At 39.2% G+C, this 288,358-nt stretch overlaps 1 protein-coding gene, 1 long non-coding RNA gene, 1 other non-coding gene and 2 pseudogenes across 3 annotated transcripts; 3 read left to right on the top strand and 2 right to left on the bottom strand.

The window, feature by feature from the left end:
• Positions 1-60,177: 60,177 nt before the first annotated feature.
• Positions 60,178-147,199, bottom strand: LOC119540773. Its single transcript, XR_005218105.1, has 3 exons — positions 147,147-147,199; positions 127,344-127,495; positions 60,178-60,267 (listed from the first exon to the last, which is right to left on the bottom strand). It is a non-coding gene; the product is annotated as an uncharacterized LOC119540773 (long non-coding RNA).
• Positions 63,089-187,259, top strand: TPRG1 (tumor protein p63 regulated 1). Its single transcript, XM_037844653.1, has 5 exons — positions 63,089-63,310; positions 74,922-75,013; positions 114,653-114,829; positions 174,102-174,255; positions 187,065-187,259. The coding sequence occupies exons 1-5, from the start codon at positions 63,089-63,091 to the stop codon at positions 187,257-187,259; spliced, it is 840 nt and encodes a 279-aa protein (XP_037700581.1).
• Positions 108,619-109,934, top strand: LOC119540671 (annotated as a pseudogene).
• Positions 127,336-127,496, top strand: LOC119510386. Its single transcript, XR_005211911.1, has one exon. It is a non-coding gene; the product is annotated as a U1 spliceosomal RNA (small nuclear RNA).
• Positions 187,260-286,761: 99,502 nt separating the features above from the next.
• On the bottom strand, positions 286,762-288,084 carry LOC119540465 (annotated as a pseudogene).
• Between the last annotated feature and the right edge of the window lie 274 nt (positions 288,085-288,358).

The following is a 288,358-nucleotide window of genomic DNA, read 5'->3' as shown; positions in this document are numbered from 1 at the left end:
TGGGTTCTATGTCTTAGAGGTATAATATTCTCACTGCCATTTTCTCTACGTTCTCTACAACAAGGAAGTCTTGAGCACTTCCTCTGCTCCTGGCACTGGGAATACAGTAATGAACAATCAGACATGGCCCATGTCCTCCTGGATTTAACAGGCTTGTGGCAAGAAAAGCTCTGTTTCCTGCAAGTGAACTTTGGGGATCACATGCCGTATAGGCAACCATCTGTCCCATTCGTGAGAAAGAATAAACTTGGATTAAGGCAAGAAACAATCTCAAGATCCTATGATTTGAACCAGTTTTTGACTTCTAATTTTGGGGTTAGGAGTATTTAGCCAAATACTCTGCCAGAGGACATTTAAGCAATGAAGAGGAAAAGGTACATGAGATACTGATGTGACATTACATTTCAGAACAAAGAGGCTCAGGCTTCTATTGTCAAACTGAACATTAAAATATGTTTGGGGGTGGTGGTGTCTCTCAATAGCCCCGGAAACAGGCAGTATTTTGGCAGGTTCACATGGGTATACGATTTTAACAAAGGAGTTTCCTTTGCATCTTATCAGAGGACTAAACACTGAAGCCAGTAAACAGCATGAATTTTATGGTGGTTCCTGCCAAAATTTTGGGACAGGTCATTACAAAATTTGTTTGTGGAAATTTTGAAGACAAAGCACTTATCACTAGAAGTCAGTGTGCATTTACCATGAACAAGTCATGCTGGACATATCACATTTCCTTTTCTGATCATGCCACTAGGGTGGTAAATCAGCAGTCTGTGGAACTATTAGCAAAGGGCTTAACAAAGCCTCCTGTGATGTGATTGTAGATAAGATGGTCAAATATGAGCAGGATCATTTCATATTCACTGGTTTCCCAAAGATTAAGGGTGCTAACAGTTCTACAAAAGCTAGAAAGAGTCTCTGTTGAGGACCACAAGCCTTTTTTTCTGTTCAATATTTTTCATTAGTGACTTGAATGGATATCTGGAAGAAGGAAGGCTCAAATTTGCAGATGACACCAAACTAAAATGAAAAGCAAATACCACAGTCAAGAGGATGAAGAGATGACATGGTATAATGGAAAGTGCACAGCTTGGAAGACCAGGCTGAGCTTGTCTTGTCTTGGACACTTAGCAGCAGGGTAACACGGAAGAGGGGTGTGCCAGTGGTATATATTATGTCCCTCAGAAAAAGCCATATTCTTTAATGCAATATTGTGGGGGCAGATAGATTAATCTTTTGATTAGGGTGTGACCACTTGATTGAATGTTTCCATGGAGATGTGACAATCAACTGTGGGTAAGACCTTTGATTTAATTGTCTCTATGGAGAGATAGACCCGGCCCATTCAATGGGGGCCTTAATTAAATCACTGGAGTCCTATAAGAGCCCACAGACAGAAGGAGCTGGGAGCAGCTGAGAAATACTTCTGGAAAGGCACTTGCTGACACTTTGAGTTGCTAGCCCAGAGTTTTGTCCGGAGAAGCTAAGAGATTACAAAAAACACCCCAAGAACAGCTGAGAGGCATTTTGGAGATGGTCATTGAAAGCAGACTTTAGCTAGCCCAGAGTTTGTCTGGGAGAAACTAAGAGAACACCCCTAGATGCTCAGAGAGAAACGTTTTGGGAGAAAGCCATTTTGAAACCAGAACCCCTGAGCAGATGCCAGCTATGTGCCTTCCCAGCTGACAGAGATTTTCTGGACCCACTGGCCATTCTTCAGTGAAGGTACCCTATTGCTGTTGCCTTAGTTTGGACCCTTTTATGGCCTTAGAACTGTAAATTTGTAGCTTAATAAATGCCCTTTATAAAAGCCAATCCATTTCTGGTATTTTGCATAACAGCAGCATTAGCAAACCAGAGCAAGGAGCTTAATCTCTCTGAGAGTACAGTTCCATCAGTGTAAAGTAGCAAGATTATTGTCTTTTTAGATCAATGTGAGGATTTAAAAAGTGTGTCAAAGCCTAGTATCATACTTGGCACGTGAAACATATTCAATAAATTGAACAGTCAAAGCAATGATAATAAGGAAGAAATAATATCTATAATGATCTAGTGCAGATAGTACACAGGGTTAAAATAATATGAAACAAATCAGAACTTAAGATACATGTATGGGGTTAAAGGTGGGAGTATCAAGACTAAATTTATGACACTAAAAGCTTCAAAGAAATTCTTGGCACACATTAGGCACTTAATGTCTCCTAATGATGGCTGGATTAGCTGTGTGTGTTTAAAAAGAAAAAAATACAAAGGGAAACCTTATACTGATATTGTATCTGTCTGATGTCTTCAAATATTTGAAGGACTGCCATATTGAAGAGAATATGGACATATTTATTCTATATTGTTCTAAAGAGCAAAGCTAGGCTGAAATTTGATGGGAGTTCAAAGGAAAGAAAATTTGGATGACATTAGAAAACTTTCTGTAGTTGTCAGAACTTTCCTGTAATGGATCTGAGTGGCTTGGGGGCCTGGAGACTCTATTAGATCAGCTGGCTTTCCCTGTACTGACTGAAACCCTGGCAGCGCTGGTTGCATGAGGGGTGCCTCGAGCTAAGCTTCACGTGTTTGTACAGGAGCATTCCTGAAGTTTAGTTTTGTGCTGGGCATTGTGTCAGGTTCTGTGGGAAAGTGCAAGTATGAGATCCCCACCTTCAAGGAAATCGCAGCCCCTAAGTCTCCTTGCAGGAACTGAGGAAGACTTCTCAGAGGAGGCCTCCTTCAAGCCAAGACTTGGAGGATTAGTAGGAGTTTTCCAGGCAGAAGGGGATTCCATTCAGACAGAATAGCTGGTGCTAGGGTGAGAGTATGAGATGTCATGATATATTCTCAGAAAGACAAGTATTTCTGGGACTAAATGTTGCCAGGAATCTAGGTCATAGAGGACCTGCGATGCCTTGTAAGAAGTGTTGGCGGCTCAGCCTCTGTCCCTCTGAATCCTTTGTATCTTGACATGTCAGAGCATTGATATCAATGTATCGTAATTGCTTACGTCTGTGTTTCCTCATTAGACTGTGGACCAGGACCACATATGATGTATCTTTTCATCTTTGTGGACTAACCCTAATATTGCCACAGCTTATATGCTCAATAAATCCTACTAATGAAAGAATAAATAAATGAAAGCAATACAGATCTCATTTAAAGGAAGAGCCCATGATTTGTGAAGAGGCTTTGGGTTCTCAGAAGATTCTCAAGCTGTGTGTGTACACATCAAGAATTATTTCTACTCAGCTGTGCATTCTACGAGGTACCTCTGCTAATGCTAATAATAATTGCTAATATTTGTTTAGTAAACTCTGTACCAGGCACTATGCTAAGCACTTTCCATACCCTATCATTTAATCTGCACAATATCCCTCAGAATCTATGTACATATTTTCCCCATTTTATGGATAAGGAAGCTGAGATTAAGAGAAGTTGAGTAATTCATCCAAGTTCACACAGCCAGGATGCAACAGAGCCCAAATTTGAACCCAGGTCTGCTTGACTCCAGAGACTGTGATTTAACCACTATACTATCCATTGAATGAGGCATTTTATCCAGGAGAGGGCAGAGTTATCAAATAAGTCCATCTCCAGTGTAGATAGCCTTAGAATGAAAGAAAAGCCTTATCTATTTAAGAGAAGTTCAGCTCTCCAGGATCCTCTGGCCTCATATTCCAGTATAACTCCTGTTCTAGCAGTGGAAGAAGGAAGAGTCCATAGGAATAGGGAATGTTTGGAGGACTTGGAGCATCATGGGTGTGGGAGGTGGGTAGCAACAACTTCTCCCCCATCTCCACTCACACTATATCAGCAGTTGCAACTCCTGGTTAAAGAACAGATATTACAAAATAGAAGAGTAGCAATAGGGGGAGGCAGAAGAGAAACGGAAATAGGAGGCCCCTTCTGCCTTTGGGCTTTTCAAGTCTGGGAGTTCATTTGGTGGGGGGTGGGGCGTGGGGGTGGTATTTCCCTTTGTTTTCCATTCGGACTGCGGGTATGTCTTCTACCTGGGAGCCATTTACTTCTGAGGAGCTCCAGAGACCAACACAGAGAGAGGCAAGGGACTCTACATTGAGGTCTCCCATTGGGTTCTCACGTGGAAAAGAAGGAAAGAGGACCTGGATGTAGGTCTCCTGACATATCCAACCCAGTGCTCTCAAGTGGGGAAGGAGGCAAAAACCCAGGAAAGATGCTGTCTTCAAAGCAAACCCAGTTTGTGTGTGGATGACTTTTGCTTGCTATTGGGTCTGGCAGACGGGGGTGGGCAGGAGGTTAAGGAACCTCAACAGATGCCGGCAATCAGTAGGTGTCAGTTGCTATTCTCCCTGAACACTGAAAATATGGTCATCTCATGCCTGTGAAGATTAAACTCAGACCCAAGTTCCTCTCTTCTGGAATGCAGAACAGCGTGGTCTTCTCAGTGGAAGGGGAAATGCTTTCAGAAAGCCACGTACCTAGGGAATACTGTGGTTGTCTGAGGTTCTGATTTAGGAGTGTGAATCCTACTATTTTGTCAAAAGTCCTGGTGTCTGCAGCTATCCGTTTGACTCTGCAAGGACAGAGATGATAGGAAACTTGCTATGAACCCCTTTTTCCAGCCCTCTGCTTTGGTAAAGGAAAAATGTCCACACACTGCCATCTGGTGGGTACTATTAGTCATTGTGGCTTTAATTAGAAAGTTCACTTAAACACTCAGAAGGGACTCTGCGAGCCTATAGCAAAGCAGTAATGAACAAAACATGGTTCCAGCCCTTGAGGGACTCACGGTCTAATGGAAGAAGCTAACATGTCAACAAATAATTATAACTCGATAAGCATTGTTTTAAGATACAGGTGCCAAGTGTTACCAAACAGGACGTCTCTTTGGAGGCCTAAAGATGACCTTGATCTAGGTCTTGAAGCATGCTTTGTAGTTAACTCTGTGGACAGGAGAAAGAAGATCATTCTAAACACAAGGGAACAGTAGGAGCAAGTACATGGTGTCTAAGTTGTTAGTTCAGCTTGGCTGGCCTGTGGGAACATGGGGAGACACTATAGGCAAAGCATGGAAGGAAGCTAAAGCCAGATAATTAGATGATTTAGCAGTGAAATGATGGGATCAGATTTTGGTGGTAAGGTAATATGGACAAAAAGCGTCTGTGTACATGCTTTTCAAACAGTCTGAACCCTTTCATCTATTGAATCTCCTATGGAAACCCATTATGTGAAATAGGCAAAACCGTAGCTACTCTGGTTGAAGCAGAAGTGGGGATCCAGAGCCTGATCAGTTGTCCCCATCCTTGGTACATGTGGCTGCCTTTGGCAATATTTAAGGTTCATCAGAACCTGGTTTGAAATCTAATGCTGGAGGGGATTCCTTACTTAATAGCAGTGACCATCTTTTTCTCTGGTTTTCACAGACAACTACATCCTATCCTTCCTAGACATGGGGTATACATGAATTAGGTTCCAGATCTTTTCCTATCACTTTTACTAGGCTTTCTTACAGTCCTGGGGACCTCCAATTTATTGTAATCCCAACTTATGGATAAATTAACTTTTCCAGTCACACAAACTGCATCACCTGATCCTTGGCCTCCAGTTTTATATTCCTAGAGGACATATGCATGGAGATAGAGACCAGTCATCTCTGCAGTGTCTAGTAACCATTGCTTGTCCATCACTCAATATATCAGTTCACATTCAGTATCTATAGGGTACGTGCTGTCCTCAATACACAGATCATCCACAATGGAGTTCTGAGAAGGAACACTTTGACTCTTACTAAGCACATGCAAACTGTTGCATATATTCCAAGGGTTACATACTCTGGTAATGTATTGAGGAGTCTTTTAATGAATGACTGAATTGTCAAGATCTGAAGGACTTCCTACTCTCTAAAAGAGGTGTCACCTCCGGATTGCACGTGTCAAAAAAAAGAAGATTTCAGTCCAAGAATTGATCAAGACTGATTGTTCCTGGCTCCCTGATGCCCAAAATTCTGTTTTGTACCAGCCAACATTATCTTACTTTCTTCCCATCCATTCTTTTAGATGCAAAACACAAGTTCCACCCCACCCAACAGCATTTCCTCTTGTTCAATTCTCATGCTCCTTGTCCTTTACTCACACGTTGCCCACTCTCTCTGCATGACGGAAGTCAATTTGCTCTTACTTTCCCACACTGACTTCTCTGTTTGCAGCCTGGTACTGTCCCTTGTGTCCAGAACTGCCTCCTTCTTGCCGTCTGGCAGCTGACATCTGCCGCCTTTTTCCAACCTGGGCCCCCAAGTTTTCTTGAAGGCCTTCAAAAAAGTTGTTAATGTTCACTCAATGACTTTTTCCAGTACATGATTTTGTACACAGTGTTTTCCACATGGTTTAGTAATGACTCTTGCCTGCATTACTTAGGTTAATTGTTATTTTCCTGAAGGCACACTGACCAGTGTTCTTTCATGTACCTAGTGCCAAGTTCAATAAACATTACCAGAGTGACTATCACATTTTAGAACTAATGGGTCAGTCCTATTCTGTGTTTTATAGGAGAAAATGGAAATGTGACTTAGCTTACTGCCTTTGACAAGAGCTACTAGGCAGGAGGGTCTTTGTACATTTTGCAGACTTAATATAGATAGCTACTGTTCACTGACCCTGTTCAGTTGTGACTACTGGTTTCCATGCGTGTCTTCCTTTATTACACTCTGATCTCCTGGATGGAAGGAACCTACAGTGCTTGATTTGGGGCCTAGCCCACAGTACATGATCATTAATTACTTTTTCAACTTCAGTAAAGTTTCTCCAAGACCAGATGGTCACATTTTTCTAGAATCATTAGGAATGAAAGTCAGCTACGTGGTGAACAATGAAGTGTTATTCATGTACTGTCTGGTTCAACTGGCACTGCTCAACTAGCACCAAAGCTCTCTGAGGGCAGGGATGAGGGATGGTAAAGGGGAGAGGCTGTGTTGGTTGTTATGACATCTGTACTACAGCGTTGACTCCCCAGTTCCTGCTCATTGAGTGGGTAAGTCACTCATTGCAGACCTCAGTTTTCCCATCGGTGAAATGAGGGGATTCGCTCCCAAAGACCTTCCATTTCTGACAATGCTTTGGATTTCTCTGGTTTCAGCCTCAGGTACTAATGAAGCCCCAATCTTTGAATGACTGATTGAAACTAGTGAGTAATTTTCAATCAATAGACTTCAACACTAGATCCATTCCCTTTTAAAGATGTCTGTGCAAAGACCTGTGCCAATAATTCAGATGGCAAGCACACTTACAAAATGATTCCCTGGACCCTACTTGTACTTGGAACTTCAATAAGCTCAGGCATCCAGAAAGAGCAAGTGGGTTATGCAGACACAGGACACTATTATTAGGAGTTTGCCAATATAGAGAAAGCTAATTTGAGTTTGGAGATAGAGCTCATATCCCAGCAACAAGCTCTGACTTCATAATCTAAGATTATATGCTAAGTACATTGGAGACATATCTTGGAAATACCTGTTTGACCCGAAATATAGCAAAAACCCTAGTACTGCAAAGGATTTTAGCATAGGGTACTACTTTGTACTTAGTTATTGTGTGCATTAAATGCCTTTGATTGTGAGAAAAAGAAACACATTCAAGTTAAATCAGGTAAGTGGGGGATTTATTTTAAGGATACATACACATGGAATACTTCTCAGACTTTAAAGGAGGCCAGGCAAATCTTAACAATCAGGTCTCACAGTGCCTAGGTGGAAATGTATCTGGCTCCAACAGATCTGCTTGGGTTTGCTCCAGGGATTGGGGAAGCCAGAGCTCTGGGGCTAGTTTTTGTGTTCCACCTTCAATGTGACTCACCTACCCTTTCCATTTCTGTGTCTCTTCAAATATATCTTTTTCCTGCCACTAAGCTGCATGATTTGCTCCATATTTTAAAATCTGGAGAGACATAATCTCATTGCTATGGTTAATTCCATAGCCCATGGTTGGGTAGATTTTTTCTTTAAGTCATCCCTTTGTTTGCTGATTAATCTATATTTTGGCCATCCTTGGGTCATGTGAACTTCCTGGTTCAGTTTTGACCGGAGGCAGGATCTAGGATATAAACATGGCTAGTCCTGAACTGACTAAGTACTGAGAGATCCCCTATTCCAGTGCAGACTAGGGGTAGGCAGTTTCCTTCAAAACGGGGTATATGATGGACACATCTGCTCCATTGGAAATGTTTAGTTTGATGAAGAAAAGACCAAAGAACGAGTAGAATCATTACTTCCAATATTTAAAAACTATCTTATGAAAGCAGAATTTGGTGTGTCTCAGGTCACTCTAGATACTAGGAATAGGAACATGAAATATAGGTAAAAATTTTGACTTGAAGAAATTTTTCTTACAGGTCGCAATATAGATGGGGTGGGAGGTTATGTCAGATGGGGAGGTTGCCATTGACAAGCCTTTACAAATATCTTCATTACTATTTATTGAGTATTTATGTGCCAGGCAATGGCTAGTATTTTAAATAAGTATTTTACTTTTAATTATCTGGTTATCAGTCACGATCTGTCTTCTTTCAGTTTTGCTAGAAGTAGAACTTGAGAAGGGATTCAGATGCCCATGGTTTATTGAGGGCACATGCTTCAGGAAAAATCTGCAAGAGAATAAGGAAAGCCAGGTAGGAAGGGAAGAACTGAGCAACAATGGGGCCTCAGGCAAAATCTAGCATTATTCTAATCCGGGGGAGTTCTGGAGTGTAATTCACACTGGAGGATTATTCCACCTCGGCTTTTGGAACCCTCTGTCAGTCAGTGATTGGCTGTATGGGGTGAAGGGTTTTAACCTCCCAATTCTCTCAGACCCACTTTAGACATCAGACCTCCAGAACTATAAGATAATAATTCTGTGTTTTTATAACCACTAAGTTTTTAGTAACTTGTTACGGCAGCAATAGAAAACTAATTCAGGCTATTTTTATGGAGGCAGGGCCAACAGGGTTGAATGCATAGTGTGAGAGAAAGAGTTAGTGAAGGAGCAGTTGTAAGAATCGGAAGACTTGCTTTGGATGACATTGGATCCAGATTCATTTGACCACACTGAGCCAGGTCAACTTTCAGGAGCGATGCACCCCACTTGACTGATCAGATGGGTTTCTCTGCTGCCATCGCCCTTCCCCTAAATTCCCAGCAGAGTTTCACACCCTCTCTGCAGACTGTCTCCATCAGCACTTCCTCACTGTTCTCTGAGGGCAGCAGGCAGCACAGAGCTGGAGGAGATTAGACACATATATTTTATTTTAAGGCACAGCTGAGAAAACATTCAGAAAATAGAAGGTTATTTTGATGTAAACTGTATTATCTGGAGGCCTGTTGATGGTCTGTCGATGGGCTTCTGAGGCTGTGGGATAGATTCCTTATACCAATAGTCACTGAGACAGATACTTACAACCACTCGCATAGCCTTCAGCTAGCCTCAGCTAGAATGAGAGGCTTATGTGTGTAGTGACAGGAGTTAAGCCAGGGAGATGGGACAGCCAATTCTGACCCTGGTTCTTTTACTCACTTGTTGTCACTCTCTCTTTTTGAATCTCAGCATTCCCATATGTAAAATGAGGTGCTGGAACCAATGTTTTCCAAGTACGCTTAGTCCTGGTTCTCTTGTTCTTGCTGACGTCAGTGCCATGTCTTAGACAGAAGCTTGAAAGAATGTCCAGCCATCCAGTGTCTCAGCACTGTTCTGCCATGGGTCCTGAGGAGCAGGCACTGACCTACTTCCCTTCCCTTCCTTCCCATCCTTAGGGGTCTTTATTATGATCCTAGGTCTGTCACTATTCGTGCTGCAGTTAGAGACCTTGTTTCTATTCCAAGTGGTCAGTGACTCACTTGTCCGTGGCACTAAGCAGGGAGGACAGACTCCATTAGGTAGAGTCCACGGCAGATGGCCATGCTTCCTTTCCAGACTGAACATCAAATGCCAGGAACTCGGTAAGGGGCACCCTCCTTCAGACTTTGAGCTCTGTGAGGCGGAGAAGCAGGCCAGGTTCCGGCCACCTTCTGTTCTGGTTTGCCTAATGACGCTTTTGGCGAAAGACAAGGAAGAATAGAAAAAGCAAAGAAGGAAGTGATTAATCTGTTAAGGGAGTGTGGTAGGCATCTTTTGCCCTTAGGGAGGAAGTATCCATGAAAATAAAACAAAACACAAAGCACAGTGCTGTTGCATCCCAGGAGGATGAGCAAACTTTTGCGAACCTGTTCTCCATCTTCCTCTCTAGGCCGCATTGATGAATCGGAAAATGTTGTATGACAGGATTTCTCAGAAATATGCCATTTTCTCTCCTTTCCGACTGTGGGGAACCTGACCTGTCTAACAGCACCAAAGACTGAATTATTCGTGTTGTGTATTGTGCAATGCATGTTAGAGAGACTAATAAAAACTTGAATAAGAAGCAAATGGATTAAAAAGATAGTATCTATTTACTGTGACACTTTATACATGTTACATAATTCTTTTGGATTTAGAGGCCATATTTATAAAATGTAGATTCTGATCAAATCTTTTACAATGGAAAAGATGTTGACCATCAACATCACAGTCATTTGTCATCACCATTGGTGGGTCCTTTGAAACATCACAGAAAATAAAGACTATCATTATTTCTTGACTTTCAAACTGTTCCTTTACCCACTTCTCTCACTTAGTCCCCAGATTAGTGAACTAGGGCTCTAGGTGGAGGAAGTGAGGCTCAGAGAGGGTGAATGGTGCTAATGCCATTTAATAATTTCAGATGGGTAGAACAGGTATCACAGTTCATAAAAGGTCCTTCAATGTTCCCGCCACCTTGGAGCTGCACTGGCATCAGCCCATCTAGCTTAGTTCGTCTCCATCTTGTTGTGTTCTGTCTCTTTCCCTTCTCTTCACAGCTCTGTAGCCTTCTTTCCACACACTCTTTTCTTAGGAATAAAACCAAAGTATTCTCATTTTCACTGCAAATGTTTTGCTCCCTTCTCTGAAGTGCACTTTCCATCCCAAGAGCTTATCAAGGTAATTTTGTTCCTTTTGCCGCAGACAGAGGCAATTTTCTTCTTAAAAAGAATTATTGTGAAAGTTGTTAAGATAATAAAGGTTACTGTCTCCAGGATTTTCTTCCAAGTAGCTGGCAGTTATTCCTACAACAATAAAAATGTGCTGTACTCATACCACATTTATACTTTGCTGCCCTATGCCATTCTGTACTCACAACTTTTGCTTCAATGCTAAATCACAGTGTACACTTTTAAAAAATGTTTGCAAAGGCAATTAATCTGAGCAAAACATGTAATATAAAATCAAAGTTCCTCTCCAGCTTTTAAAGAAAAAGATATGCAAGCAGAAAGGGCAGATTCAACTCTGGGGAAAATTAGAAAAGGTTTCACAAGGAAGAGTTCTCAGGAGGATGGCATATTTCAATGGGTGAAGGAAGAGATGGAGGTAGCATTTCAGGTAGAGGAAATAAGATGGAGAGAAGCAGAGGAGAACAAATGAGCATGGTGTATCAAGGTAATGGAGAGAGGTAAATGCAGGAAAGTGAGAGATGGTGCTGGAGGAGTATGTTGGGAATAGGGAAGGGCAAAGTCAGAAGCCCTGGAGATCTCATGGAACCATGTGAGGCCAAGTAGTGGTCAGAGATGGGAAAGCTTTCACAAACTATAGAGTACTGCACTCAGGTAATACAGCAGGGTTTTTATTGTGCTGATGTTATTTTTTTTTGTTCTTGTTATTGCCAACAACCTAATGTCAGCCATACATCCCAAACAGAAACCAAACCATCTGATTAATTATCTTGTACGTCGTTCTTGGTATTAGGAGTGCTGTGTGGGGTGGGAAATGAGAAACAGGACGTCTGTCTTACTCAAGTACTGCAGATTCATACTGACAGCCCCAGGAGAATGTCTTCTGCAGTAGGTGTGGATTTGATGGGGATTCATGAAGGGCAAAGAGCCACTGTCATCAGTCTTGGTGAGCATTGTGAAGAGGTGGAGGGAGATGGCCTTCTCAGAGATTGCCATGCTATGTTTAACATCATAATAAGTTCTAAAATTCAAATTTCAAAGGAACATTTCTATGGTGGGTGGGTGGGTGGATGGTTGGAGGGGTCAAGTGAATGCTGAGGAGGAAATGGGCGGAACTGTTAGGCTAAACTGAGATGGGATGCAGACCTCATTGGGGCTTGAGGATGTCAGTTCTAGGTCAGGCAAGTGACCTAGAAGCTGGATCTTCAGAAAGAGAAAAGTGGAACTGAGTGGAAGGAACCTAGACAATGTGTGGGCTGACTCTAGGGATTTGATTGGATTTGATTTCTTCTTCAAGGTGAGAAGACAATCCTGCATGGGAGGAAACCCATGAAAGTTCCTTGTAAATTATTGAAGATGATCTTTGGCTGGGGGAAATATGATAGAATTTGGTGCCCAGTGAAACTCTTCTCTATTTTAATTATAAATCTTGGGATCGGTCATCTATTTTGTGCTGTTGCTATTTTTAAGTTTCCATTTGGATTTTACTCAGTGTTTGGTAAATTTCATTTTGAATGTACCAGCCTGTCTCAGTTGCAATGAAAACAAAGAGAAGGAATTAGTTTACCTTGAGCTGAGAAGGAGAGAAGAAAAGTATTTCTTTTCCGTCTTCCCTAGGTGGTGGCAACAGGGAACAAAACAGAAGCCCTCCAGGGAGAGGCAAAAGCGCAGAGGGAAGTGTTGGATGCTGGTGTCCACCCATCCCCCTCCCTCGCCAGACCTGTTTCCATGCACGTTCTCTGGGGGATGAGAATTCAGACCACAAAAGGAAAATTATATTGTGTTTTTTGTATTCAAGGTAGTAATTCCTCCTGGAGTGGCATTTTTTTTTTTTTTTTTTTGAGAATTCTTTTAATATACCACTTATGGCTAGAATCTGTGGAAAGGAGGCATTGAGGCATACATGAAAGGGTGCGTCATAGGGGTCCAGGTTCAATTCCTGGCTCTCCACTATGGTGCAGCCTTGAACACATCACTAAACTTCATTGTCCTCACCTGTAATGAGACTGATAATACCCACTTTATGGGGTAGTCAGAAGAATTTGGGATATTGTGTGTAAAGTACTTACAATTGGCTGGTTCATGCTAGGTATTTAGGAGGTATTAGCTCTTATTGTTATTTTTCCTTTTACATGTAACTGCTGAGGTAATCTAGTGTAAAATCATCAGGGGAAAGGGTATGTCTAACAGGAACAGGCATTTTTTTTTTTTTTTTCTTTTTTTATGGGGCACAGTATGCCATAAGGAAACAGAATAGGCTCTAGAGTCAGATTCTTTGTGAAACTTTGGGTAAAATATTCACTCTTGCTTTTTAGGTTCTTCATCCACCCAATGGAGGGATAGCTTGAGAATCATATGATACAAATGTATTAACTGCCTATCAGAATGCTTCATCCCTAGCTCAATAAATAGTAGGTGCTTCCTTTTTTTTTTCTCATCCATATTTCTCTGTCTCCCCTCTCCAACATTTTTTTTTCCTGGTGTTGCAACTGTACAACACATTTCACATTGGAATTCAGAAGAGGTGGCGTTTACGTCTGGCTTAGCAACAGTCAGATGATGGCATTTATCTGGGTCTTTGCTGATTAATAAAGGGAGAGAGAGGAAGAAAGCATCTCAAATCAAGAGGGCAGCAAGGATAAGGACACAGAAGTGGGAAAGTCTAAGGAATAGCTTGAGAACAGATGATTCCAGGCTGCTATGAACATAAGATACAAATAAGGTACTTGAGGGAAATGACTCTAAAATAAACACCATGATAGGATCATGAAGGTTGATGTCACTGACATGTGACTTCTATTTTAGAGGAGTTCAGAGTACATTTAAGGCTATCAAAGAACCTGAAGGAGTTGACCTTGATTACTGTTTCTTTTAAGTTGGATTTCTTTTGGTACCTAGTGTACTATGTCAGGTTATAATTTTCTGTTTTTATTGCAATGTTAATAAAACCTAATCAGTTCTAATCTCAAATTATATCCTATGTAGTGATAATTTTCAGTTGAAAATATTTCCATAGATCACAGCAATTGTATTTTAATTCAGTGTTTCTTAAATAGTGGTTTGCAAACTCTTGGGGGTGGGGGTTGATGTATTTCAGAGGTCCATGACACTCCTTTTTTTTTCTTATGATAGTAGCTCATACATATCTCAAGTCTGAGGAGCACTGAGGTGACCAAAGATTATGTGTGGCAAGGGGCCTCAGGGAGTATCTTACCCAAATGCTTCAAGGAGCTGGGCTAGTAACATAAAGGCATGGAACCAGCTGGGTGAGAGAGATGTGGAGAGGTGGGAACTGTAGCATGCTAGAAAGTGAAAGCTACTACTAATTCCCATATTTTTAATGGAAATATCTCAATTCTTAAATTTTGGCACCTAGTTTAAAATAGTTGTTGAAGCACTGTGGGTAAAATAAAACATATCTGTATGCAGGCAGTTAAAGACCTCTGATGGAACATATGTAAAATAGTCACATAAAGTTGATTTTGGATTCCAACTCCACCCCTTTAGATTCTCATAATTTGGAGTCTCTCTGGAATTTCTTATCTCATCTGAAAAATAGGTTTAATGACAATCTCTCCCTAATAGAATTGCCATGAAGCTAAGTCATTAACACAGTGGTATCAGAGTACAAGCCAGTATTAGATTATATTATTAGCTGATTGTTAAAAGTGAAATTAATGGCACAGATTATAACTGAGGTCTTGGAGTAACTTCAGGGCAGGTTGGTGAAATAATCTTGATGATGATGTAGTACCCATTATGTTGAATGTGATCCAGCAGAGAGTGTCTTGGAAAATTGTCCCATTGAATAGCTATGTGATGGTGGTAAAGCTATTTTGCTTTTTTGTGCCCAGTTTTCTCATCTGTAAAATAGAAATAATAAATAGTATCTTCCCACTAGAGTTGTTGTGGGGATCAGATGAGTTAATATTTGTAAAGTGCTTAGAATGGTTTCTGGCACATAGTAAGCACTACATAGGTATTTGTTAAATAATTAGAAATAAACACAGGACACTAGAAGTTTCAACATGGTGTTCTCATTAATGAATTTTAATTTGGTGTGATTACATTGATTTATCTTGATGACATCTTGCTTTAGTTGGTATTTGAAATAAAATTTTGGTGTGTGCTAGCCAAGTTATCTCTGTTAGGATCCAAGTTGGAGCTGTGATAAGCACTAAAATTATTCCACTCTTCTGGAGGTCTTTGATAATGTCAAACCTGTTCAAGGAAGGACAAAGTTTTGCACCTCACCTTTAGTTTATGATTATTTCATAGTCATTTGTTCTGGTTATTATAATGATTTACAGGTATTAGACTTGCACCATTACATTTCTAGGGGATAAACAAGCTTCATTAATAAAATTATAAGAGCTCCATGGGAAAGGCAAGAAGGTGCAGTGAAAAAGGAAACTGAAGTTAAAACTCAGTGTATGACTTTGGAGCAATCACTTTTATCTGCATCTTAGTTTTCAATATTTAACATTAAGGAATCATGCTTCTTTTTGTACTAGTGGAGCCTTCCCAACCCTTTAAAAATTAAACATTGTGGGGACCCCTAGCATATTCTCAGGTGGCAGTGGAGTTGCTCTGGTTCAGTTGGGTTGGGGACTGTAGCTTTATGTTCTTGGCCTCATCTTGCCTCTCGTGGCAGCCCCCAGTGCATTCTGGTGGAAGCCCCAGGGCTACCTGGACTCATGCTGAAAGACGATACTTTTAGCTTATATTCAGTGATTCTGAAAAATAGGCATTAAAAAAAAAATAAGGTGAATCACTTTTTGTTAAATAAATAAATAAATAAATACACAAAGAAATAAATAAGGTTGCTTATTTTTTACTTGGAGTTGGGGACTTTGCTATTTAAAAAGCCTCTGGTAAAATGAAAGATTCTTTTGTAACATGAACAACTGCTCTTGGATGTCTCTGTCTTCTAAATCCAGTGCTTTACTTTTTTCCTTAAAGTGGGACACTTTGGGCTCAAACACAATTGTGAAAACTTAGATAGGATGCGACCTTTTTTGTTTGGTTTCTACATTTTGAGTCCCTGGCATTTGTCAACTGAGATATTCTTTTTACCTTTCTTCAAAATTGAGATAAACTGAGAGGAAAAAAAAAAAAAAAAACTTCCGTTTTATAAAAAGGTATCTGAAATTTCACAAAGTATGTTGGCATCACAGCATTCCATGAATATTTAATCATCTTCATCAAGACAGGAGGTAGAAGAAAAAAATCAGGTTGTGATATTTGGGAACAGCAGGTGTGGGAAGGAGGGTGTTGACACCCTCTGAAAATGGATATGGCATGTTGTGTGGCAGGCTCCCTCTGCAGCTCCCCACATCACCTGGGGTCCCAAAAGTGTTTTAAGAAAACTCCAGGGAGCTGAAGCTTATCTGCACTGGTCCTATACCCTTTGCAATGCAGAGACTCTTCCAGAAGTGGAGATGGACTCTCCATACCCCTTCCCTTCACAAAGACCTTCAGCTTTTAGGGGCATTTGCACAATGCAGGCAGCTCTGGCCCCTGAAACTGTGATTTTTTTTTCCTGCTATTGCTATTAAACAAGCACCTTTTCTTATGTTATAATAACTCAGTGAGAGTACAGGTAGGGAGCTCTCAGAATTCAGGTTGGAGACTGTTGAAACTTATAGTTCACCGAGAACTATTATATCCTAACATGAGAAGCAATGCAAAAATAAAAGGGTTGTGGGTCACCCATGTACAGATTGGCTTGCCTTCTAACTTTATAACATGCTCAGCATTCCAGCCATGTAGGTTTCCCAACTGCCTTTTTGCAATGGAGACTGATTCACCATACAAGCTCCTGCCCCTGGGTTTCTCTACAACCTGTTCTGCACTGGAGTTTTCTGAGTGACTATCACAGCAGATTGAGAAAGTATAATACTAGGGTTCTGAACTTTCTATTCATAACATGCATCTGGCAGAACTTGTTAACATGTAGATTCCTGGCCCCCACCCCCAAAGAGTCTCATCTAGTAAATCAAAGAATGAGGCCTGGGATTATGCATCTTCACCAACAGATTCTGAGACAGGTGGTCCAGGGACACTTTACACATTAAATGCCTTCAAGGTTAGAGTCTGTCTCTCCTGGTCCTTGCACTAAAGGATGCCCTGGCATAAAGGTCTGGACTGAGACAGGAGTCATAAAGCCTAAACTACAGGACTGGCTTTGCTTCAGATGGTCACAGAACAAAATTCCTTATGTTGGAAGAGCAGAAGGATGTGGCTGGGTCATGGACTAACCTCTCTCCCATCCCAGTGTGATTTGGGCAACTATCTGAAGCTGTTTGCAAACCTGCTCACACTTTACAGGGACTCAAACAATGTCAAGAAAGAAGCACTGAGCACAGTCTCTAATATATAATAGAGAATAACATTAAGTATGAACTTGACCTAGTACTCAAGACCTTCAGTAATATGGCCTTGACTTTAGAGTCTACCATTCCCCTCCATTCTTCAGATGTCTCAGCAGAACAGAATATTCAGTGTCTTCAAATGTGAATTAAAGTCACTGTGCTTGTGGGTGGGGTTCAGTCTAGATTGAGTTACAAGGAGTAGGGGCATCACTGCCACAGGGCCCCTCCTAAGGGGCCTGGGAGCAACCTACCCTGCTACGGTTCTGTCATCTCAAAATTGCAGGCCTCTTTAATTGGCATCAGAAGAATTATATAGCAGCTTCATCTCTGGGTCACCTCCTATGGTCAGAATTCAACTTTTTGGATTGAATCATTTTTGTTGCTTTCATTATTTTGCCATGCCAACTTATATTCTAGAATGTAATCTTACCCTGAAAATCAGTCATTAAGTCAGGACACAGATATGAAGGTGCTAACAGTTTGGTCCTTAGAAACACAGAATTCCAGCCCTAGAAGGGACCTCACTTTGAGCAGATCCAACCTTTTTCATTTTGTTGATGAAGAAGCCAAAGGCCAGAGGGGAAAAGTAGCTTGTTCAAGTACACACAAAGAATTAGTGAACCAGGACTCATAAAGTAACTCTCCATGTCTACATACAGATGTGTTACTACCTTTCATTGTAAGTTGTATCCCTCATAGTTTCCTTGGAATCTCAGTGTTTCAAAGACTTGCCTCATTTGAATTGTGATTCATCACAGGCTCTTTATTTACATGTTTACATTCTGTCAAGTTTCTACTCCCGCCTTTGATTTCTTCCCTGCTGAAAGAAGTGCAATGACTCAGGCAGGCTGTTAGGAGAAGAACTTTGGGTAGGAGTAAAGAGCCAATGGTAATAAATTCATCTGTGATTTTAGACTATCAGGGCCTTCATCAATTAAATTCAAGCAATATGTACTGAGGACCAGTATCTCATGGCATTGGGTGTGACCATGTTATCTGCATGACAAAGGAGTAGGTTCTTTCCCTGGGGATCCCAGAGATTCGAAAAAGGAGACTAATCCAAAGAGGATAAATGCCAAGAAGAGTATGGGAGACTGGTTCACTGTGAATTTGGCCCAGTCTTTTCTAGAGTTGTTTATGTCACTGATGAAGGCAGGTGGGCTGTGGCTGTTGTCTGACATTTGTTCTTGGATCCCGTCTCAGTTTGTCATGCTGGGTGGTGACTGGCTGGTTTGGTTCCACGTCTACTTCAGGGCAACCCACATTTCCTCCTGTGCTCTTTGAGCAGGGAGGAGCCCAGTGTGCTTAGCAGGAAGGGTGAGCTGCCCTGGGGATGAGTCAGGCTCCCAGCCACCCAAGATGGGGACGATTGATAGGGATGAGGCCTGTGGCAAGTTTCATGTTCTTCCATTGCGTCCTTTCTTTGGCTTTATATTTGTAAAGGAGGGAGTCCATGGCAAGGCTCTGCTGTGGGTGAGCCTTTCTCTCTGTCATTACTGAATGGCAATGCTGAACCATTGTGCTTCTCTTCCTAGTGCTTCTATTTTATATTGCTTTGGGGGGATGTACAGGGGTTTACAGGATTGGTTATATAATTTGTTGGGCTCAGTGCAAAATGAAATGCAGGACTCCTTGTTCAAAAATTATTGAGGATTTAGAGATGGTGACAGCAGGACAAAACCAAACATGGGGCTTTTCTGCCCTTCCTGTGATCTGCCAAAGGTCACACAGCCTGCTGGTAGCAGAATGGGGACTAAATCGTAGGCCTCCTAACTTCCATGCCAGTGTCCTTTCTAGCTCTCAGTGGTGCTGAGTCACAAAGAAATTGTTTTCTTTCACTGTGGGTTAAATTAGTCCTTGGGAATAGAGTGAGCTGTAGGAAGGGAAACGAGATAAATGATAATCGACTGGAGAAAACAGAACAGTTTAGAAAGTCAAAGCAGTTTGTCTGAGTCCTATCTGATTCACAAAATACGGCAAAACACACAAATTTCTGTGCAGAAAAACAAAACAAGAAGAAGATATTTTCAAGTAAAATACACATATTTCCAGCCAGTCTTGAGCTCATCTGATACGGGGCAGATTGTCCAGAGTAAATAGAGAGAGGAAAAAATAATCTCTGAACTGAATTTAGTCCCATGTCTAAGGCATCAGGGGGCTTATTTTTTCTCCCAAGGGAAACGGGTTTCATTCATTCCTTCAATCATCCATCCGTCAAATGTCCATTGAGCACTTATTGTTGTCATTGCACTGTGCTAGGATCCTGAAATGAATGTTTAAGACATAGTCCCTACCCTTAAAGTGGGTGGACAGATATGTATCAGGGGAGAAAACTAACCATAATAGAGTACAGTGCTAGTGATGTGTCCTGTGTACTGTTGGAACTCAAGAGAAAGAGAAATTCACACATTTAAATTTTTCAGTTGATAATCTGCCTGGTGTTCCTGTTTGCTTCCAGAGCTGCTGCCACTATCCATCCATCATCACTGAGCTCCTCTTTTCCAAAAGACTCTTGGGGGAAGGGGGTGGTTGTAGGGGAGCCTAGGAGTGGGATTCTTGTAGACAGTACTTACTTATGCTCAGTGATGCAAGTCTATGTACCAGCCATTTCCTGTATGATCCTCTGTGGGTAGGACATGGAGTGAAGTGGCTCTGGTGCAGACCTGGGCTGGATCCCTGCCACACATGTGCTTTCTCCTGCTTATCTGCTGTGCTAGGGTCCTATGTCTGAGGAAACCCTGTGGAGGGCTGGCTCTGAGATCCTGGAGACATCACTGTGTCCACATCTGAAAAACAGCAGGAGGAAAGGGGTATAATAAAACAGTATTACCTAACCCAAATAGAAAACAACCTACATTCTCTTGCAGAAACACTAGGATAGAAAGAGTTGGAAGAAGTGCAAATTGTAATAGAATAGAATAGAGGGAGGAGAAGATGCCAGAAGAGATGATCTCTAAGCACCTATCTAGCAAAATTACTTTGTGATTCAGCATGCGCTGGGAGAAGCATTCAGTAGCCACCAGAAACTTAAAGTCAATTAGATACGGCCACATGAACATGTGATGCCTTTTCACAGCGTCCCTTGCCCTTTTAAAATAATATACTTCACACAGAGATTCATTGGTTGGTCCCAATGATAAAACAGACAAGCCTGGGATCCAGACAACTCTCCATTCCCACTCCTTTTTGTGCTCCACCCTGAGCCATCAGAAAGACACTTGGAGCTGAGTGGGAACCATATTGGTCTCACAATTACTTCTAATTGCCCTGTAGTTTTCCGGTGTCTGAAAGGTGTAACCTAGATACCAGTTCTGTGAAACTTTCTTTTCATCCTGGTGTCTGTCTTAGGGAGAGCATAAATCAGTTTGATCAGGCAACAGTGGCTTAGGGCATCTCGTGATTAACATTTATATCTAACTCTACGGTCTGGACATGTCAAAATCCAACTCTCATTTGCAGCTCGGATCCAATGCTGTCTCTTCCCCTCTGAAGGCTCCCAGGAATTGCTTCCTTTTCTGGGTGCCCACAGTGCTTGTTCTAAGCTTATCTATGGTGGCCATCATTTTCTACATGGCATAATGTTAATTTGCTTACATATTTCATCTTATGCCAGAGACTGCATCTAATTCATTTTTCTATCCTTGTCTATTCTGAGAATTGAGAATAGCAAAGGTAGTTGCTCAGTTAACTATTTGTTGAATGAAAAGATAAATTGATTGTGTTTGCAGTGTGTGACATTGTGGAGGCCTGTAGAAAGTCTGTTCAATTACATTTTTAGCAACATTGGTGTGTCAAGTGTTACCTTAGGTTCATTGTCTTTTGCTTCCTCATTCAATTGTATCCACATCTCTGAAGGAGGAATTAATACCCTCAATTCACAAAGGACCCCAAGAAACCATTAGCTCAGGGAGGTAAAGATATGACTTGTCATAGATTACAAAGCCAGTAAATGGCAGATCAGGATCCATTAAACAAATATTAATTGATCGCCATTCATTCAGTATGTATTTATTATTTGCTACATGCTTGGCATTGTGGGGAATAAATGGGAGACTAAGACAAGGCCATCACCCTCAAGGGGCCCACGGTCTGGTGAGAGTGTCACACACTAAAATAGAAAACAATGTAATGTGGCAAATACTCTAATAGGATCCCAACCAGAAGAAATTCTGTGTGTGCCTGTGTTTGTGTGTCTGTGTTTTTTTAATAGAGCTATTCTACTCTACATGTTCTCTGCCCTTCTGATACAAAAGTGGTGATGCTTAAAATCTCATATTCCTAATAAACTGAGTCAGCATAAACAAATATTAATAGGAGTGTAGTCTTCAGGTTTAAACTTTCTTATAGCTAATTGGGAGTATGCAGATGCCATGGAGGAATGGACAATAGGCTGCTCCAGCTCACCCCGGTCAGCAGATTGCAGTGAAAGAGGAAGTTGGCAGATAAATCCAGGATTTCTTGAAGAAGACTGGAGAGAGAGGTGTGCCATTGCAGAACAAGAAAGGCCACACCCACAAACCCAATTCCCTGCCTCTTACAGATTGAGTTCCACCCTGTAAACATCGTCTGTCCTCTCATTTGACCTTTTGTCTAAGAGTAAGCAAGTAACTCTCAGCCCATCAGTGAGTTGAGATTTGGACCAAGTAGGGTGACAGCACAAGGAAAACCTCCTGTTGGGTGTCACTGGAGCTAACTATACTTCCTTTTGACACCTGCCCTGTCTGTGGCCGGGTCCCTTTACCAGGAGGAGAAAGAAGAGCCTTGAGGACCAGACAAAGCCTAGTCAGGTAAGGCCAGGTGTCTCATCACTGGTTCTGTGAAGAAATGGGGCATCTTTCTATGAGCTAATTGGTCCTGATCCCTAGTCTGGGTCTCTGGCACCTCCACCACTGACCTGTAGTTTGACGCTAAGCTCGTAGTTTTGCATGACTATGTGAAATTTATCAATTTTCCTTGCTGCCTAGGGATGAGGATGTGTGCAAACCAGCATTTTTCAGCCTATAATATCATTTGACATACTTATGTATATATTGATTTTGCTCTTAGCCCTATGAGAGAGATAAGATAGATCTAAATTTACTCATTTGCTGCATTGGTGAATTGAAGTGATTTGTTCAAGTTTCATCAGCAGGCTAAGTTCAAGATTATAGGCAGGTGTTTAGATTCCTTTCTTTCTTCTACAACTCCCAGCAGGTCATATCTTATCTCAAAAAGTCAAGAGAAGTGAAAGGGCTTCCTCAGTTGTCAAATAGAAAATAAAAGGTCATTATCTCTTCACTGGCAGGTTGGGAGGAGTATTTTTTAATTCCTCTGCGAGAGATTTTATAATGATATGTAGGCTCCATTAGACAGGACTGTTATAGGGAACAAATGAAAGTGTAGGTAAAAAGGCCTTGAAAAGTGGTATCCAAATGTGAGAGAGATGATTACATGGAGACTGAAACATGATCTGGCTGTCTGTATAAGAAAGCTTTAATTTGGGACTGTAACGACAGTCTTCTAATGGTAACAGTGTTATTACGAAGCACAGGTCACAAAAGCCTTGGGGAAATACTTTAGCCTTCAGTTTTACTGTGGTACGTGGACTAGCAAATCTCAATAGGAATAAACACACACACATACACACACATCCTTTCAAATTGGCTCCTGCAATTTCCTCTCCTGTGACAGCTATCATTATATCTCATTGTTCCACAGTTTTAAGAAAATCTCGTCTTCAGCAATTATGTAGTTTATTTTTTAAGATGCTAATTTTAGCTGTCATTTTCCCCTTCTTGCTCAAAAGGTTTGGACCATTTTAGTTGTGGAAGGAAATGTTTCCTCTGTGGGGGTTTGTGTGTGTGTGAGTGTTTGAATTTGTTATGACAGCGCTAATAGTCATCCCCGTGGGCTCACCACAAGGCAGTGGGTTGCAATGCTATGTCATCTTTGGCAGACTTCTGTATGTTTTTAGTGTGTGTTTCTTGCTGTAAGGATCCTGAAGAAATCAATAGTCTCCCTCAAAATAAGGAAACTGAGGCCCAGAAAGAGAGACATACACAAAGTTGCACAGTTAGTAATCGTTGGAGCTGTAACTCAAGCGCAGGTTTCTTATCTTTTCACAGCTAGGAAGTGTAGTGAACGGTGCTGGGAATCCCAGAGCCAAGGCCTTAGTTGTGTCACTTTGGGGACTGTACACAGATATGCTATTAGATTCCTTCCAATTAAAAAGTTTAGGGCACTTTCATCTTTGCTTAGGATCCAGTGGAAAATCATCACAACTTTTGATGTATGGGAATTTCCCAGAGAAGCCTCCTTCCTTTTTGAATTAGTTCTTGTGGAATATTTGTTTCAGCCAATTTTTTGAACTGCTCCTAAGGTGTAGGGTGGGGAGACAGGCAAGAAATAGTGGTGTCCTCATTTTATTCAACCAATCTTTGTATCTTCTAGGATCCTTCTAAATAGGTGTCACTTAATTAATTGTCTAATAACTTGTAATGCTAGTTGATATTTTATTCAGAATTGTAAAATCTAATGGCAAGGAGGAGTCTGAGAGATCATTTAACCCAGAATTTGCAGGCCAGCAACCACAGGCTGACTCTACCAAGCAGATGTGCTTTGTTTATGTTGCAGTGTTAAAAAAAATTGAACTGGTTGCAAATATTTGAAATCAGATTTCTTATAAATATCCACATACCTAATTTTCATGAAGTGCAGATCTGATACTATTGGATTCATGACCACATGGAAAGAACTTCAGCTGGGTCTGGGCTGCATCTGCTCCCTGTAGACAGAACACATATTCTCCAATTCTCTGCAGCCCCCATTGTACCTTGTCTAGGCCACCAGCTATTTAAATTTGTCACTAATGATCTGTTCCAACCTCTCATGTGTTGGGGTTTCCTCAGATCGTTCTCTTTCAAGGGAAAACTAGATACACATAATGATAGGCCAGGCCACAGATCAGTGTCACCAAGGAGGAGGTGATTTTAATTCTGTGTCTCTAACCTCTCACTAGGTAAGAGGTAAGAGGAGAGATGATGACTTCAGCAGATCATGTCATTGGCCCTGACAACTATCCAGAATTCTTTCTTAAGCCAGATATTGAGGCTCAGTGGCTTGAAAGTTCCAAGTATTAAACAAACTGACACAGCATCAGCATAATCTCCAGGTGCTTAGAAGAGAGTAGGAAGAAAAGTTGACATTGGCAGGGTGATGTCCTTTACTCAATTGATCAATAACACAAAAATAAAAAAAGAATTATGATGAATGACAGCACATGGATAGCAATGCTCTGCATGCCCAAAGAATACAGAACAAGTTGCTTAAATCCTAGAATGTAGCCAGCTGGCATGATATGTAATGACCACCTCTTGATTAATTATGGTGTACACAACCCTAAGCTTGGGGATTTAGGGATGAAGAACAGTGACCTTTTCCATAAGGGGCCTACCATCTAGTATCCAGAATTGGTAAACAAAAACCCTAGCACAATGCAAAATATAATAAATCCTGCAAGAAGTTAAAAGCAAATGCTATAGTTTCACCAGTAAGGAGAGATTTATGGCAACTATATTGTAAGAAGGGATGGCATTTGACCTAGATTTGGACAGATAGACGAGATGAGAAGAATTTTCAGCCAAAGAGACAAGTTTAAGCGAACTCTTAAGTCAGTACTGTCTGAAGTGCACTTGAGGGATGGAGAATATTTGCTGTGGCTGGATATAGGGGTAGTGGAGCTGCAGTGGGAATGAAGCTGGAAATTTGGGCCTGTACCATATCCTAGGTGCTGAGCAGGCTAAGGGTTTCAAATACAGCATGGCAGATTTGAGGAATGTTATTGATCAGACATTTAGTCCAAACTCAAGGCTATCCACGCCTATAATTTGGCAGTCACAGAACATCTGTGTAGGTGCCACAGAGTTCCATTTTAAGTTTTGAGAATTAACAGGGAAACTCAGCTACTAGGGGGAGTTAACAGTGATTGAGCACTTTTAAATACAGTGGACAGCATTAGCTGCTAAGTGAGGGAGGCAAGGTACTAATATACTGCAGAATTAGAACGATGGGTAAAAATACCACTAAAATATATTGAGCAATTGGAAAGGAATCGTTTTCAAGAAAATACGGTAAATATTTCTTTTTTTAAGAACATATATTCCTATGAAATATCTGAAAGTTAGAAAAGTGATGTTGCATAAGTACTTAATTTATGGATGTAGAGTAGTTATTTTTAGTCGATAAGTTTTGCTCTTTAGTCTGAGAAGCAGTTACTCTCCAAAGGACAGTTATAGAAGTCCCTTTGATGACTCTTAAAATTAGGAAAGATGCTCTTTTGTGTTGGGCCTGGACTTTCCCATAATAAACACTTCTGGAAATTCCCATAAATATGTGAATGCTCCACTGTGGCTCAAAGCATTCCTGTGGGTTGGAGGAAAGGCTCAGTACTGTGAAGGGCTCCATAGCAATGGTTACACAACTCGCAAACCCAAGATATTTGGATAATTAACCAAACTTTTCTGGTTTTCATGTTCATGGTTTTAAGTGAGATTGGCTCAGAATTTTACCTCTATCTCAAAAGCCTGTCCTTTAAGGGGGGTGGCTAGGCGATGTGGCATAGAGTAAAATACAGTATTTGAGTAAGAGTCATTCACTCAAAACTACTTACTATACATCCAGTCTAGATTTTGGGAAAACAGCCATGTTAACAAAAAGAAAAAAATCTCTGCCTTCAAGTAACTTACATTTCTAGTGAGACAGACATATAATAAACAAAATCAATCAGTAAAATACATAATATATGAGATATGGAGACAGAGAGAGATAAGGAGGATAGAAAGTTTTAGGGACTTGAGATTTTGGATAGGGTGATTACGAAGAATAAGGTATTATTTGACCTTAAGGACATGGGGGAGTGAGCCATGGAAATAATTGGGAAAACAGCATTCTAGGAAGATGGAATAGCAATTGCAAAGGCTCTGAGGCAGGAGCATGCCTGCCTGGCATCTTTGAAGAACAACAAGATATGGAGTGAACCAAGGGTAAATGTCTTTAGAGATGAAGTTAGAAAGATGGGGATTGGAGGGTGGCAATACTGCAGGGCCCTGTAGGACAGAGTAAGGGCATTAGCTTTCATGCTGAGTGAAATGGGAGTCATTTATGGGGTTTGGGCAGAGTAATGATGTGGTCTTACTTATGTATCAAAAGGATCCTTCTGTCTGCTCTCTTTCAAATAGATGGGGGGTGGGATAGGAGAGGGCAATCAGAAGCAGTGAGATTCATTAGGAAGTTATTTCTAAAATCCAGATATGTGCTGGGGAAGCTTGGCCAAGCGGGTAGTGGTAGAACTGATAAGTGCTTGATTCTGGTTGTTGATTGATTGAATGGGGTGTTACGAGCCAGGAAGGGGTCAAGGATGACTCTAGGGTTTTGGCCTAAGCAACGTGTAGGAAGGAGTGGCAATTAATTACAATGGAGAAGACTGTGAGAGGAACAGGTATTTAAAGGAATATTAGGAGCTTAGTTTTGGCCAGGCTAAGTTTGAGATGTCAAGTAGTGAGTTAATATATGAATCTGGCATTCAGTGAAGAAATCTGAGCTGAGGATAAAAAAAAAATAGGAGTCATCAATATATAGATGATATTTACAGCAATGAAATTAAATGAGATCATCAAAGGAGTTAGTATAGACAAAAAAAAGAAGAGATTTAAGGACTGATTCCTGGGATGTTGTAATCTTTTGGGAATATGACAAGAAACCAGTTGATGAATGGGGGCAGTGGCAGCAGTATTTTATCACTGAAATTGTTCAGAAATCCCAGCACATGGTAAAAATGAAAAGCAGAGCATCTTTTAGCCAGATTTATTATTGTTTTACATTTTCTATGGACAGTGCACCACTTCATTGCCTGAACCCTGGGGCAGACCACTCCCACCATTCTCACTGCCCTCTACCTGTCCCTGGGTTCAACGGACCCAAAATAGGAGATGGAGGAGGGGCAGCGGTGGGAGAAAACTGGGTGAGTGCCATGGTCCTGGGAGCAAGGTGAGAAAGAGAAGAGCCGGGTGGACAGATGCTGCTAATAAGTGGAGTTAGATGATGTCTAAGAACTGAACATGTAGCGATGCTGCTGGAGAGGGTTCAAGAAAGAATGAGAGAGGAGGAATTGGAGATGTGTATATAGACATTCCTTTCAAGGAGTTGTTTTGTGAGGGAACCAAATAAAATGGGCAATAACTGGCAGGAAAAGAAGGATCAAGGGAGACTTTTGGTTTTTGTTTCTTTTTTTAAGGGGAGAAAGAGAAGAGAAATTTACTTTTTGTACAGTGTGAAACTTGCTGATACATTTAGAGTATTTTATTTTAAGTTTTCTACAAACATTTGAAGGAATCCTGGCCAGAATTATTAGTATATTTCCAGGTAAGGAAAATAAGGTTCAGGTGGTTGAAGTCATTTGCCCAAATCACACAGCCAATTAATAGTAGGTGGGACTCTAACCTGGAATTCTAAAAGCTGAGTTATGTGTTCTCTCATTGTCTTGTACTATCCAGATAATTATGGAGACCACTTATACCTTTTAAAAAATCTCTGTAATATTCCGTATCTTTTTCTTTGTCATTTTTAAGTGTTTTTTATGTCTCAGGAAGCTCATACTTTCCAGCAGTATCTCCTGAACTGAAGGTGATTTTACTCCAGATCCAGGATATTTGGGAGCCCTGGGAGGGAACTAGAACTCAGTGCCTGCATCAATGAAAGCTTGCAGTATATGTAAAGATTCTTCCAAGTAGGGTCAACACACAGCTTCAGACTGAACATCTGAACTCTGGAGGATGGAATCACAGTTTCTCATGACTATAATCTTTTTATTTTTCTTCTGTTTTTCACTGCACAGGTTGAACATCCATGTTGCTGGCCCTGTGTAACTTTAATCAATTCCACAAAAATACAGCCAAATGCAGTTTTGCTCATTTGGGCTTCCATTGGTTCCAATTTCAGTGTACAAGTATTTTGTATCTCTGGTTAGATTTATCCCTAGGTATTTTATCCTTGTAAATGCTGTTGTAAATGGAATCATTTTCTTATTTTCTTCTTCTGATTGTTCATTGCTAGTGTGTGGAGACACAACTGATTTTATTTGCTTTATTTTTATTTTTAATGAAATTTTATTGAGATATATTCACATACCAGATAATCATCCAAAGTATTCAATTAATGGTTCATGATGCCATCATATAGTTGTGTATTCATTTCCACACTCACTTTTTGAACATTTTCATTACTCTAAAAAAACATTAAGAATAAAAATAAAAATAAAAAAGAACACCCAAAAACATCCCATAGCCCTTATCCCCCCCATTGTTTATTTTTTTTCTTTATTTTCTTACTCATCTGTCCATACACTGGATAAAGGGAGTGTCAGTCACAAGGTTTTCACAATCACATGGTCACACCATAAAAGGTATGTAGTTATACAATCATCTTCAAGAATCAAGGCTACTGTATACAGTTCAACAGTTTCAGGTATTTTCTTCTAGCTATTCTAACACACTAAAAACAAAAGAAGGATAGTTTATAGTGTGTTAGTTTTTAGTGTATTAATGCATAAGGCTAACCCTCAGAATGACCTCTTGACTCTATCTGAAATCTCTCAGTAACTGAAACTTTATTTTGTTTCATTTCTCTTCCCCCTTTTGGTCCAAGAAGTCTTTCTCAATTCCGTGATGCCAGAGCCAGGCACATCCCCAGGAGATCATGCCTATAATCTTGTAGTGATTCTCACATCAGTCTCTTCCTCTAGCAGTGAATTTGTGTCTACCTGTCAACATCATTGACAATCCTTTACTGTCTGCTGCTTTCTGTTCACTTTAGGGTCATACAGTGTTCAAGTTCTTTCTGTTTACATGGAGCTCCCACCATACATTTCTAGATCTCCAATCCTACCTGATTCTTAATAGGGGCATTGCTATTCTTCATAGGGTGAGATACATTGAAACACATACTGACCCAGCCCTGCTTGTCCAGTATAAAAAAGCTTGGCACAGCATTTGTCACCCCCTAAGGATGGTATCAGATTGGTAGATATCAGGACAGCTCAGTGTGACTCTCTGAAGTGCCTCTAGAATGCTCCTATTGCACTTCGTACAGATTACTGTATAATACCTTATCCTACTATTTGTAGATCTGATTCTCACATATGCAATATATTCATCAAGGGCAGGAATTGTATATGCTGCTTTTACTTTATTCTCCAATGCTCTCCTTTCCTTAGCACAATGCTTGGCACAGAGGAGGTTCCCCTCAAATGTGTTTTGATATAATGAATGAAATGAAGCATTCTTTTATGCCTTTTAGAGTTGCACTAGGAAGGTCAATCTATGTCACACAGGAAAAGAGTGCAGTACCCCAGTTGGAGACATTATTATATGCAAAATTAATTAAGCAAATAAAATCTACAACTTTGGAAGCCAACTGGTGTGGTAAGTTTTGCTCTATGGTCAGGAATACACAAACCTGCATAATTTTTGTGACCATTTGAAGATTTCACATCATCATCATCACACATTCCTCTACCTCTCAATAGTATATGTATAATTATTAGTATTTGTTTGCATCATCAACATTTGTTTGTTAATGTATGTAATAAATGAAGAAATCTTGCTCGTAAGACAAAAGACAAAACTGATAAAAATGTTGAAATGCATATATGCATGCACACATATACACATTCCAACCCCTCAAACCCACAATTAATAAAAGTAATGCAAATTAAAGCAAATATTGAACACATTTTTTTAACCATTAACTAAAAAATATTAAAAAAAAATCATAGAACCCTCTGCTTGCTTGCAGAAAATGGCCTCTTCATGTACTGAAACTTAGATAGGTGTGTGATGGTTATGTTCATGTCAATTTGGCTAGGTTATGGTGTCCATATGTTTGGTCAAGCAAGCACTGGCCTGACTGTTACTGTGGGGATACTTCATGGATTTTAATCATCAGTAAGTTGATCCCATCTATGTCTGATTATATCTATTAGCAAATAAGGAGACTGCCTTCCACAATGAGAGAAGTATCATCCAATCAGTTGAAGGCTTTAAAAGGAGAACTGATGATTTGAGCAGTCAGAAGGAAGAATTTTTATCTCTACTTCAGCCAGCCATCTTCCCTGGGAAATTCGTCGAAAACCTTCATCAGAGTTCACAGCTTGTGGCCTCCCCTACAGAATTCAGACTTGCCCATTTCCACAGTCGTATTATACATATATATATTCTGGAGAACTGTGACTAATACAGACTTGGTACCAAAAGTGGGGTGGTTATTGGGTATCAGAATCTTAAAGATGGCATTTCTTAGTTGGTTCTGGGGTTTTGGGAGTTTGTTCTGTAGTCTGATTAGATTAAAAGGCACTAATACTCTCTTTCCAATGATCAAGATGGCACTGATAATCAATGGCATGAATTGGCAATAGAGATGTGCTATATTTCACCTTTGGATACTGTTGTTCAAATGAATATAAGAAGCAAGGTGAGAATATATTTGACACCTTAACAGAGTTTTCTGGAGTTAAAAAGTACAATTATGTTGGTTGTTCCTGAATACACTGGATACAGTTGTTAAAGACAGGGATGAGCTAGAGGCTTCAAATTCCCGGCTTAAGTGCCATATGCAGGACTTGGAAATTTCCATGTGTGCCCTGAAAAAAACTCGTATTTTGTGTAGCCACACACTTGAGTTTTTTGAGAACCATACCCAGAGTCTCACTGTGAAAGTGGATTAATTACAGTGCAAATTGAATTCCCAACATTTCAGGGCATCTGCTGTTAAAGCGAGGGGATTCATTGGAAAGGAGCAGGATCCTGAAAATTGAAATGGGGACTTACGGGTTGATAATGATGACAGTGAGGATATAGAAACTCCTGCTTCTGTTGAGCCTTCTTTGCCAGATAAAGCTGTGTTTGTCTGATCTGAGGAGTCAGCCACCAAATCTTCTACCTTAACCTGAAGAGATTAAGCCTGCTGTGCCTGATAAACCTGTTACCATCTCCCCTGAGGAGGCAACCCTCATACCTCTGTCTGAAGAGATTAATCCTGTTTGAGCAGATGAAACTGTGATGGAACATCCTGAGGTAGTTGGCTTGCAGGACAGTGATAATTCCTCTTATGACCCATCTCTACTACATCTCTTTTATTCCAGACTTATAACTCGAGTGAAGTCCCAACAGGCCCCCAAATATGAGGTACATAGTGTGAACTGTGAGGAGGTGTGCTATCCTCCAAAAGAATTGCATGATTTTTCCAATTTATATAGACAGAAATCAGGAGAATATGGGTAGGAATGGATATTAAAGGTGTGGGATAATGGTGGAAGGAACATAAAATTGCATCAGCCTGAATTTATTGATATGGATCCTGTGGTATTTTGAAGCTGTCAGGTACCCCAGAAAAGGCCATGTTATTTTAATCAATTCCTGTGGTACAGACCTATTGTAGGTCTTTTGGTGAGGTTATTTCAATTGAAATATGACACACTCCTTTGAAGATGGGTCTTAATCCTTTTACTGGAGCCCTTTATGAAAGGATAAAAGTCAGGAAAGGCACAGAGAGCCAGAGAAGCTGAGAGATAAGGACACACCCACAGAAACTGAGGGAGGAAGCCACTGAAGCCAGAAGCTGAAAGCAATAAAACCTGGGAGAGAAAGACCAGCAGATGCCTTCTCATGTGACAGAGATGTCCCAGATGCTGGCAGCCCTTCTTCAGAGAAGGTTTCCTCCTGTTGAGGCCTTATCATGACTTGGACATTTTCATGGCCTTTGAACTGTAATTTGTAAGCTAATAAATCCCCATTGTAAAGGCTAGCCCATTTTTGGTATATTGCATTCCAAAAGCTTTAGCAAACTGAAACAGGCCCACTAAGCAGGGATTCTGGATTAAATGCTGTAGCTTGAGGGGTTAGAAAGGGCTCTAACAGTTTGTTTGGGTGGTTGGCTGAAGCATGGACCACAAGGTGGCCCACATTAAATGAAGTAGAAATACCAGAACCACCCTTGTATAAGGTAGGTGTGGAGATTTAAAGGCTTAGAGAGACTGGAATGTTAGCATGGATTATTATGTAAGACCTGCTCACCCACCTCAGGAATCTCCAGAGGACACACCTTTCATGAGAACTGTGAGGACTAAATTTGTGAAATGAGCTCCATCTTCCCTGAAGAGCTCTGTGTTTGCACTTCTCTGTGAGTCAGATATTAATGTGGGAACTGTGGCTACTGAATTTGAGTTCTTTAACATAATGAAGATGATCAGATCCTCAGAAGCTAAGTGGTAGCACTTAATCTCTAAGACAAGATGGTTATGGCTACCATAATGGGCAGCAGAGTCAAAGAAGTAATCAGACTAGTCTGACTTACAGAGACCTATGGTGTTCTCCAGTAGATCATGGAGTACCTAGAAGTAAAATACATTGGCAGTCTACTGAATTCTTACTTGATCTATACAATTAGAAGGATTCTAGGCTAAGTGAACAAATGTCTAACTTAAATAAAATAAACAGAGTCACAGCCCCTCAATCAATTTCCAGATAAAACAGTTTACAGACCCAGAGTCTCTTGAATGAAAGGAAAGCCAGAGCTTGAGGCAGAACTGTGCTACACTGCCAAAAATATATTGTTAATCTTCCTCCCTGCCTTCCCCAAAGAGACCTATATCCTTTTACCAGGGTGACTGCTTTAAGGAAAAGAAAATGATCAGACCTTTCAGGAATTATTAGACCTGACTCAGAAATGACATTAATTCTAGAAGACCCTAAGTGTAACTCTGATCCATCAGTCAGAGTGGGAGCTTATGGAGATCAGGTGATCAATGGAGTTTTAACTCTGGTCCATCTCACAGTGGGTCCTATGAGTACCTGAACTCATTCTGTGGTTGTTTCCCCAGTTCCAGAATGCCCCATCCACCATCATGGTATTCCACACAGCATTAATTCTGATCAAGGAACCTACTTTGGCAAATGAAGTGCAGGAATTGGGCACATATTCAAGGAATCCATGGGTCTTTGCATGTTCCTCATCATCCTGGTGGAATGGACTTTAGAAGACTCAATTATGACACCAGTTGGGTGGCAATTTTTTTCTTCCTGTCTCCATGACATTAAGCTCTGGTGGTCTATAGATATTAATTGTAAAATAAGGAGTGCCCACAAAAAGAGACACAGTAATGATTCCTTAGAACTGGAAGTTAATACTGCAACACATCCTCTTTGAGCTCCTCATGCCTCTATATCAACAGGCAAAGAAGGGAATTACTGTCTTGGCAGGTGGCTGATCCTACTTATCAAGTAGAAATATGACTGCTGCTACACAAAGGAGGTAAAGAAGAATTTTCTTGGAATACAGGAGGACCCTTAGTGCATCTCACAGTACTATAATGCCCTGTAACTAAAGCCAACAGGAAACTGCAACAACCAAATCCAGGCATGACTACTAACAGCCCAGAAACTTCAGGACTGATGGTTTGTGTCCCCCACCAGACAAAGGAGCATGGCCAACTGAGATGAAAGGGAAAATGGAATGGGTAGTGGAAGCAACTATTTATAAATATGAGTTATGACCATGTGATCAGTTACAGAAACAAGGATTGTAATGGCTATGAATATTTCTCCCTTGTTTTGTTTGAATATGCTTGTATGTATACATAAAGCAAATATTTTTTCTTCCCTATCTTATTCCTTTATCATATAACATAAATTGGATTAACTTTATGCCATAGTATTTAAGTTATAAGATACCAAGTTCAGTTAAGAATATTATCCAATATGCATCTCTGCTGGGTAAAGAGTTAGTACATTTCCAGTTTTACCCAGGACAGGTGAGTTTTTTAGGTAAAAATATGCCTGCTATTATTTTTATTTAGATGTTAGGTATGGTTTAAGGGGATTTGTGTGGATGCCAAGTTGACAAGGGGAGGACTGTGATGGTTAAGTTCATCTGTCAACTTGGCTAGGTTATGGTGTCCAGTTAGTTTGGTCAAGCAAGCACTGGCCTGATTGTTACTGTGAGGATAGTTCATGGATTTAAATAATCTACCATCAGCTAAGGATATTGTCTTTAACAATGAGGGAAGTCTCATCCAATCAGTTGAAGGCTTTATAAAGAGAACTGATGAATTCAGCAGTCAGAAGGAAGAATTTCCATTTCTACTTTAGCCAGCCAGCTTCTTCTGAGGTATTCACTAAAAACTTTCATAAGAGTTTCCAGCTTGTGGCCTGCCCTACAGAATTTGGACTTGCCCATCCCTACAGTTGCATGAAATGACTGCTATAATAAATTTCCTGTTGGTTCTGTTTCCCTGGAGAACCCTGACAAATGCAAGGTACAACATTTTTAGGGAGCAATTAGCTATGTATATCATGAACTTTAAATCTCTCTATATTTTATTGACACAATATTTTTACTTCTAGGGCTTTTTACTGAGAAAAAAGTTAAGAAATATGAAAAGCTTCACCTTCAGTGCATAGTAAAAAAGAAAGTCAACACAAAATGAAAAGGAAGCAACATAAATAACTAACAATAGGGATAAGTTAAACAAATATGTGTAGTTGTATAATGGATCCATGATGTTGTAGGATATTATTAACTAGGTAGAGAAGCACAGTGGTGGAGAGCAGGGGATTGGGCCAGAGAGATCTTTGATCAACTTAGAGTGAACCCCTTACAAATGATGTGATCTCAGACAAGTTCCTTAACCTTCCTGAGCTTTTGTTTCTTAATCTGTAAAACGAAAATAATGGTAGTACCTCAGCCACAAGGCTATGGTGAATTTAAAATGAGTGTCACAGGGTAAGCACTTAATAAACATCGCCAACATTACCATTATCAGCATCATCATCAACAAGTGAAACAGTATTTACAGCATAGCTCCATTTTGGAAGTAGAATAAATGTTCTGTACATATAAATATCAAAAAAGTCTGAACGGTCATAATCAAATATTTACTTTGGTTGTCTCTGCATGGTGGGTTTAAGGGAAGATTTCATTTACTTCTTTTGCTTTTATGTATTGTCTACAATGAAATATGAAAAATTAAATGGGTCCAAAGAACCACTAACATCAATCCCTATAAGTGAAAAAATATCAATTCAATTATTCTTAGTCCATATTATCCCTATGCCATCCTCATTGTCAAATAATCAAAATCTCTCAGTACCATTGTCATCAAGGTCATATGTCAAGTGGTTGGTTCAGCCAGGCTTTTATACCATAATATTCCTATCACCCTGTACCCTTCTCTTTTTTATATTACCAACTCCCCCCCCCCCATATACACACACATATGATTGAAATTATAAATATTTATTAAGCATCTATTTTAGCTAAAACACTCAGGGTTGCAGTGGGGGTGGGATACAAAGCATCACTGAGGATGGCTTCTGACCTAAAGGAGATTATAGGTCCCCTGGAGAGAAAAGGCAATTATCTTCATGATCCATGTTTTGCTTCATCATATTAAGGAGGTCCATCTCAATGGGTTTTTGGTGGTGATAGAAAGCTTACTTAAGAAGTCTTTTAAAATCCATGTCCTCCTGAGCTTTTGGTATCATCATTATCTTTGATGGTATTTCTTATATGGTTGCCTCTTTACCCACCACCTTCAAGGGGCTCAGCTTTTTATTTCCATATTTCAATTCTTTTTGTACTTATACCCTACAACTCTGGCTTATACTCATCTGGTTCACTCTCATGAAACATTATGTTTTTAACATTTTCCCCCCTCAGTCATAATGTATGCTCAATGAGAAAACTTGGAAAATTTAGAGAAGTGGAAAAAAAGTAAAAATCATCCTTAAGCCAGTCAAGGAGAGATAATCATGCATAACCTTTCAGTGTATGTGCTTCTGATGCACGTTGGGGTGATTTTTTAATATGATAGTTTATGAGATGCAGTTTTTACTTCACAATAATACAAATTTTCATGTCAGTATTTATCTACAGGATTATTCTACAATATCTATTATAACCTTCCCTTCCTAGAAGTAAACCCTTTTCAATATTTCAATATGTTAAATTCTAGTGTTTTTCTTTGCCTGTGTATATATACTTTAGGTTTTGAAAATAAGACCATAGAGTATGTGCAGCTTTGGATCCTACTTTTTCACTTAGCATTATTCTGTGAGTTATTATCTGTAACTTAATTGTCTTAACAATTTGCTATGTATTGCATTATATTCCACTACGGATGTGCATACATAGCAGGATGCAAGGAGCAGCTTTAATTTTAAATCTTTCCAATTTAGGATGGATATTTAAATCATTATCCCCTCACTAGTGTCTAATTTCTATGCAAGAAGATATGGTTTTGATTCATTTTTGAATTATAACTGTGGAGTCAATGGGCAAAAGCCCCTTGTTCTAGGTGAGATTAACTCTGAAGATAAATGGAAGCGCTCACTTATGTAAAGGCAGCCAGGAAGCTATGGCTGGTCACTTCAGAGACTGGAAGAAGAGGCTGCCACCCAGAATGTTGTGCTTGAGAGAAAATCTCGTTGTAAACTGACCAGGTCTAGATGGACAAAACCCCAGGCTGGGAAGGTTGGCCCTCTGAAAAGTGCTGCTATCTCTGGTTGAAGAGACTAACTAACGAAACCAGACAGGAAGTTCCTACCATCAGATCTCTCTTGCTTGTTAAATAAATGAACAAAAATAAAAACAAGCAAACAAAAAAAACTAGTCACTGTTTCTATCCATGTCCACTTAAAGATGAATTTTCTGTAAACTTACAAACAGAAAACTAGAACATTTTGGTCTATAGTGGGATAGAGGTGGTGAAAATAAATATATCCCTGCTCTTTTTACTTTGTTTTATTTTTGGTATTTGACTTGCTTGATAAATATTACCTGTTATTTCTCCATCATGATTCCAAATGGAGACTGTATTCTAGGCCCATATGGAATCCTAGATGAGTACAGCTGGAAGGAAACTTAAGGCCAAGTAGTTCAGTACTCTCCCAAACATGAAAAAACTGATGCCCAGAGAGAAGAATTGTCTTATGTCTGAACTCAGATTTCCTGACTCCCCCCTAGTTTGGGGTTTTCCTACCATCAATAGATTTCATATACTCTACTCTCAAGTTCAGCTAACAGATTCAGTTGATTATTACACTCTTCCTAGCCTTCTGCTTTCCCCAAACCTTTAAACCTACTTGTCTTAGTTTGCCTGATCTGCTCTCACAGATACCATATGTTCTGGTTTGCTAATGCTGCCATTATGCACAATACCAGAAATGGATTGGCTTTTATAAAGGGGGTTTATTTGGTTACAAAGTCACAGTCCTAAGGCCATAGAAGAGTCCAAACAAAGGCATCAACAACAGTCTGCCTTCACTGAAGAATGGCCCATAGCATCTGGAAAACTTCTGTCAGTTGGGAAAGCACATGGCTGGCATTTGCTCCAGGGTTCTGGTTTCAAAATGGCTTTCTCCCAGGACGTTTCTTTCTAAGCATCTGGGGTGTTCTTTTAGTTTCTCCCAGACAAATTCTGGGTTAGCAAAAGTCTGCTTTCAATGGCTGTCTCCAAAATGTCTCTCTCAGCTGCAGCAGTCTGGGCCTGTGATGGCTCTTTTTAAAGGACTCCAGTAAACTAATTGAGACTGATGCTGAATGATTGGGGCCACACCTCCACGGAAATAATCTAATCAAAATATCACCTACAGTTGGGTGAGTCACATCTTCATGGAAACAACCTAATCCAAATATCCCACAAGATTGGATTAAAAGATCATGGCTTTGTGGGGGACATAATATATCCAAACTGGCACACCATACAATGGGTTGACTTAAACAACAAGCCTTTTTTTTTTGTTTGGATTCAGATGCCATAAGTCCAATATCAAGATATCAGCAAGGCTTGCTTTCTCCCTGAAGACTGTAGCGTAGTGTTCTGGTGCTGGCTGCAGACAATTTTTAGCGTTCCTTGGCTTTCCTGTCACATTGCAATGTCCTCTCTTTTCTTTTTTCTGGGTTCCCATTGACTTCCCAACTTCTCCCTGTGGCCGTCTCCTTATAAGGCTGTCAGTAACCTGGATTAAGACCCATCCTCGTTCAGTTTGCTACTCTTTAACTAAAAATAACATCTTCAAAGGATCTTATTTACAATGGGTTCATGCCCACAGGGATGTGGACTAAGTTTAAGAAAATGTCTAAATTGCAGTACATAATTCAACCTAATACTGTATTTTGAAACCCTACTATACATGTCCTAGGCACTTTGCTAGGCCTTTAGATATGTTTGGTCATTTTATTTTTACAGTGACTTGCAAGGCAAACATTGGATTCCCTTCACATCTGATAAAACTTGAGGTTAGTGGTTTAAATAGCATCCTGACCTCAGGCAGCTGGTAAATTTTGGAGACTGGATTCAAGCCTGGGTCTGTGTGACCCCCAAACTCTCTCCATTATACCAGCCTTCGCCTAATAAATGATTATGTGGAATGAATTGATTCATGTCTTCACTACTTCTTGTCCATTATAATGCAGAAAAGTTGGCTTAATTAATTCTCCAAACATGTCTGTCTTTGAGTTGTGGATGAGTGATCTTAATGCATCACCTACCAATTTGTGTTTAAAGTAAAAGTAAAGACATCTTTCAGGCTCCAATGGAGGAGACAAAATTTTCTGGCTTATCCACTCCTAATGTACTGACTGGCTGAGCTCCCAAGCAGGATTGAAGTTTAATAACATCAAACAGACAAGGATTGATGTTTTGCAAAAGTCAAAGGAAAAAAGCAAAAAAAGACTTGTTCTATACCATGGAAGTAATGTCATCTCTACTAAGAGAGGATGCATTTTAGTGACAAGCATTGGTGTCAGAAGATTTGTTAAAGAGGTTACAGGCATAAAGGAAATTCAGTGACATATGGCTATAGATTCTATTAGCCAGATATTTTCTCTTGACCCTTTTCAAAGAAAGGTGGGCTCTGCTGTGACTTTTAACCCTTTTGGCATAATGCAGGAGAAAAGGAGGAAAATATTTCACCCTAGGTTGCTTCCCACTGGGGTTTTGAACCTTCCCTCTGTATATACCCACATTCTAGGTGAGGTCTGTGTGGAAGTGCTCCTCTCTACAGTCTCCCTTCAACATCCCTTCCCAGGCATCCATTAAAATAGGGTCACTGTCGTCTCTTTCATCTCCTTCATGCCACTTGCAACAACATTTTCCTGTGAAGACTTGTACGTCTGCCAAATCTCTGTCCAGTTCATCTGCAGCTAAGGACTTCGGTCTCAGATGATCTGTTTATTGGAAATGCATTGGGCTTTTCTAAGACAAGCATCTTCGCCATCCTTTTCTCTTGTATAATTTACGTAACAGGTTTTTAAATTCTTGGCCTACATAGTCGTTTCATAACTTCTTGAGAGATAAGCCTTGCCCAAGGCATGCTGTCTTTCTTGTCTCAAAGCTTCTCTTGATTTTATTTCCTGAATGCAGCCTTTGCATTTCATTGGGCAAATAAAAGTTGTTGCCCAATAACTCAATTATTCATGCATAGGAAACAGTCTTTATTTGGGCATTAATTTTACTCTTCTTTTTACTTTAGTTTTGGAAGAACTTCTGAAGGCCAAACCTTAGTACATTTTCTGTGTAGAGCAGAATTTCCCCACCCTTGCTGATGGGTGCTGGAGAATGGGAAATCTCTGAAGAAATGTGGAGAATGGGAAATCTTTGAGAAAATCTTTGAGATTTGTCTTTAAAAAAAAAAACACCTTTCAAAATGTCAAATGTTTTGATTTGATTCTTTTTAATATTACATGATAATATTTTCATTGTAGAAAACTAGAAAATACAATTAAGAAAAAAAAAATCTATCATCCCACAACCCAGAGAAAGCCAATGTTAATATTTTGGTGGATATCTTTGTAATCTGTATTTTATATCTATCTATAATTTACTTTACAAAAACTAAAATAATGCTGTGAACTATTTAATAGCTTGCTTTTTTTTTTAAGCAATATATCATGGTTGTCTTTCTATTGTGTTTGTACAAAGTTATTTTTCATGGCTACATAATATTCTATCTAAAAGATATACTATAATTTACTTAAACACCACCCTGTTGTACATTTAGGTAGTTGCAAATTTTCTGCTGTTTTTTGTAAATTATAAATAAAATGTTATTGCTATTTTTAGAAAAGGCACTGGCATAATGGATTTAGCTGGATTTACCATTGAAAGATAATGAGTTAAAAATATAGTTAGAGGCATCATATATTTTGAAATAATCCCTCTCTCTTTCACATGTTCAAATAAACCAAGCCACCCTCAGATGATATACTGGTTTACCCTACTTCTTTTATCATGGGACCTAAATCTACAGATAAGTACCATTATTAATAAATCAAGGTAACAATATTAGTGATTCCTGTACTGGATGGAATGTTGAACTGGAATATGTTAAATCTTTCCTGAATTAAAGATTCTATATTTTAAAATAGTTCAGTCACTCCCAACAAGAGAATTGATTTCAGGTAGTCTCTGTAGAGTTTTCTAATACATTTAACCCCTTATGAGGCTTTGGTGGGAGAATTATAGAGATTCACTGGCAGTTATGTCATTTGTAGCCTGACAATGCCTCATTTTAGGTAGGATGCAAGAGAAGGAGCAATAAGTAATATTAACTAAAAATAGTGCTGAGTATTATAGACTATGACCCCAGCTCATAGTTAACTGGGAATTTATTTTGGAGGCATGTCAAACATTTTGGTGATCTCTTTAAGACACCATGAAATGTCGTGGTTGAACTTCTTAGATGCAGAGATACTGCAAAACAATGATCCTGTGGACCAACCCACTTTTGGTGACAACTATACCAAAAAAGAAACCAATTTACCCATTCATTTAATTTTCTTTATTCACAAATAGGGTATCTTATGTTGGCCACAGACATTCATTCACTGTCATTATGTCCTGAAAGGATGCCCCAGTAGCAGGAACCGACACAGTAAGCATGTGTACAGGTGACAGGTAAATTCTGGCCTTTGTGAGCTTCAATGTCTATCTGGTCCCCTAGCCCAGACAGGACAATTGCCTTTTGGGAAGTTTTGGCACATCCCTGGTCTAAACACGTTGCGTCTCCTCTCCATCACCCCCCACCCCCACCCCCCATTGCTTGCCAACAGCTTTGACTTTGTCAAGGTAAGTATCAGCTTTCCCTAGGAGCATCAGGCAGCCTCATTTCTGTCATCCCTCGGGGACTGCCAACAGCCTCTGCTCAGATATTATTTCTTCAATAACAATAATGCTCCTTCTTCAATGATAACAATGCTAATAGCTCTTCAAAAAAGATGCAAGATCAAGGCATTTATTGTTTACAAAGTGCTTTCACAACTTGTTTCATTCAGTCTCCACAAAAATCATGTAGTATAACCAGAGCAGACTTGATATCCACATTTTTACAGAAAAATAAATTGAGAGGTTTTATTACAACGTACATGTACACTTAGTATATAAAGATGGCATTACTGATCATTCAATAATAAATGTTTTGGTTGATTTTTCTCTGCTCCATACTCCTACTCTCCTTCTGGCACTTTGTGATCCAAGTCATACATTTGCTGGAAGGCTGATCAAAACCAAACACCATCCCTCTCCAATAGGCCAACCATGAAGCATACATTCACAGAAACAAGGAAATACGACTATCACAGGTAGGCATTTAAATTTTCTCAGTACATTTACCATCACTCTGGCTATAGCTGCTCATTGCTTTAACAGTAATTGTAGCAGGTCACATATACATATATATATATTTACTTTTCAATATTCTGGCTATATTTCTGCACATATACACATATTTTCTTATACACACATTTTTAATTGTTTTGCTTTTTTATTGAAATTTAGAAAAGGAAAGGCTATTCATGACAGATGTTATTGTTTCTCATCTGTTTCTCTTATCTAACTACCTTCAGCAAACTGTGAGGTTTTTTTTTTTTTTTTTTTTTTTATAGTTTTCATTCTTTTATATCCTGAACTGTCAACTTTTCTTAAAGCATCTTAGAATGAACCTGAATGTCATCCTTGAAACAGAGCTACTTTCCTATCTCCATTCTTGTGTTCTGGCCTATATTATTATTATTTTTTTAAATTCAGTTTTATTGAGATATATTCACACACCATACAATCATCCACAATCATTTACAGTACCATCATATAGTTGTGCATTCATCACAATTAATTTCTAAACATTTTCATTGTTCCTAGAAAAAGATAAAAGTAAGAATAAAAATAAAAGTGTAAAAGAACAACCCAAACATTCCATCCCTCTATCACACCCTATTTTTCATTTAAGTTTTGTCCCCATTTTTCTACTCATCTGTCCATACATTGGATAAAGGGACTATGAGCCACAGGTTTAAGTCACACCGTGTAAGCTACATATTTCTACAATCCTCTTCAAGAATCAAGGTTACTGGGTTGCAGTTTGATGGTTTCAGGTATTCCAATACACTAAAGACTAAAAAGGGATATCTTTATAGTGCATAAGAATACCCTCCAAAGTGACCTCTCAACTCCATTTGAAGTCCCTCAGCCACTGAAACCTTATTTTGTTTCATTTTGCTTCCCCCTTTTGATTGAGAAGATTTTCTCAATCCAATGATGCTGAGTCCAGGCTCATCCGCAGGAATCAGGTCCCACATTGCCAGGGAGATTTACATCCCTGGGAGTCATGTCCCATGTAGCAGGGAGGGCAGTGGGTTTACCCGCCAAGTAGGCTCAGAGAGAGCCAGGAGGCCCGTATTATTTTAATGAGAACTCTTCTTACTGCTCTAACTCTCAACTTTTTTTTCTCTCTCTCTGGGTGGAGTTCTCTGGACACACTTAGATATTCCTGGCATCTTGTAGAACGGTCTGGAATCCAGGCACCAACATCTTCACCAAGGTGGAGTGAAAATGGGTCAAAATTGCTCATTACTATCCTAATGCTTTCCTGCATCTAATCTGATGTCTTATTCAGCATTAGGAGTATAATATGTACTCCATTGTTAGAACACAGATTGCTCTTTAGATATGGTGATAGACAAGATGAGACGTTAGTAGTGTCTTTTAGACCCTAGACTCCCCTTTCTGGACTTGTTCCACCCTTGTTGAGTTCCTGCTCTTGAATATTGCCCAGTGGTTTCAGGACAAACCTCTGTCTCTAGACATGCTTTCAGTTATGGCTGTGATTTTCATCACTTATGCCTCAGGATGGTTTCAGGCAGAAGTCAGGCTTTTATTGTTCTGTCTATCTCTAGGGGTGCAGATATCCTCTGTGACTGATCTCACTGTGCTGCACAATCTATTCATGGAGAACAAACACAGGCAATGACAAAGAAAGTGGCTTGCAGTAGATCTTCGTGCATGGAAAGTGTAGGATAAATTTCATTTCTAAATTGCTGTTTATATTTAACTTCCTGGAACTGGTGTGTTGTGAGCCTGGTTTAGAAGAAAGATTTCAAATCTTCTCTAGTCAGGCAGTGGTTCCATCAGATCTGAGGAGAGACAATCTCCAAGATGAATCTCTTTTGCATTATCTGTCATGCGTGCTCCATGTAGTGAAGATGTTCTTGCTGTTCCATTTGTTCAAATAATACAAAATGAGTGCTTTCTATGTACTCTACTAGGGACAAACCCTGTCCCATCATCAAGAATCATATGTAACTAGTGGGGAGGACAGGAAGTTAAGGTGAGTTAACAGGCCTTATAGCACGGTAAGTATGGTCATAGTGATAAACATAGTCCGTAAGGAGAGGCAGTAGAAGGGCACCTGACTCATGAGATGAGATTGGTCAGAGAAGCCTTCTAGATGCTATCTAAAGTGGGAGTTATCAAGATAGGAAATGAAAAGGAGCTTGGCGAATTTGTGGGACTGAAGGAAGAGCAGTGTGGATGAAGGATAGTATATGAGTCCTGTGGTGGGGTGGGGAAGATGGGAGAAGAAAAGAGAAGGAAGAGATTTGGTGAGACATGAGACTCTGTAGGTAAGCAGGGATTCAGATCATGAAGGGGCTTGCTGACCATGCCCCTGATTTGAATAAAATCTCAAATTAGATTTTATTCAAGAGCAATAGGGATCAGTGAAGGGTCAAGTATATGGCGACTTAATCCGATTTGTATTTCAGGAAGGTTAGTCTTCCTACTGTGTGTTGCATAAATTTGAGAGAGTAAAAGTGGAGGAAGGGAAAACAGAAGGCCTTTCTAGAGATCCTCAAGAGAGCAACTAAGAGCTTTATGACTTTCTGGTTTCTTATTTGTAAAATGAGGGTGTTGAGTTAGATGACATCTAAAATGTCTGGTAGCACTTACTGATTCTATCATATGAAACCAACTAAACATTTACTTTGAGAAAAATAACTTTGTCATGGTGCTGGCAATATGGTATTAGTTGAACTGTGTTACAGTTACATGATATGTTTGTTTTGTAATGATTCATCAATCTGTACATTTATGATTTTTGAATGCATGTCATTCTTTAATAAAATATTTATTACTAAAAATTTCCTTAGAAATAATAAAGACTATGGTTTTTATTTCAGGGTTAAAAAATACAGTTGTCAGCTTTAATACCTTGCCATGAATTTCATGAAATCCATACATGAGAAGCCACAATTGGTCTAGCAGGAAACCAGGCTCTGGGGCAACTTCCTTATCCAAAGCTCCCAGCCAGGAACATCTGTTTATGGAATATGTATTATAGCTCCTTCCTGGCCCTGGGATTAATGCTGGGTGGGTAGTAATCCCTGACAGCACTAATCCTTACACTCCCCAGGGATGTCCCATTAACTGGGAAAGAACTCATTCTAATTTCAAGGGGCTGCTGCAGATCTGAATTGTTGGTCTTGGTTGATTCTTCTGATCTCTCTTCTTTCTTTTTTGCCTGTATGTAGAGAAAATATTTGTGTACTTATAGGCCCCCTGAAGTTCAAAAGCAGGACCAACATCTTTATTCTGTTCTGTTCCTTGTGTGTCATTTTTTTTTTTTCCCCCTTTTGAAGGCCCCAGTGTTAATTATTCTCCTCCCTAGAATGCCACTGCTCCTCTTTCCCCACCACACACCAACTCTTCAGGGTCAGGCCAGTTGCAAAAAAGGACACTTCTGCTACTGCCCCAGACAAGTCACCGAACTTGATACCTGACTTATAAGGGGATTTGCAGGTTGACCTCATTCTACTTTTTCAGACACATCTCTAGCCAACTCTCCCCTGCCTTGCAAATCCTTGTACAGGTTTATGTTAATAGCTACCTCTAGAAATTTATCTTTGTGGGATATAATCTCCATTCACTTGGCAGGTTGAAGGGGAGAATCTGAGGTACCAGGCTTTATGGGTGAAACAGAAACTTATTCCAAAAAACAAACAGAAAACCACAGGCAAGGACGAATTTGATTGTTACTTAGGAAAAAAGAGAGAATTAGATGGAGAGTGTAATGTTGGACTATACACAATGTAACTCACTTCTTTATGACTTCTCTAAAGCTTTAATGGTTATTAATCTCATGAAATTCTTGAGTAAAATGTATTCCTTACAGAGCAGAGTGCAAATTTACCTTTGGACTGACTGTGTTGGAACTATTACTGCAAGTATAGAGGTCTGATGAAAAAGAGAAGGGTGAGGAAAACAAACCTGGAAATGCAGAGTGTGTGAGGATTTCAGATTTTCATCCTGTCATAGAAAGGTAGTTCTAACCAAGTGTAATTTGTATTTAGCTCTTCAAAGGGTAGGGGCTCAAGTTGGGCAGGTTACATCGTAGCTACACACGCTACATCACCTGCCAAACTTCGTACACATCTTCCTCTTTCACACCTCACACCTTGGCCTTAAATGTCCTCCTCCCATCCTTCACTATGCAGTCGGTTCTCCACCCCTCTAACTTTCCATGGACTTGAGCCCCCTCTCTCTACCCACAACTTTTACTCCCATCATCTTCTGTTTCCACCATGTTTTATATACACACTCCTATTTAGGCTCTGTCACATAAGATTGCAGCTATCCACTTATGTTTCTGTCACCTGCACCAGACCATGAGCTTCTATAGACGAAAGACTGTAGTATGTGTATCTGTGTGTGTCTTTTCGGGTATAAGTGTGTGGGGGCAGGAGATGTTTCCATTCATGCCTTCAATATTTAGGTCACAATCATTTACCAAGCACTCACTATGTATGAGATAATGTGCAAACAAAGTAGAATCAGACATAAGCCTTGCCTTTCAGATTTCAGACACTACAGGGAAACCAGTAGGGTATCCATTCATCCATTTAAGAAACTTGTACTTAGTGCCTACTCTGTACCAAGCTTATACTAAGTGCTATGTGTGCTGGACTGTAAAGTTCAGTGCAGTGCAGTTCCTGCTCTGGAATTGCTCACAGACCAGGAGTGATATAAGGAAAGTAAATGATGATTACCGAACAGTGTGATACATGCTAAAGGAGTCAGTAACTCAGGTGCTTTCATAACCCAGTCTGGGTGAGAGGTGGCAGTGTTCATGGAAATGTGTGAGAAAATGAACCTCAAGGAGTGACAAGGGATCTGCAATCTCACAAAGTTCCTCTTGGTGTAATACCCTTTTCTTTAACTATCAATTTCCTTAGGTGTTTTCAGGAAACCTCTTTAAAAATTAATGTCTTGTCTGAGGAGTTCTGGAAATCTCTAAATTTTTCCCTTATTAAATTCAGGAATAGTTACTGAGGTTCTGAAGTGTCCTTGGCTCTAGACATGGGTGAAGCACCCCAACTCTCCACTGTCGATGCCTCTGGTAGTTCTGGTCTCAGTGGGTTGCCTTATGCCAAACTCCCAAGAATCTCTACAATAGGGACTCAAATTTGCAACTGTCATCGCAACCCTCTTCCTTGGATCCCACAGCCGTTGAGTTGCAAGGAGACTAATTGCCTGGTGGGAAACATACAATGAAGATGAGGTAGGGGGAACCGTATATGAGCAACCTCTGAAGCCTTAGATCTACAACACTCTGGAGAAAATTAACCAAATCTTGTGGAGTCAATGAGCTGGAAGGAATCTTAGGGATAATATAGTTCAATATCTTCCAAACTTTTTTTTTTGTCCCCAAGAAGAAGTCTAGTAATAGATACATAGATCTGCTGTGGGTTTAAGGACTGGAAAGCCCACACACTTACCCCTCAGGTGGCCTCAGGAGTGGCTTCTTGTCCCTGCCCGCGGGACATTCAATGGAGGCTCCGAGTCCTGTGAGGGAGAAATGGTATGGGACAAGAGACACGAGGAATGACAGCAAGACAGGTTTCTGATCAAGCTGCAAAATTTTATTGAAGAGGCAGGGTATATGTACTCTAAGGGTGGAGGGAGTGGCTAGTAAGGACGGGTGGCGATCTAGGATTGGCTGCTGCTGTTGCTAGGGTGGAAGGCAAACGTAGGGGGATTGGCGGTTGCTGTTGCTGGGGGTCTGGGATTGGTGGTAGCTGTTGCTGGGGTGGATGGCCAATGGGCGGCTACTGTTTAGGCGCGAACTAGCTACTGCTTGGGCGGGAACTACTGTTTCTTCCTAGAAGAAGGCTAATTATAGCTTAGGCTGTTCTTGCATCAGCCCTGGCGGCCATGTTGCATGTTACCGGTATCGCTGAAGGTGAATATTATATATGCTACCTTAATTGTCCCCAACAGCTTCTGGAAGCACAATTTGAAAACCAGAAAGTCCAGGCCTCTCATTTTTTATAGCTGAGGAAACTGAGGAGCTAGAGGGGAAGTGATTTGCTCAGGGTCATGCAGTAAGTGAGAGAAAGAATGAGAACTGACCTTTCTTTATCTTAGCCCCGTATCCACAGCCCTCTAGGATCTGCCTACCAGGGGAGGAGTATGAGTAGAGGGGGAGACCCTCCATCAACCCAACTGTCCCCAAGGACACTGAGCAGCCCCACTGGCATGAAATCATTAATGCACAAAATGTAAAATTGTGAAGAACTGTTTGCCAAATTCCTTATCTCAACTGGCACAGAAGCAGCCTCCTTGGAGAGCTGTGCACTGTTAGTGTATTGTTGTTCACCCATTGTATATTCCTCGGCTGTTCTCACGGAGATTCAGAAAGGCTACACACATAAATTCACATAAATTACCTTCACAAAATGTCAAAATTAAAAGCAGATTTTTATTCTGGGGATGTGCCTCGAGAATGTTAACACCTTCATGTAGGTAGAGATGTCCCCATCAGAAAATACTGCTGGCATCCTTGAAACTAACTAACTCCCATGCTTGCTCCCTGCCCATCCCACCTCACCTACAGCCAGGTAGCAGGTCTTGCTGACAAATCATATTGACTCTTCTAAGCTTCTAGTCCATCCAGGAATAGTCCTCTGGATACAGTGTTTTTAACTCTGTGGTGACCATAACTTGATTATCTATTGTCTTTATTTAACTTACTTTTTTTTTTTTTTTGGCTGTGATTTTATGCTATTCTTACCAGCAAGTAGGTTTTTTTTTTTTTTTATTAAATTCAGTTTTATTGAAATACATTCACACACCGTACAATCATCCATGGTATGCAATCCACTGTCCACAGTATGATAACATAGTTATGCGTTCATCACCACAATCTATCTCTGAACATTTTCCTCACATCAGAAAGAACCAGAACAAGAATAAAAGATAAAAGTGAAAAAAGAACACCCAAATCATCCCCCCATCCCACCCGATTTGTCCTTTAGTTTTTATCCCCATTTTTCTACTCATCCATACACTAGATAAAGGGGGTGTGATCCACAAGGTCTTCACAATCACACTGTCACCCCTTGTGATCTACATTATTATATAATTGTCTTCAGGAGTCCAGACTGCTGGGTCGGAGTTTGGTAGTTTCAGGTATTTACTTCTAGCTATTCCAATACATTAAAACCTAAGAGGTGTTACTTATATGGTGCATAAGAATGTCCACCAGAGTGACCTCTCGACTCCATTTGAAACCTCTCAGCCACTGAAACTATTTTGTCTCATTTTGCATCCCCCTTTTGTTAAGAAGATACTCTCAGTCCCACGATGCCAGGTCCACATTCATCCCTGGGAGTCAGGTCCCACGTAGGGGGGAGGGCAGCGAGTTCACCTGTCGAGATGGCTCAGTTAGAGAGAGAGAGGGCCACATCTGAGCAACAAAGAGGTACTCAGGGGGAGACTCTTAGGCACCATTACATGCAAGTTTAGACTCTCCTTTGTGGTAATGAGCTTCATAAGGGCAAGTCCCATGCTTGAGGGCTCAGCACATCAAACCGCCAGTCCCAATGTTTGTGACAACATCAACACCAGTCCAGGTGAGGATGTCCAACACATCCGCACCTTCCCCCAGATCCTCGGGGCTGGGGAGGGGGAGGCTGTAAACATATTTTTTATTTTCTGCCCAAATTACTCTGGGATGTGTCACTATTTCACTCCAGCCTATACTAACCTACCGTATCTCACTTCCTATTCAAAGTTCTATGCAATTGTGGTGTTTGAACAAATCGACTGCAGAGTTGTACCATTTAGAATATTTAGCTCCTGTACCAAATAGATATCTATTCCCTTGGTCTCATATGGAATTTGAAGTTTTAAAACACAATCAGTTTCAACCTTTACCCTTTGGCCTGGCTTGCCCTGGTCTTAACCAGACCTGCTTCATTCATATCACTAATTGAAGTCTGGGCTCTTTTTCAGCACTTTTTTTTTTTTTTTTTTGACAGTGGCTGTATGCACTTATACTGACATTCATATCTGCCGAGCTCTAGCTCTGAGTTTCAGGTGTCTCAGAGATACGCATTGCTCCAGAGACCAATCAGGTTATATGCTAGGGGATCAGCATCTCAAAGTTTAGAGATAAGCATTACAATTCAGGGGTAGAGTTAACTGTGGTAAGAGCTTACAATCTAGGGACTATTACAATTATTATGTCCACATTAGGCTATGTTCTAAGATTCAATTCTGAGTTTACACATTGTAGTTAGTCCATATTGGTGAGGCATCATCCCTCTCACCATATTTTCTCCAACACTTTTACTCCTATATATATTTTTTCCTACAATTTTATAGAGTTATATTCACATACCATACATTTATCCACAATGTACAATCAGTTGTTCATGGTATCATCATAAAGTTGTACATTTATCACCACAATCAGCACTTGAACATACTGATTACTACAAGAAAAATTTTTTTTTTTTAGCAATAAGAAAAAAATGATAAAAAGAAAATAACATGTCATACAATACAATGTACTACTAAGGACAGCAAATAACACCACTAGCAAGAATCCCATATTCCTCCCCTATATCCCCCTCTCATATACATTTAGCATTGGCATATTGCCTTTGTTACATTTAATGGAGGTATATTACAATGTTACTGTTGACCATAGACTCCAGTTTGCTTTGATTATTTTTTTTCCTGAATACCATCCCCTTTTCAAATTTCTACATGGTTGACATTCATTTGCTTTCCCACATGCAAAAACATTTTTATATTCGTATATTTAGTAACAGTCATTGGCCACTCCAGTTTTTGCCACATTATACAGTCCCAGTCTTTATCACCTATCTTTACCTCTGGTGTCATACATTCTCCTATCCCACCTCTTTCAGCTTTACTCACAGACATCTTTGTTCAGTGTACTTACAATACCGTGCTACCATCACACAGTATTATGCTATCTATTTCTGGATCTATGCAATCAATCCTAAACATTCTGTAGTCCTTCAGCATCAAATGCATGGTCTCTGCTCTCTTTCTATCTCCTGGTCGCCTGTGTTGTCAGCTTTTAACTCCCAAATTTTGTTCATTAATGTCTGTTCATATTAGTGAGACCATACAGAATCTGTCCTTTTGTTTCTGGCTAACTTCACTCAACATAATGTCCTCAAGGTTAATCCACATTATTACATGATCCATGTCTTTGTTCTGTCTTACAGCTGCATAATATTCCATCATGTGTGTATACCACAGTTTGTTTATCCACTCATCCTTTGATGGACCTTTGGACTGTTTCCATCTCTTGGCAATTGTGAATACTGCTGCAATAAACATTGGTTTACAAATGTCTGTTTGTGTCTTAAGTTTCAGTTCCTCTGAGTATATACCCAGCAATGGAATAGCTGGGTCATATGGCAAATCTATATTTAGCTTCCTGAGGAACCTCCATACTGCCTTCCAGAGTGGTTGCACCATTCTACATTCCCACCAACAATGAATAAGTGTGCTTCTTTCTCCACATCCTCTCCAGCACTTGTCATTTTCTGTTTTTCGGATAATGGCCATTCTGGTAGGTGTGAGATGATATCTCATTGTGGTTTTGATTTGCGTTTCCTTAATAGCCAGTGAAGTTGAGCATTTTTTCATATGCTTTTGAGCCATTTGTATTTCCTCTTCAGAAAAATGTCTGTTCATGTCTTTTGCCCATTTTTTAATTGGATTGCTTGGCTTTCTGTTATTGAGATGCAGGATTCCTTTATATATTCAGGATATTAAACCCTTATCTGATATGTGGTTTCCAAATATCATCTCCCATTGTGTAGGTTGCCTTTTTACTTTTCTGACAAAGTCCTTTGATGTACAAAAGTGTTTGATTTTGAGAAGATCCCATTTGTCTGTTTGTTCTTTGGTTGCTCGTGCCTTGGGTGTGAGGTCTAAGAAACCACCTCCTATCCCAAGATCTTTAAGATATTGCCCTACATTTTCTTCTAAGAGTTTTATGGTCTTGGTGCTAATGTTTAGGTCTTTGATCCACTTTGAGTTAATTTTGGTATAAGGTGTGAGATGGGCATCCTCTTTCATTCTTTTGGAAATGGATATCCAGTTCTCCAAACACCATTTGTTGAACAGGCTGCTCTTTCCCAGTTGCTTCGGCTTCACTGCCTTATCAAAGATCAGTTGTCCGTAGATGCGAGGGTCTACTTCTGAACACTCAATTCAATTCCATTGATCAGTATATCTGTCCTTATGCCAGTACCATGCTGTTTTGAGCACTGTAGCTTTGTAATATGCTTCAAAGTCAGGTAGTGTGAGACCTCCCACTTCATTCCTCTTTCTTAAGATATTTTTGGCTATTCGGGGCACCTTACCCTTCCAAATAAATTTAGTTATTGGTTTTTCTATTTCTGTAAAGTAAGTTTTTGGGATTTGAATTGGTATTGCATTGAATCTGTAAATCAGTTCAGGTAAAATTGCCATGTTAACTATATTTGGTCTTCCAATCCATGAACATGGTATGTTCTTCCATTTTTTCAGGTCTTGTTCAATTTCTTTTAGCAGTTTCTTATAGTTTTCTATGTAAAGGTCTTTTGTGTCCTTGGTTAAGTTTATTCCTAAATACTGGATTCTTTTGGTTGCTATTGTGAATGGGAGTTTTTTCTTGATTTCCTCCTCTTGTTGCACATTACTTGTGTATAGGAACACTACAGATTTTTGCACGTTGATCTTGTAGCCTGCTACTTTGCTGTATTCATTGACTGGTTCTAGTAGCCTTGCTATAGATTTTTCTGGATTTTCTACATATAGAATCATGTCATCTGCAAATAGTGAAAGTTTTACTTCTTCCTCTCCAATTTGGATGCCTTTTATTTCTTTTTCTTGCCTAATTGCTCTAGCTAGAACTTCCAGCACAGTGTTGAATAACAATGGTGATAGTGGGCATCCCTGTCTTGTTCCTGATCTTAGAGGAAAAGCTTTCAGTCTCTCCCCATTGAGTGTGATGTTAGCTGTGGGTTTTTCATATATTGCCTTTATCATATTGAAAAAGTTCCCTTCTATTCCTATCCTTTGAAGTGTTTTCATCAGGAAAGGATGTTGAATTTTGTCAAATGCCTTTTCTGCATCAATCAAGATGATCATGTGGTTCTTCTGCTTTGATTTATTGATGTGGTGTATTACATTAATTGATTTTCTTGTGTTGAACCAGCCTTGCATACCTGGAATAAATCCCACCTGGTCGTGGTGTATAATTCTTTTAATGTGCTGCTGGATTCGATTTGTGAGTATTTTGTTGAGGATTTTTGCATCTATATTCATTAAAGAAATTGGTCTATAATTTTCTTTTTTTGTAGTATCTTTGTCTGGTTTTGGTATTAGGGTGATGTTGGCTTCATAGAAAGAGTTACGTAGCTTTCCCTCTTCTTCAATTTTTTTGAAGAGTTTGAGCAGGATTGGCACTAATTCGTTCTTGAGTGCTTGGTAGAATTCACATGTGAAACCATCTGGTCCTGGGCTTTTCCTTTTTGGGAGCTTTTTGATGACTGACTCAATCTCTTTACTTGTGATTGGTTTGTTGAGGTCATCTATTTCTTCTTGAGTTAATGTTGGTTGTTTATGCTTTTCTAAGAAGTTGTCCATTTCATCTAAGTTGTCTAGTTTATTAGCATATAGTTGCTCATAGTATCTTCTCATTATCTCCTTAATTTCTGCAGGGTTGGTAGTTATATTTCCTTTCCCATTTCTGATTGCATTTATTTGCATCTGCTCTCTCTTTTTTTTGTTAGCCTAGCCAGTGGTCCATCGATTTTATTGATTTTCTCAAAGAACCAACTTCTGGTTTTGTTGATTCTCTCTATTGTTTTCCTGTTCTCAATTGCATTTATTTCTGTTCTAATCTTTGTTATTTCTTCCCTTCTGCTTGCTTTGGGGTTAGTTTGCTGTTCTTTCTCTATTTCCTCCAGGTGAGCAATTAACTCTTCAATTTTTGCTCTCTCTTCTCTTTTAATATAGGCATTTAGGGCAATAAATTTCCCTCTCAGCACTGCCTTTGCTGCATCCCATAAGTTTTGATAAGTTGTGTTTTCATTGTCATTTGCCTCAAGGTATTTACTAATTTCTCTTGTAATTTCTTCCTTTACCCACTGGTTTTCTAAGAGGGTGTTGTTTAGCCTCCATATGTTTGAGAATTTTATGACCTTCTGCCTTTTATTTATTTCCAACTTCATTCCATTGTGGTCTGAGAAAGTGTTTTGTATAATATCAATATTTTTAAATTTGTTGAGACTTGCTTTGTGACCCAACATGTGGTCTATCTTAGAGAATGTTACATGAGCACTTGAGAAAAAAGTGTATCCTGCTGTTGTTGGATGCAGTGTTCTATAAATGTCTGTCAAGTCTAGTTCATCTATCATACAATTCAACATCTCTGTTTCTTTAGTGATCCTCTGTCTAGATGTTCTATCCATTGATGAGAGTGGTGTACTGAAGTCTCCAACTATTATTGTAGATGTATCTATTTCTCCCTTCAGTGATGGCAGTGTTTGCCTCATGAATTTTGGAGCATTCTGGCTTGGTGCATAAATATTTATGATTGTTATGTTTTCTTGATGAATTGACCCTTTTATTAATATATAGTGTCCTTCTTTGTCTCTTTTAATTGTTTCGCTTTTGAAGTCTAACTTGTCTGATATTAATATAGCTACTCCCACTTTTTTCTGGTTGTTGTTTGCATGAAATATCTTTTTCCAACCTTTCACTTTCAGTCTATGTTTGTCCTTATGTCTAAAGTGAGTTTCTTGTAGATAGCATATAGATGGGTCCTGTTTTTTAATCTATTCTGCCAGTCTGTGTCTTTTTATTGGGGAGTTTAATCCATTTACATTTAGTGTTATTACTGTAAGGGCAGTACTTTCCACTACCATTTTATTTTTTGGAATTTACATGTCATATCTTATTTTTTCCTCTCCTTTTACCTTTCCTGATAATCTTCATTTCTGCACTCTTCTCCAACTCTCTCTCTCCTGTCTTTTCCTATCAGCCTGTAGCACTCCCTTTAGTATTTCTTGTAGTGCTGGTCTCTTATTCACTAACTCTCTCAGTGTCTGTTTGCCTGAAAATGTTTTAATCTCTCCCTCATTTTTGAAGGAAAGTTTTGCTGGATATAGAATTCTTGGTTGGCAGTTTTTCTCTTTCAGTATCTTAAATATATCATGCCACTGTCTTTTTGCCTCCATGGTTTCTGCAGAGAAATCTGTACATAGTCTTATCGACTTTCCCTTGTATGTGATGGATCGCTTTTCTCTTGCTGCTTTCAGAATCCTCTCTTCGTCTTTGACATTGGACAATCTGACCAGCAAGTGTCTTGGAGTAGGTCTATTGGGATCTATTCTATTTGGGGTACGTTGTACTTCTTGAATCTCTAATTTTCTGTCTTTTATAAGAGTTGGGAAATTTTCAGTGAATATGCCTTCTATTACTCTTTCTGCCCCTTTTTCCCTCTCTTCTCCTTCTGGGATACCCATAACACGTATATTTGTGTGTTTCATGTTGTCACTCAGCTCCCTAAGACCCTGCTCATGTTTTTCCATTTTTTTCACCATCTGTTCTTTTGTGTGTATGAATTTGAATGACCTGTCTTCCAGTTCACTGATCCTTTCTTCTGCCTGTTCAAATCTACTGTTGTGTCCCTCCATTGTGTTTTTCATCTCCTCCATTGTAGCCTTCATTCCCCTGAGTTCCGCCATTTGTTTTTTTAAGTTTATGAATTCTTCTTTATGGTCAGCCAGTGTCTTCTTTATATCCTTCAGCTCTTTTGCTATATCTTCCTTCATTTCATCGAATTTATTTAGCATTAGTTGCCTCCACTCCTGTGTCTCAGCTGAGCTATTAGTTTGTTCCTTTGGCTGGTCCATGTTTTCGTGTTTCCTGGTATGGCTTGTTATCTTAAATTGTCTAGGCATCTGATTTTCTTGATTAGTTTATTTTGGAGCTTGTTTTCTATCTTTTACCTAGTGGTTTTCTTGTTGGTTGGCTTTGTTCTCTGGCCTCTGTTATTCAGTTCAACTTATTCTAGACCTCTAACTTAGGTTCTATTTATTTGATCAGAATTTTTCCCCTCTTGTTTTTTCTGTTTCTTGCTCTGCCTCTATGTAACCTTTTTGTGAGTGGGTCTCCTCAGATATGGTCAACCCTAGTCAGATTTTCCCAGTCTAGTGAGGCCCAGGTCTTATTGGGAGGGTATGGAGTTTTCCTGAGAATGAGACCCTCCTATGAGGCCTTCAGAATTGGTGCTTTTCCTCTCCTGTCCAGCAGGTGGTGCTTGCCAGCCCGCAGCTTCCCCACCAGTGTAAGGAGGTATGTAGACTTCAGTTGTCCTGGTGACTCTGATCCTGTCAGGGGCATGGCTGACTGAAGCCGGAATCTGAATTCCAGCCCCTGGGGTCTGAGTTCCCAGAAGGAGGACTGCCAGTTGATCTGGAACTCCCTCCACTCTCTCAATCCTCAGAACTCCAGTTGTCTCTCAGGGGCACTATTCCCTTCTCCCCTCTCCTCTTTGGGGCCTCTCCAGGTAGATTCCTTGGTCAGCCTGAGTTGCCAATTAAAGAAGGGGGTGGAGACCTTCAGTAGTGAATACGGAACTCAAAGACACTGTGGGTACTCTGTCTCCCCCCCAACCCAGCCTAGTCCCTCAACCTGGGGTTTCCGATAGAAAATAACCACATATATTACTTTTAAATTTAAAAAAAAAAAAAAAAAAATAGAAAAGAAAAACAAGAAAAAGAAAAAAGAAAAAAAAAAGAGTCTCTTTTAAAAGTCTTTCCCCAGCCTGGAAGTTTTGTTAGTGTCATAATAGAGCATTTAAAGATATGCTTTGGGCTATTGTCTGATAATTGCTCTCCAACAGCTTCAGTTCCACCCCTGCCAGGGGCTATTGAAATGCAAAAAGATAAGGGATCAGTGAGAAGCCAGAAGGGACAAAATGTAGGGGAAAAAAAAAATGGCTTTTTTGGAGTCTGGGAATGGGTGCCCGCTTTTACATGCCCCCACTTCTCGGAGCCCAGCACTTCTTTAGCACCCAAGCTCCCAAAATTAGTTAATTAATTTGTTAATTAATTTTGCAGTTGAGGCTGGGTTGAGCCTCCCTTCTTGCCCTCAGCAGATTGCTGTTTTTTGTTTTTTTCTCCCCCCTTTCAGGGAGCCGGCAGAAAGACAGTCTGTGAGGTCTGGGTGGGGAGGGGCGCCAGACCCCTGGTCTGGGGAACTTACAATGTTCGCTGTGATCTCAGCTTTTCCTTGAATTCCAAACTTGCATCCAATGTGTGACTGGTTACTGGAGACCCCGAAAACACTGTTTCATATAGTTCTTGGGTAATTGCCAGCTGCTCTAGGGGAGAGACGAAATTCTGCTCCTCACCACTCTGCCATCTTGCCCCGCCCTCCTATTTAACTTACTTTTAATTTACTAACTCTGAGAGTCCATGGAAGACACACAGCCTTTCTGGGCCTAGTTCTTTATTTGCAAAATGTGGAGATTATAATAATGAATGTTTCCTAACCAGGCAGCCTAGTTTCCCAAGGGTCCAGAAGGGTAGTGATGGAGATTCTCAAGTAGCTTCTTTTATTTCATACAGCTTTGTGGAAATCACAGATACTTTCAGTAGGGTTGCACAGGGTTAAACACACACACACACACACACACACACACACACACGTACACACAGCCCCAACTCTCCCTTTCTCTATGTCCTCCTGGAGCCAAGGCCATTTCTTTCAAGCTGATAAGAATTTCTTATTCATCTACTTTCCTGTAAAACAAATATTTAATGAGGGCATACTGTGTGCAAAACACTGTGATAAGATCTGTCTTTGATTTTTAAAAGTAAAAAGAATTATCAATTAGAATATGCAAATTCATAGACTGAAAAATGAGAATATAGGTGACCAGGGGCGGTGGTGGGGGTGGGGAATGGGGAATTAATGCTTACTTGGTGGGTGATGGAAAAGTTTTGGTGATGGATAGTGATGATGGTAGCACAATATTGTAAATGTAGCTAACACCACTGAATTCTTTACTTGAAAGTGGTTACAATGGGAAACTTTCGGTTATACGTATATTACTAGAATAAAAACTTTTTTAAAAAAACCACAAACATAGAAGTGTACAACACAAATATAAATTGTGGACTATAGCTAATGCAAAATGTTAGTATTAGGGAAAAGTCTGTGTGTAGGGAGTATATGGGAACACTGTATTTTCTACAACTGCTCTAATAAAAAAATATTATCTTAAGATGATGCAATTTGTCTATAGAAGAGAAATTTTTCAATATGGAGTAGAAAAGTATCCTCAGGGACAGAGATTAGAAACCCTTGTACTAGGGCCATATTTCTAGCTCTCACATTCTAGGCTGGATCTCCAGAATGGAATGTGAAGCCTGAAATTTGAGTAGCAGAGATGTAGATTCCAGGCAGGGCTGCATTATGACTTTCCTGGGTCCTAAACCCTTTTGCCTTCCAGAGTACTTCCTACCATAATGATATTAATATTGAAAAATGTGCTTATATAGTTTTAAATAGTCCAATATTTTATGTATGTTTTAGGCAAAGTGTAATAGAGTTTTGCAGACCCTAAAAATTTTACTTTTCTCTGATGCGAGAAAAAATTAAAACATTTTCTTGGAACCTAAAACTTTATTTTTCTTCTGATTTTAGAATAAATTAAAGCATTTTTATGGGCCCCTAAGTTTTTGTGGATCCCAGGCACTGTGGACCCCATGCCTTACTGGATAAGCCTTGCAGCCTGCTGCACTGGTTGGTGAGCTGATGATGCATGAGAAGCTCTGGCTGAGCATAGCTTCATCTGGGCTGTGTGGCTGGTTCCAGAGCAACAGTGACTGCCCTCGGGCATACAGCAAAGTGCCTCCTATTTGCCAATGTATAGGTTTGATGACTGCTTCTCTGCTTTCATTCTAAATACTGCAACTTGAAACACAGGAAAGAACAGTGAACTAGATTCTGGGAGACAAAGGCTCTGGTTTCATGTTTTGTCTCTGTTTAACTGTGTGACTTTGGGAAAGTCCTTTCCCTCAAGGGTCTGTTTCACTAGCTGAAAAAGGAAAGGTTGGACTGGATGATGTTTTTTCTAACAACAATGTACACCTTATGTTAAAAGAAAAACTTTCATGCAATTTAGGATCTCATAGCTTTATTGAATGATTCACCAATGGGGCAGCATCCCATTCAGAAAGTAGAAGAGAGCTCCACCGTGAATACTTTCCCCTCCATTGAGGGGTTAGGAAGGAGAAGCTCATTTAAGGCAAAGGTGGAGGCAAGTGAGAAAACGTTCTGATTGGCTGATATTAAGTTTCCATTTTAGTTAGGGGGTGGTTTTCTTACAAAGTGGCAGCAGGTGGTTGCTTAGGAACAAGGGAGTTAGCTGGCAATAATAATTGATAAAGATCAAGATTTTGGGTGAGTGAGGCATTTACAGGAAATAGAAACTTGCTGTAGGGCTTAGCACAGGCACCTTCATGTTGAGCCTACTAGATTTTATTTATCATTTATGTATTTCTGAAATATCATTTGAAAAAGTCAAAAATAGAAGGATTCATATATAGAAGAAGGGAGGTAGGTATACTTCTACCAGTATCTATAGTTAAGTTATTTACTATAATAATATATTAAATTTATTTCTGAATTTTCTAGCAGCTGAGAATTATAGAATTCTTATTGTCTGACCAAAAGAAGGGCAGCTAAAACAAATTATTTTATAAGTTGTTTAATAAATATTTTTTAATAAATCTATTTATTTAATTATAATTTTTATATTAATTATATATTTAGTATTTAATAAATACATTTTTATTAAAAAAGCAACACTAATGCAATCTAAATTTTAAAAAAATCACTCACCACTTTACAACATCAATGAATCAAAATATTTCCTTTCCAGTTTTTGCCAATGTAAAAATTGCATTCAAATGGCTATTACCAGAGAAAAACAATTTGTTTTCTGCTTTTTTTTTTTCTTAAGAAGAGAAACCCTTTACTCTCATGCTGCTACAGTGTTTGTGGATATATTGTAAATGTCTGCACACAGTTAGTACATACTTAGCCATTCCTTGACCATTGGGTGTTTAGTTTATTTCCAGTTTTGCAGAAGAAGCAATTAATATGGCAGTCTTTTCCTTCTTTAGGATAGTTTTCATTACATGAATTCCCTGGAGTAAGAAGATTAGGCCAAAAAGCATGGATATAATTAGTTTATTCTAAGCCTTGATCCTTTGCTTCTCTTAGAAATTGTGCTGTTTTACTTTCTTGAGTATTAAATGCTAAGATAAATTTACTGAAAGAATCTTAGGGCAACAATGATCCTTTTCATTTCCAGATGGCTCTGGATGGGTATGTTGTGAAGGCATATTTTTGTAAAAGCAATGGAAACATTTTATTTTGGCTGGATTTGTTACCAGTATTAATATGCTTTTCAGTATTTCAATGTATATAGAGTCTATTCCATGATAGAACAGTTTTATTGACTTGGGAAAAAAAAATTGACGGGGGCAACGAGGAATGGAGTGAGATGTTTAGGTGCATGGCACTCTTCTTACACTGGAGAGGTAGTCAAAGAAGTTATAGTTATTGTCTTTGCAAAGATGTCCCAGTGACTGGAAGAGAGCTGGGATTGCCCTGGATCGGGCTTGCTGTGCTCAGCTCTCTCTATTCACGGGTATAAGAATTTGAATTGAGCGGAGACGTTCCCTGTTTCCTGGATCTCAAATAGCTAGGTTTCAGAGCTCTCTGGTTCCCCATGTGTTTCCAGAGAAGACAGCCTGCGGGAGAGGAAGCAGTGCTAATTAAATCCTCCCTCTGTTTTCCAGGCACAGGAGCCTTTCGCAGATGTTTGTTGTTAAGCGTGTGTTCACAGGGTGCCAGAGTGCGGCAAATACAGAAGCAGGCTTTCCTTCCCCATCGGCACAAACCTTCCTTCACAGGTTACAGGGAACTCTAGAAAGGCATTTCGCTCCAACACCCACTGTAAAAGAAGTGGCAGACCTTCATAAATAGGGGCCGTAGCTGCCAGGGGGGCTAGAGTGCCTTGCCAATCACACGCACACCCCTCTGTGCACATAGGCACACACATTTTCTCCTGCTTCTCTGTGCTCTGTATTCTCACAGACCAAACTCCACCCTTTGTAGATCGAACTTTAACAAACTATCTGAAAACTCAGCAGAGCCCCTTTTGTTGTAAGACAGCTTGGCATCTTGGTGGGCTTGCTAGTGGTGACGCATGGCAGAGACCATGTTGGGAATCCATGGTGGGGGTCCAGGTGTGCCCATGGGCGGACCCCTCCACCCTGTGAGCCTCAGGAAGATGGGGATTAAGCCAAGAACAGCCTTCCTCCCAGAACTGCTGGGAGGATCAGGTGAGATAAAAATGTGTGCTAACTGCAGAGGGCTGTTCACTTGTGAATTGCTATTATAACCAACTGTGTTTTCTACATTTCAACCCCTCAGGGAAATAAAATATACTCAGGTTTGCCTGAGACAGTCCCAGTTCATTCCTTTTATCCTGGCATCATGGTTAATAGTACCCTTTACCTGCTCAGAAGCATGCAGTTTTAGGCAATCAATTGCATGGCCATCCTATAACCATTCTTGGGTATTCTCTCTCATTAATCCCATCTTCAAGAGGGAAAGCTTGCTGGGGCAGGGGCTCTGTCTCACTTTCCTTTGTTTTATAAGGACCAAGGAAATTGAATTGAGTTAAAACTACCTTTGTCTGATTAAGAGCATGGAGGCAGCCCTGAGAATAAGATGGCGTTCCCAGTTACACAGTGAAGCTGGGCGCGAAACTTCCTTCCCTGAAGTACTGGCAATGTGCCTGCTCTAATCTTGGAAATTACCACCTGACTTAGATGTACGTTTCACTAGGCTAGTTGTGGCTTCTATTTTATTTTGTTTTGTTTGATATTTTAAAAATGACATCAATTTTTTTTTTTTTAATTGCAACTCCTAGAGGACCATTGCAAGCATCGAGAAACTTATGAAAACAGAAAATTAAAATCTCCTGTAACCATATCATCCAGAGAGAACCATTGCTAATATTTTAGTTTACTTCTTTTCGGAATTATGTATATTCTTTTCCTTCCTGCCCACCTTCCTGCCTTACTTCTCCCTTTCTTTCTGATTTATTTTAACAAAACTGTGTCACATTATTCATAGTACTTTGTAGCTTTCTTTTTTTCCATAAAAATATATTTTGGACAACTTTCCATAACAAAAATATATATTCACATTTTTAATGGCTACATTATTTTTCACTCTACAGTGTATCATATTTTATTTAGCCAATTCCCTACTGCTGGATACTTTGATTAGAATTTCTTGCTCTTAGACACAATGTGTATTTTTCTGCCATTAGGCACAGAGCTATGAGGCACAACCTTCTGTATACCTTTGAGCATTTATCTAAATTACTTCCTAAGGATTAACTTTTAGAATTGGATTTTTTTTTTCAGTTTAATGATATGCTAAGTTTTAAGTGCCCTACTGCCACTCAAGAAGCTTGGGAGGAGGTGCATTAACCTTCTTTTAACTCTTAAATATGCTTGCAGGCTGATGGGTTTTCAAGCAAAAAATGCTATGAAATTTTTGGAGAGAAATTGGTTGGTAAATACTTCATATTCATATTCCCTTGTTGAGCTTCTGTCCCCTGGGACTAAAGATGAAGAAATGGAACTACTTGCAGGCTCCTTTTCTCTGTGTAGAGGGTCTCTGCTTCTCTCCCCTGTTAAAGGGCCCTGCAGAATCATGGGTGACATTTAGGAGCCTATATTAGGGAGCTGCATCTACCTGTTGAGCTAATCTATTTGTTTTCTATCTGTTGAGCTAATCTGCTGTCTGTTGAGTTAACGTGTGGAGTGTTTGTCATTTTCAGGAACCTCATTTACTCATCATAGTCTCTTTCTCTATAGCCAGGATATCTCAGACATCTTTTTTACTAATGGAAAATTGCTTCTTCCCTTGCTTTAGGTAGAAGAAATGTCAATGATTAGGAATTTCGAAGGATTCCAGCCTGTGTCTCTGAAGCAAGAGGGAGATGTCCAACTCTCTGAGACTGATCGCCTGTCCATAGAGGAGGGAGACCCAGGCAAGGACTCAGCACCAAGGCAGATTTCCAGGCAGCCAAGTGTGACTGAATCAATACTCTACCCCAATCCTTATCACAAGCCTTACGTTTCCCGCAAGTACTTCGTTACACGGGTAAAATAATCTTTGATTTTCTATTTTACAGTGTGTGTGTGTGTGTTTATGGATGTATCTGTCTTTCAGTGGGGATGGTTTAGATAAACCAGTCATAATGATAGCTAGCGTTTATCAATAAGTATCAAGCACTGTATCCAGCTCTTTACATGAATTAATTCATCCAATCTTCCCAGTTCCCACAAGAAGTAGAAATCATTCTTATTTTTATTTTCTAGAAGGACTAAAACTTCAGAAGCCTATTTACCTTCCCAAGGTCACACAATTACTGGCAGAGCCAGAATTCATTGCCAGACCTGTGTTACTCCAAAGTTTGTGCTCTTAAATACTATACAAAACCTTTTCCTTTAAAAGCATGATGATATCCTTCTATATACTAGGTGTTCCACCAAGGGTTTTCATATTTGTTACCTCAAATAATCATAATAATCAAAGAAAGTATCCTTGTCCTGGTTTTACAGATGAAGGATCTGATTTTCAGAGGAGTTAAAGGGTCTATTTCTGATCACAAAGATAGTAGCAAGGCAAAGTAGGTCTTTCAACTGCCATAGATCTTTGACTTCTCTGCCTTATGTTCATGCCCAGCCTGCCCTCAAATAGCTAACGCTCTATGGAGAGAGAAACAGAGCAGCTAAAATGTAAAGCTGTGAACCTAGTGTGGGGTTTTTGTTGTATGTATAGAAAATACCTGGGGTGATGGAGTAGAAAGGGTTGCTGAGAATGGGATGAACCTAAAAAATTTATACTGGGATGCTAACAATACAGTGTTGGAATAGGGACTTTTGAATCCCATCCCTGCAGTAGCAGCCTGATGCTGAGTCGGGAAGTCAATGGATAGCTGGTGTCTTAGTTTTCTAGGGCTGTTGTAACTAAGTACCACAAACTGAATGGCTTAAAACAACAGGGATTTATTGTCTCACAGTTCTGGAGGCTTGAAATCCAAAATCAAGGTGTCAGTAGGGCCATACTCTCCAATTTGTAAAGTTCTGATGGTGGTTTGCTGGCAATCCATGGTGTGACTCAATCTCTGCCCCCATCACTTGGCCATCTCCTCTCCATCTATGTCCGATCGACACTGGTCAGATTGGATTAGGGCTTTCCTGTATCCAGTTTTGCCTCATCTTAACTAATAACATCTTCAAAGATCCTATTTCCAAATAGGATCACATTCAAGGCAACTGGGGTTAAGACTTGGATATTTCTTTTTAGGGGACACAATTTAATCCACAGTAGGTGGATAATGAGATTGGGGTTTATATACATAGATTTAAAATGGATTTTTTAGATTTCCAGCATTTGGACCAAGTGGAGAGTGTTTTGTATGTTTCTAGTACATTTCTTGAGTTCTTGTTCCTGTCTACAATCTTTCCCAATCTTTCAACAGTATGGTTAACCCATTAATTGTCAGTTCATAGGCTACAATCAATTAGGGCAGAATCACAGAGTGTGCCCTAGTGCAACAGAGGCCACCTCATTTTCAAGTGTACAGGGACACCTCTGAAGAAACTTCTTTTAAAATTCCATCTCATAAATAAATTGTGGCTTTGTGACTATATACAGGCCTTAACTAATCCTGATTTAGTAGCTTTAAAAAATATTCCCTTGATTAATATAAAGTTTTAATTAAAGTGATTCATTGTGTGTGTGTATGTGTTTGAAGGTTACATATACCAGATCACCTACATTCAGTGTCTCTTATGAGCAAGATGCTTTGCTAGGTGCCAAACTATGTGTGTATTTTTGTGAGTGTTTTTGTCTATGTAGAGCATATGGTTCATTTTCCAAAGTATGTGAACTTTACTGAATATGCAAAGCAAAGTTGTGAGATATAGCTGCAAAGGAAATCAAATCATCCCCTAGATTTTTTTTTTAATCTTTGATATTGATGATGTTGTCAGTCAGTGTTCTAGTTTGCTAATGCTGCCAGAATGCAAAACACCAGAGATGGATTGGCTTTTTTAAAAGGGGTTTATTTGGTTACACAGTTACAGTCTCAAGGCCATAAAATGTCCAAGGTAACACATCAGAAATTGGGTATCTTCACTGGAGGATGGCCAGTGGTGTCCGGAAAACCTCTGTTAGCTGGGAAGGCACGTGGCTGGTGTCTGCTCCAAAGTTCTGGTTTCAAAATGGCTTTCTCCCAGGACGTTCCTCTCTAGGCTGCAGTTCCTCAAAAATGTCACTCTTAGTTGCACTTGAGGTATTTGTCCTCTCTTAGCTTCTCCGGAGCAAGAGTCTGCTTTCAACAGCCTAGTCTTCAAACTCTCTCTCATCTGCAGCTCCTGTGCTTTCTTTGAAGTGTCCCTCCTGGCTGTAGCTCCTCTCCAAAACATCACTCACAGCTGCCCTGCATTCCTTCTGTTATGTCAGCTTATTTATGTGGTTCCGCTGATCAACTTAGACCCACCCCGAATGGGCGGAGTAACACCTTCATGGAAATTATCCAATCAGAGTCATCACCCACAGCTGGGTGGGGCACATTCCAAAGAAACACTCAAAGAATTACAATCTAATCAACACTGATAACGTCTGCCCACACAAGATTACATCAAAGATAATGGCGTTTGGTGGACACAATATATTCAAACTGGCACAGTCAGGGTTTGATGAAAGAACATCATGAGTCATATAGAATAAGGGATTTATCATTGGGAATTAGTACAATTGTGAGTGCTGATGGAGAAGTCCATGCAAAGCTGTTGTCTTTGCATCGGGTGATTGGCTTGGAGTTGCTATAGGGTTACCCATTGACAGTTGTGAAGTAAAGAAGAGTGAGGAAAATCTGGAACCTGCAAGGATAAGCTGGGACTCCTAATGACAAAGTTTCCCATAAGGAAAATCTGGAATCTTTGTCTGTCTCCCACCAACTCCAACCTTGATGATCCTAGTGATCTGCAGGAGAAGCTGGTATCCTTTACTGCTGAGGTGCAGATTTACCCAGTGCAGGGTTGGGAAGATCTGAAGGACATCTGGCTTTTACAAAAGGAATCCCAGGCCTGGGTACTGCCTCATGCCATCAAATGAACCAGATCATCAACCACAAACATGAGCTGACAGTGCCTGGTGGCCTGCATTGATCTTAAGCATGTAAAATGGCTGTTGTTTCACTTCTGCTTTTCAGTATTACACAAATGTCTCTATTGGTCAAACCTAACTCGGAAACATACAGGGGAGGGAGTTCTATGAAATATATTTGCAGTTTGGCTAAATTGACACATCCCAAAGCCGTCACACCTGATTTTTAAAAAATAATATGGCACCTCTATTTCTGTGGCTTTATGCATCTTATAAAACAAATTTTCAATCTTTATTTTTTTTGATCCCCAAGAGCAATGCTATGAGGTAGAGAAGGGGGAGGACTTATCACACTAGCTTTAAGGGTAACCATATTGAAGTTTCAGAGGAGTGACCAATACAAGTCACAGACTACTGATGGGAGAGCTGTAATCAGAATCTGGGTCTTCTGACTGTAAGTGCAGTGCTCTTCCTACCACACACAATTGAATTTATGGCTCCTTCGATGTGTTTTCAATGGCTGACTCCAATTGATGTGAAGGACATCTTCTCCATCAGTTTTATAGAAAACAAACCCTAAGTTCTCAAGAGCTTGAAAGGGAAAACCTTTTTCTAATTATACTAAGGAGTCTAAAGTAGACCTGAGGACTCTTTAGGAGCTGTGAGGGCTAAATTGCCAAGGTACCAAGCTCCTCCAGACCAAGAGCCACAATGACGTGACGGGACGAGTTCTAACTATGATGCAGTGGGTAAAGATGGACTTACTGGCACATGAACATAGTGAAAACATAATTGATGGCTCAACTGAAAATTAAATGACAAATAATTTTGGAATGAATGAGCCAGTTTTACTAGCTTGTAATTCATAAGTCTGCAAATGTGGTGAATGTGGTCTTAGTGGGGACAAAGGATGGGGGGAAGGGGGAGGAGAGAGAGAGAGGGAGAGGGAGAGAGAGGAGTCATACATGCACTCTTGGAAGATGGGCCAATGGTTAAATCATAACTCTACCACCTACAGTGAGTATAGCCTTAAGCATATCTTAAACTCTAACCCTAAATTTCCTCATCTGTAAAGTGGGGATAAAGTACCAGTTTCATATGCCGTTTTAAATCAGCTAACATTGTAGAAGTGCTTAGTATAGTGCATGATATGACATCTATAAATATTCCATAAATGGCATCTCATTCTCATTGCAATTATAAATGCTTTTCTCTTTTTTTTCTTGATTTGACATTTGCATTTCTGTAGCTTGTCATAGGGAATGACATTAAGATGCCCATGCCCTCACCCTGATCTCCAGATGAGTTATAAATATAGAGGTGTAGGGTATGTAACAGTAAAGGATAGAAGTGAAAGAAGCTAATTTCATTTTTCTCAAGGCCATTAATAAAGCAAAGCTCTTAAAGATTTAGATGTCTAACAGACTCATCACAAAGCATCACCCCTGTTTTTAGAGCTGAAATGACATTTACGGATGACTGCATCCAGTGCTTCTCAATCCTTAATGTGCATACAAATCACCTGGGAATCTTGTTAAAAAGCATAATCTGATCCAGTAGATCTGGGATTCTGCATTTCAATAAGTTCTCTGGCAATATTGATCATGGGTACTCAACAGACCTCATGTTGAGTACCCATGATCCAATCAGCGCTCTTGTTTTCAGAGGCCCAGAGAGGAATAGTTACTTGCCGGGTAACTGTTTATGAATGTTACTTGCCTAACCAAATCGCAACCATTTATGAATGTTGACTTGCCTAAGCAGCGAGTAAGTGGCAAAGCTATGGCTGGAGCCAACATTTTCCAGTTCTTAATTCATAGTGTTGCAATACTATGCAGCAACTTAAAAAAAAATACAAGTCAATTTATTCCAGTTTTCTAATGCTGCTGAATGCAAAATACCAGAAATGGATTGGCTTTTATAAAGGGGATTCATTAAGTTACAAGTTTACAGTTCTACAGACATAAAAATGTCCAAACCAAGGCATAAACATGAGTATACCTTCACTGGAGAAAGGCCATTGGTGCCTGGAAAACCTCTGTTAGCTGGGAAGACATGTGGCTGGCATCTGCTTGCTCCTAGGTTGCATTTCAAAATGGCATTCTCCAAAATGTCCCTTTAAGCTGCAGCTGCTGTGGGGTCCTTCTGTTGGTGAGCTTTTATAGGGCTCCAGTAAACTAATCAAGACCCATGCTGAATGAAGGAGGCCACACCTCCATGGAAATAATCTAATCAAAGGTATTACCCACAGCTGGGTGGGTCACATCTCCATGAAAACAGCCTATTCCAAAGATTCCAACCTAATCAACACTAACACATTGGCTCACACAAAATTGCATAAAGAACATGGCATTTTGGGGGATATAAAACATCCAAACCAGCACATGGGGGACCGCATATGAAATCCATTGCTCTCTAGGTAATTGATTTCAACCTTAGCTGCACATCTGATTCACCTGGGGAGCTTTCAACTCTCCCATCCCAATGCCCAGGCTGCAGACCAGACAAATTGTATCAAACACTCAGTTGATGGAACCTATGCGTCAGTGCATCTGTACTTTTTAAGGCATTCCAGATAACTCTGATGTGCAACCACGGTTGAGATATGTAGCACAGGTTTATCTAATCTAAATCATTCCATTTTATAGATGAGGAAATTTTGGCCAGTGTGGGGAAGTAACTTTTCCAAATTAACTCAATTAAGAAGTGTCAGAGATGAGACAAGACACCCAGACCCTTAATTTCTGGCCCTCAGTGCAATGTTGCCTCACTCATAACCCTGGTTTACAGTAATGACAAATATACTGCAAATATGCATATATTCTCTGTATAATAGGGCTTTAATGCCAAATACTGATCCCTCTCTAAAGACTATCATTTCTAATCCTCCCAGCCTGAGATGTTTCTCTCAGAAAAGAATACAGAGACATTAGTCTTGGTAAGACCCATTCAAATGCCTCTTTCTCCCAGATATGTGGCATTTATACAATTTTTGTTTGTTCGCTCAACCTATGACAACAGGCAGTTGGCTCTGAAGTCATGGAGTGCTTTTGTCAAGAAAAATCTTGTATTGGAATCAACACATGAAAAACAGGAAAAGAGGAGCAATTTCAGATGAAGTGGGGTAAGGGGCATAGTGCCTCAGCTGCTTAGCTTACTCCCGCCAACCCCTCATTCATTCCACCCAGTCAAGGACATGGACAGAATTGTGAACATGGAATTGAGTGACCTGGGTTCAGTTCCACTTCTGTCATGAATTAATTATGTGGCTTATAGCCAATTATTTGACTTTTCTGGGCCTCTGTTTCTTTATCTATTGGATAATAGACTCAACCAAAGTTTTCTGGGCCAAGTCGATGATCAAAACCTGGAAATCCTAAGGAAATATGATGACAGTCCTTACACGGAGAGATTCTAATTCTATCAATTTAACACGTTTCCACCACTGAGTTGGACATTCAGCCAGTGGATTGAATGATCTCTGGTTCTCTGTCCTCCTCTACTGCTGGTTAAAGAATTGTCTGAAAGCTGACCTAGCACCTCATGCTTGCTGAAACCTGAGTTGTGTGAAAGCAGTAGGCTTTGGGACATTAATGCAAAAACACCTTAAGCTCCTGCTGACAGAGGAGGTTCCACGCCAACATCACTGTTTTACAACGACCCTGTTGGCAGGGCTGGACTATCCTGGTGGGAAATGTCCTATGATTCCTTGACAATTTCTCCTCCAAGTAACCTCGGCCCCCATGACTGAAGCTTGGCTCTACCAGGCCCATTGGTCAAAGACGTCTTTTAAAAAATGCTCTTGCTGATGACTCAACATGCATGTTTTTCCTCTCCTTCCTGTATTTACATCATTTCTGCCTCAGCTAATATAACTCAGTAATGAGACTAATACTTTTTGGAAGAAAAAATTGTAAAGGGAGATGGAGAATAATGAAATAATCCTAAAATAAGCATTTATTGAATAATTTTTATGCCAGGCTCTTTGCCAAAAAAAAATGTAAAGATGAATATAATAATGGAAAAAATTCCAAAACCTTACTTGTCTTCCCTATGGAAAACAATTGGCAAAATCCATCAAAATGAGAAGTGATACATCCTTTGATCCAGATATTCCACCCCTGGGAAGTTATACTACTTATACTTGCATATGTGCAAAGTGACATATGTATAAAGTGTTTTCTGCAGACTTGTTTGTGGATAGCAAACATTTGGAAACAATTAAAATGTCTATCAATAAGGGGATAGTTAGATATATCATGGAGTACATCTATACAATGGAATATGATGACTTGTGTTGACATGGAAAACTTTCAAAATACATTACCAAGTGAAAGAAAAAAGGTTCAAAATAGAGGGTAAAATATGCTAACTTTTGTACAAAAAGGAGGAGAGGGGAATAAAATATATATTCATGTTTGATTTTTATATGCTTAAGAAAACTCTATAGGAATCATAAGGAACTATTGACAGCAGTTACCTAGGGCTGGGGAAGGAACTTGATGGATGAGTTTAGAGGATGGAGGTGATGTTTTACTGTATACCTTTTCAAAAGTGAAACGTTTAGTGTTCTGTCAATGTCCTCACTGTCTGTGATGTTCTCACTCTCAGTAAAGAAATGCTGGCCAAGCCCTTATAGAATAGTTATGTATTATACCCCAATAAAGAATTTTATTCTCCTTCATTTGTTATTATTGTAATAAATCAACTTCACCATTTAGTCTCAAAAATAAAATAAAGCACGTGAACACTTTTTCATGAACTTAGGACATCAATGTTTAAATCTCAGCCTTTCTGTTTGCTTTGAGACCCATGGTAAGTTATCTAGTCATTCTATACATCAGTTTACTTATTTGGTAAATACATAAGATAATATTAACTATGACAGCTATTGGAAGATGCCCAGGAAAGAGTGTATATAATATATTAGGTAAACACTGAATAATAAAAGGTTTTATTATCTTTATGATTATTGTTATTAATATTAAGTAAAGGAAAATAGTCATACCAGGATTAAGAGACCAAATGTTTACTGCAATTCAACAATTAGCTGTGAGAGTTCTAGCAACCTAAGACAAATGGGAAATATGATGGAAAAGAAAGCCTAAAAGGTAGCACATGTATGTTCCTCATTCTAAATTTTAAGGGAAATATATTAAGCAGGATCCTTATTTATGAGTCATTACATAGTATAACAGGCAATATTCTTTCTAACAGTTTAGCACTGAATAACTTCAGTCAAAGCAAACCTATTAAGAGCATTTCAAAGACACGTGTGTTCATTCCCTTACATTTTCTTTTGAGCTAGAATAGCCGTAGACTAGTCACACAAACAATATCCATGTCAATCGATAATTTTTACCATGCACTGGATTCTTTAGATAGACAGTGAGAGGAGGGGATAGTATAGAAAGAAGTGCCCCTAAAGACTCAGAGACAATAAGATCTATCTTATGGGTTTCATCATGGCCGGTGAATACATAAGGTAAAAAACCCAGCTCTAAATTAGATGTGATTTGTTAAGTCCGAGTAAACTTTTCTTGCCCTGGGAAAGAACGAAATTCATCTTATCTCGTTATTGCTTAAGTATCTGCTCCCAGAAAGAAAATTCATCTTTATTACTATTTTCAAGGGATTTCAGTGGAAGATGTAGAGTAGAAAAACTTTGCTCAGTGAGATATCTAATTTCTAGACCAGAAAGAAGCTCACACAGGCAATAACAATTCAACTAATATATTTAGTTGTACCCAGTGCAAGAGCAAGACACAGGGAACCCTACAGCAAGAGAAGAGGGAATGGGAGAGAGTATGAAAGCCAAATTAGTGTCATGGAAGCAATGACATCTTGCTACACAATGGGAAGTCCTGAACCTGCTTATTAAAGTCTTGTTGCTCACAATAGAACACAGGCTATAAAAAGGCCATGGGGAACCATTAATTAAATATTAAAAGATCAAATAGTTTTAGTCCCATTAGTTTGTATGTAATTTACATTCTTAAGTATAAATTTAGAGATAATTCCCCATCCCTAATCGCTTTCAACTTTCTGATAAGGTATCTGCAAATATAGAGTCCTACAGGGAGTTTAAAAATATCTCTCCCCATGAGGATTAACTACTGCTCCTTTCATAAGAAGTTGCTTTTGAATATCAGTCTCCACAACTAAAGTGATTATCATAATATACCTCAAGTTATTAGCCTTGAGGGGAACTTTTGTTCACAGAAGGCACTAGGCCTTTTTTAGATATGTCTAAGCAATAACAGAAGATGAACTAAGGCAGAAAGAAAAGTTTATCTAAACAGATCATTGGCAAATGGTTTAAACCTTCATTAGCATGACCTTTCAATCATTTTTCAAGGTCATAAATCAGGAATCCTGGATTACAGAACCAGCTTTGGTCTCAGCATGGCCCCTACATTGCTGTCTGACCTTGGACAGGTCACTTCTCCTTTATGGACTTCAGGGTTTGCATTACGTATTCTCTAAGGCCCTTCTGGCTCTGAGCAGAAAGCTGCTGCTGAATGATGGAAGTTTGAGAGGAGGGAGCAACATCCCACACTGACTCATAAAAGAACTAAAAAGGCTTTAGGGGCCAGAATGAATTCTTCAATGACCTGCTATCAAAAGATGTGATCTAATGTATGATGTTGTCATGTTAAAAATGTCTCTTGTTTTCCCTGCATGAATTTAGATTTCCATATTAGTCAATCTTGTGCAAATCCAGCCTGAAGCCTATCACCAATAATGCTCCATATTATAGCTTCGTGTGTCTAATCCTGGCCATCTTGCCACAGTAAGCCAAGGAATAACTTCCCTTTCCAGTTTAAAACAGGAAACTACCTAAACACCCAACAAAAGTTAAATAAATTGTAGTACATCACCATTGTGGAATATTATGGAGCCTCTAAAAATGATGCTAGAGAAGTATATTTATTGATTTAAGAATGTATTGGATTATAATCAGATTTTTGTATAATAATTTGCACATGTAAAAAAAAAGGATAGAGAAGGTTTTGCTCCAAAATGTGCACATTCAATAATAAGTTTGGTTAATTTTGAGCAGTAAAATTATGGTTACTTTTTTGTTTATTTATTTACATTTTTTACTTTTTCTTCAATAGACTACCTTCTGTGCTAAATTCTAAGATTTATAAATAAGATAAAATGTTTGACCAAGGAATTACTCTATTCAATTAATTCCTACTCTCCTGAGTTTGCAACGTATCTGTTTAAATTCTTACTTTTTGCTGGTTTGGGGCTGTTATGGACCCCAGAAGCCATGTTCTTTCAATCCAATCTTGTGGGGGTAGGACCTTTTGATTAGATTGTTTCCATGGAGATGTGACCCACCCAATTTCAGGTAGGGCTAATCCTTTCCTGGAGTCTTTTAAAGAGAGCTCACACAGAGAGCAGAGAGATGAAACGCCCTGGGATATGCTAAGCCAGGAAATACAGAACTGAAAGAGCTGACATAGACAGAGAGATGCTTGGAGATGCAGACAGAAAGACATTTGGAGATGCTAAGTTAAGAGATGAAGCTCAAAGTTTGCCCCAGAGAAGTTAAGAGAGGACTCCCAGATGCTTAGAGAGAAATGCCCCAGGAGAACCAAGCAGAGAGCTGAGAGAAGCTAACAGAGATAGAAGCCCAGAGACCTTTTGGGGAAAGCCATTTTGAAATGCAATCTGGGAGCAAAGGACCAGCAGATGTCAGCTACGTGACTTCCCAGCTGACAGAAGTGTTCCGGACACCATTGGCCTTTCTTCAGTGAAGGTATCTTCTTGTTCATGCCTTGGTTTGGACACTTTTATGGCCTTAGAACCATAAATTTGCAACCTAATAAACCCTATTTACAAAAGCCGGAACACCCCACCACCAACATCACTTGGGGATTTTGTTAAAAATGCAAATTCTCAGGCTCTACCCTAAACCTACTGAATCAGAAAGTCTGGGGATGGAGCACAAAATCTGTATTTTAACACACACTCTAGGTGATTCTATGTGCACTGAAGTTTAAGAATCATTGAGGTAGAGAGTCTGAGATTCTTATTAGGAGAGGAGTTCATCAATCTTTAAACTAGAGCTAGACCCATAAATAGGAACATCTGCTTAGAGAAGTCTGAAGAAAGAGAAATGAAGAGACAGAAAGAGTTCATCTCCCACAGTCAGTTAAAATTTGTGGTCAGAGTGTTGGAAGAAGGTTGCTTATTTGTGTTTATTGCCATGTGCTTTCTGAAGAGAGGAAAGGTTTGATTTAAAAACATATAGATTGCTAAATGCTTTGAATTTTCTAAGTATATCTGCTCAGAAAAACTTGTCCTCTGAAAATGGCTGTCTTCATTTCTATGAAGAAAGTCTGGGTAAGATTATGGAGATAGGCCTTGGATCACTTTCATCCTACCTAAAGAAATTGATTTAATTAATACTAGAGTTCAAGACTAAGCTCCCTGTGGGAAGTACCTAGAAAAATAGGCAACTAAAAGAACAATTTCTTTCCTGGTTAGCTTTCTGTAGCTGCTGCTGGGATATACTAACTAATCATAAGCATAAAGAGGGCTCAGTTTCTCTAAACAAGGTTGTTTTCTTCTTCCTACTCAGCCTGGGGCCATTGAGACTGCCATAGAAGACCTGAAAGGCCACATTGCAGAGACTTCTGGAGAAACCGTTCAAGGCTTCTGGCTCTTGACTGAGTGAGTAGTTATGGCCAAGTGAAGGGCAGTGGAATTACAGCATTTTCCTTGAGTAACACTATAAGAGAATAGTGGACTAGTGGAGGAATTTCTTGTTTTCTATGTAAAATAATTGATTGACTTATCCAGTTAGGGAGAATAGTTTCCTGGTGCCCCATAGTTGATGATATGACCAGATTTGACCCCTATTTTTTTTCAGGCGGGTCCATCAGTGTGATACCTGAGGTCAGGCCATCAGCATTTCTGTCGAAGACGATTGTGTTAGCCTCCTAACTGATCTCTCTGGTTCTCATCTCTCTCCCTTATGGGTACTCTCCCTCTAACCACTTTAGGCCACCAACCATCCCACTCTGAGTACAAAATAAAGGAGGACTAGATAGGAGAATGAGGTCAATACATAGAATTTGAATTTTATTTTTCATACAATCATATGAGCAGAAAACCAGAGAAACAATTCAGTATAAAGATGGCAAGCCATTTATCCAGTTAGAATAAAAACCAAATCTAGTGCTTAAGTCCTTGTTGCTTCCAATATAAAATGACTATCTTCATTCTCATGGAAGTATTATCATAGCTATAAGTACTTTTATTAGTTTTGCTACAGTGAGGATGTATGCTGTTCCAGTTTGCTAAAGCTGCCAGAATGCAACAACACCAGAAATGGGTTGGCTTTTTTCAATGGGGATTTATTAGGCTACAAATTTACAGTACTAAGGCCATGGAATTGTCCAAGTTAAGGCATCAAGACACAGATACCTTCTGTGAGGAGATGCTGCTGGCATCCAGGGTTCCTCTGTCCCATACTGTATTAGTCAGTGTTCCATGGGGAAAAGGAACCAACAGGAGATATGTGTAAATATGAGATTTTATAAAAGTGTCTCATGCACCCATGGGGATGCACAAGTTCAAATTCCGTAGCATAGGCTGTGAGCTGGCAACTCTGATAAAGGTCTTCAATGAACTCCCCAGGGGATTCTGGCTGGCCGAAGAAAAAATGAAAGCTCTCTCTTCTCCCTTAAAAGCCTTCAACTGATTGGATTAAATCCAACTGATTGGATTCTTTCATTGTGGAAGACATTCCCTTAGTTGATCATCGATGTAATCAGCCACAGATGCAACCAATTGACTAATGATTTAATAAACCAGCCTTCTGGTTTATTAACCAGCCATGAAATGCCCTTGCAGTAATGGTTAGGCAAGTGCTTGCTTGACCAAACAACTGGGCACCATCACCTGGTCAAGTTGACACATGAACCTAACCATCACACATGGGATGGCACATGATTTCTGCTGGTCCTTCTCTCTTGGGCCATGGTTTCCAAATGGCTATCTCCAAATATCCGTGGGTGTTTCTCTCTCAGCTTCTCTGAGCTCTCTGATTTTCATCTGTCTCTTATCCTCTCATAGAGGATTCCAGCAAGGGGATTAAGACCCACCTTAATGGGCTGGGTTACATCTCCATGGAAAAAACCTTATCAAAAGGTACCACCCACAATAGGTCTGCCCTCAAAAGAATGGATTAAAATAACATAGCTTTTCTGGTATACATAATGGCTCCAAACCAGCACAGATTACACAGCACAGTTACCTTTCTTTACTGCTCAGAGAGCCTAGTGTCTGTGTGGCCCTTTCTTCACCACCAGAACATTAATAATACCATGGACTTTATGATGGTAAGTGAAATATTTATATAATCAGGGAAGGGGACAACTATTTTCTACTATAAAGTTCAGTAACATTAAATGGATAATACTATTAGAACTGCAGATACTTAAAGAGCTCAGTAAGTTCTATTTCCAGGTTTGGTAACCTGATCACCAAATATTCCAAAAGTGAAGCTCAGCAACTCCTACACCTTGAGAGAAGAGTCATTTACTCTTTAAGAACAACTTTTTTGAATAATTTACAGGAGGGTAACATTTGCATGTTGAACCATCCAGACTAACAGAACAATTCCCTCAATCAATGGGAAGTAGAACTAGATCAGCCATGAGTCCTGCTGACCACCATGTATACTATTATTTCAACTTGATTCCAAGAATTGAATGGGAATTAACTTTTACAACCAACTTGTCTGTCAGTTACTGGACTGTTATTTCCTCATCTATAAAATGGAGATGATGATAGTATCTGAAGAGTTCTTGTTCTTTTGAGGATGAGACCAGATGACATGGGTAAAATTCCTAGCAAAGTGTCTAGCACATAGTGGATTTTCAATAGAAATTAGTGTCCTCCTTTGTTCACAAGTACTAACTACTGGTAAAAGGCCAGTCTGCAGTAGCCTCTGCCTTTATTTTGATTCTCTCAATCTCCATTTATCTCTGATTTGCCTCTAATACAAAGGAAAGTATATAATTTAGACTTTTCATTAACTCACTTTTACCAACCCATACTTCATTTCCTTCTCTTACTCAAGCCCCCATCCACAGAGTAAAATTTGAATTGTGCAAATGAAAAGTCTGCCTTGATTAGTACAGATGTTTACATAGATTCTGAAGGTCAAATCAGAAGGTCAAATGCTTACCTACTTTGTTTCTGTATTGCATCTCACTCATAAGGAAGAATGCATGTGTGGTTGTTTTTGACTTCTCAAATAACAGAATCAAAAATTTCTTTAAGAGTGCATATTTTAATTGGTTTTATTGGTGTAGAAGTTTGCCTTGTTTTTGTTTGATTGTTTTTGTTCAGTTATTATAAAAGCCTATAGATATGAATTGTCCAGAGATAAGTTAGATTGTATTATCTGCATTGACATTTATTGTGTACTTGAATTCACATCAACTGGAATGACTGGTGTGACAGTTAGGTTCATGTGTCAACTTTGCCAGGTGATGGTGTTCAGTTGTTTGGTTACCCAAGCACTAGCCTGACTGTTTCTGTGAGGACATTTTGTGGACTTAAATCATCAGTTGAGTGTGTCTATAGCTGATTACATCTACAATCAACTGAGGAGACTGTCTTCAACAAAGAGAGATGTCTCATCCAATCAGTTGAAGACTTTAAAAGAAGTGATGATTTAAGCAGTCAGAAGAGAGAATTTCTGTCTCTACTTCAGTCAGCCAGCTTCTCCTGGGGAATTCATTGAAACTTTCCTTAGAGTTCCCAGTTTGCATCCTGCCCTACGGAATTTAGACTTGTGCACTCCGACAGTTGCATGAGACAATTTTTATTAAATCTCATAATATTTACAGAAATCACCTGTCGGTTCTCTTTCCCTAGTGAATCCTGCCTAATTCAATTGTTAAAATCAATGGTTTTTGGACAAGTATGAACAGCTGTACCCCAAAGACCCAAAATGAGAATCCAACTCCAAACCTAGTAGGAAGTTGGAAGAGTAGGAAAGGTCTACCTGCAACTAGTTTCCTATTTCTCTTTATTTCATGTTTATCTACTTAAATGAAAGACAATAGGAGAAGATGCATACTTTGCACCTCATTTCTCTTCTGTAAGTACTAGGTCTTTGGTGTTTTTTTTTTTTTTCTTTTTTGTTCTTCCTCTCTGCCAAAATACTCTAGTCCCTGCTCCCCATTAACAGCTAGTGTCAAGAAAAGATCTGACTTCAGTCTTTCCTACCTTAGTAAGAATTTTCCAGTTTCTTTTCTTTGTCTGTTAAGCCTTAATAGCTGGGTCAGAACTCCTTGTTGCAATGGAAAAATCAACCAGTCATGAACAAGACAGTTCAGGCATCTGAACTAAGTGAATGAGTCTCCTAGTCATCATGACTTGGCAACAGATAAGAGGCCCTTTGTCAGAAGGAGCGTGCATGAAGGCTCTGAATGAATTTTCACTTTTGCCTTTTTTGTTTGTTTGACTGGAGATTGTAGTGCATCAGCATAGAGAAAGACAAGAACAAACAAAACAAACAAGAACAAAAACAAAAAAACAAAACCCCAAAACAATAACAGCAAAATAAAACAAAACAAAAACCTAAATTTAATAAATAAATGCATAGGCTCAGAAAAAAATAAGGCCCTGTTACTACTCCTGTCCCACTTCCCCCTTTTCTTTAAAAAAATAGAAAAATTCCCATCCATTCAGTCTTCATGGATTACAGAGCCTGCAATGTAGACTGACTCCCCCCCCACACCACCAACCACTCAGTGTTGTATCTTCAAGCCTAACACTTTTTGTGTGTGTGTGTGACAGAAGTAATAAGGCTTTATGCACATTAATAGCACATTGCAAAGTATTTTCATGTCTGTGAACTTGCTTTATCTTCACTACAACCTTGCTGGCTTCATGATTCCTTTTTAATTATAAGAAACAGAGTCTGGGGTAAAAGAAGTGGCCAGTTGAAGATCGTATAATTGAGAGAGCAAGAAAGCACCTTCTGCATTAGTCTTGAGGCTGAATGGGTTATGAATTTTTTCCAAAGAGCAGTAGAATGCAGAGGGGAGGAAATTGATAAGCCTAGTTCAATCTTTGGTCAAGGTTGGTTAGACTCCTAGAGGCTGATTTTTTAGTACTCTTGTACTATAATTGATTGTCTTTTACTTATTCTTAAGGAGTTCCTTAATCTGTGCTAGTGTCCTAAGTGGGGCCAGGACTACCAGAAGGTAGCTTCCACTGTGGTAAGATTCTAGAGTTTTGGAGGAGTTCTCTCTTTTCTCAGATATGACCACATCTCTTCCTTTTCATTCCCCAAAACACCCATGCTCCACCAAGACCAGTTTCTTTGGTCTTTAAGACTTTTCAGTTCTTAAAAGATCCAGGTTAAAATACAAATGCATCTTATTCAAATCATGCCATGAGTTTCTATTTATCTCAAGTTAAAAAAAGAATAGTTTATTTGCCATAAATTTGTCTGTTTTCTATAAAATGATTAGAGGTGGCTTATTTATAAAGTACAAACCTCACATGAAATTGGACAATGAAAAATAAAGATAGTTATTAGGAATTGCACAGAAGAAGGGAAAAGGAGTTTGCACAATATTTGCCATTTTCATACTGGCTTGTGAGAGGCAATTGGTAAACTTCCAGGAATTTTGAGGGCCAGTTGTTAATTTTTAAAGTTAAATTATATAAAATTACCATTAAATAAATTAAATTGAAAACAAAGGTAACAAATTTCAAAACACATCACTTCCTGATTATACTACTGCATTTTTACTGTTATGTAAGCTCTTGGGTTATATATACCTGTTCTATTTGTATGGTAGAAACACTATATAATGGTGTGCTACTGCCTATCTCTTCCCACCTCTGCATTCACTGATGTCATGTTGGTAGTTTGAAATTGACTATGAGGGCAGTGTTTATGGGAATTAGCAAATGCCACAAATCAGAGTTTGATTATTGTTATGTTGATTGTATAATCTTAAGAAATCAGTGGAGACTATGTAATAATGCAGATTAAACTTAAAAGTGTTTCTATGTCTGTAGCATTGTAATAGCACAAAAACATTGAGAATATATTCTTCCAGCGTTTGAAAACTATTTTCCAATTCAGGAAAAGATCACTCTTTTCATTGATGAACAGAGGCAGGCAGCTGCAGAAAGATTATTGCCAGGCAGAAGCTGCAAGGCTGCAGAGGGATTGCGTTCTGAGTCCACGCCGGGGCAGCCTGCACTAGCTCTTCTCACATCCACACTGCTGACCCCCAGTCTTGGCTGGAAGTTTTAAGCCTTTTCCTCCTGCAATATCCCTCTAGCGCCCTCTACTGTGAAAGTGTAAGCCACTTGCTTTAAAGGAGAAATGCTTAAAGTAATTCATTGTGTTTCCTAGAGCAGATATCGAAAGGTGCTTTCTGAGCCGATGCAATAAATTGTTAACTGTCAGAACTGGGATTTGTGTTTTGATTGTCTGTGAGGAAGGAGTCTGGGGGAACTCTTGGGTTTTGGCCTGGGAAACTGGTGTACTGATTTGCCACCATTAGAGGTATAGGAGGAAACAATGGCCCTTTATTGAAAAACCGTTGTATGACAAATTTGGTAGAAAGAACTTTGTGCACCCAATCTCAGTTTTATCAACAATCTTGTCATCCACCTATTACAGATCTTATTGAGTTCATATTTGGAAAAAAATGTGTGTGACGTATCCATAGATCGTCCATATGATTCTGGCTAGTTTGACATATGGGTCCAGATACTATCTGCAAAAATAGTTTTTCAAAAGGAGCAGTAATCCTGACATGCTATTTTCTTAGAAAATTACCTTCTAAAAAAGCTAAGGGCATATGAATATTTTAAATCAATAAAGGCATTTTCCAAGGGATGTTGCCTAAAGCGATTCAGGTGAGCAGTTTCATGACATTCTTAACTGATACAGATATTTCATTCAATGAAATTAGAAAATTAGTTTTAAGGCCCTTGGGAAGAGCATACAAAGAAGATGGAAAGAGAGGCCCAGAAGAGGATTGGAGAGGCATGGCCATTAACCCCAGCTAGATCCCAAATTAGCTGAAACCATAAATACCCTAAGAAGTCTCACGCTAGGACCAGGCTGCCAGCCCAGCCCATCGAGGAGCTTAATCTGCCTCTTCAGCTAGTAAGATAGGGGTTTTCCCCAACTTTATCTCCTCATCTCACACTCCTTCTTGGCCCTTCTGGGAAAGTAGTTTTAAAATAAATCATGTGTACCCTTTTATAAGTGATCTATTAAGTCAGTGCCCAGCAGAACATTTTGACACTCTACAGAGTCTACAGAAACGTAAGATGATGACAGTGAAGTAGTTCTTCAGCAGAATGTACTCAAGATGCCTTTATCAATGATGGTTAAGAAGGCACATTAGTGGTAAGTGGTAGGAGATTGTTCTTGTTCCTCTTAGAAGACCTGCCTGTGGTAGCTGGGATCAAGTAATTCTTGCTCTTCATCTTTGTGAAAATGCTTATGAGATGTTTCATTGCACACTTTACCCCCACCCCACCTGGTTTCTATCCCAGGTTCTATACCAGGACTTTGGTATGGTAATTAAGTGAAATCTAATTAACTATTCCAGTCAAACATACAGACAGTAGGATAAAAGTAGAGTCAAAGAGGCAGCCTGGTGTTATAGAAAGAGCCCTGAATTTGGAATCAGAAGACCTGGGTTTGAATTCTGGATCTACTGCTTACTGTCTGTGTAGCTCTGTCTACTCAGGTAGGTTTTGCCTTTTTTTTAAATTAGTGAATTGGTTTTAATATGTTCTTTGGTCCATTAGAATATCATTGTTCTTGACAGATGTACAACCACTGTTAATTTGTGGTATATATCATTACAGATTTTCTTCAAGCATTTTTGTTAAAGGTTGTTATAATATTAATATTAATACTAACATTTATTAAGCACTTAAGATGTATCCAGCATTGTGATGAGTGCTTTCCATGCATTTGTCATTATATTGGTATAATTTTGATGATCTTCTCTAAACTTGATCTTAGCTAAAAGGCTAAGAGGAGATTAATGATCTTCTCTAAATGGCACTTCTCTCATTTTTTTTCCTTCTTTATTTTTAAGACCTAAGCATTTTTTTCCTGGTTGTCATGTAGTTTTTTTAAGATTACTCATTTACCTACTATTGGACAATTACTTTCCAACTCCAGTAAAAGGCTACACCAACTTAAGGTTTTATTATCATTCTTTTGCAACGGAAGCACAGAATAAAGCATATTTACTAGTAGGGCAGAGGAAGAGTTCATGTTTGGAAAGAGAAATGAAAATATATAAAGCATTCCACATATAGTATTTGATAACAATAAAAGTAATATTTCTATAGCATGTCATAGTTTAAAAAATGCTCTTCTTCATTTGAATTAATCTTCATAGCAATTGCCTGAGGTAGGAAAAGTTATCTCCATTTTACAGATGAGGAGATCAAGGCTCAGGAGGGTAACATAGCTCTAAAGAGCAGAGCAAGGGCGCCAACACATTATGCTGCCTGACTCTTGCTAAAATAGTCCTTTTACTATTATGCAAAGATTCCATATGTGCCTCACTATTAGATTGTAGCCTCCTGGCACAAAAGAGCTGTCTCTGCATACTTGGCATCTCCCCACAGGTCCCACTGTGCATCCTCTGGTAGAAACGTGTTGGATAAATTTTGAATTCTGTTTTTTGGACTATGTGGGGTAAGTGGAAGTATGCAGATCATCTCTGCTTAATTTAGAAAGATTTCTCAAAAGAAAGTGCCATTTCAGATGTTTAAATAAAAAGAGAAGCTTCTTTGGAGACAAGGGAGAGATGAGGACCAGGGCTCCAGGGATCCTTTTCCAGGTGGAGGGTGCCTTTTTGCAGGACACAGGTCCCCTAATCAATCCTGCATGTGTTCGTGTTTACACGCACTATCTCATTTGATACTCAGGCAGACCCTTGACAGAAGGCAGGGAGTAATTATTGGCTTTATTTTATGGGTGAAGAAACCCAGAGATTAAATGACCTGGCCAAGGGCAATCACTGCTAAGGGTTACTGAGTGCACTTGACTTCCTGAGACCTCTCTCCCAGCCTGGCTGTCTTCTCATGACACTGCTCTTGCTGCCTTTTGTGATTTTTCATCTCTGGACACAGCAATTGCTGCAGTGTAAATTGGTTAAATGATCTTTGCACCTGTGTCTGGTTTCTCTGTTGATTGTCCTTTTGTTGCAGGGAGGAAGGTCAGAGACTCATTGGACAGGTTCAGAGAACTTTACCTCTTTTCCTCTCCAGATCTGTCTCTGGATTGTACAGTTCATTTGACTGTATTTAGTCTTTGCCCAGAATTGACTAAAAAGTCATGTACATGTAGGGAATGGTGGGCACTGCTGATGGGCTATGCGCTGAATTACTTCTGAATGAAAAACACTACGAATAATTTAAAAATACAAAGATGAAAAACTTCAAAATCAGTGATTTCTAATCATGTTTAGTCACAAGGAACTGAATGATAAAAGTACATGCAACTTAAGGTAACTCTCTGAAATAAGTCTCCTATCCAAACCTATTCATTTTTTCATGCTTCCATCTGTTCTAGACTTTTGCTACTCAAAGTGTGGTCCTGGGATCAGCAGTACAGGCATCAACTGGGAGCTTGTTAATTATACCCAATCTCTGGCCCCACTCCAGCCCTACAGAAACTGTACTTGCATTTTCACAAGATCCCCAGGTGATTCTGATGCATGTTAAAGTTTGAGAAGCACAGATCCAGATGACTCTCATGTTCATGGCTCCAGGCCTTTAGTGGGTACCCTCTACTTCTATCCTTGTCTGGCATTTCCTCAAGGTCCTTCATGCCTTGAACTGAGTTTCCCACTCCAGCCTTTTTTTTTTTTTTTTAAACCATTCCTCCCCTTAACAAATTGTATCAGTCACTTTGAACATCCTGCTGTTCCCTGCAAATTCCTGACACAATGCGTGGAATCATGATAGTACTCAACTAGTTTCCTCTGTCTTGTCTGCCTTCCCACCTCCTGCTGGACCAAATCTTTCCTGTCAGTCAGAGACACTGTGTCCAATAAAGCCTTTCCATATTAATTCAACAAGAATAATCTGCTTTCCCTTCTTTGTGCTCACATTATCCTGCATTGTGGTTCATTGAGTGTATTATGAATAAAGCATTTCTTCAGATAAGGCCTACTTTTGATTCACCTCTGCCCAACTCATCTCTGCTTAGCACAGTATCTGGTCTGGCATGTGGGAGGAGCTCAGCACCTATCATGGTCTTGGCTCAGATTTAATTCTGATGGATTCATCCACTGGTTGAGGTCCTTCTCCAGTACTAGCAGGGTCTGTCTGGTGAGTGCTACCTCTGTGGCCTTCAGACAGCTCAAAGCTCAGCGAGACTTGCCTTTGTCTGTGGGTGACAGCACTTGGGCTGAAAACTGCATCAAATCTATCAAGATGTTAATGACCTGTGGCAGGATTCTGGCAGCAGCAGAGAGAGGTGCTCTCTGTTGCCAGCATCCATTTATGGTGGGTGGGTGTGTTAGACAACAATTTAATTAAACACATTGCTTTTATCTGTAAATTCCCCATGGTAGCAGCCTCATCCAGAGAGCTAATGGTCCCTGAGCAACCTGCATAATAGGACAGTGAGGGCAAATAGCTCCTGCATCACAAATGTACTTGGAAGTGTTTGTTTTCCCATGATTGCTACCAATTTGGGGGGAGTCAGAAAGCCAAGAGATGAAAAAAAGTCTGATGCAGCTAAATCCCAGCTCTATCGCTTACTAGCTATGTGACATTGTTATGCAAATCTCTTAAATCCTCTCTGCCATTAGTTAATATATGTAAAGTGATTAAAACAGTTTTTGTCACATGGTATGGGACATATAAGAGTAGGCTATTATTATTATTATTTATTCATAAACATTCATTTATGTATTTACTGAGCTCCTGCTGTAAGCCTGGCTCTGCTCAAAATAAATGAAAATACAGAGGTGATAAGACAAAATTTCCATCTTCAAGGACCTTTCAGTCTTGTGGGAAAGAACAACAGACAAATGAAGTTACAATAGAGCATAAAAAAATGCTGATATACAATCCTGCAAATTATTCCATGGGAGCACAGAGACCATTGTGGATTGCTGGGGCAGAGCAAGGGGATATCTGGGATTAAAGAAGGAAGAGAAAATTTCTAGAAAGATGATAGGAAAGAGCATTCCAGGAGGTGGGAATAATATGTGCAGAATAAAAGAAACACGCTCAGGGAATCACAAACAATTCAGTGTGATTGGGTTATACAGAGCAACCGCTAGAAAACAAGAAACAAACTAGGAAGATAGGAAGGGACCAAAGAGTAAAGAATTTTGAATGCCAAGCTAAAGAATTTGGATCATATCTTCTTCTGGAGTAAAAAAATGGAAACCCACCTCCATCTTTCTCAGTGTTTTCATTTTGTTTTGTTTTGTTTTTAATTTGAATTGAGATTTTTTAAGATAGAGTATGTGCTGCCAGTTTGCCACTGCTTTGTCACTCCCGATTGCCTTATACTGGCCTCTTTCCATTCCCTTGATGCAGTGGTATGTAGGTGCTTGCTTTTACTTGCTTGAGAGACCCAACTGTGTGCATCTCTTCAATCTCCATGTTCAGTGACCTCATCTTGGTGTCTTGAAATCAATCATGGTAGGGAAATTTATACCAAGGAAATCAAATCAGGACTTTATTTATTATTATTATTTTTTTTTGAGAGCTTGTTTGCCATTTAAAGTACACTACTGCCTTTATGCTTTCTTCATGATCTGTGTGGGCATTTTTGTCTTAAGTTACTGATGGATATCAAACAGGAGGCTGACATTATTAGAAATGCAATAGCCTCTTGATATAATTGCCCAATAATTTAAACTTACTCTCAATTATGTAAGAACCTACCAATGTGTGTTTTACTGAAGAATAAAATATGACTTCAACCTTAATATTGAGGCTATAAACACTTTTAGGCCTCTATGGCAGTTATGCAAACAGCTATCACTATGTCTATGAGTAAACATGTTGCCTGATTCACAAACAGTGAATCATTGTCTCTCCCTTATGGGGCTCCTAGGTTGTCCCAAAATGCCCTGTTATGGGGAAGGTAGTATGGACTTAGGATGAGTATGCAATGTGAAATAGGGAGGGTTGGTACTCTGCTACCACAGGTCTGTTCAGTAGATAGAACTACATAGTCCAAGAGTCACTGTGGTTTCAGACTTCTGAGCAAATTACCAGGGATAGGGATAGAAAGGGACCTTGTATAATGCTAAAAGAGTCAATCGACCAAGAATATATAGCAATCCTATATGTCTGTGCACCAAACAACAGAGCTGCAAAACTCATGAAGCAAAAACTAACAGAACTGACAGGAGAAGTAGAAAAATACACAAATATAGTTGGATACTTCAACACTATTCTCTTAATGATTTATAAAACAACTAGGCAGAAAATCAGCAAGGATATAGAAGAGCTCAATGACACCTTCAACCAACAGAATGTAATTGATATTAATAGAACACCCCACCCAACAACAGCAGAATTCACATTCTTTTCAAGTGCCCATGGACCATATACAAAAATAGAACATATCCTGGGCCACAAAACAAATCTCAACAAATATAAAAGAAATGTAATCAAATAGGCTATGTTTTTTGACTACAATGGAATCAAAATAGAAATCAATAGCAGAAAGATAGGAAAAATCTCCAAACACTTTGATACTAAACAGCACATTTCTAAGTAATCCATTGGTCAAAGAGATGGTATCAAAGGAAATAGAAAAGCAAATGAAAAGATGCTCAATGTCATTAGCCATTATGGAAATTAAATCAAAACTGCAATGAGGTACCATTTCATACCCAGAAGAATGACTATAGTGGAAAATACTAAGGAAAATAATAAGTGTTGGATAGGATGTGGAGATAGGAATACTCATTCATTGTTGATCAGAATGTAAATTAGTACAGCCATTGTAGAAAACAGTGTGGCAGTTCTTCAAAAAGCTAATAAGAGAATTACCATATAACCTGGCAATCCTGTTTGCAGGCATATATCCCAAAGAATTGAAAGCAGGGACTCAAACAGATATTGCACATGGATGTGGATGTTCATGGCACATTATTCACAATTGCCAAAAGATGGGAGCAACTGTGTCCATTAACACACAAAATGTGGTGTAAATATACAAAGAATGTTTTTCAGCCATAAAAAGGAAAGAAGTTCTGATACATGAGACAAATGGATGAATCTTGAAGACATCATAAACCAGGCACAAAAGGACAGATATTTTTTGATCTCACTGAAATGAAATAATTAGAATAAGCAAATTCATAGAGTCAGAAACTAGAATACATATTACCACGGTCCAGGGTGGGGGTTGGGAATGGAGATTTAATGCTTAATTAGTACAGAATTTCTGTTCGGAATGGTGCAAGAATTTTGATAATGGATGATGGTGATAGTAACACAACATTGTGAGGGTAATTAGCAGCAATAAATTATACATTTAAATGATATTAAGAGGGAAAATTGTAGTTTGTATATATGTTACTAGAATTAAAAACAACAACATAGGCTTGCACAACATAAACTGTGAACTCTAATGTAAACTATGGACTACAGTTAATAGTAAAATTATAGTAATATTGTTTCACGAATTGTAACAAGGTGTCACACTAATGCAAAATGTTAATAATAGGGAAAACTGTGTTCTGTGTGTAAGCAAGGGGGTGGGGGTGGTGTGTGGGAACTCTATTTTCTGCATGATTTGTCTGTAAACCTAAAACTTCTCTAATAAGAAAAACTATTTTAAAAAGTACATTTAACCAAATAAAAATTAAAATACAGCATATCCAAATTTGTGGTACACAGCTAAAGCAGTGCTGAGAGGGAAATTCATAGCATTAAATGCTTACTTTGGAAAAGAGGAAAAGTCTCAAATTAATGACCTGAGCTCTTGCCTCAAGAATCTAGAAAATAGAAAACAAACAAACCCAAACCAAGCAGTAGGAAGGGAATAATAAAATTAAGAGCAGAAATTAATGAAACAGAAAAAACAATAGAGAAAAATCAATGAAAACTACGGTTGGTTCCATGAAAAGATCAATAAAGTTGACAAAACTCTAGCAAGTTAACAAAGAATGAAAGAGAGAAGACACATATTACCAACATCAGGAATGAAACAGGGGATATCGCTTTAGACCCTGAAGTTCTCAAAGGAATAATAAAGGATTATGATGAATAATCCTAAATTGCCTAACTTGACAACTTAGATGAACTGCACCAAGTCCTCAAAACACACAAACTTCCACATTTGACCCTACATGAACTAGATAGTTTAAATTATAACAAATTTGAATTTATAATTAAAAATCTTCCAAAAAATTAATCTCTAGGTCCTGACGATTTCACTGGATACTTCTACTAAATGTTTAAAGGAAATTAACAATCTCTTACAGAAAATGGAAAAGGAAAGAACACTTCCCAACTCATTCTATTACCCTGATGCCAAAATCAAGACACACAGTACAAAAAAGAAAACTACAGATAAATATCCCTCATGAATATATACACAAAAATATTAACAAAATATTAGCAGATAGAATTCAGGAATATATAAAAAGGAATATACATCATGACCAAGTGAGGTATATTCCAAGGATGCAGGCTGGTTCTATATTGGAAAATCAATCAGTGCAATCCACCATATTAATAGGTGAAAGAAGAAAATCATTTGATCATATCCATTAATGCAGAATGTGGTGGTTTGGAGTTGTATGTACCCCAGAAAAACATGTTCTTAAATCTAATCCATTCTTGTGGCTGTGAACCCACATAAGTTAGACCTTTTGATGAGGTTACTTCAGTTAAGATATGGCACAATTAATCAGGATGGGTCTTAATCCTATTACTGGAGTCCTTTATAAGGAGAGTGAAATTCAGACAGACAGAGAAAGACACAGAAGGAGCAGCCAGAAGCTGAACATCAATAGAATCTGGAAAAGAAGGGAGAGGCCAGGAGAGGCCAGGAGATGCTGCCGTGTGCCTTGCCATAGGGTCCAAGGATTGCCAGCAGCCAGCCCCAGAACACCAGTCTTTGGGGAGAAAGCATTTCCTTGAGGATGCTTTGATTTGGACCTTTCTTTAGCCTCAGAACTGTGAGCCATTAAATTCCCATTGATTAAACTGTCTCTTTGCATGATATTTCCTTGAGCAGCCTAGGAAACTGAAACACAGAGGAAACAATTTGACAAAATGGTCCATCCTACTGCTTGTTGGGTGGGCCTTGTACCCCATCATTCAGGGAGAGTGCCACCACTCCAATTTTTGGAAATGGTGGAGCCTCAGGCCAGGCATTCACAGAGAACCTAGCCTCCATTCCAATGCTTGGAGAGGGCCCAACCACAGTGGATCTACAACACAGTGTTCAGGGGAGAGTTTGGCCACCATGCAAGTACTTGGAAGGGGTGGGGTTGCTGCTCCATCAGATCCAGAGGACAAAACATCAATCCATAAATGGCTCTCAGACATTGGGTTCTAGTGGAGTTTGCCCTGCTAGGTTTCAGTCTTGTCTGGGACCTATGATAAATGTTTTCCTTCCAATTTCTTTCTTCTGGAATGGGAATATTTATCCCATTCCTGTCCCACCATTGTATATTTGATGCAGATCACTTGTTTTCCAGGTTTCATAGGTCCATCAGACAGAGGAATTTAGCCCCAGGAGGGACACCACCCATAACTGATTTTGATGAGAATTTATACTTTTGTTCTAAAATGGCCTAAGACTTTTGGGACATCATGATAGATTGGCTGTGTTTTGCATATGGGAAGAATATGTCTTTTGGGGGTCTAGAGAGCAGACTCTTGGGGATTGAATCATGTCCGCCACAAAAGGCATGTTCAGATCCCAACCCCTGATCCTGTGGATATGAACCCATTTGTAAATACGACCTTTGGAGATGTTACTAGTTTAAAGTGTGCCCAAACTGAATGAAGGTGGGCCTTATTCCAATATGACTGAAATCCTAATAAGCAAAAGAAATTGGATGAAAAAGAGAAGCCATGGAAGAAGCAAAGTCAGGAGAAAATGCCACTTTAGGCATTGCCATGTGCATTGCCATGTGAAGGAAAAGTCAAGTAACCCCCAAATTGCCAGCCAGCCAGAAGATACTGACCCCAGGAAGAAGAAGCCTTCTTGCTTCTGAAATTGTGAGCCAATAAATTCCTGCTGTTAAGACAACCCATTGTATGGTATTTGTTTAATTTTTTATTTTATTTTATTATTTTTTTAATAATTCAATTTTATTGAGATATATTCACATACCATGCACTCATACCAAGCACACCAAGCGTACAATCAGTTTTTCACAGTACCACCATATAGCTGTGCGTCCATCACCAAAATTAATTTTTGAACATTTTCATTACCACACACACAAAAGTAATAAGAATAAAAATTAAAGTGAAAAAGAACAATTAAAGTAAAAGTTAAAACGAACACTGGGTGCTCTTTTTTTTCTTTTTTTTGCCTCCGTTTTTTTTTTTTTTTTTTTTTTTTTTTTTTTTTTTTTATCATCATTTTATTGAGATATATTCACATACCACGCAGTCATACAAAACAAATTGTACTTTCGATTGTTTACAGTACCATTACATAGTTGTACATTCATCACCTAAATCAATCCCTGACACCTTCATTAGCACACACACAAAAATAACAAGAATAATAATTAGAGTGAAAAAGAGCAATTGAAGTAAAAAAGAACACTGGGTACCTTTGTCTGTTTGTTTCCTTCCCCTACTTTTCTACACATCCATCCATAAACTAGACAAAGTGGTGTTTGGTCCTTATGGCTTTCCCAATCCCATTGTCACCCCTCATAAGCTACATTTTTATACAACTGTCTTCGAGATTCATGGGTTCTGGGTTGTAGTTTGATAGTTTCAGGTATCCACCACCAGCTACCCCAATTCTTTAGAACCTAAAAAGGGTTGTCTAAAGTGTGCATAAGAGTGCCCACCAGAGTGACCTCTCGGCTCCTTTTGGAATCTCTCTGCCACTGAAGCTTATTTCATTTCCTTTCACATCCCCCCTTTGGCCAAGAAGACGCTCTCCGTCCCACGGTGCCAGGTCTACATTCCTCCCTGGGAGTCATATTCCACGTTGCCAGGGAGATTCACCTCCCCGGGCGTCCGATCCCACGTAGGGGGGAGGGCAGTGATCCCACCTTTCAAGTTGGCTTAGCCAGAGAGAGAGGGCCACATCTGAGCAACAAAGAGGCATTCAGGAGGAGACTCTTAGGCACAAATACAGGGAGGCCTAGCCTCTCCTTTGCAGCAACCGTCTTCCCAAGGGTAAAACTTATGGTAGAGGGCTCAACCCATCAAACCACCAGTCCCCTATGTCTGTGGTCATGTTAGCAACCATGGAGGTGGGGTAGGCGAATACCCCTGCATTCTCCACAGGCTCCTCAAGGGGGCACTACATCTTTTTTTTTTTTTTTTTTTTTTCCCTTGTTTGTCTTTTTACTTTTATTTTTTTTTTTTTTTTTTTTTTAACTTTCCCTTCTTTTTTCAAATCACCTGTATAAAAAAAAAAGTTAAAAAGAAAACAAACATACAATAAAAGAGCATTTCAAAGAGACCATAGCAAGGGAGTAAGAAAAAGACAACTAACCTAAGATAACTGCTTAACTTCCAACATGTTCCTACTTTACCCCAAGAAAGTTACATAATATAGCAACATTTCAGTGAACTTGTTCCTACTACAACCATCAGAAATTAACAGACCATAGTCATTTCTGGGCATCCCCAGAACGTTAAATAGCTTATCTGTTCTTCCTGGATTATTGTTCCCCCTTCCTTAATTGCTCTCTACTGCTAGTTCCCCTACATTCTACATTATAAACCATTTGTTTTACATTTTTCAAAGTTCACATTAGTGGTAGCATATAATATTTCTCTTTTTGTGCCTGGCTTATTTCGCTCAGCATTATGTCCTCAAGGTTCATCCATGTTGTCATATGTTTCACCAGATCGTTCCTTCTTACTGCCGCGTAGTATTCCATCGTGTGTATATACCACATTTTATTTATCCACTCATCTGTTGAAGGACATTTGGGTTGTTTCCATCTCTTGGCAATTGTGAATAATGCTGCTATGAACATTGGCGTGCAGATATCTGTTCGTGTCACTGCTTTCCGATCTTCCGGGTATATACCGAGGAGTGCAATCGCTGGATCGAATGGTAGCTCTATATCTAGTTTTCTAAGGAACTGCCAGACTGACTTCCAGAGTGGCTGAACCATTATACAGTCCCACCAACAATGAATAAGAGTTCCAGTTTCTCCACATCCCCTCCAGCATTTGTAGTTTCCTGTTTGTTTAATGGCAGCCATTCTAACCGGTGTTAGATGGTATCTCATTGTGGTCTTAATTTGCATCTCTCTAATAGCTAGTGAAGCTGAACATTTTTTCATGTGTTTCTTGGCCATTTGTACTTCCTCTTCAGAGAACTGTCTTTTCATATCTTTTGCCCATTTTATAATTGGGCTGTCTGTACTATTGTCATTGAGTTGTAGGATTTCTTTGTATATGCAAGATATCAGTCTTTTGTCAGATACATGGTTTCCAAAAATTTTTTCCCATTGAGTTGGCTGCCTCTTTACCTTTTTGAGAAATTCCTTTGAGGTGCAGAAACTTCTAAGCTTGAGGAGTTCCCATTTATCTATTTTCTCTTTTGTTGCTTGTGCTTTGGGTGTAAAGTCTAGGAAGTGGCCTCCTAATACAAGGTCTTGAAGATGTTTTCCTACATTATCTTCTAGGAGTTTTATGGTACTTTCTTTTATATTGAGATCTTTGGTCCATTTTGAGTTAATTTTTGTGTAGGGGGTGAGGTAGGGGTCCTCTTTCATTCTTTTGGATATGGATATCCAACTCTCCCAGCCCCATTTGTTGAAAAGACCATTATGGCTCAGTTCGGTGACTTTGGGGGCCTTATCAAAGATCAGTCGGCCATAGATCTGAGGGTCTATCTCTGAATTCTCAATTCGATTCCATTGATCTATATGTCTATCTTTGTGCCAGTACCATGCTGTCTTGGCAACTGTGGCTTTATAATAAGCTTCAAAGTCAGGGAGTGTAAGTCCTCCCACTTCGTTTTTCTTTTTTAGAGTGTCTTTAGCAATTCGAGGCATCTTCCCTTTCCAAATAAATTTGATAACTAGCTTTTCCAAGTCTGCAAAGTAGGTTGTTGGAATTTTGATTGGGATTGCATTGAATCTGTAGATGAGTTTGGGTAGAATTGACATCTTAATGACATTTAGCCTTCCTATCCATGAACATGGAATATTTTTCCATCTTTTAAGGTCCCCTTCTATTTCTTTTAGTAGAGTTATGTAGTTTTCTTTGTATAGGTCTTTTACATCTTTGGTTAAGTTGATTCCTAGGTACTTGATTTTTTTAGTTGCTATTGAAAATGGTATCTTTTTCTTGAGTGTCTCTTCAGTTTGTTCATTTCTAGCATATAGAAACATTACTGACTTATGTGCATTAATCTTGTATCCCGCTACTTTGCTAAATTTGTTTATTAGCTCTAGTAGGTGTATCGTTGATTTCTCAGGGTTTTCTAGATATAAGATCATATCATCTGCAAACAATGACAGTTTTACTTCTTCTTTTCCAATTTGGATGCCTTTTATTTCTTTGTCTTGCCGGATTGCCCTGGCTAGCACTTCCAGCACAATGTTGAATAACAGTGGTGACAGCGGGCATCCTTGTCTTGTTCCTGATCTTAGAGGGAAGGCTTTCAGTCTCTCACCATTGAGTACTATGCTGGCTGTGGGTTTTTCATATATGCTCTTTATCATGTTGAGGAAGTTTCCTTCAATTCCTACCTTTTGAAGTGTTTTTATCAAAAAGGGATGTTGGATTTTGTCAAATGCTTTTTCAGCATCTATTGAGATGATCAATTGATTTTTCCCTTTCGAGTTTTTAATGTGTTGTAATACATTGATTGTTTTTCTGATGTTGAACCATCCTTGCATGCCTGGAATGAACCCCACTTGGTCATGGTGTATGATTTTTTTAATGTGTCTTTGGATTCGATTTGCAAGTATTTTGTTGAGGATTTTTGCATCTATATTCATTAGGGAGATTGGCCGGTAGTTTTCCTTTTTTGTAGCATCTTTGCCTGGTTTTGGTATTAGATTGATGTTAGCTTCATAAAATGAGTTAGGTAGTGTTCCATTTTTTTCAATGTTTTGAAAGAGTTTGAGTAAGATTGGTGTCAGTTCTTTCTGGAAAGTTTGGTAGAATTCCCCTGTGAAGCCATCTGGCCCTGGGCATTTATTTGTGGGAAGATTTTTGATGACTGATTGGATCTCTTTGCTTGTGATGGGTTGGTTGAGGTCTTCTATTTCTTCTCTGGTCAGTCTAGGTTGTTCATATGTTTCCAGGAAATTGTCCATTTCTTCTACATTATCCAGTTTGTTGCCATACAGTTGTTCATAATATCCTCTTATAATTTTTTTAATTTCTTCAGGATCTGCGGTTATGTCACCTTTTTCATTCATTATTTTGTTTATATGGGTCTTCTCTCTTTTTGATTTTGTCAGTCTAGCTAGGGGCTTGTCAATCTTGTTGATCTTCTCAAAGAACCAACTTTTGGTGATATTTATCCTTTCTATTGTTTTTTTGTTCTCTATGTCATTTATTTCTGCTTTAATCCTTGTTATTTCTTTTCTTCTACTTGGTTTAGGATTGGTTTGCTGTTCATTTTCTAGCTTCTTCAGTTGATCCATTAGTTCTTTGATTTTGGCTCTTTCTTCCTTTTTAATATATGCGTTTAGTGCTATAAATTTCCCCCTTAGCACTGCTTTTGCTGCATCCCATAGGTTTTGGTATGTTGTGTTCTCATTTTCATTCGTCTCTATATATTTAGCAATTTCTCTTGCTATTTCTTCTTTAACCCACTGATTGTTTAGGAGTGTGTTGTTTAACCTCCAGGTATTTGTGAATTTTCTAAGTCTCTGATGGTTATTGACTTCTAATTGTATTCCATTGTGGTCAGAGAATGTGCTTTGAATAATTTCAATCTTTTTAAATTTATTGAGGCTTGTTTTATGTCCCAGCATATGATCTATTCTGGAGAAAGTTCCGTGAGCACTAGAAAAGTATGTGTATCCTGGTGATTTGGGATGTAATGTCCTGTAGATGTCTGTTAAATCTAATTCATTTATCAGATTGTTTAGGTTTTCAATTTCCTTATTGGTCTTCTGTCTGGTTGATCTATCTATAGGAGAGAGTGATGTGTTGAAGTCTCCCACAATTATTGTGGAAACATCAATTGCTTCCTTTAGTTTTGCCAATGTTTCTCTCATGTATTTTGTGGCACCTTGATTGGGTGCATAGACATTTACGATTGTTATTTCTTCTTGCTGAATTGCCCCTTTTATTAGTATGTAGTGGCCTTCTTTGTCTCTCAAAACATCCCTGCATTTGAAGTCTATTTTATCTGAGATTAATATTGCTACACCTGCTTTCTTTTGGCTGTAGCTTGCATGAAATATTTTTTTCCATCCTTTCACTTTCAATTTCTTTGTGTCCCTGTGTCTAAGATGAGTCTCTTGTATGCAACATATTGATGGTTCATTTTTTTTGATCCATTCTGCGAATCTATATCTTTTAATTGGGGAGTTTAATCCATTTACATTCAACGTTAAAACCGTGAAGGCATTTCTTGAATCGGCCATCTTATCCTTTGGATTATGTTTGCCATATTTTTCCCTCTCTCTATTAATATCCTTTATTGTACCCATACCGAATCTCTTTAGTACTGAACCTTTCTCCAAGTCTCTCTGTCCTGTCTTTGTTTCTCTGTCTGTAGGGCTCCCTTTAGTATCTCCAGTAGGGCAGGTCTCTTGTTAGCAAATTCTCTCAGCATTTCTTTGTCTGTGAAAAATTTAAGCTCTCCCTCAAATTTGAAGGAGAGCTTTGCTGGATAAAGTATTCTTGGCTGGAAATTCCTCTCTCTCAGAATTTTAAATATATCGTGCCATTGCCTTCTCGCCTCCATGGTGGCTGCTGAGTAGTCACTACTTAGTCTTATGCTGTTTCCTTTGTATGTGGTGAATTGCTTTTCTCTTGCTGCTTTCAGAACTTGCTCCTTCTCTTCTATGTTTGACAGTGTGATCAGTATATGTCTCGGAGTGGGTTTTTTTGGATTTATTCTATTTGGAGTTCGCTGAGCATTTATGATTTGTGTATTTATGTTGTTTAGAAGATTTGGGAAGTTTTCCCCAACAATTTCTTTGAATACTCTTCCTAGACCTTTACCCTTTTCTTCCCCTTCTGGGACACCAATGAGTCTTATATTCGGACGTTTCATATTATCTATCATATCCCTGAGGTCCATTTCGAGTTTTTCAATTTTTTTCCCCATTCTTTCTTTTATGCTTTCATTTTCCATTCTGTCATCTTCCAGGTCACTGATTCGTTGTTCAACTTCCTCTAGTCTTGTACTATGAGTGTCCAGAATCTTTTTAATTTGGTCAACAGTTTCTTTAATTTCCATAAGATCATCCATTTTTTTATTTAGTCTTGCAATGTCTTCTTTATGCTCTTCTAGGGTCTTCTTGATTTCCTTCATATCCCGTACTAGGGTCTCATTGTTCATCTTTAGATCTCTGAGTAGCTGCTCTAGGTGTGTCTCTTCTGGTCTTTTGATTTGGGTGCTTGGGCTTGGGTTATCCATATCGTCTGGTTTTTTCATATGCTTTATAATTTTCTGTTGTTTTTGGCCTCGTGGCATTTGCTGTCCTTGATAGGGTTCTTTTAGGGTTTGTAGACCAGTTGAAGTCCTTATCTCTAATTTATCAGATCTACAGCTTCGTGGAGTACACTTTCTCTAACTAACCAGCAGGTGGCATCCACGAGCCACCTGTTCTCCACAAGCCAGATCTCCCCTGCTTAGCCTTTTTGGTGAGTGGGGGAGTGAGTCTTGTGGGGCCCAATTGGTGTCCCAAGCTTGCGTGTGTAGTTGGTGTTGCCTGCCCTGTATGTGGGGCGTGTTTCTGGGCAGTCGGGGAGGGGGGGTGGCCCTAACAATCAAATCTCCCTGATGATCCTAGAGTTTTAAAGCTACTGCAATAGTCTAATCCTTCAGTTCAGTCCTGCCACAGTTTGTCTCTGCCACTGACCCACAAGTCTTTGGTATTGGCGTATGGCTCCTGAGACTTGCAAGTGGGCCCCTCTTCCAGGCTGTGCACCCCGGGTCCTCTGTTGAGGGATGACTGTGCTATGTCACAGGTGAGTGCCGTCCCCCCAGGGCAGTTCTGGGCTGCTGGGCTGTGTTGGGAGGCTCCCAGTCTGCTCAAATGATGGCTGAATGGGGCTCTGTTAATTCACACTGCTCCCCCTTCCCAGCTCTGGGACATTCAGCTGAGGTTGCAGGGAAGGCTAATGTCCACGCCCAGTTTTGTGGTGTGTGCCTGTTATTTGAAGCACTTCCGTCACACTGGGTTGTCTGGGGCAGCTCTGGGCTATGGGGCTGGCGATGGGCAGGAGTGTTTCCTGTCCACCAGGATGGTGGCTGTGAGCGGACACCCCCCTTTTCTTGGGAAGTTGTGTTGTTTAGTGAATTTTCTCAGCCACTGGATTATTGCCTTTTGTCTCAGAGCTCTCTTAGTTCTGCTCTTGACTTGACGTGCCCAAATTTCAATTCTTTGAAGCTTTCTGTATTGAGCTTCTTAGAGTAATTGTTTTAGAAAAAGCAAAAAGGATTTAAAAAAAAAAAAAAAAAAAAAAAAAAAAAAAAAAAAAAAGGCCCACCACAGAGATCTAATGGGTTATTGAAATGCTAATAGACAAAGCAACCAGGGCCATTAAGGAAAGGTGCCCTGGGCAGAGAGATCAGCCTTGCTTCGGGATTTGCATATGCGCCTCAAGGCCTGATCTCCGCCCTTCCCCTTTCTGTGTTCACCAGAACTCCAAAAATCCTCTGCTTTTACTTTGGAGCTTCTCGTGTTGTTTTCCTTCTATGCCCGTCTCCTCTCTGCTGGGCTGGCTGCTCTCAGAGTCTCTGGTGTCTGGCCTCAGTCTATCTATGGTTGGAGTTTGAATCAGTAGAATGAGTTTCCGATGAGAGCAGCCACTGCAATTCTCCCTTCTCCTTCCTGGAGCTGACAGCCCCTCCTCCCCCGGGACTGAGCCTGGCAGGGAGGGGCGCGGGTCCCCTGGCCGCAAAAACTTACAGATTTCGCTGATCTCAGCAGTTCCACGTTTTCATGAGTGTTGTATGAAGTATGCCCAAAGACAGATTGCTCTGTGGTGTCCAGTCCACGCAGTTCCTGGCTTTTTACCTACTTTCCTGGAGGAGTAACTAAAACATACAGCTCACCAGTCTGCCATCTTGCCCCGCCTCTCTTGCCTCCGTTTTTCTACTCATCCATCCATACACTGGACAAAGGGGAGTGTGATCCACATGGCTTTCCCAATCACATTGTCCCCCCACATAAGCTACATTTTTATACAATCATTTTCAAGACTCAAGGGTTCTGGATTGTAGTTTGATAGTTTCAAGTATTTACTGCTAGCTATTCCAAGTCATTAGAACCTAAAAAGTGTTATCTATATTGTGTGTAAGAGTGCCCACCAGAGTAACCTCTTAGCTCCTTTTGGAATCTCTCAGTCAATGAAACTTATTTCATTTCATTTCACATCCCCCTTTTGGTCAAGAAGATGTTCTCCACCCCATGATGCCGGGTCCAGATTCCTCCCCGGGAGTCAAATTCCACATTGCCAGGGGTATTTACACTCCTGGGTGACAGATCCCTCGTAGGGGGGAGAGCAGTGATTTCATCTGCCAAATTGGCTTAGCTAGAGAGAGAGGGCCACATCTGAGCAACAAAGAGGCATTCAGGAGGAGACACTTAGGCACAGTTATAAGCAGGCCTAGCCTTTCCTTTGCAGTAACAGTCTTCCCAAGGGCAAGTCCAATGATTGAGGGCTCAGCCCATCAACCCACCAGTTCCCAATGTCTGTGAACACATCAGCAACCATCGAGGTGGGGAAGCCCAGTATCCTTGCATTCTCCCCAGCAATGTTCACATTAATGGTAGCATATAATATTTCTCTTTTTGTGCCTGGCTTATTTCGCTCAACATTATGTCTTCAACTTTCATCCATGTTGTCATATGTTTCACAACATCCTTCCTTCTTACTGGTGCATAGCATTCCATTGTGTGTATATACCACATTTTGTTTATCCACTCATCTGTGGAAGGACATTTGGGTTGTTTCCACCTCTTGGCAATTGTGAATAATGCTGCTATGAACATTGGCATGCAGACATCTGTTCCCATCACTGCTTTCAGATCTTCTGGGTATATACCGAGAAGTGCAGTTGCTGGATTGAAGGGTAACTCTATATCTAGTTTTCTAAGGAACTGCCAGACTGTCTTCCAGAGTTGCTGAACCATTATACAGTCTCACCAACAATGAAAAAGAGTTCCAATTTCTCCACATCCCCTCCAGCATTTGTAGTTTCCTGTTTGTTTAATGGCAGCCATTCTAATTGGTGTGAGATGGTACCTCATTGTAGTCTTAATTTCTCTCTATCATTTTTTTGTTCTCTATGTCATTTATTTCTGCTTTAATCCTTGTTATTTCTTTTCTTCTACTTGGTTTAGGATTAGTTTGCTGTTCATTTTCTAGCTTCTTCAGTAGCTCCATTAGTTCTGTGATTTTAGCTCTCTCTTCCTTTTTGATGTATGTGTTTAGTGCTGTAAACTTCCCCTTCAGTACCGCTTTTGCTGATCCCATAGATTTTGATACGTTGGTTCTCGTTTTCATTCGTCTCTATATATTTAGCAATTTCTTTTGATATTTCTTCTTTAAACCACTGATTGTTTAGGAGTGTGCTGTTTAACCTCAAGGTATTTGTGAATTTTCTAAGTCTCTGATGGTTATTGACTTCTAACTGTATTCCATTGTGGTAAGAGAATGTGCTTTGAATAATTTCAATTTTTTTAAAATTTATTAAGGCTTGTTTTCTGTCCCAGCATATGGTCTATTCTGGAGAAAATTCCATGAGCACCAGAGAAGAATGTGTATCCTGGTGATTTGGAATGTAACGTTCTATATATGTCTGTTAAATACAATTCATTTATCAGATTGTTTAAGTTTTCAGTTTCCTTATTGGTCTTCTGTCTGGTTGATATATCTATAGGAGAGAGTGATGTGTTGAAGTCTCCCACAATTATTGTGGAAACATCAATTGCTTCCTTTAGTTTTGTAAGTGTTTGTCTCATGTATTTTGTGGCACCTTGATTGGGTGCATAAACATTTATGATTGTTATTTCTTCTCATTGAATTGCCCCTTTTATTAGTATGTAGTGGCCTTCTTTGTCTCTCATAATGTTCTTGCATTTAAAGTCTATTTTATCTGAGCTTAATATTGCTACTCCTGTTTTCTTTTGGCTGTAGCTTGCATGAAATATTTTTTTCCATCCTTTCACTTTCAAAGACTTTGTGTCCCTGTGTCTAAGATGAGTATCTTGTATGCAACATATTGACAGTTCATTTTTTTTTTGATCCATTTTGCCAATCTATATCTTTTAATTGGGGAGTTTAATCCATTTACATTCAATGTTATTACTGTGAAGGCATTTCTTGAATGAGCCATCCTATCCTTTGGTTTATGTTTGTCAGATATATTTTTTCCCTCTCTCTTTTATTGTCCTTTAATGAACCAATATTGAGTCTTTTCAGTATGGAACCTTTCTCCATATCTCTCTCTCCTTTCTTTGTTTCTCTGTTGGTAGGGCTCCCTTTAGTATCTGAAGTAGGGCGGGTCTTTTGTTAGCAAAATCTCTCAGCATTTGTCTTTCTGTGAAAAATTTAAGCTCTCCCTCAAATTTGACAGAGAGCTTTGCTAGATGAAGAACTCTCGGTTCGCAATTGTTCTCTCTTAGAATTTTAAATATGTCATGCCACTGCCTTCTCACCTCCATGGTGGCTGCTGCATAGTCACTACTCAGTCTTATGTTGTTTCCTTTGCATGTGGTGAATTGCTTTTCACTTGCTGCTTTCAGAACTTGCTCCTTCTCTTCAGTATTTGACAGTCTGATCAGAACATGTCTCAGAGTGGGTTTATTTGGATTTATTCTATTTGGAGTTCATTGGGCATCTATGCTTTGTCTATTTATGTTGTGTAGAAGGTTTGGGAAGTTTTCCCCAACAATTTCTTTGAATACTCTTTCTAGACCTTTCCCCTTCTCTTCCCCTTCTGGGACACCAATGAGTCTTATATTTGGATGTTTTATTTTATCTGTCATACCCCTGAGGTCCATTTCAATTTTTTCAATTTTTTTCTCCATTTTTTCTTTTGTTCTTTCATTTTCCTTTTTGTCATCCTCCAGGTCACTGATTCATTCTTCAGCTTCCTCTATTCTTGTACTATGAGTATCCAAAATCTTTTTAATTTGGTAAACAGTTTCTTTTATTTCCATAAGATCATCTATTTTTTAATATACTCTTGCAATTTCTTCTTTATGCTCTTCTAGGGTCTTCTTCATGTCCTTTATATTGTGTGCCATGCTCTCATTGTTTGTCTTTAGTTCTTTGATTAATTGCTCCAAACTACTGCATCTCCTCTGATCTTTTGATTTGGGTGTTTGGGTTTGGGCTATCCATATAGTCTGTTTTTTTCATATGCCTTAAAATTTTCTTTTGTTTTTGGCCTCTTGGCATTTGCTTAACTTGATAGTGTTCCTTTAGGATATGTAGACTAATTCAAAGACTAATATCTAATTTGTCAGATCTACAGCTTGGTGGTGTACACTTTCTCTAACTAACCAGCAGATGGCATCTGCGAGCCACCGATTCCCTTCAAGCCAGTTCTTCTCAACTTTGTGGTGTGTGGGGGTCTGATTCTTGTGGGGGTCCAATTGGTGCACCAAGTTTGGGTGTGTTGGTGCTGTCCACCCTGAATGTGAGGGTGTGTGTCTGAGCGATTAGGGAGGAGGGCAGCTTTAATAATCAAACCTCCCAGGTGTTCCTGGAGATTTAAGGCTGTTGCAAGAGTCTAAACCTTCAGTTCAATCTCGCCACAGATTGTCTCTGCCGCTGACCCACAAATCCTTGGTATTGGCATATGGCCCTTGGGATTTCCAAGTCAGTCCTGCTTCCAAGCTGTGGCCTCTGCTGAGGGAAGGCTGTGCTAAGTCACAAGTGCATGCCATCCCTCAAGGGAAGTACTGGGCCACCGGGCCATGTAGGGGCATTCCCAGCCTGCTGAAAGGATGGCTGTATGGGGCATGTTAATTTCCCCCTTTTCGCAGAGCTCCACCTTCCCAGCTCTGGGACAATTAGCTGTGGGTGCGCAAGAGGCTGTAGTTCATACCCAATATTGTGGTGTGTGTGCATGTTGCTGGAAACACTTCCTGTCACACTGGGTTTTTTGGCGCAGCTCTGGGCTGTGGTGCCAGCACCAGGCAGGAGTGTTCCCAGCCTGCTGGGAAGATGGCTGTAAGGGGCGTGGTTACTTCCCCCTTTAGGCTCACCCCTGCCTTCCTCTCTCTGAGACAATTAGCAGTGGGTACACGAAAGGCTATTGTTCACACCAGATATTGAGGTGTACCCACAGCCCATTCCTGCTGCGCTTCACTGTGCGGTTCTCGCTGCCATATCCACAGCTGCTTTTGGGTTTTTTAAAAAAGAACTAGTCTGACTCCAAACGTCAACCCATGGTTTCCCCACACTGTAGTGTGGATGCCAGATATTCAGCAGGCTTACTCACTCACTTCAGAATGCAGACGTCAGGTTTCACCAAGTGCACGGTCCCTGTGGATTTAGCAGACCTTTTCCAGCTAGTGCATTGCTGGAATTGGTGTTCTGGGTCACTTTCTGGCTTTTTTTTTCAGTATTTGTTTTAGTAGCTAGGAAACTAAAACAATTTTCCCCTAAAATTGGGAACAAAGAAAGAGTGTCTACTTTCACCATTGCTAATCAACATAGTACTGGGACTTCTAGCCAGCATAGTAAGGCAAGAAAAATAAATAAAAGTTGTATAGATCAGAAAGGATGGAATGATAGTCTTTAGAATATCCCAGGGAATCTACAAAAACTCTAAGAACTATGTACATTCAGGAAGGTTTCCAGGTCCAAGAAATATTTGAAAATCAATTGTATTTATGCAAATAGCAATTAATGAATGGAAACCAAAATTAAAAATACAATACTGTCTTAGTTTGCCAGGGCTGTTAATACCACACACTGGTTGGCTTACAAAAGGAATTTACTGTCTCATGGTTTTGGAGGCTAGAAGTACAACATCAAGGTAGCCTGGGCTGGGGTCAAAAGAGCTGGATTCTGGTCTTGGTTCTGGCATTTTGTATGAGATGCATGTCACTTTATTGAGGCTTGGATTCTTAAACTGTAAAGTCGCAGATAATAACAATTTAAAGTGAAAAATTCGATATATTGCAAAGAAATTGTTTGTTCCTACATGTGATCGGGCTTCTGCCTAAATCTCCTTCCACTCTCTCCCTTGCTCCCTTGGCTTCTGCCATCTTGGCTTCCTTGCTGGTTCATGAACCTTGCTGGGTCTCACCTCAGGGCCTTTGCACCAGCTCTTCACATTACCTAGAATACTATACCTATAGATATTCCAATTCTATGATTTTTGCTTATGTATTATTCAAGCACTTATATTTCATCTAAGTCATTCAGCTCATATTTTCATGTTCTTACATTTGCACATTTTGTTTCCTCTTTTTAGAATTAATTTCTTTGCTTTCTGCACCAAGCTATCTCTTGCTTATCCTTCAAAACCCTCTTCAAGCATTCCTCTGCACAGAGACTTGCCTGACCTCCTAGGTGACTTTAAATGCCCTGAAGTTCAGCAAAGTTGTTAAATAAGAGTATAGATTGTGGAGGGAAATTCCCTCAGTTCGAATTCCAGTTCCATAACTTCTTACTGGGTGACTTTGGGAAAGTTACTTAACCTCTACATGCTTTAGCTCCTCCTTTGTAAAATGGGGATAATGACACTACCTTCTTTGCAGGGTTGCTATGGCTTAAAAAAAGTAATTCATATGATGCACTCAGCATTGGAATTCATAAAAAGTAAGCACTAAGTGAAAGTTAACCATTAACCTGGCTTTCCATAGAACCGTGCACACATTTGCATCTTATGACTCTATGCTTGATTTATTTATCTTTCCACCTCATTATATTATCTGCTCCTTAAAACAGCGACCATTATAGAGGACTTTATAGTCCCAGCATCTATAGAATGTCTAGAACATAGTATAGGCCCTCAGCAATTTTAATTGATTAAATTGAGAAATTTTATTATCTTCCTAATGGATGGTGATTTGGTAAAGTGGAAAGCTCAAAGGCTTAAAGTCAAACATATTTGGATAAATCCCAGCTATGTTACTTAGAAGAAATTAACTTCTCTGAGTTTCAGTTTCCTCATCTGTATTTATCTCAAAATCGTTTGATGAGGATCAAAAGAGGTAATATGTATATATAGCATCTGCCATACTACCTGATCCAGAGAAAACCTACAATAAATGGAGGATTCTGTTATTCTCTAAGAAAAATACACAGAAAAATCATTCATATTTGTAAATGGATCTCAGAAGCTTCAGACCTGGCATATTCCAGAGGAAGCTGGGTTCTGACCCCCATTGGAAATAAATTTAGCCTTTCCATATATATATATATATTTATATTTATATTTATATTTATATTTATATTTATATTTATATTTATATTTATATATACATACAAATACCTATGCATAAATATAAATAATATTCAGATATGATGTATTTATTCTCCATATATATATTTTCCCCATATATATTTCTCATATATATTACTCCACTAATACTGATTTTTTATAGTTTTTATTATATTTTTAGAACTCACACACACCTTTGTTTTCTGAGAGAAAAAGTGATCAATATTTTTTCAGCATCAAACTGGAACAGTAACAAACCTAGGGTAGGACTTGCCTCACTCAGGAGAAAGGTGATCTTCGGAAGATACATGAATGGATATTTCCAGGACTTTCTCTTCTATATTTGTGGGGACACTCTATCTGCCCTACAGTGTGTGCACATTAAGGAAGTATTAAAGAAATGAATGAATACTCCTGACTGACTTCGTTTATATTTTGAAGAAAGGTCTGTACTTTGCAACTTGTTCCAACCCTGAGCTCTTCACCAAACAGCAGAAAATGAAGTGCTGATAAGAACCTTTCTCAAGGATTCCTTTTCCACTTGCTTGTGCACAAGACTGGGAATGGGGAGACCTGCCACTGTGAGCTTGGGTTACCATTCTCAAGCCTCATTCACTTTTGGGTGCCATGTTAACTCTTGCTACATGACTTCACCTTATGTCCTGGAGAACTGTGTATTTCTTAAGGGCAGTATTATTTTCTCAGTATTCCCAGTAACTAATAAAATGTTTGGCATATAACTGGCTGTACCAGGTAGTGGGAGGAAAAAAATGAATTGCAGAGAGTCAATTCAGGAGACCTGGGAATAACGAAGGCTTGTGGACACTGGGTTTTTATGAGAATTCTGTGTTTGCCTTGAGGATCCCCAATTTTAAATACATTGGAGAGGGCCAGGGAAAGAGTAACCAAATGATTAATAGAATTGCTTGTGGGTTATTTAGCTAAAGACTCCACTTAACTCAGGGGGAGGGAAATTGCTTTGCTTCAACGCCATGCATTTTTCATCTGTTTGTGTTTGAAGAGCAAACCCAAATTGGATTCTCTTCAGGGCCTGGAACCCAGTGGGTGCTCAGTGAATGCATGTAGTATGAGTGATTCAGTGTTTTTCTCCTGAGCTGCAGATTCCTGACTCGTCAAGATCCTGTCTTCTACTTTAAGGGGCAGGGCTAGGCAATGCTAGTTAAGAAATTTGAGGGGCACAGGAAGATCAATTTTAAATGAAGTATAGTTACTCTATTCAATATCAGGAAACATGCCAGTGGTATATTTGTGTGTGTTTGTGTAATATTAGTAATGTTAGAAGAAGCTCATTATATGAGGGAAATAATTTCCAAACTATGAATTGGTTTCACCTCAAAGTGGTGTTGGGTGTGGGGCTGGGGCTGCTGGGAAGGCATCTGGGATGACTTGAGTAACTGACTGGGGATCCTGGAAACTCACATGCACCCCTCTTGCCTGCCATTGCTGGTTTGCTGTTGCCCTCTGCTGGTGAAATTTTTATCATCCCAGGAAACTGCAGATCTCATCTCAGCCCAGGTTTCTTGTTTCCTTAGGGGGCATGGGGGTAGGGTGGGTGTGTGGGGGTGGGTGGGGGTGTCTAGACTCCCCTCCCCCCTTATTCCAGAATCGGATGCTGGTGCTGAGGAACAGCAGCAAGAGGGGAGATGGGGTGAATTCACTGCCAGGGAGACTGGCTCTCAAACTGAGGGGATGAATCTTGGGGTTCCATTTTTCCATTCCATGCTTATTTGCTGACACCCTGCTCTTTCCTCAGAAAAGCACAGGGTGAAGGACCCAGGTATGACCAAGGCAGTATTCCACTCTAGAGGGGCTCCCATTTAATGTGGGGAATAGGTAGGACAAGTAGAGAAATCACTGTAATATAAAGATTATGATGAAGACTACAACTGAGCCATGAAGATTTGTGGGTATATAAAGGAAAGAGAGATGACATCCAATTGGGTACAAGGGCAGTGATGGTGTGGCTCCATGAAATAGATAGCAGTTAAGCTGGGAATCTGAAGGATGGCTGTGGTGGTTTGGACCAATGTACTCCAGAAAAAATATGTTCTTGAACTCAATCCATTCCTGTGGGTGTGGGTCCATGGTAAATAAGATCTCTTCCAGATGTTACTTCAGTTAAGGTGTGACCCAATTGCATCTGGTTGGGCTTTAATCTAGATTACTGGAGTTCTTTATAAGCAGACTGGATGTCAGATGCAAAAGCCAGAGGGAGCAGCCAGAACCTGAAAGTCAACAGAACCTGGGAGAGAAGGGAGAGGCCAGGAGAGGCCGCCATGTGCATTGCTGTATGACAGAGGAGCCAAGGACCAAGGATCACCAGCAGTCAGCTCCAGAACATGAGTCTTCAGGAAGAAAGCATCATCTTGATGATGCCTTGATTTGGACTTCTCCTGGCCTCAAAACCATGAATCAATAAATTCCCATTGTTTAAGCCAACCCATTGCATGGTATTTGCTTTATCAAGGAAGAAATTAAAACAATGGGTGAGAATTATTTACCTTTAAACACATCTCTTTTATCATAAAAGTAGAACATGTTCATTGTAAAAATAAGTAAGAACTCTGGCAAGTAAAAGCATGAAAAGAAATGAAAGTCACTTGAAATCCTACCAGTCAAAAATAATCAGTTAACAGTTTGATCTGAGTGTGTGTGTGTGTGTGTTTTTTTGTTGTTGTTACAAATTTGGAAGTAAACTGAGGGTAGCCTTTTTTATCCTCTTTTTTCTCACTTACTGTTATGACTTGAGCATTTCCCCAATGTTTCTGTTTAACTTTATTTAAATGTGCTATTTGTTGGGGGTGGGTGGGTGTATTTAAATGTGTAAACCTGAGGACAGGATTTCCCAGGCCATATGAGCCAAGGCATATAGGTAGAAAGCACAAGGATTGTTCATTCTTAACTAATTCATCCCAGAAATGATTTTTTTTTTTTTTTTTTTTTTGGACATCTGCAACCTTAGGGCACAGTGCCAAGTAAGAGCTGACTCTATCTTCATGGAGCATACAGTAGCGAAAAGGAGACAGACATTAATTAGGCAATCATACAAATTACTATAAAACTGCATTTGTGATTAGATCCATGAAGGAGAAATGCTTGGTTCTATAAAGATGTTTGTTAGAAAGAAGAGAAGGAGTTGCGGAGGTCTGGGAAGGCTTCCTGGAGTAAGGGGTGATTGATCTCAGCTCTGTAGGAGTTAACCAGGTGAAGATCAGGAAGAATGTTGCCAGTAGAGGAAATAGCATGTGCAAGACCCTGAAATAGGAGGGGCATGGTGAATACAAGAAACTGAAAGATCAGGGAGAATGAGTGGAGAGACTTGGCCTGAGATGAGACTGAAGTAGCAGAAGCCTCTTAGACCAGATGAAGAATCTTTGTTATTTCTCATAAGATCCGTTGGGCGGAGCCCTGAGGGGCTGGGACTCCTTGTGGTGCTGGATCCTGACTGCGGCCTTCCTGGGCTCCGTCTGCCAAAATGTCCGAAAGATCAGGTCTCCTTCACTTCAAGTTTGAAAATTATGGAAATTCGATGCTACAAAAAATGAACAAATTAAGAGAAGAGAATAAATTTTGTAGTGTTAACAGTTCTTATAGATGATACTGAGGTACAGGGCCAAAAAATTGTATTTGTTTCAGGTTCTCCTTTCTTAAGGGACCAGTTTTTACTGAATGATTCCAGGAGGTGAAAGTGTCCATATTACAGAGTTCCAAAGTGGGGAGACAATTGCTCTTATCCTGTTGTGGTGGCATGCTGGAATTCCTTGAGATGAAACTGGTAAATTACTTGCCTGCTGCAAGTACTCTTCAAATGAGCCACATTGTAGAGAATTATTTACGCCCTGTGGAAGTTTATAAAGCCAAAAGAGCCAATGGATAGTAAAGAGGATTATGAACAGCAAAGTGCCTCCTCCCAGTCAGAAGAATGCCAGAGGCTCCCCAAAGCAGGACTCACCTTGTACTCCTCCATCTGAAGACAGTATAGAGATGGAAGGCAGTGGTATTCAGATTGTTAAGGTAGAACCTATTGGGGATGTCTCAGAGATTAGAAGTAAAAAAGATCAGAACGAGTTTATTTCTTCTGAACCCACTGCTTTACATTCACCAGAGCTCCAGTACTCCCTGATAAATTCAACTGTGGAAAACAGAGTAAGTGAAATAGAACAAAATCATCTCCTCAATTGAGCCCTTTCTTACTCAGGCAGTGATAACATCATCATGGCCTCAAAAGATGTGTTGGGCCTAATATCTGAGGTGAAAACAAAGGTCTACAGTGGCATCACCAGTGCCCAAAATTTGCCCAGGTGTTTTGTCACTGGGAGAGCCACACCAACCATTTAAAAATGCACAAACTCTTTATGTGTTTACTCTGCGGCAAGGCTTTTACTCAAAAAAAGCCAGCTTCATTGACACGTGTGTGTGCGTGCTGGCATTAAACCTTTCTGGTGTAAGGTCTATGGGAAAAAGTTTTCTCAGAAGTGTTTCTTACAGGATCATCTTATCCTTCGCAGTGGAGATAAGCCCCATGGGTTTAACTCCTGTGACATGGTCTTTGCACATAAGCCAGTTTTGAGGAAACACCTTAAACAGCTGCATGGTAAAGACAGCTTTGATAATGCCAATGAAAGAAATGTGCAAGATCTCAAAATGGATTTTGATTCTTTTGCATGTGCAACAGTCACAGACTCTAAAGGTTGTCAGCCACAGTCTGATGCAACACAGGTCCCGGATGCAGGTAAACTAGCCCAAGCTGTTCTGAACTTAAGGAATGATAGTACTCGTGTGAACTGAACAGGGGCTTCATGCTCACAATTAGAACTGACTGGGAATGGGGCAATAGCCTTGAGTCTTTGTAGGAGTGATTCTGCTAGTTTGATTTCTCCAAAGCCTCCGTGCATGTTGCAGGGGCTGAATAAAAGCACTAATAGATCAGGCAATTTACCACTTGGAGTGATCGTGTCTTCCCTTTTCCCTTCCCCATTTTCTGTTTTGAATTGTTTATGCTGTTGTGTCTGTTTTCATTTTACAAGGAAGTATGCCATTTTTTTACCTAACATCAACTTGTGCCTCATACTAACACTATTCTAAGCTTTTCACCAGGCACCTTCTGAAGGTACCAACAAGATAATAGCACCATCTACTCTCAACTAAAAGATGCTATGCTAAGTGTATGATATGTTTCTTTGGCAGAAAGTAGACTGAGATGTAAAGTGATATTGCTGTTGACCTGAATTTGTGATAGAACATCTGGTTGCCTATTGATAATTCATCTATGTCTGATAAATGAATCTGCTTCCTACCAAAACAAACAAACAAAAAGATCCATTGGGAACAGTTGACATGTTTTAAGCCAGGGGAAGGAGATAAAAGTCAGATTTGCTTTTGTAAAAGACCCCCTCACTTGAGTACAGTGAAGAGGTTGGAAGGGAGCATGAGTTGATGTAGGTAAGCCAGGTCAAGGTAGCCCTTAGTGGTCCTGTGAGAGGGTGACTGCAATAGTCCAGGCAGGAAAAGATGGAAGACTGGATTAGGATGGTGAAAGTTGAGAGGAAAAGGAATGTTTGCCTTTTTTTTAGGGATATTTTTGGAGTAAAATATTTAGGACCCAGGTTTATTAAGTGAGACATGGGGATGAGTTTATGTTGACTCCTAAGTCTCAAGCTTGTATAGCTTGATGGGGGATGGGTTCCTCTACAAATAGGTCATGAGAGTTGTTTTGGGGAAGAGGTTTGTTACAGAGGACAATTTCAGGAATGGTATGCATCATCATCATACCATCTCCTTCCTGAAGTGAATTTTACCACATTTGCATACCACACTTAAGGCTCTCTAAATGCAGGTGGATAGTATGGGGGAGAAAGCAAGCACTGTACTTGGATTTGGTATTTCAGTATCTGCTTCGAGTCCCTGCATTACTTCTTATTAGGTATAAAACATTGGGCAAGTCATTTAAAAGGTGTCTGGACCTTAGTCTCCTTGTTTTTAAAATGAGGGTAGTAACATCTTGTCCAAAGGGTTATTGTGAGGATTAAATAAGAGCATTGATGTTCAAAGGCTTTGTAAACCTTCAAAAACTATACAGTCACAAAGTATTAGCTATTCCTACTTCTATATTTGTTGTCATTATCTCCACCCAAACTTCAATGGTATTAATATCAGGATTTTGCAATTCAATGTCTTTTTCATGAGCTCTGTTCCAGTTTGGGAAAGCTGCCATTATGCAAAATACCAGAAATGGATTGGCTTTTATAAAGGGGATTTATTAGGCTACAAATTTACAGTTCTAAGGTCATAAAAGTATCCAAACTAAAGCATCAACAAGAGGATACCTTCACTGAAGAAAGGCCAATGGCATCCAGAACACTGCTCTCAGCTGCGCACATACATGGCTGGCATCTGCTGGTCCTTTGCTCCTGGGTTCTGGTTTCAAAATGGCTTTTTTCAAAATGTCTCTGGGCTTCTGTCTCTCTTAGCTTCTATCTCTCAGCCTCTGTGCACCCTTGCTTGTTCTCCCAGGGTGTTTCTCTCTAAGTGTCTGGGGATCCTCTCTTAGCTTCTCTGAGGCTAACTCTGGGCTGTATCTCTTAGTTTAGCATCTCCAAATGTCTTTCTGTCTGTGTCTCCATGCGTCTGGGTCTGTGTCAGCCCCTGTGTTCTTTTAAGGACTCCAGTAAACTAATCAAGACCCACCTTGAATGGGCAGGGTCATACATCCATCCATGGGAATTATCTCATCAAAAAGTCTCACCCACAGGTGGGTGGGTCACATATGCATGGAAAAAGCCTAATCAAAAGATCCCACCCATAATAAGTCTGCCTCACAAGGCTGGATTAAAAGAACATGACTTTTGTGGGGGATATAATAGATTCAAACCAGCACAAGCTCTTTGGGAAAAAAAGGTGTGATTGAATTTTAAATAAATAAATATACCACCCAGGAGCTAGAGATGGTGGCGCCATCTCTATTTATAATTCTGTGTGTTTACTTGAATTCAGACATTCCCAACATGTAAATTAGGCAGAGTCTTGTGTCATAGCAGAGCACTCTGTGTTCCTAAAAAGAATTCACTTCTTCCCCGAATCCTTTACCTTTTAAAATAAATCTCATTATGGAGTGCTGAAATTTTCAGTAAAAACATTCAACCCAAAGCTGTGGTTCTTTTAGACTAAAAAACAAGTCTGGTTTATTAGGCAGCAGCTTCTAACTTGCTGCTAAGTAGATGCAGTCTATTTAGAGATCTTCATGTAGATAACTGATACATTTCAGAGTCCCAGTCTCTTTCTAATTAAGACTGAGAGTGTTAAATAGACTATCAAGAATTTTATTTCTCTCAGCATCATAGGGGTTTAGTATAGCAGTGCGTTGGAGTGGACAGAAACCATGGAACCAAGGTTTAAGCCAGATCTCTCAGACTCCATTCTGTTCCCTTCCACTCTACCACTAATTACAGTTATATTATAGCTGAGCAATTTTGGATGTAACTCTCTTTACAGGGTTGTGGTGAGGTTTAGAGATGATACTTATGAATACATAATGACTGGCATATGACAGGGCCTCAGTCAATGATCTCATTCTTTTGTTCCTCCTTCTGCTTCTCCTTTCTTTCTCCTTCATCTTTTCTCCTTCACGTCTCCTCCTCTTTCTTCTTCCATTAATTCAACTCCTAATTTCATCTTGCCTGTCTGTCCTCAGACTATCCTGAAGAGTGGCATGTATTTGAATTAACCAAAGTCACTTAGTGACTTAGGTCCCTACCAGTAATAAATCAGCTGATGTGTAGAGCACTGACTATGGATCATTTCCCTTAATCCTCTCCTCAAACTTGTGAGGTGAGTACTAGTATTGTCTCCATTTCACACATAAGGAACCAGAGCCATAGATGGGTTCAAGGACTAGTCCAATGCTACCGAGTTAGTAAGTGACAGAGCTGGAAGTCTCTACCCATGCCCTCACCTCAAAGCCCTCCAAAATAATTCTGATTGGCAACAAATATTTTTTGGTGCAAGCTATTTGCCAGAAACTGGTGGATAGAGTTACTAGCCCAATGGACACGGTTTCTCCCCTCATGGAATACACATATGCATACACACACTTACACAGAGAGATGATATTCAGCCCATACTCACTGGAAATGCCCTACTCATTGTGTGGGTTTTCATTCTGCACTGCTGTGTACATTCTTGTTAGTTGGTGCCTGTGCATAACCTATTACTAAACATTTTCAGTATCATTCCTTTTTACAAATTTTGCTTAGTGACACAAAGGAGAAGAGATCAGGATGCTTTGAGAGAACATAAAAGGGGTCCAAGTTTCTATAGGGAGTTAAGAATTCCTCTTTGAATGAGAGACACTTAAATTGTGACTTGAACAATGAGTGTTCTAGGCCAACTATAAGATGAGCCTGGGAAGGTAGGCAGAGGCCAGACTATACAGGACCCTGTAGTCCATTTCAGGAACTTTGGATTTCATCCCAAGATCAGCAGGATGCTATTTAATAAAATGAACAGGACAGTGATATGATTCAGTTTCTATTTCAAGAATAGCACTGTGGTTATGATGTAGTAAATGGATGGGAGCAGAGTGCCCATAAGGTCTATACAGTAGATGACCTTTTGGGTACTGAAGATTCAGATATAAATCAACCATAAATCATCCTTTTCAGTTTCTTTAGGGAAGACAAAACACATGCTGAAGCAATTCTGTATAAGTTGGGAAGTGCTATATCCTCCAGGCTATAGTAGACAGATGGCAAAAATGCTATGGGTGAGAGAATTACAAACCATTCTCACTTCCTTTTAGCCAGAGCCATTGTTTTAATTCCTACTTGTTCTCACTATTGGAGACATTCTTAATTGTCAGTCAGAATTTTCCACATATGCCCTGAAAGTTTCTCAAGTCTGAAGCACCTCAGTTCAGTAAACATTTTGTCTTCTTTGTACTTGGCTCACAGGAACCCCACTTCACTTGTTCCATTATATTTCTTCCACAGGGATATGGTTGGATGAGTTCAAAAGAGTGACAGCTTAGGAGTCCATTGTTGAGGTCCCTGTTTTATCTCCAGGCAGCAGTGTGGCTACTACTAGTAGGTAGTGGATAAAGTTTGTGCTACAGACTGACTACCAAGAGACAAGGACAAATCTGATGCCCTTGGAGGAAGACAGGATCCATACATGTCTTCTGGAGAAGGGGAAAGTGTGGAGGAGCATGAAACAGTTGACTGCCAACATGATAAAAACTTGATATACCCTAATAGATTCCAGGTCATGGGTGATCACCAATGAGCTCTGTGTCCATAAAGCCTTTTCCCGTGATCTTCTGCCTTCCCTCCTCCTTTGGTCATGGGGTCTGACTGAAAAAGTGGCAGTAGGTATTCCTCAGCCCCTCCTTCTGAGGTGATCAAACTTCACCCTCTACTGTGTAGGAGAGAGGCTTCAGTGAATGCTATTATCTGTAACTTGGGAAGGCTATACAAACCATCAACTTTTCTTCTTTGTGATTATTCCCACAGGATAGATCACTGGAACAATGAGAAGGAGAGGCTTGTGCTGGTCACAGACAAGACTCTCTTGATTTGTAAATATGACTTTATCATGCTCAGCTGTGTGCAGCTGCAGAAGATCCCCCTGAGCACTGTCTGTCGCATCTGCCTGGGCAAGTTTGCCTTCCCTGGGATGTCACTGGACAAGTGAGTGTGAAGTCTTATACTTGGGGAAGGGATGTTGTGGGGGCAGGGCATACAGGCATGATAGCCACAAGCCCAGTTCAGTACTGTAAGCTGGGGGAAGCCAGGGGAGAAGAACGAAGTTCCACATTTGAATTCATCAAACAATCATTGAGTTCCTACTTTATTGCAGGCACCAGGGATACAGCAGTAAGTAAATTTGTACCTGATCTTGACAAATAAATTGTTATTTGCAAGGTGGGAAGAACTATGGGAACATGGAGGAAGGCTGTCAACCTAATTGATGTGGTAAATAATCAGAGAAGACTTCCTGGAGGAGATGTACCTGAGCACTATTTGAGGTTGGGTAGGACTTAGCCAGACAAAGAAGGAGACCAGAGTTGAAAAACAGTTCAGGCAGAAGGAATAGCATGAACAAAGGAGTGGGCATGGGAAAAAGTGCAATGCGTTAAGAAATTGAAATTATTCTTTGACGGCAGTGGAGAGATCTTGAGATGGTGAATTAGCACTTGTTAAAAGAAGTCTCTTTGGGATCTCCCCTGGAAGCTCAATAGGGGGACATCAACTCTCAGACCTACATGTAAGACCTACCTGTGCTGTCTGTAGGGGAGTGTTGCTGAATTGAGTAAAGTTCTTGCTATTGTTTTGGGAGAGTCTGACTGTTGCCAATGTTTTAGACCTCATCCAGGGCTTTAGTTTTCCTCTGAGCTTGAAGGTATTGGCTCTTCCCAATGAACTGTGAAATCCTTGAACATAGGTACCATTTCTGTTGTCCTTTAAGTGTCTGGCATTGTGCCTGGCACATAGTAAGATCTGAGAAACCTTTCTAAAATATAGAGAAAAAAAAAAAGCATAGCTTGTTCAAGGGATTGGTTTTCCTTACAGAAAGCATACTATATCAAAGAACTATTTTTAATGTACTCTTTTTATGAATGCAAGACATGATTAATTGCTTTAGTTCATTAACTTTTTGAACTGGTATATTTTTAAATAATATATGCATATTATAAAATACATTTGGGCAACACAAAGTAATTTTTACTTTCAGGAAATATTTCTCCCACCCCAGACCCTCAGTTTCCCAGCATTCTTTACAAAGATGATAGTCATCAGATTTTTTTCAAATACTATCTATAAATATACAGGAGTAAAAATAGCTTTGTGCATGTATGTATGTATATATATATTCATATATAAATGTATATATACACACATATTTATCACATATTATTTTACCCAATGGGGGAACATGTCATATCTGTCCTACCTCATGCTATTTTACCCAAATGATACGTCATGGACACTTTCTCATATCAGCATAAGAAAGTCAATTTGAGTCTTTTTAATAGTGCAGAATATTCCGTTTAATCCATAATCTATTTACTCAGTCCTTCATAGATGAACAGTTATTTCTACCCAGTGCATGGCTACTACAAACAATGCTGCTGAAATATCCTTGCCCATAGGACTTTTTAAAAATGTGCAAATGTATCTGTAATGTAAATTTCTGGAAGTAGAATTATTGGGTCAAAAGTCATATGAATTTTATATTGACAAATATTGCCAAATTGCCTTCTAAACAAGTGATATCAATTTATGTTCCCACCCAATATGAGAATATTCTTTCCCACACTCTATCACCAACATTGTGCATTATGAAACATAGTTACTTTGCCAGTGAGATAGGTTAAGGACAAATATTGTATCTTTGTTTTAATTTGCATTATTATAATTTGAAGGAAGTTTAGTAAGTTTTTATGTTAGAAAACCATTTTATTTATTTTTTGTGAAATACTTCTTACAACCATAGTCTTTTTCTTATGTATTGGGATATTGAAATTTTCTTATTGATTTGCAAGAGCTCTTTTTATAGCAAGAAACTGCCATATATGTTGCAAATATTTTCCCCAATTTTTCATATCTCTTTTAATTTTATATTGCTATTTTCTACTGCATTTAATCTTTTAAATTAATAGACTTTATTTTTAGAGCAGTTTTAAGTTACAGAAAATGGAGCCGTATGCCATTTCTTTCCTGTGTATACAATATACTATGTTATTAATATCTTGCATTAGTGTAGTAATGTTTGTTATAACTGATGAACCACTGTTGATACGTATTATTAACTAATGTCCATAGTTTACATTAGTGTTCATTCTTTGTGTTGTACAGTTCTATGGATTTTGACAAATGCATAATGTCATGTATTCACCATTACATTGTTATGTAGAATAGTTTCACTGAACTACAAATCTCCTTTGCTCCACTATTCATATCTTCCCTACTCCCCCCAAATAACTGGCAGCCACTTATCTCTATAGCTTTGTTTCTTTCCAAAATGTATAGTTGGCTTTTTTCACTAAGTATTGTGCATTTAAGATTCCTCTATGTCTTTTCATGGCTTGATAGCTCATGTTTTTCAATTGCGGAAGTGTTCCCTGCACCTGTGAGTGATGTTAGCTGTCCTTTGAATGTTTGATAGAAATTACAAGGAAAGTCATCCAGGCTTGGAGTTTTCTAGGAGGAAAAGTTTTTGATAATAAAATTTATTTGTTTTAGAAATATTAGGCTATTCACATTTTCTCTTCTATTTTGTATTAATTTTGTTAAACAATATTTTTAAGGAGTTTGTTAATTTCATTTAAGTTGTCATATTTGTGGGCATAAAATTGATAATATTTCTTTACTATCCTTTTAATGTCTATGGGATTTTTAGTGATATCTGCTTTCTTCCCTAATATTGGTGATTTGTGTTTTTATTGTTGATGAGCCTAGCTAAGAATTTCTAAATTTTGGTGGTTATTACCAAGGACCTGCTTTCTGCTTTGCTAATTTTCACTATCAGTTGTCTGATTTCTATTTAGTTGATTTTTCTTCTTTTCTTTATAATTTCCTTCCTTCTACTTTGGGTTGGTTTACTTTGCCTTAAACAAACAAAAAACAAAACAAAACAAAAAACAAACAAACCAAAAAACCAACTTCTTCATGTGGAATCCAAGGTCCTTAATCATACTTTTTTATTATTTTGTAATATGAACATTTAGAGCTATAAATTTACTAAGCACTTTGTTTTTTGCATCCTACAGATTTTGGTATGTTGTATTCTTGTGATCATTCTGCTATAAATATTACCTAATTCTCTTATGATTTCATGTTTGACCTTGGATATACTAGAAGTTGTACTGGGTAGCTTCTAAATATTTTGGGTTTTCCTAGGTATCTTAATATTAATTATTTCTAATTTAGTGAACATAACTCTCTTTGATTTCAGTCCTTTTAAATTCAGGACTTATTTAAGAGATCTGCACTTTTATGCTATGAATCCCGATTGGAACTAAAATAGGCTGTTGAATATAATTGCAAACACTGATAGGGTTGTGTAGTAATATTCATAGTTTGATACATAGTATTCTTCTGTTGGGCTATTTTTATAGGTTTTGGAATCAATGTTATCTAGTTTTCTTTAAAAATATAGTTTTCTTTTTCTCTTCATTGGCTTTATCAGATTAAGTATGCACTTTATCTATGCCTTAGAAGGTTGATAGAATTCACTTATGAAAATGCCTGGATTTGGTGCTTTCAAAGGAGGGATAGCATTGCCACTTTCTCAATCTGCTCTCTGGTTATTGGCATGTTTAGATTTTCTCTTTTATAGTTAGTTTCTGTAATTTATATTTTCCCAGAAAATTTCTCAGTTCCATTCAGGTTTGAAAATTTTCATAGAACTGAGCAAAGTAAGAAAAGAAGTGATTAAAAGAATGATAATTATTTTGTATAAAATACCTTTCTTCCTGTGTAGAGATTAGTTAGCTTATGTTTAGTTGGTTGACAGATTGATTTTAAAGTACCACCTGTTGGGTTTACTCATTTGTAATAGAAGAATTATTCTGCTTTCTCATCCATTACTTTCTACTTTTATCTGTATTATTTCTCACTGCTCTATTTACATATATTTTGCTGTGATTTTTGTAACTTCACTAGAAAGTTTAATTCATTTATGGTTATTTTTTGTTAGTTATGGTAGTAAATTTTCATTAATGCTGTTTTTGTAGTGTCCTACTGATATATAAAAGTGTTTTTTTTATTCTATTTCATGTACCCACTATTTTTGTTTACTTGTTTGTTTGCTCTTTAACCCAAGAACTGATTGAGGTACTTTTTTTTTTTTTTTTCATTGGAAGAATTAACCACTATTTTTGGTGGTTTTTCCTCCATTTTATTTTTTTTTACTCTTTGGCTTTGTGTATGTTGATATTACCTTGTTTGATGTAGAAACATTAAGAGCTGATAAGTCTTTATTTTGGATTGTAGTTATTTTTCACTATGAAGTGCCCCTTTTTAATAGCCTTTAGTGCCTTGCCTGCTTTGCAGTCTTGTATGCTGAATATTACCCACATTCTATTTGAATTTTCCTGGTATGTCTTTTCCTTTATTTAAAAAAAAATTTTTTTAAACGTTTGGAGTCTCTTCTTTGTTTTGAGGTATTCTTGCATAAGTATATAATTGAATTTTACCATGGGAACTACCTTGGGTGTCTTTTACTTTTAAAAGGTAAGATTAACCTATTTGCATATATTGATATGACAGTTATGGTCTCAATTCTTGATTTTTGCATTATTATTTTTAATATGATATTTTCTGAATTTCTATTGCTTTCTTTTGTGTGCATCTTTCTTCTAATAATGTGGAAGATTTATAGTCTATTTTCCTTTCTACTGGTGATTAATTTTATATGGGTAAAACACATTATTTTTAATACTATCTTTTCTGAATATTATCTATTGACTCCTTAATGTGAATCCATAGATATTAACGATCCATTTTCTTCATCTTCATTTCCTACTTCTCCACCATTCATTTTTTTTTAGAAAGTTGCTTATATTATCATTATTAGTTACTCTGATGGTTATTCATTTGAATTATATGCTTCCACTTGATCCATCTTAGCCTATATTACACTTAATGTGCCATGTCAGCTTATATAAACCTCTACTCAGAGAAATGCAAAATCTGCATAGTTATACTGTTCCCACATTACCTCATCCGTCCTCCCTTCTTTCATTAGTTATAGAAGATTTTTACTTACCAGACAAATTTCATTTTTTACAGAATACTTTATTTCTCATGAGGCATTCAATTATTATGACAGGGAGTTGATGCTATTCCAGCCCTCCTAATTAACCTGTACAACTTTATCCAGATTTGCGTCCTCAAGTTAGAAGGAGAAAGCCTCTGGCAGCAGCCGATTAACTGATAAATTTTAAAGGCTTCCTCTAGGTACCCGAATATGGGAACATATTGTGATGAAGAGGTGATTTTAAAGTCCTGTTCAAGGGTTTTTATCAAACCTCGATAGGGGAACACTGGAGTACTTCCTGGGTTCCAGTCCCAATTTTACAACATCTAACTTTGCTTCCTCATCTATTAAAAGGTGACATTAATTGTTATTCTGCTTCATTAACAGGCTTATTATAAGGCGCTAATGTGATAACTTGAAAGCACTTTGTAAAGTGTCTCATAGCTATCAGGTGTTATTAACAAGTTCTGATTTTCCCCCAGATTAAAGCTTTTGTTAATAGGAACTAAATAGATTAATTTGATTATCTTTATTTCCCATTCATTCAGCCTTTCTTGATCAGGCATTAAGCCATCATTATAAGGTCAGATGTTAAGCAGCAGCAGGCCCTGAAATGAGGAAGAGGCAAGAGAAAATCAGCCAATAAATCTCGCAAGCTGATTCCAAAGGAAGGCCCGGCAGGGTCTGAGCAAATTCCCTTGTTATAAGAAAGCAATGAGTTAACATTAGTACCCATCGGCAGTAGGTGGTGTTGCTGACACTGTTTACAAAGTGCTTTTACCTCCCCTGCACCACTGGGCCTTCAATGCTCAAAAATAATCAGACTGATGGATTCTACTCTAGGATGAGGAAAATGAGATTAAAAGGGGTGCAGGGATTCAAGCATTTAGTATTGGTATTAGCATTGTCTCAAAGTCAATTCTTTTAACTCTTTGTAGAGTACTTTTTCCTTTGGATAAATTATATTTATTGCTCCTTTTCTCTTTCTCTCGCTTGTTCTTCCTTTCCCTCCTCTTCTCTCTCCTCCCTTCCACTAGCTTCCCCACCTCTTACCTTTCCCCTTCTCTTTTCCCTTTCTTCTTTCTGTTTTTTGCTTCTTTTTGTCCTCTCTTTTATCCTTTTCTTTTCTCTGACTCTCTGGGTGAGGAAAACCTCTCCTGCTAATGTAACTTCTGTAACCATGTAACCGGGAAGAGGACTACCAGAACGTAGCAGAACATGTGCCAACATATCCCACCTACTAGTGCTTACAAAACAGAGTTGTTTTGTTTTAACCACAATTTGCCTTTGGCTTAAATGTGAATGGAGAGTGCAAGGGCAAGAGACAACTAAAAGCTATGGTTCATTTATTTGTGAGATGAAGGCAGATTCTCTTTAGATCAGAGGATTCTCCAGAGAGGGAAACAGGAAATGGTAAAAGGCCTAGTTTATCCTCTAGGGTAACTAGTTGCTAGTACATATATTTTGTACTGTTCCTTATCTGAGCAGGAACCCTAAATCTTATTTCTCTCATAATTGGATTCATTCCCAGATTTTAATTAAAAACTAATTTTCATAATCCTATTGTGTATGTAATCTCTGGGAAAGGTGGAGGAGGTAAGGGGGGAGGACTAGGGTTCTGTCAGAATTAACCATAAGGCTCAAGCTGTGACTAATTTTTACACCATTTTCTTGCCATTTGAATTTACACAATTAACTTTAATTATTGGGGTCTCAATTTCCATCTACAAAGCATCAATAAATAATATAAACACTTGTCATGCCTAAATCATAAGGTCATTGTAGACCTAAGTGATCAGTGTGGAAGTGCTTTGCATATTGTAAAATATTAAAATAAAGTAAGTTGCCATTTAAAGAGTTCAAAAAATCATTTTATGAAAGTACTTGTCAACTCTTCCAGTTTTTTTTTTTTGTATGCTCACAAGTGATAATGATGAGGAAACTGAGTCTCTGATGGCTAAGTGACTTGTATGTAAATCATGTAAATAGATGGTGGTAGGATCTGAAAAATGAGATCCTCTGATTTTAGACACCCTTAGCGTATGCCTAATTCCTAGTTGTCCTCAAATGTATTGTAATCTTTGAGAGTGAAAGTGCTCTATGTCTTTACCTCTCCTCTGTTCCCATCTGAACTCTGTAACCTGGGGGTGGAGTGCAGATAGCAGATAGTTCAGGGCTTAGAGAGCAGGCTCTGAAGTCAGGCTGCCTGGGAGCCAATCCCAGACGGGCTGCTAGGTGACCTTGAGCAAGTTATTTAATCCGGGCCTCCATCTCCTCATTTGTAAACTGGAGATGATAATAGTCTCTCTCTTTTTGGTCTGAATTGGGGATTAAAAGAAATAATATATGTAAAATGAGTAGAAGAAATGTGGTTTGTAGCAAGCCCATGAGGGATGCACGTTGCTACAATAGGTTTGGTAGAAGGAGACTGGTATAGGATTCAGGGTTCTTGCTAGATCTGTTTCCTCATTTATAAAATCCCTAAGACTTTTTTTTTGTCTTGAAATCCTTTACTCAGCAATTGTAGCGATTTTCCCCAAATCATTCATCTTGGAGGGTTAAATGATTTTACCTAATCAATTCCTCCTGTGAAAAATGTTTTCAAGGAGAATTTCTCCTGGAAAATATTGTTGCTATCACATTGGTATGCCAACAACAGTGGAGTGAGAAGGTCAAGCCAAGAGATGTCTTCCTACAAGAGGAGGCCTCATATGTTTATCTGCCCATGTTGCTTACATTTGCATTCTACCAGGGATGGGTAGAACTGCAGAAGGAAGACCCGAGAAACTGCTTGCCATGGCCCCAGCCATCTGTTTGTGGAGCTGCTGGTGAAAGCAGCAGCTATCAGCTCACCTCCTGTTGACTTAGTGTCAGCATAGGAGGGCTGGAGGAAGGCATCCAGACATTACTCCATCACCCCAGCTTTGCTCCCTTGGAACCAAAGGCCAAAGAACTACTCCATGCCCTCAGAGCTCTAATTTAGCATTTCTTCTTCAGATGAGAGCTGCTCTGGGTGAAACCGGCTCATGGCCCAGGCCCACTTTGCTGGCTTCATATCTCTCAGTTTGTTCTAATCACTATTCTAAGTGTGGTTCTGTGGAACACCTTGTAAAATATTTTCTTATTGCTCCAGCATTATCTCCTGTCTAGACAATGTAATTATGCGAATGCAGAGCAAACAGCTGAAGTGTATGTAACCCACTCTCAAGGGTTGCATAACTCCATGAGTGGAGGTGGGGACACAAGGCAGAGGCTTGTGAGTAGTATTGGTTACTTTTTGTTGACCTGACCAGAAAATTGAGCACTCCCAAAGAATCTGGCTAACTTTTAATTAAGAAGAATTTATCTGGTGGAAGTTGGCATTTTGTTATTTTTTTAAACTTGGTGGAGGATTAAAGGTAACGATTTAATTCATTCCCATCACATCTTTTTCTTGGCTTCAAAGGTGGTTTGTGGTCTTTGCTTAAAAAAAACAAAGAAAGCCAATGATTTAATAATCTGCCCTCCAAGCAGCATTTGAAAAAAAACCCACACACAAAAACAAACAAAACAGCCTCCTAAATTTATGTGCTTTCCAAATAGTAATTACCTTCAGTGAGTCTTTCCTGAGCCCCAACTGTGTACCATTCATTGTGTATGGCAAAGTGATTAGACATGACTCTGCCACCAAGATGTTTACAGTCTCAAGGGGAAAACAGATGCATACACACACACATGGTTTAACCCAGGCTATGGGGATGCTCCAGCAGAAAAGCCAGCAGTGTTGTGGAGCACAGGAGAGGGAAAGAGGATTTCTACTGGGAGATCAGGAAAGGTCTTATGGAGGAGGTAGAATCTGAGCAGGTCTTTATAGGATGAACAAAACTTGAACAGAGAGAGAGGGTAGAGCAAGGTGTTCAGGCCAAAGCAGACAAATGCCCAACTGTTGGGATCATGACAAGTCCCCCGTGTAGCTGGGCCCCTTCTGTTTAGAGATGTACAATGGAAGTTTCCAAATGTTTTTAAATTATAGTATGAAGAGTTTGGATTTTAATTATCATAGGTGGGAGACATTGAGGTTTTTTGTGGAGGAGCTTGATAAGATTGTCATTTTACTTCAGGAGCACATGGGTGGCAACAATAGAAGAGATGGTTTGGAGAAAGTAGAAACTGGGGACTGGGGACTGCTAGAGGAGAAATTCCCTGATATTAGAGCTGAAAACTTACACAGACCTGAACTGGGCCGGAGGGTGAGAAAAAGAGGGACAGGTGTGGGAAGACTTGGTTGAAGCCAGAATCTCTGGGATGTGATGACTGATTATATTTACTTCATGGGCAGGGAAGGGTGGAGTGAGGACTCTGAGCCTACAAGTGGAATATACACTTCAGGTTTACTATTTGGGGGCCTGAGAGCTAAGGAAGTAGATGTGTGGGATAAACTATTCACTCAACTGACATTTATCGAGCATTAAACATGGCAGGTGCTGTGCTAGGCGCTACACATTCTGCACATTGCAGAAAATGTCACAGATTCTGCCAGCATGAAGCTCACAGTCAAAGGGGAAAATATACAATAATCAAATAATCATACTGATAAATACAAAAGTACAACAGTGGGAAGTGCTTTGAAGGAGAGTTATGTAGGGTGCGTAAATTATCTATTACCATATAACAAATTACTCCAAAGTCTAGTAACTTAAAACAACAAATATTTATTGTCCTTCAGTTTGTGGGTCAGGAGTATGGACCTGGCTTAGCTGGGCCCTCTGGTTCAGGGTCCCTCACAAAGCTTCAATCAAGGTGTCAGCTGGGACTGCAGTCATCTCAAGGCTGAACACGGGAGGCTCACTTTCAAACACACTCATGTGGCTTCTGGCCAGCTCAGGTCCTCTCTGGCTGTTGGCCAGAGACATTAGTTCCCTGCCATGTGGGCCTTTCCACAGGGCCACTCACATATGGCTGCTGGCTTCCCTCAGAGCAAGCAAAGGTTGAACAAGATGGAAGCCACAGTCTTTTTGTAATCTGATCTTGCAAGTGACATCTCATCACCTCTGCCACATTCTGTTCAATAGAGGCCTGTCACTAAATACAGTCCACACTGCAGGGGAGGAGCTTGCACAAGGAAGGGCATGAATATTAGGATGTAGGCTTCACTGGGGTCATCCTAGAGGCAGCCTCCCACATGAGGGATATCCAAGTATTTATTACAGTATTTGGACCTAAATCAGAGGGAGAGGTCAGGGAAAGATTTTCTGAGGAAGGGATTCTGGAGCTGGATTCAGAAGGATGAGTGTAAGGTGAAGAGGGTGAAGGCAGTGGTGGTTATAGAGACAGTGTTCGGGGAAAGGGAAGAGTATGTGTGGAGGAGGGAGGGAGGCTGGCTCCTCTGAGGAACTATAAATTGGCTGACGTGGTTTGGCCTGCTAAATATGAAGCGTCTAGGGGACACCAAAGTGGAGATAGGTTTTGTTTTCAGGAATTCATAAGCTATGGCCATTTTGGAACTACAGTATTTTTGCTTTTATCTGTTGTTTGCATTGTCATTCATTATACATTGAATGGGTTCACAGTCAAAAAGAGTTTAAAAGTCTCTCTGCTCTAAACTGTGGGACCATCTGTGGAACTGCTGGGAAATAGGTCAGATTCAATGTATAAAATGAATAAAATTGCTTGCTTATCTCTTAGGATAATTACTTATTATGTAATGAGATAATGTCCATAAATCACATTGGTATTCTTGGCAAAAGGTATTATATAAACACAGACACTATCAGTGATGATGGAAAGAGATTTGGGGCATTAAGATCAGATCTGTATCTTGATACTATGGCATTTTCCCCAAAATTAAGAGAGCTCTGGAATTTGACCAGTTAGAAATGAAGACAGCAGAGTACTGGGAGGTGATTGGAATGGGTGTGGACATGGAGAGTCTGGTGGTGATGGGAAATGCTCTCATTTAGCTTATTCTCTCTGATAAAGAGTAGCATTTTCCTTTAATAATCTTAGTTAAGTGAGGGTGACTACTTAAAAATGCAATATGGAGTCTCTACTTCTGGGCTGGGAGCAAGAAAATCTGGATTCCGGTCCTAATTCTGCCTCCAATTTGCTATGTGTCCTTGAGAAAGTTGCTTCCCCACTCAGAGTTTCAATTTCCTCCCCTATAGCATGAATTAATTGAGATGATCTTTAAGGTCTTTATCATCTCATGGGTAAATTACTAACCAAGATTTTATAAATGTCTTTCTGGTTTTGCTTCTGTGGAACAAGAAAAACAAGAAAGCTTTGTCATAGGCAAGGAATACAGCAACCAATAATAGTTTTTGCTTTGGGAAAGTTGAACATTTATGACAGAACTTGGGCATTTGCACATTTGTGCTATAGGCTCAAGGGAAAGATGGAACAGGAGAAGGGGGTATAAGGCCCGAGTTGGTATTTGGTCTACTTTTTTTTCGGCTTGAACTGATGTATCCTGCCCCTTTCTCTTTCTTTTATTCCTCTTCTTGCTCTTCTTCTTAATCAAAATCCCTGGACTCACCCATATAGTTCATATTTCTTGTTTCAAATCATCCTCATTTTTCTCCCTATTTCGAACATTCTAGAACATTTGAAGCAATTTAAATCATTCATTGAGGTGTGACTGATTAATGGAATTATCCATCCCATGAAGTGTTTGCTTCAACAAAGAAGGTTTGTTTTTTTTGTTGTTGTTGTTTTGTTTTTCTTTTTGTTTTGTTCTTTGTTTTGTTTTGTTTTGTTTTAAGCATAAAGCAAAGCAATTTCCAGTAGGTAGAAGGTGGGGTGAGGGGTGATTGAACAAGAGTCCAGGTTGTTGCCTTTCCTAAGGAGAAACTCCTTGGCTTCTCATCTCATCCTTCCCCAATTCATCTATCAGAAAATGATATAAAGTGGCATAGTACTTTCAGCCACCAAATTAATCATCATTTATATAAATATGTCTGTGATCCATAGTGTTTCAGATAAAAAGCCCTGGGAAAAACCAGTAACTGTAATCTGAGAAAATTGTAAGCAGTGCTAGCAGGCAAGCATAGGCTAAAGGAAACCGCAATGCAGGGCAACCAAAAAATGACAGAAGTTCAGTCTTAATATACTTATTCCAATTGTTGAAATCTATAAATCTAGAAAGAAGTTATTTTAATTTCAGCATTAACGACAATTTTCTGAATTTTGGTCTAAACTTGTTTGTGTCTTGATTTATACATGAGTAGTGAGGACCACCATAATAACTTCAGAGTTTAGGGTCACAGAGTCCTAGTATGACTGTTAATATATGTGAATAGTGGAATCTGTAGAGAAGAGGGCCCCTTTTCTAAATAGGGGCATCAGACTGAAGAATAGTGATATGATTGGCTCATCTCCTTCCACTCAGATAAGAAGCAACAACATGTACCTTCTCTGTAGAGTAACTTCGAGCTTGAATAAAAAAGACACTTTTATACTTACCTGGAAGGGAGACACCATGATCACGAAGGTGGTTTTCCCAGGGTGAGGCTTATCCTTTGCACTCCGGATGTGCTGACCCCTGTGATTTCCCCAAATGTAGGAAACTCGACTGCATAATTTGTGGTAGTGGGGGACCGTGTTCATGTTCTCCCCTAAAAAAAAAAAAAGACACTTTTCCTAACCCTTTCTCTTCTTAATTAGAATCTTGAAAATTCTGTCTTTAAAACTTGAACTTAGCCATTTAAGTAGGAGAAATGTCTGCTATGTAAAATGACATGGTGTTGGTTCCAGTAACTTTCTCCATCTTCCCCAAAAACAGGATCCCTAAATTACTGGATTCAGCCATATACCTGGTTGAAATAGTACTTTGTTCAGGCCCTACTGAAGCTAAGTGTCCATTTGACTCAGTTATGGCCAATTCAATGTCAGCAGAAGTATTGGGAGGGCCTTCTTGGAAGACTCTTCAAAAGGCAAGGAAGCTTTTCTCTGATCCTTTCCATTTACCCCTTCTACCTATCTGTAATGTTACAGCCACCATCTTGGATTATGAATACATGAATATTAGGGATAGCAGAGTGGGAGACAGGAAGGAGCCTCACTTAGTAATGACTCTGAGGAGCTGCCAGTCCACTCTTGCACTGCCCAACTCTGATCTTCTTTACCAAAAGAGAACACGTTTTGTTCATCATTATTTGGGCTTTTTCTTTTTATATGCACTCAAACCTAATTTTAGTAGATTCATCAAATTGGAGAAGGGTTTTGCCAACTTCAGAAGGTCAAGGATGGTGGGGTGATAGTTTAGTGTGGTAGAATGTTTATATGGTATCGGATTCCAAAGAGCATCATTTCAATCCCAGATCTGTTATTTACTGGATTTTTTAAAATTCTTTTTTCTTTTAATTTTACAAGCAAATACTCTTCCTCCCCTCCCTCCATTCCCCCTCCCTTGGTAACCTGTAATATGTTTTCAATTAAATATAAGTCTGCCACCTGGCTATTTTGGGTTTCTCCAGTATATATACCCTATATATACATTATATAGATAACCCTTTTTAGGTTTTAATGTATTGTAATAGCTAGAAGTAAACACCTGAAATGATCAAACTCCAACCCAGTAGGCTTGACTCTTGAAGATGAGTGTATAGCAACATAGCTTACAAAGGGTGATAAGCGTGATTGTGAAAACCTTGTGGATCGCACTCCCTTTATCCAGTGCATGGAATGGATGAGTAGAAAAATGGGGACAAAAACTAAATGAAAATAGGGTGGGATGGGGGAGGATGATTTGGGTGTTCATTTTTACTTTTGATTTTTATTCTTCCTCTGATTCTTTCTGGTGTAAGGAAAATGTTCAAAAATAGATGGGGGTGATGAATGCACAACTATATGGTGGTACTGTGAACAGTTGATTGTACACCATGGGTGATTGTATGTTATGTGACTATATCTCAATAAAACTGAATTTAATTTAAAAAAATCAATTGCCATAGATGTTTGTCTATTTTATGACTTTCAATTCTGTTCCATGAAACTATTTGTCTTTGCACCATTTCCACACTGTTGTGAAAACTCTCTTTGTACTACGCTTGGAAATGGGGAAGTGTGAGTCCAACAACCCTGTTCTTTTCTGAGATTGTTTTGGTTATTTGGGGCCCCTTGCAGTTTCAGATTAGTTTTTCCATTTCTGCAAAAAAGGCTGCTGGGATTTTAATAGGCATTGCATTGAATTTGTGTATTGCTTTGGGTAATACTGACATACAATAATGTTAACTCTCTCAATCCATGAACAAGGATGTCTTGCAATTTATTTAGGTCTTTAATTTCTTTAGGAAGTGTTTTGTAGTTTTTGGTGAAAAGTCTTTTGTATGCTTAATTAAAGTTATTCCTAGGTATTTTATTCCTTTAGATGCTATTATAAATGGAACTTTCTTAATTTCCTCTTCAGATTGCTCATTGCTAGTGTACAGAAACACAGTTATTTTTCGTATGTTGATCTTGTACCTTGCAATTTTGCTGAATTCATTTATTAGCTCTGATTATTTTTCTTGTGGATTCCATTGTGTTTCTATATTTGAACTCATGCCATCTGAAAACAGAGATAGTTTTACTTTTCCTTTCAAATTTATATACCTTTTATTTCTTTTTCTTGCCTAATTGCTCCAGTAACAACTTCTAGTGCAATTTTGAATAGCAGTGGTCAAAGTGGGCATCCTTGTATCATTCCTGATCTTAGAGGAATATGTCTCTCTCTTTCCAAAATATCTCTGGGCATTTCTTTATTAACTTCTCTGAGTCCTCTGAGTTTCATCTGTCTTTTATCTTCACATAGCAAGGGGATTAAGACCCACCTTGAATTGGCTGTCTCACATCTTGATGGAACAACCTAATCAAAAGGTCCCACCCATAATGTCTGCCCCCACAAGTATGGATTAGAAGAATATAGTCTTTTCTGGGATACATAACAGTTTCAAACCAGCATGGAGGGGAAGCTTTAAGTCCTTCACCATTGAATATGATGTTAGCTATCATTTTTCATAAGTGGCCTTTATCATGTTTGTGATAGTTTGAAGCAGTATGTACCTGTATGTTCTTAAATTTAATCCATTCCAGTTAGCATGAACCCATGCTAAGTAGAACCTTTCCATAAGTCTACTTCAGTTAAGTTGTGATCCACATCAGTTAGGATAGGTCTCAATTATATTAGGAGCCCTTTATAAGAGAATGAAATTCATATATAGAGAGAAAGCCATAGAAACAAGAAACTAAAATCCACAAAACCCAGAAGAGAAAGGGGAGACCAGCAGATGCTGCCATGTGCCTTGCCATGTGATAGAGGATCAAAGGATTGACCACAGCTGTTCTTCAGGAAGGAAGAATTACCTTGAGGATGTCTTGATGTAGGCATTTTCCTGGCTTTGGAACCATAAGCAAATAAATTCCCATTGTTTAACTCAACCAATTTCATGGTATTTGCTTTGAGCAATCCAGGAAACTAAAACATTTTTGAGAAAGTTCCTTTATATTTTTACTTCTTTGAGTGTTTTCATACAAAAATCTTGCTGTAATTTGTCAAATGTCTTTTCTTCATCTTTTGAGATAATTGTGATTTTTCCCTTTATGCTATGTATGCAGCCTGTTAGATTGGTTGATTTTGATATGCTGAACCACTCTTGAATTCCTGGGAGAATACTTGGTTGTGGTGTATAATGTTCTTAATAGGCCATTGAATTCACTTTGCTAGTATTTTGTTAAGGATTTTTGCATCTATATTCATAATGGAGATTGATTTGTAGTTTTCTTTTTTTGTGATGTCTTCACCAAGCCTTGGTATCAGAGTAATGCCGACTTAATAGAATGAATTAAGAAGTGTTCTCTCCACTTAAATCCTTTGGAAGAGTTTGAGAATGATTGGTATTAATTCTTCTTTAAATGTTTGGTCAAATTCCCCAGTGAAGCCATTTGGTCCTGAACATTTCCTTTGTGGAAGGTTTTTGATTACCTATTCAATCTCTGTAGTTGTTATAGGTTTGTTGATAATTTCTATTTCTTCTTTAGTCTAATTGGTTAATTGATGGTATTTTAGGAATTTTTCAATTTCTTCTAGATTAGTTTGTTGGCATGCAATTTTTCATAATTTTCTCTTATAATCTTTTTTATTTCTGTAAGGCTAGTAGTGTCACCACCATTTACTTTATGCTTTTAATTATTTACATTTTTTTTCTCTTTTTTCTTTGTCAGTCTAGCTGAAGGTTTGTCAATTTTATTTATTTTTTCAAAGACCCAACTTTTTGTTTTGTTTATTGTCTCAGTTGTTTTTCTATTATCTATTAGTGATAAGGAAAGATTTAACCTCTGCCAGTTTACCAATTGTTTTTTGTAAGTCTTATACTTTTTTGTCCCCCTTTCCTCCATTACTGCTTTCCTTGTTCATTGGATGTTCTTTTATGAGAGTTTTGAATCACTTATCCCTCTCTTTTATGTAGGTTTTAAAAATTTTTCTTTATAGTTATCATGGGGATTAAACCTAGTGTACTAAGTCTTTTATGATTTAGTTTAATGTTGATTCCAACTTGCCTTCAGTAGTCAACATGTACACAGTACCTAGATCCCACCCTCCCTTTTATGTTGTTCATATCACAAATTACATCTTGTTTGCATTTGTGCCCAGTAACAAGGATTTACACTTGTTTTTATACATTTGAATTTTCAGCCATATAAGAAGTAAAAGACAGCACTGAAAATGAGAAATGAAATGATGCTGGCATATATATTTACTTAAATTGTTACTTATGCTGGAGATCTTTATTTCTTCCTCCAGCATCAAGATGTTGTCTAGTGTCCTTTTCTTTCGTCATGGAGGACCCTCTTTAGCGTTTCCTATAATGCAAGTTTAATGATAATGAACTCCTTCAGTTTTTGTTTGTCGGGACATTTCTTAATTTGAAGGACAGCTTTGCTGGGTATATTGTTTTGAGTAGCAAGTTTTTTTCTTTTTTTTTTTCTTCAGCACTTTAAATATGTCCTTTTGACCTCCCTGGTTTCACTTGAGAAATTGGATGTTAATCTTATTAAGGATCCCTACATGTGACACATTGCCTCTATCTTACTGTTTTTAAGATTCCATCTTTGTCCTTTACATTGGACTGTTTGATAATATGTCTCAGTGTAGAGCTGTTGGGTTATTCCTACTTGGTGTTCATTGAGCATCTTGACTTTTTATCTTCAGATCTTTAATCAGGTTTGGGAAATTTTTTGCCATTATTTCTTCAAATATTTTTTCTGTCCCTTTATCTCTCTCTTCTCCGGCTGGGTCTCCTGTGATGTGTGTATTGGTATGCTTGATGGTGTTCTACAGTTTACACAGGCTCTGTTAATTTTTTTTCAATGTGGGGAATGTCAAATGTTTTGTCTTTGAGTCCATTGAGCCTTTCTTCTACCTTCTCTAATTTGCTCTTGAATGCCTCTGTTGAATTTTTCACTTCAGTGAGTTCCAGAATTTCCATTTGGTTCTTCTTTATAATTTCTATCTTACCATTGAAATTATTATTTTGTTCATATATTGCTTTCCTGATTTCCTTTAGTGCTCTGTCAGTGTTTCCCTTTCGTTCATTGATACTACTATGAGAGTTGTCTTAAGATATTTGATTGTCGTTCCAGAGACTGTATTTTCTCCAGAATAATTTCCATTGAATTTTTTTTCCCCCCGTCATTGAACCATACGTTTCTGTCTCCTTGTTTATTTTGTTATTTTTTTGTTGAGAACTGAAAATTCTGAATTTTATTTTGTGGTCACTCTGGAAATTCATTTCTCCCACTCTTTAATCCACCAAACTAAGAACACAAAGAAATAAAGAAAGGAATGAAAGAGAAGGAAAAAAAAAAGGGAGAAAAATACTAGCAAAGAAAAACACACCCATGCACATACGTGTGCACACACACACAACAATGGAAAAAAAAACAACGAAAAAAAAATAAAGTGTACAGCCTCTTCAAGTCTCTCCTTATGTGTTGGTGGTTAGCCAGAAGCTGCTCCCTTCAAGGCCAAAACCTAGGCCAGTGTCCCTGCTCATCCCTCAGAGATACTCCACTAAAAATATAAAACAGAAAACAAAACAAACAAAAAAAAATCAAAACCAACTAAAGATAATCAAATAAATGAGAGAAAGAGAGAGAGAAAGGAGAAAGAAGTACACTGGTCTTTCATAGTCCCATAAATGCTGTTGTAAGACCAGAAGATACTAACTCTGAGAGAAACCACATCCAGGCTCTGTGCTGAGCCCTCAGGGATCTGATGGACTAAATAATATAGAAAGAGAAGGAAGAATTTGGTCTTTAAGTTCCGGTAGATGCTGGTATAAGGCCAGAAGCTGCTACCACAGAAAGGGCTGAAACCAAGGCCAGAATCTGTGCTGTGCCATCAGGTATCTGCCACACCACAGAATGCCCACATACAGAAGAAAAACAAACAAAAAAGCGCTAGCTTTTTATGTCCCAATGGATGCCTATGGGAGGCTGGAAATGCTGCTGCCCAGAGGGCTGAAACAGGCCAGCTTCTGCAGTTGTGGCTCAAGGATCCCCCAGTCTGACATCGACCTTCAACCCCAACTTCTTTTTTTAATGAAATTTTATTGAGATATATTCAAATACCATATATTCATCCAAAGTGTTCAATCAGTTGCTCACAATATCATATAGTTGTGCATTCATCACCACAATCTATTTTTGAATATTTTCATTACTCAAAAAAAAAAAAAGAATAAAAATAAAAGTAAAAAGAACACCCAAAACATCCCATACCCCTCCTCCCCCAGTATTACTCATTTACTTTTTGTTCCCATTTTTCTACTCATCTGTCCATACGCTGGATAAAGGGAGTGTGAGCCAGAAGGTTTTCACAATCACATGGTCACACCGTATAAGCTGTATAGTTATATGATTGTTTCCAAGAATCAAGGATACTGGATTGCAGTTCAACAGTTCCAGGTATTTGCTTCTAGCTATTCTAATACTCTAAATTCTAAGAAGGGATATCTATGTAATGCATAAGAATAACCTCCAGAATGAACTCTCGACTTCATTTGAAATCTCTCAGCCACGGGAACTTTATTTTGTTTAAATTCTCTTCCCCATTTTGGTCCAGAAGTCTTACTCAATCCTACAATGCCAGGTCCAGGCTTATCCCTGGAAGTCATGTCCCACATTTCCAGGGAGATGTACACCCCTGGAAGTTGTCCCATGTAGGGGGTAAGGTGGTGAGTTTACCTGTTGAGTGAACTTAAAGAGGCCACATCTGAGCAATGAAAGATGTTCTCTGGGGGTGAATCTTAGGCAAAATTATAAGTAGGCTTAGCCTCTCCTTTGCAGTAACAAGCTTAATAAGGACAAGGCCCAAGATCAGTAACAGGGTTGCAGGACCATATAGCAATCTAATACTTGGCTTCCTGTCAACCCCTACTAAACTGGTAGACCCAATGTTTGTGAGAATATGAGGAGTTCCCCAGGTGGGGAATTTTAATATTTCCAAAATTTTCCACAGTCCCTCAGGAGGACTTTACACATACTTTTTACTCTCTGCCAAAATTACTCTGGGATGTATTGGGGCTTCATGCTAACCTGTACAAACCAACCAGATTTCACTCCCTATTTCAAGGTTCCATGTAATTATGGCGTTTGAATAAACTGAACATAAATGTTAAATTAGTGTGCTGCAGAAAATACAGATTTTGCACCAAGTAAACCTCTCTTCCTTTGATCTCACAAAGGAGATGAAGTTTTAAAATACAGTCAGTATCATCCTTTACCCTTTATGATTTGCCTTAATCCTAACCAAGGCCATTTCATTCATATCTGTGATTGAAGTCTGATCTCTCTTTCGGCTTCTTTAACAGTTGCTGCATGGGGTAATGCTGACATTCATAGCTGCTGAACTCTGGCCTCTGAGTCTTAGGTGTCACACAGATACCCAAAGTTCCAGGGACTGACCAGGTTATACACAAATAGCCCAGCATCTCAGAATTTAGAAATAACCCTTACAACTCAAGAATAGATGTGACTGCTGTTAAGAGCTTACAGTCTAGGAACCTTTACACTAAGAATTCCCCGATAACCTATGCACTCAGATTCAATTTTCAGTTTAGATATTACGGTTAGTCCATATAGTGAGGTATTAAAATGTTTGTCTTTTTGTTTGTGGCTTATTTCACTCAACATAATATCTTCAAGTTCCATTCACCTGGTTACGTACCTCACAACTTCATTCCTTCTTTCCACTGCTCAGTATTCTGTTGTATACATGTATCACGGTTCACCATTCTGCTCATCAGCTGATGTACCCTTAGGCCACCTCCATCCATTGAAAATTGTGAATAGATAAACAACAGTGTGCAAATGTCCATTCATGTCCCTGCTCTCAGTTCTTCCAAAAATATACCCAGTAACAGGGTTGCAGGACCATACAGCAATCTAATACTTAGCTTCCTGTCAACCCCAACTTTTAAAGGAGAAAGTTTCCTCTGACAGCCCTGGCCCCAGCCAGCCCCTTCTAGAATCTGGGCCACATTTATGCAGCTGCAGGAGTTTGGGTAGCTGCTGCCGCAAGGGTGAACAGTGGAGACTAGTCATTAGTTTGTGCTTCCACTTAAAAAAACTGAACTCATGGCAGCCTCTAGCTTTCTCTGGCACTCCTGTAGTTGTTCTAAATGGTCACTCTCATTCCAGGGTTACCACCTACTTTATTCCAGACTCTTTTTCCAGCTCTTTCAGTTTTCTAGCGGAGGGAGCGAATTGTAAAACTTCCAACTCCGCCATTTTGCACTTGTGCTCCTTGTCATTCATTGGCTTTGCTACGTATAGTTTATGAGGCATGTGTTCTTATCTCTATAATGGGGATAATATCCACCCTATGAAGCTGTAACGATTAAATGAGAACACAGGGGAAATGCCTGCTGTAGGCACTACAAACATATTAGTTTCTTTTCCTCAAATGACTCTCCTTTTATTAGGCAGATGGCAGTTACTCTAAAGGTATCTTTAAAGCTATTGCAAGACACTAATAGCTACTCCCTGAGCAGCTCCTGAGTCACCAAGTGCTGTACTTAGGGCTACGTTCTGTGCTGTGTCCAATAGGAAAGGAGTACTAATCATTCACTAGAGCCAGGATCTGTTAATTAGCGGTATACTAATGGACAGCTGGAGCTTGTTGTCTGATGGGAATAGCAACTTGATGTGTTGGTCTGAGAGAGAGGGAATCTGCTTCTGTGGGCAGGGAAAGCAGATGTGATCATGCTCCCAGTAACAAGATGGTATCCTCCAACTCAGACCAAGTTGGGACATGTATAAGTAGCGATGACTCTCCAGGCATAGACAAAGGAGTGACAAACTCAGTACATGACCACCTAAAACACCTCTGGCTATACTTTGTTTGTTGATGGGGCAGCAGAGAGAAAAGGCTGGTTGTAGTATAAAACATAACTTACAGTTCAGAACATTAGGAAATTGAAATTTTTTTTTTTTTTGTTCAAAAATTTGTTTTGGATATCTCATCATTATGTGTTTTCCCTGTGTCTCTCTTCTCCATTGTAAATTGGATATTGTTGTACCTGTATCCTGGAAACAAGGTGTAGTTGTTGTGGTTTTAATATGGTAATTCAACAAATGGAGGCCAATTGCCTAGTAGTTCCTGCAAAGATACGGGAATTAGAAATTGGCCCTGCCCTCAATTAGCCTGAGGCCTAATTGGGGAGTGGTCATATAAGGAGTAACTATATAGAAAACTGATTTTAATATAAGGCAGAACATGACAACTCCTATATGAAAGGAAGAAGCAGTGTATTGTGGAAGAACAGAACAGACAATTATTATTTAGGGATGGGAATTGCTGCCAAAGACAACAAACAGGCTGATGAATTTTGATATAGAAGAGTAAGGCAAGGGGAAGAGTATGATCGAACACACAATCATGCAAACGTCTAATGAGTTGTTCCAGAGACAACTAGTCCCTGGGTGACTGGACTGCAGAGAGAGGAGAGGGAGAGAGGAGAACCAGTTCACAGGCAGTGTTGAATGGCACGGTGAGGAAGTTTTATTTATTTTTATTGGCCAAACGGAGGCATTAGGAGGCTTATGGACCGATCATCTCAGCAGGGATCAAGTCACATCGCATGTTGTGATGAACAGGGCAGCAGGGAAGGATTCTGTCATGTATGCTCTTGACTTTGCTTTTGGTTCCTGTGCCAAGAATGCCCTGGCCTTGATCTTGGGCGGGTGCTGTCCACTCACTCATAATGGCCAGGAAAGCGTGTTGACAGGGATGGGTGGATGGTGGGGGATTGCTGAGCTATTTCTTGGCAAACCTCTGGTGGGGGGAGTCATTCCCCAAATGCCACAATCCTGTTATTTTTGAGTAATGGACTGAACCCAGGTGCCTGATTGCACAGGGCCACTCCCATTTTCTTCCAGATAAATATTTGGTTGCCAGGAGGTTATATTTAAATGAGAAATACCTCCTTAGGAAGTTGCTGCTGAGGAATTCCTGCAGAGGGCAGGATCCTATCCTTGCAGGGAAATGCTTGAGAATTACCCCCAAACCTTGAACTCAACTCACTGCCTCCTCAGTGCGAGGGTCCACTCTGAGGTTCTATAGGAGTCTGTTGCTCTGAATAATACCAAAACCAGTCAAAGTTAGAGACACTGCATTTCTTTAGGCAAGTTCTACTGGTCTTTAATGTCATAATCAGAGGATTCTGAAGCATGAATGGAATCCAAGTTAGGGATTTGGCTTTAAACAGAGAAACCCATTCTCTAAAAAAGAGCTGGATCCTTTCTGGAATCCAAAGCACAGAGTCCAAGAAGCTACAGAATTTGGATGTTTGAGACCTAGGTTGCTCTTGACTTCATTTTTGCTACTTATAATCAATATGTGAATGTTGGCTTTTCAGGCCCCATCAATTTAGTTTTTCACTCACTCTACGGAGAGGAAACATCTTATTTTATGTATCTTCTGTTCTCATTGAATGGGACTATTAAGACTCAGCAATTAAAATTTATAACTGTTTTTGAATCAATTGTCTTAGAAACACCCCACTCACTATCTTCAATTTTTTAAAAGAAAAGAACACATCACAAAACAACAATAAAAAAAAAAAAAACAGTAAAATACAGGGAATGAGGCAAAAGCTTAAGTAAAAAGAAGATCATAATACATTGACATTCTGGGTTAGACCTAAATGTTTTTGATTCTCCTATCAAGATCCATCCTAAACACCCCTTCTCTAATACATGAGGTGTAAAGGAAAATGCATGCTGTGACCCTCTCCATGATTTTCTGAATCACCTTTCAATCACCAGCCACGGTTTTTGTTTTTGTTTTTGTTTTTGATTTTTGGACCCATTTTCATGAGGGGTTTTACAAATATTCACTGACTTAGATCATCTCAGAAAGGGGCGATCTCAACACAAGTGAGAAGGGATGTATTCCACTGGTTGGGTTGAGTCCCAAGCCAGTGGGATGCATCTGGGTGAGGACTCCCTGGAGGAGTGGCATGGAGCAGTGGAGGAACTGGGCCCGAGTCAGAGCCAGGGTTCGCTTCTTCTGATTAACTGCAGAAAAACTTCATTGTGAAAATGTGTATAAATTGTTCCAATGTGCTATTACTATTAGTCTATAATTGAGCATGATTGACAAGAAATATTGGCATTTAGCACTAAAAGGGATTTTAGAAACTGTCTGGTTCGGTCTCCTTCAATTTACAGATGATCCTAAGGGAGATCACTAAATCAGGATCCCCAATGGCAAAGCAGAGAGTGGAATGTAAAGATGGGTATGCAACTAAGGAGGTTGTTCATTGGCCTAAGTCTCCAGGTTCTAGAATTTTTAGGTTTTCTTCTCCTTATGTGATCAGCAAACAGGGTGCATTTTTAGAAGTAGCTTGGTAATGGAACAATGGACTGGTAGACAGTAGATTTGGAATTAGACTTTTGACTTTTCATAAATGAGCTGTCTGGCTTTGGGTATCCTTTCTGGACTTTATTATTATTTTTTTTAATCATCTGCAGAGCAATATAAGCACAGTCCATGACCTTTTGTATCCCCTTCAGAACTCAGATTCTTTAATTTAAAATTATCTAGGTCCTCTTTAAAAAATAATAATATTGATATGCAGAGGAGAAAAAAAAGGTGGCTTTACGGCAGTTATCACATGTGGAAGGGAAGGTGCCCAGATACCATAGTGTCAGGAGTTTTCGATTTGACCCAATGCCACTGTATAATCTTTCATGTTCTTGTAAATTGACATTGTTGGGGAAGAAGCTTTCCAAAAAGGTTTTCCTCATTGCTTCTTGGAATTGTTAAATTCCAGTAGTCTGAAATACATGCAGTTCCCCTGGGCAGTTGCTGGGTGGCAGCAGAAGTGCTAGAGTGGTGGCCTGTGAATATGCTGAACAGCAGAGCTGCAGTATTCCTGGGTTTATTAGCTCTTGATGTGTGCCCAGGTCCCAACAGCGAGTGACACAGGTGGAATGGCTGGTAGGACTGGGATGGCAGGGGTGTCTTTTCTTTCCCCTTGCTTGTGCCTAGCCGTTTGAAAGGAGTGATAAGTAATTATAGCAGCCACTAAAATTTATTAAACAGCCACTGTTGACCAGACACTGTATTAGGCTCTTTAGACATGTCACTGTGAAATCAAATATCACCACTAGCAAGGTGTTATTATCTCCATTTTACAGATGAGGAAACTGAAGCAGAGAAAGAATAAGAGACATGTTCAAGGCTACAAAGCCAGCCCTGGTTTACATGGGATGAAACACACAGGTTCATATGACACCAAAGCCTATGCTTTTCCTGCGTGGTGGTGCTCAAAAAATAGAGACAAAAACCACAACAAAGAATCTCATCTCCCTTTTAAAGATGGGTGAATCAATGGGGGAAAAAGTGCCAGGCAAAATCTTAACTAGAGAGAAAATGGTAATTTCAGCTCTCAGTACTTTCCTACCCTGGAATCTTCAAGACTCTTGCACACTCATTATTGTATTGGATTCACACACACACACACATACCACAATTCTATAGTGAATGCAGGAGGGTGGTTAAGTTTGAATTTCATAAATACAGAAATGGAGACTTGCTTGAAAATGAAGTCGTCTTACCAAAATCCTCAGCAAATAGTGGCAGAACTGAATCTCCCTCTCCCTAGGCTAGGACATTTTCCATTAAACCACGGTGCTTTGAGAAGAAGGCTTGTTTTCTAAAATAAGTTGGCTCAAAGGTAGAGGGACAGTTTTCAGCCTTAGTGCAAAGAACTGAGATGGTTGACATTGACTTAATTGCCCTCATCTTTCACCACTAGCTAACTCCTGCCTACAGTTAGAGTAATGTCTGCTTAAGCAGCAGCTGTTTACAGAGTCCTGCACACAGATGTCTAACTTAAGCTTGCCCGTCATGCACAAAAAGAAACTGAATGTGTTGCTCTTTTACTGAAGGCCCTCAGTTTGGTGCCAACATTCAGATAAACCTAGATGAAAGTGCCCTAGCAGCAAACAGAAAAAAAAGTAATCTAGATGTCTTAGATATTGTACATTGCATACATTTTACATTTACTTTTGGATAGAATATATATAAAAACTTCTTTTAAAATATTGACTATTTTAGGTTGCATCAGAGAATTTCCAGAATGAGAAGGGGCCTTAGAGATTATCTAAGATCCAAAGAGGGAAAGTGAGATACGTAAGGGAAAACTCTTTCACTGTCATTGGATGACTGAGGTGTTCCGATCTTTTGGGAAAGAGCATGGAATTTGGAGCCCAACAAATGTGAGTTTGAATCCTGACTACGTCATTTATTGGTGATAAGAAGGTACGTTAAACACTGGATATCTCTGAGCCCTAATCTTATCTGCAAAAATGGAGAAAATAATACTTTCAGTAGTTATAGAGAGGTTGGACAGTCTGAAGAAGCTAGAATACTGAAAATGCCTAATGTAGTGCTTGTGTACTTTGCCTTTCCTATACACCCTGATTCCCCAATGTCTCTCATTTGGCTTGGATTCTATGAGATCCTGTGTTTTAAAGTTTATAGCATGGATGACCCACATGATATGAAAGTGCAACTCAATCCTTGATGGGAAAAATATACTGCAATCAATCTCTTTATAATTTATTCACGTCATAGGTTAACCATGTTATAGCATGCTTTCCCCTTACGTAGTTTTAGCATCTATTATTACATTTGGAATAAGCTTTGACTTGTATTCCTGAATCTGTATAATTATGTGTTATATTATAGTGGGCTTCACAGCTTTGGGTAATGAAAAGAATTCCAGCCATGTAATCAGTGGAATTTTGTGCCAACTCTACCAGTCACTAGCATTGCGATTAGAGGTAAGTCTCCTTTTGAGACCTCAATATGAGCATTTTAGTTCACGTGAACTATAAGGCTCTAATCAGTTTTCAGGTTTTATTTGTCTATATTTTATTCTAGTAGCATAGATACCCAAAGCCAAACACCCCTGTTTATTATGTTAGTATAATGTTTAAGTATCATTCTTCTAATCCTGCCCAGCTCAGTAGTGAAAGATTGAACTGACTAGCCCTAGATTTCCCCTGCTAATTTGGGTGTGTTCGTTTACTGCAGAGGCTCAGTGCAAAATAGAATCACTGAGTCCCCTAAGCAGCAACGTGTTCAAGGTCAAACCTTTTTAAAGTACTCCAGGTTACAGGAAGGTGGTGCTAGAGACCCTTCTCTTAGATTGATGTTCTCCAGGCCTGATGTCTGGGATGGAATAGCCATAAAATCACTAATTTGTAGAGCACCCAAAGCAGGCATCTTCTGTCCAGTGACCCTGACAGGTGTTTTTCCAGCCTCTGATTGAAGGTTTCTGGTGCAGGAGAATTCACTACTTCCTGCCTTGCCTGTGCTAATCTGGGTGGCTCTGGTTAGAATTGTCTTTCTTGTATTAAGCTAAAATCAACTCCTCTTGAAGCTGCCACCTACTCTGTTAGTTGGTCCTAGTATTTTTCTCTGGAGCAACACAGAATTGAGAGTTAAGTCATTAATTCAGCAACTCTTTAAGTCCTGTTATATGTCAAACACTGGGCTAAACTCTGGAGATGCAAAATATGGCACCTCTCTTTTCAAGGACTAACAGTGTGGTTGGAAAGATAGAAAATTAAAATGACAATTACAGTATGATATAGCAAGTACTGCTACATGTAAACACAGGGTACTTTGGGGACAGGAGGAGCAAAACTTACACAGATTAGGGGGTCAGGGAAGATATTCCAAAGAGTTTGAAAATCAGAAGTTTTCATGTCCTCCTTCCTCACTATCCTCTCCGAGTTAACTGTAGTTGTAGGAGGTGACAGGAAGTGTATTTCTGGAAGTCATAAAAAGACTCAGGAGACTCGAGTTCTAACCCTAGTTTTTTGCTGCCATTGTCCCCATGAGACAATGAACAGGTCAATCTATTTTCCATAGCAGAGGATTAAAATAGCATCTTTTTGTGTTATTAACTACTTGGCATTTTTTAAAAGTAAATGATGTACTAATCTGATGGATCAGACCCACTATTTCGCTCCTCACTTATTTTGACTCCTCACTCATCAACTTTATTTCTCTTGCCTTGAGGCATTATAAAGTCCTACTGAGCACCCTCTTTCATGATATGGACCTATTTTGGGGTGCCTCGTAGTTTGTGCTTGAAATGTTACAGCAATCATTAAATGAAAAGCACACTTAGAGAAACCCACAGAAATTTTGAACTTGCCCAGGCACATTGGAAGTTGCCCCTGGGAACTTTCCATTGACCAGCAAAAAAAGAAAAACATGACTAAGGCAGAGTCTGCCCACTCCTATGTGGAAATAATATTGTGTTTGTCTAGAAGCCAGTGACAAAATGTATGTTGAAAATGGCCTGATGGCTGGTTATTTTTTGCACCAGACGCCTTGATACCTAAAATCTTTCATTTTTAAAACTCTTACTCCACTTTGTCTGGTTTATGGATGGATGTGTAGAAAAGTAGGGGAAGGAAACAAACAGACAAAGGTACCCAGTGTTCTTTTTTACTTCAATTGCTCTTTTTCACTCTAATTATTATTCTTGTTATTTTTGTGTGTGTGCTAATGAAGGTGTCAGGGATTGATTTAGGTGATGAATGTACAACTATGTAATGGTACTGTAAACAATCGAAAGTACAATTTGTTTTGTATGACTGTGTGGTATGTGAATATATCTCAATAAAATGATGATTAAAAAAAAAAAAAAAAACAAACTCTTGCACTCCAATTTTTTTCACCAATCCTTGGAGAGATTTTTAAAGAAAGGTCTAATGACCCTGATTCTGGAGTCTGAAGTGTCTGTTAGAAACAAGATAGGCATTATTCAACCTGCTTTTGACAAGTTCTGATAATATTTTTGGTGCTAAGTGAAATGCAAATATTACATGAGTGGGATATCTCACAAACACTGGAGGGAAATCCCTTAACTAGGGGATATGAAATTCAGTCTCCAAGTCCATTACATAAAATAATATTTTCCTAGGATTGGAAAAAAATGTAATTGCCATTTCTTCAGCCTGTCTGGATAATTTTGAAGGGCAATGCCAATTTTTCCTGGAAGATTTTTTTTTTTTTTTAATATTTTGCAGAACTTAAATCAGAACACAGACTAAAAGGGACAATGACCTCTCTGATTTTGGGGTTTTGAATGACTCTTGTGTATGTAATGGGGAGGGTAGTAATTAAGGCATGGGACACAGATAGTAACACTGAGGTTTCTTTAAGACTGTGGTATCAGGGTACAGATTTTCTGAGATGTTTCAGTAAACTTTCACCATTGATTCAAATATTTGCAAAACAATTCCTAGGATTTGCCACCTTCTGTCTCTTTCCTTAACTAAATGAAGTGAGGCTTGTCCTTCAACTTGGCAATAGATATTTCTCATCAATGGAAAAACATTTGGAGAAAGTTGACTGATTTTGATCATATTTGAGAGTCTACTAATAGTTTGCAATTCCTAAATTAAGTTTAATTACCATCTATGCTCTTTTTAAAACAGTTAAGAGCCATTAAGTTTTCCCGAGAGCCTATCTTGGGAATTGAATGTATTTTGATGTATGTATGAAAGTAAAGTCATTATTGACTGTGACAATTGTAATGCACAGAACCACATATTTATCAAATATTTGTTGAGGTGAAGGTGCTAAAACTGTTTATGCTTTTTGACTGCTCTAACAAGAAGTGCATGGAAAAGTTATTACCTGTAGCTCCCTGTGCTGGTTTGAAGCTGTTGTGGATCCCAGAAAAGTCATGAACTTTGAATCCAATCTTCTGGGGTGGGAACTTTTGATTGAATGTTTCTATGGAGATATGATCCACCCAACTGTGGGTGAGACCTAGACCTTTTGATTACATTGTCTCCATGGACGTGTGAACCCACCCATTCAGGATGGGTCTTGATTAGTTTACTGGAGTCCTTTAAGAGCTTACAGAGAGAAGGGGCTCAGAGAAGCTGAGAGAGACATTTTGGAGACACGCTGAGATATGTAATCCAGAGTTTGTCCCTGGGAGAAGCTAAGAGCTGACACAGCCCCAGATGCTTGAAGATGCAGACAGAAAGAATGTTTGGAGATGCTAAGCTAAGAGACGAAGCCCAGAGTTTGCTGTGGAGAAGCTAAGAGAGGACCCCCAGATGCTTAGAGAGAAATGCCCTAGAAGAATGAGCAAGAATGCAAAGGAGCTGAGAGAGAGAAGCTAAGAAAGATAGAAGCCCAGAGACATTTTGGAGAAAGCCATTTTGAAACCAGAACCTGGGAGCAAAGGACCAGCAGATGACAGCCACGTGCTTTCCTAGTTGACAGAGGTGTTCTGGAAGCCATCGGCCTTTGTTCAATGAAGATATCCTCTTGTTGATGCCTTAGTATGGACATTTTTATGGCCTTAGAACTGTAAATTTGTAACCTAATAAATCCCCTTTATAAAAGCCAATCCATTTCTGGTATTTTGCATTCCAGCAGCTTTAGCAAACCAGAATGTGGTCAGAAGCCTGTGACTTTCTGACTGAACTCCTCCAAATCCAATTTCTACTTGACATCTGGGCTCAGACACAGAGCATCATGCATAAAGTAGTGTTTCAAGCCAGGTTCAAATAATCTGTTCAAGGAGAACAAGTATGCACTGAACATGGAAATGTGCCCATCAGTATACTAGGTGTTGGAGTGATATAGAGCTAAGCAATAGAGTCTCTGCCATAGAGAGCACATGTTTTAATAGCAGGGATAAGGCAACTACACTGGAGCTATGCTTCAAGGTGCAGTAAGATTATGCCATTGGAAAGAAGTAGACACTGAAGAGAGAATTCATACAGCTGTAGATGCATCTGGGGATCATAAATGAAGTACTACGACCTTCGAAGGATGGATAAGATGTTGGCATAGTTGGGCTGTGAATAGAGGGTTAATAGAAAAGGGTATTCCAAGTGGAAGGTGGAGCAAGAATAAGCCACATGGGCAGATAAGAGCAGAAAATCCCAGAGAACAGTGAGTGGGTGAGGTTTTGCTGGAGTATAATGTATGCCTAGTGGATGATATGCTAGTATAAAATGTTTGTGTTTTCTTGGCAGCAGTGAAGCCATTGTTGAATTTTAAATGAGGAAGTACATCCATCCATCTAACATTTTTTTTCATATTCCCTCTATAGGTCAGGTACTAGGTAAACTGTTGAGGATTTTTAAAATAGAAAATCTTTTCTTTCAATGTCTTCAGTAAAGGAGAGAAGTTAATGCAATTGTTTCTGTACAGTTATGAGTACTCAGAGGGGCATCTTGTTCAGATAACTACGAGATCATGGAAAGTTTTTTAAAGGAACTGAGCCTTGAACATTACATAAGAGCTTCCTAGGTAGAGAAGGTGAAAATGCTGCTCCAATAAGCTTTTGAAACAGTTTATGTGAGTCACTCAAAGTGCACTTGGGAGGATAGATTTGAAAGGGAGGATGGGGGAAGGAAGGAAGACAAGTAAAGAGGCTGCTTCAAAAGACAGGTAAGATATGATGAGAGCCTGAACTAGTGAGATGGCTGTGAGGATGAAGAGATGGTGATCCCCAGGGAAGAGGAAGCACCAAGAGGTCTTGATATGGTGCTGGAAGTGGAGTATTGGAGTGAGCAGTGAAGAAATGGAAGAACACGAGAAAAGGAGTGCCACTGTTAATGGGAATGCAGCAGTTAGGAGAAGTTGGTTTTGGAAGAAATGTGAGGAATTCAGTGCTGGATAACAACTAGAAAGCAGACTAAGCACGTTCCCATAAAATTGGCCATGGGGAAAATGTCCTGAACTATGATGTCATAGTGTCTCCCCTCTCCCTCCTGGAAAATTTCAGGCCATGGAACAGGTGCCCAAATATTGGCTCAAGCACACTTTAGAGTATTGATGTTTAAGGCATTTCATTTTGGAAATCACTTATAGATCATGTATATTATCTATAAAGTATATAAACCATAAACATAAAGTATATAAACAATTCCTAGCTTCTTCACTGGAGTGGTTTATGGCTGCTCTAAATGATACCTTGGGATTATTTATGATGACAGGTTTGGCACTCTGCTTGGAACATATATGAGCCCCCTTAAGCAAGTTGCTTCTTTAGGAAGCAACCAAGAGAGGCAGGGTTTTCTCAACATATCTAATTTTCATTTCTTCCTCCTTTTTTTTTTTCACCCGTGGGTAAAATTAGTGATTACTGGACTGCATGTATATTTTTAATGGCCCTTCATGCTCTAGGGATGAATCATGATGGCCTTCTCTCTTTGCCTCCTCATTACTTCACTTCCAACTCCATTTCTGTCTCCACTATAATTACAGCATTGGGTGAGATGCTGCTCCAGGAGGAATTAGCTGAACTGTGATGGTTTGGCAACTGGAGGATAGAAGGAAATAACATGGAACAGGAGGTCTATGGGAAACATGCAGCCATATCACTTTCTGCCTAGCCAAGGTAGCTCCCCCTGCAGTTTCCAGCCCACCTGGGGCTTTTAAGGCATTAAGTTTGAGATGGGGGTAATTCTGTAAGAGACTTCTGCCCCCAAAATAATTATAAGGCTATGAATACACACACATGACACCTCATACCCGAAGATAGCAGGGGAACTTCAAAACCACATACCAGTTTCAGAAAATGATAAGTTCAAAATACAGAGAGAATTGATTTGGGTAATCTGATTGTTTGGTGGGTGTTTTAGTTTCCTAGGCTGCTTAAAACAGATACCACGATATGGGTTGTCTTTTAACAATGGGAATTTTTTAGCTTACAAGCTTACAGTTTGGAGGCTGTGAAAATGTCCAAATCAAGGCATCATCCCAGTAATGCTTTCTTCCTGATGACTGGCTGCTGGCAATTCTGGTCTCCTCTGTCACATAGCAAAGTACATGGTGGCGTCTGCTGGTCTCTCCCTTCTCTTCTGGGTTGTTGATTACAACTTCTTGCTTTTGTGGCTTTTTCCTCTCTATTCACTCCATTTAAAAAGGACTCCAGTAAGAGGATTCAGACTTATCCTGAATGAGGTGAGTCACAACTTAACTGAAGTAGCCTCATCGAAAAGTCCTCCTTACAATGGCACACCCACAGGAAAAGGTTTTTAAGAACATGCTCTACTGGAGTACACGGTTTTTAACCACTACAGTGGAGAAAGTATGACTAGTGATATGAGGCTAAGAATGGAAATACAATGCTGAACTTTTCTATTAGAAAGCATTTCTTAATATGTTTGTTTGTTTTCATTTGTGATTCAAACCTCCCCAAAACATAAACTATGTTACTGACTAGGACTTTGCAGTGGGCACATGTTTTCCCAGTATGCAGAACCTAGAAGGTTCACAATGACAGTTTATGGACTTGAAGTGCTGCAAGTATTGGAGAGATCAATTGTTGGAAAAATATGTATAGGCAATTTGAAAAAAAAAAAAGTTGAAGAGAATGGGCAGTGTTGATCCATCAGTTAGAATGTATTTCAAAGTTTTACTGATCCAATCCCACATGCTGTTGGAATCACTAGTATATTTGCTGGAAAAGGGGAAACTGGTATCTGCTTGGACTTGCTTGGGAATGGGGAGCTTGCTACCTCATTCCATTTTTTACAAGCTAGAGCTCTTAGAAATTTCTTTTATTTTTCAAGATCTGCTCCATCAGTACTTCTTTGGCCTCTATAACCACACAGAAACCTAGTTCTTTATACCCATAAAAATGTTTCAGATTTCTGAACATTGTGTCATTTCCTTCCACAATTGTTTCTCCATGCTGATTGATACTCTTCACAGAAGGCATTCTCTCATACAAAACAGCTCTATCTCCACATCCCTTCCTTGTCCCCTTAGTTGCTTGATCTGGGCTTGGTGACTTTGCTTTCCAAGGCATTCTGAGTTTGTGGTGTTAGAATGGTGCCATGACCCCAAGGCTCAGGTGTAGTGAAGGACTTGGGCAACCTATTGCCTGGATCATCAGACTGAGCATTCCCAAGGTGAGCATTTGGAAAGTTGAAACTTTCCTGGATGGGGAGAAAGCAGCAGGGGTCCGGGTGTCACAAACAGGCTGACTTCTCATAGCCTTCAATCTTCTTGCTAAGTATGGGGAACTGAAAGGTGGTGCTGGGAAGGAGGTTGATTTACAGACTGAGCAGATTTCTCAACTGGCTCCGTAATGTCCCATCTCAGTAATATGGTAAATGAGGCTATGAACATAGCTTGTTTCTATCCCTCTCCACACAGTCTAGGTGCCCTTTAAATAAGATTAGATGTGGCATCATGGAGAGAGAAAGGTGCCTGAAACTCAGGAGACCTACGTTCTCATTCTTGGTGTTATCAGGATCTCACTCAGCCCCAGTTTTTCCATTTGTAAGCTATCTCCTATCTTTCTGTATAGCAAGCATTGTGCTAGTGCTTTATATTCTTAGTCTTTCATGTCCACAGCACTGTAACCTAGGTATAATTATCCTCATTTGATGGTCATATTCTGGAATTCAAACCCAGGTCTATCTGTCTTCCAAATCCATGTTCCTTTTTATTCTTCCATCATCCCCTTCCTAAAATGTGGGGGATGGATTTGAAGCCGTATCCAGTGTGTTGCTCTCAGTTCCAAGCAACTATGCCTAGTGTTCTTAGGAAATGTACACACTGTATAAAATAACAAAATTCCACAAATCAAACCTATCTGGATGTATCTAAGGTCAGGTATGTCATAGACCAGAAATTAGCAAGTTTTTTCTCTAAAGGACCAGATTTTACAGACTATGTTGTCTCTATTGCAACTACTTGACTCTGTTGTTGTTGAGTGAAAGCATCTATAGACAACACATAAACAAATCGACCTGGATGGGTTCCAATAGACCTTTAGTTATGTGACAGTCATTCACTGTCAGACAGACAGATTTTGCTGGTGGGCCATAGTTTGCCAACCTCTACCCCAGAGGGTGGACTGGTTAGCATAGTGGAAAACAGTCTGGCAGTTTATCTCAAGACCTTGTTTTGACCTGTTCAGTATTCTATACATGATTCAGTTGAAGGCAGAGAGGCACATCTGGTCAATCTGCAGATTTCAGAAAATTGGGGAAGGTTCACTAATTCATTCTGGAACAGAATTAAAGTGCAGAAAGAGACAGGTATAGCCGAGTGGCAAAAAGCATTGCCTTTGGGGTCAGATGGACCTACATTTGAACTGTAAATGTGCCACTTCCTATCTGGGGGCATGCTTACTAACCTGTATAAGTTATCTACCTCTCTGAGCCTTGTTTTCCTCATCTATAAAATGGAGATACTTTTACCTTTCTCAGGGGTTGTCACAAAGATTGAATTATATGATGTCTATAAAGTATTCAGTACAATGCCTGACAAATATTAATCCTTCAATAAAAAGTAGTATGAAAAACCTCAGTGAATTAAGAAAAAATATAAGGGAAGTCAGATTTGATGGAGAAATGGCATAAACTGAGTCACTAGGCAGAGGCAAAATCTCCCCAATACTATGCCAGGTTGCATCTAGAAGTCTCATTATCAAGCTGTAGATTGTTACTTCAGATGAAACAGCACAGATAGGTGATTCACTCTCTACTCAGGTGCTGTTGGAAAGTTACAGACTGGGAGACAAAAATGAAAGGAAAAACTGGATCCATTCTTTCAGTTAGCAAAGGATTTGGGAGAGGAGGTCTTTAAGTCAGGTGTTAGAATATGCTGGGAATCACACAGCTTTATCTGGAAGATCTCTGAGCTGAATCTGTAGCTACTTCTCTGTGGCTGGATGGGGTTCCTACTGAGGAGGATGGGGAGGAGGGTAGTGATATTATTGCACCTCCTCTTTGGCTATTCAGGGATTTTGCTGTCAACATATATCCTATATCAGTACCAACTGTTTACAGGACTATCACCGAGCTAGACAAGAAGGCATTTCAGATGATGGACTGAGTCTTACTTAGCTTTGGATTCTTCCTGCCTAGCAGAGTATAGAAGAAAATGTATTTTAAAAGAATTAGTAGCCTGAATGAGAGGTGACTCAAACCCATTTGCTTAACACGTGTATTAATAATGAGAATTAAAGCACTTCTAGCTCCTTTTAAGACCCTCCTGCTCACTTCCTCTTCCATTTTCTATACATTCCAGTTGTATAGAGATTATCAAAAGCCTTTTTGCATGTACCTCCATAGGGACAAAGGAGAGCTACACAAATACAGACCTAGGAGAAGCCTTAGGTCTTCCACTAAAATGAGGCTGATCATAATAAGGGAGGAAACATAGGGATTACAGACAGATGGCCTGACTTAAAGAAACAACCCTATTATTCCTATTTGTATTACCTTAGGCAAGTTAATTAACCTCTCTGAGTCTTAGATCCTCTCTGTAAAATGGGGATGAAAATATTGCATCTTAGGATTGTAAAAAGGATTAATGGATATAACGCATGTAGAAGAAAATATTGATTCCCTGTCCAACAACCATGTAACCCCTTCATCCTTTCTTGCCAGAACCAATTTTATTTATGTGTCTACCCTCCTTTAAGAAGCTGTGTGATTCAGGGAAAGTGGGTCTTCAGCCCCAGGAGATGAATGATGATTGGTCTATGCTCTCCCTCTTGTCAATTAATGCTTTAGGCATGAGTGTATGACCCAATTCAGGCCAATTAACTAAACTGCATATAGGGCTTACTATGGGCCAGAGGCTGTTATAAAGTCTTTAGATTCTTTAATTCATTTAACATATTATGAGGTAGATACTATTATTTACTCTATTTTACAAATGAGGAAATTGATGAACAGAGAAGTTAAGTAACTGTCCAAGATTACACAGCTAATAAGTGGCAGAACTGGGTTTAAACCCACGAGCCTGGCCACAAAGACTATACTCCTAATCTCTGAGCACTGTTGCTTCTCATGTAAATGAAAGTGCCAGGGAACTTCGGGGAAAAGTTTTCTCCACTGATTAAAAAAAAAGTAGGAAGAATTCAACTCTTCTTTGAATATTGTTGGGACTGTGTGTGAAACCAGGGACAGCTTTAGACATCTTGCTACCATGGTTGGAACTAAGGTGATATGTTGAAGACAATAGAGCAGAAAGATGGAAAGATCCTGTAATTTTTAAAATGTCAATAAGCTGCTGAACTGACCAACCCTAGACCTGTCTTACTCTGTGTGTGTAATACTGGGACATCTTTGCTATCCTAATTATATGACACATACAATTTTATAAGTATAAAATCAAATGTTCTTGGCATTTTCTTTTCATGTTCCCTCATCACTAAATACAAACCAAATATCCATCTTAAGCCTGGGTTTCACAAGGATTGAGTGCTAGTTTCGTAGGTAAAATTTGTCCTCAATGACTTTGGCCTTCTAGTCTGACTCTTTCTCCAGCTCAGGCACCTATTGGCTTCCTGTTTTCTCCTCTTAATCCAGGGTCCAAACCAGCAACCAGGAAAGATCTTGAAAGATACCCATGAGAAGATTTTAAATGGTTGCAAAGGGGCTGATAGAGTTCTCTAACCCCTGGCAATGTCAGTAGGCATCACAGCCCTTTTCAAAATAAATGAAGTACAAACAGTGGAATTTTAGGCAACAGCGAGTGGATGGAATGGTGTTATTTTGGGCAGTGGGTCATCCAAGCACACCTGAAGTCATATCTTGTAGGCATTTGTCTGTTGTTTCAGCATGCCAGGCCAACTCTGGTTGCTGCTTCTACATACTCTTCTAACACCTGTATCTGCCTGGACATGTCATTCAAAAGACCAAGTGGGTGAGAGGCCATTAAGCACATGATCTTTCGTCTCGTTTTGAGGAGGACTTATGTCACTAACAACTGTCTATCCTTTTCTTTCTCTCTCTCTCTTGTTCTTTCTCTTTTGTTCTCACTCTCATTTCTTTCTTTCTCTCTCTTGTTCTCACTCATGTCCTCCTCACTCTTCTCCCTCCCTCTCTGTTTTCTTTTTGGAGCTGCTTTAATGAAAAATATTTTCTTGATTTTCTATGAAATTGCCTTGGGGCAGTACAAGGAATACCTTTCCCATCTCACTGTTTTCACTACTCCAAATAGGCACACACAGCTGGCTCCTCTTCTTTCTGGGGAGAACTGCAATCTACTCAGCAAATCACTGCTTTTCATTTGGCTGGAGGGAGAAAGGATCAGATAGGTGAGATGAGGATGTGGAGGGAGGATGGGGGATAATGGCAGATTTGGTGATAATTAATATTCTCTGTGTCTGAATAGTGAAAGTCCTGTCCAAGTTCCTCAGCCGAGTGCAAGTTAAACTCTTGGTGTGTGGGTTTAAGGGCTCTGCAACCTGGCATGCTGGGGCTGGTTTAGAGGGAGTGATGCTATATATGTGGAATTTTGTGGTTCTCCATTATTATTCTTACTGAGTAAACCATGCATAGCTAAAAAGGAAACCTCAAATCAACCCACTCCTAAGGTGCATTAATGTATTGGGTCTGAGTTACCTCACTCATAATTTAAGTTAGCAGAAAGTTTGTATATTAATTTTCAAAGGCTTTGGAGTACCTTGACTATTAATTTGAAATTTTGTATAAAAACTCAATTATTTATGCCTCATGTCTGTGCCAGTTTTTTAAAGTAATGAGACATCCCAAATCTTGTTGACTGGTAATTTTCAGATCTATTAAAATGACATTCAGCTTCTGCTAGAGTTCAGGACTAGAAATACCTCCTATGAAACTCCAGGTTTATTCTGGTTTTCCTTTCAAAAACTCAACTCATTATTTCTTTTATATCATTAAGAGAAATTAATGAACAAAATAAGTTTCTCTTGTAGCATGATTTTTTGGAAATTTTTGATACTATGAAATTAGAGTTCTTGCTTTTTAAAATGAAAATGTTTCAATAGAGAGTAACTGAATACTCTCTAGTTAGGATTGACTTATTGTAAGTAGTTAAGGTTGACTTATTATAAAGTTGAAATTTCTAACAGTTACCTTAGAAATAATATTGGATAGAATCATGGGAGCTTAGGGAGAAGATATTTTCATTATGGGGAATGGTCAGCAGTGACTAGTGAGTCACTCACTCCATAAACATTTGTTAAAACTGAATGTGGCAAGGGACTGCCATTGTTTCATTTAATCCTCATGTTAGCCCTGAGAGATGCAAATTATTTTCTTCATTTTAAAAACCGGAACAGTAAGGCATGAGAAGATTATTACTCAGAGCTTATACCTCTGAGCCAGGTTCCAAACCTGAATTTTGTGATAAAGAAGTTGGAAATCTGAATACAGAGCTTAACCATTTAAGTGTGTGCAATTGTTTTCTGTTTCTAATTGTAATACAGGGCATTTGAGAGAAGGAACACATCTAATGCCCCTTCTGTGCATATAATATATATCTATATACAAATTTGGTTATGGATTTTACTTGGTTTGAAAATCTTACTTCCTACAAAGTAAGATTTTCAGCTTTAGTCCATTATCAACTACCATTTTCTCTGACTTCCCTTTCTTGTATGATGTTATATCCTAACTATTCCACAACGCCATTGAAAATGCTTGGCTGGCTGGTGCTGGGTCTTAACTTTCTTCTATACACTCCTAACACATGGCCCACTTCATAGTCAGGGCTCAATGAATCCATAATAAAAATATGTGTATGTGGGCCAGAGGGTCACTAATTTACTAATTCATTGGTAATATTTAATTTTTTCCATACTTTCCTGGAATTCAAATAAAAATGTGTATAATTTCTCAATAAATGCCACCAAACACTTACAATTCTTTAAAAAGGATGGAATTATAGACTTTGCTGAACATTACTAAAATGCATGTTTTAAGAGGTTATCTACAAATGCTGCTGTGATGGTAGACTTTGGATATGAGGGAGCACATCTGATAGGGAAAGAGGAATACAGCAGATGAGATGAGAAAAGAAACAAGAAATACTTAGGTGCCCCCAGACAGTTTAATGGGCAATACAGTTTTTCCACGAAAACATTACCAGTACCTGAGCAATTTGCTCTAGGTGCTATTGATTTCAGAATGGAGATATTCAGAGCTGCTAATGTTACTTTACTATCCTAAATGTTATTGGTATAACAATATCTGGTGATACAAATGCTATTTTGATTTAAGATGCCAGTTAATATTGCCATAAGAGTCACTGGGCTTTTGTAAAGACTGCTTTCAAAGTCAGTATTTTTTATGAAAAGTTAATTATTGAAACAGAACATAAATGTATTTATCTTTGTCTATTTTCCCCTAATGTAAATTATGATTTTTAAATTAAAAAAATTACTTGTTTAGTTGGAAGTGTGGGAAAAAAGGTTAAGAGAAGAAGCAACATTTTTCTCCCAACTCTAGTGATAGAAATTAGCATTTTTCTTTTTAACTGAGAGCTTATACCAGAAACAATGAGACAGAGAGAGAGTGGTATGTGTGTTTGAGTGTATGTGTTTGTTTGCCTGTACACCTCTAAAATTCAGCTAAATAATAACACTAGTTTTCAAAATGTTTAGATTTAGACCAATAATGTAGCTGTTTCACTTTTTAAAAAATGATGAGTAGCATATTGCATGTAAGAAGCAGTAGCAATTATTTGCGATAAACAGCAAAGGCTATATATTCTGTTTCATTCTTTCTGGAATCTGTAGTGAGTTTGCAGTGGGAAGTAAGAGCAAAAGTCAAGGTCAACACGTATTGCAGGGGGAAAGGATGGAATAGTATAGCATACAGGAACACAAAAATTAGTTATTTACTATTCACCCTATAATTTGGGAGAGCTTTGTTTATATTTTTAGAAGGGGAAAACCCATTCATCTCATGATTATAAATCCCTGGTAAGTGAAACACAGAATCAGCTTTGTTAAGGACTTTGTGGGTTTTGTACTTTATCTTCTTTCTTCCAGCCAACCTTCAGCTCTCCTTTTCAATGTTCCCTTCTGTCTTTCTTTTCTCCACCTCAGCTGGGTTGGGGGTCCTCTTAGGTCTTACCATGGGCAGAGGACGTCAATGAGAGCCAACCTGCAGTTTCAAAACCCCTAAATAGACTTCGTTATCTTGCAGGAGCAAGTTAACCCGTACAAGGGCAGCTTGCAGGAGGGAAGAAAGGAATTATCCAGCTGTTATGGCCTCTTTCCTCAAGCCACTGATTTGTGTGCCTAATAGTGTAAGTTTGGAAAATAAGCAGCTTTAGATGGTTTTGCGAAAGATTACAGCTTATTATGAAGCGGCTGGGTTTGTGGGTGCCTATATCTGTATGTGAGCATTTTCTTTTTCCCAACTCCCAAAATTTAGGGAAATTTTTATCGTGTGTCCTTCAACAATGTGCTGGTTCTTGCAGGGTAAGTCTAAAATCTAAAAACCTAGGCTGAAAATAGCTGATGGGAACTTTAGCAAGTCTGGGAGCTCAGTGATGGGAAATACACTGTACCTGCATTCCTTCCCCTTGGCTTTCTCCACCTGTATGCCCCACAGGCGTCTCAACTCCACACATCATCTTTCCTGTATCTCATGCTTCCCCAACAAACCTGCTCCTCTTCTGCAGGCCTTTATTTATGAGGATGGCCTCATTATCTTTCCAGTTACCCAGGCTTGAAAACTCAGTCATCTTGACTCCTTCTTCTTTTCCCCATAATCTAATCAGGTTGTCAAATTCTGTCAAGTCTATCTTTGCCAGATTTCTCAAATCTAACACTTTCCATTCCTACTGCTTAAGAGACTGGACTCTGGAGACTGGCTGGGTTGGTTCAAGTCAGGCCAAGCTACTTACTGGCTGTGTCATCTTTGAAACATCTCTTTTCTTTGGTTTCTTCAATTGTAAAATGGGGGTGATGATAGTTTGTACTTCACAGGATTGTGAGGATTAATTAAGCTTTTTATGTAAGTGTCGAATACAGGATGAAATAAATATCAACTGCTATATCTTCCTGCCTCCAGTCTCCACCAGTTCCCAAATTCATTCAATTTTATACTTTCAGATAATCTTCTTAAAATACCACACTGCTCAACTCATCTCCCTGCTCAAAATTTCACTGGAGATTCTCCATTATCTACCTACCTTCACAGACTGGATTACAGAAAATCTCATGTTAAGAGTTTTGTGCCAGGCGCTATGAGAAGCCATAGGATAATATGCCATATATACTTGAAGCCTAAATTTTGATCGATGTTAAATGGTTTAGATTTTAGAATATTATGTTTATGTTACAGTCAACTCAGGTAAATGAAATTCAGTAGGTAACCCAGTTGCATGAGTTTAAAGATAAAACAAGAGGTTGCAAATAAATTTTGTCTTTATAGTATGTGGCCTTGGCCCTGTGGCTTTGGGAGTATTCTACTGGCTAAGTGTGAAAAGCAGCAGCATATAACTTTAGTTTGATTTACAAGACCCCTTATAGTATAGTCCCAACCTACTTTTCGAGTCTGACAATCCCTAAATCCCCTTTATGTAATCCATAATCCCATCAAATCAGACATGTCAATCTTTCCCATACATGTCCCATTCTTCCTTGGCCACTGCACGGACCTTCAAATTTCCTTCCTCTTGAAAGATCTTAAAGCCCTCCACCACTGTGCCCCAACAATCATACACACTGCTTGTCTAAATTCATCCATGTTTTAAAGCCCAGATCTTGGCGAGAAATGATAAGAGTGGGATGAAGTAAAGGGTAGTGTGGGAGATGATTTAAAAGTTTCTTTTCACTGAGCATCTTTAACATATACAGTTTTGTCTTAAGTCTTGTTGAGGTTAAATAGAATAAATACATAAATTATTTGCCATCAAGTAAACCAGCAACTCAGTGGGGATAGGAGGACGTTTATTAAGAGCTATTTGTTCTCTTTGGAAAAAAGAATTTGTGAAGAAGAAGGAATCACTGAATAGTCTCAGGGCAGAGAAGCTCGGCTGTGTTTGTCTGTGGACTGTTGTGGGTATAGAGGAGGTTTGGGATGAGGGCATTTTGAAGATGCCTTTTAAATTTTACAGACTGGGACTGTCAGCCAAGCCCGTCTCTCAAAATAATGAGTACAGATGCCAACCTTAGGGTATTTGAGGGGTTAAGTGAGTGCGGAAGTTTTGTAAGATTGTGACTGAATACTAACACATTGTAGTTTAGTTGAAAAAAAAATCCCAAGTAGAAACAGTTCTAGACCCAGATCTAACTTCTACAAATTGTGTAACCTTAGGCAAATTGTCTTTCTAGGCCATAGTGCTATCATCCAGCAAAATAGAATTAACAATGGGGACAGGAGGATGAAATGATGTGCATATGTATATGTAAAAGCACTTTGTCATTTGTAATGGAGTTTCCTTATCTGTGAAAGAGAGGTTATAACAATATCTCCTCACAGGGTTATCTGAGGATTAAATGCAAATCATTTACAAAGTGTTTGAAAATAAGGTGCCCAAGAAATGAGCATCAGCTATCATTATCACCATCATCATTATTACTACTTAAATTATAAACTCATGAGAGGGTATGATATTAATAATGTAGCACTTTGATTATGGTTTTGCCACTAATTTATGGTTTAGGGTAGTAAAGAGACACATGACTTTTCTACCCCTTTGGCAAAGTCTTTATCTCAGAAGTCAAGTGGTTAATTATTAGAGATTTTGACAACTATCCCTTTGTTTGCATAGTGCTCTGTGTATTTCAAAGGGCTTTCAAAAATATTTATCTCATTAGCTCCTGAAAAAAACACTGATTATTAAGCAGGGAAAGAATGATAAACACTAACTGGGAGGTGGACAAACTGAAACTGGGGCATTCTCTTTGGATCGTGGCTACACAGCAGATTTATGCTGAATACAGTGGAACCCCTGGCTGCTTCTTCAGAGACCTCCCAGAGCTCAGGCTGTGCCTCCACTTATCCATGGCTGCCATTTAAGGTGGGCTCCTGGAGGATAGATACTAAGCAAACACAGATGCCTTCTAATTCTCTAGACACCAAATGGCATTCAAGCATGTAGTAGGACTTGTCAAATTCACTTTTAAAAATGTAAGGACATTTTCTTATTTCTTTCTTGATGAATCCAAATATAAGAAGATGTAATTTTTTCAAAAGTTTTCTATAGAATAAGTGTAAGAGTTCCAAAAAGGGAGTTAAAACTTCTACAATTGCAGGATTTATACCAGAATATTAACAGTGATTATCTCTGGGTGGTAGGATTAGATGTAATTTTCCTTATTTTTGGCTTTTCTGCTTCTCTGCACTTTCTACCTCTTTCTCTTCAGTATATTTTATGTAAAAATAAAAATCATATTAGGTTAGCAACAGTAGCACACTTGGAGCTAGTGTAAGCTCTTTCACTTACTACCTGGGCAATTCATAGAGTTGTGGCTGGATTCAATGAAATGACATAATGCAAATATCCTGGGATATGGTAGGTACACAATTAATACATCTACCTCCACTGTTACTTTCTCTTCACTACTTCTCAATATGTATAATGCTTTCAGGCTCAAAAATTTTTGGTGGTGGTTATGAATTCTATATGGTATAAAACATACACATTTGGCAAAAACAACCAAGTGAAAACTTTAAAGTGACAAGTTATCTCAATTCTCAGTTCTTTCCCTCATGTCCTTTGGTGATCGGCTCTTTTACGGTTTTGAAATTACAATGCTACATGGCAATGATCAGTGATGCAAACCTCAATCTGGTGGGATTATAGTAGAAAGAAGGCTGTGAAGCATCATTTGAAAAGGTATCCTTGGAAGGGAGGGGAACAATGAGAGTAGCTTCTGCCACATGGAGTATTTGGCTGCCTTCCGGGACAAGCCAGAATTCAGGCATCCTGGGGCCCCATGTTTGCTTGTTTTGGCCTTTGTTCAGATGGCTCTGCCTAATAAGAACCTGCAGCCTCTGTTTCAGAGGTCGGGCTCAGCTTGGGCAGTTCTCTAATTGGTTTATGTCATTCATTTGGAATTGCTTTTCTTTAAAGTTGGCGACTTGAAGCCAGATTGCAGGGAGAGATTCTGTACCACCCATATCTGGTTTGTTGTTCCCCAGGTTATAAATGAGGTGCTGTGGGGGCTTCTCTGGCAGTGCCCTTAGTTTGGCTCCTAATTGCAACAGACTTGGAGGCGGGCTTTGTTTGGATGAGAGGCCCTCCCTCCCACCTCCACCTTCACAAACTGAGCTGCACTGGTGGCAATGCGCCTGGAGGGGGCTAGCCACTTTTTTTTTTCTCTTGCATTTAAAACTGAAGGCCTCCTGATCTGGGCCTTAGATAATTAAAGAACTTGTTCATCCCTGGAGAGGGTTTGGCAGAGGGAAGGTGGGGAAGGGTGTGGCTGAGAAGGGAGCAAAGAAGTGTCAAGGATTTTTTGCTCACCGACAGGCTCCTCAAACTCAGCAGGCCTTGGAATAAATGAATCTTCCCTCTGAAACCTGCACTGTCTACTCTAGTTAAGGGTACCACTGTCTTCTCAGTCACCTAGGATGAAAACCTTGGGATAATAGAATAGTTGGGAGAAGGTTGCATTAGTCAATTTTTCAAGGACATTTCCAATTTGACATTATGCTCCTACAATCTTTGACTCCAAAGTTTCCCTCCTTCCCCTTTTTATTCTCCTTGTTGATTCCCTGATCCAGGGACTCGTGATTTCTCCCTGCAGAGGCTCCTAACGTGTCTCCTTTACTCTATACCCTCCTGTGTCCATCCTACCTCCACAATTCTGACCACTTAGTCTTCATAAATCAAAGCCATGTTCACGTACCTATCTCTCCCCTTTTTAAAAGTTTTCCTCAGCTTCCAATTGTTTACAGGATAATGAATGTCTAAACTCAGGCTGGTTTTCAATGCCTTCTATTATCTGACTCCAATCTGTTCACCCAATGTTTTGATTGACTTCTTCCCCTTGTATACAAGCTTTAAGCCACAATGAGATATTTAACATTATCTGCACATTTTTTTACAATTCATTCTGGGAATGCTAAATGAGGTTTTAAAAATAATGGGGAGTGGGATATAGAAAACAGGAATGCCTACCTATCAGTTTACCTTTCCCACGTGATGGTTATGTTCACGGATAACTGACTGAAGATTTTGAAGGAAAGTGAAGTTTAAGTTTCTAGAGAAAGATAAAAATGAAGAAGATTTGAGGTCAAGTATTTCCATACTGTAATACCCCTACAGTGAGTTGTGAGATTCTATAGAGGGGAGAAAGAAAAAAAATAAGCTATTCCTTTGAACTAATTCCAAATTATGTAATACCTATATTGATGGCTTATTATTGGATATAAGACATAGAAGATAGTAAAATAATTGCTTGGGACCTGTTTTGATTCTTGGGTGAAGAGAATGAGTGAAGGTTGAACCGGAATGATAGATTATCATTATTGAAAGACTCTGCATCCTGTGAGATCTTTGTGGAAAGTTTAGCTGGGGACCGAGGTTCTACCAGCTTCTCTCTAGCCCTTTTAGAGTGATGGTGAGTGGGCTGTATAGCATAGGGAGAAACACATAGGTCTTGATGTAAAATAGACCAAAGATAATACATGAGGCCTTTGAAGTAGGCTCTTTGAATAGTCTGAGCTTTAATTTCCTCATAAATATAAAAAATAATATCTGTCTTATAAGATTGCTATAAAACATGTAGACAATGAATGTAAAGTAGCTGAATTATTGTTACTAGTACATGATTAATGCCTAGCAACTGTGTTTCTTATCTTACCAGGCCATGACTATGTACAAATCATATGTTTCTGTGCAGAACATAAACTCTCCTTGTTGCCATTCCCAATCCCTCAAAACTCTCTCTCTTTCTCTCTCTTTCCCTCTCTCTCTCTCTCTCACACACACACACAATTTCTCCCTTATTCAAGACTTTAAGCTCAAGGACAATACTCAGTATTCACCCTTCACCCTCCTGGGGTGGGAGGTAAAAAAACTCTAACACTTACCCGTATCCATGACTTTATATTATTTCCCTCTATTTAGAATAACCTTTCCCCTCATCTTTGAATGCTCACTTTTTATTTTAACTTCCATGTTCCAGTTAAATTACCAAGTCATACATGGAATCTGTTTCAAGAACAATAGCTTCTCTTCTCAAGATTTTCTCCTATTTTTCTTAGAGCACTTGTGTCTTTCCTATTAGACTGTGAGCACCCTGAATGCAGGGGAATTTCCTTGTTCATCTCTGATGAACACTGCCTGGAGCAGTGTTTTGAACATAGTTCCACTCAGCACACACTTGTAGAATGAATAATATTTTTGCTGAAATGCAGGTCAGTACTTTACATCTCTCAAACTTCATTATCTCTGTGGCTTTAAATGGGAATTCATTTTTGTTTAGTATTCAAAACTTATTTAACATAAAGTCTGTTGGACAGTATTCAGACTGCACAAAAGGCCTTGGTGTCTTTGACCCTTAAATTATTATGGAGAAGTTGCTTTGATATTCTGAGGCTTGTTTCTTCTCTGCTCTCTGTAGAAATATGCGAGGACATGGGAGAAGAAGGCTTCAGATATATGGGAAGCATCTTTAGGGGACTGTTTGTGGAAATTTTAATTTTGATGATCAGAAATTCCCAAGGGTACACCCTGTTATACTAGGCACAATGCAGGATTAATTAAAGATCATGCTCAAATTTTGTGTTTTTGGTCTTTCAGCCTTTTGGATAATGCTTACAGCACAAATAGAATTAATTTTGCCAAACACTTGAGTAGAATATAGTTGAGTGGATGTCTGTAGTTTTTAATAGTTAGGCCATTTCTTCAGTTTCAATCAGCGTAAGAGAGATTTTTGCCTGTTTGACCCTAACTCCCCTAATTAGTGAATTATTTCTAAAATAGAGGTAAAATTTATGATAGGCTTATAAATCAATGCCTGTCTTACAAGGATATAACACACTCAATTCCTTTAGCTTTTGCCTTGAGCATTTAGCCTAAATAAGTCATCAGGAGGGTTTGTTTATTTTGCCTTATGGTTTATGATCAAAAGCTCCTTTATGAAGTGTCAGGTGCCAAAGGTGGAATTTAACTATGAGTTATATTTTCTATGCCTGCTTTCTCCAAAAGACAATTTAGAAAAATCTTCTCTTCACAACACAGTTTAGAAGCAGCGTGTGTCACAAAGACCTAGAAACTGCATTTGACAGTAAACTCCTTGTGAATCAGCAGTGTGGTAAGTCACCAACACAGTAAGGTCACGTGCAATATTAAAAATTTACAATCTCTAGAAGGAAGGAGGGGATGATCGAGGTATAGTCCACAGTGATTGAACCACTCTTGTTTTCCTTTCTTGGCCACTTATTTAATAAGGACTTCTGAAAAGTGGGACATGTTCAGAGGAGGGTAACATGGCTGGTGAGCATCCTTTGACCTTGTCAAATGAGGAATGGTTACTGTTGCTGTTGTTTTGTAATTTAAAGAGAATTTGTATGTGTCTGTGATTGTGTGTGTGCATAAATATATATTTATATATGTGTGTATATATGTTTGTGTGTGTGTGTGTATTTAGCAGTAGGGCATTGCATGTGTTTGCCGATATTTTCATGTGAATAAGGAAGTAAACTTGTCCTATATGCCCTAGGAAAATTGAATGATGAAAGAATGTCTTAAAGTCTCCTGCAATGCAAAGATCTATGACAAAAGGAAGAGAGTTCTCCTTCACAGCATATGTTTCAGTGGAATTTGCAGAACCGTAATCAGGAAAATGTCAAAGGGATTTCAAATACTTGGGTGGGAAGGTCTGGGAAGGTAGTGGTTGAACCAGAGGTATTTAAGCGTCCTTAAAACCCTGAGATCATATTATCGAAAAATTGTATTTCATGTTGTTCAAGTGTTTTGGTCTATACAGAAATTTGTTGATGTGTTATTTCTTTCTTGAGGCCATGCTGTGCTAGTAATCCTGTAATAAAAAAAATTCCATTATTATAAACTTTTAAATAATCTTCCAGCAATCCTAACACTAACGTATTGTCTTAAAGAAAAATAAATGTCATTAAGAATTTATTAATTCTTGTGTGTGATAGAATAACTGTCTGAAGTGCAGCCTTTGGATTTTGCCTTCAACCATAGTTCATTGATAGAATCCTCTTCTGCTTAGATTCCTATCTTCCAATCAGGTAGAAACCATTCTGCCTCTGACTGGTCAACCAAGACCCATGTCCTGGGCCCATCTTTTTGACAACTCTTCTGTGATCCTTGTCTAGCTGGCTCATCACCACAGGGCAAGGGGCTCACAAGGCCAAGGAGATATGCCCACCCAGAGCCTACACCATCCCTCCTCACACAATTAATTGTTATTAGGACCAGTAGCATCAGGATCACCTGGGAGCTTATTAGAATGCAGACTCTCAAGCCCCTCTCCAGAACAAATGAATAAGTATTTTAACAAGGTCCCCAGATGGTTCAAATGTACATTCAAGTTTGTCAAGTGCTCTTCTAGACCATACTCTGGGTGCCCGAGACCCTAGAATTCCCTGCCCAAATGGCCCTACATCTGCTTTCAGTCCTGTGTGGGCTCTTCAGTGGCATTGCCATTACAGGATCATGCAGTCAATGGCACATGCCTATGCTGGATGATGACCAAGGGGTGACTATTTGGGACATGGACCTGCGGATAGAACTTGGAAACATGGGCTGTGTGCTTTTTCATGTTTGCAAAGCCTGCTACTGTGGGACAGCACACTGGGATTGGAAGAGAAGGAGGGAAGGCTCCAGGTCTCCATCTGTACTGTTGCCCTAGGCCTGGGTGGAAATGCAAAGCTGCGTAGTAGACGTAAATCTTAAATAAAAACAAAATCACAGAACACCAAGCTTATATGTATGCAAATCCATAATGTTGCAACATGAAGATAAACCAAAACCCCAAGTTAACCTTAGCTCAGTTACTCTCCAAAGCAAATAATACACTGTGGAATGCAGGTGAATCATGTCTACTTCAGGAAATGTCTGGAATATCTTGACTTTGTACATAGCTTAGAATTTCACATCATTTTCCTTATTTTCCCCCCAAGTTCTGATTTGGTAGTTTTTGGTAGGTACAAAAGAAACTAGCAAAAGTGCAAAGTAATCTAGAAATTTCTTTTGTTTTGATTTACTTTTTCAGAATTCTGCTAAAGGAGTGGTTTAAACACATAACGAGAGCTACCAGGCACTCTACATACAGCCTACAATAGTTCTGCTAAGTGGACATTCTTATCTCCATTTGGCAGTTGAGGGTTAAAGTGACCTCCCCAAGGTCACATATTAAATGAGAAGGCACTGAGATTTGAAGCCAGATCTGCATCCTCTAAACTCGATAACTTCTTTTATGACATCAAAGTACCTCATTAGTAACATGAGTTTTGCTTCTGAATTTCCTGTGGTAGGTAGAATATAATCACTTTGGGCAGGGATGGATCACAGCTTTTGTGAAAAGTGATCAAAAGGGAAAATGTTAATTGTGGACTACCTCTGTGTGTGGAAGTTAGAGATGGCCATTTTTGCTCTGTCCACAAAACTTGTTGTATGAAATACCACAAATAAACTTCCCACCCCTTGGAAAAACTTTCATGAACTTGAAGGGAAAACTAAATAAGTTTTGTCACATTTAGTCTCTTGAAACTTTTTCCTTTTCAAATTCCTCCCAAGTGGAAAAAGGAAAACAATTGTAGCTTTGGGGGTGCACTCCAAAGAGGAGTGTTAGGAGAGGAGACTAGGGTTCCTTATCCATCTGTTAAGACCCTTTTGTAACCATTGCCTTCCTGAGCAGCCCCTACTGTTGCCCAAGAGGGCCATGGAGTGTTGGGCCAGAAGTTTGTGATAGCCATTCTCTTTAATTGCCCACGTATGCATTCCAGACCATCCACCCTCAATCTAGCTTGAGAGGAAATGCAAAAAAATGAGATTCAGTAACATGTTTTCTCAGAAGAGGTTTTCTTTTCTTTCTTTCTTTCTTCCTTTTTTTTTTTTAGCTTAGCTATCCTGTGCGTGTTGGAACTCGGTTATTTGGGGTGCTCAAAAGTAATTTAGTAATTTCCTTTTAAGAGGGGGGACGAAAACTTACACAACCCTGAGGCCAATGTGATTTGCCAGATAACCCAATTGATAATAGAGGGAGTTGCCACAAAAATGTTTCTTTATTGTGTTGCATTTTCCTTGGTAGCTTTGCGAGAGTTGTCCTCTCCTCTTTCCATCTGTGGACTCTTGGCACAGAAAGGCCCCAGTGTATACCTGGCATGCCAGCATCTGCAACAAAATGCTTATAGAACAGGGTCATAGATTACCTGTGGGCAGAAGTACAGCCCATTCTGTTCTGGGCATTTCTCTAAAAATCTCATTTTATTGACATCTCAAAATTGATGAAGGGTGTTCCCATCCCCTTTAAACAAGCAGGAGACACCTTAGGGCTCAGTTTTAAGCAATGCAATTCAGAAATTTGGACTAATCAAGGATAAAGGCAGCAGCCAGATCAATCTAGTCTGAAGAATGAGGTTTACTGCTTTGGTTTTGTTTGCATTGTTTTTTACAGTAAAGACCATGGGTTGACTCAATGTAAAACTATTTTCACCATGTACTACAAAATGGGTATTATGAATATTATGAAGCAATGGACATGATTTAGACATGGACCCTGCCCTTGAATAACTTAGTTATTTTCATGATTTAAGACAAGTGCATAGAATTCTTTAAATACTAGATAAATTATCACAAATGTCATAAGGGAGGGTTCAGCAAGTTGAATTGTTTGGTTGGAGCCCTGAGGAGCTGTGGGTGTGAATAATAAAAATGCATGCTAGAACTGTACTGGTGAAAGACCTTGAATATTAGGCTGAGAAAGTTTCTGAATTTGATGAGCAATTGGAAGCCCCTTTAGGTTTCTGAGCTAGTTCTTGTTCAGATCAGCACTGTGATTTAGGAAGGACTAGGCAACTGCAAGTTGTTTCAAACTGGAGAAACGTGGAGGGCAGGTTAATTCAGAGGCCAAGAGAGACTGCAAATAAAAAGGAGAGCTCTAAAATGACTGTTTTAAATAAGCTCACTGGAGAAATGAACCACTGATGGGTGCAAATGATTATTTTCCTTACAGGACACTTCCTCATCATTTACATTTATGGGGTACCATGGATTTTATCAGTGGCTGTGGAAACAGTGACTTAAATTTTAATCCCAGTTCTATTACTTAAGTAATGCTGATCTAATGACGCCCTCTTTGATGCCCTCAACTATAAGAAATTGTTCCCTCCTCTGAACTCTCTTTTCAATTTTATCCAGGGCAATTTCTCTGTATTTTATGAAGGAATACCAGAAAGGGATTTTCTTATAACATTGCCAGTCTGGGCAATTGTTAAATATTTGGGGAGTTATACCCTAAAAAGTTTGAAGGAGGGATCAGAATATGAGGCTTCTTGCACAGAATATGGCAATGCCAGTCTCTACCAGAGAACAATTCTAAGAGTGACAAAATCTCATGTTACCCACATCAGTGGAAAGAAGGTTATCACTTTTAAATCAAGGATTATATTTGTTTCATTCTGACAGGCAGGGAATACCAAATGGACCTTCTAAATCATGCAAATTTATATGTGCATGACTAAAAGAAACATCCAATTTCTTCTCCTTTATCCAAGAGTTATTAAACCATCACCCTCACTGGATTAACTCTCCACATAAATGGCATCTGAAAAATAAAGAGCTTCTGCTGTAAAATGGATACATTTCATTTATGGGAAAGAGCCTGAGAAAGAGGTTTTGGTTTGTTTGGTTTCATTATTTTCCCATGATTCCAATAGTAATGCATTCCTAGTTTTCTCATCAATAGCAGTTTGGAAAAAGCAAATTAGAAGAAGAGTTTCTCGAGTCAGGCGTGTTGAAAGCAGCAAGAAATGGCAGCCTGAAGGCGAGGGAAGAAACAGCTAAGAGACAGCTGACATAAGAACTAATAAACAGCAGTCAAGAATCTTTCAGAGCCTTTGCAAAGAGTCTTACTCTTCAAAAAAAAAAAAAAAAAAAATAACAATTGGCTTTCATAAAGGGAGGCATTGTAGTATAGGGAAAGCATTATCAAAGAATTTGAGTATTGGGCTCTGAAATAACTCTCTCAGTAACCTTCTAGATTTCACTCTCTTTTGGTAAAATTAAGGAGTCAAGTATCTAGCACATAAATGATTAGTAATAAATCCCTTCCAGCTCTTAAAATCTGGGGTTTATGATGACTTTTAGTAAGCCAGAAAAGACTTAGTTATTTTTTATAACCCATTTAAGCAAATATTTATGTAAATTTAAGAATTACTTTATCCAAGCAGTTCATCCATACCAGTTCTAAAAAATGAAATGTTTCTGTATATTATTTAAGTGGAACCCAAAGGTAAGTTGTCCTTAGCTTTGATGGGTCAGAAGCATTAGGTTTGTGTAGGGTTGGAGTATCCCCTAGAGAATAACTAATCTATGACCCCCTTATTTTATAAGAAGGGAAATGGGTGTCAGAGATGTTGTGCCCAGCTCAAAGCCAAACAGAAAGTTAATATCGGTGCTAGGATTACTCCCATGTTCTATTGATTTCCAGTCCAGGGCTCATTCTACCATAAGATAAGAAGAGAATAAAATGGCATTTAAACTCACAGGCATCCTAATTTGGTCTGTGCATTCATCTTTTATTTATTCATCCATTCATTAAACAGGATTTATTAAAACGTTATTCTATACCTGGCACTGAATGTCCATGTTTATCTTGGCCTATGCATTTGCTGCACACACACACACACACACACACACACACACACACACACACACACACCCCTCAACACTGCGAGTCATGCAATCTTAGGATGGATCCTTGGTTTGAATCTTAGCCTTCTGTACCTCAGCTCTGAATATGGCCACCTCTGGGACAAACACATAAAAACTACCAAACAGATAAACATCTATTTTAAGGACTTTGGGCCTGAGATCTTCCACAACCCTTTTTAGTAACCCTTCCTATAATTATTCACCCTCACTTTCTATGAATTCTGTTTTAGTTTAATACTATGTATTTTATGGTGTAGTTTAAGGTAATTTCTTCTCCTAAGAAAAGGAAGATCAGGCCTCAGCAACCCTTTGAGAGATTCTCATATTCATTAAGCTATCCTTTGGCTTTTACTAACCAGTCTAATACAAATTATTCTGGTCTTTTAGCACAGGTCTTTATTATATTGGGTCAGACAAGAATCTTGGAGATGATTTAGTTCAATTACCTTGTTTTACAAATGGGCCCTTTACCCCCAGAGAGAAAAAGTAAATGGTTCATATAACCCAGTAAGTGAGTGGAAGTTTCTGCCGTTGAACGCAGGTATCCTCTCACTCAAGGTTCTTTCTTTGGCGCTGCACTGGCCCTAATTCTCTCCCTATGAACACTGCTGATCTGTTTTACTTTATCACTTACTTTCCCTCAAGTAATATAACCCACAGAATTTGTTGGCTACACAACATGCCAGTAAACGGTTAACCTCACTGAGCCCAAGGCCCTGGAAACTTCTGGGAGAGAGCCAGGTGAGCAAAGAGAGCAGATAAAGGCAGCACCTGCCGATGGGTTTGGAACAGCCTGGGGACACAGAGAGAATGTAAACACATTCTGCAAATCTTATTGTCTGAATCCGTGCCAGCGTCTTTTGGTTCTTGTCATGGAAAATATTTCATCTGAGGTCATTCAATGAGCAAAGGAGCATTGAATACCCTCTGGGGTGCCAACAATGTCCTCCCTTTTGTCCAGATTAAATAAGCAAGGGTCTAGCATTTCATGGGCCTAGAAGGCCCACCTTTCAACAATACAGGCTGTATGGAGGGGAAAAAGGAGACATTAAGAAATATATTGTGTCCTTCTGGACTGTGCTCTCCCCCTTGGGGCTGGCTTTCCTCCCCCGCACAGTCTCCCTCTGTTTGCTCACCCATACTTACAAGCACACGCCCTGCGACGCCCTGCATTTAGAGCAAGAGTTAATGTCTGTGCTTCCTCATAAATCTCGGTTTGGTGCCTTGAGCTATGTTTTTAATTCTTTGTGGAGCTTTGAGATTTGAGATGAGTAGAAAGGAGGTACAGCTGCTGGAGGTAATGATGGAAGCTGCCATTTCTTGTGCTGAGGAGCTGGGTATTCTCATTCAGATCTTCTAACAGGCAGTTAAATGCCTCAGCAGAGAATGTGTGAAGGCTAAGGTGGAAGGGGAGCAGGGAGTCAAGGGAAACGATCACCATGGTTTGTATGCAAAAGGATGCGTGGCTTTTTTTTGAAGAAAGAAAAATGTGTGGAATGAGCACATTAGCCCAGACTGGTAACTAGCCGACATATTTTCTTGTTCAACTAAAAACGATTTCAATGTAGTGGAGTCCTTCCTGACAGAAAAAATTTTTTGTCTTACAAAACTTTTTGAAGAAAGTTTCTGTCCACTCAACTTGGAGCTCCTTTTTGCATTAAAACGTTATATATTGTTCACGATTGGGTCCTTCACTGCTTGTATGAGTAGTTCCTTCTGTACAACATGTCTGCTTTTTTTGTATAGAAGGCAAAACTTCTACTGGGCTGCTGCAAAGGTTTAAAATAGTAATTATTTAGGCCCTCGGCCCACTAACAACAGTTTGAGTAGAGTTCTGAGTCTGAGCCATTGAGTAGAGAACGTAATTAACTTGACCAAAAGAACTCCATCTATAAAACTCCAATCTGTACCTACAAAATCTGCACCTATAAATGAAGGAGTTGGAAACTAATCTCTGTGGGGCCTTCCATCTCAGCCAGTCTAGAATCCTAAAAATCTCCAAAAATAATAACCATCTTCTTCCTTCAAGTCCTTTCCTCTACCTTCAAACTTTCTGTGAGGTTTTGAAATTTAACAGAAGCAAAAAGTACATTGCCCTACTTGCATCCTCTTCTGTAGAAATGAAGGCGAGACCCAGTGGTTTTCATGAGGATAGAAAGTGGGACTAAAAGAAATTATAATAGGGCGGCCCTGTACTTCTGTAATAAGACCTGCAGGTCTCTATATGGATCTGTTTGAGGTCTAGGAAGGAAAGAAGAAAGGAATAGGCCAGAGATCATCAGATCATGGAGTTTTAGAGTTCAAGGACTGAATCTAATCAATTTCTGTACCCTCACAATATGCTGCACAGAGAATGTAATATGCTAAGTAATTGGTGGAATTGAAGATAGAGAATGTAGGAATATAGGGAAACAACTGTGAGAGGTGATTTAATTTTTTTTTTAAGTATTAGTAAAGTTTTATGGAACTATGCTTATTCAGTTTGAAGAAAAGAAAATTGAAACACTAGTTTAAACTATCTGAATAGGAGTCCCTCTGGTTGATTCAAGTTCAAGTAGGAATTTACACATCAATATATTGTTAGGAAGCAGGAACTGAAAGCATAAGAAATATCCTGAGTCCCAGAAACAGGTGGTGGAAGGAAGTTTCAATAGCAAAAGTCAAGCATAGAAGATCCTAGGCCACTTCTCTGTGTTAAAGATTCACTTCTCTGTTTTGTCTATGTCCAGTGAGCATCATTATTTCTCCTCCCCCCTTTTATTCCATTCCACTAGGGGGCCCTTGACTTGGTGATCTGATTAAGTCTGGCTGTATTCTTTATTTTATTTCCTGTTAACTGCATCTCTTTCTACCAAATCAGCACTATAAGACTTAGAGAAAATTAAAAATATAAAGTTTCTAATAATGCATTGTAGACACTATGATATATAGTAGGTACTCGATATTTGCTAGTTGAACACTGTCTCACAGCATATAGAACATTTTCTCATCTGTTATTCTATTGTTCCTCATGAAATTATTGTCACCTTAAGATCAGAAAAGTGGTGTGAAATGCCCAAAGACACAGAACTAGTGAAAGCCAGGGTTTACACCAAGAACAATGATTTCGGTAAGAATGCTGACAAATGTTTCCTTTGCTTAATAACATTGTTTTGTGTCTTGATTTGGAACCATACCGCCACTTTGATTAACCCTACCATAGCCACTCAGTGAGAAAGACCCCAGCTTCTTATCCTAACAACATAATTTATTTTCCCCTTGAATTCCAGTACTACTTTATAATCTTATACAATCTCTTATAATCTCATAATATACAAATCTAGAATTCTTTTTGAAGCAGAATTCCTTCCTGACCTTTGGCTAGGATCTTAGGGCAGTCCTTTTACTTCAAAAATGATGACAGGCTTCTTTGGGCAATTGTTTTAACTTCTTTTCTATTGAAAATAAGACTGGGTTTTGTAATGATGGGATCTTAACTGGGAACATATTTTGTAGTGATAGCCCAAAGTGGTGCAAAGATCACTAAATGAAGTCTCAGGAGACCAGGGCTCTCACCAGCTCAGCTCTGCCCTATAGCAGTGTTTTGGGTAAACCCTGGTCTTTTCTGAGTCTCAGTTTTCCACAAAGATGGCACTGGGCTTTGGCTTCCCAGACCCATTCTAGCTCTCTGACATTCTACAGTCTATGGCCTTTAAACTGCTATTCCACCAAATAGTGTCTGTTTTCTGATTTTACATGCCTGTAATTTGGTACCTCTAAACCAAAGAAGCCATAATCCAGTGCCTGCCTTCTTATAGGTGCTGTATGTCCTTGCTAGTAGCATCATGGCCATAGCCGTCTCCACCATTCACACAGGTCATGGAGTGTAACAACTTGGAGACACTCAAAAGAATGTATGGGGAAACTGAGATGAAGAAAGAGAAATGATCTTGCCCATAGTCACATGGCATTGAGTGTAACACTCTAACGCAGGAGAATTTGACATCTAGTTCACTGCACTTTCTATTTCACTCCATTAACTCACATGACCTATCTCAGGGTAAGTGTAAATAACTATTTAATATAACATTCTTGGTCATAAAGGCGTCTGTATTCTCCACAATTTCTTTAACAATATTTGACAGAAGAAAAAATGATACATCTTCACAGCACTCTGACACTAAGTGCATTGCTGGGGGGCCTGAGAAGCCCTACTTTAGTTTCACATGTGAAGACATGGCTTTGTTCTAGATTTATCTTCTAAGCTATCACCTCTGGAGCTCAGGAGAGAAGGCATGGCTGAACTTATACATTTAGTAGTATACTAAATCTTTGAAGTCCGTCATCATGCCCAAATTGATTGGTTATTTGGAAATAGGGTCCCTCTTGAACTTCACACTTAAACCTCATTTGTGGTTTCCTTAAGGTGAAAGAATATAAAGTATACCTATTACAGAACTATCTTGGCAGATTTTCAGCCTCTTTGGATAAAAGCAAAATTGCACCCAGCACATAAATTGACATATGAAGCAGTAAATAATTCCATTGTGCAAGTTGTTTTAATGGACTCAAGCCAGAATGCTCAATTAACTAATACACATAGAATATTCATTGAGCTTAGTGTTTGTTGCCAGACCAGAAAGAAAAAAAGATGAAGGAAAGTACAGGGAGGATGATAAATGTCAGCACAGCAGCTGAGACAAGTGGTAGGTTAAAAAAGGGACTTGAGAGGTATACACAATATTTTTCTTTTCTTTTCCTCCTCTTTTTCTTCTTCCTTTTGTTTTGGCAAAAGATTAAGTACAGAAAAAGGTTAGGGATAAGCTTTCAAATATAATCATCAAAAATCTGAGAACTGGGCGGCAGTTTGTGCCAGGTTCTTAATTTTCTTTTGTAAGAAAAAGCTCAGGGATCAGGCAATAAGGAAGAGGGTGTTATACACGTACATATGTGAGATTGTGTTTATACACATCTACACGGATCAACATTTAGAAACCATAATTGCATTCCCAAAGGAATTCTTCCTTAATACAGGAAGTGACAGCTTTGTGAAGGTATCGCAATTAAACTCCTTTTTTTCATTCTAGAAATCCCAGGATTTAATTTCTAGGAGAAATGAGACCTCTATGATGTTCCATAGGACTATCTAGAATTACAGGCAACTTAGTTTTAAAGCTTAGTGAGCACCTGAGCTTGGCTTAACCTCCAGGCATCTCGCTGCATTCAGAGATGCCTGAAACCTCAAGCCATAGATTCTGAGGGGTATATATGCAAGAGAAGAGGCCACAGAAGTTACAGTTTTATTATTCATTGTGGACACACTTCCCCTGCCATTGCTTCTCTCTACCCACTCCCAAGCTGACTTTTCCTTCCTCTGCACTTAGGTTTACCAAATAACCAGATCTGGGCTATACTGGATAGTGGCTGCCTCTTACAAGTTGCAGGTCAAGAGTGAATTTTGGAGGAAGATTAGGCAGTTTCCCTACAACCTTTGACATGTTTGTTTGAGCAATTTCCCTGGGTGGAATATGTGCAAAGAATAGAGGATCATGAGGTATAGTAGCTGAAGTCAAAGGACATTTTGGATTGGTTATAGTCTAAAAGATGATTCATGCACCCCTGTTTGGGAAGATTCATGCTCTTTCTTAGTCAGTACTTGCTCACACTGACTGCTTTGAGGAAGCTGTTGCTGTTGAAATCCCCCTTCTTTTCAAAACTGTCTTCCACCTTAACTGTTTCAGTCCCTGTCCCACCTCCCCGGAGTCCTCCTCCTTCCATTCTCTTTGAAATAGAATATTGGCATGAGGTCGATATCTGTATCTCCAGGTCCAGCCTCTTTCCTGAGCATCAGAGTAACATTTCCAACTAGGCATTTCCTCATAGAATTCTCGATGACACCTTGAACTTACCATATTTGCAACAAAATTCATCTTCTAACTGCCAGAATTCTCTCAAACAATTCGGCTAATTGGAGATGAGCCTTTTATCTCAGTGATGATACAAAGGCTGACCCAGATATTACATTCCTTTCCCACCCTTTTCATTTTGTTTTATACTGGCTGATCTAATGGAAAACTTTTTCCTTATAGGAGACAGGGAGAAGGTCTTAGGATCTACTGGGGGAGTCCAGAGCAGCAGTCCCTGTTGTCCCACTGGAACCCATGGTCCAATGAAGTTCCTTATGCTACATTTGCAGAGCACCCTATGAAATACAGCAGTGAGAAGTTCCTCGAGATTTGCGAGGTAAGAGGCAACTTGAGCGTCAATCTTAGATGAGCATTATTGGTAGAAGCTATGAGCTTCTAAAACATAACTGTTAAAGGAAAAAATAAAGATGATAATAAGATACAACCAGGGGTTCAAATAGACAAAACTTTCGTAGGTTTATGGAACCTATTTTAGTCAACAGTGGCTCGGATTTATATATTTAAATATATACAACATTTATATTGACCATACCATGCTGTTCTCCCTTGCTAATTTCTTATAGTGTAACATTGTTAATAAATAGCTATAGTTGTTTTTGTATGATTGTATTTATTGCCTACAAGGCACATATCTTTTCTGTATATAATAAAATCCTAATTGTTTTATTCCGAGAAGAAGTATAGAGTGATACAAAATATGTTTAATCAGTTAGGGCTCTGTAGTCAAGTTTGATTTATTCCGTTCTCTCTCTGGGCCTCAGTATTCTCATCCCTAAAATGAAAATAATGTTCCTTGTTCTTTCTCCACACCTCATTGGACCATGGTAAGGTTAAATGTGGTAATAAACTGTAAAGGGATTGAGATTATTTTTATGTCTTCGAATCTGATATTCTCAAGTAGATTTTAAATCTATCAGTGGAATGGAAGGTCCCTTCCACTATTCTTCCATCTCCCCTGGGAGGGTTAAGTATTGCTCAACACAATATGTGGTCAGGAATTAAAATAATTGGAGTTGAAAATGCAGTTAAAGATCAAACTTCATATTTTTGACAAAACCAAATATACATATAAGAACGCATTTAAAGGTCTAGAAATTCTTACCTTCTCTTTCCTTTTTATATTTACCTTTATATTCTGTCCTTTAATTCAGAATGTCACAACTCTTTATTTGCTATAAATTCAAACTTAGCAATCTGTATCTTAAAGCCCTTCTGTGGTTGATGACATACATTACATTTCTTGCATTGATTTAAACACTCCTTATTCATATATGTATATATATATTATATATATAATATATATATATATACAGGTAGACATGTAAACAAATGTTTAAAATTAATAATTGCCTTATTCTAAACATGCATTGAAACAACATATATGGGAATAGAGGTGATATGGGGTCTTTATTACACTTAATATATAGGTTGGGTTGACCTGAACCCTATTCTATTCCCAGGAAAAATCAATGATCCTTTCAAGATTTATGCATATTTCCTCAAGGGTTTATGGTCTCATGGTTACCGCTGGCTCCAAGCTATTAAGGGCACTAAATTAGTTCAGTGTATGGGTGGTATGGCTATGTCTCATGTAATATTCCTATTTCATACTCCCACCCAAGAATCAACATCAGCTCTTAGCCTGACTCTTTACCAGCCAAAGCCAACAAAACAAAGCAAAATGGAAATCAATAAGAACAACATAAGACTTAATGTGAAAGCAGATTTCCTGAAGGTGTCCAGAAGACAGAATGGGAGTTTGTATCAAAATAATGCGAGAACTCAAAAAGGAATCTCAGACTTCTCTGTTTTTAAAAGGCTTTGTTAATAATACTGTGACACATTGCTCCATGGGCCCCTCTCTTCTCCTCTCCATGATGCTCTTGCCCACCCCCAAACCACTGTTGTTGTTTTTAATAATACAGAGAATTTATCTGTTTCTTAAAACCTGTTATGCCATCTCAAAGGGCTTAATAATGCATTTCCCCAAGAACTTTTCCCTCCATTAAAGGAAATCTGGATCTATTCATGAAAATAATATATCTTTTTGAATTAATAGCAATTGCATTTTACTGTAAGTCAAAATAAATATCAACTGCCTTGGTTATTACATCCATTACTGCCTGGGCCAAATCTTATCTTGTTCCTCAAACCCGGTGCTTTAGGTCCTTATTCCCTAAGTGTCCTTTGCTGGAAGAAGTTCATGGTGAGGGATGAAAGAACAAGTTCTATGAACTGCTGTGAAATGCCAGTGCCTCACCGTAATACCCCAAAGGACTTTACTTCATTCTACTACATATAAATACACCAAAATAATTTATAAAAGAAGGTGAAAATAATAACAATATTGGAGGGGGGGATGGAATAATTGGAATAGTTATTGCCCAAATCCCATGAAAGTAGCATTGAATTTTTCCCTAGGCTTTCTGCTGACCAAAGCTAAAAGTGAAATTTGATGGCCATAGTAGCTCTTTTTCGGATGGAAGTAAAATAACAAGGGTGTGTGTGTGTGAGAGAGAGAGAGAGAGAGGGAGAGAGAGAGAGAGAGTTTTGTGGGATGTGTGGTTAGCTAGTTGATTGTTTTTTTGTCAATCAAACTACTTTGTGGGGTCTGTTAATTATGTTTCCTTTAAGACTTTTCTCCTTAAATTATTGTTTCAAAGTATTTTTCCCTTCCTGGCAACAGTCTGGCATTTTGATTCACCAGGCCATTTTTCTTTTCTTTTTTTTAAAAATATTCAAAGGCCACCCTAAGTTCCAGCTATCTAGGAAAACAAGTGATCTCCATTTGAGATGTAAGATGATGAGTAACTTTGATCCAGTTCTTTGAGTCTTAGATTCTCTTTTGTTGTTTGTTTTTATATCACAATATTATTTGTGTTCAGGGCATTTTCCAAGGTGGGCTTTGATTAAGACCCAGTTATATTAATGAAAAAGAATAAATATGAACAAAATTAATTCTGGGGATCTAAGATCTCTTTTATGTGAATATTTTGGCAAAAGGTAAGATTTTTTAAATGGTTATATCAACTGGTTTCTCTGTTTCCATTATGAAGAAAATAGGCAAAAGTAAAGGAGTATGGGGGAAATACATAACCAAATCAATACTTGAAGCAATTTAATTCAATTTAACAAATCTATTGTGCTAGAGAGGAAGAAATCAGAGAGTGGAATTATACACAGTCAAACTTCCAAATTATTTACAATTAATGGAAGAACATTATTTTTTAAAATACATTTCTTTTTAAAATCCAAACTTACTCTTACCCAGAGTCTTCATCTATAGCACCTGGAATCTCTTAATTCAACAAATATTTTCTGACACTTACAAAGTGCAGTAATGATAATTATTCCTAATGATACAAACGTAATGATACAAGATTCTTGTCTTTGTGGATGGCATTGTTTAACAGAGGAGGCCAAAAGAAATGGAAATATATTAAAATGAGTGTTAATTGACCAAAACAGAAGTTTGGACCAAGTGAACAGGTATGGAGGTACATGAAGATGTAAATATGAAGTGTTCTTGGATAAAGAGTAATTCAGTTGGCTGGAGTTTAATCTTATTTATTCCCTGCCATAATTTTAATAGCTCAGATAATACATATATGGTTTTAAGTTGTTAGAGGCAATAGGAATGGAGAGATGATGATGAATTTTTGAGATATTCAGAATATTGAATCAATGGGAACAAGAAACTGATAGTCGATAGAAGGTGAAGGAGAGCAGAAAGTCAAAGATGCCATGGCTTTTGGCTTGGGGAAGATGGCAATTCCATTTATCTGAGTGGGGAAAAAGAGTAGGTTTGGAGGTTCAGTTTTAGATATTTTGAGTTTGAAATGTCTATGGGTCATGGGGTAGGGTTGACTATTATTAGGCAGTTAGAAATTTAGGTCTGGAGCTCAGGAAAGAAAGCTGAACTGGTAATATAGCTTTCAGATCATACAATATTACGTAGAAGTGAAACAATGGCGTTGGTCAGGAAGGCCCCTAAGGAAGAAGTATTGATGGGCAGAATTGCATTCAGATTCAAATTTATATGTCTTTGTAGCTCTTGACACTGATCAACTAAGTAACTCTCAAATATATGCAATGCATACTGTATCAAAAAACGTTATTTCTTCTTTTATCTATCTAATTCTGTACCACTCCTAATTTGGTAAACATGATTGTCAATTGGCCTTGTTTATCTCACAGCCTCACCAACCCTTTCCACTCTGCATGCACACTGTGTATCACCCATATAAAACAATCGTGAAAATGTACAATAATGGTTTTATTGCATTTAGTTTTATGATTTCAGGACATAAATATAATCTCATGTACTATATATATTTGCATCTTATATTTATTGATTCTAGTTTGCATGATGTTTTCAGGAGTTCAACTTATTGGATCCTAACAAACACCCTGTGAGGTCAGGATAGCTATCTTTATTTTTAAAATGAGAACACTTAAGTGATTAAGTCAGGGAAAAGGATGGAAACGTGAAGGAACTGCAGATGTGTATGTATGTGAGTTATTTGTATTTATATTCATTGATTGTATCTTATCTTATTATACTATGTTATATTATATATTAACAACCAGGCTCAATTATCTTTACTTGTCTCATCCACTTCATATTTTGCAACTTGTAGTCTTATCTTGCTTTGTTGGTTCCTGGGGTATGCATAGAATGCTGCTGGGAGGGATTAGTGACTAAACTCAGAGCTGGTGAATAATAGTCATGGATCATGGATGCTCAACAGCCAAATCAAAGTGATCTACAGATCAGCAATTTTTACTCTCTCCTGGCATTTTATCCTGCTCTTCAAGGCAATTTTGAATATGAATCAATAATATTTTAGCAATCAAATTTAACTTTATATCCTTAGCTCCTTTGTTTTCCTTCAACAAATACCTACCTGGTGTTGACTATTACATACCTGACAGTATGTTAGGAACCTGGGATATCAAGAAGAGTAAAAGAGATTCTGCCCTCCAGAAACTTATGATGTAAAGGGAGGAGGCAGAAAGGGAATTAAAAAATTATAATATAATGTACTAAGACTAATAATATGTAACAAAGGGATTCATAAGAGGTTAGGGGAACCCAGAGAAGGGAATACAAAAGTCCAATAGTTAACAGATGTGGTGACATTTGCTGTGAGGTTCAATATATGAGTAATCTATCAGGTAAAGAAGGTGGGGAAGGCATTTTAAGTAGAAGGAACATGGTTAGAAGCAGCAAAAAATTACAAGGGTATATAAAAATTCTTATTTTCTGAAGGATAAAGAGTCATTCAGTTTAGCTGGAGTTTTAAAAGTGTGTGTGTGTGTGTGTGTGTGTGTGTGTGTGTGTGTGTATTGGCAGGGGAGCATTGGGGGAGTGGAATAGGATTAGAATGGAAAATTGGAATTTCCAGTAGAAATCTCTCTTGGAGAAATGTTTTCTTCATCTTTCCTTTTTCTCTACACACCAGAATTTACCAACAGTTATAGTATCTCTAAAAAGATAATCCCAGGTAACATGTGTGAGGATGATTAAATACATTCAGTCCAGCCATGTGACTGCCCAACTGGTTTCTAGAATTGGGTAATAGACAGGCTAGCTCTTTGTGCTGGCATGCTTCACTGCCTACACAGGGAGGTGGAAACCTGTAGCCTGAAGGCTTGGAAAACCTGCTCAGCTGAGGAATGTGGACCTGCAGGCATGAAACCTGGTCTCTCCACCCAGTGTAAACAGGAAGAAAGTAATGGTTATAATAAGGAAACTGAGACTGTAGGCAGTGAATCGTGGACAGACAGTACCTGAATCAAACCAGGGGCCCTGGCACTCAGTTGCTAAATAATTGCTGTAAAGTCAAGAAGAACCCCGACTCCCTGTACCCCCCAACACACACACATGCTGCTATATTTTACCCTAACTAACACACAGCCCCCATGTCACCGGAGTTGTTATAACTTGATCCTCCATTTTTTGAGACTGGAATAAAAGAGGGAGACAGGAGTGGGTGCATAAAAGCTTTTAGAGAAAAATATTTTGCTGGTGGCATTCATATCAGATGACTTTGTGTTCCTGTTACACAGATTCAGTTCAGGTGCTTAAAATGCTCAAGAGCCAGCTTGGGGACTTGACCTTTTGTCTGCCTCTCCTTCAACGCGCTGCTTGTCTGTCTTCCTGGCCTCTCCTCAGATACAACTGGAAATGAAGTGCATCTGACATTAATGAAATGCCAAGTTCATTTTTCTTTCCAACACCTAGATTCTGAGGCCACTGAGGATTTTCATGTAATGAAGAATATGATTCAAGGAGGCATTCGGTAATCCAATTTGAGTAACATTTATTGATCCATGAAAAAGGCATCATGATTATTGATAATTGGCAACAGGCTTCCTTTACTCCCTTTGCAATATGATTCCAACTTGTATTTTAGCTTCATTGCATTTCATTTCCCCAATCCTTTCTGCAATACATACATTCATATATTCACATCTCATGAACAAACCCTTTATTTCATTTAATCTTCACAACCACCCTATGAGTTGGATGCTATTAATGTTCTTACTTTATGGAAAAGGAGCTATAATGTTCAGAGAGGTTGGATAACTTGTCCAAGGTGACACATTTAGTGAGTGCCATAGTTGCAACTTAAACCAAGTCAAATTCCAGTACTCAGGCTTTATCATTTTATACTTCCCTTAGTTCAGTGGTTCTCAACAGCAGGTGATTTTGCCCACAGGGGGCATTGGCAATGGTTGGAGACATTTTTGGTTGTCACACCTTGGGGGAGAGTATTACTGAGATCTGATGGATAGACATTAAGGACACTGCTAGATATCCTAAAATGCAGAGGACAGTCGATCTACCAAAAAAAAAAAAAAAAAAAAAAAAAAAAAACAACACACACACAACAAAAAAAAAACAAAAAAAGAGAATTATTGGCCCAAACTGTCAATAATGCCAAGGAAGAGAAACCCTGGTTTAGTTGAAGAGACAGCCACAATTGTGACTCTAATTCTCAGAGAACTGTATGAAATATTTGAGTGGAAAGAAAACTGAAAGGTCATAGAAGAAAAGATTACATTTTATGTTGAATATGTGGTAAGGCATTGTGGGAGAGGTAGGATTTGAGGTTAGTTTTAAAAGATGAATACAAAGTGTGGGCACTATAGATAATTTAGATTGAATCATAGACTGTTAGAGCTAGGGCTTCTTAGTCATGCTTACTCTAGTGATTTTCAAATAGTTTTTAAAATCAAAAGCATTTTAAAAATAAAATCTTACTCAGAACTCAAATATATGGAACTGATAAAAATAGAGCAGCTCTGATTGATGTAATTGAAAAGACGGAGGCAAGTTACCTGCTTGGCTTCTCACTTTTTTTTGCAGCTTTCCCCCAACATCTAGGAATCTGTAGTTCCATCAATATTAATAAATGGACCTTCTTTTCTCACAAATGTATCCCAGTTTGGGTGAAAAATTGTATGATACCCAACCTATGAGGAAATCTGATGCTCTAAGGAATATGGTTTAAAAATTACTGAAGCTGATTTTTTTTTTTCTATCCCTTTGAAAATGAAGAACTCCTTTCCTAAATATTGGGAGTTTACTGCTCGTATTAGCAGTATTGTTTAGAAGAGAGGACTTTAGGACTTACATCAGGAAACCTGTCACAACTCTTGCTCAATCACTTACTGGTTCTTTGGCTTTGGACAAATCTTTGTAATTCTCAGAACCCCATCTGGATTGCCCCCAAAGCTTAGCATCTTACCCAACAAAAGTTTTCTAGAGGTGTTAATTTCTACCTACTGCTATCTATCCTGCCTTGTTTATGCTATAAACTTCACTTTCTGAATATCCTTCATGACTTCTAACTCTATAATTATTATGGAATTTTTAACATAGGCTGCAGCTTTTCATCTGTATATCTGTTTCTATGTGCTCCAGGCTCATAAGCCCAGTTGACCACTAGAAATCTCTAAGAGGCTCACAAGTTAGACATCTCAAACAACACATTTAAAACAGAATTCCTAATCTTTGTATCTCACCACATCCAGTCTCTACCTCCTCCAGGCTTTCCCAGCTCAGTAATATTATGATCTCCCCAGTTGCTTAGGCCAACAATCTAGATGTCATCTTTGCTCCTCTCTTCTCTTCCCTTCTTAAATTCAATCATGTCATATCAACAAATTCTGGGCTCTGTGTCCAACAGCTATCTCTAAGTCAACCAGTTCTCATGTTCTCCATTGCTGTCCTAGGCCAGGTCGTCATCACATCTTGCCTGAAATAACCTCCAAACTAGTCTTCCTGCTTCCATTCTTGACCCTAACAGTAAATTCTCCCCACAGCAGCCAGGATTATTAAAAAAATAAAATAAAAATCATACAACACTGAACTCTTCCTTAAACTACTGGAACATAAAGTCCTTAATATGGCCCAAAAGACTCTGTGCCTAGTGCTCCACTTTTACTCACTCATCATCACTATACTTCAGCATCACAGACTTTCTCCCTGTTCCTTGAATAAACTAAACTCATTCTACCTCACAGCCTTTGCAGGTGCTGCATTTCTACCTGGGATACCTTCCCCTGCATGATTGGCTCCTTTTGTCATTTGGGCCTCTGCTCAAGTGTTACCTTCTCAGAATGATTTCCCCAGTGATGCTATGTAAATGACCCTTGCTCCCACTAATCTCCATCATTTCATCAAATTTTATTTTTCTCCTTGTATTTGTCATCATTGAAATTGTATATACCTGTTTGTTTTTTGCTTTCTGTCTCTACCACTAACATGTAAGCTTTATGAGAGCAGGAACCTTACCTGTCTGTTCATAGCACTTAGGTACACTTGCAATGTAATGTAGGTGTTTCACCAATATTTCTTGAATGGATTTAGATGCTTTCATCTGTTAGTGATACAGAGAGTTAATTCACAGTACTAATACTGATAGAAACAATTTACAAACACACAGGAAATTAAATCAGTTAAGAATAATATAGATACTAAACAAACCAGAAAATCATATCTTATATCTGACATTAAGAAGCAAATTTTGGCCTAGGAAAAATTTCTTAGTGAAGTTAATAAACACAAAATTAAACTAAGGGCTAAATCCAAACTCAGGAAAATAATCACATTAGAAATAATATTCTTGAAAAAAATACATAAAGACTAAATTTGAAATGAAAAAAATCAAATGTCTATTGTAAAATTCCATATGAAAGCATCCATCCAGTGGAAAGTTTCAGAAAAAAAATAAAAACGAAAATGGAAAAAAAATCATCTAACAGTTTTCTATAGAAAATTCTCCAGTAAGTTAAATTGTCTCAGTGTATTTCATGCTAGAAAACATATTGTTGATGGAAATTCACCAATGTTTGTATACTTTTTGCATGGGTTTTACACTCACATAGAGGTAAGAGAAACAAGGCAACTATATCTTTTGACCTGTTTATTTTTTAACCATTCTTCTTATTAATTGGAAAGCTTCAACAATCTTGGGAAGCTAATATTTAGGATTTTTTTTTCATCCAAACTTTTTATCTTGAAATAATTTTAGACTTACAGAAAAAATGCAAAGTTAGTGATGAGCTCCCATACATTCTTTATCCAGCTTCCCCTAATGTTAACAACTTGTATAATCATAGTAAAGTTATTTTTTAAGAAAAGGAAATTGATATTGGAATACTGCTATTAACTCAACTACAGACTTTATTGGAATTTCACCAGTTTTTTTCCCTAATGTCTTCTGCCTGTTCCAGGATCCAGTCCAGAATTCCACATTACATTTAGTTGTTGTATCTCCTTATTTTCCTCCAATCTGTGACAGTTTTCCAGTCTTTCCTTGTCTTTCATGACTTTAACACGTTTAATAAATACTGGTCAGTCATTTTGTAGAATATTTCTCTGTTTAGGTTTACCTGATAATACTGATCATTTCTCATGATTAGATTGAAGTCCACCATTTTGGGAATGATGCTGCAGGAATGATGTTGTGTCCTTTTCCCTGCATCAGATCATGAGTTCATGATGTTCATATATCTTATTACTAGTGGTATTGACATTTCTCACTTGGTTAAGGTGGTGCATGCTGGGTTTCTCCTTTGTAAAGTTACTCTTTCTCCCTTTGTAATTGATAAATATCTTGGGAGAGAAACTTAGGGACTCAGCTCAGGTGTTTTGAAGTTATGGTTTCTGAGTAGGCTTTAATTTATCCTTTGGCATTCATGAAACTTTTTGTTAAAAAAATCATATCATGGTTGTAAAAATGTGCGTTTTGGAATCTCTGCGAGGCATATTAAGGAACTCCATATTCAAAGAATAGAATTGGAGGAAATAGGACTAAAGGAACTAAAGTCTTTTCTAGCCTATATATAAAGATGATATTTATAACTGGAAGTGCTATGGCTTGCAAATATTTTAATATTACCCCACTTAAATCCATACAACAATCTGATGAAGTTAGTATTTGTTATTATCATTGTTGTTATTTTATTCCCATTTTCAGATGAGTAAACTGAAGTTCAGTGAGATTAAATGATTTGTTCAAGGTCCCACCAAGTTTCAACTGATAGGGCACTGCAAAACACCTGACCTACTGCATTGAATCCCAAGCACTTTTCCTATCACACACAGTGATGGAATGGACTTCCATAGGTAGCTGAGAGTTCCACATTATTGGGTATGTCTACGTAGAGGGATGTGACTTCTTAGTGAGGATGTGGCAAGGGTGATTAAAACACTAGCTAAAAAACTGGACTTGGTGAAGTTTAAGAACTCTTCTGAAACTGAGATTCCATGATTTTAAAACTTAGTATTTAAAGACCCATCTAATGAATGTATTCTTCCCTTTTTGTTTTGCTCTTTTGGAAACTGAAGAAAGAGAAGTTCTTCCTGCTTATCAACTAAAATACTAGTGGAGTTCACTGAAAAGAAGGATGTCCTTTAGCACAAATATTTCACTTCCAGGATCTCCAGGCTCTGTGACTATGGTTTGTTTCTCTCAGAGACACCAAAATTTAGATCTCTGTCCAAGTTCTCACAGAGTCTGAGAATTAGTAATTGGAGGTGCCACCAGTCCCTCTTAGCTATAGATACTGAAACTCATGGAAAAAAATCAAAACCCTATTTTTAAAATTAATATTTTAATATTATCCACTTAAGTAAATATTACTTGGAAGAAAAGCAGAGAGGAAGAAAAACTTAGTTTATTTTGAAAGCCCACAGACATTGCAGTACTCATGTAAACTCTATTCTGTTTCATTATCAAAGTCACTAAATTTTTTTACCTCTGAAATTATCTTGAAAAGCCATTGATTCCTACTTTCTTTTTCAGAGGAACAAACCAAGACTTAAAGGGGAAAGTGAATTTACTAATGTAACACAGTTTATCAATTGCAGAGGTTTCATTTTTATGACTTTTTTTTTGCTTATTAAGTAGAATAGTAATGATAGATACATTCTGAATTTTAGATTTTTTTTGCTTACTGATAGGAGAACTCAGGCCAAAAATGAAGCAGTATGTCCAAGAGCATTTTGGTATAAAATAAGAATCCAAGATAAAGCCTATATGGAAAATTTGGGTTAAGGTAAAGGACTCAGGACTTCTCTAACTGGGATTTATTGAATCATCACAAACAGATACTCTTGAGTTAAACCCTTAAAGCAAAAGCTGGCTTTTCCTCATGGAGGATTGTGAAGAACAATGATCCTTTTATAGGGGATGCATAATAACTTGTATTGAACTAAGAATGAACTTGAAGTGTTTGAATTTATTTTAGTGAGCCAGTTGCCTAGGAAACAGATTTGGATCTCACTGCAAGTAGGCTCTTACTCCTATTGTTCATGTTTACCACTATGCAGAAAAGACTAACGGTGGATGACTTCGTTATTCTCTATGAGCCTTAGTTTCTAACTTGGAAATGATGATGCCTATTTTACCTACTTGATAGGATTTTTACTGGACTGAGATAAGGTATATAAAAGGACTTATTGGGAATACAAAGACATAGCTTTCTAATTCATACCTTTGATTGCATCTGTTTGGAGTACTCCCTGAATTATCAGACTCTTTTGATGGAAAATAAAGAAATCCAATTCAACTTGGCCTGATCAAAAGAAGGATTTCTTTTTGTTGTTATTCACTTAATTTAAAAGTCCTGGAAGAGACTAATCTAATAATTCAAATGACTTTGTCAATACATCTCTTTTCATTTCTTAGTTCTTTCATATTTGTTAGCTTCATTTTCTGACAAATTCTTTATTATGTGTGGCAAAAATGACCATGAGTAGCTCCAGGCTTATAGTCTATCTGTTTGGCCATGTGTTCATGCCTGAACCAATCCCTAGAACCAGAAAAAAGGATTCTTTTCATTTGTTAAGCCCGAGTCTTGTTTAAGTCAGCTCCACTTAAACTGCATGGGCTAAGCAGAGATGTTTTTCCAAAGAAAATCTAGGTACTCTTACCAGAAGAAGAATTTCAAATGTTGGATATGATGCTGGGCCAGAAAAAAACAACAAATGCCTACTAGGACCTACCAACCCCCTTTCTACCTTGTTGAAATCCTCTTAAGCCTGTAAGGATTGTATTAAGAATGTCCTTTATGAAGCTATAACTGATCCACTAACCAGTTATGATTTCCCCCTCTTTTGTACTTCTTTAGCATTTTGTACCTCTCTTTTGTTGCTTATTTTAGTGAACTTTGTGTAAATCATTACATGTTCATTTCTAAGATTCTCTATTATAGTGTCACTTCGTTAAAAGCAAAAGCTGTATTTTACTTGCCTTTAAATCTTCCTCAGCAATCAACAGGTGTCTGACTTATAAGAGGCTAGCAGTAAATGTTTGTTGAACTGACTTCTTAATGTATTCAAATTATGAATGAATAAAGAAAAAAACAAACAAGACAAGCCAGATAATTTTATTTTGTACATAATTTATTAACAGCCTAATTTATTAAAAGACTAATCAGAAGCAATATTAACTATTCTCAGAAACAATCTATGTTTAAGGCCTAAGAAAGACTGAAAAACTACCACCCCAGGAGAGTGATCAACCTTTGTGAGGATTGGCTGCAGGGGGGTGGATCCCTGAACCTACTTTGTATTCACTAACTCTTCCTTCTACTTTTCTTCCTCAGTTGTCTGGATTCACATCTAAGCTTGTTCCAGCCATCCAGAATGCCCACAAGAATTCCACGGGATCTGGAAGAGGAAAGGGACTGACGGTGTTAGCAGAACCTATTTTGATCGAGACTTACATGGGTCTTATGTCATTCATTGGAAATCGCAACAAACTTGGCTATTCCCTTGCCCGTGGAAGTATTGGTTTTTGAGAGTCATTTTGGGGGGTGGGGTGGGGTGGGGTTTAAGCACATCTTCCATAGATTTGTTACTATTGAAAATTCCATTTCTGTCCACTATGTATTTGGACATTTTTACCCAAACCAGTTAATTACTTTTAAATACAATGACCTGATTTTGAATATTTGATTTCTAAGCAGCTCTAAAGGCTTTATTGGACTGATAGATACCCACTTCAGACCCCATATCAGAAAGATCAAATTTCCTTAAAGCTAAAAAATAAATACTGCTGGGATCACAAAACAATGTTATCAAATGAGTACCTGATCATAAACTTAGGACAGACTCTATAGGAAGTAATTGTTCATCCTGTTCTCTAAATGTAAGCTTTTTCGAGGTTTTGGTTTCCGTCCCTCTGATTCTGATTTTCTCTCCTATTGGAGTCTCACTGTATGCCAGTTTGAAGGTATTATGTCCCCCACAAAAAGCCATGTACTTTGATGCAATCTTGTGGGGCAGATGTTTTAGTGCTGATTAGATTGGAATCCTTTGAGTATTTCCATGGAGATGTGACCCACCCAAATGTAGGTGATAACTCTGATGAGATAATTTCCATGGAAGTGTGACCCCACCCATTCAGGGTGGGTCTTGATTACTGGAGCAGTGTATAAGCTCAGACAGAAGGTACTCAGTGCAGCTGTGAGTGACATTTTGAAGAGGAGCTACAGCCAAGAGGGACACTTTGAAGAAAGCACAGGAGCTGCAGATGAGACAGTTTGAAGGCGGCCATTGAAAGCAGACTCTTGCTCCAGAGAAGCTGAGAGAGGACAAATATCCCAAGTGCAACTAAGAGTGACATTTTTGAGGAACTGAAGCCTAGAGAGGAACATCCTGGGAGAAAGCCATTTTGAACCCAGAACTTTGGAGCAGATGCCAGCCACGTGCCTTCCCAGCTAACAGAGGTTTCCTGGACACCGTTGGCCATCCTCCAGTGAAGGTACCTGATTGCTGATGTGTTACCTTGGACACTTTATGGCCTTAAGACTGTAACTGTGTAACCAAATAAACCCCCTTTTATAAAAGCCAATCCATCTCTGGTGTTTTGCCTTCCAGCAGCATTAGCAAACTAGAACACACTGTCTTTAATATTTTAATTACACTTTTATGGAGATGACTTCCAAATCCGTATTCGTATCCTGTGTATTTCTTCTGAGCTTTGGTTTTTTACTTTGTCTGCTGGTCATTTACGTATCAGTGCCCCAGTGATCCTTAACATTCAGCATCTTCAAATTCCTGGATTTATCTGTGATATTTCCATGGCCCCAGTCATACATCCCTGAAATCCATCAGGTTTGGTTTCTCCAAATCCCTCCCATATAGTACCACATCTATATGTGGTGGAGCATTTTACCCCAGAGCCCAGAAGTCAAACTTAAAGTTGAGTCTTCTTTCAAACATTCATATCCTCCTCTTTTCCATTCTCACAGCTATATTCTTAGATCAAATTCTTAATATTGCTCACCTGGATTATTTCCATAGCTGTTTAATTAGGGTCTCTGCTCCAAGGCTGAGCCTATTGCAATCCATTCTGCACTTGGTTACCAGATTCTTAAAGCAAAGTTTGATCGTATCACTCTCTCGCCGAGAATTTTCAATGACTTGTTTCCTACTGATTTTTTTTCTTTAGCAGACCTCTTCCTTCTAATAAAATCTGTTGCAGAAGCCCAATATGTAAAACAAATAGAAGTAGGACCACTGTTGGTTGAAGTGTAGGTGGGGATGCCAATTCCCTCCTCCTTTTCAGGTTGCTGTGGTGCCCCTTCTGGGATGTTCATGGATCACAGATGACCATGGTTTCAAAAATACTGTCCTATTATACTCTTGTCCCATGGCTCTTTTCTCCATATTTCCCCTTTGTCTCTCCCCATGCTTAGGTCTAATTTTGAACAACTCATGAGATTATCTCATCTGTTCTTATCTTTTTAAGAAACTTTTCTCAACAACTTTTAATTTAATTTTTATTTATTTTGAAAAGACACTTCAAATGTTGAACATAAACCATAAACATTATTACGAGTGTTTTTGCCTATCCCAAGACCCAAAGTTGAGACACCTTGCTTGATATTCAAGTTAAAAGTTCCAGCTAATTTTTAATTATTATTAGTTTACTTCGCAAATATTTTCTTCCAAAAGTTTACTTCTTCAATTTTGAAGATTTGTCTTCTGTTACATATATAAACTTCAATTTGATGCAGGCATTCAAAACCAAAAACCTTGAGTAACACTCATTTTATTTTGTCTTTGTCTTTGTTAACTTCCATTCATATTTCTCTCCCTCCCTCTCTTCCCCATTTCCAGGCCCCAACCCCCATATTTTTTACCTTTCACTATGTCAAATATTGTTATAGTCCCCAAGGCAGGGAACTTCTATTCAGACTATAAAAGGAAATGTTGAAATCCTTAGCTGTCCTGTCAACAGTAGTGGAATGAAAAGTCGTTGGATTGTTTTGGCATGGTTTTGAAGCAGACATAATTGGCAAATTTTTATAATACTGCTGCCCGAAAATCCCCCCTTTGCCTCAAGAAGAAAGTGGCATTTGTTGGCAGAAGTCTGTGAAATGTCCAGTACCATTCTTTTGAGTTACAATTTAAGGATCAGACTGAAAAATTGACATCTTTCTGTACATACATCCCACTTGGAACCCATTGTGTATTGAATTATGTCCCCCCAAAAGATCTGCTGAAGTTCTAATCCCTGGTCCAGTGTATGTGACCCTATTTGGGAGCAATGTTTTTAAACATGTAATGACCTAAGATGAAGCCAAACTGGAGGAGAGTAGGCCCTAATCCAATATGACTGGTGTCCTTTAAGAAGAAGAAATGTGGCCACAGACAGAAACACCAAGGAGAAAGCCATGTGAAGATGGAGGAGACAGATTGCAATAATGAATCTGGAAGTCAAGGGATACCAAAAATTGCCAGCAAACACCAGAAACTATACTCAGACTGTAAAAGAAAATGTTGAAATCCTTAGCTGTCCTGTCAACAGTAGTGGAATGAACTAGAGGATGCAAGGAAGGATTCTTGCCCACAGCTTTCAGACTGAGCATGGCCCTGCTAAAGTCTTGATTTTGGATTCCAGAACTGGGAAACAATAAACTTTTGTTGTTTTAAATCATCCAATTTGTGGTACTTTGTTACAGCAGACCTAGGAAACTGACGACCTAATCTGGAACTGTTCTCATATGACCTCCTAAAGGACACAAGTGCAGCAACATCAGTAGAAGCTAGTCAAAAAGGATGACAGAAGGATGTTTCTTAGTCCTGAAATCCATGTGTAACCATATGACAAGCATTTAATGGAACCAAAGCTGCTTAGCATGGAGAAGAGTAAACAGAGATGACATGAAAACTGTCTTCACATTTCACAAGGGCTGTCATGTGGGAAATCCCATAAACTGACAAGTGGTATCTAGAAAGCAGGCTTATGACCAGAGGATGAAGGAATTTGGAAATTTGGTTAGCAGTTCAAGATAAGAAGAAACTTCTAACAGTCAGAATTGTCCAAAGATGAAATGGGTTGCTTCTTGAAATAGTGAGCCCCCCCAAAGCTTGAAGGGTCCAAGGAGGGACAGATAAAGTAGATACTGTGAAAGGGATTGCTGTATTACACAATATGGAGAGATGACTGCTGTAATCCCAAAAGGCCACATAGAACTTACGATTCTCCCAATAATTATTGCTAATGATCAGATAATTAGGCTTTTTTTTCCTTTATAAAGGGCTTAAGCAATCATGTGAGACTCTGAAGAATTGCCTTAACTTTCCTAAAATTTAATTTCCTCATCTGAAAAACGGAGAAAATGATACCACTTCTGCCTGCTTCATAAAGATCTCATAAGGACTCCATGTAATCAGGTTACATTATTTTTTATATAAAAAGCATTGAATACTTGTCTGAAGGGTGATGTGACTTTTTTAGCAGAAAGTGAAATACCACCCAAGGGAATGAAATAAATTTAGTTGTCTCAAAGATTTTTTCTTAGTTACCGTGGACCTGCTTCTCTTGGTCTCTCTATCCTTAAGCTCAGCAGCCAGTCACAAACCAGGAGACACATATGTACACGTGTATTTTCCCTTTGACTATCAACTAAAGTTTCCTGAAAAGAAGTCAGAGATTTGATTGGGAAATTGGACTGGAAGCAATGGACACAAGAAGCATTAAGTACAAAACACATCATCACAACAATGTTGCGGCTGAAAGTCTTCTTTATCTACTGTATATCCAATATTGGAATTCCCTCAGTAAGTCTCCCTTCAACAACTGCTTGAGCATCCCTGCTTACAGATGGCTCATGGTCTTCATCTTGGGTACTTCTGACAGAAAGTTCTTCTATTGAGTTGGAACCTATAATGCCCATCTGCCATCTCTTTCATTATAACATTCTTATGCGCTGGAATAGGTTCACCTTTGTTTTCCATTCCAGGATGTGGAACATTTGGGTACAGAGGCAAGACTGATAGATTTTCTAATATTGACAAGAGGAGAGGAGTTACTGTCAGAAACCACCTTATCTGACCTTCCAGAGGATAACTGGAACTCTTTGGAGGCCTGGCCTTTGGCTATCCTCTAAAACAGAAGAGAGAAGTGTCAGGAGTTGGATCTTTTGGATCTTTTGCTTTGGAGCCTATTCTCTTTGTCCCTTTGCTGTGGTATCACTGAGGAATTCAACTCACAGAGCCCTGGGGCTAAGGAAGTAGAAAAAACATCTAATCCAAAGCTTTCATTCACAGAACATGAAGCAAAAGCTGGAAACTGGAAAGGAAATGCTAAAAAAGCAGATGGTGAATTTTTGGCAATACTGGGATTAGACTTTAAATCTTCCAATTTCTTATTCCTTGCCTACTGTTCTTTCTGGTATAATATCTCTTCCCAGGGACATGCATATCTTCTACAGCAGTGCATCACAGTTGCTGGGTTAATTCTGAAAAGAGAAAACAGCAGGTCACATTTGTTGCCGGGTGGGGGTGGGTGGGTGGGATTTCCAGAAAGTACCTTTATTTTCTTAAAGACTAAGGTCACTTGTAGAGCTCTCTAGTTTCCTATCTGATCCAACAGCCCAAACAAAGCTGCGGAAGCCAGCAGAGCCAGCAGATATTTTGTAAGGCAGCTTTACCTCTGCTTGGCATTTTGTGGGGCAAGAGAGGGGAGGGCAAAAGTATTAAATTCAAGCTTAAAAGCTCCTTAGAAATTCTTTACAAACAAGAGACCAAGCTGGAGTACAGAGGATGTCTCATGCCAAGGGGAAGAAAAAGAGAGACAGATGCCTGTGGTTTGCAAAGGTTAGGAAAAAAAAAAAAAGCCCAAGTATTTGCAGAAGGATGAATGCTCATTGGCTCCTGGCCAAAGATTATACAAGGGCTTGTGCCCACATCCTGTAGCTGTGGTTTAGGGACGCCGCTCATGAGTGACCTCGTATGCTAAGTGGCAGGAAACTTTAGTCACTGATGTGTAAACTCACCTTTGGTCTACACCTCCCACAGTGTGCTATGAAGGCAATTATGGGGCCAGGCCTCCCGATTTCCCTGCAGGTACCAGTTCCTCCAAGGCTAAGGAAGAACCCCATTTGAAGACTTGATCAATTCAGCTTTGATCAATACTTATTCCATCCAACTGTGGCCACCCATTAAGGCAATTCTGTAGCCACAAGGATGAATTATGATATCCTCTACTAACCTCTCTTTAGCCTCAAAACCAAGACAAAAAAATGTGAGCTATATTTCATTTCAATATTGCAACCAATATGAAATATGAGGAGCAAAGTCATCAGGTTGCTTCTGAGTATAGATCATGTATCTGCTGTGCTATTTTATACTTAATTTTAAAAGTTCTTCAAAGACATCTCACAATATTCTTCTCAGTGAAGCCAGATGGAATTTGTAAAGCCAGTTTAATTTTAACGCTTGTATTTTCAGGTAGATATGAGGGATCATGATGCTACATCATGGATGGAGAATGCTTTGAGATCAAATTCTTTAAACCACCACTTTGTCTCTTACACCCCTGTCAACAACACTTATCCCAGACATTCCTTTCTTTTACATTCTCTGCTCACTCTTTTTGGAATCATTGAACCTGAGATTTGAAGGGACCTTTAAATTCATCTGGTTCAACCTCTTACCTATTGCAGGAATGCTCTCAATCTAAATACACACAGTCGATGGAGACTCAGTCTCTGCATGAATGTTTCCAGGGGACAGAACCCCTTACTTTCTAATTTCACTGCTAAGCAGTTGCAGCAAATAAGTTTGTCTGTGTATTTTGCCAAAATCTTTCTCCCTGGAAATCTATGCATTTGGTCCTAGTTCTGCCTTTGAAGTTAGTCAAAATAAATCAATTTACTAATACCTATGGTCACACATCAAATGAAAGTAGTTAATTTTTCCTTTCCCAACAAGGTGGAGATGGTAGTTTTGTTTTAAATTTATTTTTGCAAAAAAACTCAGTTACTAAAACCATTATTCATGTAATACAATGTCCAGAAACTTACCAGAATAGTCTCTTGTTTGTGAATTATTCCTTTTGGTCAAATTTCTTTTCAAATGTTGTATTCAGCACTTGGCACGACAGTACAGATACAGGCTAACCAGTGCAGAGGAGAGTGGAATTGTTCTTTACTTGCCATTATGCTTTTATTAATAAAAACCAGGTTTTCTGTATCATTCTATTTGTTCACATGAAACTTATGGTAAACTTTGTATTATGTATAATATATATATTTCTTCTGATTTAGTAACCTCATTCAAGTAGCAAATGATCTTATTAGTATGGATTACTCTTAATGAATTTGTGTTAGCTCTTAATAATCATTTGTTTCTTTTTTCAATTTTTAATTTGTTAATTTTTTTTCTAAATTATCCATTTAATACTTTATCCTATAGTTTTGCCTGAGTCAGTGTCAAACTTACCTTTCTATAGTGTTTTAGTTCCCTTGGCTGCTCAAGCAAATACCATGCAAAGGATGGCTTAAACAATGGGAATTTATTAGCTCATGGTTTTGAGGCTAAAAGAAAGTCCAAATCAAGGCATCATCAAAGCAATGCTTTCTTCCTGAAGATGCATTCTAGGGCTGGCTGCCGGTGATCTTTGGTCCCGGGTTCCTCACATGGCAATGCACATGGCATCCTATCCTAGGCTCTCTGTTCTCTTCCAAGTTTCATTGACCTTCCGCTCTTGCTTCCTGTAGCTTTCTCTCCCTCTCTCTGAATTTCATTCTGCTTATAAAGGACTCTAGTTGCACATAACAGAAACCATTTCACTATTTTAAGTACAAAGACTTTTAATATAAGGAATTAGGTATACACAACATCATTAAAAAGGCTGTAGGTAGAGACTCTAGGCTGGGATTCCAGAAGTGACTCCTTGAACAATACTGCAAAATTCGTTCACCAAGGGATTAGTCATCTCTGCCATATTCAAAAACTGGGCAAACAGAAGCTGCAATCCCAATACTAGGCACTTGAATAAAACTGCTTTATAAATCTACAATCCAGTGATCAGAAGTCTTCACTAGAACTGTTGGTTTCAGAGTAATATAGCACCTGCTGGATTAGTACCAGCAAAATGATGTGACATATCCTGTTCCCTTCCTTCTTACTTACCCTGAAACAAGGCATGTGGAGGGCATTCCATTTCTTCCTCTTAATAGTAATTGCAAGAATTTACTGAGTGTTTATTAAGTGCCAGGCAGTGTGCAAAGATCTTTCAATTCATTGTATCAATGGATCTTCTAAAATCTACCTCAAGAAGATAATATTAATGCCATAACCTCCATTTTGAGATGGGTAAAGTAAATCACAACAAGACTAAGGTACTTGGCCAAGATTACATTCTAGTAGGTAAAAGACCTGGATTAAGACAGAACTTAATCACATTGAAAATCTACTACAAAGAAATCTGGGAATTGTAATTTTTAACCTTCTGGCCTCTGTAATAGGAAGGCATACTAGAACAAGATTGGACCAGATTTTGAGCTGGCCCTTCTAATGGATCCTCCACTTGCCTTAAAGACAACTGTTAAATATTTCACCCCTGATTGACTGTGAGCTCTTTGAAGGTATCTCAATTTTTCCTCCTGTACAGTCATTTACATATCATAAGAAATCAGGAAATGCGTTATGATGCGGGTACCATAAACCCTTTAGTTTCAACTCATTTAAGTAGCACATGTGTAACAATCTGTGAAACCACTGCCTTTCTGAGGTCTGGTTTTACAGAGTAGTGGGCAAACTTCAGGACTTTTCCCTGACTTCATGTAGAAATAGTATTTCAATTTCACTGAAGCCTTTTTTTAATTCCCCAAATACTTTCTTATGGTTATATTAAAAGCTACACATAACAATGTTCAGAATGTGTCATAGCTACAGAAAGTAAGGAAAGACATTTTACTAGGGACAAAAATCATAAAGACTAGCTGATTGCTGCCCTGTGCACCAGTCAAGAGTTTGTTGGTTTTAGAACACAGCTCAGTTAGCAGAAGCATAGGCCACACTTAGAATAACCAGAACATGATGACCTGGAAAACACCCTGACCAGAAAAGGTGTGTTAGGAAGAGCTGGTAAACTGAGGCCCTCTAGGTCTCATGTCAGCCTCAGTGAGAGTGAGCTGCAAGCAGTAGAGACAGCCAATTGACTCTGGTAACTCTTCTGCTGATGGTTCCAACAGTAGCGTAGGAAATATAGGAAGAAAAATTACCTTCACAGGAAATGCAATGTGTTCAGGTTGGATGAGTAGAATTTGAAGTGCTATGGAACATTAGGGCAGAAATGTTCTTGTGTGGTCAGCCCAACAGCTGTGGGACAGCTTGCTCTTGCCAGCTGGTGAAACGCAGCATAGTCCTACTCCAACTGAGGGCCAGTGAAGGTAACCCTCTTGGTCCTGCAATCTAGAGCCTTTCCATGCAGAAGCTCAGAAGCTCACAGCTTCATTAACTTCATAAACAGAGAGACTGTGGAGAGAGACTAATCTCCACTGTAGTTCCCATTACCCGGCCCCTATCCCCAAGGCCAGCAAATGTAGCACAGTCCTGGGCAAATTCTTGGCTGGCAGAGTTAATCCTCCCAGTCCTGCAGTTTAGAACCTTTCCATATGGGGGCTCAGGAGCCCAAAGCTCAATTAGTTCCATAAACAGACTTTGGCAAGAGACTGATCTGCACCAGGATACCTGCCATCCATCCCCAACCCCTGAAGCCAGCTGATCTGGGTACATCTGATTCTCATCCAATGGCTGCATAGGTCTGGGAGAGACAGAGAGGCCCTCCTCTCAGGAAGAGTGGGGGATGTGGCTAGGTCCTGATCCATCTGCTGGACAGAGAGGGTGATCCTCTGGATCTTGCAGATTTGAACCTTTCTACACAGAAGCCCAGGGCACTCACCCCCACTATTTCCACAGAGAAGCTGTGGTGAGAGATGGAGCTCTACTGCAGCCCCAGGCACCCATCTCCCATCCCTGAGGCCAACAGACTTGAGCACACCTGGGTCTTTCATGATAGGCTGCAGCAGTCTGGGAGAGACAGAGAGGCCCACCCCCTCAGGAAAAGAGGGAGTTGTGAAACAGTCTTGACACAACTGATTGCCAGTGAAATAGGATAGTGAGGGCCCACAGCCTTGGTCCTTTCTGGGCAGGTGCCTGCAACACCATGCAGCATTTATCCCCATTCACTGAACAAACAGAGGGGACAAAAGAATAAAATATAACTTACCCTTGTAGGGCTGCGGGGAATAAGTTGCTGAAGAATGCCATCTGCTGGAAAGGCTGAGAAAGTGCAGTCTGAGAAATAACTTTCCTGACCCTTCTTCTATGGCTCTTTGGTATGGGTCTGCACTACCTGTGTGGGAGCATGGTGCTGGTTTGGCTGTGAAATTTAGATGAACTAAATGCAAAAGGAAACCTTCAACATGAATCCAGTCAATAATAAAATCTTAAAGAGAGGGAAAAAACAACTTTCAAAATAATCTTATCAAGGTAATCAGCTACTCAGAAACAAGCAAAAATTTACAAGGCACATTAATAAACAAGAAGATATGGCTGAGACAAATGATCAAATTAAAAAATCCAATGAAATACAGAATTTGGAAAAATTAATCAAAGATGGTCAAAAAAAAAATCCTAAATAATTTCAATGAGATAGGTAAAGAAAGAAAGGATATTAAGAAGACACTAGGAGAGCATAAGGAAGAATTTGAAAGAATACATAGAAAAATAGCTGATCTTACAGAAATGAAAGCTATCATAGATGAAATTTAAAATATACTAGGGACACACAGTAGCAGATATGAAGAGGCTGAAGAAAGGATCAGTGAACTAGAGGACAAACAACCAAACACAAACATGCAAAAGAACAAATGGAAAAAAAAAAAGGAAAAATTTGAGCTGGTCTCAGGGAAATGGTTGACAATATGAAGCTCACAAATGTACACATTATAGGTGCCCCCAAAGGAGAAGAGAAGGGTAAAGGGCCAGGAAGAATATTTGAGGACATAATGACTGAAAAGTTCCCAACCCTTATAAAAGACATTGTATTAGTCAGAGTTCACTAGGGAAACAGAACCAACAGGAGATACCTGTAAATATGACATTTGTGAAAGTGTCTCACACAACTGTGGGGATGTGCAAGTCCAAATTCTATAGGGCAGGATCTAAGGTGGCAACTCCAATGAAGGCCTTTGATGAAATACCCAGGAAAGGATGGCTGGCCAAAGAAAAAGTGAAAGTTCTCTCTTCTCACTAAAAATTTTCAACTGATTGTATTAAATCCAACTGATTGCATTTTCTCATTGCAGAAGACAATCCCTTACTTGGTAGATGCAAACAGCCGCAGTTGCAATAAAGTGACTGATGATATAATAAACCTTCTGGTTTATTAACCAGTTGTGCCAGTTTGAATGTATTATGTCCCCCCAAATGCCATTATCTTTGATGTAGTCTTGTGTGGGCAGACGTTATCAGTGCTGATTAAATTGTAATTTTTTGAGTGTTTCCATGGAGATTTGCCCCACCCAACTGTGGGTGATGACTCTGATTGGATAATTTCCATGAAGGTGTTGGCCCGCCCATTCAGGATGGGTCTAAATTAATCACTGGGGCCATATAAATGAGCTGACAAACAAAAGGAACTCAGTGCAGCTGTGAGTGACACTTTGAAGAGGAGCTACAGCCAAGAGGGACACTTTGAAGAAAGCACAGGAGCTACAGATGAGAGACAGTTTGAAGACAGCCATTGAAAGCAGACTCTTGCTCCAGAGAAGCTGAGAGAGGACAAATATCTCAAGTGCAACTAAGAGTGACATTTTGAGGATCTGCAGCCTAGAGAGGAACATCCTGAAAGAAAGCCATTTGAACCCAGAACTTTGGAGCAGATGCCAGCCACATGCCTTCCCAGCTAACAGAGGTTTTCCAGACACCATTGGCCATCCTCCAGTGAAGGTACCTGATTGCTGATGTGTTACCTTGGACACTTTATGGCCTTAACACACTAACTGTGTAACCAAATAAACCCCCTTTTTATAAAAGCCAATCCATCTCTGGTGTTTGGCATTCTGGCAGCATTAGCAAACTAGAACACCAGCCATGAAATATCATTGTAGTAATGGTTAGGTCACTGCTTGCTTGACCAGAAAATGGTGTACCATCACTTGTCCAAGTTGATGCATGAAACTAAACCATCACAGTCCACCCCTTGTCACCTTGGCTGCTATACACATCACATTAATCTCTAAATATAACATGATAACAGACATATGCTTCACCTAACAATACTCAGCTGTTCTGCATACAACCAGAAACACACTAAAACTCTTCAGAATAGGGTGCAAGCATTTGGGTAACATTCACTCTTAAACTTGATTTCCTATAACTTAAAAACTATGAAATGAACAATACAACTTATGTCATATGATAAGGAGATAAGATAGAGAAGAAAACAAAGATATTTGCCTTATGTAAAAATACAAACATACTCCCATAACAAAACAAGGAGGAAATATTCATATTATCACAGTCCTCCTTTCTGTAACTGGTCATATGGTCATAGTTCACATTTATCACTGTTCTTCCACTACCCATTTCATGTTCTCTTTACCCTCAGCAAGCACTTCCACTGGTCATGATTCTTTGCCTGGTGGGGTGCCCCAAATATTCATTCCTGAAGTTTCTGGGCCATTGGTAGTCCTGCCTGGATTGGGTTGTTGCTGTTTCTCATTGACTTTAATCACAGGGCATGGTAGTATAAGAGACACATTAGGGGATCTCCTGTATTCCAGGAAAACTCTTCTTTACGTCAATTATGTAGTTGCAGTACTATTTCCCCTTGATAGGATCAATCATCCAGGCAGTACAGTAATCCCTTTCCTTGCCTGTTGATTAAGAAGCATGAAAAGCCCAAAGTGGTAGGTGGTAGTCTTAAATTCCAGTTCAATGGAATCATTTTGGCCCTCCTGGTAGGTGCACTCCTCCTTTTGGAATTAAGACCTACAGACAAGCAGAGCTTAAGGTTGCAGACAGGGGAAGCAAAAATTTCTCTACTATATCATTAGAGGTGATAGTGAGTGGTGCTACTCCCATTTCCACCATTTTGTGCCAGTTTGGATGTATTAGGTCCCCCAAAATGCCACATTCTTTGATACAATTTGTGGGGGCAGATGTATAAGTGGTGATTAGATTGGAATTCTTTAATTGAGTGTTTCCATGGAGATGTGACCCACCCAACTGTAGGTGATAGCTCTGACTAGATAATTTCCATGGAGGCATGTCCCTGCCCATTCAGCATGGGCCTTGATTAGTTCACTGGAACCCTATAAAAGCTCAGACAGAAGGAGTTCACTGCAAGAGCAAATAAGAGGGACATTTTGAAGAGCAGCTGCAGCTAAGAGAGGAAAAAATGCCCAAAGAACAACACTTTGGAGAACACTGTATTTTTTTAATTGAGATTGTTCACAAACCATACAATTACAATTATCCAAAGATACAAAGTGCACAATCAATTGCCCATAGTACCATCATACAGCTGAGCATCCATCATCACAAATGATTTTTTTCAATTTTTAGAACATTTTCATTACTCCAGAAAAGAAATAAAGACAAAAAAAAAAAAAAAAAAAAGGAAACTCAAATCCTCCCATACCCCTAACCACCCCCCTCCACATTATTGATTCATAGTATTGGTATAGTACATTTGTTACTGTTGATGAAAGAATGTTAAAATACTACTAACTGTAGTATATAGTTTGCAATAGGTATAAATTTTCCCTATGTGCCCCTCTGTTATTAACTTCTGTTATAGTGTTATACATTTGCTCTAGTTCATGAGAGAGATTTCTAATATTTCTATAGTTAATCATGGACATTGTCCACCATAAGATTCACTGTTTTATACATTCCTATCTTTTAACCTCCAACTTTCCTTCTGGTGACATACGTGACTCTGAGCTTACCCTTTCCAACACATTCACACACCATTCAGCACTATTAGTCATTTTCACAATGTGCTACCATCACTTCAGTCCACTTCCAAACATTTAAGTTCACCCTAGTTGAACATTCTGCTCGTAATAAGCAACTGCTCCCCATTCTTTAGCCCAGTTCTATATCCTGGTAACTTATATATATTTCATGTCTATGAGTTTACATATTATAACTAGTTCATATTAGTGAGATTCTGCAATATTTGTCAGTATGTGTCTGTCTTATGTCACTCAATATAGTGCCCTCAAGGTTTCTTCATCAATCCATTTTTTAAGGATGGATTTGTTCAGACACCATACATTCCATGCTAAGTAAATAATCAATGGTTCCCTGTATAGTCACAAATTTATGTATTCACTACCATCACCACTATCTATATAAGGACATTTCCATTTCTTCCACAAAGGAAGAGGAAGAGTCAAAGAAGGTAGAGAGACAAAAGGAAAAAAAAAAAAGAGAGAGAAAAAAATGATATCTAGGAAGTGACTAAAAGAAAGATAGCATTAAACCAAAGTAGAATAAAGAGTCAGACAACATCACCAATGCCAAGAGTCCCATACCCTTCCCCTATGTTGCCCCCCACCTCACATACATTTAGCTTTGGTATATTGCCTTTGTTACAATAAAGGAAGCATAATACAATGTTTCTGTTAATTATAGTCTCTAGTTTGCATTGATTGCATTTTTCTCCCAAACCCACCTTATTTTTAACACCTTGCAATGTTGACATTCATTTGTTCTCCCTCATGTAAAAACATATTTGTACCTTTTATCACAATTGCTGAGCACCCAAGGTTTCATTGAGTTATATAGTCACAGACTTTATCTTTCCTCTTTCCTTCTGATGTCCCACATGCTCCTAACCTTCCTCTTTCAACCATATGCATAGTCATCTTTGTTCAGTGTGCTTACATTGCTGTGCTACTATGTCCCCAAATTTGTTCCAAATCTCACTCCTGTCTCTTCTTTTTTGTCTGTAGTGCTCCATTTAGTGTTTTCTGTAGAGCAGGTATCTTGTTCACCAACTCTGTCATTGTCTGTTAGAGAATATTTAAGGTCTCCCTCATATTTGATATATGCCAGATATAGGATTCTTACTTGGTGGTTTTTCTCTTTCATTATTTTAAATATATCACATCACTTCCTTCTTGCCTCCATGGTTTCTATTGAGAAATCTGTACATAGTCTTATCAAGCTTCCTTTGTATGTGATGGATCACTGTTCTCTTGCTGCTTTCAGGATTCTCTTTTTATCTTTGATGTTTGATAAATGATTATTAAGCACCTTGGTGTAGACCTATTCAGATCTATTATGTTTGAGGTATGTTGTGCTTCTTGGATCTGTAATTTTATGTCTCTCATAAGAGATGGGAAATTTTCATTGATTATTTCCTCTATTATTGCTTCTGCCCCTTTTTCCTTCTCTTCTCCTTCTGGGAAACCCATGACACATACATTTCTGCATTTTGTGTTGCATTCAATTCCCAGAGTTGTTGCTCATGTTTTTCCATTCTTTTCTCTATCTGTTCTTTTATGTGTAGGCTTTCAGGTGCCTTGTTCTCCAGTTCCTGAGTGTTTTCTTCTGCCTCTTGAGATCTGCTGTTGTATGTTTCCATTGTGTGCTTCATCTCTTGTGTTGTGCCTTTCATTTCCATAGATTCTGCCAGTTGTTTTTTTTTTTTTTGAACTTTTGATTTCTCCCTTATGTACACCTAGTGTTTTCATTATACACTTCATCTCTTTTTCCATATCTTCCCTAAACTTTTTGATTTGATTTAGCATTAGTTGTTTCAATTCCTGTATCTCAGTTTATGTGTAAGTTTGCTCCCTTGACTGGGCCATAGCATAGTTTTTCTTAGTGTAGGCTGTAGTTTTCTGTTGTCTAGGCATCTGGTTTCCTTGGTTACCCCAATCATGTTTTTCCCAGACCAGAACAGGCTTAGATTCCAGAAGGAGGCAATAGTATCAGGTCTCCCTGAGGGTGTGTCTTAGAAAATTGATACACCCTTTGAGGCCACAAGCCATTGTGCTTTTCTGCCCAGCAGGTGGCACCTGTCAGCCTGTCACTCCAGACTGGTGTAAGGAGGTGTGGTCCATGGCTGTTTTCCCCCAGGCTCTGGGGTCTGGTACTGAATGGAAGGTGGGTAGTAGAGCTTGACACCACCTCTTTCCTCTTAGGGAAGGCATACCCCTTGGGGAGATATCATTTGCATTCAAATAGTCTCTCTGACTCTACTACACCACCATTGTCTGAGTCAGAGTGCCAGGAATGGAAATGGCTGAGGCTTTCTCCAATGAGTCAAAAAAGGGACAGAAAGCCCCCCTTCAGGGCCAGTCCATGGCCACCCTCAGTTCCACCTATTGGCCAGAGATAGCATCTGGTCCTCTGGGCTCCTCCTCCTTCCCAGAGAGGTCCTCCAGTCTCCAAGATCAGTTGTCACCAAAAGCCTCTGTCTGCTTGTTGGGGATTCCTAGCTTGTATTGAGCAGTCAGCATTTGTTAATTAAAACTTCAGTTGGAGCTGGGCTGAGGTATATTCATTTGTTCAGAGAATGCTGCTCTCCAGCACAGCAAGCCTTGCAGTTTAGGCTGCTATGGGCAAGGGGCCCTTGGCTTGGTTCCACAGTTTTTACTTACAGATTTTATGCTGTGATCTTGGACATTCTTTCCAATTCAGGTTGGTGTATGATGTGTAGATAGTCATGTTTGTCCCCCAGTAGTTATTCCAGATTATTTACCAGTTGTCCCTGGTTTTTTATTAGTTGTTCCATGGGGACTAACTAGCTTCCACTCCTCTCTATGCCACCATCTTCCATCTGGAGAACACCATTTTGATACTCAACCTGAGAGCAAGCAGACACCAGCCAGATGCCAATGGCTATTCTCCAGTGAAGGTACCCTTTGTTGATGCCTTACCTTGGACACTTTATGGCTTTAAGACTATAACTCTGTAACCAAAAAAAACCCTTTATAAAAGCCAATCCATTTTTGGTATTTTGCAAATGGCAGCATTAGTAAACCAGAAAAGATTTTGGTACCAGAGAAGTGGGGTGCTGCTGAGTTTGCAAATACAATATTTTGGAACAGCTTTGTAAATGGATAAGGGGAAGACTCTGGAAGAATTGTAAGGAGCTTGATAGAAAAGGCCTAAATTGCTTTGAAGAGACTGTGGAAATATGGACTCTAAAGATACTTCTGATGAGGTCTTGAGCAGAAATGATGAATGTGTTGTTGAAAACTGCAAGAAAGGTGATCCCTGTGGCAGAAAATTTGAAAAAATTGTGTCCTGGTGTCAGATGGAAGGCAGAATTTGAAAGTGACAACCTGGAATACTTAGCTGAGGAGATCTCCAGACTACTTGTGGAGGATGTACCCTGGCTACTCCTTGCAGCTTATGGTAAAATGCAAGAGGACAGATATAAGCTGAGAAATGAACTCTTGGATTCAAAAAAAACCAGAAACTGATAGTTTGGAAAATTGCAGACTTCCATATAGTGAGACTCCAGAGGTTACAGCCCGAATGAGGATTTAACCAAACATGGAACCTGACCACCATTTCAGAACAAGCCAGGATTGGAGATGGAGTTATCCAGAAAGGATTTGTGGAAAATCCTATTGTTTGAAGGTTTTGACCCCTTTAAACTTCATGCCAAGCAAATGAGATTTTTGTGAAATCTGTATAAATGGATCCACTGCTGGTCTGGACTGGAGGAGATGGAAAAGGAACAAAATGAAGGAAAAATTTCTTCAAAGACCAAGCCCATGGAGATTGAGGTCTGGAGTCTAGAGGTCCTGGGCACGGAGAACAGAGCACCCCATGCACATGGAAAGGGTGAGTTTGCCCTAGATGCAGAGGGCTGGCCTTCCACCTCTATGCTCAGGAAGAGTGCTGCCACCGCAGGCCTCAGTAAGGGTGGAGCACATTTCCCAGGGGTTGGGGAGAGCCTGGCTGCTACCCCATTGTTTGGAGAGGAAAGAGCCTTTGCTCCAGAGTCTGGGTGGCACCCTGATGTTTGAGGATGCTGGGGCCAAGAAAAAGGTGGTCTCCCCAATGCATGGATATGTTGGAACATTCACTCCAGCATTTGGAGAGAAAAGGGCTGCTGCAGAAACTTTGGAAAGGGTTGGACTCCTGTGATCTCAAGCCCCAAGGATACAACATCATTCAATAAATGACTCTCAGACTTTGAAATTTAATGCAGTTTGCCCTCCAAGTTTTAGGAACTGTTTTGGACCTTTTAGCCCTGTTTTCCTTACTATTTCTCCTTATGGCAATGGGAATGTTCATCCTGAGATTGTCCTTTCTTTGTATATCGGCAGTGCATAATTTGTTCTGAGTTCCACAGGTATACAGCCAGAGGGGAATTTTGTTTTAGAACAGACCATGCCTGTAAATGATTTTGATGAGATCTTGTACTTACCTATTGTTACTGAAATGATTTATGTTTTTGTGGTATTGTGATGGGATGAACGTATTTTGTATATGGAAAGATCATGTCATTTTGGCATTGAGGGGTTGGAATGTGCCAGTTTGGATGTATTATGTCCCCCAAAACACCATGTTCTTTGATGCAACCTTGTGGGGGCAGATGTATTAGTGTTGATTAGATTGGAATTCTTTGATTGAGCATTTCCATGGAGATGTGACCCACCCAACTGTAGCTGTAGCTCTGATTAGACAACTTCCATGGAGGCGTGTCCCTGTGGATGTGTGCCTTGATTAGTTCACTGGAGACCAATAAAAGCTCAGACAGAAGGAGCTCACTGCTAGAGCAACTGAGAGTGACATTTTGAAGAGCAGCTGTAGCTAAGAAGGGACAAAATACCCCAAAAACAGCACTTTGGAGAACACCATTTTGAAACTCAACCTGAGAGCAAGCAGACGACAGCTACATGCCTTCCCAGCTAACAGAGGTATTCCAGATGCCAATGGCCATTCTCCAGTGAAGGTACCCTTTGTTGATGCCTTACCTTGGATGTTTTATGGCCTTACAACTGTAACTTTGTAACCAAATAAACCCCTTTATAAAAGCCAATCCATTTCTGGTATTTTTGCAAACAGCAGCATTAGCAAACTGAAACACCTTTGATTCCTGGTGACTTGAGTCCTGGCTATGGGAGAAACAACACCATAGATTGGACACTGATTCAGAGCATACACATCCTCCTGCATGAAATTGTCTCAGCCTGTATGATATTGCCACCTAGTTGACACTAATTGAGTCTTCAACAGGCCATTCCACAGTTCTATCAATCCAGTTGCCTCTGGATGATGGGGAACATGGTAAGACCAGAGAATTCCATGAGCATATGCTCATTCCTATACTTCGTTTGCTGAGTAATGGGTTCCTTGATCAGAAGCAATGCTGTGTGGTATACCATGACAGTGGATAAGTCATTCTGTAAGTTCATGGATGGTAGTATTGGTGGAAGAATTGTGTGCTGAAAAGGCAAACCCATATCTGGAGTATGTGTCAACTCCAGTTAGAAAAACTCACTGCTCTTTCCATGGTGAAAGTTGGCCAATATAATCAACTTGCCACCAGGTAACAGGCTGACCACCTCTGGGAATTATGACATATCAGAGACTGAGTGTGGGCCTCTGCTGCTGGGAGGTTGAGCACTTAGCAGTGGCCATAGCCAGGTCAGCATTGGTGAGTAGAAGTCCACGTTGCTGAGCCCATGCATAATCTCCATCCCTACCAACATGAACACTTTGTTCATGAGCCCATTGGGCAATGACAAAAGTGGCTGGGGAAAGATGCTGCCTGGTATGCACAGAATGGGTCCCTTTATCCTCTTGATTTTTAAAACCTTCCTCTACTGAAGTCGCCCTCTGGTGAGCATACACATAGGACATAAATATCTTTACTAACTCAAAAAGGTCTATCCACATACTTCTTCCCCAGACCTCTTTGTCACCAATTTTCCAATTGTGATCCTTCCAAGTCTCTGACCATCCAGCCAAACCATTAACAACAGCCCATGGATCAGTATATAAATGTACCTCTGGTTAGTTCTCATTCCAAGAAAAATTAACAACCAGGTGCACTGCTTGAAATTCCACTCACTGGGAGGATGTCCTCTCACCACTCTCATTCAGACACATCTTAGAAAGGGGCTGCAGTGCTGCAGCTTTCCACTTCTGGGTGGTACCTGCATATTTTGCAGAACCATCCATAAACCAGGTCTGAGTTTTCCCTTCCTCAGTCAATTGATTGTAAGGAACTCCCCTAGAGGCCATAGCTCTGGGCTGGGAAAAAGAAGGTAATGTGGCAGAAGTGGGGGCCATGGCATTTGGGCCACTTCCTCATGTAACTTGTGCCTTCAGGACCTGCTAAAGCCGTATCTCATATATACTATCAAGATTTTATGATGGAGTGCTGCTGTGCATGTGAATTTATGGTTTTGTGGGTCAGACAACACCCAGTTCATGATAGGCAACTTCGGTCTCATGGTAATTTGGTGGCCCTTGGTTAAGTATTCTGTCTTTTCTAAGGTCATTAGCAGGCCAAAAGACATTTCTCAGAGGACAGTAATTATCTTCAGGGGATGGTAAGGCATTATTCCAAAATCCTAAAGGCCTGCATTGTGTTTCTCCTATTGATCCTGCCGAAGGCTCCAAACAGCATCTCTATGTTATGCTGAAATTTCCAGCACCATTGGATCATCCAATAATATGGTACAAGTGTCAGAGCAGCTTGCACAGCAGCCTGAACCTGTCACAGATCCTCCTCTTCTTCTAGTCCCCACTCAAAACTAGAAGCTTCGTTGGACACTCAGTAAATGGGCTTGAGTAGCACACCCAAATGAGGAATATGTTGTCTCCAAAATCCAAAGAGGCCAACTAGGCATTACTCCTCTATTTTGGTCATAGGAGGGGCCAGATGCAATAGCTTATCCTTCACCTGGGAAGGGATATCTTGAGATGCCCCACACTTACTGAGGTGGAAGTTCCTGTTTTTTTTTGGACTTATCTCCCATCTTCTGACATGCAGATGCCTGACCAATAAGTCTAGAGTAGTTGCTACTTCTTGCTCACTATGTCCACTCAACATGCTATCATCAATGTAATGAACCAATGTTATGTCTTGTAAGAAGAAGAAATGATCAAGGTCCCTATGAACAAGATTATGACATAGGTCTGGAGAGTTGATATATACCTGAGGTTGGACAGTGAAGGTGTACTGCTGGCCTTGCCAACTAAAAGCAGACTGTTTCTGGTGGGCCATACTAACAACAATTGAGAAAAAAGCACTTGTCAGATCAATATCTGCATACCAGGTACGAGGGGATGTATTGATATGCTCAAGCAATGATGCCACATCTGGAACGGCAGCTTCAATTGGAGTCACCACCTGGTTAAGTTAACGATAATCCACTGTCACTGTTGAAGATCCATCTGTTTTCTGCACAGGCCAAATAAGAGAGTTGAATTGGGATGTGGTGGGAATCACCATCCTTGCATCCTTCAAATCCTTAAGATTGGCATTAACCTCTGTAATCCCTCCAAGAATGCAGTATTGCTTCTGATTTACTATTCTGCTAGGCAGGGGCAGTTCTAGTGGCTTCCACTTGGCCTTTCCCACTATAATAGCCCTAACTCCATGAGTCAGGGAACCAATGTGGGGATTCTGCCAGTTACTGAGTATGTGTATTCCAATTGCGCATTCTGGAACTGGGAAAATAACCACAGAATGGGTCTGGAGACCCACTTTACACACTTTTAGATGGACCTGAGATAAAAATCCATCCATCACCTGACTTCCATAAGCCCCTTCTCTGACTGGTGGACCAGAGTGATGTTTTGTGTCTCCTGGAATTAATGTCACTTCTGAGCCAGTATTTAATAATCCCCCAAATATCTGATCATTTTCTTTTCCCCAATGCACAGTTACCTTAGTAAAATGTCATAGATCTCCTTGGGGGAGGCAGGGAGGAAAATTAACAGTATAAATTTTTGGCAGTGTTACTGAGTCCTTCCCCAATGTTACTGGACCTTCCTCCATTAAAGGGGTTCAGGTTCTGTAAACTATCTCAAGTCTGGGAATTGATTAAGGGGCTGTGACTCCCTGCTTTTGTAATTCAAGTTAGATTTTTATTCACTTGACCTAAATTTCTTCTCCTTATAGAGATCAAACAAGAATTTAGTAGACTGCCCATCTATTGTAGTTCTAGGTACCCCATGATCTAGTAGCCAATGCCGTAATTTTCTATGAGTCAGATTATTTTGACTGCTGCTTTGAGTCTGCTGTCCATTATGTTAGCCATGCCCACCTTGTCTTTGGTGATTAACTGCTGCCACATGGCTTCTCCCAACTTGAGATCCGATTACCCCGTATGCTTAAGGATTCCAGCTCAGTGACAACAGTTCCTACAGAAGTATCTGTGCTACAGGGAAGGGTGACTGTAGAGCTCTTCATGGATGTTGGAGCTAGTCTCACAAATTTATTCCTCACACTCCTGGTAAAAAATGTGCCCTCTGGACATTCCTAGGGTGTGTGAGCTGGTCTTCTATGATAAATCCACTTTAACATAATCTCTCTAAGCCTTTGGATCCCCTCCTCTACATTATATCAGGGAATTTCTGGCATTTCAACTTCAGTTACTGTCAGCCATCTTTTGATCCATGTTTCAACCAACCACCCAAACTGTTAACACCCTTTCTAACGCCTCAAGCCTCATCAATGAATGCAGAATCTCTGCTTATTAGGCTCATTTTGATAAATTCAGCCTGATACAACTTTATATTCCTTCCCCAATTATCCTACACCCTTAATATCTATTCCCACACATATTCTTCTCATTTCTGTCTTTATAAATTGTTGACTCATGCAATTCCTTTGAAGTATAGCATACTATCATGGATCACATTTTGTACCTCACCTTTAGGGGCCTGTTCAGACTTTAGTCTAGCTATTGGCTTTGAAGAAAAGAGCAGTGGTGGGTGTGGGTCATGAAAAGAATTAGAAGTATCCTTCAAGTGAGACAGGATTAATGTCTCCAGACAGAATAGTGCAGGCTGTTTCCCCAGGGGAGGTGATTACAGGTTTAACAGGCACTGAAGGGTTAATATCTTTAGGTGGAGGTTGGATGGCAGGCTCCTCAGGGCAGACTTGAGGTTGGGAAGCTCTCCATTCAGGGCAGTCTGGAGATTGGGTGGCTCTTTCCTCAGGGCAGGCTGGAAATGGAGGCGGGGGTGACTGTTTCCTCAGGGGAGACCATTTCAGGTATATCTAGCAAAAACTCAGAAGAATTCAGGGTTCCAATGTCCCCATTGCCATCATTATCAACCCACCCATCTCCATCCCAATTTTCAGGATCCCATTCTTTTCTAATCAATGCCCTTACTTTAACAGCAGACACTTTTCCTCTTTCAACCATACTCACATTCAGATTTGTTCATTATACTTACAATATTGTGCAACACAATCACATAGTATGGTGCTATCCATTTCTTTAACAGCAGACACCCTATGAGGTTGAGATTTTAGTTTATGTTGTAAATCTTCTACTCATACAATGAGACTCTGGGTCTGGTGTTCAAAGACCTCAAGTCTGTGGCCACAGGAAATAAGATTTTCTTTCAGGGTACACATAGAAACATTTACATCTTTTATATGGAAATAAGTTGCAAATTTGAAGGCTTCAACTTGTCCCTTTATCTTATAACTCTACCCAGCATATCTAAGAACAACCAGCCAACATCATTGTACCTCTTAACTTCACAAAAACTCCGTTAAGGTGCCAAAAAAACAGTTACCCAGAGCCTTGCCTCATACAAGTGTATGATTAAGAGAATCAAATATTGTTATTTAGTGTGTCTCCACTGCCAACCCATGCCATGGACAGTAAGTGACCCCTTGAGTATTTGAAATAGAGTGATTAGTGCCTTTGCTTCTGATCAGAGTAGAAAACTGTAGTAGTTGGGATTCTCTAGGGAAACAGAATCAAACAGAGATATCTGCAAATATAAGGTTTTATAAGTGTCTCAAACAACTGTGGGGATGCATAAGTCCAAATTCCATAGGGCCGGCAGCAAACTGGCAACTCCATTGAAGGTGTTCAATGAATTCCTCAAGCAGCAAACTGGCAACTCTGATGATGGTTTTCAGTGAACCTCGGGAAATGCTTCACTGACTATCTGAAGAAGAAGTAAATGTCCTTGTCTCCCTTAAAAGTCTTCAACTGATTTGATTAAGTCCAGCTGATTGAATTCTCTCATTGTGGAAAATCCCCCTTTGTTGATATAATCAGTCACAGCTGCAGTGATTGACTGATAATTTAATAAACCAGCCTTCTAGTTTATTAATCAGCTGCAAATGTCCTTGTATTAACAGTTAGGCTAGTGCTTGATTGACTGGAGACCTGGACACCATCACCTGCCAAGTGTACACATGAACCTAACCATCACAAAAATCAATTGTAAAAGCCCATTTTAAGATTCTGTTTCTCAACAACCACTCCTTATACCAAGCTGTATTTGTCAGGGTTCTCTAGGGAAACAGAACAAACAGGAGATATCTGTAAACATGAGATTTTATAAAAGTGCCTCACTCAACTGTGGGGATGCGCATGTCCAAATTCCATAGGGCAGGATGCATGAGTACAAATTCTATAGGGAAGGCTGAGAGCTGTTAACTCCAGTGAAGGTTTTTGGTGAACTCCCCAGGAGAGACTGGCTGGCTAAAGAAAAAGTGAAAGTTCTCTCTTTTTAAAAAGTCTTAAACTGACTGGATTCTCTCATTGTGGTAGACACTCCCTTAGTTGGTCATAGATGTAATCAGCCACAGAGGCAATTAATTGACTGCTGATTTAATAAACCTGCCTTCTGGTTTATTAACCAGCCACAAAACACCCTTATAGTAATGGTTAGATTAGTGCTTTCTTGACCAGAAAACTGGGCACCATCACCTGGCCAAGTTGACACATGTACCTAACCAGCACAGACATAAATATGCAAATCCAAGAATCCCAGTGTACTCCAAATAGAATAAATCTGAATAGACCCACTCCAAGATACATGCAAGTCAGATTTCTAAGTGCTGAAGAGAAGGAGAGAATCCTGAAAGCAGCAAGATAAAAGCAATTCATCACATACAAGGGAAGCCACATAAGGCTCAGTGCTGACTTCTCATCAGACACCATGGAGGCAAGAAGGCAATGGTATGATATATTTAAGGTCCTGAAAGAGAAAAATTGCCAGCCAAGAATTCTTTATCCAGCAAAGCTGTCCTTCAAAAGTGATGGGGAGCTTAAAATATTCACAGCTAAACAAAAGCTAAGAGTTTGTTAACAAGACACCTGTCCTGTAAGAAATTCTAAGGGGGACTGTGCTGGCTGAAAAAAATAACAAAACAGGAGAGAGAAGCTTGGAGAAGAGTATAGCAGTGATGTTTACCAGTAAGGGTAACTGAAAGGATAAAAAGTGAAGAAAATTATAGATCTGAGAAATAAAATCCAAGGGATAAAATAGTTGAAGTAAGGACACATTTTACAGTAACATTGAACATTAGTAGAGTAAACTTCCCAATCAAGAGACATAGATTGCCAGAATAAATAAATAAACAAAAGTGATCCAAAAAGCCAAAATGTTGGAAGAGACTAGGAAGGACACTATATGTTAATAAGAGGGACCATTCACCAAGAAGAAATAACAATCGTAAATATTTATGCACCCAATCAAGGTGCCCAAAAGTACATGGGACAAACTCTGGCAAAACTGAAGGGAGTAACAGATGAAAATAGAGGGAGACTCCAACACACCACTGTCTCCAAAACATAGAACATGTAAACACAGTATCAATAAGGACACAGTGAGCCTAACTAACATAAATGAACTAGATTTAACAAACATAGAAAGAATATTGCACCCCAAAACAGCTGGATATTCATTCTTGTCAAGTGCTTAGGGAACATTCTCCAGGATGGGCCATATGCTGGGGTACAAAACAGGTCTTAATGAATTTAAAAGGATTGAAATTATACAAAGCACTTTCTCTGATCATAATGGAATGAAGCTAGGAATCAATAACAACTGATGAACCAGAAATTTCACAAATATATGGAGGTTGAACAATATGCTCTTAAACAATCAATGGGTCAAAGTAGAAATTGCAAGAGAAATCCATAAATATCTTGAGACAAATGAAAACAAGAACACCTATGTGATGCAGCACAGGCAGTGCTGAGAGAAAAATTTATAGCCCTAATTGCCTACATTAAAAAGAAGGAAAGAGCTAAAACCAAGGACCTAACTGAACAGCTGGAGAAACTAGAGAAAGAATAGCAAGCAGAAGGAAAGAAATTACAAAGATTAGAGCAGAAATAAATGAAACAGAGAACAAAAGAACAATAGAGAGAATCAATAAAACCAAAAGTTGGTTCTTTGAGAAGACCATAAAATCAACAAACACTTTGCTAGACTGATAAAGACAAAAAGAGAGAAGATGCAAATAAAATCAGAAAAGAGAGGAGGGTCATTACAATGGACCCTGAAGAAATAAAATCTTAAGGAGATACCATGAACATCTATATGCCAAAACACTAGACAGCTTAGATGAAATGGACAACTTCCTAGAAATACACAAATAACTTACACTGGCTCATTAGGAAATAGAAGAACTCAACAAATGAATCACAAGGAAAGAGATTGAATCAGTCATCAAAAATCTACCAAAAAAAGCAAATCCAACATCAGATGGCTCCACAAGCAAATTTTACCAAGCATTCCAAGAAGAATTAATACAATTCCTGCTCAAACTCTTTCAAAAAATTGAGTAGGGAACACTAACTCATTCTATGAAGCAAACATCACCCTAATACCAAGGCTGCTAAAGAAACTACAAGAAAAGAAAACAACAGACCAATCTGTCCAATGAATATAGATTCAAAAATCCTCAACAAAATACTAACAAATAGAATCCAACAGCATATTAAAAGAATTATACACCATGACCAAGTGGTTTTATTACAGGTATGCAAGGGTGGTTCAACACAAGAAAATTAATTAATGTAATATACTACATCATCAAATCAAAAGGGAAAAACCACATGATCATCTCAATTGATGCAGAAAATGCATTTGATAAAACCCAGCGTCCTTTCCTGATAAAATCCCTTTAAAATGTAGGAATCAAAGGAAACTTCCTCAACATGATAAAGGGCATATATTAAAACCTCACAGCTAAGATTGTACTCAATGGTGAGAGAATGAAAGCTTTCCCTGTTAGACCAGAAACAAGACAAGGATGCCCACTATCACCACTGTTATTCAACATTGTGCTAGAAGTTCTAGCTACTGTAATTAGGCAAGTAAAGGAAATAAAAGGTATCCAAATCAGAAAGGAAGAAGTAAAACTGTCACTATTTGCAGATGACATGATCCTATGATTAGAAAATCCTGAAAAAAATATGACAAAGCTACTTGGGCTAATAAATGAGTTCAGCAAAGTGACAGAATACAGGGCCAACATGTAAAATTCAGTAGGGTTTCTATACACTATTAAAAAGCTATCTGAGGAGGTAATCAATAAAAAAAATTCCATTTACAATAGCAACTAAAAGGATTAAATATCCAGGCATAAACTTACCTAAGGATGTAAAGGAACTATACACAGACAACTACAAAACATTGCTAAAAGAAATCAAAGAAAATTTAAATAAATGGTAAGACACCTTGTGTTCATGGAATGGAAGGCAAATGTCATTAAGATGTCAATTCTACCCAAATTGATCTACAGATTCAATGCAATACCAATCAAAATTCCCACAGTCAACTTTGCAGAAATGGAAAAGCTAATTATCAGATTTATTTGGAAGGGTAAGGGGACTCAAATAGCCAAAAACTTCTTGAAAAAGAAGAATGAAGTGGATAGACTCATGTTTCTGGACTTTAAAGCATATTATAAAGCCACAGTGGTCAAAACAGCATGGGACTGGAACAAAGGTAGACTTATTGATCAATGGAATCAAATTGAGAGTTCAGAAATATACCCTCAGATCTGTGGGCAATTGAGTTTTTTTATTAAGTTTTTTTTTAAATTCAATTTTACTGAGATATATTCACATACCATACAGTCATCCAAAGTATACAATCAGTTGTTCACAGTACCATCATATAGTTATGCATTCATCACCCCAATCTATTTTTTGAACATTTTCCATGTACCAGAAAAAGTAAAAATAAGAATAACAAATAAAAGTAAAGAAGAACACCCAAATCATCCCCCCTTCCACCTTATTTTTCATTTAGTTTTTTGTCCCCATTTTTCTACTCATCCATCCATACACTGGATAAAGGGAATGTGATCCACAAGGCTTTCACAATCACACTGTCACCCCTTATAAGCTACATTGCTATACAATCATCCTCAAGAATCAAGGCTACTGTGTTGCAGTTTGATAATTTCAGGTATTTACTTCCAGCTATTCCAATCCATTAAAACCTAAAAGGGTTACCTATATAGTGCATAAGAATGCCCACCAGCATGACCTCTTGACTTCATTTGGAATCACTCAGCCACTGAAACTTCATTTTGTTTGATTTCATATCCCCCTTTTGTTCAAGAAGATGTTCTCGATCCTATGATGTCAGGTCCAGATTCATTCTTGGGAGTCATATCCTGCATGGCCAGGGAGATTTACACCCCTGGGAGCCAGATCCCACATAGGGGGAAGGGCATTGAGTTCACCTGCCGAGTTGGCTTAGTTAGAGAGAAAGGGCCACATTTGAGCAACAAAGAGGTACTCGGGGAGATTCTTAGGCACCATGATAAGCATGTTTAGCCTCTCCTTTGCAGTAATGAGCTTCTTAAGGGCAAGTCCCATGGTAGAGGGCTTGCACATCAAACCACCAGTCTTCAGTGTTTGTGAGAACATCAGCAACAATCCAGGTGAGGAAGCCCAACACCTCTGCATTTTCCCCCAGCTCCTCATGGGGGACCCTGCATATATATTTTTATTCCATATCCAAATTACTTTAGGATTTGGACAATTGATTTTTTACAAGACTCCCAAATAGACTCAACTGGGGTGGAACAATCTCTCAATAGTGTTTGGAGAACTGGATCTCCTTATCCAAAATAATGAAAGAGGATCCCTATCTCACACCCTATACAAACATTAACTCAAAATGGATCAAAGATCTAAATCTAAGAGCCAGTAACTTAAAACTCCTAGAAGAAAATATAGGGAAACATCTTCAAGATCTAGTGATAGGAGGTAGTTTCCTAGACCTTACACTGGAAGCACAAGCAACAAAAGAAAAAAACAGATAAATAGGAACTCCTCAAAACTGAATACTTCAATGCTTCAAAAGACTTTGTCAAAAGGGTGAAAAGGCAGCCTACCCACTGGTAGAAAATATTTGGGAGCCACATATCTGATAAAGGTTTGATATCCAGAATGTATTACAAAATCCTAAACTCAACAGTAAAAAGATGAGCAGCCTAATTAAAAAATGGGCAAAAGACATGAATAGACATTTTTCCAAAGAGGCTAAAAAGCATGTGAAAATATGCTCAGCTCCACTAGCTATTCAGGAAACACAAATCAAAACCACAATGAGCTATCACTTCACACCTACTAGAATGGTCACTTTTAAATGAACAGGAAACCACAAGTGTTGGAGAGGATGTGGAGAAATAGGAATATGAAGTCACTGTGGAAGATAGTCTGGCAGTTCCTCAGAAAGCTAAGTATAGAGTTGCCTTATGATCTGGCAATCTCACTACTCAGTATATACCCAGAAGATTTAAAAGCAGGTACATGAACAGACAATTGCACACAAGTGTTCATAGTGACATTATTCAAAATTACCAAAAGATGGAGGAGGAGGGGCAAGATGGTGGCATAGAGAGGAGTGGAAGCTAAGTGGTCCCCCTGGAACAACTACAAAAAACCAGAAACAACTAGTAAATAATCCAGAATATCTGCGGGGGGACAAACGAGACCATCCACTCATCATACACCAACCTGAATTGGGAGGAATGCCTGAGAACACAGCATAAAATCTGTAAGTAAAACCTGTGGATCCAAGTCATGAGACCCCCTCCCCCATAGCCCGAGCTGCAAAGCCTCGTGGTGCCAGAGAGAAGCTCTCTCCCAGCAAGCGAATATAGCTCAGCTGAGCTCCAACTGGGGTTTTAAGTAGCGAGTGTGAACTGCTCACTACAGGTACGCATCCCCAAAAAACAGACAGAGGCTATGGGTGACGACTGACCTGGGAGAGCCGGAGCGTCGCCTTGGACTGGGTCTGAAGGGGACTATCTGTTTCTTTCTTGGCTCAGTGGAGAAAGCCCCAGTCATTTTCAGTTTCCAGGGCTGTGAAGCAGAGAAGGGTGGAGACAGCACAAGCAGAGAGCAAGACCATTGAAATGCTAATGACCTCCACCTGGGGGGTCTGTCTTCTCTAGGAGGAAAGGGGTGGGGCCCTTTCCATTCAGAACCAGACCCCAGAGCCTGGGGGAACATGGCTATACCTCCTCACAACAGTTAAGAATTATAGGCTAACAGGCATCACCTGCTGGGCAGAAAAGCACAGTGACCCGAGGCATCAAAGGGTGGAGCAATTTTCTAAGACACACCCTCAGGGAAACCAGATACTGAATATTTCTTCCCTCTGGGACCTGAGCCTGTTCTGGTCTGGGAAAACCTGATTTGGATAACCAAGGAAACCATGCCTAGACAACAGAAAATTACAACCTACACCAAGAAAAACAAAGTTATGGCCCAGTCAAAGGAACAAACGTACACTTCAACTGAGATACAGGAATTTAAACTAATGCTAAATCAATTCAAAAAGTTTAGAGAAGATATTGCAAAAGAGATAGAGGTTGTAAAGGAAGCACTGGACATGTATACGGCAGAAATCAAAAGTTCAAAAAAACAACTAGTAGAATCTATGGAAATGAAAGGCACAACACAAGAGATGAAAGACACAATGGAAACATACAACAGCAGATCTCAAGAGGCAGAAGAAAACACTCAGGAACTGGAGAACAAAACACCTGAAAGCCTACATGCAAAGGAGCAGATGGAGAAAAGAATGAAAAAATATGAGCAACGTCTCCGGAAACTCAAGGATGAAACAAAGTACAATAATGTATGTATCATTGGTGTCCCAGAAGGAGAAGAGAAGGGAAAGGGGGCAGAAGCAATAATAGAGGAAATAATTAATGAAATTTTCCCATCTCTTATGAAAGACATAAAATTACAGATCCAAGAAGCACAGTGTACTCCAAACAGAAGAGAGATGAATAGACCTATGCCAAGACACTTAATAATCAGATTATCAAATGTCAAAGACAAAGAGAGAATCCTGAAAGCAGCAAGAGAAAAGCGATCCATTACATACAAAGGACGCTTAATAAGACTATGTGCGGATCTCTCAGCAGAAACAATGGAGGCAAGAAGGAAGTGGTGTGATATATTTAAGATACTGAAAGAGAAAAACCACCAACCAAGAATCCTGTATCCAGCAAAGCTGTCCTTCAAATATGAGGGAGAGCTCAAAATATTTTCTGGCAAACAGACAATGAGAGACTTTGTGAACAAGACACCTGTCCTACAGGAAATACTAAAGGGAGCACTACACGGTGGTAGAAGACAGGAGTGTGTGGTTTGGGAACACAATTTTGGGAGATGGTAGCACAACAATGTAAGTACACTGAACAAAGGTAACTACGAATACGGTTGAGAGAGGAAGGTGGGGAGCATGTGAGACACCACAAGAAAGGAGGAAAGATAAAGACTGGGACTGTGTAACTTGGTAAAATCTAGAGTATCCAACAATTGCGATAAAATGTACAAGTATGTTGTTTTATGAGGGAGAACAAGCAAATGTCAACCTTGCAAGGTGTTAAAAATGGGGAGGCATTGGGGGAGGGATGCAATCAGCATAAACTAGAGACTGTAACTAATAGAATCATTGTATTATGCTCCCTTTAATGTAACAAAGGTGATATACCAAGGTGAATGCAGATAAGAGGGAGGGATAGGGGAGGCATGTTAGACACTTGACATTGGTGGTATTGTCTGATTCTTTATTCTACTTTGATTTAAGGTTATTTTTCCTTTTGCTGCTTCCTAGCTGTCTTGTTTTTCCTCTTTCTTTTGCCTCTCTACCTTCTTTGACTCTCCCTCCTGCCTTGTGGAAGAAATGTAGATGCTCTTATATAGATAATTGTGAAGGTGGTGAACACATAAATGTATGACCATGCAGAAAACTATCTATTATTTACTTGGGATGGAATATATGGTGAGTGAACAAAACCATATTAAAAAAAATGGGTTGATGACAAAACCTTGAGGGCAATATACTGAGTGAAATAAGCCAGACACATAAGGACAATTATTGCAGGGTCTCACCGAAAGGAACTAATTATAATATGTAAACTCATAGACATGAAATATAAGGTACCAAGATATAGGACGAGGCTTAAGAATGGGGAGTGATTGCTTAGTATGAGCAGAATGTTCCATTAGGATGAACTTAAATGTTTGGAAATGAACAGGGGTGTTGGTAGCAAGATGTGAGAATAACTAACAGCGCCGAATGGTGTGTGAATGAGGAGGAAAGGGGAAGCTCAGAGTCATATATGTCACCAGAAGGAAAGTTGGAGGTCAAAAGATGGGAATGTATAAAACTGAATCCTATGGTGGGCAATGTCCATGATCAACTGTACAAATACTAGAAATCGCTTCCATGAACCAGAACAAATGTATGACAATACAATTAGAAGTTAATAATAGAGGGGCATACAGGGAAGAACTATATACCTATTACAAACTATATACTACAGTTAGTAGTATTTCAACATTTTTTCATAAACAGTAACAAATGTACTATATCAATACTACGAATCAACAATTGAGGGGGGTTGGTTAGGGATACAGGAGGATTAGAGTTTCCTTTTCTTTTTTTCTTTTATCATCTTTCACTTTATTTCTTGTCTGGAGTAATGAAAAGTTTCTAAAAATTGAACAAAAATTAAGTGTGATGGATGCACAGCTGTATGAGGGTACCCAGGGGCAAGTGATTGTACACTTTGGATCTTTGGATAATTGTATGGTATCTGAACAATCTCAATAAAAATGAAAAAAAAGGCAAAAAAAAAATTACCAAAAGATGGAAATAACCCAAGTGTAATCAACAGATGACTGGATAAATAAAATGTGATATATACATAAAATGGAATATTATTCAGCAGTAAGAAGGAATGAAGTCCTGAAGCACATGACAACATGGATGAACCTTGAGGACATTATGTTGAGTGAAGTAAGTCAGACACAAAAGGGCAAATATTGTATGATGTGATGGTTAGGTTCATGTGTCAACTCAACCAGGTGTTGCTGTCCAGGTGTCTAGTCAAGAAAGCACTGGCCAAACCATTATTGCAAACACATTTGTGGCTGGTTAATAATCCAGAAGGCTGGTTCATTAAATCATCAGTCAATTTACTACATCTGTGGCTGACTACATCAATGAAGGGCATGTCTTCCACAATGAGAAAATTCAATCAGCTGGATTTAATGCAACCAGTTGAAGACTTTTAAGGGAGAAGAGAGAGAACATTTTTTCTTCTTTGGCTAGCCAGGATCTCCTGAGGAATTCATCAAACACCTTCATTGGAGTTGCCACTTTGCTGCCTGCCCTATGTAATTTAGACTCATGCATCCTGCCCTATGGAACTGGGGTACATGCATCCCCACAGGAGCTTGAGACACTTTTATAAAATCTCATATTTACAAATATCTCTTGTTGGTTCTGTTACCCTAGAGAACCCTAACTAATACAGCATGGTACTGGGAGTGTTTCTTAAGGAACAGAATCTTAAAAATGGGCTTTTACAATTGGTTTTCAACTCTGATTAGATTCAAAGGCACTAATGACTCCATTTCCAATAATTAAGATGGCACTGACAGTCCATGGCATGAGCTGGCAATGGAGATATGCAAAATATCAACTTTTGATTTTCCTAGTCATACTCTAGTATGAGGCAAGGCTCTGGGTGACAATGTTTTTGACACCTAACAGAGTTTTGTGGAATTAAGATGTATAATGATGTTGGCTGGTTGTTCTTAGATACACTGGATAAAATTATAAGATAAAGGGACCAGCTGAAGGCTTAAAAGTTGAAACTTAAATGCCATATTACAGATGTAAAGGTTTCTATGTGTGCCCTAAAAGAAAATCTTATTTCCTGTGGCTGCAGACTTGAGATTTCTGAAAACCAGACTCAAAGTCTCATTGTGCAAGTAGCAGATTTACAATGTAAACTAAAATCGCAACCTCACAGGGAGTCTGCTGTTAAAGTAAGGGCACTGATTGGAAAAGAGTGGAATCCTGAAAATTGAAATGGGGACATCTGGGTTGATGATAATGGTAGTGGGGACATTGGAACCGTGGATTCTGCTGAGTCTTTGCTACATGTACCCGTGGTGGTCTGCCTGATGAAACAGCCCCCACCCCCACCACAACCTCAAGTAAGCCCTGAGGAGACTTACCCAACCTGCAGCCTGCCTTGAGGAAAAAGATTCCAGAACTCCACTCTGCCCTGAGGAGCCTGCCACCCAGCCTCCACCTAAGGAGATTAACCCTTCAGTGTCTGCTAAACCTGTAATTACCTCCCCTGAGGAAGCAGCCCTCACTCCTCTGTCTTGAGAGATTAATCCTGTTAATCTACTACAATTGAATATCCTGAGGTATTACAATGGAATGTCCTGAGGTCATTGGCTTGAAGGATGCTTCTAAATCTTTTCAAGACCCACCCCCACCACTACTCTTTTCTTCAAGGCCTATAACTAGGCTAAAGTCCCAAAAGGCCCTGAAGGATGAGGTACAAAGTGTGACCAATGAGGAAGTATGCTATACTCCAAACGAACTGCATAAATTTTTCAATTTGTGTGGACAATTCAGGAAAATACATGTGGGAATGGATATTAAGGGCATGGGACAATGGTGGGAGGAATAAAACTTGGATCAGGCCAAATTTATTGATATGGGCCCATTAAGCAGAGATTCTGCATTCAGTGTTGTAGCTCAAGGGGTTAGAAAGGGTGATAACTATTTGTTAGGGTGGTTGGCTGAAACATGGGACAAAATGTGGCCAACATTAACTGAGGTCAAAATGCCAGAACTTTCTTAGTATGATGTAGAGGAGGGGATCCAAAGGCTTAGAGAGATTGGAATGTTAGAGTGGATTTATCATAGAAGACCTGTTCACACACCCAGAATGTCCAGAGGGCACACCTTTACAAGGAATAAATTTGTGAGACTATCTCCATCATCCATTCTGTGGTTAATTTCCCCGTTCCAGAATGCATAATTTGAATAGACATACTCAGCAACTGGCAGAATCCCCACATTGGTTCCCTGACTCATGGAATGAGGGCTATTATGGTAGGGAAGGCCAAATGGAAGCCAGTAGAATTGTCCCTGCCTAGCAAAACAGTAAACCAGAAGGAATACCAGATTCCTGGAGGAATTGCAGAGATTAATACCACTCCTAAGGATTTGAAGGATGTAGGTGTGGTGATTCCCACCACATCCCCATTCAACTCTCTTATTTGGCCTGTACAGAAAATAGATGGGTCTTGGAGTATGACAGAAGATTATTGTAAGCTTAACCAGGTGGTGACTCCAACTGCAGCTGCTGTTTCAGATGTGGCATCATTGCTTAAGCAAATCAACACATCCCCTGGTACCTGCTATGCAGCTATTGATCTGGCAAATGCTTTTTCTCAATAGCTGTTAGTAATGACCACCTAAACAGTTTGCATTCAGCTGGTAAGGCCAGCAGTATACCTTCACTGCCCTAACTCAGGGGTATATCAACTCTCCAGCCCACTGCCATAATATTGTCTGCCTGGACCCTGATCGGTTCTACCTCCCACAAGACATTACACTGGTCCATTATATTCATGATATCAGGTAGTTTAGACCTAGTAAGCAAGAAGTAGCAACTACTTTAGATTTGTTGGTAAGGCATTTGCATGTCAGATGATGGGGGATAAGTCCAACAAAAATACAAGGAACTTGCACCTCAGTAAAATTTCTAGGTGTCACGTTGTGTGGGGCATGTCAAGATATTCCTTCTATGGTGAAGGATATGCTGTTGCATATGGCCCCTCCTATGACCAAAAGAGTGGCAACACAACTAGTTGGCCTCTTTGGATTTTGGAGACAACATATTCCTCATTTGAGTGTGCTACTCCAATCCATTTACCAAATGACCAGAAAAGCTTTTAGTTTTGAGGGGGTACCAGAACAGGAGGAAGTTCTTTGACAGGTCTGGGCTGCTGTGCTATCTGCTTCCCACTTGGACCATATGATCCAGCTGATCCAATGGTGATGGAAGTGTCAGTGGCAAATAGAGATGCTGTTTGGAGCCTTTGGTAGGCTCCTATAGGAAATCACAATGCAGGCCCTTAGGATTTTGGAGTAATGCCTTACCATCCTCTGCAGATAACTACTCTCCTTTTGAGAAACAGCTTTTGGCCTGCTAATGGGCCTTAGTAGAGACAGAATACTTAACCATGGGCCACCAAGTTATCATGAGTCCTGAGTTACCTATCATGAGCTGGGAGTTGTCTGACCTGCCAAGCAATAAAGTTGGGCATGCACAGCAGCACTCCATCATTAAATGGAAATGATATATATGAGATAGGGTTTGAGCATGTCCTGAAGGCATGAATAAGTTACATGAGGAAGTGGCCAAATGCCCATGGTCTCCACTCCTGCAACATTATCTTCTCTTTCCCAGCCCACAGCTATGGCCTCTTGGGGAGTTCCTTACACTCAGTTGACTGAGGAAGAAAAAACTCAGGCCTGGTTTACAGATGTTTCTCATGACATGCAGGCACCACCAAAAAGTGGACAACTTCAGCACTGCAGCCCTTTTCTGGGTTGTCCCTGAAGTACAGTGGTGAGAAGAAATCCTCCCAGTGGGCAGAACTTCAAGTAGTGTTCCTGATTGTTCATTCTGCTTTGAAGGAGAACTGGCCAGAGGTGCATTTGTATACTGATTAAATGTACTGTTGCTAATGGTTTGGCTGAATGGTCAAAGACTTGGAAAGAACGTGATTGGAATATTGGTGACAAAAGAGTCTGTGGAAGAGGTATGTGGACAAACCTTTCTGCATGGGCGAAAAACATGAAGATACTTGTGTTTCTTGTGAATGCTCACCAGAGGGGAACTTCAGCAAAGGAAGATTTTAATAATCCAGTGGATAAGATGGCCCATTTGGTGGATACCATTCAGCACCATTCCCCAGCCACTCCTGTCATTGCCCAATGGAGTCATGAACAAAGTGCTCATGGTGGTAGAGATGGGCTCAACAACATGGACTTCCACTCACCAAAGCTGACCTGGCCACAACCACTGCTGAGTGCCCAATCTGCCACACTCAGTCCTTGATATGGCACCATTCCTCGAGGTGATCAGTCTGCTACCTGGTTACACTGGACCACTTCCATCATGGAAGGGGCAACGATTTGTGCACACTAGAATGCACACATCTCTGGATATGGGTTTGCCTTCCCTGAATGCAATGCTTCTGCCAAAATTACCATCTGTGGACTTATGGAATGCCTTACCCACTATCATGGTATTCCACACAACATTGTTTCTGCCCAAGGAACCTACTTCATAGCAAATGAAGTGCAGGAATGGGCAGATGCTCATGGAATTCTCTTGTCTTACCATGTTCTGCATCATCCAGAGGCAGCTGGGTTGAGAGAATGATGGAATGGTCTTTTGAACACTCAATTATGGTGCCAATTAGGTGGCAATACCTTTCAGGGCTGGGGCAGTGTTCTCCAGGAGGCTGTTATGCTCTGAATCAGTGTCCATTCTGTGGTGCTGTTTTTCGCATACCAGGATTCACAGGTCCAGGAATCAAGGGGTAGAAACAGGAGTGGTACCACTCATTATCACTCCTAGTGATCCACTAGGAAATTTTTGCTTCCTGTCTCTGCAACCTTACACTCTGCTTGTCTATAAGTATTCCTTCCAAATGGAGGAGTGCCTCCACCAGGAGACACAACAATAATTCCATTGCTCTGGAAGCTAAGACTGCCACCTGGACACTTGGGGTTTTTCATGCCTCTGACAAGGAAGAACTGTACTGGCTGGGGTGATTGATCCTGACTATCAAGGAGAAATAGGACTACAGCTACACAATGGAGGTAAAAAAGAATTTTCCTGGAATAAAGAGATTCCCTAGTGCATCTCTTAGTACTACCATGCCCTGTGATTAAAGTCAATGGAAAACTGCAACAACCCAATCCAGACAGGAATACCAATGGCCCAGAAACTTCAGGAATGAAGGTTTGTGTCATCCCACCAGGCAAAGAACCATGGCCAGCTGAAGTGCTTGCTGAGGGTAAAGGGAACATGGAATGGGTAGTGGAAGAAGGTGGTGATAAATATGAGCTATGATCATGTGACCAGTTATAGATAATGAGAACTATGATGGAATAAATCTTTCCTCATTGTTTTGTTATGACTCCTTGTTTTGTTTTCATTTTGTAGTTTTTAAGTTATGGGAAATCAAGTTTAAGAGTGAAAGTTACCCAAGGATTTGCACCCTATTCTGGAGAGACTTAGTGTGTTTCTGGTTGTATTTGTATGCAGGACAGCTGAGTGTTGTTAGGTGAAATATATGGCTGTTATTGTTCTCTACTTCGAGATAAAGTGTGGTTTAAGATGATCTGTATAACTGCCAAGTTGACAACGGGTGTACTGTGATGGTTAGGTTCATGTTTCAACTTGGCCAGTTGATGGTGCCCAGTTTTCTGGTCAAGAAAGCATTGGCCTAACTGTTACTGCAAGCACATTTGTGGCTGGCTAATAAACCATAAGGCTGGCTTATTAAGTCATCAGTCAATTTACTACATCTGTGGCTGATTACATCAATGAAGGGTGTGTCTTTCGCAATGAGAGAATTCAATCAGCTGGATTTAATTCAACCAGTTGAAGACTTTTAAGGGAGAAGAGAGGGAACTTGTTTTCTTCTTTGGCTAGCCAGCATCTCCTGAGGAATTCATCAAACACCTTCATTGGAGTTGCCAGTTTACTGCCTGCCCTACAGAACTTGGACTCGTGTGTCCCCACACTTATGTGAGACACTTTTATAAAATCTTATTTTACAGATATCTCTTGTCAGCACTGTTTCCCTAGAGAACCATAACTAATACACATGATCTCACTTATATGAACTAATTATAATATGTAAACTCATGGACATAAAATGTAGAATATAGGTTACCAAGGGAAAGAATGAGGCTAAAGAAAGGGGACAGTTTTGCTTAATATGTGCGGAATCTTTAGTGAGGTTAAACTTAAGTGGATAGAGGTGACAGTAGCACATTACTGTATGATTAATAGTGCTGAATTGTGAGTGAATGTGGTTGAAAGGGGTAGTTTAGAGTCATGTATATCACCCAAAGGAAAGTTAGAGGTGAAAACATGGGATTCTGGCTGACAATGACTGTGAGTAACAGTACAAATATAAAAGGAGTTCTCTTATGAACTAGAACAAATGAACAACACTGTTACAAAGGGTTAATAATATGGGGGCATTTGAAAGAAATTGTACCTATTGCAAATTATGGACTATGATAAACAATAATATCTGAATATTCTCTTATCAACAGTAACAAACATACAACATCAATACTAGGAGTCAACAATGGGGGTGGAGTGGTGTGGTAGTTTGTTAGTTGTTATTATCCCAGAAAAGGCTATGTTATTTTAATCCATTCCTGTGCATTCAGACTTTTTCTAGATGGGACCTTTTGATTATTTCAATTGAGATGCTACCCACCTCATTCAAAGTGGGTCTTAATCCTTCTCTGGAGTCCTTTATAAGAGGATAAAACATATACAGAATGTAAGAGATGAGATTAAGAGAAGCTTACAGAGAAAAGCCCTGGAAAAGATAAGAGAGGACCCACAGAATCTCAGAGAGGAAGCCATTGGAACCAGAAGCTGAAAGCAACAAAACCTGGGAGCAAAGGACCAGCAGAAGTGGCCATTTATTTTCCCATGTGACAGAGGTGTGCCAGATGCTGGCAGCCTGTCTTCAGAGTCCAGGTTTCATTCTGTTGATACCTTGAGTTGGGATATTTTCTTGGCCTAAGAACTGTAAATTGTGTTAATAAAACCTCATTGTAAAAGCTAACCCATTTCTGGTATATAGCATAGTGGTGGCTTTAGCAAACCAAAACAAGGGGTATGGGATATTTTTGGTTTTCTTTTATATTTTTATTTATTTATTTATTTATTTATTTATTTATTATTGGAGTAATGAAAATGTTTTAAAATTTGTTGTGGTGATGATGGCACAACTATGTGATGATACTGGGAGCCATTAATTGCATACTTTGGATGGATTGTATAGTGTGTTAATATAGTTCAATAAAATTTCATTTTAAAAAGCTGAGGGACCATTGTAGATTAAAAAATAAAGTGAAATGACAAAATAAAGTAAGCACAGGATGACAACAATCAATTATAGCATTTCCGTTTCAGGGTAGGACAACACTAGATCCAGGTAGCTTCTTCCACCCAGGACAAATGCAGACACCATGATGAATGACAGCACTAACCAGCTGAGACGGTGGAATTTTCAGGAACCTCTTTAGCTCTGCACTGCGAGAAGCAGCTACCATTTACTTGAAATCAGCACAGGAGATAAACTCTTTGTCTTCCTAACACTAGACTTTTTCCTGATAATGACTATTATTTTTTCTCCTCCTCCTCTTCCTCCTCCTCCTCCTTCTTTCATTTTAATTACTTTCATTTTGTAAATAAATTACTGTTTATGCATTACTGATACTAATAGTGTTTTTTTGTTTGTTTTTAATTTTTTTTAATTTTGAAATAAATACAAAGTTATAGGAACAGTTGCAAAAACAATACAAACCCCATACACAGAATTCCATCATACCCTGACCCCCCTCCCCCGATAGCTCAATCCACCAACTTTAACATGCTGTCACATCACTATTTCTTTCCCTCCCTATCTATCATCCATCATCTATTCCTCTGTCTTCTGAACATATCAGAGCTAGCTGCACACATCCTTGAACATACACTATAATTCACATATACACTTCCCATGAACAAGAACATTCTTTTACGCAATCCCATTAAGCGCAGCTAAGAAGTACAAGAGATTCAACAATGATACAAAGCTTACATTCCATATTTCCTTTTCCTTATGTCTCAACTCTGTCCCTTTGAGCCACCTGTCCTCTATCCTCCAATCCCATCCAAGTTCATCCTTGGCATTCAATTGTCATCTATTTAGACTGTCTTTTTTTTTTTTTTTCAGTATGGAAAAATATATACAGCCTAAATCTTCCCATTCCATCCCCTCCCTAGCCTTCCATTAGTGGGATTAATCACATTTAGAATGTTGTAATGCTCTTTCCCACCTTCCATTACTACAGCAACCCTACACTCATTTCTTAACTCCCCATTGCCCCTTCCCCCATTTCTCTTAACCCAAACTCTACTTTTCATCTCTATGGTTATATTCTCTGATAATTTCTTTGTGTTTACTGTGGGGCTTAAAATTAACCTCTTAAATCCATATCAATCTTGTTTTTCTTTGATACCACCTTCACTTCAATAGGACACATAAACTATGTTCCTATACTCCTTCATTCCCCCAACTTTACATAGTTGTCTAAAATTACATATTTTACATTGAGTTCAAAAACACTGATTTGTCATTAGAGTTTGTGTATTTTATATCATATAGGAAGTAAATAGTGGAGTTACAGTTCGAAAATTATTGACTTCTATTTGTATTCCATTGTGGTTGGAGAGTGTGCTTTGAGTATATTCATTTTTTTTTTTTTAATTTCTTGAGGCTTGTTTTATGTCCCAGCTTATGGGCCCTTCTGGAGAAAGTTCCGTGATCATTAGAGAAAAATGAGTGTCCTGGTGATTTGGGATGTAAGGTATTATATATGTCTGCTAAATTCTCTATATCTCTTTCTCCTTTTTTTGTTTCTCTGTTGGTAGGGCTCCCTTTAGAATCTGAAGTAAGGCAGGTCTTTTGTTGCCAAAATCTCTCAGCATTTGTTTGTCTGTGAAAAATTTAAGCTCTCCCTCAAATTTGAAGGTGAGTTTTGCTGGATAAAGTATTCTTGGTTAGAAATTTTTCTCTCTCAGAATTTTAAATATGTCATGCCACTGCCTTCTCGCCTCCATGGTGGCCGCTGAGTAGTCACAACTTAGTCTTATGTTGTTTCCTTTGTATGTGGTGAATTGCTTTTCTCTTGCTGCTTTCCAAACTTGCTCCTTCTCTTCAGTATTTGAGAGTCTGATCAGAACGTGTCTTGGGGTGGGTTTATTTGGATTTATTCTATTTGGAGTTCGCTGGGCATTTATGCTTTTTGTATTTATATTGTGTAGAAGGTTGGGGAATTTTTCCCCAACAATTTCTTTGAATACTCTTTCTAGACCTTTACCCTTCTCTTCCCCTTCTGGGACACCAATGAGTCTTAAGTTTGGGCGTTTTATTTTATCTTTCATATCCCTGAGATCCATTTCGATTTTTTCAATTTTTTCTCCATTCTTTCTTTTGTTCTTTCATTTTCTGTTATGTGGACTTCTAGGACACTGAGATGTTGTTCAGCTTCCTCTAGTCTTGTATTGTGAATATCCAGAGTCTTTTTAATTTGGCCAACAGTTTCTTTTATTTCCATAAGATCTTCTATTTTTTATTTACTCTTGCAATGTCTTCTTTATGCTCTTCTAGGGTCTTCTTTATGTCACTTATATCCTGGGCCATGGTCTTCTTGATGTCCTTTAAATCCTGTGCCATGTTTTTGTTCCTTGATTGTAGTTCTTTGATTAATTATGTGAGGTACTGTGTTTCTTCCGATATCTTGATTTGTGTGTTTGGAGTTGGATTCTCCATTACATCTGTTTTTATCATATGCACTGAGATTTTCTGTTGTTTTTGGCCTCTTGGCATTTGTTTTGCTTGATAGGGTTCTTTCAAGTTGTAAAAAAAAAAAAAGGATATTGATCTAATTTTTCAGAAACACAGTTTGGTGATGTGCACTTTCTCTAACTAACCAGCAGATGGCGTCTGTGAGTCACCAATACCCCTCAAGTCAGTTCTCAGTCTTGTTCCCGTGGTGTGTGAGGAAATAATTCTTGTGGGGTTCAGTTGGAGAACTCAGTTTGGGTGTGTTGCTGGAGCCGTCTGCCCTCAATGTGGGGCATGTGTACGGGTGGCCAGGGAGGAGGGGTAGTTTCAATATTCAAATCCCCCAGGTTCCTGGAGATTCAAGGCTGCCGCAAGAGTCTAAGCCTTCATTTCATTTCTGCCCGAGCCCCTCTCTCTCGCTGTCTCACAAACCACCGGACTTGGCGTAGCGTCCCTGGGTTCTCCGAGTGGGTCCCCCTCCCAGCCATGATCTTCCAGGAGCTCAGCCAAGGGTATGCCATGCTATGTCACCAGTGCGTGCCGTCCCTCAAGGGAAGCCCCTGGCCACTGGGCCATGCAGCAGCGCGCTCTCAGCCTGAAGCAAAAATGGCTGAATGGGGTGTCTCAGCCCCCTCCTCCTCACACAGTTCCTCCTTCCCAGCTCCAGGACAACTGGCGGGGCTCTGGGCTGTGGGCATGGCCCTGGGCAGTTTATCCAGCCTTCTGGGGAGCCAGCTGCTAGCTGTGGGGTTTCTTTCTGCTTTTGGCTCCCCCCTCCATTCCCCCAGCCCCAAGGGTGTCTGCAGCAGACCATCTTGCGTTCACAGCGGCCACCTTGCGGGCAATACATCACTTTTATCAATGGATACAACACCGAGAAGCCGGCCCAGAAGGGACAGGAATGGCAGACCCGGGCCGAGGTGGTGAGGGCCAGTGCGGCGAAGTTGACGGCCATGATGAGGCATCTGAGCACCATCTGCATGGCCCCGAGTGCCAGCATGGTGCGGGAGCTACCTGGGCACTCGTGCAGGCAGGAGAGGTTGTGGGGCAGCGTAGTGGGGCGCTAAGCACGGGGACCGCCTGCGGGGGGCATAGCGCCCAGCTCCTGCATGCCTCCTGCTCCGGCTTCCGTGCCGCACCTTGCCGCCCCTTGCCTCACTGAGGGTCCGAGGCAAGTTGTGCTGGGCGCGGGGACATCCTCCCTGTGGCCCGTGGGTGCTGGTGGGGCTGCGGCTGCCATGTGCTGGGAGCGGGCAGGGCCGGGCAGGGAGCCAGGCACCTGCAGCCCCTGCCCTCGCTCTTGCCCATGCCGCCGTCACCGCTCCACAGGGGCCCCTAATGGTGTGTTAATAAACATTCTGGCTCGTGTCCTTTCATTCCCACTAGGAAGAGTTTCTCCAGAATCATATAGCATATGCCTACATTGAAGTTTAATAAAAGTTGCCAAATTGTTTCTCAAAGTGGTTATATGGACACGATGTGTAAGACTAACTTGTTTTTGTCATTAGTTCACATTTTCCTGATTACCAATGCTATTTCCTTTTGCAAAATCAATATCTGCTCATTTAGTCAGGTTTAGAAAATAGATCCTCAAAAATTGGAAAATAAAAATCCCTCCATAAACACACCACCAAAAATATATTTATAGCTACTCTGGATAGTGGCTGCCCTGTTGGTCAACACAGATGTAGAATGAAGAAAAAGGATGCCTAAAAATGAAAACCTCAAGAACAGCAACATAAAATATCTGAGGTTCTTTATCTTGATGACCCCAAAGATAAGCAAATATGTGGGCCTTTTTGAGTTTATTTATTTTTATTCCATATTTTACAAACGGTAAAGAAAATCAAGTAATACAGAAAAGCTTATATCAGAAATCAATAGCTTCTCAATTCATCACTTCCTACTTCCATTTTAGTGGTAACTTATTTCAAGAGTCTTTCTTTTTTGCTTCTGCTGATGTTACCTCCATAAATCTTTAAAAATATGTTTGTATTTCTATGTACGGATATCAGTTATTATCTATTTACTCCCTTCTATGAAATGAGACAGTTTATATATACCATATTCACACCTCCTACTCTTTTCTACTTAAATATTTATTATTTGCACTTTTCTATTGATGACATTTGTTACTTAAATATTATGTTTTACTCTATTTCTCTTTCTATTCACCTTAGTTTCTATCTTCTCTCCCCTCCCTGAAAATAAAGATTTTAGCGGGATAACTTTAGCTTTTCTCTTGGAACTTATTTCTTGTCTTCTGTCAAATATACATTTAACGTCACATTACTCAGGTTGTAAGAATTTACATTCTTTTCTGTAAACATATTAAGTGTTTCATGCTTGCATGCAACTAGCAATTCTAGGGAACGTGTTGGTTCGGCTGATAGGAGGAATCTTCAGTTTAAGTTTTCTGCTGGTTTGCTTTAGTCCTCCATTTTACTTTGCCAGTGCAAAAAAATAATGATATATCATTGTCTATAAATCTTCAGATTACAAAGTCCTATCATACTTACATATTTTGTGATTCTTCTACAGGCTCATAAGTTATTAATGTCCCTTTATTCTTTTTCTTTTCTTTCCTTTTTTTTTTTTTTTTTTTTTGCAGATAAGTGAATCAAGACAGAAAAAAAAAAAAGGGAGTGACTTGGCCATGTTCATATATCTGGGAAGTAGAAAGTTGAGAGACAGATTTTTTGATGACATATCACCTCACAAATCTGCTTTCAGTAAGATTTTCTAAGTACCTAAATTTGCAAAAAGTTATGGGTTGGGTTTGTTTCCTCGGATTTACAATCCTTGGTGCATGTTGGAGCAGAGAAATTTGAAGTATGTGCACTGTGACCATTTTCTTTCAAGGAACTCTGGAAATGCCTCCAAGGCATCTGAGTGTGTCATGAACCTAACCTGGCAAATGCTTACCTATGGGTAAAGGATCAGCTAGCATTAAACTAACATTTATCAAACACTTATATACTAGCAACTGAACTAGGATATTTCATATGTTTTATCAATTTTAATATGGCAACCCTCTAAATAGAGAAAATATTGCGATAGTATTGATTAGTTTGGTTGTCAATTCATCACTGATTAAGTCCTCTCCTTCTATAAAACGGGGTAGAATAGTTTATGCCCCAGACATATTTCACAAATGTGTATATTCAGAAAATGCACTGAATTTGGTAAAATCAATGAGATTAAGTGGCTTGGTTGCCTGAACGACAGGCAGTATACAATAGAACACCAATGAGTAAAAGTGAAGGCATTGTTCCTGTGCTGATTTGGATATATTATTTTCCTCAAAAAGCCATGATCTTTAATGCAATCTTGTGAGAGCAGTTTAGTAGTCTTTTGATTAGGGTGGAACCTTTCAACTGAGTGTTTTCATGGAGATGGGACTCCCCCAAATGTGGGTGGTACTTTTGATTAGATTATTTCCATGGAGGTGTGGCCCAACACACTCAGGATTAGTGGGTTAGATTAGTTAATTGGAGTATTTAAGAGAGACACTAAAAGCCAACACAGACCCAGATTCTTGCTGAGGCTTAATGATGCTTGGAGTTGTGGACAGAAGAAACTTTGGAGATGCTAAGCTAAGAGATGAAGCCCAGAGTTTGTCCTGGAGAAGCTAAGAGAGGACCCATAGATGCTTAGAGAGAAACACCCTGGGATAAAGAAGCAAGGATGCACTGGAGCTGAGAGAGAGGAGCTGAAACGCAACCATGGACCAGCAGACACCAGCCACATGCCTTCCCAGCTGACAGAGTTGTTCTGGACACCTTTCTTCAGTGAAGGTATCCTCTAGCTGATGCCTTAGTTTGGACCTTTTCCTTGAGTTAGAACTGTAATTTGTAACCCAATAAATCCCCTCCATTTCTGGTCATTTGCATAATGGCAACATTAGCAAAGCAGAACAGTTACCAACAATGAAATTGACCAAAATGGATTGGCATTGGGGAACTGTTCCTGTGCACAAGACATAAGACTGAACACACTTCTAAAGTGATAAATTCCCATGAGAATGGTGATAGTGTACTTGTACAATGAGGACAGGTTCCTGATCCAAAAAACCCACCCAGGACACTTGTCTTCCTCAATAATCCTGTGATTAACATAAATTCATTAAATAAGTGTCCCAGGAAAGGGACAGATCAGAATATCATGGAGCCTGATGCTTATATGATTTGGAGGGGCCTCTTCAAGAAAAAGGAATACAAATTTATAAAAACAAAATTTGGCACAAATTTAATATATATGTGTATATATATTATATATATATATATTTTTTTTAATTAGAAAAGTGGGTTTACAAAATTATCATGCATAAAATGCAGGAGCCCCAAATACCACTCCGCCACCAACATCTTGCATTGGTGTGAAACATTTGTTGCAATTGATGCCAGCACATTTTTATAATTGGCACTATTAATTAAAATCCATGGTTTAACTCAGGGTTCACTGTTTGTGTAGTGTAGTTCCATGGATTGCTTTTTAAATTTGTATTCTGTTACCACATGCAATCAAATATTCCCCTCTTTAATCACATTCATATATACATTTCAGTGCTAATTGTGTTCAGAATGTTGTGATACCATCACCACCAACTACTACCAAAATATTTTCATCATTCCAATAAGAACCCTGTAACTTTTAATCCTTAACTTCCCATTACCTAGCCCTACTCCATTTCTTGACACCTATATTTAAGATTCTGACTCCATGAATTTGCTTATTCTAGTTTCCCTTGTGTCCTCTTGTATCTGGCTTATTTCGTTTAACATGATGTTTTCAAGGTTCACCCAGATTGCCACACGTACAGGGCTTCATTTCTTTTCATGGCTGAATAATATTCCATTGTATGTATATATCCATTCATTGGTTGATGGACTCTTAGATTACTTCCATCTTTTGGCAATTGCGAATAATGCTGCCATGAAGACTGGTATGCAAATATCTGTTTGAATCCCTGCTTTCAATTCTTTTGGGTATATACCTAGTAGTGGGATTGCCAGGTCATGTGGTGGTGCTATACTTAGCTTTCTAAGGAACCATGAAGCTGTCTTCCACAGCAGCTGCTCCATTTTATTTTGCCACCAGCAATGAATGTGTGTTCCTGTTTCTCCACATCCTCTGCATTTGTTATTTTCCTTTTTTTTTTTTTTTATAACAGCCATTCTGATGGGTGTGAAATGGTATCTCACTGTGGTTTTGATTTGCATTTCCCTGATGGCTAATGATGATGAGCATCTTATAATGTGCTTTCTGGCCATTTGTATATCTTTTCTGGAGAGATGTCTGTACAAGTCTTTTGCCCATGTTTAAATTGGGTTGTTTGCCTTTTTGTTGTTAAGTTGAAGGATTTCTTTAAATATTCTGGATATTAATCTTTTATTCAATATGTGGTTTCCAAATATTTTCTCCTACTGTGTAGGTTGTTGTTGCACTTGTACAATAAAGACTTTTTGTGATGGAAAAGTTTTTAATTTGCTGAGGTTCCATTTATCTATATTTTTTCTCTTGATGCTTGTGCTTTGGTTGTAAAGTCTAAGAAACCATTGTCTAGCAGAAGTTCTAAGTTCTGGAAGACACTGTCCTATATTTTTTCTGAGGAAGTTTATAGTTCTAGCTCTTATTGTGAAGGCCTTTGATACTTTTTTTAAAAATTTTATTTTTAAATGAATTCAAAGTTATAGGAACAGTTGCAAAAAGAATACAAACCCCATACATAGAACTCCAACATACCTGACCTCCCTCCCCCGATACTCCAATCCACCAACTTTAACATGCTGTCACACCATTTCTTCCTTTCCCACCCTTCCTTCCTCCCTCTCTATCATCCATCATCTATTGCTCTGTCTTCTGAACATATGAGAACAAGCTGCACACATCCCTGAGCAAACACTATAATTCACATATACAATTCCCATGAACAAGAACATTCTTTTATGCAATCCCATTAAGTGCAGCTAAGAAGTTCAAGAAATTCAACAGTGATACAAAGCTTACATTCTATATTTCCTTTTTTTTTTCTTCCCTTATGTCCCAACTGTGTCCCTTTGAGCCTCCTGTCCTCCATTCTCAGATCCCATCCAGGATCATCCTTGGCATTCAATTGTCATCTATTTAGACTGTCTTTTTTTTTTTTTTTCCAATTGTGGAAACGTATATACAGCCTGAATCTTCCCATTCCACCCCCTCCCTAGCATTCCATTGGTGGGATTAATCACATTTAGAATGTTGTAATGCTATCACCTTCCAACCATCCATTACTAGAAATTTCCCTTCACCTCAGACAGCAACCCTACACTCATTTCTTAACTCCCCATTGCCTCTTTCCCCCCTTCTCATAACCCAAACTCTACTATTCATCTCTATGGTCATATTCTCTGATAATTTCTTTGTGTTTACTGTGGGGCTTAAATTTAACCTCTTAAATTCATAACAATCTTGTTTTTCTTTGATACCAGCTTTCTTCAATAGGACATGTAACCTATGTTCCTATACTCTTCAATTCCCCTACCTTTATATAGTTCTTGTAAAAAATTACATATTTTACATTGAGTCAAAAACCACTGATTTGTCATTAGAGTTTATGTATTTCATATCCTATAGGAAGTAAATAGTGGAGTTACAAATCAAAAATTATTGACTTCTATTTGTATTCCATTGTGGTCAGAGAATGTGCTTTGAATATATTCAATTGTTTTTTTTTTTTTTTTTTTTTTTTTAATTTATCGAGGCTTGTTTTATGTCCCAGCATATGGTCTATTCTGGAGAAAGATCTGTGATCACTAGAGAAAAATGTGTGTCCTGGTGATTTGGGATGTAAGGTTCTATATATGTCTGTTAACATTCTCTATATCTCTCTCTGCTTTCTTTGTTTCTCTGTTGGTAGGGCTCCCTTTAGTATCTGAAATAGGGCAGGTCTTTTATTAGCAAACTCTCTCAGCATTTGTTTGTCTGTGAAAAATTTAAGCTCTCCCTCAAATTTGAAGGTGAGTTTTGCTGGATAAAGTATTCTTGCTTGGAAATTTTTCTCTCTCAGAATTTTAAATATGTCATGCCATTGCCTTCTCGCCTCCGTGGTGGCTGCTGAGTAGTCACTACTTAGTCTTTTGTTGTTTCCTTTGTATGTGGTGAATTGCTTTTCTCTTGCTGCTTTCAGAACTTGCTCCTTCTCTTCAGTATTTGACAGTCTGATCAGAATATGTCTCGGAGTGGGTTCATTTGGATTTATTCTATTTGGAGTTCACTGGACATTTATGCTTTGTGTATTTATATTGTATAGAAGGTTTGGGAAGTTTTCCCCAACAATTTCTTTGAATACTCTTTCAAGACCTTTACCCTTCTCTTCCCCTTCTGGGATACCAATGAGTTTTAAATTTGAATGTTTTATTTTATCTATCATATCCCTGAGATCCATTTCAATTTTTTCAATTGTTTTCCCCATTCTTTCTTTTGTTCTTTCATTTTCTGTTCTGTGGTCCTCTAGGACACTGAGTTGTTGTTCAACTTCCTCTAATCTTGTATTATGAGTATCCAGAGTCTTTTTAATTTGGCCAACAGTTTCTTTTATTTCCATAAGATCTTCTCTTTTTTAATTTACTCTTGCAATTTCTTCTTTATGCTCTTCTAGGGTCTTCTTTGTGTCCTTTATATTCTGTGCCATGTTCTTCTTCATGTCCTTTATATCCTGTGCCATGCTCTCATTCTTTGTAGTTCTTTGATTAATTGCACCAAGTACTGTGTCTCTTCTGATATTTTGATTTGGGTGTTTGGGATTGGGTTCTCCGTATTGCCTGGTTTTATCATATGCTTTAAGATTTTCTGTTGTTTTGGCCTCTTGGCATTTGCTTTGCTTGATAGGGTTCTTTGAAGTTATAAAAAATACCAGACTAATTTTTCAGATTTACGTCTTGGTGGTGTATACTTTCTCTAACTAACCAGCAGATGGTGTCTGCAAGTCACGCATTTCCCTCAAGTCAGTTCTCTTCAACTTTGTCTTTGTGGTGTGTGGGGAAATGATTCTTGTGGTGTTCAATTGGTGCACTCCATTTGGGTGTGTTGTTGGTGCTGTCCACCCTGAATGTGGGGAATGTGTCTGGGTGGTTAGGGAGGCAGGGCAGCTTTAATAATCAAACCTCCCAGGTGTTCCCGGAGATTCAAGGCTGTTGCAAGAGTCTAAGCCTTCATTTCAGTTTTGCCACAGATTGTCTCTGTCGCTGACCCACAAGTACCTGGCATTGATGTAGGGTCCCTGGGTTTTCCAAGTGGACCCTCCTTCTCAGCTGAGATCTTCCAGGACCTCTGCTGAGGGAAGGCTGTGCTACGTCACAAGCGTGTGCTGCCCCTCAAGGAAAGCCTCGTGCCACCAGGCCATGCAGGGGTGCTCCCAGCCTGATGCAAAGATGGCTGAATGGGGCATCTCAACCACCCCCACCCCCTTTTGCACTGCTCAGCCTTCCCAGCTCCGGGACAACTAGCTGTGTGTTCACCCAAGGCCACCGTCCACAGCCGATATTGTGGCGTGTGCGTGATGCCGTGGGATACACTCCCCGTCACACTGGGTTTCCTGACGTAGCTCTGGGCTGTGGGTCTGGCCCCAGGCAGGAGTGTCCCCAGCCTGCCAGGGAGCCGGCTGCAAGTGGCATGGTTTCTTTCTCCTTTTGGCTCTCCCCTCTGCCCCCAGCCCTGAGGGAATCAGCAGTGGGCTGTCCTCCACGCCAGACACCGAGAGGTTGGCATAGCCCACTCCTGCCGTGCTTCACTGCACAATTCTCACCATCGTAACTGCAGCTGCTCCTGGGTTGTTTTTTTTTTTAAAGAACTAGTCCATCTCCAAAAGCCAACCTCCGGTTTTCCCACACCACAGAGCAGCTGCGGGACTTTCAGCCGGCTTACTCAGTCATTTCAGAATGTAGACTCCCAGTTTCACCAAGTGTTTTTAGCAGACCTTGTCAAGCTGGTGCATCACTGGAAGTGGTGTTCTGGCTAACTTTCTGGTTTTTATCTAGTATTTTTCATGGAGGTGATTTTTTGCTCTGCCATCTTAGGTTCTCCTCCTTTTGATACATTTTGAGTTGACTTTTGTATATGGTGTAAGGTAGGGTTCCTTCTTTTATGCAAATGGAGATTAAATTTTTCCAGCAACATTGCCAAATATCAGTTGGCTATAAATGTGAAGGTTGTCTTCTAAGCTCTCAATTCTATTCCATTGGTCTATATATCTATCTTTGTGTCAGTACCATGCTGCTTTGATTACAGTGGCTTTGTAATAAGTTTTAAGTTCAGGAACTCTGAGTCCTACAACTCATTCTTCTTTCTCAAGATGGCTTTAGCTATTCACGGCCCCTTAACTTTCCATATAAATTTGATGATTGACTTTTCCATTTCTGCAAAGAAGGTTGTTGGACTTTTGATAGGGATTGCAGTGAATCTATAAAATGCTTTGCATGGTATATAAATAATTATATTTATTCTTCCACTACATGAATATAGAATATCCTCCATTTATTTAGGTTTTCTTTGATTTCTTTTAGCAAAGTTTTGTAGTTTTCTCTATACAAGACTTTTGCATCCTTGGTTAGATTTATTCCTAGGTATTTGATTATTTTAGTTTCTATTGTGAATGGACATTTTTCTTGATATTTCTTTTTCTGTTTGTTCATTGATTGGTACAGAAACACTACTGATTTTTGGTGTTGGTCTTGTACCATGTCACTTTGCTGAATTCATTTATTAGCTCTAGGAGCTTTGTTGTAGATTTTTCATGATTTTCTGTATAGAGGATTATATCATCTACAAATAGGGAATGTTTTACTTCTTCCTTTCCAATTTGGATGCCTTTTATTTCCTTTTCTTTGCCAAATTGCCCTGGCAAGCACTTCTAGTACAATGTTGATTAACTGTGGTGACAGTTGGCATCCTTGTCTTGTTCCTGAACTTAGAGGGAAAGCTTCCAGTCTTACACCATTACATGGAATGTCAAATGTGGGCTTTCCATATAAGCCCTTTATCATGTTGAGGAAGTTTCCTTCTATTCCCATGGTCCTAAGTGTTTTTGTCAAGGAAGAGTGCTATATTTTGTCAAAGCCTTTTCTGCATCAATTAAGATGATCTTGTGTTTTTTCTTTCATTCTTTTAATGTGGTGTATTACATTAATTGATTTTATGTTGAACAAAACTTGAATATCAGGGATAAATCCCACTTGATCATGGTGTATAATTCTTTTGATATGCTGTTGGATTTGGTTTGCTAGTATTTTGCTGAAGATTTTTGCATCTGTATTCATAAGAGATATTAGCCTGCAGTTTTCTCTTCTTGTGGTGTCTTTATCTAGCTTTGGTATGAGAGTGATGTTGCCCTTGTAGAATGAGTTATGGAGTCTTCCCTCCTCTTCAATTTTTTGGAAGAGTTTGAGCAGAATTGGAATTAATTTTTCTTGGAATGTTTGGTAGAATTCCCCTGTGAAGCCATGTGGTTCTGGGCTTTTCTATGTTGGGATGTTTTTGATTATTGATTCAATCTACTAGTGATTGGTTTATTGAGGTCTTCTATTTCTTCTTGAGTCAATGTAGGTAGTTGGTGTGTTTCTAGGATTTCTTTCACTTCATCTAGGTTATATAATTTGTTGGCATACTACTGTTCATAGCATGTTCTTATAGTTCTTTTTATTTCAGCAGGGTCAGTAGTAATGTCTCCCTTTCGATTTATGATGTTTGCTATTTGTATCCTCTCTCTTTTTTTCTTTACCAGTCTAGCTAAAGGTTTGTCAATATTATTGAACCTTTCAAACAGCCAACTTTTTTTTTAGTCTCTCTACTGTTTTTTGTTTTTTATTTCATTTCTCTCTGCTCTAATCTTTGTTATATCCTTCCTCTGTTTGCTTTGGGTTTAGTTTTCTCTTCTTTTTATAGTTCTTCCAGTTTTGAATTTAGGTCTTTGATATAAAGCCTTTCTTCTTTTTTAATGTAAGCATTTAGATCAATAATTTTTCTTCTCAGTACTGCCTTTGCTGTGTCCCATAAGTTTTGGTATGTTGTATTTTCATTTTTATTCACCTCAAGATATTTCCTAAGTTGGCTTCTGATTTCCTCTTTAATCCATTGGTTATTTAAGAGTATGCTTTTTAAATTTCCACATATTTGTGTATTTTTCATTTCTCCCTCTGTTTGTTGATTTCTAGCTTCTTTCCCTTGTGTGAAGAGAAGATATGTTGTATGATTTCAATATTTTTGAATTTATGGAAACTTGTTTTGGGACCCAAATGTTGTCTTTCCTGCAGAATGATCCATATACATTCAAGAAGACTGTGTATTTTGTTTTGTTTGGGTGCAGTGTTCTATATATTTCTGTTATGCCTACTTGATTTAGTGTGTCCTATACTTCCTTACTGATCTTCTGAATAGATGTTCTATCAGTCATTGAGAGTGTTGTGTTAAGTCTCCTACTATTAATTTAGAATCATCAATTTCTCCATTGAAGTGTGTCAGTATTTGCTTCATATATTTGAGGCTCTGTTTTCATGTGCATATATATTTAAAATTCTTACATCTTCTTGCTGAATTTTCCCCTTTATCAGCATATACTGAGCATCTTTGTTCCTCATTGACTGTTTTTACTTAAAGTTGTTTTTATCTGATAATAGTATAGCCACCCAGCTCTCTTCTTATTACTTCTTGCATGGTATAATTATGCCTCAACCCTTCACTTTCAACCTGCTTGCATCTTTGAATTTAAGGTGAGTCTGTTGCAGACTGCATTTAGTTAGGTAATACTTTTTTATCCATTCTGTGAATCTCTGCCTTTTGACTGGAAAGTTGAATCCATTTATGTTTAAAATCACTACTAATAATTCAGGACTTTTTCCTGCCATTTTGCTATTTTGACTTTGTATGCCTTATACCTTTTTTTTTTTTTTTGTTCCTCAATTCTTCTATTAATGCCTACATTTGTATTTATTTAATTTTTGTGTTGTACCGTATTTAGTTCCATCTCTTTTCTATCTGGATATAGTTTCCATCTATTTTCCTTGTGGTTACCATGGAGTTAAAATTCAACATCCTAAATATATAACAATCATATTTGTTTTGGTACCAACTTAATTTCAATAGCATGTACACATAATTTTCCTATATCCCCTGTCCCCACACCATTTTTGTCCTTGTTACCATTTATATGCTTGTACATTGTATGTCCAAAAACATATATTATCATTATTTTTTATGCATTTGCATTTTAGCATCTGTAGGAAGTTAGAAGGGGAATTACATACCAAACAATACAATACAATAATACTGGCATTTATAATTACCCAAATGGTTACCTTTATCACAGGTCTTTATTTCTTTATGTCACTTTGAACCACTGTCCAGTGCCCTTTCTTTTCGGTCTGAAGAACTCCCTTTAGCCATTGCTTGTAGGACAGAAGTATTGGTATGAACTCCCTAAGCTTTTGTTTCCCTGGAATGTCTTAATCTCTCCCTATCTTTTAAAGAATGTCTCACCAGATGTAACATTCTTGGTTTGCAGTTATTTTCTTTCAGCACTTTAAGTATTTAAACCCACTGCCTTTTTGCCTCCATGGTTTCTGAGGCGAAATTGGCCCTCAATCTAATTGGATCTCCCATATACATAACACATTGCTTTTCTTTTGCACCTTCCAGAACTTTCTCCTTGTCCTTTGTATTTAGTAGTGTTACCAATATATTATGAGATTTTTTCTTCATGTTTACCCTGTGTAATGTTCTCTGAGCTTCTTAGATATGCATATGCATGTCTTTTACTAAGTTTGGGGAGTTCTCTGTCATTATTTCTTTGATTATTCCTTCTGCCTTTTTCTTTCTTCTCCTTCTGGGACTCCCATATTACTTATTACTGTTGCATTTGATGGTGTCCCATAGCTGTCTTAGGCTATTTTCATTTTTAATATTTCTTTTCTCTGCTTCTCAGCCTGATTCTTTTTTTATTTTTTATTTTTTTGAATATTTAACAAATTTAATAAGACAACCAACATTCTGCTTTAATTTATGATGAATTTATTCCCAAGCCATAAGTTTTTGGTTTTTTTTTAGTTTCTTCTGGGATATCTTTATCTTCTGTGCAACCTCCTCTTCTGGTTTGTTCTTTCTCAGTAAGGATCATCTCAATGTGGCAGGAGGAACTCATGTATGGGTTAATCCAACCATGATCTCTGTAAGTACAGCAGCGCATCTTGGGGACTTTGTTCACCTGGATTTGCTCAGTGACCAGAGAATCTACCTCTAAACCCTTAAGTTCAGCATTACTTTCTGCATTTTTAGACATGTGCAACAAAAATTCAGCACTCTTTTTGGGCCATTGACCCTGTGTCCAGCCCCACTGTTTGGCCTGGGCACACCTACCAACACCACCATTGAATGACTTCTGTAAAGTGACATCTTTCAGATACTTGGTGCCTTTTTGAATATGCATACCCTTGATGGCCTGAGCAGTTTCTTGGATGCTCTTAAACGCTAAGATTTGAACCTCTTGCATGATTTTGTGGGGTTTTCGGGGTCAAGTGAATAGTGAACCATTTTCAGAGATCACCTCGGGCAGCTTACGGGAAGAGGAAGAGTGGTGGTTGCTGGGAGAATTCATCCTGATTCATTTTAATGTCTTATCTTCAAGTACAATGATGCTTTCTTCTGCCAGCTCTAGTTTGCTCTTGAAACCTTTCTGGGCTTTTTTCGTTTCAGGTATTGAGATCTTCAACTCTAGCCATTTGTTTCATTCCTTTTTAAAATTTCTATCTCTTTACTTATACTCTCATATACTGCTCATTCATTGTTTTCCTGGTGTCCTTTGGTTTTTTCTCTGTACTTTCCTTCATATCCTTAGGCATTTTTTAGATCATTTTTTAAAGGCTTTTTTTCAGTATGTCCACATTCTCTTCTTTTTCCCTGGCGTTTTCTTTATTTTTATTCCCTTCCTTTGGATGGACCATCATTTCCTGTTTCTCTGTTTGTTTTTTCTCTGTTGTTACACACTGTATATTTTAAGATTTTAAAATGTTAACTCTGGAATTTATTTCCTGAGATGTCTTTTTCTTGGTTTTGTCTAACAGTTGGTAGTAAGACAGAGATTTTCTTGAGCTTCAGTCCTTCTATCAGGAAGATGTGCCCAAGGTGAATGCAGTAGGCAGGGATTTCCCTGTCTTTCTGGGCTTCTGTCTTCTGGGCTTTTGCTCATTATTTATTTTTGGAGTTCCCCTGTTATGGGAGTTTGGCTGTCCTCTCTGTTTCCCAGGAGACAGTCCTCCCTCTTCCATGTGCTTAATGCCACCAGACTTTTATCCCAGACTGTGTGTCTCTGTAGTTTTTTTTATTCCTTTCATCATCTCAGGCTGTTTTGCCTGGATGGTAAATTCTGAGAGGAGGGCACAAGGGAGAACATTTTCCCAAGTCAATCTTTCCCAACCAAAACAGTGCCAGGGACCCACAAATGTGTGCACATTAACCCCAAAGTCCCCTGAGGAGGGGATTGGGAAGGGTGTCAAAAACTTGTCTGACAGGTCCCCAAAGCTGAGCTTTCCTGGCCTGCCCAGCAAATGTAGCCCTCCAGCTAACCTGTACCCCTCAACCTGAAGAAGTACTGTGCCTTTAAATCTCCACTACTCCACCCATCTCTGTGGGAGATTGAAACAATGGTTGCTGCCACCTTTGTCCTGGGCAGGTGTGAGACAATAGCTGCCCTCAGAGCTGGGTCCCCAGCTATCAGAGTTCACTAATTAAAAGCCATGATCAGTGAACAGCTGTTCCCACCCCTGTTCTTGGGAAAGGAGTTCTTTAGATCCCTTTCTGTCACCAGAGAGCTAGCCAGGGACTGGACCCTGCAGCAGCATGCTGTGAGAGTGGAGGATGGGCTCCAGTAGTCACTGCAGAGAAAGCAACTTTGCATACTGTAGTTTATCAGCCTCCTCCTCCCACTCTTCCCTGGGTGCTTTACAGTGTTCTTCTGGCCTCTGATGTTTCAGACAGGTGCTGCCTGTCTAACAGTTGCTTTGGAGGAAGGAATGAGTCATGGAGCGCTGTACTTCAACATTTTCCCCAGAAGTCCTAGCTTAATATAATTTTGAATGACAAAAGATATCTCAACCAATTATAGAGTAAACCTGGAAAATATTATGAAAAAAATAAAAAATCTAGAAAAATAACACTGCATCTTTCTTAATTAACACAACTTTGTAAAAAATACTTTATTCATACCTACTGTTATTTGCACACCAGATGACCACAGCATCACATTAAAGTAAAATATTTTAATAATCATTTTCTCTAAAGAGAATAAAGGGATAATTCAATCTTTCCTCAGTTAATTGAACTGTGCCTTTATAAAGTTATTACTGATAGCTTAGGCAAGTTTCATTTGGTTTCACAATTCATTATTGATAATGTTTTATAATTCAAAAAATTGTTTTTCAATATGGAAAAACTTCCATCAAGTTTCCTCCATACATGAAATGTGAGATTTGGAAGAATTTCCACAGGCTATTTCCTGGATCTGTATATGTTAAATCTTGTTTCTCTTCCACTATCTTCATGTTTCCTTGCTGGATGCCTCAGGGCACACTCCATACAAACTTTGGCTTTAGCCTTCCTTTGAAACATGGTGCTAGGTAAGCTGGTACAATATGGTGTAGTGCTCTTGGAATTGGTCCTACATCAGTATAAACATCAACTTAGCTTTTTATAAAAAAAAAAAAAAGTGAGGGGAAACCACATAATTATATCCCACTGTAACCAAACTTGTGCCAGTTTGGATGTGTTGTGTCCCCCCAAATGCCATTATCTTTGATGTAATCTTGTGTGGGCAGACCTATCAGTGTTAATTAGATTGTAATTCTTCAAGTGTTTCCATGGAGATGCGCCCTACCCAACTGTGGGTGATGACTCTGATTGGATAATTTCCAGGGAGGTGTTGGCCCTCCCATTCAGGGTGGGTCTGAATTAAATTACTGGAGCACTATATAAGATCAGACAGAAGGAGCAAGCTAGTACAGCCAAGAGGGATACTTTGAAGAAACCACAGGAGCTGTAGATGAGAGACATTTTGAAGTTAGTTGTTGGAAGCAGACTCTTGCTCCGGAGAAGCTAAGAGAGGACAAATGCCCCAAGAGCAACCGAGAGTGCATTTTGAAGAGGAGCTGTGGCCTAGAGAGGAATGTCCTAGGAGAAAGCCATTTTTTTTTTTTTTTAATATTAAAAACAAATCTAATTAAAGTTAGTACTGGTGACAGTATGTAGCTTTGCATCTTTTCAAAACTGATGCACTCCTAAGATAACTCATTATTTGCTCATTAATTCTTCAGTGTCCCTATGGAAGGATATTTGGCTCAGATGATAAAAATAAATGAATTCAAGAAACTTGTTTAAAAATAACATTTAAAGAAAATTGTCATTTCCAGATCAATTTTTGATATATCAGTATTTCTACATTTTATCTTCTATGAAATTCTAATATATGGCTTATTTTTCTAGAGATTCCCATTTTTAGTACATGTGACTTTTAACATTTTGGGGATACTTGAAAACAGGGGACTAGGATGAAGCATTACAGGAGAAGAGTAAGCACAGGTCAATGGTTGGCAGAAGTATACTTTCGCAACTCAGCATTGGAGGTACATTGTCTCTGGAGGAGACGAGACCTAAATCCTCATAGCAGTTCCTTGATTCCATGGGTAGGATTCAGGAAATATGAAATGAAGATCTGGGTGGAAACCCACACACAAAGTCATCATTCTGTAGCTATTACATTACAGCTATTATATATAATTTTAATGATAATTGAAAATACAAGGTCTTCCAGTCCTTTTCCTGCTACTTGTATGTAACATCCTTCAATGACATTGAGTTATTCCAGAACACCCTCTACTGTGAGAAGAGAAAAGATGGGGTAAACAGAAGGATTTTGTATAATGCCACCTTCCTAACAAGTTTGGAAGACATGAAGGTTTGGGAAATCTGGCAAGTTTGCCCTAAAAAAATGGACTTGGCATTCTGAAGTCTGCCCGTTTTCCCACAGTTGCCCTTTAAAGTTTTAATACCAAAAAGTTAAGAAGAAAAAAAGGACTGAGAAAGCCATTTTGAAACCAGAACTTTGGAGCAGATGCCAGCCACGTGCCTTCCCAGCTAACAGAGGTTTTCTGGAGACCATTGGCCATCCTCCAGGGAAGGTATCCGATTGCTGATGTGTTACCTTGGACACTTTATGGCCTTAAGACTATAACTGCATAACCAAATAGACCCCCTTTTATAAAAGCCAATCCATCTCTGGTGTTTTGCATTCTGGCAGCATTAGTAAACTAGAACAAAACTAAGCATAGACGTGCCTCAACTTCTCCTTAACAAAATCTCACAAACTCCCATGGCCGTTCTAATGCTTGACAGAAGTGGAAGAGTAATTGAAGGGAAGTGAGAATGGAGAGGAATCACATTCTTAACCAATTGCAGTTAAAGCATCTTACTTTTGAAAATTAAGGAAAAAAAAAAAAAAAAGAAAAATGACCACACAAACACCGCTAGGTTTCCTCCTAGGGATTCAGAATGGGTCCATTAAAGAGAGGTACTCTGACACCTAATCTTCCTCAGTTTCAAAGTAAAATCCACTCCCAACTCCAGGATTGTAAAAAAAGTAACAGATTTGGAGTGAGAGACATTCATTCTCTTCCAGGCTCTCACACTGACTCACTATGTGGGCCTTGGGGAAGTTATTCACTCTTGACTCCTCAGTTTTTTTCCTTTAAAAAAAAAGAGTTTGGATAGATAATACCAAAAAAATCTCTTATCTCTGACATTGGGTTGTATCAAATAGAACTGACTGCAGTAGCAAAGTCCACACAGATGGGGGCCTCCTGTCCTTCATGGTCTCAGGATAGAGCATGCAGGCCTAAATTCAGAAGGCAAAAGCAACTCTAGCCGTTTCCACTCTGTTTTGGAAGTGGTTATATTATTTTTCAAGAATGCAGTCAGACAGTTCCTTACATGGAAAAAAGTGTAGTCTTTCCAGGGACTCTAGTCCCTTTGCATCCCAACGATCTCCTTGTGAGTCACTAAATGATTGATGAGGGGCCTGTTTCCATGGTGACCACTTCTGTCCTTCCCAGCAGCTGTAGCTGTAGAGCTTAGCACTCAGCTTCTTGAATTGGGATGGGCATCCACTTAACCAAAGCATTCAGGGCAGGACTTGACAGCTCTGCGCTCTGGGTCCTGGAGGGGATTCCAGAAAGAAGGGTGGGAGTATGGTGAAACCACTCATCTTCTCTCTCATTTTTTTTTTTTTTTTTTTCCATGGGATAAGGTGTTAAGAGATATGTCCTAGCTAGAAAGGAATGTTAATCACAAAGGAATCTTGAGGGGCTTTTAGATTCTGAGTGGAACATTTCTTGGTGGGCAGGGCCATCCAGTAAGCCTTCCCAATATCATTTGCTTTTTACCTTCGTAGCATAACCTTCTATCCTCCCTGGCCCATTGGGCTAAGTTTGCTACATCTCTCTTTCTTTTAATCACTGGAACTATTCTGCCACCAATCAACTTTCTGTCTTGCTGTTTCTGGGCCTCTCCTTTTCTAACTGCCTTTTCCCTGGGTCAATCAATACACCAAGAGTCATTTGCTTGAATGGAGGACCTTGCCTAAAAGTTAATGGATGGCCACAGCTGTGTTAGAGGATCCAGGCAAGGAGTACATTCTAAAATAGAATTCGGCCACAGAGGGCATGGAAGCACGCCTTGCTCTACACTGCCAGGGAATGCAGCCTGAAGCTTGAGTTTTTCACGCCTCAAACTCATTAAACCCCCAGCCTGCATTTCACACATCACATCCCTCCAGAATCTCTGGCTTCCTTCCTGAAAACAGAACACCCAGGTTACTTCAACTGGTCCTTTACCAACTTGTTATTGATATTATTATTCATCCAAAATTTTCTGAATACCAGGGCTATATCAGTAGGGAACAGAATGTCCCTCTGAAGGAAAGGATTGTTGTGATGATTGGTATTATTGTGTTATAGGCATGTAGAACTGGGGGGGATTCTAGAAATCATGTAGTTCTATCACCGTCATTCTCCAATGTGAATGAAGAAGGGTCCGAAGGCTATACAGTGAGTTTGGGTCATAGTAAAAAGGTGGAAACTGATTCCCTGTCCTTAACACCAAATCATTTTGTGAAGGTACCTAAGATAATTTTGCAGAACTAGGCACCTAATGCAATCATCTAACTGCCTTAATCTTTTCCTTAAGTTTTAGAGTTTGGTCTAGAAGTGCCAAAGAAATGATCCCCTTATATATGCAAAAATCTTGGATATTTGTTTTCTTTATCCAGATCTCCATGTGCAAACACGGCAGTTTATAACTAAATACACTGAATATACAAATAGTCATTCAGCAAGCTATCTGAACTACTGAATATGTGCAGGAGCTATCCTTAGTGCTGTGGGAGACTGAGAGGAAATCTGAAAAAGCCTCTGCCTGGGTGGGCTCCAGTATGAGAAGACAGACAAGAAAAAGCTTCCCCTTGTGTAAGAAAGGAATAAGTTTCGTTTTCACATAGAGACAGCATGGAATAAGGGAAATGGAGGCAAAACCAGTTTAAACAAGCCCCAGACAAAGAGAAGAGAGAATCTGCCTGATGTAAAGAGACATGAGGTAGTATCAGAGGCGGGAACTCACAGCAAAAAAAATAAAAAATTTGGGGGGGCATTGGCTAATCAGTTCAAAATCTCAATAATGAGCTAGTTGGCTCTCTGGGATTGGCTGTACAAATTAAAATCTCAAAAGATGAATTAGTTAGTGTTCTCGGATAGGCTATAACCTCTGTAGTACCCAGTCAATGGGGAAACAGGGGAGGGACTTGCGAATTAGGAGTAGGAGATTTAAACATCGCCATTCTCTTCCTCTGGGGCGCCAGCCTTCCGCGTGTTTGGCTGGACGCCCCATCTTGCAAGATCGTAAATAAATTCTTTTCTCCTCCAGAACCGAGAGAGAGTTTATTCCCTTACAGGTACCGCTTTATTTCCGACACTTGCACCTTGTGCCTATAGAATAAAGCAGATTAGGGTACATATATATTTTTTAAAGGTATAAGCTTGTTGGGGGAAGGCAGAAGAAAAAAAGTGATTAATTTAAACAAGGATGTCCAGAGAAGGCTTGAAGGGTTGGTAGCATTTGAACAAGTCTGAAAGGCTGAGTAGGAACTTTACATGCACAGAAGTATAGGGGAATGATGGTCCAAGAAGAGGGAGCAGTATGGAGATGGCATGGGAGTGGGGAGGGCCCTGAGGATGTTGGCCCCAATTTGTGTCCACCCAATGCCCTATCCCATTGCTGGGTAGAAGAGGAGGCACAAAGTTTTATCTTAAAGGAGGGAATTCCTGGATTGTCACAGAGTTATACCTAAGTTTCTAGGTATGGAGTCTCATATCCTTGGTGAATAAGTCAAACAGGTAGGATTTTCAGGTTGTGAAGCTACCCCCTTTTAGCCATTTTCCTTGAAAGAAATCTCAAGATCTCTCATCTTGCCTAGGTTTGAATTCTGGCTTTGCTACTTGCTAACTCTGGGACCTTAGGCAACTGACACAAGCTTGTCTTGGCTTCCGTTTTCTCTTCTGCATACCTCACTCAGGGTGCATGAGAATTAAAATGACAGAGCCTGCAAATGACTCAGTATAATGTTTGGCAGATAGTAAGCATTCAAGAAATGTTAGAAATGTGTTTAATCTTTTAATTTTTACTCTAGTAACATATATATGACCTTAAGTTTCCCATTTTAACCACATTCATATATATATAACTCAGTGCTGTTAATTACATTTATGCTACCATTACCACCATTCATTTTTAGTATGAAATTCTTCCCTCCTGTCTCTGTTCCCAAGGCATAAAGACAAATATGACAGCCGAGTAGCTGGATCACTTCTTGAGGCTTGGGTTTGATTGCTGATAAACAAAAGAGTCAGTATATTTATGTGTAGGGTGACCAACTGTCCTGGTTTGCCTGGGACTGAGGGCCCTCTCAGGACATAGGACTTCCCATGCTAAAACTGGGACAACCCTAGGCAAACCAGGAGAGTTTGTCACCTTAGTTATGTGGTTAAGAGTCGAGGCTCTAGAGCCAAACTATCTGGGTCAAATCTTAGCTTTGCCATTACCATGTGTATAAGCTTGAGCAAGTTACCTAGCACTCTGTGCCTCAGTTTCCCCATCTGCAAAATAAAAACAATAGTAACACTGCTAACCTCAAAAAGTTGTGATGAAGAGTAAGTAAATTAAAACATTAATTTATTAATATGTATTTGGCAAATATTTAGGAATTCTAATATATATTTATATATAAATAATATATACATTTAATATATAAATATTGTAAATGTAATATAATATTTAGGAATATTCATTTAATAATAGTATTTAGCAAATATTTAGGAATCATATTAGTAGAAGATACCAAACCTTCTCTCTCTCTCTTCGCTCACCTAACTCTATCTTCACAAGGGATTTGGAGTGGAATGGGACACTCCTTTGGGTGCTTCTGGCAGCCTGGGTTTGCCCCATCCTCATATATCATACTCTGTTGCCTGGTCTTTGTCTCCATTGGGTGCCTTGGAAAGCTATGAGAAAATTTAGAGGGAGAATCTGGCTTTTTACTCAGGTTCTTTCCACCCTTCCTGCAGGAGGCAGAGTAGTGATGTGGGAAGAACATGGGGCTGGGAGTCAGGAGACCTGGACTCTGTCACGGGTTCCCCCATGACCTTCTCCATGGCCCTTCCCTCTCAGTTTCTTAATCTTTAAATGAAGAGGTTGGGCAACATGATCCCTAAAGCACTTAGATTTGGAGTGGAAATGTTGTGTGGATGCATTTTCTTCTTTTCTCTTTCCCTTCTTTCTTGCTCAGGAAATTGAGAAGGGAGAGGCAGATGGTAGCAGTCTCCTTGCTGCTCCCCTAAATACCATTCAAATCCTAAAGAGCAGAATTTTGAAGTCTCACACAAAGGTTATGTTAGGCTCTGTCCCCTCTAATTATGGTCCATTAAGGCCCCAGATTCCTCCTGTCTGCAGAATGCGCTGTTTAACATTCTCTCTGGTGGTGCCTTCACCTTTTCCAAAGAGGCAATCCACTGCATTCACTTCTGTTGATGTTTATGTTGAGAAAGTAGATAATCCTCACTGCAGTGACAACTTGATTGCAGCAAGTAAAAACCAAATAGGGTTTAGAATTCTAATTGCTGACAGATTCATAACGGTGTGTGAGGCCTGGCATCTGCCTGGCTGGCCCTGCTTTTCAGAACAAAGTGTGAAGTTAAAGAGTATATTGTTTCTGGTGTGAGCTTTCTCAACTCCAGCATTGTTTCTTCCTGAATGGAGGGGTGGGGGAGAAACCTGGCTGTAAAAACGATGAAGAAAAACATCCATAACACTTAAAATAAGAAGAAAAAAGGGCAATTGGGTGGGGTCTTCTAGTGAAAGACACTGTGGAAATGGGTCTAGGAAGGAGGATACCTGGGTTGTCATTGAGTGGTGACACCACATCACTTGGGGCAAGTCACTTAGCCTCTTTGACCCATCAGTTAAATGCATTGATCGATTCAAATCTGTGGTTGTCCTGCAGTGGTTTTCTACTACATATTTTTAGGAAGAATGATATACAATACAAAGTAAAAATATCATTGGCAGAGAATTCATATTGTCCATTGATATTTATATGTGTGCATAAAACTATTAAAAAAAAAAAGAATTGGGGTCCTTCCTCCCGCTTCCTGCCTGTCTGAGGGCTTGTCCCAGCCTCCAAGCCTGAGGGATCACGCTGGACCCTCATGGAGGCTGTGAGTGCCATGTTCAAGCATCGGGAGGTGCCTGCATGACCCAAGGGTGCTCCAGTACACTGGGGAGTCGCGCTGCTCACTCCCGGCCCTGCCGCCTGCGCAGCCGGAATGTCGAGGACTGCCCCCTGCCGGGCTTCCTGAGGAGCCCAGATGTGAGGTGAGGCGGATGAGAAGCTCTGTTGTATGTATCCTGGATGAAGAGCTGTTCAGATTTGCATTGACTGCTGCTAAACACAGAGTCTGTAATGTCAGAGAACCTGCCTCCACCATGGATGACTCAAGGGCTTTGTAGGCTGATGTCATCAGGTGGGGGGTTGACACAGAAGGCAGGAGGGGGGTGAGGACGGCTGGCGTGCTGCTGGACTCCAAGTGATCCCCGCCTTGCAGCTGCGTGTGTAAGCCGGAAGGGAACGCCTGCAGCCTGACAGACAGACTGTGGAGCACATGCTGGTGCTGGTGAAGGATGTGGCCAGTGAGGTCCTGGACCAGATTTGCAGTTTCCTCCCAGGCATCAAGCTTGTTCATTTCACCCAGAACAGGAAGCTATTTTGTGGTGTCATGGAAGTATCCACAAAATGTTACCTCCAATATTTCTCCTCAACATTTGCAAATGCATCTCCTCAAGTTTATGTTTGTATTACTTAACAAAGTAAACGGCCTAGCCTACTACATCACTTTACAAAACAAGTGCTCAAAACTCCTTTCTAAAGTAATTACAGAAACCAAGGCGTTTCGTGAGGAAGGCACTGATGTCTTTTCCAGAAATCCACTCGAAGGAATCCCTCACTCCCTTGTCTCAAACCAGAGTTTCTGATGCATCTGGACTCCCATCAAAGTCCAAGCTAAAGCTGCCTCTGGGTCAGGTAATTTATAACCAGGGTGCTTTCCTAACAAAGAAGGGGAATGGGCCTGTCCTAGTCACTGTGCTGGATATCCAGCCTTAGTCGGTGTTCGGAACTAAAGCCCGAGAATGTAAGGTCATGACCACTCCCCTCGCCTGAAAACCTGGAGGCAGCGTTTTCCACAGTGCGCAGCAGCGCTGGGGGAGCAACTGTGATCTGAGGTGACAGGGCACAGAAGTTAGTTATGATGGTCCCACAGGTCACAGATACTTCAGGGCAGTGTGCTGACTTCTGCTTTGGACTACACAAAACATGAAGTGGCCGATGGAGAGTTACATGACGAGGACAAAGGGCAAAACATATCAACCTTTATAGAGTACAGGAAATGGGTCTGCAGCTGTTTTCTGTATGATCCTTTCAACTTTTATGTTTGTAATTTTTCATAATGAAATGTTGGGGGAATAACTGTGTTTGGGAAACAGATGGGGAATAAAGATGGTGTGTGTGTGTGTGTGTGTGTGTGTGTGTGTGTGTGTGTACCTGTGCAGCTGATGGTTTAATGATGAGGCATGTGGTGTGATGTACCGGCCCCAGAGAAGGGGCAAAAGAGAGGTACCCAAGGTGGAACCCCAGCATAAGTGATGGTTAGGACAGGACAGAGAAATAGGTGAGAGTAGAGACTGTGGGGAGAGAACAGCAGACACAACTGCCTCAGACCTGAAGGGACGACAGGTGCCCCCAGGTCTCCTGGGTGCTCCCATCTGGAGAGACCTCTGCAGCCAGGCCGAGGCTGCATGTCTTGACCAACCATTCTCTTCAGGCATTGAGGCCTGATGTTGCTTCTCTGACCACGCATATTAATTCATCTTAATCGTGAAGCCATGTATCTATTTATTGTGGACCTCCTTAGCTTCCCTTAATAAAGTTTTACAGTTTTGTTCCTTAGAGGTCCTTTATTACATGAATTTGCAGATATTTTCTATATTTTGATGGCATTTAAATTTTCTGATCTATGCCGTTAGGATACAGAAATACATGATTTTCTATATTATCCCTACTTTATATTTGCCTACCTTGTATTTTAATAATTTTCCTGTAGATGTCTTTCACATTTTCTATGTAAATTAAAGTGTAATATACAAGTAGTTTTATTTCCTCCTTCCCAAATATTATGCCTTTAATTTCCTTTTCTAATCCCTTTTGCTCTGCTTAAGGACTGGAATACTCTGTTAAACAAATCTTACTGAGCATCCTATTTTTATTTTGTCCCTGGTTTTAAAGAGATTATGTTCATTATTCTAGGATTATGTTTCTTGTAGATATTTATTTTTAAAGTAAAATACTCTTTATCAGTTTAAGATAGTAACCTTTCTTTCCTAATTTACAGAGATTTTTTTTAAATGTGAATATGTGATAAATTTTATAAAAATATTTTCTTGAATCTATTTTTGAGATAAATATATAAGTATTTTTTCATGTTTTAATCTTTTAATAGTAGTAATGACATTTGTTGATTTTCTGCTATTAAATTACCCTGCAGACCTGAGATTATTAAAATTGGTAAGGTATTCTATTTTTATACACTCAAGAGATTTGTTTAAAATATTTTGTTAGCTATTGCAAGTTTGTTTTAGATTTGTAAGATTTTGTTACATCTATGAGTTTTTGCCATTTGGAATATTTTTTGCTTCTATATTCACAAGTGAAATGGTCCTGCAATTTTCCTGATTTATAAAATTATGCAAAATCATGTCTGGGCATAGGGGAGCAGCTGGAAGTGCCCTCAAAGCCTGGAAACCTTCACCCTCTGGACATCTAAGACTCACTTCACTGGGTCAAAGGAACAAACTAACAACTTAACTGAGATTCAGGCAGGCAGAGCTGAAATTTCCCTGGGGAAAAAATTAGCAGTCTTCTAGGGGCAAGGGATGGTAGCTCAATGAAGTTCTAACTGGAGTTTTACTTAATGAATATGGACTACTGAATACAAACTATAAGCACAGACAAACCTGGAGCAAGCAGGAAAGGAACCCAAGTCTTCTCCCAGCAGAGAGGTAGTGGGGCTACTGGAAAAAAAATACATAAATGAATAAAAACAGAGGATTTTGGAGTTGGCTGAGCTCAGAATACAAAAAAAGGGCTGTGTTCCAAGAAAAAGAGCACATAGAACCAGGCACCAACTCTGGTTCTTGACTGGTAACTGGAGGGGGGTGGGGGTGTGTGTGGCTGGGGACTGGTTCTGAAAAGGGGATTTCTTTATTTATTCTTTTTTTCTCTCATTCTAATGAGGTCATTAGAGAAAGCCTCAGGCATTTTCAATTGTCAGCATTGACCCAGGCAAGGGTGGAATTAAGAGAGTCAGAGAGACAAAGAAAGAAGTCAAATGTAGGAGATAAATCCTTAAAGGCCTCATCTTCCCTAAGAAAAGGGGGATGTGGGGCCCAGCTCAAGAGGCTGCCCTCTCTCACAGAAATCAGACCCTAGAGCCTGGGGAGAGGAAAAAACAAACAGAAACAGCTTAGGCTTAGCTTCTGATACTCACAGCCCCTGGCAGGGACAGGGTCAACTGGGTATTAAAGGTAATGCACCTCTTTATGTTGGTAGGGAGTTGCAGGCAGACAAGTGCCACTTGCTGGGCAGGATAGGAAAAGCACAGCATCTGGAGGCCTTACAGGGAAGTCTGACAACCTGCTGGGTCTCATCCTCAGGGATACCTGATACAGATTACACCCTCTTGAGACCAGGGCCTGCCTGATCTGGGAAAATCTGATTGGGGTAATCAAGGAACCAGATGCCTAGAAAATTATGAATCACACAAGAGAAAATAAAGATGGCCAAATCAAAGGAACAAAGTTACACTTCAGATGAGAGACAGGAATTGAAACAACTAATTAAAGATCTTCAAATAAATATGCTAAATTAATTCAAAAGAACAAATTAATGAATTGAGGGAAGAAATGGCAAAAGAGATAAAGAAGACACTGGATAATCCTAAGGAAGAACTTAAAAGTTTGAAAAAAATTGGCAGAAATTAAGGGAATGAAAGGCACAATAGAAGAGATGGACAACACAATGGAAACATACAACAGCAAATTTGAAGAAGCAGAAGAAAGAATTCAGAAACTAGAACACAAGAGATCTGAAATCCTACACACAAAAGAACAGATAGGGAAAAAGAATGGAAACATAGGAACAGGGTCTCAGGGAATTGAATGACAACATGAAGTGCATGAATATATGTGTCATGGGTGTCCCAGAAGGAGAAGATAAGGAAAAAGGGGCAGGAACAATAATGGAGAAAATAAGCACTGAAAATTTCCCAACTCTTATGAAAGGCATAAAATTGCAGATCCAAGATGTGCAGCATACTCCAAACAGAATATATCTGAATAGACCTACTGCAAGACACTTAATAATCAGATTATCAAATGTCAAAGAGAATTCTGAAAGCAGCAAGAGAAAAAGCATCTATCACATACAAAGGAAGCTCAAGAAGACTATGTGCAGATTTTTCAGTAGAAACCATGGAGGCAAGAAGGCAGTGGCATGATATATTTAAGATATTGAAAGAGAAAAACTTCCAACCAAGAATTCCATATCTGGCAAAACTGTCCTTCAAAAATGAGGGGGAGTTTAAAATGTTCCCAGACAAACAAACACTGAGAGAGTTTGTGGACAAGAGACTTGCTCTACAAGAAATAGTAAAGGGAGCACTACAGGCAGATAGGAGAGAGAGGTTTGGAGAAGAGAGTAGAAATGAAGATTATTAGTGAAAGGAAAAAGAGAGGAGGGGGGGAAGTAAAATACAATAAGATATGATACATAAATTCCAAAAGTCAAAATGGTAGACAGTGGGCATGACGTTGAGTGAAAATAGCCAGAAACAAAAGGTTGGGTCTCAGCAATATGAACTAACATTGATGAGTGAAATTTGAAAGTTAAAGCTGAGAACACTGGTTGTCAGGAGATATAAAGATATAAAGAGGTTAAAAATTGGGAATTTGATGCTGATAGATCCAGAAATGGATAGCATAATACTGTGTCATGGTAGCACAATATTTTAAGTACCCTTAACAAAGATGAGTGCGATTACAGGTGAAAGAGAAAGGCTAGGGCATGTATGGCACCAGAAGGCAAGACAGAAGGTAAAGGCTGGGATTATAAAACTTAGTGAAACCTAGAGTGGTCAATGATGGTGAATAAATGTACAAATATAAGAATGTTTTTAAAGGAGGGAGAACAAATGAATGTCAACATTGCAAGGTGTTGAAAATTGGGTGGTACAAGGGAAAAAATATAATCGATGCAAACTAGAGTCTATAGTTAATGGTAACATTGTAAAATGCTTCCATTAATTGTAAAAAAGGCAATATACCAAAGCTAAATGTCTGTAAGAGGTAGTGATATGGGATTCTTGGTGGTGGTGGTGTTGTCTGACCTTTTCATTGTATTTTTTTTTAATATATTTTATTTTATTTTGAAATAAATTCAAAGTTACATGAATAGTTGCAAAAACAATACTAGCCCCATACACAGAATTCCATCATACCCTGACCCCCCTCCCCCAATAGCTTAATCTGCCAACTTTAACATGCTGTCACATCATTATTTCTTTCCCTCCCTCCCTCCCTATCTATCATTCATCATATATTTCTCTGTCTTCTGAATATATGAGAGCTAGCTGCACACATCCTTGAACATCCACTATAATTCATGTATGTACTCCCCATGAACAAGAACATTCTTTTATGTAATTCCATTAAGCCCAGCTAAGAAGTATAACAGATTCAACAATGATACAATGTTTACATTCTATATTTCCTTTTCCTTATGTCTTAACTGTGTCCCTTCGAGCCACCTGTCCTCCACCCTCCAATCCCATCCAAGTTCATCCTTAGCATTCAATTGTCGTCTAGTTAGACTGTATTTTTTTTTTTTTTTCTTTTTTCAATTGTGGAAACATATATACAGCCTAAATCTTCCCATTCCGCCCCTTTCCTAGCCTTCCATTAGTGGGATTAATCACATTTAGAATGATGTTATGCTCTTTCCCACCATCCATTACTAGAAATTTCCCTTTACCTCAAACAGCAACCCTACACTCCTTTCTTAATTTCCCATTGCCCCTTCCCCCATTTCTCTTAATCCAGACTCTACTTTTCATCTCTATGGTTATATTCTCTGATAATTTCTTTGTGTTTACTGTGGGGCTTAAAATTAACCTCTTAAATCCCTATCAATCTTGTTTTTCTTTGATACCATGTTCACTTCAATAGGGCACATAAACTAAGTTCCTATACTCCTTCATTCTCCCACCTTTATATAGTTGTCTAAAATGACATATTTTACATTGAGTTCAAAAACCATTGATTTGTCCTTAGAGTTTGTGTATTTTCTATTATGTAGGAAGTAAATAGTGGAGTTATAGTTCAAAAATTATTGACTTCTATTTGTATTCCATTGTGTTTGGAGAATGTTCTTTGAGTATATTCAATTTTTTTTTTTTTCCTTTCAAATTTCTTGAGGCTTGTTTTATGTCTCAGCTTATGGTCCCTTCTGGGGAAAGATCCGTGATTACCAGAGAAAAATGAGTGTCCTGGTGATTTGGGATGTAAGGTACTATATATGTCTGTTAAAACTCTCTATATCTCTTTCTCCTTTCTTTGTCTCTCTGTTGGTACGGCTTCCTTTAGAATCTGAAGTAGGGCAGGTCTTTTATTGGCAAAGTCTCTCAGCATTTGTTTGTCTGTGAAAAATTTAAGCTCTCCCTCAAATTTAAAGGAGAGTTTTGCTGGATAAAGTATTCTTGGCTGGAAATTTTTCTCTCTCAGAATTTTAAATATGTCATGCCACTGCCTTCTTGCCTCCATAGTGGCCACTGAGTAGTCACTACTTAGTCTTATATTGTTTCCTTTGTATGTGGTGAATTGCTTTTCTCTTGCTGCTTTCAGAACTTGCTCCTTCTCTTCAGTATTTGAGAGTCTGATCAGAATATGTCTTGGGTGGGTTTATTTGGATTTATTCTATTTGGAGTTCGCTGGGCATTTATGCTTTGTGTGTTTATATTGTGTGGAAGGTTGGGGAAGTTTTACCCAACAATTTCTTTGAATACTCTTTCTAGACCTTTACCCTTCTCTTCCCCTTCTGGGGCTCCAATGGGTCTTAAGTTTGGACGTTTTATTTTATCTATCGTATCCCTGGGATCTATTGCAATTTTTTCAATTTTTTTCTCCATTCTTTCTTTTGTTCTTTCATTTTCTGTTCTGTGGATTTCTAGGACACTGAGATGTTGTTCAGCTTCCTCTAGTCTTGAATTGTGAGTATCCAGAGTCTTTTTGATTTGGCCAACAGTTTCTTTTATTTCCATAAGATCTTCTATTTTTTTATTTACTCTTGCAATGTCTTCTTTATGCTCTTCTAGGGTCTTTTTTACGGCGCTTATATCCTGGGCCATGGTCCTCTTGATGTCCTTTAAATCCTTTGCCATGTTTTCGTTCTTTGATTGTACCTCTTTAATTAATTTTGCGAGGAATAACGTTTCTTCCAAAATCTTGATTTGTGTGTTTGGAGTTGGAGTCTCCATATCATCTGGTTTTATCATATGCATAAGATTTTCTGTTATTTTTGGCCTCTTGGCATTTGTTTTGCTTGATAGGGTTCTTAAAGGATATCGATCTAATTTTTCAGAGACACAGCTTGGTGACGTGCACTTTCTCTAGGTAACCAGCAAATGGCATCTGTGAGCCACCTATATCCCTCCAGTCAGTAGTGAGGGGAAATGATTCTTGTACGTTCAGCTTGCGAGCTCAGCCTGGGCGTGCCGCTGGAGTCGCCCGCCCTGAATGTGGGGCGCACGCACAGGTGGTCAGGGAGGAGGGGCAGCTCTCTCTCGGTGTCCCATAAACCACCAGACTTGGCGTAGCGCCTCTGGGTTCTCCGAGCGGATCCCCCCTCCCAGCCGCGATCCTCCCTCAGCCGAGAGAAAATGCCGTGCTACATCATCAGTGTGCGCCGTCCCTCTAGGGAAGCCCTGGGCTGCTTGGCTGTGCCACGGGGCTCTCAGCTCGCCTCACAATGCAGAATGTGTGAGGCCGTCTCCACTGCAATTCCTTGTGGGCTGAGAGCAGCCAAGGTTTTCTCCACAGAGAGAGAGCGAGAGACAGAATATTTCCCCCGATTCTCCCAAGGTTAGCCATCACCAAAAGCCTCTGTCTGCTTGTTGAGGATTCGCTGTCTGTATTGAGATGTTATCACTAAAACCTCACTTGGGGCTGGGCTGAGAAAGTGTAAGGCGTGGCTTCTGTGAGGGAGGGGCTCTCGGCTCTAGGTTCTCGGCTCTCAGAGCGGGTCCTCAATTTTACTTACAGATTTTATGCTGTGATCTCGGGCATTCCTCCCAATTCATGTTGGTGGATGTTGAGTGTACAGTCACATTTGTCTCCCCGCTACCATTCCAGGTTATTTACTGGTTTTTTGTTCATTTATGAATTGTTCTGGGGGAGACTAGGTCTTCCACCTCTTTCTATGCCGCCATCTTCCCAGAATCCCACTTTTCATTGTATTTTATTTTATTTTTATTTTTCTTCTAACTTTAATAGTTTTATTCTTTTTTTTCCACCCTTTTCTTCTTTCTTTGAGGAAGAAATGGAAATGTCCTCATATAGGTTGTGGAGGTGAATGCATAGCTATGTGACTATCCTGGGAATCATTGATTGTTTATTTAGAATGAATTGTATGGTGTGTGAATAAACCTGTTTAAAAAATAAACAGAAAGATACAAGTGCTGGAGAAGTTGTGGAGAGAGGGATATAACTATTCACTGTTGGTAGGAAAGTAGAATGGTGCAGCCCTTCTGGAGGAGAGTGTGTTGGTTCCATAGGAAGCTAACTGTGGGGTTGCCATATGGTCCTGCAACTCCGTTATTACGTATATACTTGGAAGAACTGAGAGCAGGAACTGAATGGACATTTCACACTGGTGTTTATGGTGACAGTAGGGTACTACTACTGGATGTGTAGTACCTAAGGATGGAGGTGACCTAAGGGTACATCAACCAATAAACAAAATGGTGAACTGTAGTGTATACATTTAATGGAATATTGAGCAGTGGCAAAAAGAAATGAAGTTGTAAATTATGAAACAGGTGAACGAACCTTGAGGATAGTATGTTGAATGAAATAAACCAGAAATGAAAAGACAAACACTGTAATGCCTCACTAATATGGACTAACTATAATGTGCAAACTCAGAATTGAATCTGAGTGCATAGGTTATCAGGGGAAGGCTTATGGTAAAGTTCCCTAGATTGTAAGTTCTTACAGAAGTCATGTCTATTCATGAGTTGTAATGATTATTTCTAAATTCTGAGATGATGAGCTGTTTGTGCATAACCTGGTCAGTCCCTGGAACTTTGGGTATCTTTGTGACACATGAGACTCAGAGTTCGACAGCTATGAATGTCAGCATTACCCCATACAGCAAATGTTAAAGAGGCTGAAAAAAGAGATCAGACTTTAATTAGAGTTATGAACAAAACGGACTTGGTTAGGACTAAGGTAAATTGGACTGAAGGGAAAACAATGATATTGACTGTGTTTTAAAACTTTAACTTCTATGTGAGACCAAAGGTGATGTTTATTTGGTGGAAAATCTTTATTTTCTGTAGCACACTATACAATTTAACTTGTATGGTCAGTTTATACAAACACCATAATTACATGGAATCTTGAATAGAGGATGAGATCTGGTTGGCTTGTACAGGTTAGCAAGAAGCACCAGTAAATTCCAGAATAATTTGGACAGAGAATAAAAATGTATTTGCAAAGCCCCCTTGAGGAATTGGGGAAAAATTGGAAATATTAAACTTCCCCAACTGGGAAATTCCTGATATTCTCACAAGCTTTGGGGGCTACCATTTTAGTAGGTCAAGCCCTCGATCTTGGGACTTGCCTTTATGAAGCTTGTTACTGCAATGGAGAGTCTAAGCCTACTTATAATTGTGCCTTAGAGTCACTTACAGAGAACCTCTTGTTGCTCACATGTGGCCTCTCTCTGTAAGCCAACACTGCAGGTAAACTCACTGCCCTCCCCCCGATGTGGGACATGACTCTCAGGGGTGTAACTATCCCTGACAACATGGGACTTGACTCCTAGGGTTGAGCCTGGACCCTGCATTGTGGGATTGAGAGAGCTTTCTTAACCAAAAGGGGGAAGAGTAATGAAACAGAATAAAGGTTCAGTAGAGATTTCAAATGGAGTTGAGAGGACATTCTGTTATCTGCAGGCTTTTCATATATGCCCTTTATTATGTTGAGGAAGTTTCCTTTGTTTCCTATCTTTTGATGTGTTTTTATCATGAAATGATTCTGAATTTTGTCAAATGCCTCTTCTGCATCAATTCGGATGATCATGTAGTTTTTCCATTTCAATTTGTTAATGTTTATTACATGAATTGATTTTCTTGTGTTTAACCACCTTTGCATACCTGTAATAAAACACACTTGGTCATGGTGTATAATTCTTTTAATATGCTGTTGGATTCTATTTGCTGAATCTCTGGGGAGAGATTTTCAGTAGCTGTCTTACATCAGCATGTTGACGCTATCATGGCAAAGGTCTCTTTTTTTAAGAAAACAGAAATAAAATGTTTTACTTACTAGTAAGGCAACCTTGGGAGAAAGACCTGAGATAAACCCCACCAGGTAAGGGATGCAATAGTAGAGCTCACAGTGACCATAGCAATTAGACTAGCTGTGCCAGTGTCTTTAAGTCATTTAGAAACCCAGATACTGCAGTTTTACTTCAATGTGGAGTCATTCTCTCCATCTTTCCTCTCTAGATGATTTTATGACATCTTTTCTTTTACATGTGCCCTATAGTCCTCTGGTCTTTTGCTGTTCTGGGCTTCTAAGATAACTGTGTATCCTTAACATGATTTCTCTTGTTGTTCTGATCTTTCTACATGAAAATATTTTCTTGTTGCTTATGGCCTTTTCTCTCCCTCCCTCCCTCTCTCTCTCTCTCTCTCTCTCTCTCTCTCTCTCTCTCTCTGTGTGTGTTTTAAACCAAGAATATCAGTTAAATGTGCATGCTGTATAACTGCCAAAAATTCTAGTGTTGAAAATCTTTCTGATTAGATCACCTCAGGTTTATAACAAGTAATCCCTTTACTCATTCACTAATTGTTGTTAAAGGCTTGAGTTAGAAACTATTTTCTACACTGATAACAAAATACAGAGTGCTTCTTTTAAGGTATCTACTTTAATTCTGTTCTATAATTATTATTTTATCTCTTCATATCCCCATCTCAAACCAATTTGAATTTTTTTCAAATCATCTTCGAGTTTATACTAGTGTTTCTCCAGTAAGATTGTGAGAAGCTTCAGGCATATTATGAGCAAATAAATTGGCAGTTTCTAGATTAAAGCAAATGTACAGACAATGATTAAAGGGCTTCTACACTAATAAAGTGAATAACAAGCACTCAGAGATTGTCCTTGGATAAAGGATCCCTGTGGGCATATTTCAAAGTCCATTCAGTGGCCAGAGGTTATAGAGCTCTTCTCAAAGATGAACATACCATAAATCACTTGCTCTTCAAATTTTTTTTTCAAAGGAGACAGAGGCTGAAGCCATGACTCAAGCTTGCCAAGATTTTAAACCTGTGGTTCCAGGAAGTCTACAAATTCTGAAGCTGAGACCAGAGAGTTTATATTTCCAATATTGAAAACCAACCTGAATGCTGATAGTCCTCACGCAACCCAAGAGCACTAAAATGGGGAATTTTTCTATTCCTCTATATTTGCTTTTTGTCAACCATGTCTTCCATTTTGTATTATAGATACTCGTGTTAAACTAAATAAATTACCTGCTGGTCTTTCCAGATACAATTTAGCCATTTTTGATAGCAAATCCTTTTGTTAGCTTTTAATACCTGCCCTTTTGGAGTTGTTGATTATTATTTGTTGAAAAATCTCACCCCAATCAGCTCAAAGAGTATTCAACAGAGAGAAAATAGAGCCTGGATTGCTGGCACTGTCTATGGATCATTGTTTGGTTTGCTAAAGCTTCACTGAAGAAAGGCCATTGGCATCTGGAACACCTCTGTCAGCTGGGAAGGCATTTTGCTGGCATCTGCTGGTCCTTTGCTCCCAAGTTCTGGTTTCAAAATGGCTTTCTCCAAAATGTCTCTGGGCTTCTGTCTCTCTTAGCTTCTCTCTCTCAGCTCCTGTGCATCCATGCTTGTTCTCCCAGGGCATTCCTCTCTAAGCATCTGGGGGCCCTTTCTTAGCTTCTCCGGGATGAACTCTGGGCTTCATCTCTTAGCTTAGCATCTCCAAACATCCTTCCATCTGCATCTCCAAGCATCTCCAAGCATCTGGGTCTGTGTGGGCTCTCAGCTCCCTTAAGGACCCCAGTGATCTAATTAAGACCCACCCTGAATGGGTGGGGTCACACCTCCATGGAAATAATCTAATCAAAAGGTCTCACCCACAGTTGGGTGGGTCAAATCTGTATGGAAACAACCTAATCAAAAGACCCCACCCATAATAAATCTGTCCCCACAGATTGCATTAAAGAACATAGTCTTTCCTAGGGTACATAACAGTTTCAAACCGGCACAACCATAAAGAAGACAAAACTTGATGACAGTGTCATGTGGTGGAAGACATTCCAGTGACATTCTATCTTCTGATGTAACAACAGTCATTGTGTGTTTATGGAAATTGCACTCTGCCCCTTGATTTCACATCTCAAACCTTGGGAAAGACCACTGAGGTAGTAAGACGAGAGGAGAAGGGTTATAGAATTATCCCTGACAGATTCCACATCTCTTTCATAGCGGTTAATTCTTGCACTTCTATTTCTCACTTTAGGAACAGTAAGAGCCAATTGGCTAAACTTAGCTCTTACTTTTCTGCTGACATCAGTGAGATAAAATATCTTGTTATTAGACTTGATGAAAGGAATTATACAAATCATTTAGCCCATCCTTCTCATTTAAATACAAGGGAACCTGAGCTAGTGAAAGCTCATGATCACACAGTTAGTGAGAATCAGAAGTAGAAGTTGAATTTGTTTTGCTCTTCACTCCCAGGCCCATGCTCAGTTTGAACTCTAGAGTCAAATGGCACTGGATATAAATTGTAGCTCCTTTCTTAAGGATTGTATTTCTTGGGCATGTTGCTTGATCACTCTGTGCTTCTGTTTCCTTCTAAGTTAGAGATAACATCTATTTTATAGGATTGTTCTAAGGATTAAATGATATACAGGAAAAGTGCTTAACAGTGTCACACACATGTTAACACACTACATATTAGCTCTTTTTATCATTATTATTATTGTTACATCACATAGATGAGTGTGTAATTAGTCAAAAGACATGGTCCCTGGAGAGGGAGGTGTTGTTCAATGGTAACAAAAAAAGAAGCAAATCTTATCCTATTACCTACTGTCATGATTAAAAACCTTTTGAAGTTAGCCTTGCACTTGGGTTAAGGCCACATTCTTTATCCTCAGGGTACAGCTCAAAAGACCTTCCTAATTGGCATCTGCAGACTTTTCTAGCCCTGTTTTTGCCCTTCTACCTCTCCATTCCCCTGCCCACCATTTCCCCTCCCCCTGGTTTGATCAGTGGCAATCTATTTTTCTGTACAACCCATGAAGTTCCTAGGCTTCACACTTTGCCTGATAAATGCCTTCTCTAGTGTTTTTCACTGGTTAATTCGTATTTATTGTTTAAGTCTCTTAGTCCCTCCTAGACAGCCCCAGAACAATCTGCCCTTAACTTTTTCTTATCCCTTGCATAAGACACAAATTTGAATTTCCTATTTTCTTATCTATCTACTTTGCTTGACTATACATAGGCCTTTGAGGTCAGGGACTACATTCTCTTCACCGTTTTATCCCCAGCTGCTACAATAATGTGGTAGGAGATCAGTAAATATCTGTCAAGTGTGAATGATCCATGGGATTCCTCTACCTACACAGAGTCCTGCAGCCTGAAGGTAATGAGAGCTTTTGTTCAACTCCTAGTTGCAGTTAAATGCAAGCCTCCACCCCTAGAGCTGCACTTACAGGTCAGTATCAAAAACACAGAAAAGCAGTTTCACAAGAGGATCCCATCCAAACCTCTGACTTCACATGACCAAGGTTTAAGAGAGAACATTGCCTAGCCCTGAGAGAGGCCTGAAGTATCAACAATTAGGCCATGGGAAGGCAAGGAGAATGGTGATTAGGTTTGTGTGCTAAGAAAGGGACTAGAAGAAATGTGATTTTCATTGTCTCTCTGGATAATCCTCCCTTACATTTTTTCATGATTGCCTGCAATAAGATTTCTTAATTGTTCAGGAGGTTTAAAGTGTGATCCCTTGAATGTATAATTATCTCTGTTATTCAAAACAAGGGAGACACAAGCCAGTCTGAAAAAAATAAAAATAAAAATGTAGGCTACAGCAGAAAATTGAGCTCAACTCTCCCTCCATCTCCAAATTCTCTTTCTTGCTTTGTTTTTTTTTTTCCCCAGCAGATCTCACAACCCTGTTTCTGTGGGCACTCAAATTGTACTCCCAAGATAAGAATAAATATAAACAGCAGACAGGTACAAGGAATGAAAATCACACAGCATTCAGTTCAGACCAGAGGGCTACATAATCCCACAGTAGGGCATATACTGAGGCAAAATGAATTTGCCACACACCTTCATAACTAGTTTCAGTGTGTGTGTGTGTTTCTCCCCCTCTCCTTAGGAAATGCATGAGTCATTCATTCTCCAGAAACCCTATGAAGAGTGCTCTGATTTCTACAGCTTGCTCAGTTACTCATTTGTGCCCTGGCTATAATCCTTGGGACTCTCAGGCATCATGGTATAATGAGAAAGAACCATAGATGGGATTCAGGTGAATGGTTTCTAGAGCTGTCTCTGCCCCATGCCAGCTGTGTGATCTTGAGATGTTACTTCTCTCTGAGTTTAATTTCCTCATCTTTTGAAGAGTACATTGCTTTACACCAGGGATTGGCATTTTTTTTTTTTTTTCTGGAAAAGGTCATACAGTAAATATTTTACTATATTATCTTTGTTATAACCACTCTACTCCTGCTGTGGTGCAAAAACAGCCACAGACAATACAACTGAGTGTGGCTGTGTTCCAATGAAACATTATTTATGGATACTGAAATTTGAATTTCATATAATTTTAAGTCATAAAACATTATTTTTTCCAACCATTCGCCATACAAAAAGGGTGAGTAACATTTTGCTGATCCCTGAACTACATCATGGTTCTTAAAGGAGGATCTACAAAAGTTTGAGGGAGGAATGCGTGGTATAAATACTAAGCAGCACCCTTTTTCCATTGCTCTAATTTGTCTTTTTGTCACAATGTTTAATTTACTTGGAATTCAAATACAATTATATGTTAGGTGTTTTTTATGTTTATCAAAGGGGGTCTAAAAAAGATTGATGAACTCTGATTTTCACCATATCCAAGGCCTTCACTACTCACATTCTTTGACCCCCTGGATTGGGTTGCAGTTTATATTCATCTTCTAGGGTGTTTCTGGGCCACAATGGACAAAACAAAATTTGTTGATTTCATTTATTCATGCCATAACAGGGGGCCAAGGTATGAATAATACAAAAGAGTGGATAAAAAAATAATTTATATACCTGAAACTATCAAACTGCAACCCAGTAGCCTTGACTCTTGAAGATGATTGTAAAAAGCAATGTAGCTTACAAGGGGTGACAGTGTGATTGTGAAGACCTTGTGGATCACACTCCCTTTATGCAGTGTATGGATGGATGAGTAGAAAAATGGGGACAAAAACTAAATGAAAAATAGGGTGGGGGGGATGATTTGGGTGTTCTTTTTTACTTTTATTTTTTATTCTATTTTCACTTTTTCTGGTACAAGGAAAATGTTCAAAAAATAGATTGGGGTGATGAATGCACAACTATATGATGGTACTGTGAACAGTTGATTGTACACCTTGGATGATTGTATGGTATGTGAATATATCTCAAAATTGAATTAAAAAATCATTTATAGTGCATTCGATGTTGAAATGCATTCTGGATTTTTTTTTTTTTTTCCTCTGAAGATTTACCTTCCTCAACCCTTTTGCTGATATGAAAATGAGTTTGCATTACTTGAGCTCACAGTGGATTACGGTAGAATAGGGATGCAGGGGTGAGACTTACTGGAAATTCAATAAAAGCGTCACCCCAGGTTAAATCCTCCCCCTTGATGCCTCCTGACTCTCCCAGCCACTGAGATTCGTTTTTTTAACCAGTTCCAGCACTCCCCCCCTCTCATTTGAGCCATACTGTTGTCTTCCACATTCTGACCCTGCATCCTCAGCTTGACTCCAGTCCTGGGACTTCCCTGACATTTCCCAAGTGGTAACATACCCTCTTGTTCACCTGGTCTAGACACTGGGAACTAGAAAACACCACATAATTTGAATAGGTTAAATCAATTTCTATTTTTTTAGACATCCCTACAGAGAATCTGCCTTGGCTTACACGTGAGGGGTGGACAGCCTTCTATTCTGGCATGTGTTTTTCTCTAACAACCTAATTTTTTACCCAGGAGGATGTCACACTCTTAACAGTTTGGTTGAACTAGCCTAACCAGTCCCTTCCTCACCATCCTGGGCCTGACAGATATTCCTTCCTATTGCACCTCCCTAGGAAGGCCCCTGTCCAGGCTGTGGCATGAGTCCACACATGGCCTTAAATTACCAAGTAGCCTTTAATCACTACCGGAGATCCCAGGGGCAAAAAGGAGTGCTTGTGACTTACACATGTTTGTCTCAACTCATCTGGATGGGAAATAAATCATACAGGACTAAGGAGCTATGTGATTTCATCTGGATGGCAGAGTGATAGCATAACACTAAGGAGACCTGTGTATTTGTCTGTGACTTCTTTTAAGCATGTCTCTTAGGACCTTGCAGCATGAGTACCTGGATTATTTAAAGGTTGAGGAGGTGGGACTAAATGCTGGTTAGCCTCTCCTCCCTGTCAAGGTATGCAAACCACCCTGTTATTTGGGAAGCCAAATGATATTTTTAAATATTGATGAATGTGTTTACCTCCTTCCAATTTCTTGGATCCTGATTATTCTCTCAGTCTCATGCTTTCAGGTAGATTGTTACTTTAGAGACTCAGACACAAGAAAGGAGTAAAGACCAAGCTTTTGAATTTCAAAAGTTCATGGCAGAAAGAAAAATTTCAGAGAAAATACTATTGGATCTGTAAGAGCCTGAGACTTTTAAACATCAGTACTGGATGTGCTGGCATAGGTCCCTTCCAGCATAGAAGAAATAAGCACAGATTGTTTGTCATATTGTCTTCCCCAGGTAAAATCTGGAGAAGAGGAAGAGAGGTGAGCAAGGTAGTGAGAACCTGAGAAAGTTTCTAAGAAAGTGACTCCTACTCAGTGGTTAACTGCAACAAAGAGAAAGAGGTTAAATACTGAATGTCCCCAAATGAAGTGATCTGAGATTAAAGCTGACCTTGGACCTACTGCCCCGATGGATTCCAGCAGGGTCCTAGGGTACCCCATGCCACCCTAGAGTAGCAGCACTGAACAAGAAATAGTATTATATCATGTCTTGGATAAAGGGCCAAAGATAAGTCTCAGAAGTTTTTTGTAAACTCAGAGTGGCATGAGAAATTATCCAGCAATTGTCCTTGAGTCTTTTTAGAGAGCTCAGAGTCAGGTCGTGGACCTGGAAGATTCACATAGTCATGAATGGCAATGTGAAACAGAAAGTGCTGCAGAACATATGACAAGAGACCTGGTGGGGTTTCAATTAGCAAATATTTATTGAGTGCTGACATGCAAATGGTGTGTCAGATACCATTCTAGTCACTTGGGATACAATAAAGAAAAAAGAAACAGATAAAAATCCCTCCTTCATAATGCATCTTAATGTTGGGGGGTGGAAGGTGGGACGGAAAATAAATACAATAAAGGAGTATGGGAGAATTTGTTAAATTCTATGAAGAAAAATAAAGATTTGGGAGAGAGTGCTGGAGGGAGGTGGTTAATTTTAAATATGGCAATCAGAAAATGTATCACTGAGTAAAGACCTGAAGGGGTGAGGGTGTGGAAATACCTGGGAACAACTAGTGCAAAAGCCCTGAGGCAAGCATGTGCTTAAAGTATTGGAGGAAAATCAAGGAGGCCAGTAAAGCTGTAAGGTGATGAGTTAGGGGAGAGTAGGAGAAGTCAAGGTTAGACAGGCCACATGCATCTAGATCGTGTAGAGCCATGCAAAGCAGTATATGCTTTGGCTCTTACACTGAGTGAGATTGGGAGCCTTTTACTGTTCAGAGCAGAAGGGTGACATGGTTTGACTTAATTTTTAAAAGGATCACTTTAGATGCCCTGTGTAAACCAGGTTGTGGGCATCAAAGTGGAAGCAGAGACAGTAGTAAGGAGACTACTGCTAATCCAGGTGAAATAAGATGGTGGCTTAGACAGGGAGCTACAGTGTAGATGAATATAAGTGGCTGGACTGTATGTATATAGAAGATGGAAGCAACAATATTTAATGATAGACTAAATGTGGATTATGAGAAAAAGAGAAAAGTCAAGGACAACTCCAAAGTTTGGGGCTTGAACAACTAGGATAGAGTTGTCAGTCACCAAGTTTGGGAAGACTGAGAAAGGAGAAGGTTTGGGGTTGGGAGAATATCAGGAATAGGTATGGAACATGTTACATGTGAGAGGTCTATTTTACTTTCAGGAGGAGGTGGGATACAATGTAAAAGTGGAGGGGTTGGCCTTAGTGAGGAGAGAAGGCATTAGAGCATATAAGCATTGCCGTTAGTAGGTGGAAATGCAAGATTTTTGGCTAATATAAGCTTGCATTGATCCAGTTTAGGCCCAGATGTTTTCCCCATGACATAACATAAGCCTTCTCAGAGCTTAGATGTTCTTTTGAAAAGATCTACGAGAAATCAAGAATTGGCAGAATTAAACCTTATCATGGCTAAGATTACCCATAATTAACAAAGATTAGGCTTTTTTTTTTTTTTTTGCCACTAGACAGAACAGGGGCTTAAACAGAGATTATATACAAATGAATTACAATTTTCATTGTATATTTGTGTTTCCTGTATTGGGAATATCATGTGTTACACTTTTTAGTAATGGGTGAAGGAAAAACAGTATCATGAACATATGAGCTTAATGTAACAATAATTGAAAGGTAAATTTGAAAGCAGAAGGGAAAATTTATGACCAAGGAAAGAGATGGGAGGCTCATGTCAGCTGGTGGGAGAGATAGACAGTGGTCCTGCTCTTTTGCTTTGTCAGAAAACATCTGATGGCAGCTCTCAGATTTACGGATTGGACTTCGGAGTGTTGTTGTCCATCAGAAGACTCTTCAGGGGAGAATGACTCAAACCACCTCCTGGGAGGGAGCAACTTGCAGAAAACTCAATGGAATTATGTTTAGCATTTTCAAATATTTGAAGAGCTGGCACTGAGGAGGTATTATACTTGTGTCCTGTGGCCCTGAAGGACAGAGTAGGACTAATGTAATGGAAGGTCCAGGAAAAATTATTTCACAAGATGAAATAGCCAGGGTTGTTCAAAGACAGGGTGACCTGCTACCAGGAGTTCATGAGCTGGCAAGGGAGGTTTCAAGCAGAAATTCCACAGCTATTTGGCAGGGATACTACATATAAAGGATCCAGCATCAGTTTCCTGCCCAAACCTGAGATTCTATTAGCCTATGATGACACAGTGAAAACACTGACTGAAACAAAGTCTAGATATAAAGGCTCAGCAGGAAATGCGGAAGACCAAGAGTGAGGACGAAACTCATGAATTGATGTTCTGTTTATACACATTTAGCAAAGAAGAATAATAACTGGCTGCATAATCTAGCATGGGCTTTCATTGGTTCACTTGCTAGAAAGGTTTTAGGTTTACTTTAAAAACAGGGACTTGAATATTGCCTAAATAAATACTGGATAATTTGGCAGGTAGAGGTAGTTTCAGAAGAGAGTCCTTATTCTCACTCTTTTATAAACATACACAAGGAAAGAAAACAAAAATGTTTCTGAAGGAGATTTTAAAGGATCAGAAGCTGGTATTGAAGAAGAGGCCACAAAGCTCCATTTTACTGTCGGGTGTCATTTTTCAAATGGCTGTTAATCACATCTCCAATCCTGTCTGGAAGCGACAAAATATTAGTGTTCTTAGCAGCGAGGCAGTTAAGTGATTACTGTCTCATGCAAATCCATTGTGGTTTCACCTTAGAATGAAGCAACAAAATTACAGTCTCTGTGTCCTTAAATTGGCCTCAGATTTTTTTTTTTTTTTTACAAAAAGAGACTACAGTCATGTCACTGAGGCTCCCAAGGGAAGAATTTAGGATCAAAATCTTACCTCAGCTGCATACCATTCTCCTTTGAATCTGTGATTCAGAGTTTTGAATGTTAGTGCTCATGCTTTTGCAGACATTTGACATTTGACATCCCCCCATTTAGCACATGCTTTTATAGTACTTACTCTGTGCCAGGTGCTATGTTAATCACTGGGGGGTAAAAAGTTAATTTAGGCAAGGTCTTGCCCTTGAGGAACTCTTAGTGGGAGGGAAAATCCAGAACATCAATCATGCAGATGTTGTGTGTTATGTGCTGAAATAAAGATATGATGGGAGGTGATGGTAGTGGGAGATTTCAGAAAGTTGATATAGACTGAATCTTAAAGGTAATTAAGTTTTAGTCCACCATGGCGAAGATTGTGTCCAGCAGAAATTGTAACGTGTTAACATCCAGGAGCATGGAAGAGTGGGAAGGACTGGTATTTCATGCTGGTTGGAGGAAAAGTCAGGTGGAAGAGAAGGTCTGGAAATTAGAGATGAGGCTAGACAGGTAGATAAGAGCCATATCATAGTCCTTGTGCACCAAGACAAAGAGGATTTTATCTCGAAAGTGACGGGAAGGTATTCAAAGATTTTTAAGTAGGAAAGTGATGAGCTGGATTCCAGCCTTTAGAACTCTCTCTCTGTATCAGTGTGGCAGATGAGAAGACAGTTAGTCTGAGGGCTGAGAACTGAGAGGACGCTATTACCCTAACTGAGCTCTGAACAGTGGGTGAGGTGAGATGATCCAGTACCAAGGAGGGAGGATGGAGATAATTAATTATTCCTACTTAATGGTATTGTTGTGAGGATAGAATGAGATAATTCATATGAAAAACTTGAAACAGTTCTTTCTATATAGAAATTAATCAGTTAATTTTAATTGTTAACATTATCCTCCTCCTCCTCATTATGATTACTAATGACTGATTGGATCTGTATGTAGGATGGAATAAGTAAGAGGGAGTTACAGAAGGTGACTTTCAGGTTTCTGATGCAGACAGCATATATTCTATGAAGTTGTCTAACAACACTGTAATAAATACAAAGTCTTTTTCAGTCATTATTTAATTTTCTTTCCTCCTAAAGAAATCTCTGAGTGTGTGTGTGTGTGTAGGGGGGCACAACAACAAAACATGCTAAAACTCCAAGAGATAAACTGATTTATTTTACCAGAACTTCTGATTCCAAGCCCACTGCATTTTTTGCTCTACAGCACTGCTTATGGGAAGCACAGCTGGAAAAGTGAAAGGCATAATGAAGTAATCTAAAGAAAGCTGTTGAAATGGGGAAAAAACACTAGAATCCAGGGTCAGATATAACCCAAAACACAATTAAACCCTCCCCCTTTTGTCGTCTTTTTTGTTCAAGTGGCTTTACTGAGATATAGAGTTCTTACAAATATATTCACCTATACAAACACCACAATCAAGATGTAGAATATTCCCATCCCACAAAATGTTTCCTTATACTACTTTGTAGACAAACCATCTTTACTTCCAGCCCCAGATTTCTGTCACGAGGACTAGTATTGTGTCTTCTTTGATTTTATATAAATGGAATAATGCAGTATGTATTCTTTTTTTTCTGGCTTCTTTCACTCCCCGTGTTTTGAGATTCATCCATGTTGTTATGTGTATAGTAAATTTTTTCATTTTTATTGCTTAGTGGTAATTGGTTATATCAAAATCTGTTGATCCAATAATTTGTTGATAGATATTTGGATTGTTTCCAATTTCTGACTGTTTTATGTTTGTTTTTTAAAGAGAATGCTTTAAAATTTGGTAGGCATTTTTGAGGTAGGAGAAAGGACCCCTCAAGCACAAAATAGTGAGTATAACTTGCTACAATCGTTTTGAAGGACAATTTGGCAGCATCTACTAAAGTTTGCAAATGTCCATACTTTTGATGTAGAAATCCAACTTTTTAGGATCTATTGTACAGAAATTTCTGCACAAGTGTGTAAAGGTACCATGAAGCAGCCTGTTTAAAGTGTTGTTTCTTCTTAAAATTCTCTCTGACATCCTGGGACACCCCATTATCTACTTGGGATTTAGCCAAATGGTTTTTCAAGGAGCTTTTTGGATTTGTCTAATAGCCTTACTCTAATGAGTGGTCACTCTAATTATTTTATTTTACAGTTAATGAAATTTAGTTGCAGATCAAGCAAAGTTCCCCCAGAGAAAAAGGCCAGGCCAACAGCAGAGCACTGGGTCCAAGGTTCCTCTGCCAATGTCTTGGCATCAGTACTCCCCAGCTCTCCACTTGGGCTGCCATCATCATGACTAGGATGCCTTTAAGCATCAGCAAAATATGAAAGCTTTATGATGGATGTAAGGTTTCACCTCATGAGTCAAAGTTGAATCCTGATAATAGCAAAGTCTAGATCTAAAATTTGCTCTTCTACTTATTTATTTATCCAATCATTCATTTATTGAACTGATTATAGCAGTTATACTTTTATGCAAAACACTGTGCTAGGTTCTGGGCAGGCCAAGACTGTAAAATAAAAATTGATCATTCTTTGGCTTTTCAGAATACCCATCTAATGACAACAGCAGTTCTTACTATGTGCCAGGCACAGTGCCAAGTATTTTACATTAATTTTCATATTTAATTTTTACAACAGGTAATATTAGTATCCCTGTTTTATATATGGAAGAAGAAACTGAGGTTCAGAGGTGTTATCCAACTTGCTCAAAATAACACAACTCGTAAATGGCAGAGTTTGTCCAGAAGTAGGTATACTGTTTCCTGCAAAAGGGATAAGAGCTCAAGGTATCCAAGAAGAAGCTAGAACTGAAGTAGTTACATTTTTTTAAAACACTTATTATTTTGTCATTAGTCTTCAGGCCAAAAGCTTCTACATGTTGGCATGTCCCACAGAAAGGTGACTTTTCTTGAATCCAGCTTTCTTCCTCCTCTCCTCCTCAGAAAAAAGAATGGGTTGAAGTAATTTGTGCAAAAGAGGTTTGGGTGATTGGAGGCATCAATAACCCAAACATACACATCACAGTCCACTGTTTCCCTATTGTAACTCCCCAGAGCTCAGGGACAGCCTCATGGTCTGGTATCAAGACTCTTTTCTCAACTGCAGTCTGCTCCCATTACATTAAAAAATCAAACCACTGAGATTCTTTCCAGTTCTGTGCTTTCTGCCAAGGAGATTCATAGATCCCTGGAGTTCAAATGAGCCCTAGTGCATCACTTCAGGCACTTGTCATCTTTCCTCTCTCAAGGCATGCACAGCACCTTAGAGAGGTTAACTGAATCATTGAATCATCCTTATTAGGACTTTTTATTTTATTTTTTTTTTATTTTTCTACAAAAACAATTTTTACTTCTGGGGTTTAATTGGGTGTGCCCACAGGCATGACACAGGTTAGGACTTCTGAAAACTGACTCCCCCAAATTTATTATTTTAAAATCTGAATGATAATTGTTTCAGTTCCTCCTTTTACTCGTACAGGAGATTAGGGAGACTACATCTGAATTTCTAAAAACATAGATGCTGCATAAGAAAGGGCAAGATTTATGCACCAAGGGGTTAAGGCAACAAAGGAAGTCATCGTTTCTGGTTTTCCCTATCACTTGAAGTCCTTTTGGATCAGGCAGGCTGTCTCCTTTCTCAGTAGAGTATTAAGTTAACTGCAAGCTACTCAGAAAGCTGTATCGATTTCAAGGTCACAGCTCTGCCTTTTTTTTTTTTTTTTTTTTTAATGTGAACAGTTCGGCAGGAGAGGGGTCCAGAAGGGTGTGAAGGAAGGTAGAAGAGAAGAGAGGGAGTTATTTCAGGCCTTCTTTCAGCCTTCTATGTCTGAGCTCCAGGACAGACCTTCCTATTGTGAAACACTGGACCAGTTGTTGCGGTCTGAAGATAAACAACATTCCAGCAGTTCCTCTAGAGGCTACCCAAGGCCTTGTGCTTTTGAACATTTTCCTAACCCTCCACTGATCCAGGGGCCCAGGATTACTCTAGTACCTGCTGTGGCACACATAACATTCATTTTGTGGTATCTGTGCTCTTAAACTGGGTTATGGTAATAACGAGCGTAGGATGAGATCTGTACGCCTCTGTCTGGTCGTTAAACTGATGAAAACAGTACCATCTTTGTGTAGCATTGGAAGCCCGAAACGTGCTGATTGGAGGTTGGTAATAGCAAGGGTGTTTTGCCCTGATGTATGAGGTTTCTGTCTTCATTAAGGTCGGAGTCTGAATGAGGACTCCTTGGGGTTAGGCAAGGGCAAGTTCAGAAACCAGTTGCAAGCTGTTAACAAAATCAACCTGGGCTTATCATGAAAAGGTTGTACCTAAGGGTGCTGTGCCCAATTGAACAAGTATTTCAAATGAATTCTTCCTAAGTTCTTCATTCTTATATAGGTAGGCATGGCTTTAAAGGGCATAAAGCCACAGCAAATCAAAGAATAGCTCAGACTTGCCTTTCACTTTATGACTGAGGGTTTGAGTGATGATTCATGGACAGCTAATGCCAGCTCTGGTCCTAGGTATAGGTCTACCTGGAAACACTAGTTCTCTCAGTTTTGTATCTCTTTCTAGAGTTTATCACTTGTACGAATATCCACTGTTATATTTGTTCTCTGCAGTAAACTTTAAGGTATATAAAGGGAATTTCATTAACCTCATTTTAATGATAAGAAACTGAAGCTCAGAGAGATGAAATGACTTACCCAAAATCTTACAGTTACCACTATTATGTAAGCAAAACAGTTTTAACTTTTGTTGGCATCAGGTATTATTTTACCTTTGGCATTATGTACAATAGCTAATTTAGTACGTTTAAGATAATTATGGCAGGAAGACTTCTAAGATGACCTCTAATGATCCCCACCTCCTATATTCACACCATTATGTTATACCCTCCCAAACCTAGTGACTTGCTTCTAAGGAATAGAATATAGCGAAAATGAAGGGATGTCACTTTCACGATTAAGTTAAAAAATATGGTCACCTCCATCTTGCTAGCAGGTTCTCTCTTCCTGACTTTTATGAAATAAGCTCTCCTTTTGGAGAGGCCTCTTCACGTCTCACCAATCAAGGAACTGATGGTGAACTCTGGCCAACAGTCAACAAGGAACTGAGGCTCTGAGTCCTACAGCCCATGAGGATCTGAATTCTGCCATTAAATGTTGAGTGAGCTTTGACTCCAGTTGAAATTGATAAGACTGTGGCCCAGGCCAACAACTTAATTCCAGTCGTGTGAGAACCTGAAGCAGAGTGCCCAGCTAAGCCATGCTCAGATTCCTGACTTACAGAAACTGTAAAAAAATAAATGTGTGTTGTTTTAAGCCACTAAGTTTTGGGTAATTTTTTTAAACAGCAATAGATAATAAATATGTCGTATCAAGATGATGTTGATTTGCATTTCTTTAATTGGTAACTAGGTTGAACATTTTTATATATTTTCACTCATCCATAAAAATAATCATTAAGGTACTATTATTTGCTGGCTCTGTTCTTTGGTAGCAGAGATGTAGAGAGATAAAAAATACTGCATTTTTCCCTCTAGGAGCTCACAGTCTATCGTAGACCGACAGCCAAAGAAACAAGCATAGCATTATAATCCAGTATGATAAGTGCTAAGAGAGAGATATATGTTGGGTGTTCTCCCATTAAGGAATGCTCTCCAAGGGATATGATGTCTTAACTCTATTTGGAAGGTTGAAAAGTATTAGTTCACTTAAGAAAGAGAGAAAGGAGGAAGTGTTTTGGGCAGAAAGGACAACATGTGAAGACACATGGAAGCATATTAGAGAAGAGTATGTTTAGGGGACTGTAGATACCTTAATTTAGAGGGTGGGGCTATGGCGAGGCATGGTGAGAGATAAGGCTGGAGTCCCAGATTCTGAAGGGCTTCTTAGTCTTGCAAAGGAGTTGGAATTTTGCTGAATCAGAAGCAAGAATTTTAAGCAGGACAGTGTCATAAATTAGATAGCAATTTGCAAATAGTTCTCTAGGCACAAGGCAGATTGCAGAAATTTAAACTGGAAGGAGGGAGATGAAATGGGTGTTCAGTAATAAGTGAGGTGAAATGTGAAGAGGCTGTGAATTAAGACTGAGGCAGAGTTAAAATGGAGAGAGGAGGCCATAAGGAAGGTAAATGAGCAGGATTTAATGAGTGATTTGATGAGTAGCAGAGAGGAATGGGGAGAGATGAAGAAACCAGAAATGAGACCCAAGTTTCTGGCTGATTGCCTATGCAGATGGTGGTTCCATACACTGTGATAAAGAGAAAAAGAAAGGTAGATTTGGAACATTTAGGAAGAAAATGTTAGTTTTGAACTCTTGACTTTGAAGTGCTTGTATAACATCAAAATGAAATTGGTCAGCAGTCAGTTGAATATATGGCTCTGGCACTCAGGATAGAATTCTGAGATGCAAATGAAGATTTGTGTGTTATCATCCTATAGGTGGTGGTTCAAATCATGATGTAGAAATTATCAAGGAAGAGTGTATAGAAGAGAGGGAAACCAACATTTAAGGGAGAGTTAGTGAGCACTCGGCTGGTTTATCTATTGGTGGCTCGAAAATTTTACTAACAGCTGTGAATGTGCTCTTGGTATTGATGCTGAAAGTAATCTTTGTTTTTCCTCATTATTCATAATAATTTGTTTTTCCATAAATTTCAACTTAAATAAATTTCATAAATTTCAATTTAAAAATTAGAACCAGATAGTTTTCTCTGTTTGGAATTTCACTTAATATTTTCTCCTTTGTGGTTGTACTTATTGTCAGTCCTTTAATTTAAAATGTAGATGGTAACATTTACATAATAAGATAAAATATATTTATTTAAATGCTTTAAAATAAATGATATGTTCTTTCCAAAAAAACTATATATACATGTATAATAACACCTTTACTATGAGGTACTGCAGTATGGGATAGCTTGAACTTATACTTAGATTAAAATATTAAAATATTGAATGTGATATTTTCAATAAAAAACACAAGCATTAATAAAATACTAGAAAGATGAATCCAAGAAAAATGAACTCTCTTTAGTCCTTATTAAATAAATACAATATTATTAACTGCATGTTTTTAATAAAAATTGGCACCTGACACACTCAATTTTTGAAGCAATGATATAAAAGTAACAAATTATAAGTAACTGAGAAAATAAATAATAATTAAAAGATTTATGTGATCATCAAGCTAACTACTCATAGATTCTCAGGCCCTAAAAACAGTTAAAAGAGAGCAACACTGTAATATGATGGTACACTCACATTATAATGAGTGGGCGTGGAACGTGGGGAAGAAGTTGAAAAGAGAAATCATATAATCATAGTAAAATGCCTCTCATGTACAATGTCAGAAGTTTTCAAAGGTATTTAGTATAAATGCCTCTTTTTTATCTTTACAAAATTTCTGTAAGTATAAAGAAGGCAGGTTGGGATTATTATTTCCATTTTATAGGCATGAAAACTGAGGCTCAGGGATATAAAAAGTCTTGCCCAAGGTCATATGAATAGAAAAGAGAAGAGGTTGATAATCAGCTCTTGCATTTAAAGCTTCTGATTAATGTTTTGCATTTTTAGGTTAGCATTTTATTCCCCACAGCATGCATGTAAAAATGTGTGTGTGTATACATAGATGTATATAGAATTTGGATGGCCCATAAATGTGAATATATGGGGAATAAAAGTATAAAACAATGGATCCCAGACAATTTAAGGCATCACTGAAGTATTTGCAAAATTATTTTGTTTTCCATTAAAAATTAACCAAAACTTCCTAAATAAACTAGCATTTGAATGATTCATGAAGCTGTGCAGTTGTTGATATAAACCCCTCTTTTCTATTTTGTTTTTGTTTTTTATGTTTGTTTTATGATTAGGAATGAGAAGTCCAGCATCTGTAAACTTTGCTTATAAAAACAAGACTTTTCTCTTTATATAAAAATCAATGTCTGTTAAGAATTAAATTTAACACAATTATTTATATTCTAATTTAGAAAGAATAATGCATGATGCAGGCTCATCAGACCATAGGACCTAGTTTGCCAAAAAAGTGTAATGAGAATTCATCCAGCAGAGACGCCTAGAAGGCAGGTATGGCACTCGGTGGCAAGAAACCAGCAGGAACTTCCATGGTCCCAGTAACCGAGGAGACTGTGAAGAAAGAGAAGCTTTGGAGTCCCTCCTATCCTCTTAAACTGACAGCCCGGGGCCAGTGGAATTAGCAGATGTCACAGCTTAGAGCTCTTCTGGTCCATTTATAGATGGGAAAATTAGGAACCAAGGAAGGAAAGATACTTGTAGGTTATCAGGAAGAACAGCCATCTTCTATGTTTTCCACTCTCATTGTTCCCTTGTCATATTTTGAGGAATGGATAGGCCCTCACTACCTCTTCCAATCTGCAGGGGACCCAGTGGGGAGAGAAGGGAGTATTGAGTAGTCCACCCCTGCCAGGACCTCAGGGAACTACCCCGATTCTTTTCTCATCTTTGCTAGGGATTCTCCCACAGCCCTCTACGCGATGATTTGGACAGAGGCTTCACGGCACATCTCCATGACCCCCACCTCCCCAGTTATGGTCTATCATTGTGGTGTAAGGAAAAGTGCAATGTACTAGGGCTCAGAAGTCCTGGCTCTACACCTTCCACCTATGAGACCCAAGACCAGTTGCTCAACTTCACATGGTCTCAGTTTTTTCATTCCTTAACAGGGTTTCACAGTTACTACCATGACACCGCTCCAAGTTTTTATGAGGATTAAGTCAGATGGAGGGTATTGAAATTTAGAAACCTCTAAGGACAGTACAGGTATGAATTATCATCTGATCCCAAAAGGAGTGTGTATAAGTGTCAGAATCTCAGGCTCTACAATTAGACAAAGTACATTTTACTGCTGCTTTTGTCACTTATAAGCTATTTGAATTCAGGCATGTTGTATAACCTTATTAAGGCTAGGCTTCCTCATTCTGAAATGGTAATGATAGAAGTTCCTATTTCTCCTCACTGGATTATTTTGAGGGCCAAATTAGACAAGGTCACAGTGGTTGAAACATGTAAGCAATAAGCGCATTTTATTATTATTCTGTATGTATAAACTGTGTCTGCTGTGATTCCTAAATTCTGATAGAGCAGGGCCTTTTTGGAAGTCCCAGCCGGAATTTCTTATTCTGGATAGATTGCTTGGGTGCTTATTTGAACTAATCCGTAATCATCCTTGGAATTTATTTTTTCCAGGGTTGAAAATGTAGTTATTTTTAGAATGAAAAAATCAGAAAGATCTGCTCCTTTCAAATGTTTTCTTCTCTATTGCTGCTCAGTTTTTTGGGGGAGGATAGTGAGTTTTTAGGGAAAAAAATCTGTCAGGAGAGGGAACATAGAAGACTGGAAAGATAACTGCACAGCAATCTAATATTATTTCTGTCCCTGATTCATTGCTTAACCTATTGCACTAGGTCTCTTTCTAAGAATTCCGTTTTCCCAATGGTGAAATGAAAAGGGTAAGACTGGATGTCGTCAATGTAAAATGGTAGTCATAGTAAAGCATCTAACATAGTTTCTGGCACGTGGTTAGCAATAAATATCATTCTGTTCTCCTCCCACCCCATGCCTACTCTACTTTTTAAGGAATTTATAGTTCCGACATTTTTGAAATTTTTTATTTCTGTCCCTTGGCAAAGTAAAACTTGACCTAAGTATGTTGAAGTGTTTAACATGAGGGCAGAATCTAGTGGAAAACAGTTCAAAATCCCAAAAGATGGTTCCATGTACTTAGAATCTCTTTTTTAGTCTAACTAACAAAAATAGACTCTTTGATTAAAATTCTGTGACTTCCTTTCAGTTGGGACCATAGCACTCTCCTGAGTGCAAAACAGAATGTACTTTAAGTTTTTTTCCCAAAGGGGTGATTGATATCTTGGTGCTATGTCATACCCAGTGAAGAAACTTTGGAAGCCAATGTACACATCTGTAAAAGGAGTGAATGCCCTGGATGAAGCCTATCCACTCAGAACTGAGCTAAGCTATGCAGACCACACAGGAAATTGAACTTAGACCCCTCACCTAATTAATTGACTCTTACTCAACCAGCTCCACTATGAAAACATTAACTGTTAGAGCTGAAAAAGGGACCTTAGGTACACTTACTGTTACAGTTTGCTAAAGCTGATGGAGTGTAATATACCAGAAATGGGTTAGCTTTTTCAATGGGGATTTATTTATTTACAGTTCTAAGGCCATGAAAATGTATGAATTAAGGCTTCAAGCAGAAGTTATCTCCTTGGAGGAAATGCTGCTGGCATCCGGGGTTCCTCTGTCACATGGGAAGTCACTTGGAAGCGTCTGCCGGTCCTTATCTTATGAGCTCTGGTTTCAATGGCTTTCTCTCTCTTAGTTTCTCCAGATCAAACTCTGGATTTCATCTCTTAGCTTCTCTGAGCAATCTGAATTTCATCTGTCTTTTATCCTCTCATAAAGGACTCCAGCAAGGGGACTAATACCTACTTTGAATGGGCTGGCTCACATCTCCATGGAAACAACCAAAAGGTCCCACCCACAATAGGTCTGCTCCCACGGGGATGGATTAAAAGAACATGGTCTTTCATAGATTCAAACCAGCACATTTTCTAACCAAGTTCCCCATTTTACAAGAGGGGAAACGAGATGAGAGAGGAAAGGAGAACTATCCAGTGATCAGGGGGTCAATAGAAGAGGTAGGACAGAATCCAGATCTCTCGACTTCTAACCACAATATCAGAAAATGCCAAACAATAATGTTAAAGGATATAGAATATGTATTTCCGCATGAGATGCTGCACTTCTTTTATACAAAAAATTTTAAGTCTCCTCTGGACACTGATGTGCTCAAATTCAGTAACTTAATTGTTTGAAAACTGTTTTTCATTCCTTAAATGAAAGGCACTGTGGAAAGCTATTTTAAATGACCTTTAAACTGAGGTTGCAATCCTTGAACTAGGCTAATTTCAGGTTTGGGGTGTGTGTTGGACATCTTTTCCTAAATGGAATCTCATTGCATGGATTTCAGACTTTTGCCCTGTGAGTTAGCTGTTCTGTTGCCCAGCTATTGGAGGTACAAGCTGTATAGTCTCTTGTCTCTGTTGCCTTTGGGGGGACTTGGGCTTGGATAAATGTCAGCGAATAGGACCTGCAGAACCCAGATGAACCAAGATGTGAAGTCAAGTGGAGGCCTTTTGCCTAGGGTGACAAGTTTATGAAGAATCTCGAGGAAGCTGAGTGGAATCATGCACATAGAATACTGGTTTTCAAACTTAAGTGTGAACCAGAATCCCCTGGAAGGCTTGTTAAAACACAGATTTCAGAACCCACCTATGAAGTTTCTGATTCAGCAGGTCCAGATGAGCCAAAAAATTTACACGTCTATCAATTTCCTTGGTGATGCTGATGCTTCTGTCCTGTGGACCATAATTTCAGAGCACCCTGCACAGAACATAATGTGTTGACCCACATAGCTGATATCCAGCAACACACAGCTGACATCCAGTAATTTTAATGGCACACAAAGAATTCTGGAGGCTTTGCTTGTAACGGGCCTCTGGGCAAGGACTTAGCTTTTTCCTTTGGGTCAACTTGGGTCTCCAGTAATGTGGCCAGCATTTAGAAAGGCATTTGATATTCTGGTTTTAATGTAAACACTTCCCACCTGTCCCAAGTATGTGTGTCCCTTTCCAAGAGCTTTCAACATTTCTGACATTGGCAGAACCCTAATCTTTTCTCTCCTTCCCTTCTCAATCTCTCTCTCCCTCTCTCTTGGCCCGCATCTGTTCTTTTCACAGCTGTGGCTTTTTCATTCTGTCTGCTTCTCTTTCTTCTCATCACCAACACTACTCCCTCCCACCACCCCCCCTCATCAGGATCAAAATACTCTGTTTTTATTTATTTACTCCACAGCTGTCAGTGTTGTGTCTGGGTCACTGCAGAGCAGCTCGCAGGGAAATGCGATCCATGGAGAGTCCTTAAAATTGCGATACTTGTAGTAACCAGTGTACACACAGTCAATAACACAGATACCTCTTTGGTCCCTGGATTGGACTGAAAATGGCTGGCTTAGGGCTTTGTGTCAGGTTGACCCCGGGAAGAATGAAGCCTAGTGATTTTTGGAATTTGCACCAGGCCATTTAAAGATATTAAACAATTCTGAGTATTTAAAAATTTTAGCACCAGGAAAGAAAACCAAGTTATTCAGTGGAAAGAGCTCTAAATTAGGAGTCAAGGAGCTGAAATTCTAATTCCAACTCTGCCACTAATAAACTGGATGACCTTGGACAACTCCCCCGCCCCCCACCATCTCTCTTCTCTCATCCTTCAATTATTGGTATGAGCCTTGATTTCCAAAGTCCCTTCCTCATTTGTGGGAGAAAGTACTGGGAATATGAAGACTCAACGGAGATTTGAATTCTTATATGGTGGTTCTACATTCTATTTAATGATCCCAGGCTGGGTTCTAGGAGTTCCCAAGTTTTCAATGGAGTAATTGACAAACTAGGAAGTGCAGGATTTTCAGGCAGAAAGATTAGGTCAGTGAAAGCAATATAAATCAACCAGTGAGGATTTATTCGTAAGTAAGATTCTAAAGGAGATTTGAGAAAGGCATCCTGATATTCAGTCATCCCACCAGTGGTGGAGAAGGCCCTAAACTGGAACAGATATATGGAAGGCAATCCATATGAAAGATCAATCAATGTGAAACAAAATGAAAATGACCAGAATCTGTAAGTCTGTCAGGTCTTTCCTTCTTATCCATGCTCTGAGCAAAACCAACACTAAGAAAAAATGGCAGAGTCATGCAGATAGCTATAGGGAAATGATCTAATGGGTGAAATTAATGAAGTTCCTGGTAAAGTTTCAGTTTAATTGCATTATTTCTCACATTACCAGGTTATTTTTCTGGGAAGTGGTTGGTGTCATAATCGTTAAAAAAAAAAAGAAAAAAAATCCTGTTTAAACCTAATCTATTTATTTTTCTTAGCACCATAATTATTTTTGTTGCTACTAAATGGTAACCACCAAAAAAGATGTAAAATTTATTAAATAGTAATTCAAGTTTTGAAAAAATTGAGATTTACAATACATAATCACAATCTCTACTTTAGTTAAATGTTACAATAGCCCTATGAGGTAGATAAGTAATCATTATTTTCATTCATCACATTAGGGATCTGGGGACAGGGGGATATGGGACTTTGCTAAGTTCACATAGATCGTGAGCATGGTGAAGTCACCAAAATACAGATCTTAATTTAAATTAATTGATTAAAAATTAATGTCTTCATACCAGCAAACCTGTGTATATGAAGATAAATAAGTTAAGCTTTCTGTTCTGAGGTACAAGTGGAGAAAGTCAAATGTGTAAATGAGGTCATATGTGTAAATGAGATGGGTGCAATAATGAGTTACAGGTGCTACAATAAATGTACATGCAGACTGCAATAGGAGCATAAAGGTGGAAACTTCAGGAAAGGAAGTCAAACTTTTTTTCTATTAATCTATAAATTATTCATAAGGTTCCTGTCTGACAGATATTTATATTGTATTTTGTTATAATTATCTTTCTCAATATAAAAGTTAAATATTTAGGATGCATACTACACATTTCTTATGTAGAAAAATTGACTGTCTTGCACATTTCTGTAAAACAAGTATAATTTATCACTTTATTTAAATTATAAATCAAACATACTTTTCCATGGAAAGAAACATCTCAAAAATGGTTTGGAAATATTTGGTTGAGGAAAGAATAAGGAAGTGGCCTGTTCTGGGCATTCTGTGGAATATTAAAATATTGGTATACAGCACGCCGGTCACTTTTTCTTCACAGGGCTTTGAATACATTCCAATAATTTTTCAATTTAAGGATTCTCTGTCATTATAATCATTCTCCTGCCTTCTTTTTTTTTTTTTTTTTTTTTTGGAGATGCAGAAGTTTTTATTGGTCACTAGTTCCCCAAAGGGCACCCTGCTTCTGCTGCCTCAATGCCTCAGAACATTGGTGTCGTTGGTCTCAGATGCCATTTTGCTGTCCACGATCCTGAGGGTGGTGGTCTTGTGGATGGTTTGCATGGAGTTGCTTCTGCCCAGGGTGTCACAGAGACTGAAGTCCTCTCCGTCTTCTAGCAGTCAGCAATAGATGGCAATCTTGGTCTCCAGCCTGACCTTGATGTCCAGCAGGGCCTCCTGCTCCTGGGCCTGGTGCTGCCCCTCTGCCTGGGTCTATACCAGCTCTGACTCCAGGTGCAGGAGGACCCCGTTGAGCTGCTCCATCTGCAGGGCATAGCAGGGTTCCACCTCCCACAGGCTGTTCTCCAGGCTGGCTTTCAGATTCCTCATGGAGTCCAGGTCGATTTCCAAGGACTGGACAGTACTTCTCAGCAACGTGAATGTCATCTCAGCAGCTCCTATCTCAGCGGACTGAGAAGTGACCACTGTGGTGCTCTCTTCAGTCTGCTGAGACCAGTACTTGTCCAGCTCCTCTTGGTTCTTCTGAGCCAACTCGTCATAACAGGCTTGGATGTCTTCTATGATCTTGCTGAAGTCCTGAGACTTGGGTGTGTCCACCTCCATGGTCAGCCCAGAGCTAGCAATCTGGGCTTGTAGGCTCTTTACTTTCTCCTCATTGTTCTTCTTCATGAAGAGCAGCTCCTCCTTGAGAGCCTTGATCTCCATCTCTAGCTGCAGCTGAGTGATGTTGGTGTCATCAATGACCTTGCGGAGCCCATGGATGTTGCTCTCCACAGACTGGCGCATGGCCAGCTCAGTCTCTTACTTGACTCTGAAGTCATCAGCAGCCAGCTGGGCATTGTCAATATGCAGAACGATGCGGGCGTTGTCGACAGAAATTTCAAAGATCTGAGCCCTCGGTTCCTCGATGATCTTGAAGTAGTGACTCCAGTCCCTGACCTGGGGTCCCTTCTTCTCCAAGTGTTCCCAAATTTTGCCTTCCAGTCTCCGATTCTCAGTCTCCAGGCTCCTCACCCTGTCTAGATAGGAGGCCAGGCAGTTGTTCAGGGCTTGCATGGTCTCCTTCTCGCCCTGGATGCCCCCTATTCCAGCCAAACCCCCAGCCATCCCGCCTGCCAGGCTCCCAGACCCCCAGCTGCCCCGGGAGCTAGAGGAGCAGGACACAGAGATCTGGGAGCCCGAGCCCCCAGCGCCCACATAGATGCTGGCCACGCTGCTGGCTGGCTGGACCCAGTGGCTGGGCAACTGGACCAAACCCAGGGATCGGTAGTTGGTGGAGAAGGTGGTGGAGCGGGTGGTGAAGCTCATGTTGTCTGGGGAGTAAAGAGAGAGGCCAGGGCTTGGGATATGGATGCAGATTCCTGCCTTCGTTTCTTACCCTTCATCTCATATTCTCCATTTTCCATGTTTATAAGTTACAAGGCTAAAAGTTCTACTGCTATTTTATCTTTATATTGTTTTTGAAGTCTGTGACCTCTTTTAAAAATAAATACACATATTAATAACTCTGGAGCATGAGGACATAACCTCTCAAAGATTATACAGTCATTTGTAAAATAAATCAATACTTCTAGTTAACATTTCCCCATTAATTTCTTCTAATGAAAGA

Source organism: Choloepus didactylus, chromosome 1 (genome assembly GCF_015220235.1).
Source record: "Choloepus didactylus isolate mChoDid1 chromosome 1, mChoDid1.pri, whole genome shotgun sequence".
In the NCBI taxonomy this organism is placed as follows: domain Eukaryota; kingdom Metazoa; phylum Chordata; class Mammalia; order Pilosa; family Megalonychidae; genus Choloepus; species Choloepus didactylus.
Note: the sequence above shows the minus strand (reverse complement) of the source record. Positions and strands in the feature narration are given on the sequence as shown.

Bases quoted from the DNA above. Each gene is read 5' to 3' on its own strand.
- TPRG1 (XM_037844653.1), top strand. From the start codon at position 63,089: ATGTCAATGATTAGGAATTTCGAAGGATTCCAGCCTGTGTCTCTGAAG. The intron at 63,311-74,921 runs GTAAAATAATCT...CTTCCTACTCAG, and splicing joins GCAAGTACTTCGTTACACGG to CCTGGGGCCATTGAGACTGC. The intron at 114,830-174,101 runs GTGAGTGTGAAG...TTTTCCTTATAG, and splicing joins CCTGGGATGTCACTGGACAA to GAGACAGGGAGAAGGTCTTA.